The sequence below is a fragment of the Equus asinus genome, chromosome 2 (genome assembly GCF_041296235.1).
Source record: "Equus asinus isolate D_3611 breed Donkey chromosome 2, EquAss-T2T_v2, whole genome shotgun sequence".
Taxonomy (NCBI): Eukaryota; Metazoa; Chordata; class Mammalia; order Perissodactyla; family Equidae; genus Equus; species Equus asinus.
The window spans coordinates 191,988,324-192,232,116 of NC_091791.1; the positions used below are offsets into that span (position 1 = coordinate 191,988,324).

Sequence of the window (243,793 nt, forward strand, 5' to 3'; positions counted from 1 at the left end):
TAACGAGGCTGCTATTTCATGTTGCAGGAAGGAGGAAAGAGAATCAAAAGGGCGTGTTCCCCATCCTTTAAGGGCACTTTCCAGAAGTTGCACACTACACTTAAAGCTGATTGCTCAAAACGTAGGCACATAGCCACACCTTGCTGCAAGAGAAGATGGGAAATGCAGGCTGACTTACGAGAAGCCGTGTGCACAGTGGGGAAGTGGGGTTCCACTCCTGAAGATGCAGAGGATGAGCACTGGGGAACAACCAGCCACGACAGTGGGGTAGCACCACTGGACAGTGTTGTAGAAAGGAAATTTTCGTGGATCTGTGGGGAGACAGCTCTCTGTGGGTCTCGCCCATTGGTGGATGTTCTAGGAGCAGAGACGTGACTGCCTTTGTTCTGGACTATCTTTCCAAGGGTGTTTGTGTAGCAAATAGTCTCGGAAGATGGCCATAGTGTCTCACCCAGGAGCAAAGTGCAGGCAGGCTGAGCATCCAGTATAATGAAGATACTGATGTTTGCTCTGCATAAGAGGAGACTCATGGCCCATTGTACAACACTTGGGTCCCTCCCCCCCCCCCGCTCAGGGCTCCTCCTCCGAACATAACCCAGCACATGTGCAGGTGTCACCCAGCCGTCTTTGCATTCACCTGTGGGAACTGGGGCTCACGGAAGCAGCATAAGAATATATTTATTTAGTATTTCCCAAGTATCAAAGGAAAACAGTACCTTTATTACAGAGAAATCTGGCAGATCCCACCTGTACAAAGTGATCAAACGCCAGCACCAACCGTGGGACAAATTGCCGTCACGCGCCTCTTCATTTAACGTGCTGAGAAGAACCCAACATCGTCTCTGTTGTAGTCCTATTAAAAATGGATAGAATGATTCTAATCATGAGGCAAAAATAAATCCCAATTGAGGAATATGCTACAAAAATATTAACTTCATGAAATACAAAAAAAGGATGGGGGACCCTTCCAGACTACAGGGGACTGACCAGACAGGACAACTACGTGCACTGTCACCCTTGATTGGATCCTAAATTGTAAAGGAGAACACATCTGTAATAACGTTATCTAACATGTATGCATATTCTTGACTACGGATATAATTAGGTAATATTGTTGTCATTGTTGAATTTCTTGAATGTGGTCAGGTGTTTAATTACATAGGAAAAGGTTCAAGTTCTTAGGAGATACATATTGAAACATTTAGGAGAGAAGTGTCATGATACCAGCAACTTATCTTGGGTGCTTCAGGACAAAAATGTGTAGGTGTGTAGAGAGGAAAAGAGAGAACAATGTGGCTAAATTGCTAACAATTGGTGGATCTAGGTGAAGGGTCTGTGGGTGTCCATTGTATTATTCTATAGACTTCTCTGTAGTTTGACTTTTTAAAATGAAAAGTTGGAAGCAATGGTAAAGAATCCTTGTGACCCCGCAGAGGACCCAGGGGTGGGGGTGGGAGGCTGGAGCTGGGCTCAGTGATGGCCGAGTCAGCACCTCCACCCCCTCAGGAATTCTCTCCCCTCACTCATCCCAGCCTCTCCCTACAGCACTGTCTCCTCCGCTCCAGCTGCAGAGGGCCTTTCTCCGGGCCCTGGGGCACATGGCCACAGGCCACTCTGGGTTCCCAGCCTCCCAGCTACTAACCAGGGAGGAAAGAAGTGTCTAGCTCCTGCTTCAGCTTGAAAAATCCTGGGGAAGGGATCTGTCCCCCCATGGGTCAGGAAACAGCAAGGGGAGGCAGCCGCATGGCCAGGCTGGTCCAGCCTCTGTGTTCCAGGCAGGAGGGGAGGCTGGGGACTGCTCGAAGGCGAAGATGCCAGGAGGGAGAATCAATTAGACGTGACAGGGGAAGGAGGGCAGCGGAGGAAGTAAGGATGATTCAATATTTTCTAACTAGAGTGACTAGGGGAAGGTGAGGCCATTAACAGAAAGAGGGGATCCAAGGAGACAAGGTTGGGGTGTTCTGTTTTGAACTTGATGAACTCTGAAGCTTTGCGGGCGTCTAGGAGGAGAACTCTCCAGATTGTTGGAAACACAGTTCCGTAGCTCAGAAAAGCACCCGCAGTCCCAGCTGCTTGATGAAGTCGTATGCGTGTGCGTGTCAGCTTCACCCCAAGAATGTGGAAGGCGCCACCCCGTCCAGCAGCCCTGCAGCAGAGCCTCTCCTGTGCCTGGGCCCCGTGGTGAGAGAGCCCCTGGCTTAGGATGAGGTGGGAGAGGTTGGGGCCGTGAAAAGACATTGCGTCCCCGTGTCTGTTGAACGTATCGGCGTCTGTGGCTCAGCGGGGACTGCTCCTGCTGCTTGTTCCAAGCCTGCTGCGAGGAGCTGGGCAAGTCTCTGAACAGCGTTTAGGTCCTAGACCTGCGACGGCCGGAGTCCCCCCGGGTGCAGAGCCTCCTGCCCTGTGGAGGCGGCTCTCTCAGCTTCTCCTTTAAACCCAGGGACAGCAGGAGCCGTCCAGCCCTCAGAGCTCCAGTCCAGCCTTCCAGAAACAGCTCCCTGCTAAGAAACGTGTCACTAGGGGAAAGAAGCAACAGGAACTGCAGCCGAAGGTGCAGAGTCCTGGCACTTTCTCCCTCTGTCCCTCCAGGCTCTCTTCTCTGCTGTGAGCCTTCTGCCTTCTTCTCTGTTCCAGGGAAGCTGAGTCTGCGGTTAACACCTGAGATCCAGAATGAGTCAGATGTGAGTTTGGATCCTGGTTTCCCCAGATACCAAATGGGAATAACAACACCCCTTCTTCCCGGGAGTCAGTGAAAGTCAGGGAGAGGAGGTGCTGGGCGGGGCTGTGGAGAGGCAGTCTCTCCCAGGACTGTGCACGAGTCCACGGCGCCTCCACGCCCCCTGCCTCTCGGCCTCCCCAGGAGGTTTCCGGTCACAGGGCAGAAAAGATGGCCTCAAAGCAGATGCCCTAGGATGCTGCAGGGAGGGGGCGGGAGGAGGGTGACTGGGACATCACTTGTGTGAGCTGCTCACCTAAAACCAGCCCAGGCAGAAGACTCAGGAATTTCCCATCCTCTTCCCCATCAATGCCCTAGTTACCAAGCTGAGTCACTGCAAGCCGTCGCTTCACAGCCAGGCAGCCTGTGGGGACAGGCCGCGAGGGGAAGCACAGAGCAGCCCGGCCACACGGCCTCCCCCGCGGGCTGGGGGTGCCCGGGTGGTTCAGGCATCAGTTCCTGGACCAGGCGTACCCTCTCTCATCCTGTTGACCCTTTTTCTGGCTTCTTTGCTCCCAAAACGCCTGCTCTGTTTGGGGATTATCAGTTTACAGGCAAGTCTGGCTTCCTCGGCTCGCTCCCAGGCAGCGCCAGGCTCCTCTCGCGCGATGCCGGGGCTCCAGCAGCTGAGTGGGCTCCCGGTCGTCTGCTTCCCCTTGGGCAGAGCCCCCTGGCCAGTTCCCCCAGGGGAGTTTGCATGCGCTCGGGGCTCCAGGTGTCCGGGTTGCAGAATTCACGGAAGGGGCCAAGGGGAGCAGAGGTCAGCAGGGAACGGCTGCCCCCGGTGTGTCCACTGCTCCCCAAGGCGAGGCCCTGAAGGAGGCAGCAGGGGATACCTCCCAAGTCCTGACTTGACAGTCACTCAGCCAGCGACTGAGTCAGGCACGCCAGTCGGGGCTGCTTCCAAGGGCCTCCTGGTCCCACCTCCAGTGGCACTACAGGCGGCAGGCAGCTCTGTTTCCCAACTCCAGGGTGTGCAAAGAAGTTTCCAGACCAAAGCACCTTCATCGTCAGCCACAGCCACATGTTAGTGATGCCAACAAGGCGCCCTGTGAAGATGCCCTGCACCCCGACCTCCCTCAGCACGCCTCTCTCCAGGACCTGGGAGGGGTCTGCACATCCAGCTCTGACTTGCAGGAGCTCTAGGGGTCTAGCAGGTTCCGACCCTGGGAAGTCTGCAGGCCCCGTGGCTGGGCATTCGGGTGGCAGCAGCACCTGGCGAGCAGACCAGCCGTGGGGACCTCTACCAGCTGGTCAGCATGGCTGGTGGTGGGATGGGCTGGGGGCACTCTGCCTGTCTCCGGCTGCTTGAGCTCCCCCAACATGGGGTGACCAGAGAGAGGCCCCCCAGTCTTCTTTGGGGGATAATGCTGGAGGGGGCGGCCCCTGGTCCAGCTGCTCGTCTTGAACTGGAGGCTCAACCATCGACTGTCCCCAGTACTCCCAGGCCGCAGACTGACCCCCACCCCATCAAAGTCCCCCTCGGAGGGTCTTTCCCTTCTCTCCATCTTCTTCCTCCTCTCTACACCCTCCTTCTCTTTGGTGACATCCCCTCCCTGCTGTGTCCCTGTCACTGGAGAACTTTAGGCCCCCTTTCCTCCACCACAGTGTCGGTGGCCTGACTAGCACGTCCCTGAAGCCGCAGAGAACCCCGAGGTCAGCATCGCAGGCCCGGCCCCTCCCTGGGGGGCGGAGGAACCCTTCCCACTCCTTCCTGGTGGGTATCACCCGCCCCAACCCCCTCACCACAGAAATTAAATGGTGGGGGGAGGGAGTCCTTACTGCAGCAATGGAAAATGAAGTGTCAGTTTAGAAAAAACAAAACGCAAACAAATTAGGGCTAATAAGGTTCAGTGAGTTTGCATGATACAAGGTCAACTAGCAGAAATCAACAAACAGCCTCTCTCCCCACCCACAACAGCTGCTAGAAAATATGACTAAAAAGATAGCGTGCACCAGAGAAATAAGAATCACAAAATATCTAGGTGTTAATCGAGCTTCTACACAAATTTTTAAAATTCCGATAAAGCAAACAGAAAATCTGAATAAATAGAGCACACTCCGTGCTTTTGGACTGGATGACCTCATAGAGCATGACTTATCCTGGATGGATCTATGAAGGCCTAATTAAATTAATGATTAACCTACAAATTCAGTGCAGTCCTAACCAAAATTCCAGTTAGATTTCTTTTTGAGAAACCCAATAAATAAACAATGAACTTTAAAGAAGAGGAATAACGAGGGGAGACGCTGGGTCAGATGCACTGCAGAACCGTAGCAACACAGTAGTAACGCTGTAGCAATACCATAGTAACACAGTAGCAACGCTGTAGCGATACCGTAGTAACACAGTAGTAAGGCAGTAGTAATACCGTAGTGACACAGTAGTAAGGCAGTAGTAATACCGTAGTAACACAGTAGTAAGGCAGTAGTAATACTGTAGTAACACAGTAGTAACGCTGTAGTAATACAGCACATACTGACTCACTAACACCAGACAGACCCATGGAACGGGACATCAACACGCTCATGCACCATGTATATGTGTACAGAAACTTTACATAAAGATACACTTGCTCAGCGGGTTAAGCTACGTGTTAGGGTTTTGTCGGGATATCCTGCTGCACGACCCTCGTTGTAACAGGTCTTCCTAAGGGATGAGGAAACATGTACCTGGAGGTCCCTGAGTGACTCAAAATGACTACAGGCAAGTGGCTCTGTGGGAGACAGCACCTCGTGCTCCGCAGGCCCAGCTCTCAGGAGCCGCCCCTATGGAAACAGAAGCACGCACGCGGGTTCGGGAGGTCAGTCGCCGGGCAGAGGCGGCCAAGGACCACGGCGCGCATGGTCACAGGGGCCTGTTCTCCCCAGGGGAAGACCTGGAGCCAGAGGAGAGCAGTGCGGGCTGAGAAAAGAGACACTGAGTCCACAGAGCGGCCCCCTTCTGAGTGCCCAGCCCCTTTCACCCCAACTAAGCCACACAGAAGGGCAGCTCTCCTGGATTCCTAAAAACCGAATTCCATAAAAACTTTAAGAAAAATACGCATAAAAACCAAATCTTGTGAGTTCCGCTTCCGCTCTCTTCACCTACTTGTTGCTCATTCAGTATTTCTACCAAATAACATCCTTTCTCTTGTTTTAAGCAAGATTAGCCTAGCTTGTGCTGCAGTGACAAGTCAGTCCCAAATCACAGAGGTGTCCGTCCTGAGAATGGCTGAAGCCAAGCCATCAGTACAGCAGGTTCGATAGACTATTGTCTCTGCTTTCACATACGTGTGAACATGTCCATGACACAAGTTTTTTTTTAAATCTCTGTGGCTTAAAGCAACAAACATTTGCTTCTTGGAGTCAGCCTGGTCGTGCAGTGGTTGAGTTCATGTGCTCGGGTTTGGCTGCCCCGGGTTTGCAGGTTCGGATCCTGGGTGCGGGCCGACACGCTGCTCATCAAGCCATGCTGTGGAGGCATCCCACGTACAAAATAGAGGAACATGGGCACAGATGTTAGCTCAGCGACCATCTTCCTCAGCAAAAAGAGGAGGCTTGGCAACAGATGTTAGCTTGGGGCCAATCTTCCCCACCAAAGAAAAAAAATTATTTCTTGCTCATACTGTGTGTCCATTGTGGACCAGCAAGGTCTCTGTTCCACCTTGTCCTCTCTCAGAGACATGGGCCGCAAGGTTCCAGCATCTGGAGCATTGCTGGTTACAAGCAGAGGAAAGGAACCACAGGGGAGCTGAGCGATGTTCTCAAGGCTTTTGCCTTGAATGAAATGTATCATGCTGCTGACATTTCACTGGCAGAGCCAGTCACGTGGCCACACTTAACATCAGTGAACATCCCATCCTACTATGTGCTGGGTAGAAGGAGAGCTGGAAATAATCGGTGAACAGCACTGACGATTATCACAGCCCTGAAGCGATGGGAATCTGGGAATTAATTAAATGCAACGAGGTGCTCGGAGACACCGTTGTTTCTCCCAAGGGATTTTACCCCCAATCAAAAAATGCTCGGCTTTCTCACCTGCGATACAACACTGAAAATCGAGCCAAGACCGGGAATCCCACTATGTCAGGGACAGTTTACCTGTGTCTGCTTCCTGGCACAGAGCCCTGTCTTGTCTTCACCAGGTGCTGAATCCAGATTTGCTGAATGGAGGGGACCCTGGAGGCATGCAGTGTGGATTACCAGGCACCCCCCTCCACCCCCAGCGGAGCCACCTCTCATCGTGGTTCCCACATGTGCCAACCTCTGTCTTGCGACACCCCAGGCCAGGCGGGAGGGCCAGGCTGTCCCAGGAGACCGGGCATTGAGGCTGTCCTAGGGGCCAGTCTTTCTCAGCTTGAACTCATCGAAGTCAGGGGCTCCAGGAGGGAGCCTGGATCATTCTACCCAAAAGCATGAGTGTCACAGGTGAGGAGACTGAACCCCAGAGAACGGAACGACTTCTCTCTGCTTTAAGACTCTGGCCTCCTAAGGCCCTTTGCCTTAGAGTCCTCCAAAATGCTTGTGGCTGAACTGACTTTGCACCCTGGGTGTGCTGGAGCCCAGTCCAAGGACCTGTCTGTCTGCCACATCGTATCCAGCCATGCTGTAAATTGCCATGTGTGCAGCGAAACTAAAATTAACAGAGAGCGAGAGAGGGCGAGCTATTTCAGTAGTGCGGGCAATTCTGCCCACTATTGCACTCAGCGAAGGGATGTGGATCTGCTGTTCCCCACAGGTCTCGGTTCCCGCCTCCCTCTCGCTGTGCAAGAACCAGCAGGCCTTTGTGTCCTTCTAGCCAGACCCTAGACGCAGGCCAGTTCTCCACCTGCGCTCCACTGAAGAGACCACAGTCTGTTCCAACCCCTGCGGGAAGGCTGGTCCTGTTGGACTTAGTGAGAAACGGTGTCATCGTTTCCAACATGGCAACTTCTGAGAGGGTTTCCAAGGGTCATTGGACCATGCTCACTGTCTTTAAAACCTCAGACGGTTGGATGAGCCCCTGCTGTCATCACCGCCAGTGAGGGGACGGCTGCCAGGAACAGACCCATTCAGAACAGGGCCATGTGTTAGATCACCCTTCACTGAGCTCTCGCTGCAGCATCTTATGGGCAGGGGAGCACACACGGAGAGAATGAGGACTTGAACAAACCTACGCATCGCTGGACTACAAAATCGCTAAAATATTGAAGAATTTAAAGACTTAATGACCCAGCAAAGATGGAAAATATGTTTAAATGCAGATCTCAGTCATTAAAAGTGCCTTTTTGCATGCCACATTTACCTCCCATGAAAATGGGGGGGAAATAGATTTAGGGCAAGATTGCCACAGCTCCCCAAGAGGGTTAGAAAGCCAGTGACAGTCCTCACTGAGGGCCCAGTGAGGCAAAGCTTTCCGTGCCCCCATTGGCTTTCTGTCCCCATTTAAGGCTGCAGCCGATTCCAACTCCAGAGACTTGAGACTGTGCAAGTGCAGGAGCACTTTTCTGGGAGAGACTCCCATAGGGGAAGATGCCAGCGAGAGCCTGGCCAGGCAGAAGCATCAAGAGGTGAGGCAGCTGGAGAAACGCATACGGCGAGGTGCATGGAGAGAAGTACCTCACCAGAGAGCAAATTCCTCCCCTGTTGATGCTTGCTTCTTTTTTCTCGCGAGACTTCAGTGTCTGTGTCGGTTTGCTGGGGCTACCGCAACGAAGTCCCACAGACTGCGTGGCTTAAACAGGAGAAATTCATTTTCTCACAATTCTGGAGGCTGTAAGTCTGAGACCAAGGTGTGGACAGGGCTGGTTTCTCCGGAGGCCTCTCTCCTCTGCGTGTAGACAGCTGTGTTATCCCTGTGTCTTCACACCATCCTCCCTTTGTGTCTGGCCGTGTGCAAATCCCCTCTTCCTACAAGGACAGCAGTCCTATTGCATTAGGGCCCATCCTGATGACCTCATTTTCATTTCATTGCCATCCCCCGCAGCCTCCTCTGCTGGGCCCCCAGACAGAGCCCTGAGGCCGGGGCTATGAGGGGAGCCAATGCCTCCCCAGGACCCCATTCTGCCTTCCTCCTTCCCTGCTCCTAGAGGAGGACACCAGGCCTGGCTAAAGGGATGGGCTCAAGCCTGGCCAGGGACCCCCAGCCTCCCAGCTTCTCCAGTCTGGCTGGGGAGGGAGGGGCGCCTCTAAGGCCCGGGATTTCCATCTGATTGCATATTAAAACCACCGAAGGAGATTCAAAACCCATGATGCTCCAGAAACAGAGAGCGGATGGGTGGTTGTCAGAGGCAGGGGGTGGGTGAAATGGGTGGAGGCGTCAAAGGGTACAAACGTCCAGATATAAGATAAACAAGTCCTGGGGGTGTGATGTATGGCATGGAGACTGTAGCTAATGACGCTGTACTGCATATTTGAAAGTTGCTAAGAGAGTAGATCTTAAAATTCTCATCAGAAGAAAAAGACAATTTCTAACTGTGTGTTGCGACGGATAATTCTGATTAGACTTATCGTGGTGATCATTCCACAATATATACATTGATGAAATCATTATGTTATACACCTGAAACTAATACAGTGTTTTATGTCAACTATATCTCAAGTAAAAAAACACTGATGCTTCGGTCCCATCCCCAGAGATTCTGGCTCAATAGGTATGGCCTGCAGCCTGGACATCGGATTTCTAGAAGCTCCCAGGTAATCCTAACGTGCAGCAAAGTTTGACAAGCACTGCTCTGATCTCTTGCTGTTTTCCCCACATAGTCAAGTCCAGGACCATGGGCATCACCTGGGAGCTTGTTGGACGTGAGAAATCTCTAGCCCCACCCCAGACCTACGGCATCAGACACTTGGGAGAGGGGGAGTAAAGGGAAGGGAGCCAGCGGTCTGCTTTTTAATGAGTCTCTGCGTGGTTCTGATGCACCCTAACGGTCGGGAGTCTCTGCTCTAAGCAAGAAGCCAGGGGCAGATCATCAGGCACCGTGGTTTGCTTTGTCAACTACCACACAGCTGCAGTGATTGTTACAAAGTAGCATAAATCTGATGGCTCCAGGGACTGAGGCTGCCCCAGGCCTTTCCCGCGAGAACAAAGCACTGAGCCACGTGGCAAGGTGTTTAACCCCGACTTGGAATCGAGTGGAACTCGGCGCAGATTCTGAGAAGGGGAGCAGCTTTATGAAACCCGATGCTGCTCAGCAGCTGTGTGCCAAAGCTGCATCCACAGGCACGGGGGGATGTGGTCCCCAAGGCCGGAGGGACCAGGTGACAGCCAGGCTGACCGACTGGCTGGCAACCCCTCCTCCCATGGCTTCTCCACCTGCATGGAGGATTGATCCAGGGCTGCCGTGAGCAATTACCACAAACTTTACCACCGAAACAACAGAAATCGATTCTCTCACTGTGCTGGAGGACAGTCTGGAATCAAGGTGTCGGCAGAGTTGGTTCCTTCTGGAAAGTCTGAGGGAGCATCCTTCCCTCTTTCTCCATGTCTTGTGGCCGCTGCAACCCTTGGCATGCCTTGGCTTGTCCACACGTTGCTACAGGCTCTGCCTCTGTCTTCACGTGGCCTCCCTGTGTCTCCAACCTCCCTCCCTTCTCTCGTGAGGACAGTCCTGGGTTCAGGGCCCACCCTAATCCAGGTGACCTCATCTCAAGACCCTGTACTTAATCGCACCTGCAAAGATTCTAGTCCAAATAAAGTCCCACCCCAGGCGCTGGGGCAGGAATTGGACTTAATCTTTTTGGGGCCACCATTCAACCCTCTCCAGATGGGAAACAAACTTCGCCTCTTACAGCTGCCCCCTGCTGCTGGTCCCAAGCAGAGGGATTCCCTGAGGTGCGCCAGTGTCCCTCAGGGCAAACACGCTGGTCACTGTCCTCACAGAGTCCTGCAGCATGACAGTGCTCTCCTCTGCGCCCCTTCAGCCTTGCTACGAAGCTGTGATGCTTCCGTGCTGTTGCAGGAAGGGGCAAACTGAGGCTGGGGAGGCCCACGCGCACAGAACCAGCAGGGGGCTGTCTCCCCTCAACGTGCTGCGGCTTCAGTTGGGGTCAGCTGCTGTCAGGGGCCACCACTCACGCATGTCTTCAAGGACATGGGGCTTGGAGACTCTTCCTGAGCCCAGCAGTCTGATGGAGGCCCAGCATCGTGCCAGCTGGGCCAGCCCCAGTGGCTCCTGGGGATGGTCTGGTCACTTCTTCCTCTCAGTTTCCCGTAAGCTCCTTCAACTCCAGTTCTACAAACACACAGCCTTGAACGTGCCACGCCCAGGGCTCTGGGAGGAACTCAGTGAACGTTTGTTTTTGGTCCCGGCTCAGCAAGGCATCAGCTTGACAGACACAGTTAAATAAAGTGCACCTGTTCCGGGACACAACGATGCAGGGGCCCAGAGACACACTTCAACAACAGTGAAAGCAGAAGTGGGAGGCTGACACAGGCATCCTTGCTCTGTTACCTCAAAAATGGATGGTGGGGCCGCCCAGTGGCCCAGTGGTTAAGTTCGCACGTTCTGCTTCGGCGGCCCAGGGTTCACGGTTTGGATCCCCGGTACAGACCTATGCGCTGCTTGTCAAGCCATGCTGTGGCAGGTGTCCCACATATAAAGTAGAGGAAGATGGGCACAGACGTTAGCTCAAGGCCAGTCTTCCTCAGCAAAAAAAAGGAGGATTGGTGGCAGATGTTAGCTCAGGGCTAATCTTCCTTAAAAAAAAAAAAGTGGATGGTGATCTATGACCAAGCAGCCAGGAGAGGCATGGGTGCTGTCACCTTTGGGGTGCCTCACTTCCATGGGTGCCATGTGGTCTGGTCAGTGATGCGATGTTGGCTTCATCTTTAGGGTCTTCCTCCCTGAGTCCACAGGTCTCGGGTCTCTTTTCACCTCAGTCACAGCTGCTGCCGCCTCTCACAGGAATTCAGGGATACGTGCGGCTTGAGCCATCCCGGCCTCCAGCCCTCTGCTGCTGGCTCTCAGCCCTGGCGTTTCCAGCCACCAGTGTGGCTGGCTCACCACCACTTCAAACTCTGAATTTCACAAATCAACCCTATCTTCTCCTACGGAATAGTTCCCCTTTCTGACTTTTTCCATCTACCTAATGGCACCACCCAGAAAACAGATGTCACTGTCTGGCCCTCTCCTCCCCACTTTCCTCCAGGTGACCTCTCAGCCTGAGACCCGAGACGGGAGGGGAGCAGCGTGTGGGGACGGGGAGATGAGGAGGAACACTTCTGAGCACTCTCCAGGACGAGGGAGTCCGTGCGCTGTAGGCTGACTCACTGACCTCAATAACCCGGGGAGGCTCGGGCAGTTACCGCCCTAATCTGACAGGCGAAAACAGAGGCTTGGAAGACTCGGGGCCCTGAGGTCAGAACCAGCCGGTGCTCCTTGCGCTCTGCTGTAAGGCTCCGCCCGGCCTGTTCCTCCCTTGGTGACTCCCGAAGGTGCTGCTTCTCTGAGGCCTTTGCTGGCGCGACCCTGGTCCCGCCCCGTGCCACCATCTCCTTCCTCCCCCGCAGTCCTCTGCGTCTGCTCTCCTCTGCTCCAGTTTGCCTGTGTCCAACTGCTTTATCTCCTTTCTGTCTCCCACGGTGCCCCGCCCAGGACGGGATGTGGGGCCGATGCTCGGCCCGCTCCGTTAGTGGAAGGATGTGGGCCTGGTGCAGCAGGGAATCTACCGTCTATCACCTGAACGTGATTTTGGATGAGGCTGGGTGTCACCTGCTGGTGGCTTGAGAGGACGTGGTAAAATCCCAGCAGACACACACGAGGTTGGTGATGCGGTTGCCTTGTTACCTCCCTTAGGAAGGAAGGGCTGGGGTGGGACCCACAGGGCGCTCGTAGCTGACCCACAAGCTCCCCGCAGCCCGCGGCTTCCACTCCCCTGACACACCTGCAGCCAGTCCTGCCTCTCCACCTGTTGCTGTGCAGCTTCAGCTGAGACAAGAAGCCCCGGGGCGTCCATTACCTACACACCAAGCCCTCAGCCCAGGTGGGAGTTTGTGGAAGCCACAAGTCAGAGGAATTGCTGGATTCTCAGGTGACTTGGGTGAAGGTCAAGTGAGTTTAGCTTACGCTGACCCAGGAACGCACACCTTCAGAGGTCCGCTTCAGAGGGGAAGGGGGGTCGGATGGGTGAGTTCCGCACGCTTATCTGACGTAATTAGGAGAGTGAACGTGTTTGAGTCACAGTTATTCTCTGTACCGAGCGGGTGTAGACCAGAAGAGTCTAGCGTCTGGAGGTCCCAGAGAAATACGGTGGGTATCCCGCACGGCCACCACTGCCACGCACCAGACACGAGAGCCACACCCAACTCTTCTCCTTTGTCTCGAGAGTGGCACTGCCACTGTCCACAGGCTCCCTCCCGCTGAACACTTCAAAGTATTTTGACAAACGCGCCCGTTCCACTTCATATGTGCGTCATCGCCTGACCTGCCTGGCGTGCCACACAGGAAAGCTGTATTTCACATGAAACTCCAGTCAGATAACAAGCAAGTAGACCAGGCATCTGAAACTCCTTCTCACTGAGGTGCAACCTCCTTGTAGGATAATTTGGAAATACCTTTTAAAATGTAAAAGACAAATATCCTTTGACCCAACAGTTCCACTTCAAGGATTTTTTTCCATGGATGATAATGACAACAACAACAAAACAACAAAAATACACACGTATTTATTTCAGCATTATTTGTAAGAGCACAAGATTAGACAAAAAGAAAAGGTTCTTTAACAGATGAGGTTACATAAATTCTGATACATCCAAATGAACTTCTATGAAGTCGTGAGAGAGAATGGGGTAAATCTCTGTGTGATCGTGCTGAATATGGACTGTGCTACAAGGCACGTGAAGTGAAAACAAGGACGTGGAGGGGTCAGTACGGTGTGTGTGGCGTGCGGTGTGCTTCCTCGCATGTAGGAAGGGTAGCGAAGCATTCACTCATTTATTCCAACTCAGTTCCCGCTAAGTGCCTGTTCTCCACGTATTTACTTGCTACTGAGTTTACTGTAGATTTCTGAAAACTCATTATATAATTTAACTTGTTGTCAGAAGCTGTGGTGTCATCATCTCTGGATCAAAACGAGAAGGAGAAAGGGGATTAAGAGCGAGGTGCCTCGTTAGAACCTCAGGAAAGAATGGAATCGATTTGCTGCCACAGTGTCCTTCCACTGTGCTCCTTACTGAATTACCTGCTCCCTTTATTGGTGGCATTGGTGGGTTCTCGGGGTGGGTTCATGGAATAATCCCTTTAAAAAATCTATAATTCTGAGCCTGGTGCTGGCTCCTTTCACCAAGTGTGGACTAAGAGCAGAGCTGGGTTCTGATTTTCCCAGCAGCACAAAGTGAGGGGTGAGGACCGGAGGTTATAAAATAAAAATCCCACCTATGTGTCCAGGACTTTCCAGCCCGCAGTCTGGTCGGGGCAGCCAGCCGAAGGCATTAGGGACCGTGAGATTCAGCTCCAGACGCTCAGTCTCAGAGCAGTAATGAGAGGAGAAGCAGATGTTCATGAGGAATGTCCAGATGGCTCTTCGTCTCTTGGGTCTGGTACCTTGGCTCTCTCAACACAGAGAGCAGAGCTGGTAAGAGCTGGACTCTGCAGCCAAACTCCAAGATTTGGTCCTGGTGATGCCATTTATTAGTGATCTGACCTTGAACACATGACTCTCTGTCTTAGTTTTCTCATCTGTAAAATGGGGATAATTCTAGCACCGATTTCCTAAGGTTGTCATGAAGATTAAACAAATAAATACAAATGAAGTACATACCCTGTACGTAACCAACGCCACTACATCCCTCAGAGCTCGTCTGTCTCAGAGAGACAGCCATATTTCTGTCCAGTCAGCTTTAAAAGCTTCAAACCCCTGGTGGCCCCTCCCCTCTCCAAGCTCCCTGAGCGTGTGAATGAAAACAGACGTGAGCTTTGTCTCCCAAGTTCAATAGAGCAGTTTTTCCTAAGCAATGTTATCTATTGTAACGCAAATGAGTGTAAACTATTCATTTTATCTCAAAATCATTTCAGAATCCCACAGGCATTAATTTCAAACCCAGACTTGCCTTTGTGCTTAATTATTAGTTCTCTCAGGAGTCAGGAATGGAGCGCCTTTATTCATTTACAGAAAGTTTAGGTGCCCACTAAGGTGGTGGTGGTGGTGGGGGTGGCAGTGGTGGCGATGGTGGTGGGGGTGGCATCTGAAAGGATCCAGTGGACGCTCGGTTGGTATGTCAGAAGCTCTCTTCTGCTGCTGCCGGAAGGAGGCACCACCGCGGGGCCGTTTCCAGGCTGAAAGCGTGGACTCTCCCTCCTGCATCAGCAGGATATGGGATTCCAGGAAACGAGGGCTGTGGACTCCTGAGAAGCCCTCACCGGTGTGGACCTGAGTTCCATCATCTCTAAAACAAAGGGGTTGAGTTAAATGGTCTGAGGGTCCTTTCCAGACCAAAAGACTCGGAGTAGCTATGAGCCCTGTCTCAGAAGCTGGGCTCCTTTTCCTACTCACAGAAACACTCCTCTCTGACCCCAACATTGCCTCCACCACACACCTAAACGCACAGCCACAGAGAAAGAGTAGTAACAGCGCCCGTTTTTGAGTGCTGGGGGCCACATGCTTTACATACATCATTGTACTTGATGCTCACAACAAACCTCTGAGGTGGCTGTTTGTTTTTCGGATCCCCAGAGAGGCCAAGGTGAAGGCCAAACGGGGGCCTGGATCCTTGTCTGTAAAAGAGGAACCTGGACTGGGTTATAACGCCCTTCCAGCTCTGTTTGTTGTCAGTGCCGTGGAGTGGATTCCGACTCCCAGCCACACCGTGCGCAGAACCCTGCCCGGTCTCTTTGCGCCATCCTCTCACCTTCCAGTGCTCTGTCAGATGATGCTCCGCTGCAATTCACAGGGCTTCCATGGACAATTCTTTTGGAAGTGAGTGGCCAGGTTCTTCTTCCTAGTCTGTCTTAGTCTGGAAGCTCTGCTGACACCTGTCCATCATGGGTGCCCCTGCTGGTATTTGAAATCCTGGTGGCACAGCTTTCAGCTTCACAGCAACACGCAGCTGCCACAGTGTGACAGCTGACAGACGGGTGATGTGGGTCCCTGACCAAAAATGAACCCAGGGTGCAGCGGCCGAATCGTAACCACCAAACCACCAGGGCCGGCTCTGAACGGTTCTTTAAATCTGGATCCATAGTATTCTCAAGCCTTCCATGTCTGCCATGCTTGGGTGGGGTTCCGGAACCGGGGATTCCTGTGGGGTTCTTCCAGGCATACAAGGTGTGAAATGGCACAGTCATCCTTGGGCTTCCACTTTTCGAATGTGTTTTGTTTGAGCCAAGCTGGCTTCATGAAGCAGCACCAGGGTTCTCCCAGAACACTCAGAGGCTCCAGGGCAGACAGAGACTCTGTGCAATGATCCCGAATCTCCTCCCTTCCTCTGAGAGCCTCAGACCCTCACAGCTGGCCTGGGCAGGCTCCGCCCAGGTCTCGTCCTGTGGGTCCCCAGCTTGCATCAGGCCTCCCACGGCTGACCCCAGCACAGAGCTGTGTGACCTCAGGCACGGTGAACCCCAGCGCAGAGCCTTGTGCCTCAGGCATGGCAGACCCCAGGGCAGAGCTTTGTGGCCTCACTTTCGGTGTCTGGTTTCAAGGAACAGGCTTAAGTCTCGCTGCTACTCTTGGCACATTTTCTGAGCCTTCCTCTTCCATGCCCATCCTGAGCATTTCAGGCTACCCAGCCAGTCTCTCTCACACACTCACATTGTCATTCCTTCTCTGTCTGAAGATATTTCATGGCTGAAAAGAATTAAGGCCATTGCCTGGGACAAGAAAGCGTCCACAGAGGAAGGGAAAGCCAGAGCCTGGGACCTCCGTCCTGAAGGATGTCTATGGAAGCATCCTCCCCTTTACGGGGCTGACAGGGCAGTAAACAGACTCACCAGAGACTCAGACCCTCACAGTAAGACGTGCGCGTGTTCACGACGAGCACCGCGTTCGTCTGAGTTCCCGGAGGGCGCAGAGGAGGCTGCTGTTCACTCTCCTCCTGTCCTGGGAAAGGCTGATGCCAACGGCACCCAAAGGCACCCACCTCCCCGGGCTGTGCGCTCCTCCGCCTGTGGCCACCAGACCCACTGCCAGGCCTTGAGCGCCCTCCTCTCCTCTGGGCCTCCAGCCGCTCAGAGGGGCGGGTAGTGTGCAAGGCCTTCCCAAGTGCTACCTCCCCCGAACCCCAAATCCCCCGATGAGCCACCAGGGGCCTCAGTCTGCGGGGGAGGAGAGGGCAGGACCCGCAGGGCACCTGCAGGCCCTGGACAGCCCCCTGGGACAGAACCCTGCTATCTGTGCAAGGAAGGTCACTTCACCTGGGCGGGGTTTCCCTCTGGATGGGGTTTACAGATGGAAGCACAGCCCCCGGTTCAACGGGAACTTCAGGTGACAAATAATGCCTCAGTATAGCTACGTCCCAACACTGCAGGGGACACACAGGCTACAACAGGTTTCGTTATTTATCTGAGATTCAAGTATAATTGTTGTTCCGTGTACGTCTGGCAGCCACACCCAGCAGTCCGCTCTCCAGCAGAAACCCTTTACTTTCCCATCCCCTGGGATTCCTGGAGAAAAGGCAAAGGTGTCAGGCCACATCTACTGAGTAAATTCCCAGGGCGGGACCCAGAAATATACACTGCATCCAGTTGTTGTCTGGGTAACTCAGACCCACGTCTGCACTAGTTATCCGGTCCGTCGCTTCTGAGCAAATTACCCTAAAACGCAGAGGCCGAAAATAGCAGTTATATCTCTCGGTTTGTCCTGTCAGGAATTTGGGACGGGTTGAGCTCTGGGATTCCGGCGCAGGATCTCTCATGATGCTGCAGTGATCTCAGGCTGTGCTGGTGCCGGGGAACCCAGGCCGAGCTCCACGAGTGGCCTCAGCAGTCCCGGATCCTTGTCGGCTGGGCACCAGCTCCTCAGCACGGGGGCGGGGCCGCTGGCTTTTCCCAGAGCTGGGGATCCGAGAGAGAGGGGGAGAGGGAGAGAGAGAGGGAGAGTGCCCCCCAAGACAAATCCAAATCCAGGCCACGCTCAGGGAAGGGAATTACACAAGAGCAGAACATCGGGGGCCGGCCTCACTGCAGGCCACCTCAGCAGCCACCTCCCGCCAAGTCCAAGTCGGAAAATCGCCACTGCAGATCAGCCCTCAGCATCCTGTAACCAGACCCACATTTTAAAAACAGGAGCCGATGTCTTTCTTTACTTATTTTTCCCTGTTTCCATCCCTCCTCCCCATCCATCCCTTGGGGATTTGAGACAATGAGGAAGTAAGAAGAAATGGGGGAGAAAAACTAGCCCAAAGACAATCTTAGGAGAAGAGCAAAATGTTAAATTTCAAATGCCTGCAAATGTTGTTTGCGTAGAGGAAATCATATGCAAATCCCATGCATGTATCGCTGTGTCTTCCTAAAAAATCTAGCACTCAACGTGGCTCTTGAAGAATCTGCTATGAGGACGTCTGGAAACATAATAAGGAGGGTGACAAGTTGTCTCAACGGGCCCAGGACTCCCCCATGTCCTGGAAAACCCTCCAGTCCCAGGCGAGACGAGATGATTGGTTGCCTTCTTAGCAAGGAGCCAAGAAGAAATCGCATTGGCCACTCTGCCTCTGTCTGCAGGCTGAGCTGGTCCCCCTCGTGATGGCCGGAGAGAGCATGGTCTTTGAGCTAGAAGCCCAGCCCTGTGCGCCCTTAGCTGTGCCCTAAGCTACCTCATCTAAGAGACAGGGACCATCAATCAGCTTTAGTGGAGCTTAAATATACAAGGGAAGTGCCTTGTATCCTGGGGGTGCTGTATAGATGCTCTTTACTGCTCTTTTGAAGAGAAGAGCCACTCCCAGCACAAAAGGTGGGACCAAAAATGTCACCCTTTACAGCTTCTGCAACCAAATCTGACATTTCCTCTTTCAACTGGATTGGCTGGACTGACCTCCTGAAAAAGGAGACAGAGCCCACAAAAGCCACATCACACACCTTTAATTTTCATTATAATTTGCAGTTTAATCCCCAAATCCATTCACACCATTCCCTCCAGAAAATGCTAAACTGCCGAAAAGGACAGTCATTTCCATTGCAGCCTCAGTGACAGGTTTCCCAGAAAATCTGTGCAAAGGAATCTTCACAGAAAAGACAGATTCATTTTTCACAGCTCCCGTGGTGTGACCCCCTCCAACCCCCACCCCGGAGAAAACCTGTCTCCCCCCCCCCCGGCTCCTCCCCTCCCCTCCCCCACTGCCGTTCCTCAAGGTTTGGGAGATTTTTGGTTGGTGAGAAAGGCAGTGACCTGTCGATTGTGTTAAGAGTTCATCCCCTCTCTCTGTTTCTTTCGCCTTTAACAGTTCGGGGCAGGCCTGCAGCTTTATATGGCGGGGAGTCTCCAACGCAGAACAGACTATGCCCTGTCGAACCGACTCCGTTTTCTCTGAGGCAGGCCAATTAGCAAGAAGGGCCAGGGGTTGCTTTGTGTCCTTCGTTCTCCCCTGCACCCCCTGCGCCCTGGCCGGGAGTCCCAGGCACCCAGCAAGGACGCGTGACTGACTGTGACGCAGAAGGACCCTCTGGGTCTGGTCCCTTCCTGCCTCTTCGCAGCCCTATAACCTGGAATCTCTCTGAGTCTCAGCGAGAAGGATAGCCAGCCTTCCTGCGGCACCGCGTGGTTTGTAAGATCAAGACAAATCAGATTACTGTAAAGGAAAGATCTTTTAGAATCTTAGGGTGCCGTGTAAATATAAGGTGTCTAGTTTTATGAGAGTCCCTCCTGCGCCATGCTCCAGGGATCTGGCCGCTGAGTATTCCTCCAGCACTGGCGTTTGCTTTGTTACGAGGTGGGGATTTCTACTCACTGACCTGAGCAAGCTCCCTGATACTTCTCCTCATCTGCATGCTGCTGCCCAGCTGCGGCCTCGTGGTCTCCATGTTATGACTTTCCCACTGAGAGGCTGATTTTGCCCCTGCACTTAGAGACCAGCCTCCAGTGTGTCCTTTCCTTGACATTCAGGGTGGCGATATTTCAGTTTATGCACAGTTTAGCTTTTAGTTTCATACCATTTCTACACAGACATAGAGTGTTTTAAAAATCTATTTTTGAAGTCAGCAGTTCTATTTCAAAAAAATTGATTTTTAAAAAATGAGCAATGCTTCAGCAAACCTTAAACAAATACCATAATTAAAGAGAACATTATAAACACACTTTTCCCATGGTTCGTTGTAGTTAATGTATAATTAAAACATTACAATCATATCAGGAGAAATGACAAGAGGAAAAAAATGTTCACCTACAACCGTGCCAGCCTGACACAGCAAGTGAAGTGACCAAAAATGAAGCTGAGGAAGGAGAAGGGTGGGTGAGCGGGGCTCGAGATCAACCCTACCCGCCCTCTGCCACATTTCCCGGGCGTCAGGGAACGGAACTCAGGGGCAGTGCCATCAGAAGCTCTCTCAGAAGATTCTGGGTGGCGCTGGGCGGAGACACTGTGATGGTTAGCTTTATGTGTCAACCTGGCTGGGCCACGGTGCCCAGATACTTGGTCAAACATTATTCTGGATGTTTCCGTGAGGGTGTTTTTGGATGAGATTACCTTTTAAACTGGTGGACTTGGAGTAAAACAGACGGCCCTCTCCACTGTGGGGTGGACTTCACCAATCAGTTGAAGGCCTGATGGAACAAAAGACTGGGGGGCCCCACCTGACCCCTCGGCTTCTCTCAGCCGTGATTTCCTCGTTTGAAAGATGGACAGCACTTGTAAACCCTGCTGTGTAATGTTTGGTGTTATACTTACTTACCATATTTCCTAAATTCATAGTAATAGCTAACATCTGACGACTCTGTACATGCCAGGCTCTGGGTCAAGCACATGTATTATTGCATTTCATCCAACAGCCCCATGTGGTGAAGAGTAATATTGTCCCCACTTTAGGGATGAAGTGGGTATAGAGAAGTTGAGCCACGTGCCCGAGGTCACTCAGCTGGCACACAGCAGAGCTGGGACTCAGATCTATCAGAACCAGGGAGGGTTCCCCCTCTGATTAGCTCTGTGCCCATGGGAGTTCCTTAACTGCTCTAAGTTCTGATATCCTCGAGTGTGCCCCGGAACATCTGTTTATCTCCTGGGCCTGTTGTGAGAATCAGAGAGTGCATCTAACACCGCTCCTGGTGTGTGTGCAAGGAGTGCAACAAGAATGGCCAGCAGACCCCGTCCTGCCCTGGCAGAAGACAGTCTAACGACACATGCAAGTGGTGGGAGTAGCCAGATTTGCTGGAAATCAGTGGCCAATTTGTCATATTTAGCCAAATCCAGTGTTAAGAAATATCCTTCCTGAAAAGAGTCAATGAATTTGAACAAATTTTTTATGTTGACCTTTTTTTTCCTTTTTTCTGGGAAAGATTTGCTCTGAGCTCACATCTGTTGCCAGTCTTCCTCTTTTTCTTTCCCTCCCCAAAGCCCCAGGGCATGGTTGTATAGCCTAGTGGTAGGTCATTCCAGCTCTTCTACGTGAGCCGCCACCACAGCAGGGCAACTGACAGATGGGTGGGGTGGTTCTGCGACCGGGAAGTGAACCCAGGCTGCCGAAGCAGTGAGAGCACTGACCTTTCACCACTAGGCCATCCTGGCTCTATGCCAACTTTAATATGTTACATGAATATCTTCTTCTTGAATATATTTACGAGAAGTCTAAACTACTCTATAACTCCAACCTTTGGCAAATTGAATATTCCTCAAAATACTGATGGACTACTATCTCATAATTAAAAATATAGCTATAAGATCATTGTGTTAGTTTGTGGGGCTGCCATAACAAAGTACCACAGACCGGGTGGCTTAAACACAGAAATGTATCTTCTCACAGTAACGGAAGCTAGAAGTCCGAGATGAAGGTGGTGCCAAGGCTGGTTCCCCCTGAGGCCTCTCTCCTTGGCTTGCACACGGCCACCTTCTCCCTGTGTCCTCACATCGTCGTCCTTCTGTGCTTGTCTGTGTCCTGATCTCCTCTTCTTATAAGGACACCAGTCACATGGGGTTAGGTTTCACTCTAAAGACCTCATTTTAACTAAATCACCTATTTAAAGACCCTCTCTCCAAACACAGTCACACTCTGAGTTACTGGGGGTAGGACTGCAACATAGGAATTTTGCAGGGACACAATTCAGCCCACAACAAATACATTTTTATTAACTATATTCACAATAAAAATATATTCCTATTTATTGGACATCTTCAGAATCATTGACTATGCATGAAGAACACATTTATATTCACTGACTATATTTGAGAAAAATACACGCATGAATATATTCATACAGAGAATAGTCCTTGAAACAAGCTTTCGGGAAACTGGTTATTTTGGTAAATGTGATAAGTTGGCCATATGGTGAGTTGATACTGTGTTGAATTGTCTCTCTGAGAATTAACACTTGGGCATACTGATCCAGAGCTGATGTAAAGCCTGTGTGACCCAAAATCTAATGGGTCCCCCCGCACCCACCAAGAATCTCACACGTACCTGAGAGAGAGGGACCCGAACCACATGCACCATGTGAGCCAAGAGCCGAGCCCAGCTGACCATAGCCAGTAAGGGGTGCTCTGAGGGCAGAAGGCGCGCCGGGCAGTCTGGGGACAGCCAAATTGGTGAGTGCCCCGCCCCCCGGAGCCTCGGACCCTAGTACCTGGGGTGAGGATGGGGAGGAGGGAAGGATGACCCTAGAGACACCGCCTGTCCCCAACTTTGCATTTCTTCCTCCCCGCCGTTTCCTGGGTGTCCCCCAATCAGGCCACATGGCCATTTCTATGTCACAGATGCCACTTCCAACACCCCAGGGACAGATCCTTAGCAGCATCAACTCTTTATGTCCAGGCTCAGGTCCCTCCTTCGTTCCTGGAACAGTGAAGTCCCAAGAAGGTTAGTGGTGAGCCGCCCCACTCCCCCACCATCCTAGACGTACTGAGGAGGAGACCGTCTTCTTTCCAGAACCTGTCTCCGGCCTGTGCTCTGGGGCTCGCTCCTCCTGCCTGGGCTCTGCCCCTCACCTCAGGGACCCCTCCCCCTTACCTGCGCCCCTCTCCGCCCTTCAGCCTTTGCTGCCTCTCCTCTTCGCCCTCCCTCCACCTTCCCACCCACGCTCTCGGCCACCGCCTCCTTGTCTCTGACTTCCCATTTCCTGAAGCCCCCCAGGACTGCCCGCCCCTCGCAATGCTGGAGGAGGCACAGCTGGGTTAGTCACGAACTGGGAAAGAAGGCGCACCTCTGGAGCCGCGAGGGTACCCCCGGAGCGGCGAGGGCCGCGCAGCTGGGAAACACGACCGGGACAGGGGCGCAAGGAAGTGTCCGCAGGGCCACCCTGAGGGAGCGGAACAGGGACGGAGCCCTGAGATGGGGCGTCGGGGCCAGAATGCCGAGCGCCGTCGCAGGTCTGCGCGCCTCCGACGGGCTCCATCAGGTCGCGGGGGGGGGGGGGGATAGCGAGCACCCGGCCACACCGCCACGAGGACGCGTCTACACCCTGGGTGAGCGTGGGCAGCGCGTGGGGCCCTCGAAGAGGAGGGCGCGCTGGACAGCGAACCCGCGTGCTGGACAGACTGGAGCGGGGACAGAACGAGGACAGGAGCCGGGACAGGGTGGGGACAGAGCGGGGACAGAAGCAGAGACAGAATAGGGACCGTGTGGGGAAAGAGCAGGGACGGGGGGACGGGGGAGGGACAGAGCGGGGACATGGGCCCGCCCCAGCTCCCCCTGCCGGCACAGCCGCCGCTCTGACCACGTGGCCGCCCGCGGGCAGCAGCCAGCCGAGGTTCAGCCCAAGGAGCCCGGGTTCCTCCCGGATCCGGGGTCGGGCCGCCTGTCTCCACCGCAGGGTCCCCAGGACGGGGCTGCTTCCATCCGGTTAGGGAGACCCGCGCCCCGAATTCCTCAGGACAATGAAATGAGGCGCGGTGTTGTGCTGAGGACTCTCCTCCAGGATAGACTGGAGGACCAGGCCCTGTGCTCCCTTAATAATAATAATAATAATAATATAATAATGAAGATAATAAAGTATCTCTAAAATGCTGCGAGTGTCTGGCACTCACTCCTTTATAAACGGCGGCTCCCAATGCACAGGTGTCCCCAGCACCACCCCTCGCAAGGCCCTTTTAACACAATCCAGGAGAGATGCTGATTCTCTCCCCAGAGCATTCTGGGAAGAGAAACAGGGCGGCGAGGACTGGTAAGACCTGGCCCAGGAGCTCCCAGCGTCTGAGAGGAAGACAGGGAGAGACAAGGGGAACCGGTCACAACCGCCTCCACCCTATGTGGACCTTGTGCCCAGGAGCAAGCTCACTCAGAGGGGAAGCAGGGCCACAGCTGGCCTGTGGCGGAGAGCCAGCCCTCCGGGGAGCTGACTCTGTTTACCTGGAGTGGAGGCTCAGCTGAGAGGGCAGGAAGGATTCTGGCCTTTGTCACTGTGAGCACCAAACATGGTGACTCACCTCTCTACCCAGCTCTCACGTTGAGCTCTCAGTTTCCCATTTGAGCATCCCAGGATGTCACACCACCACCATCACCCATCTTACTGGTGAAGAACACACTCAGCCCAGGGGCCCGTGAGGACTCGGAGCAGGTCAACAGCAGGGGTGGGAGGTCAGCCTCCACCCTCTGGCTTCTATCTGCCCAGGAAGTTTCCACCACAGGGCTGAGGCACATCCTTAACCAGGAGAGGGACAGGGTGACCTGCGGGGTGGGGGGCCACTCTCTTAATCACGGTCAATACTTGGCATTGACTATTTGGAAAGACGGTGGCAGACCCCCTGGGAACTCACAGGTGGGTCAGAGAGTCCTGGGAACCCTCCAGCGGTTGGAGAAGTGTTTCTGGGGAGATTCACAAGCCGGAGCCCTTTCTCCTCCTCCCGATGGGAGGCTGAGCAGCCAGAGTCCCGGCCCTTTTCACAGAGTCCCCCTCTCCTTGCCAGCATCCTCGTGGAAGGACAGCAAACAATGCCATTCTTTTTGCTGCGGAAGAACGGTCACATTTTTCAGGGCTGTTTGGCAAGTTGTGCCCGTGCCCTAGAGACATTGGGACTAGAATTCCCTGAGCCTTTTATCAGTTATTACAAATCTGCTTATAGCCTCCACCTCCTAACACACACACACACACCCATACTCTCTGCTCACATTGCTCAAGTCTGGCAGAGATCGCTAAATGCAAAGCTCTGAATTGCTAAGTGGCAATATTAGCTTGGGTCTTATGTAGCCCTGATCACATTAAGCCAGAGCACAGAAGGTAGCACTTACATCAGTTTTGACAGTCCCAAGCTCACCCATATGTAAACCCCAACACTTGATCTGGTTTCCTATTGGTTGGTAATTGAATTCTCCTACACCCGCAGCCAGTCATCTGTCAATCACCAAACCTGCCTTTAAAATCAACCCAGTACTCTACTGTGGGAACAGGAAGTGAATAGTTGTCTTATGTCTTTCATAAATTAGCCCTTGTGAGAGTCAGGGATCATTCTAGAAGCTTCTGAAATTCATAGTTTTGTTTTAGGTATTTTTTTCTCATTTTGGTTTCAGGATGCTGTAGAGTCGCATTATAACCACCTCAGTGACCCATACAAGAAATCACAATTAACTTTTAAAACTCCCTTACCAATTATTTGGAATAACCGGATGTGAATGTAAATTGTATCGACAGTTTCAAGTGGGCCTCCCCAGAGGAGGAACGCGGGGCAGCTGTGTTGGTTACAGCGGCCCCTTCACTCGCTGCCACAACCTGTGGGCTATGCCTGGGTGTCAGACTTTCCTGAAAACTGTGTAACTAAAGGGAATTTCAATAAAAGAGGTAAAAAGTTGAAACTCCACACTAAATGTGGGCTTTTCCTGAACCCAGGAGAAAAGCAGCAAGAAGTTTAACCTGTCCCAGATGACACCTCTGTTCCTGATCCTGCCCTCGGGGTCTCTGACCTCGCTGCCCAAGGACCTCTCCTAACACACACGGCAGCCCTCCCTCCACTGTGCGGGCACCACCCGGCCACAGGCGTCAGTCCAGCCCCAGAACCCTCCCGCTCTCCTAAGCAATTCGTGTTCTCCACTCCTGAGATGTTCCCTCTAAATAACGGTCCCATGATGGGGTGGAGAGGTGGACTTGAACATTTTCTGGGTGCAAAGGTGGTGGATTTGCTCTTTTTGTTAACACAGTTAAACCACTCCCATAATGGGTTTTTGTTTCTTTACTTTTTTTTTTTTTTAGTGAGGAAGATTGGCCTGGAACTAACATCCATTGCCAATCTTCCTCTTTTTGCTTGAGGAAGATTGTCACTGAGCTAACGTCTGTGACAGTCTTCCTCTATTTCGTATGTGGGACACCTCCACAATGTGGATTAATGAGCGGTGTGTAGGTTCGCACCCAGGATCTGAACCCGCAAACCCTGGGCCACTAAAGTGCAGCGCACAAACTTAACTGCTTTCTGCGCCAGCGGGCCGGCCCCTGTTTCTTCAGTTTTGCTGACTCTTACCTTCGTAGTTTGATAGGATAAGATTGCCACAGTATGCTCAGCAACTAACACTGTCCTAGAAGCTTGTAAATTGATGGCTAAGATGACCTGACTGGTCTTATGGACAAAATGAAGACTTACAGAGCAGACTGCTTCCTAGGAAAAGTAGTGTTTGAAAGCATCTTAAGATAGGAGCCAAGTGTGAAGGGTGGAAAGGTCTGAAAGCTCCCCAGTCAGGGCCTGCAACACGGCAACCCCAAACCAGCAGAACCAAGTTAACTAGGCTATAGAACTGGGGGGCCAGGGGTGCAGCCGGCTTCTGGTATGTCTGGTGTCAGCTGGCTCAAACAGAATCATCAGGAAGGGTCCCGATTTCTCTCTTGGTTTCTAGACTCTGCTCTCCTCGGTGCTGGCTTTTATTTTGGGGTAGCTCAAGGCTTATTGCATCCTTAGCTTTAGCTTCCCCAGAAAAGCGAAAGTGCCTCTTATCCAGGAGGGCTCTGTGGGGTTAGCCTGGGTCATGTGACACCCACCCTTAAACTGTGGCTGGTGACATGAGGCTGTTGGGCTGGGCTTGGTCATTGGGCAGCAGAGGGGGTCAGTGCAGCGGCTTCTTAGATGAAATTGGGTCTTTGTCAGATGGTTGGCAGAAGGCCTGATGGAGGACAAGTCATAGCTACTATTGTCCGCTACATGGGCAGATGGTGAGCAAACACAGACGCAGCAGAGCATGCCGCATCCAGAAAAGTCCGCTTCCGTAAGAGAGCAGAGGGCGGCCACGGGCGCGTGCAGAGGTGCGTTTCCACTCGGCCGGGCGGGCTCTGGGGAGGCAGACGGTGGACGGTGGACGGTGTGCAGCTCCACATTAGGAGAGTGCTGTGCCACCAGTGTTGGCCCAGCCGTGTGGGCGGGCTCTCAGAGTTGCAATTATTTTTGCATGTGTCTATCATATTACGTGTAAGTGAGCAGCTTAAGTGCACTTTATCAATTTATTTGCCCCTAGTCCCTAACAGAGTACCAGCGTGCATCCCAGACACCTGGCAAGCACCTGTTTGCTGACTGAATTGAAAAGTGAATCAATGTGTCGAATGTTGCAGAGAAGTCACAGAGCGGGAAGGGAAGAGAATGTAAACGTATTGAGGATCTTCTGCACTGGGTTTTGTTCTAGAGACTACATATGGGGCCTCAGCTTTGGGTTAAATGTGGGAAGACTTTCAAAGCAACAACCGTATTTAGTATTTCGTGTGCTGTCCCCTGGGGCGTCTCCAGGATCTCCTCTGCTAAGTGGCTGCTGCGCTGGGACCTGCGGGCTCTCAAAGGTGGCTCCTTCTCTGCTTTGTTCTGCTGTTACATTCCGCCAAGTCTCTGCCAGGAATGCCTCGCATCTTATTCAGGTCCCACAGGAGTTTTTGGTAGGAGCAGCCTCTCGAGTCTTGTCCAGTGACTTCTCAGCCCTTCCTGTGATGCAGGTGGGGTCTAAGGAGGAGGCGAAGGCAGGGTGGGACGTGAAAGTAGATGATGGGCACGCTGCTCCGCCTGGAATCCCTCCCCTGTGGCGGTGGGGGCTTTTGTCTGCGGGTCCTGGGCCACCTCACCTTCTGTTTACGCAGGACGGCCTCTCGTTTGTGAGGAGTGACTGGTCTGAATTCCCAGAGGAGCAGTTGAGGCCCCTGCTGGGGAGACGGCTTCTTCTCGCCCTCGTGCCCATGCAGTATCTGGTTTGGCCACCACCACAGGCTGCCCAGTGGGGAGAGTCCTCATTTACAGAAGGGATACTAACATTCAGAGTCGAACTTGCCCAAGGACACACGGCTAGACAGGGGGCGATTCCTTAAGAGAGAAACAGAACGTTGGAGCCCGGTGAGTAGAGGGTGGGCGGTGGATTTAGAGCCGAGCTGGGGTCCCGCAGCGCTGCTCCCGCCGCCCACACGGGCCCCTGCTGCTCCTCCCGCTCCCTGGACCCCCAGGTTAACAGCCAGACGCTTGCTTCAGACAGAGCAACAGACTGACTGCGGAGTCAGACACTTCCTGAGAGTGAAAAGAGAGTTGTCAACAAGAGAATTTTCTTTAAATCCTTCTGACAAGATTTAGAAAGAAGATGGCTATTTTAAAAGCACATGATTGTACCCACATTCACAAATGTCAGTGAAATCCAAAGACGTTCTCTGGTTAAACATTTATTATCTGTGGGAGTGGGGAACTTGTTTTTCCTGTTTTTCCGTTTCAGGAGCCCAGGCCTCTGTTCGAAGTGAACTAGAGGCCATGAAATGATTCCTCGCTCGCTCGCTCGCTCTCTGAACGTCAGTGTAGAGGGGCTCGTCTAAGTTTTGGTTTATAAAACGCGCTGTTTGTAGCTGGAGCCCCCAGCACACAGCTGTGCCGTGTGTGCAGCACGAGCGGGCTTCCAGCGCCTCCTGAGGGAAGAGGGCAGGGACTGCACGGGACACACAGCCTGCCTGGTTGTAGACGTCACTCCAGCAGTGATTTCTCAGAGCGGCGGGGAGCCAGCGCCGGCCTGGAACCAGACTGCTCCGTGCTGGACTGCAACAGATTAACGAATCACAATGAAAGTTAACTCTGAAAAGCCACCCGGGTGTCCGGGCATCCACGAGCACTGGCCACGGAGGGTTTACCAGCCGGCCAGTGGGGCTGCAGCAGAGCGACAACACGAGGCAGTTTGCTGACCGTCCCACAGCGACGCCTCTAAGAGCCACATCTCTTTTTTCAGGGGTCTTAATTTTGTTTTGCGAGGAAGAAATATCATTGTTTTCAACCCTGTGAACAGTAAAAAGTATGAACTTATTCTTCATTAGAGTAAGTGAGGATATTATAGGTAAGCAATAAACGTTTCCAAAAATTAAGACCAGCTACTTAGTGTTCATGACAATCTTTTCCATCAGTTGAAAGCAGAAAGGCCTTGAAAGCTTAATATAATGCAGCAAAGCACATGCACCACTTCACAGGGGCAGGGCGGCGCAGACACGAGTCAAGGCTCTGGCTCTCGCCTTGTCTGCGGTACAGACACAGTCAGCCTGAGGGGCCAGCGGAGCCCAGCCCCTGCCTCATGGAAAAGGAGGCAGCTGCCACAGAAGCGTCTGAGTGTCCTCTTGCTCTGTGAGTCAGTACATCTCAACTCTGCACACCGTTGTGTGGACACAGTCCCCGACTGCGGGAAAATGACCTGCTGCTGTACTCTGATCCGCTGCTACCAACCGGCCTCAGCTGAACAGAGGGCAGAACCACAGCAGGAAGCAGCCCAGGAGCTGGGAGGCTACCCTTGGCGCTGCAGCCGGCAGGCCCAGGCGCCTGCACCATCTGGTGAGGATTTCCTCTCTACCGGCCTTGGAATCCTCATGGAATTTGCTTCAGAACTGTAACAATGAAGCAGGCAAAGGTTTGTCTTCCGCCGTATTTTCTTTTTCTTTCTAAAATTGCTTACTTGTTCAAATACAAGTCCTGCAGAGCCGGGTTCTCAACCTCCTCCCAACCCAGGTGCCATTCCCACCATGACCGGGAGCCGTTTACATGGGTCCGTATTCGCAAAAAGGTGCCCAGAATTCACACTGCAACACAGATCAAATCGATTTCATTGCACACACTTCCCCAGGCCCCACATGTCAAGTAATGCCCCCAACGGTCATCACAGCATCTACTGAACGCTGACCACGTCCAGCACCTAAGGGCACTGCATGTGTTAAACTGACTTAATCCCCACAGCAAACCCTGAGGAGATACTATGAGGATCCTCACCTTACATACGAGGAAGCAGAGGTACAGAGAGTTTAAGTAACTTCCTCAAGGTCACACAGCTAGTAAATGCAGAACTGGGACTCAAATCCAGACATCAGGTCTCACGGCCTGTGCTCTGACACTGTTTTCAGAATGCACGTGAGAAAAAATTGTTGTAGAGATTAATTTGCTCTAACATTTTTTTTTTTTTTTATTTTGAGGAAGATTAGCCCTGAGCCAAGGTCTGCCGCCAATCCTCCTCTTTTTGCTGAGGAAGACTGGCCCTGAGCTAACATCCGTGCCCATCTTCCTCTACTTTATATGTGGGACGTCTGCCACAGCATGGCTTGCTGAGTGGTGCCATGTCCACATCCGGGATCTGAACTAGTGAACCCCGGGCCGCCAAAGTGGAACGTGTGCACTTAACCGCTGTGCCACTGGTCCAGCCCTGCTCTAACATATTTTTTTTAAGATTGGCACCTGAGCTAACATCCGTTGCCAGTCTTCTTTTTATTTTCTTCTTTTTCTCCCCAAATCCCCCCAGTACACAGTTGTATATTTTTAGTTGTGGGTCCTTCTAGTTGTGGCATGTGGGACGCCGCCTCAAGTGGCCTGATGAGTGGTGCCATGTCTGCGCCCAGGATCAGAAGTGGCGAAAGCCTGACGTAAAAGCCGCATACCACTCTGGTGAGGAAGGCACACTGCTCTGAAAACTAATTAAGGTTAATCAGACGTTTCAAGGGCTCAGATGTAAAATCATGCGTAATATAAAAGGTTCCTTTCAAGGTGAATTTACTTTTCGGAACTTGAACTAATTTAGCCTCTTATACGTCCGTCTCTCTCTCACAGAAGATATCGATAGCAGAGAGATGGTTTATGAGTTACAATTTATGTAGCTTTATGAATGACACTCGAAAATTCCAAAGGCCTATGCGAATGCAATGGACAGAAGGATAAATCAGATACAATTTAATAAGAAACAAAATCCAGCCTCGCTCACACTGTTACGACGGTCTGCAAGCCCGTCTGCTGAGACCCAGTCCCCTAATGTGACCGTACCCGGAGGTGGGGCCTCCTGGGAGGTGAAAGGACATGAGGGTGGAGCTCTGGCAAAGGGGCCGAGTGCCCTGTCAGAGACCCCAGGGAGATCCCGCGCCCCTCTGCCATGGAGTTACATGAGAGACAGCTGCCTGTGAGGACGCGGGCCTTGATCTTGTTCTAACAACCCAGCCTCCAGAACTGGGAGCGGCAAATGCCTGTCGTTCATAAGGCACCCGTCTGCGGTATTTTGTTACAGCGGCCTGAACGGACTAAGATAACCGTGTTATGCTTCGAAAGGAACTCACGATAGGTAGGTTGATTCTGTAAAGTCTCATTTAGTTCATCTTTAAAATGCAAGTGTGATTCCATTTCAAAATATTTTAACAGCTTCCTTGCTATTGACTCTTCAAAGACAAGGTCAGGCAACGCCATCTACAGGGAACCTTTGGGACAACAGTCATAGTTCCATGACCCACAGTCTTCAATGAAAACGCTATCAACAGTCTGAGTTAATATTGTATTTGGCATCATTTAACAAGGACACTTTCAAGGAAAAGGGTAAGAAAAATTAAAAAGGTATGCTGTGTAAAAACCCCACTAACAGTCATTCTGGATTATTAATACTTCTGAAAATAACTAAGAATAACCTAACTCCACTCCCAGGCTCACCAAACGTGACTCGTGGACCCGCGGTTATGACCCGCAGTAGAGGAGACTCCTGTCATAGGGACACGCCTGCGACAGTGCTCTTCCAGCGACTGAATTCCCCTCTCCTTGTTGCATCACCTCTACCTTCTTGGCAGATTCTCTAAATTTCCAGTATTTCAATAGTTTCTAGAGCCCAGCCCTGTTTATTTTAAAGCCCCCTGTTTCGTAGGTTCCACGTCCCTTCACAGCTCTCCCTCCCCTGCAGTGGCGGCCCACTCTCATCGCGGACGGTGCACCTTTCTATTTCTCCTCCCTCTGCTCTCTCCCCTTGGAAGTCGATGTTAGGTTTCCTTATTGCAATGGTTCTCAGTTTAGGCTAAACACAAAGACTGTCTGGAGCTCTTTAACAAAAATACCGTGCTGCTGATTTCACTGGGCTGGGCTGGGGCCTAACAGGGCTTCTGTTTGCATCCGCCTTTCCAGGTGATCCCAGGCGCAGCCCGGGCTGAGAAACACTGACTTACGGCGGGGACTCCCTAACTGGCTATAACTGCCTTCCGGTAAGTGGCCTATGGGTTTCACTGTGCACAGTGGCAACCTCCCCTCGCCTGGAGGACAGGAGGCTCGTCCCTCAGCACTGGCAGCCCCTTGAGATTTGAGTTGGCTGTGTTCTGGCTGACCCCCCAGCTGGTGGCATCACACCTCGCTCATCTGTTGCACCTGCCTTTTAACATGCTGCCGGAGTCCTCCAGCCCCCAACTGGCCTATCACCTCTCTGGCTGGCAGGATGCCCCTGCAGAGCCTCTGCTGACAGTCCCCAGGTTACCTCTCAGATCCCATTCTCATGCTCTGCAATAAAACAACAAACGCACTCATCTGCTGGGTACACGCCCCCACCCAGGTGGAAAGAAGCTGGTCTTCCCTTCTTGGAGGCATCCTGAATCTTGAATTATTCCCCTGGCCTCCCTCCTGGGGTCTCTGAGTGCAGATGCAGTTCCCTCCCTCATGAGAGCCCAAAGGACCAAGCCCCACTCCCCAAGATGCTCTCCTCAAGGGAGTCCTTTGCCAGGCCTGCCCAGGCTTGGGGGCGCGGCCAGTGACAGGGCGTGCTGCAAGAACTGGCACCCTCAGTGAGGGCTGCAGTGCTCCCTGTCCTAAAATGGCTCTGTGATCTTGGGACCTGGGGACTGGGCACCTGTTAACCTCTGTTTTGGCTTTATTGCAGAATAGGAAAAAAAAATCCCATTTGACCTTCTCTCATAAATCACTTAACTCTCTAAATTAGTAACTTGGGTCAGTTCCCAGACACAGACAGCAATGAACCAATGCAGGCGACTTAGGAAGGAGGTGATACGCCGAGTCGGGGAGTGGGGAGTGGACAGGGAGGGGAGGAAGCACACACAAGCACAGGTGTGATTCTGGGGACGGCACAGAGGCTGACCCCCAGGAGGCTCTGGCGCACCAGTCCCAGGCACAGGAGCCGTATGACATTCATACAGGGACGTCAAAGGGAGGAGGGTGAAAAGGGGCCTGTGGAATCTGGGTGGACAACTGCAGGTGATCGATGTCAAGCTCACTTTTACAAGTTCCATAAAGTCATGGAACAAGCTAGAAAGTGGTCATTTGTCCTGAGACTTCACTAATAAAAGCTGGTGCTACCTGTAACTAACAAAGGATCATAGATCGAGGCTACACTAACTGCTTAGTAAACTGCTTAATGGAATGCTAAAGGCGTACGAACAAAGCACTTTGAAAAGGAACAGCAAAACAAACTTTAAAGACTGAAGTAAGCCTGAAGGAAAGAACTTTCTCTTGACTTTGATCCTAAATTTCTCTAATTAGGGCTGCTTTTGCTCTTTCTGGAAAGCAGTCACCTGCTTTACATGTTCATTTTCTTCAAAGCTATTTCTGAAACATTCACAAAGTCACAGGATCTCAAAAACGATGTTTATTTTAACACATAAAACGTGCCACCACCATGCACCCGCGCCTGTGAGCACAAGAATTCCGTCCAGGTTCCACTCCTCTTCAGAACCAGCGAGACTCAAGTCCCTGACAGACCAGCCTGTGCGCAGATTATCACACCTAAAACAGACTACACAGAATCCAAATCATTTGGTGAATGTGTACAGAACCACATTTCAGTTATTTAAAAACCTTTCTCTGTTTCACGTAAACCAGTTAACACCAGAGATTTCAGCCCCACTTTCCTGGAAGATATACACGAGGGAAAGTGCATGAGCCACACAAGTGCACGAGCCTGAAACGGGGCTTTTGTTCTCACTCCTTTCTCAAATAAAAATCTTGCAAACCTACCTCGGCCCCCTCCCGACCTCCTGATTTCACTTTCAGTCTTCCCAATGCACCCAGTATCACTGACTCTCTAACTCACAGAGACATGCATGGTGGAGGAAAAGAAAACTGTGGCCAACGTAAGTACACAAAACAATATTTTCAGTATTTCTTAAGTAAAAGAACCCTTAAATATTAAAGCTATCTTAAAAGTAATGAAGTGGAAGATACATATGACAAAACCACCGCATAATTACGTTACAATGAAAACCCCCTTTTAAATGTATCTATCTTGAAGACAAACTAAAATGTACTGGTTTGAGTTTAAACATTGTTACGTAGTAATAGACAACCCTTTAGAGATCGATCAGTTTATCTCTAGTTTGCTGAGGAAGCAGCAGGTCAACCCCGCTTCTCCGCTGGCCTCTGGCAGACTTCAGGCTCACCTCAACACCGATTTTATTTGAGGAGGGACTGACATACAGTGCTGCTTTCAGACAGAACTTGATGCCGAGCTAAAAGTAAATGAAGCCGGATTTCAGGCCCGCAGGCATCTTCCTATCACAGCCAGCCCGTGGTGGTCGTCGTCTATATAGCCGGTCTCAAAGGACATGCTGGAAAAAATCTGTGAACGCAATCTTCCCATGCTGTTTTCACATGCTCCATTCACATCTTTAGCTTACCCAGGTTGTTAGAGGCTTGGGTGAGATGATTAAAGTTTTCACGATGGAAATTTCTGCAGGAAGAAAAAAATTGATTTCTTATCAGAAGTTAAGTATTTACTAGGTACTTAATACTAGCTAATAGACCGAGTAATGGCTAAATGCAATCCCAATGAACAATCATGCATAACGCTTAGAGATGGCTTTTTCCACTGATACCTAATGCACAAGCAACCAAAGAAAACACAAAGACACCAGACATCGTCAAAATTAAAACCCCTGTGCTTCAGAGGGCTTACTATCAAAAAAATGAGGGGCCGGCCCCCGGGCCGAGTGGGTAGGTTCGCGTACTCTGCTTCGGCGGCCCAGGGTTTGGATCCTGGGTGCGGACATAGCACCGCTTGTCAGGCCATGCTGAGGTGGTGTCCCACATGCCACAACTAGAAGGACCCGCAACTATAATTTACAACTATGTACTGGGGGCATTTGGGGAGATAAAAGCAGGGGGGAAAAAAAAAAGATGACAACCCCCAGGATGAGAGGAAGTATTTGGAAGTCATGTGTCTGCTGAGGGTCCAGTATCCACAATACATAAAGAACTCTCACAACTCAACAGTAAAAAGACAACTCAATTTAAAAATGGGCACAGTATGTCTGCAAAGATGTACAAAAGGCCAATAAGCACATGAAAAGATACTCAACATCATTAGTCACTAGGGAAATGAAAATATACCACAATGAGATATCATTTCATACCTACTAAGATGGCTATACTCAAAAAAAGATGGACAATGACAAGTGCTGGTGAGGATATGAAGAAACCGGAACCCTCAGACATCGCTGATAGGAATGTAAAATGGTACAGCAGCTTTGGAATAGTTCGACAATTGCTCAAAAAGTTAAACAGAGTTCCCACATGACCCAGCACTTCTACTCTAGGTATATACCCAGGAGATTTGAAAACATTATGTCACACAAAAATGTGTACAGAAATATGCATAGCAACATTATTTATTACAGCCAAGAAGTGGAAACAACCAAAATGTCCACTGACTGACAACGGATTGATAAGGTGTGGTGTATCCATACAAAGGAATATCATTTGACTATAAGGAGGAGTGAAGTGCTCCTGCACGATACAACATGGATGAAGCCTGAAAACACTGTGCTGAGGGAAAGGCGCCAGACACAAGAAGCCACGGAGTGTGTGGTTCCATTTATATGAAATGTTCAGAACAGGCAAATCCATAGACACAAAGTAGATCAGTGGTTGCCAGGGACTGGCAACGGGAAGAAAGCAGGAATAGGAAGTAACTGCTAATGAGTATGGGGTTTCTTTCTGGGGTGATGAAAATGTTTGAAGTTAGAGAGTGCAGATGGTCGTGCAACTTCGTGAATGTACTAACCACCACTGAATTGTACACTTTAAAAGGGTGAATTTTATGGTATCTCAAATTTTTTGAAAAAGAAATGATTCTTTGCAAAAAAAAAAAAAAGTCTTTATATTTAGGAAACGAAATCTTCATGCCTCAAACAACTTCTACTTTTAAAACTACACAACAGCTTCAGCTAAAACTGGATCCTTCAAGGCGTAGGGCATTTTTTACGTGTCTTTCTATCTCCAGCACCACGCCACATAAAAGTCAGCTGACCTGAATTACTATCACACTGCTCTTCTTTCCTTATGGTCCTACACCTAGTCTCCATCCCCAAATTACAGGTTATTTGCTTTTGGCCAGAACTCACATAATCAAGAAACTCCATCACAAACAAATTCAATCAAAGCAAAGATAACAGAAACAAGCGGGACTTCTTATATTCTGCAGCCTTAATTCATAAAATCGACCATATCCCTGCCTTATACAGTCACATACACAAAAGAGGTGCTGGGGACACACAGACAGATGGGACACAATTCTTTCCAGAGGCTCAAACTCTAGGCATCGCAGAGGCAACCTGCATAAAATGCAGCTGTTATAACAGGTACAGAAAGCAACAAAAAGGCGACATACATCAATTCTATCTGAGTGCATTTTTCTTTATTAGATAGATCGGCCTTGTTATATTTTTTACTTTGACTATTAAAAAAATCTGAATGGTTGGGGCTGGCCCTGTGGCCGAGTAGTTGAGTTTGTGCGCTCTGCTGCAGGGGGCCCAGTGTTTCGTTGGTTCGGGTCCTGGGCGCGGATATGGCACTGCTCATCGGGCCACGCTGGGGTGGCGTCCCACATGCCACAACTAGAAGGACCCACAACGAAGAATATACAACTATGTACCGGGTGGCTTTGGGGAGAAAGAGGAAAAAATAAAATCTTTAAAAAAAAAATCTGAATGGTTGGAGAAAGTTCACAAAGGTCAGAACTGGTATTTTAAAATCTCTGAGAAAACAAAACCTTATAAACAGCTAAAGTATTGTTGGAGGTAATGCCCAATTACAAAGTAATTCACAGCCGGACGGCACCTTTAGAAAAAAGGCGTGCTGTGTTGTAGAGGAAGAACCCGAGGCCAGGAAAGAGATCTTAACAGTGAGAGCTGGTGCTCAAAGCCAGTGTTTACCCACACCAGAATCAACGTCTACACCACACACGGGCTGAGACAGCTGCCGGCTGATGAAATCTCCCAGAGGATGAAAAGCCCAGAATGTACTTACCGATTTTTTCTTTCTGATGTATAAAATATGAATATCTTCACTTCGATATTCCTCATCATGTTTTTCCAAAGGAATTTTTTCAAAGTCAAAGTCTAGTTGAAGGAGCTATAAATTTAAAAGAGATATACTTCAAGTTCAATCACAGGAGCTATCCTGAGGGACAGTCAGAAGGGTGATTGCCTCTGGCGGAGCACTGACGGGGAAGGGGCACGTGGAGCCTCTCAGGTCCTACAGACAGAAAACGTTCCCTATCTTTATGTCAGGCAGTGGTTGCTGGGTGTACACACATGGAAAACTGAGCCCGCCACTTGATATAAGTGCATTTTACATGTTTCAACTCAACTGAAACTGTATAACACAACATTTTCAACTATACAGTTTCAAAAGTTAAGATTCTTCATATTCAAGAAAAACACGAAAATAAAAAACCATTTTAGCATATACCTAAGAGAGTCTTATAATTACTTTCTCATTTAACAAAAGCAGTCCTTTCAGTGGATAAAACTGCAGGGCTGTAGAGATGTACCCTCAAGGAGTCACTTGTAACGTGACAGATTTTTGCCCATAAAAAGGGTCTGGGGGACCACTGGGGGCAGATGGGTTGAAAGATACATGGGGCTCTATGTACTACTTTTGCAACTTCCTTTGAGTCTTTATTTCAAAAGAAAAAGAAAAAGAAAAACCCCTGAAAATAAATAGAATATCTTGGTCAAAGCTTTTATAAAGATGTAGAGGAAAACACAGAAGTAAACCATACCACATTATCATGTTTCTATGATATATTCTCCAAAAGTAATACATCACTATTATGTTCCCAAAGGCCAGCATCATGTTTAATAAAGAAACACTGGACACTTTCTCAGAAGAGACAAGGTGTCAGCATTATTATTTTACATTGTTCTGCACATACCAGATCAATTAACGAGAAAAGAAAAATAAATAGATGATGAGAAAAGATGAAGGGCAGGCTGTGAAGGAGCCTCTCCTGGGGGTCAGAGGAGAGGGTTTCCCACTCAGAATGACCGCAGTGCACTTGCACACATCACAGAGCCCTCCTGAAGCACGGGCACTGCAAGGACAGACCGAGTGCAGAACTCACCTCAAAGTATTTTCTCTCGATTTCTGGATTTTTTCCCATCGTTCTTTGTTCATAACAACATATAATGCAAGTCTCAGATCCACTGAGATCTTTTAGAGTTTTCAACAACGGCTCCAAAGACTGTTGAAAAAGGAATACGGTTTTTGGGTTTTTTTTGCTTTAAAGATTTTACTTTTCCCTTTTCTCCCCAAAGCCCCCCGGTACATAGTTGTATTTTTCAGTTGTGGGTCCTTCTAGTTGTGGCATGTAGGATGCTGCCTCAGCATGGCCTGATGAGTGGTGCCACGTCCGCGTCCAGGATCCAAACTGGCAAAACCCTGGGCCACCAAAGTGGAGTGCGCGAACTTAACGGTTTTTGTTTATGACTTTAAAAATTTTATATTTTTACTATAAAAAGGGGTAGGGGAGGTGGTGGGGGTAATTATAACTCCCCTACAATTTATCCATCTTTGAATCATCCAACAAAGTACATGCAGTCAAAGCTCTCTAACTAATGATTGGTAAACTCCTCTTAACTAATCAACCATTGTATTGATTTCAGTTTCCAAAGAAAGGATTCAAGTGAATGCATTTTGGAGTTCCCATGGGAAAACAAATGGAATTGACTTCACTCTTAAAAATTTAACTTTATTTAATCTAATTTAATTTGGGATTTAAACAATCAACAATTTACCTACAAGACACGTCTGATCCTAAGGAACATAAGTTGGCTCAAAGCTCATTATTTAGAAAATGGGTGATGTCCACAACGCTATACAAACTGCCGTTTAAAGAAATCATTCTGAGTCTAATAGATCTTGCTATAGAATAATGAATTCTTTACAATGCAATTTAATTCTCAATGTCACAGTTAACATATTCACTAGGAATAGCTAAGTAAAAAAAAAAAAGTAGAAATCTTAGCTTTTCATAATAGATCCAGATGGCCAAATCCTTTTTTTTTACAGACGCCTCCAGTAAAAAGCACATGGCACTTTTCTCAACATGCTTCACAGGCCTGCATGTTAATCACGATTAACGCGTGGTCCCTGGGACCTTTACTCTCTCTTTACTGTGTTACCAACTATAGGACAAATACCTCGCGTTCAGAAACGTTGAAATGTGAAGAGATGTGTGCTTCAGAATCCAGGAAACGCGGCAGGTCTTAAGGAAGAGACTGCACTGAGTACTCACCTCCTCGTAGTATATGCAGTCGGCCATCAGTATGTAGTCCGGAGGAGAAGGAAAGTCTTCTGTTTCTTCCCCCCTTAAAAACGTCAACCAAATATTTTACGTGTTGCTTTAATAATGTAAAAGATTCTTGTTTTGTACACAACACCCGGAACGTCTCCTTCGTATTAAGCACGCTGCAGTGAAACGCAATTTAAAGCGGACTACAAGGGCTATCTGGAAACAAGCGGAAAGGCCATACAAACCATTTCAGTACCTTGGCTTGAACAGAACCGGTGACGAGATGCTTGTTCATGTTAATGTTCCTCTTCAGCAAGTCTTGCAACTCCTCCAGATCGGTGACTACGACGTCCGCCCTGTAAGACGACGCGGTCGGCGGGGAGGCGGGCCCCGGGGTCGCCCGCCCCGGAGTCTTCCGGCCTCGGGGGTCTCCCGCCCCTGGGGTCGCCCCGCCCCGGGGGCCTCCCGCCCCGCGGCTTACCCGAGTGTGGCGGCCATGAGCCCCACGGCCCCCGTGCCCGAGCCCAGCTCCAGCACCGACCGCCGGCTCAGCGCGTGGGCGCCCTCGCCGGAGAACCCGGGCGTCTCCAGGTATTTACAGAGGACGATGGCGGCGTCCCACACCACGCAGCCCACGCCGCCGGAGCCGTACTGCTGGAGGCGCAACTCCGTGCCATCTCGCTTCTCCAGCACCCGCACGAAGTTTTGCAGCGGATCCTCTACCGGAGCCTCCCGGGCGGCCGCCATCCCGCTGGCCCAGCACGCGGCGCGCGCAGTGACGTCATCACCGCGCCCCGCCCGCGGCCCGGCGCTTCCAGGAGGCGCGTGCGCAGAGAGTAGCCCGGAAGGCGGCGTCCTGGGCGGGGCCCGCCGCTGGGCGCCTACTCCCCGACTCTCCCCGGTACGAGCGTGGCTTCGCGAAGGGACAGCGCACGTTACTCTTCCGGGCAAAGCTAGTTCCATAGTTTGCTCTTTAAAAAAGAAAGCCAGCCTCGGAGCGTCTCCACCTGGGTGGAGCCCGACTGACGCAGTCGCCATCGGCCCTAAATCCAGACGGCTTCCCAGACCCCACCGAGGACGGCTGTAACCTGCTCGTTAAGAGTTTTCTGGCGCGCTCCTGATTGCTCATCCGAATGCACAAAAATGGTGGCTGGAGGCTTGCTGATGGCGTTTAAGAGTTAAGACAGAGTTATGCCTCTAAAATGTACATCACTTAAATTCGCGGGATTATGTAATTTAAGTTGCACAAAATATTGAAAATGTGTGTACATATTTCTACAGAACTCAACAATCTTCCCCCCTCGTTACTTATAATGAAAACACATTTTAAAAGTCTTTTAAAAAGTAAGACTGGGGTGGTTTATTAATCTTGTTAAGAACTCTGATACAAAGCACAGTAAAAGGCCACAGACCAGTCAATAAACCACGTGGCTTGTGGCTGTTTCACAACCGCTGCTATGCACTATCAGCAAAACACGCCCTTCTTCACTTGGAAGGAAGGAGTCCATATGGCAACGAAAAGTTTTACTCACTTCTCTGATTAAAAAGTTTAATAAAGCTTTAAGTATCTGCTGGTTTAAATATTACCAATCTAAAAAAAATATTAAAAAAAAATTTTAACAACATTTACAGAGAAACTTAGTAAGTTTTGAAGGCAAGGCAGTTGGTTCTTATGCCATAAGAAACTTTTCCTCTGAATTTATGAATTAGTAAAGTAGCAGATTGTATTATAGGCCTCAAGTCACTTAAATTTATATAGGTTACTAGGATTATCTTTAAATATACAATATAAACAAAACTGTACATACACGCGGCATATTAACTTTGTTTTCCAAAACAATAGGCAACTCATTAGCTAAAGACACCATAGTCTGCAAAAACAAAAGGCACATCTGAGTAAGATACATGCCCTTTCTTCCTCTATGATTGGGTTAGGTAGTCTTTGTTTACATTTTGACAAAATAATAAACACAGTGCATTCTATTATTTTCATTCTATGTTTCATTTTTGTCTTCAGCAGCAAATTCTGGCATTTAAGACATGGCATATTAAAGAGTTTAAGAACAGTGGGTGTTATTTACAATTGTCCTAGATGTAAAAACTAGAAGAATTAGAAGATGGTCAAAGAAGTTTAAAAATTAGTAACACCATACACCCCCTATATCTGTGTAAATTCACTGCCTTAAAAAGGCAGCTATTACTCAAATTTGAAAAATTCCACAAATGCACTATCCCCTTTCAGTGCAATCAATGTCACCTTAAACCGTATGTTAGCAGAGTCTACAGTGCAAATAGAAATTCTTTATACTGGCCTTTTGGCAGCACTGAGGATCCAAAACAAGGTAATGCTACTGATCACCTGAGGATAATGGTAAAGGACTTTTGTATTTTTATTTTTCCAATTTTTAAAAGCTTATTTGATCAGTAGCATTTTTGTAAGAGCATTATTTGTAAAAAGTACTAAAATACTATACCTTTTTTGAATAAATTAAAAAAAAACTTTACAAATACCATTCCAGTGTCAATGACTACATATGGCTAAGGTCATTGAGGAGTTTCCGCGTTTTCTAGCAAAGACAGTCTGTACATTGGGGGGTGCGAAAGCTCCCGTTTGTAAGTCTTTGGTGGCAGTTTTGGTAGGTGAGGGCTTGAATTCTGCCTTGGTGGAACAGGGGGAGCTTGAGGATAAGTGAGATTACTGTGACTAGAACTGAGCACACAGCATCGACGTGGCACCCGTGGAGACGGTGTGCTGGGAGGAGTGTTGGGCGAATCTGGTCGTGTGCTAACGTCTCTGAACCAGTCTGGATCTCTGTGAAGATGTCCCAGGGGAGGTGGCTGAAGATTAAACGGACAGTTTATAAAGTGTTCTGGAGGCCGAAGGGGAACCGGTGGAGGCGTGTCAGGAAGAGGCTCTCTGGGCGGCGGTGGAGGTGGGCTGTGCAGAGACCCCTCAAATGCACCAGAAGGAGCAGGAACTCTGGGTTTCACCTTTGGAGGAGGAGGTTGTCTTGGTGGAATAGCAGGAGGGTCATCATCAGATTTCATATTTCCCTCAAAAAAAAAAAGTAATTAAATTATACCTCTATTCTTCCTGAAAAGTCTGTAAGAAAAAGTTTTTAAAAGACTGAAAATTCTTAGGTGCCAAGTTAAATCCAGAGGCTTAAAACAGGTTAATCTGGTTTAATGATCAGATTTATGAGTAAATTATTCTCAGTTTAATTCCGGGCCCACTTCAATATTTTTATATATGAGATGTTTTAATTGAAATCTTAGAACATAACGCCTCATATTATCTTACTTCGGATGTACATTTCATAAACTTATGCATTTTAAATATAATAATAGGCAAGCGAGTGAAAAGAAGACACAGCTTTGCAGACGTGAAAGGACAGGATGTGAAGAGGACTCATGCTGGCTTCTGCTTTCCAGCCATTTACTTCTAGCTTGTCCAGTGAGGCTTAGGGTGGTGCTTCTCCAGGTGGGATCCAGGGACCAGCAGCATGAGCAGGAAACTTGTTAGAATGCAAATTCTTGGGCCCCACCCCAGACCTACTGAATCAGAAACGCTGGCAATCTGGTTTTAACAGCCTTCCAGCTGATTCTGATGCAGCATAAAAGTTTGAAGAATGCTTTGAATACTAAAGTTCTTTCCACCTTTACCAGAAAGAAAATGTACTTCTTCTGAGTATCTGTGAATCTGCCCAGCCTCTTTTTTAGAAAAAGCGTTATGAGGATTAAACAATTATTTAAAACATTTTTCAAATAAAACAACACAAATATTTAAAAACCACATTTATAAGAACAAGCACTATTCTGAAGATTCACAACTCTGAACAAGTTGAGGCAAACCTAAGTCCCGTTGACTACCTTGGGATTCGAAGCATCGTGATCAAACTTCTTCCGAGGAGGAAGCGGAGGAGGAGTCAGGGGCCCGTCACTTAGTTTATGTAAACTACCGCATGAGCTGAAGAAGGACTCTGGAGGCAAAGAAGATGAGTTAACCACAATTCACAGTGCAGCCATAAGACAAAACAATTCCAATCTGCTGTAGACTCTGTCAGACTTGGTTTATCTATCCTCTCCATTCAACCGTAAGCCCTCTGAGAGAAGTGTGTATTTGTTTTGTATCCCTAGCACGTAGCACAGTGGTTGTGCCTGGCACATGGTAGGTACTTTAGCTAAAGGAAGACATACTATTTAATTAAGATTAATAATGAGATTCTGCTCCCTGAAAAGCCTTTTTTTCTAATGTAAAACAGACATATTTGTATAAACTGTAATAACTCCCAGAGAAAGATCTTCCATAAACAGAGACCATGCATCTTGCCAGCAGCTAGTACTGGGTACACTTGTATGCAGGTAATAAAAACTCCATCAAGGAGACCAGACGGTAGGGCTGCGTTACATGACTCTTCCTCTTTGCAAGTCTCTCATTGATAATGGACGTGTTATATAACCACATTAATGGAAATTTACAAAATAATAGGATACTAGGGGAAAAATTATCCCTAAACATGCTAACGAGACACAGAATAAGAAACTATTTTCATTTATTTCATTTTTCATATGATTAAAAATACCTGTAATTATGGACCAACTCCCTATTTGATCTCTCTCCATACACAGTTATCATAAAGGCAGTGGCCATATCTTGTTTATCATTATACTGAGACTGGGTTCACAGGAGCTAGTTGGGAAAGAAGTTGATGAGTTTAATTTTAAACACACTGAGTGTGAACTGCTTCTGGGACATCCAAGTAAAGATGTCAAACTCATTACTCCATGTCAAAAATTGCTGTCCTGCTCATGACTGCAGTCACCTCAGGGGGTCTTGTTGGCTCAAGGTGCTAATAGCTGAAACAAACAGTATGCCCCTGGGTGCTAGCAGATGGTGTGGGGAGGCTGGAAAGAGCACTCCCGGCTGTGGATGTGTGCCTGTTGCCTGTCCAGCATCCTCGGCCCTGCCTTCGGGAGAACTCCTCTTGGTGATGGTGAATCCATCCCATGTGGTTTAGTCGGCCACTTCTTCCCAGCGCACCCCAATTCCAGTCAAGAAGTGGGCATGGCACTCAGTTTCTCACCTCACCATGATCAGATTTTCAGCAGCCTCTCTTTCGCGCACACAGCCAAGTGCTTCACTGACAGCTGACCTTACTCCTGAGCTCCAGAGACAAGGCCTGATTAGACCAATCCGAGTAATGCCACTCCTGCAGCCAGAGGGACTGGCTTAGCCGTGGCACACGACCCAATCCAGACTAGTGAAATTTCAAAGGGGGTTTGTTAGGGGCTACTGAAAAGGAAGTTCCCTGTTCTTCTGGAAAAGCCCTGTGAGTCTGTCTCTGTACCTCTCTCTCCTCCTCACCTGACTGAACAAAGACGCACACACTTTATGGCTCCTGCCACCACTCACAACCACGAGGGCAAACAGTCTCAGATAAAGCCGACAATCTGGGCAAAACAAGGAAGAGTCAAAAAGAAACCTGGTCTTTAGTAACACCACTGAGCCACTGAATCAACCATTCTTAAGGCAGCCTGTCTCTACTTCCAATCATGTGAGTCCGAATGCTTTCTTACGGCTTAAGTCACACTCCGCTAGGTCTTCTGTTCCTCACAGAAGCAAACACACTCCTGGAGGCAGAAAATACCTGAATGATGCTGGGACAGCTGTGAGAGTTTCCGTGTCTTACTCCACAATCACACCACTTAACCACTGTGTCATGCTTCTCCCAGCAAGCACTCAATAACCCTTGCTGAAGCATGAATACCATTTTATTTTCTATCAAGAGCATTTCTCTACAAGATTACAGTTTTTGCGAGCATTTTAAATAACTTCAGTATTCCACACTAGTGACTGTAGGATCATTTACTAACGATTTCTATAATGTTAGGAGAGAAGAAAATTAGAGGATCAATTCAGGATGTACAGCATGGGAAAGAAGCTCCAAGAAGGGAGTCAGAGAACACTGTGTGGAAGAAATTATTAATACATGATACAAGGAACATCTTCTAGAAATCAAAGACATAAATCTCTAAATTTAAAAGGCTCATTAAGTACATGCAAAATGAAAGAAACAAAGACCCACATCAAAGCGGATCATCGTTAATGTGCAGATCATTAGGAAAAAAGAGATCTTAAACGTGTCTTGAATATATTGTGGCAGAGACTACTAATTGTGCCCCAGTGTACCCTTCCCTTTGCTCCTTTTACTAATAGGATCCCATGAATTTTAGCAAGACAAAGGCTGCCCAGTTAGAGACAACATTTCTTAGCCTCTCTTGTAGCTGGGTGTATCCAGGTACTCAGTTTGGGCCAATGGCATGAGAGCAGAAGTGATGTGTGCCACTCCCAGATCACGTTTTTATAACGAAGTTCCTTGCCCTCCACGTTCCTATAGGTGGGAAAATGGTAACAGCTGAAGCAGTTACTCAAGACTCAGAAATGGAAGCCACATTTTGAGAATCCTGAATTGTCCCGCTAGCTTGAAAACCCTGTGGAGCAGAGTTGTCACCTGCTCTGGCTATAGTGAGAAATCAATTTCTATTTCATTTAAGGGACTGCATTTTTGGGTCCCTTGGCTACAGCAAGTATCCTCTGGCTTTAAAAAAAAAAAAGACTGAGAATGTACGGTTATTGACAGAAGGATTTTTGTCTATTTTGTTCAGTGCCATATCTCTTGCCTCTAAGAACAGAGCTTGCACATATCAGGCATTTAAAAATTATGCATGAATAATTTATAAGTGAATGATACTGGACTTCTAAACAGCAAGTATGAAAGCTAGAAGACAGCGGGAAAATGCTTTCACCATTCTGAGTGAAAATGATGTAAAATTCTATACCAAGCCAAGTTTAACAATTAAATGTATTACATGTTCAGAAATGCAAGAACTTAAAAACTTTATATCCTATGTATCCTTTCTCAGGTAACTACTGGAGGACGTGCCCCTACTGAAACAGGAGAACATATCAGAAAGGGGATAAGGAATCCAAAAAAAAGGACCCAACGGAGGAGAGAAGTGAAGGGAATTTCTAGGATGACAACAAAACAAAGTTCTAGGATGACAGCTGGGTCAGAGACCGAGATGGCAACCAGTCCAAACTGGAGCAGGACAAAAGGGCACCAGGAAGGTTTCCAAGTTAAAAAGCAAAAAAAAAAAAAATCCTGATAGCTTCCTTGAGTGGTCTGACCTTATAGAAAACTGTGCTATGAAAGGCTGCGGGAAGACTGAGCAGTAGATGTTTAAAAAACTAACAAACAAAAACCTAAGCATTAATGAGCTGTTACTCATTTCAGGAAACAGCTGGACAAGAAGGAGGCACAACCAGAACACCCACTGCCTGACCTGGCAGGGAGCGCTGTTTCCCCAGCCGTGGCAAGTACACTAGGCAGAGGGAAGGGCGAGAGCTTCATCCACCACAACAGAAAGTCAGCAAACACTGTCGACAACTAACGATCCAAAGAGAGAACAGCACAAAAACGTCATCTCAAAATGTGCACGTGTCACTGGAGAACAAGGGAAGGGGTGGGCAGACATGGGGTAGGGACTGCTGTTAATTCCATTTAGGTGTTTTAGCACTATTTGCCTTTTAAACTCTATGAATCTATCACTTTGACAAAAATTTAAAAATTAAAACAAAGTATAGTAATTAAACATTTAAAAGAATAAACCTACTTTCTCAGGAGATGGGATTCTCTTGCTACTATCTAAATTATATACATGTTACCAGGATAGAAGCAGAAGTCCACCAGACTGGGAGAATTACTCCTGAAGCTGCTGTGCCCTTTTTGGGTTATTTTGTTTTAAACAAATGACCATAGAGAGGTGACAGCATTTATGTCATAAATTATGAAACAATTAAGAATGACAGAATGGTGTTTTACTAAAAATAGTGCTGTAATTAACTAAGATCATGTGAAGAAACAAGTGCTTGAGGGCGAGCCTGGCAGCCTGACAAACAGTTAGTAGAGGATCCCCAGGGGAGAGTGACCCGGACGGGTGGGGAGAGGAGAGGCAGCTGACTTGAGGTTACTGCTCATCCTGTGCCAAGCAATGTGCCAGGTGACCTACAGAGGCAGCTCATTTGATCCTTAACAAGTTTGGGGATGCTAAGCAATTTCTTCAAGGTCACACACAGCCCCTAGGACATACATAGGTTGTAAAATTATGAAGACAAACTACAGTAAAGAGCACCCGGTTATAAGTAAATAATTCAATTTATTTATAAGAATTTCAGGGGCTGGCCCCACGGCCGAGTGTTAAGTTCGCGTGCTCTGCTTCGGCTGCCCTGGGCTTCACTGGTTTGGATCCTGGGCGCGGACATGGCACTGCTCATCAGGCCATGCTGAGGTGGCATCCCATATGCCACAACTAGGAGGACCCACAACTAAAAGTGTGCAGCTATGTACTGGGGGGCTTTGGGGAGAAAAAGGAAAAATAAAATCTCAAAAAAAAAAAGAATTTCATTCCTTAAATTTTTTAAATGTTGCTAAAATCCAAAATATTCATAAACAAATTTAATTAACTCAATTATTATCTTTACAGTCATTTCATTAGAATCAACTCAAATCCTTACTTACTTGAGTGTGGCAAGAGGACTGGAGCAAAGATGCTATTGCTGCCTATGGCAAAGAGAAACATTCATTTGAAAAGGAAGGTAATAGGCATGATTTTATTTTTAAAACATATTTGCATAAAGTCACATATATAATAACACATACAAAGTACTGAATTTTATCATCTTTTGCAATGTTAGTTTTTAAAGAAATGAATCCAGGACTCTTTGTATCTGGAATGTTTCTCCTTTCTTAGCATAAGTAGTTCCCTATCACAGTCTCTTTTAAAATTTCCTTCACAGAACTTATCTGCTTGTTTTCTCATTCATTGTTTATCACTCCCCAATGTAGTATAGGGTGCAAAAACCACTAAATAAATCTTTGTTGAAGGAATAAATTAGAAAGTAATATGCATAAACAATGCACAAAAGATGCCTTACTCCCTTCATGTTAATCAATCACTATTTTCACACGTAGATGTCACTTTTCACACCAATAGAGTCTGCAAAGAATTCTACAGTTCCCTAATTAAAATGCGAACAATGATCTGAAATGCAAGGCTCCTTTTCCCCAAATGGTTTACATCAAGCACACACCACAGGAAGCGCTGAGGTCCACGTCTGGGAACACACTGAGGTCTGAAGCAGCAGACGCCGGCGGGGTGGACGGCGTGTTGGGAGAGGTTGGTGCCGACACTGCTGATCCCAGCTCAGCCTCAGCAATCCGACTAAAGCTGATTTTACACGGTTCTCTTTCTAACGGGGTGGGATGACCTCGTAAAGTGCCTGAGGTAGAGCCATGTCGGCCCGTGTTAGGCCTTATTCCAGGAGATTTTAAAGAGAAAGTTGATTTCCTAGGCTGGGAGAAGCAAACATAATTACCATTACTAACTTGCATTTTTATGACTCAGCGCTACCTTACTAATTCTTAGACTATAGCTACAATCTGCAAGGACAGTCAGTAACATTCTACAAGACTTTGAGATTTGACTGGCTTAATTTTAAGATGAACTCCAACAGAAGTAAACCTCTTTTCATACTCAGAAATAAAAATCTTGAAGATCTGTGCGAAAATAACTTTCTGCTCCCCAAACACTTGAACCTAAACTTCTCCTTCAAATCACCAATGTCAATTTTACAAATATTTACTGTGGACACAATCTATGCAACATATTATACCAAAAAAAAGACCTTTTTTTGTTCCTAATAGTTAAGTAAGGTTGGTCACTTACTCTACAATGGCATTTTAGTCTTTGGAGAAAACCGCTAGCACTGTCCCCATCCTCAACCTCTGCCCTCTTTTAAAACTCTCACGGTGGTAAGCTAGTGAAAAACATGGATCTCAGACTGAGATAACTTGAGCTGAAATCTCAACTGTGCCAATATCTAGCTGTCCAGCCTTGAAAAACTCATTTAACTGCTTTGGGCCTCAGATTTTGTGGTAAAATGAGATCATACAACTCTTGTGGAGATGAGATGAAACTACCCAGATTACTGCTTGGCCCAAAGTTGGTGTGTGATAAACGTTTTCACTTCCTCCCACATCTTCCTTCACTTTCACCTCCTTAGAACTGGTCTTCTACTACTCCTGTCGCCATGCAAACCCCGGGAATAACCAGGAACTGTCGCAGCACATTTTAGTGGGAGAAGTGGGCTCAACCATGGTGCCCTCGTGGCAGGAGTCACAGTCAAGCAGAAAAAGCCGATACACCTGCTTACTCCTCCTCAGGTCCTTTGGCTTCCTGTTCCAACCAGCTACCTGTCATTTTAGGGTCTCACTTTCTCACAGCTTTTCCCTTTATACTATACTAGGAAGGATCAAAAGAGGACAGAAAAGCAGTACTAAGATAAGGGATAAACCAGATTTTATCAAAAGGCTGACATTTCTAGCCTCCGCCCCGCCCGGGTATATATAATTTTAGAAACAGTATTGTACTGCAAAACAAAACACTCAAAAACAGCTACTGAAGCAGGTTGTTAAACATTGAAGATAATATCGTTTTAAAAAAATGTTTCCAAAATCATAATGGACTTACAAATCGAGGTGGCTGTTTGCAGTTGCGGGGTTCAATTTCTAGTGATTTGTTGAACAAATAATCCGTAAACTCTTTTTCAGAAGAACTTCCCATGGGGTTAAGGTTTTCAAAGAACCGCTGGAATCAAAAATGCATAAGTACATGTTTTAGATCTTATTAAATCATTCATTTCATCAGTTTAATACAAAAAAATTATCAACAAATTAAGAGATCATAATGTCTGAAAAGTCCACAAGGATCGCTGATTCCAATCTCTCTACTTTTGGATAAAACCGTATAATTTCTATGGAAGTTGTATAATCTAGTTTTAAAGTTCTACTAAGAGGATGAACAGATTTTCACTTATCAACCCATGGTTCAGTATCCCTCAGTTAACATTATTCCTACTCATTATAACAACAAAATGATCATCACCAGTAAGTTATCAAGTGTTTAGAACAGAATTATAGTTATAATACCACAATGAAACTGTGATAATCAGAAAAAAAGCAGAGATAAATCGGATTAAGGTCTAGTCAAAAGTAATTTCAAGAACAATTATAAACTAAAAATCTGTGCTAGCCTCTAGTAAAATCACTTTTTTGTCTTTATCAAAAATTTTTTTCTAAGCTTAAATTTAAGTTTTTAGGTAGAAAATGTAGATGATTTAGCAAAGTGCAAAAAGAAAAATCAACAGTAATCTCATTAACCAGAGATCTCGCTGTTAACATTTTACTGTTAGAGTTTCTTTCCAATGTCTAAACTGTGTGTGTGAATATATGCATGTATACCCGTACTGCATTTTTTCCTCACAAAATTGGGATCACAGCATAGTTATTTTTAACCTTTTTTTTAGTTTACATTCAATTAATTTTCTTCCATGTGGTTTACTTACTTTATAAAAATACACATTTTTTTTTTAAAGATTGGCACCTGAGCTAACAACTGTTGCCAATCTTTTTTTTTTTTCTGCTTTATCTCCCCAAATACCCCCTGGTACACAGTTGTATATCTTAGTTGCAGGTCCTTCTAGTTGTGGCATATGGGACACCGCCTCAACGTGGCCTGACGAGCGGTGCCACGTCCACGCCCAGGATCCAAACCAGCAAAACCCTGGGCCGCCACAGCGGAGTGCAAGACCTTAACCACTCGGCCATGGGGCCGGCCCCTAAAATACAAATTTTAACTCTATAATATTTCATCAGATGGATGTTCCAGAATTTATTTCACCAACTGCCACATAGGTAGTTATCCATACAAGTGCTTTCTAATTCTTTGCTATAATAACAATTATTATTATTAACTCCTTGTATATACATTTTTCTGTGCATCTCTGATGATTTCCTTAGAAAAATTCCTTAGAAGCAAATCACTGGATTTAGCTTTATTTAATTTTGAAGTGGTTTAAAAGCACATACAAAAAGAAGTACTGGGTTTTAGCTTGAGAAGTAGGCAAAACGATCTTTAGAATTTCTAGTATAAAATTCTTCCATTTTTCAGGCATTCTGCCCATTTCAAGAAAATTATATTACTCCTTTAACAATTTGTTCTTATATTTAGGTTGTCTAAATTAAATCATATGAACCAATAGTAATTCAAAGACTTTTATAAAGTTATAACAGCAGTATTCTTGACTTTCCTCATCCTTTGCTCTATTTTTTAATACTATTTAGCTTGGTTAACTATGATTTGAAAAGTGAATAGCTACTTTGTTTACATTTTAAACTTACTTTGACTCAAGTTACAAAGAAAGCATTCTCCGCCCCACCCCTTTGCCCCCAAAAGAATGCTTTAAACTGTGAGAGGAAGTCTAGACCAGATCATAAAAACCTATTAGGAGTTACTGAGTGAATGCTAAAAGTACTATTTCAAGCATAGCCAACTACAACATTACGTTATTTCTGTGGGGAAATATATGGTCAACTGTATTCTGGGCTTCACAAACATATTTCTTTATCCTCATGAAGTTCCACATCACAGAGAGTTGGCCCAATGGTGAGGGAATGGGATGAAACAGATGACCACCAATTGTGTATCACCATTTCTTTCGAGCAGGCATCCATACATTTTCATAATGGTGTACTTTAGGTCATTCTTTGTTAGGCCTTTAAGATACTTTGTTTTCAACTGGGAACAAAGAATAGTTACCATCTTAGAATTTAGGAGGGTGGGAGTGATGATGGTGGCCATTTTCACCCAACATGCCCACCTGCGGGCTACATGTTGAGAGTTTAGCACAATTTTTAATGTGACAGGTGAACTTACTGTGATCAATACTTATATGTTCTGAATTTCAAATAAGTACAATATAATAAAATTCATTTAACATAAACATAATATCATTCACTCTAATTTAGGAGGAATTCCATATCTTATAGTACCACAGAATCAACATTATGAACAATATTGCTCAAAAAAGAACATCAATTAATAGACTGCTTAAACCCAGTTTTCTAATGACGGGATTACTTACTTAATGTTATACTGGCACATGTAAAACATCTAAAATGTCTACAAATCAACGATAGTACTAGTGGTGGATTTTCTTTTTACTGCATGGATATCAGAAAGCTTCTTTCCATTTTTTTCATTCATTTTTTGAAAGCGTTATCTGAACCAGTTGTGCAAAGAAGCAATACTTTCAAGAAAAAGTATCTAATATTATAATTTAATAACTGCAGATTATAGTACAGAATATCTAATATTTTTACTACTTCTATTTATTAGTTATTAACTCATTATTTTCATAACAAAATAAATAGAATAACGTGTGGTTCTGATATTTCTTACAGATAGAGGATTTAACATATTCTCTTTTAAAGATAAGCAAAGAAATATTTACCCTCATCTCTGGTTCTATCCGTAAACAGTAAGGTTGATTCTGATACTGCTGAATTTCTCCAGTAATTTCAGCTACTTTCCTCCTCTTACTGAAATTGATTAAATCTTTCCCTTTCTTTTTTAAAAAATCATTATTCCCTTCTTCAGTCTTCAGAATATTTGTTAAATATATTCCTAGTAAAAAAAAAGTATTTGAAGAAAAGTTACAAAGTTGGTTACTTAACCATTTTGCTAAACAACTGATCTAGTGAAGCTGAAAGACACCCTATAATCCAGCAATTCTACTCCTAGAACGCTGCTAAGTCTCTGATAGACTTAATAATTAATTCTACAGTAAGAACTTTTTCACAGAGATAATTTAAAATAAAAAGAAAATGAGGATTTAGAAAAAGCTTAATTCACCATTTCTTAGACTAATAGTCTAAAATAAAAGGGAGGATTCATTCACAAAGTATAAATTGTGTTAAATCTATTTTAACCATTTTAATACTTGATTATAAATAATGATTCTAATCAGTAAATTAATTTTAACCCAATTCTGGTTAATAAGACTATAGATTTACAAACTAATTCTGTTTTCTCAAAGCCCATAATTTAGATAGAAAAAGAATTATTCCTCACTCTGGGGACAGTAAGAAAGTTTTTACTTCCTTTTTCATGCAAAATTACTGACTCATTTAAATCAGTGACTCTCAACTGGGGGCAATTTTGTCCCCCAGGGAATATTTGGGAAATGAAGACATTTTTGGTTATAACCACCAGGGCTGTGTGTGTGTGTGTGTGTGTGTGCTCGCATATGCATGCGTGTGCAAGCTATGGTTTGAATGTTCATACATTGAAATCCTAATGCCCAATGTGATGGTATCAAGAGGTGAGGCCTTTGGGAGGTGCTTAACTCATGAGGGTGGAGCCGCATGAACGGGATTAGTGCTCTTATAGATGAGACCCCACAGAGCTCCTTATAATAATTCTATGAGGTGATTCTCATAATCTTCATTTTATAGATCAGAAAATAGAGTTTAAGGTGTTTTTTTGAGGAGGAGGATTAGCCCTGAGCTAACATCTGCCGCCAATCCTCCTTGTTTTGCTGAGGAAGACTGGCCTTGAGCTAACATCTGTGCCCATCTTCCTCTACTTTATATTTGGGACGCTTGCTACATCATGGTTTGACAAGTGGCGCGTAGGTCCACACTCAGGATCCGAACTGGGGAACCCTGGGCCGAAGCAGAATGTGCGAATTTAACCGCTGCACCACCGGGCCAGTCCCAAGAGAGTTTAAATTTTATTTATCAATATAGACAGCTACTAAAAGCAGATGCGCTCAGACAGAATCAGGACAATCTGCCTATAAAGGCTGGTCTCTTTTGGTTATAACACACTCTCCCTCAAACTATGGATCTATATTTAGTAACTTACCAAAAAAAGGCACACAAGGTGGATTGATTGACTTAAGTTTTACTAGGTATTTTTTAAAGTGATCTTGACTTAATTCCACAGCTTCATCCAAAATTCTCCTTTTTCTTTCCTGCAATGCCTTTAAAATATATAAATTGAGTATAATTTGTATTTACAATTCAATCATATTTTATGCAGAGCTTTGAATTTTATAAAATTTTCCAAATATGTGAAAAACAATTTTTCTACATTTGCCTGAAATGATTTCTCTTATCTGTAAACATAAGACAGTTTTTTCTAATATAATTAGAGGATTAAGCAATAAAAAAAATTCTTCCTTAGGACCTTATTGTTAATAATTCTGTATAGCCAGAGTTTCAAGTTACAGCCATAGGAAAGAAATATAATCCCTCAGCAATCAAATATTTTTCAACTGAAAGGTCTTTTGGGACTAAGAGTAAGGTTTTGGTAAGGAGGAGAAGGCTGTGGGAAGGAGAGAAAAATTGAACAAAAATTTAGTAAACCAAGTAAGCAGTCATTTCTTTTATATTTCATTATTACAGTTTCTTATTAAAAATTAATCACTTTATTTTTAACCTGATAAGTACACACATAAATCCACAGCCCACATTATACTTGACAGAGAATCATTCAATGCATTTCCTTTAACTTAAGGAAAAAGTAAAAGTGACTGCATTGTCACCTGTATTCAGTAATACAGAAGTCCCAACTAGCATGGACAAGAAAAATAAACAAAGGTCTAGGGACTGAAAAGAAAAACTGTCAGTATTCACAGAGGATATGACTGTATGTGAAGAAATCCAATAAATCTACATATGGAGTGTTAAGGAGAGAATTTAGCAATGTTGCTGGATATAAAACCAATAGGTAAAAATCGACTGCATTTCTAGACATCACCAATAAAGAAAACAAGATTTTAAAAAATATTCTAATATAAATCTAACAAAAAAGGTGTGAAATTGTTAAGCAAACCATAGAACTTTATTAAATGAATAAATAAATGGAGAGATATGCCATGTTCATGGTTGGGAAGACTCATTATTGTAAAAATGCTGGTTCCTCACTAACTGATTTATAGAGCCAATGCAATTCCTACCCAAATCCCAAACTTTTAAAGACATTAAACTGATTCTAAAATCTATATAGAAGAGCAAAGGGTCAAAAGGAAGTCACTCTTGAACAAGATTAAGTTTGGTGGGCACTTGCCCTACTATACTTTATCAAGAACTAGTATAAAGTTATGGTAATTTAGACATGTGGCATTGGCACATAAATAATCAAATATATCAAAGGAACAGAGAGACCAGAAATAGGCCTACACACTTATGGACACTCAGTTTATGACACGGCTGGAACTACAGATCAATGGGGAAAGGATGAACTTTCAATAAATGTGTGAGACCAACTGACTAGCTGTATGGAACAAAAAATGAAATTAAGACTCCAACCTCACCCCATACTCAAAACTCACTTCCAGCTGGATTAAGGACTTAATGTGAAAGACAAAACATTAAGATAACACAGGAGGATCTGTTAAACAAGACACCAAAAAGCACAAATTACAAAGAAAAAAAATAAGTAAATTTGACTCCATTAAAAACACTGTTCATCAAAAGAAATCATAAAAAAAAGGTGAAAAGGGAAACTTCAATCTGGGAAAAGATATTTACAACACACATAAATGATGAAGGATTAAAATCCAGTATATAAGAGAACTCATACAAATTCATAAGAAAAACAACAAAAAAAAGGCCAAACATTTCCAAAGAAGAAATACAAGGAACCAATAAATATTTAAAAAGAAGTTCAAACTCATTAGAAATCGGGGAATTATAAACCAAATCACAAGGCTGGAAAAATTAAAAGAACTGACAATATCAAATATTGGTGAGAATGTGGAACAACTAGAACTCGTACATTTCTGGTGGGAATATAAAATGGTACAATTACTTGGAAAAGCAACTTAGCATTATCAGGTAAATCTGAAGATATCTACATCCTATCATCCAGTAATTCTACTTCTATGTATATAACTTACAGAAATTTGTGCATGTATGCACCAGGATATATGTAGAAAATGTCTATAACAATATTACTGCTAATAGGCCCACACTGGAAACAATTCAAAGACCATTAGAGCTAATGAATAAATAAATAAATTTTGGTAAATTTATTCCTATAATATGATACAGTTATGAAAAAGAATGAACTATAGCTACAAGAAACAACATGGATGAATTTCAGGAATATAATGTTGAATAAAAGAAGTCTTTGAAGAATTATATTCACATGTAATTAAGAAACACAAAATGAAACAATACATTGTTTAGAGATACAAATAATAAAACTATAGAAAAAAGCAAGAGAAAGATAAGCACAAAATTCAGAATAGTGGTTGGCTCTGAAGGGGCAGGGAAGAAGACAGACTTGGGAGGGGTTTTTAAATCAGATGCCAGGTATACAGGTGTTCTTTGTATTTTTATTCTTTATACCTTATACATACTTTCATAAATATTGTTCTGCACTCAATATTTTAAGAAATTAAAGTTTAACTTCTCAAAACAAATATACTACCTCACCTCAGAGTTTTTCAGAATCAGAACTGAAATTATTAATCTATTAAGTAGATTAATATTGGCAATATTTGACTGTTAATACCTTTATAAAAAGTTAATACAAATCAATAAAATACAAACATCCAAAGAGAAAAATACATACATGAAAGCAGTTCACCCTCCACTCCCCTCTAATTACAACCCACTGAAAGAACCAACATTAAGAGAAGACCATGTGTCCTTCCATACTCTTCTCAATGCTCGTGCAACTCTGCTTACATGCTTAGGGTTTGTTCTGCTTTGTTATATCAAAATGAAATCACGTTACACTCATTATTTTAAAGTTTCTTAAGACATTCCCCCTAAAACATCACAGATATTCTTCTAAGACAATACACATAGATCCTATTCACTTTTTTTCTATAGCCACACAATATACTACGTGGTAGGTGAAGGATAACGTACTCAATCATTCTCCTATTGATAGACACACAGGTTGTTCCCAGTTTTCTGCTACTTCAGTTAATGCTGCAGAAACTACATCTTTGTACACTAACTTTGTAGTCTGGTGTTTTTATTCTGTGTCCAAGAGCATGTATATTTTAAATTTTAACATATATTGCCAGATTACTTCCCAGAAAGACTGTAAAAATGCACATTCCCAAAGGCAATAATATATTTGTATGGCTAAGTCTCTTTTTATCCTTCACTTAGGCATGAAAAAAAGACTTCCCAGGGGCCGGCCTGGTGGTGCAGCTATTAAGTTCCCACATTCCGATTCGGCGGCCTGGGGTTTGCCGGTTTGGATCCTGGGTGTGGACCTACAAACCGCTTGTCAAGCCATGTTGTGGCAGGTGTCCCACATATAAAGTAGAGGAAGATGGGCATGGATGTTAGCTCAGGGCCAGTATTCCTCAGCAAAAAGAGAAGGATTGGCAGCAGATGTTAGCTCAGGGCTAATCTTCCTCAAAACAACAACAACAACAAAAGACTCTCCAGGTACAAAAGCAAAAGACGAATTCGTAAATGACGATGTTGATATGTTTAACTTTCATATATAAAAATTTTAAAATAAAAAAAGTAGATAAAGACAAATAGAAACCAGAGAAAATATGGGCAGTATCTAAGTGTTACTATCTTTAATATATAAAAGTTCATAAAAATCAATAAGATGCAAACACTCAAATAGAAAAATAAGAGACAATATGAATAGATTAATTATACAGCAGAAATTAAAATGGCCAATAAATTTTTTAAAACCTCACTAGTTATTTATAAAAATACAAAGAAAAAAAGAGGAGGTGCTTTTTTACTTTTGGCCCATGAAATCTGTAAATAACTTTTCAATATGATATTACCCAGAGGGATTTATCATATCTTGCTTTCTAGCACCTTGGCAATAGTATCAAAGGTCTTAAAATACATAAAAACTCTGACCCAGGAATTCCACCTCCAGAAATTCATTTAGGGAAATAATCAAGTCTTACAAAGATTTCTGTATATGGATGTTCCATGTTAAATTTATCCCAGCAAAAAATCAGAAATAACTGTCCCACAACAAAGTGATAAAGGAAACTATGGTTTATCCATGGGATACAAAACCATGCAGCCATTAAAAATTTGTTTTGGGGGGCCAGCCCGGTGGCGCAGTGGTTAAGTGTGCACGTTCTGCATCGGAGGCCCAGGGTTCGCTGGTTTAGATCCCTGGTGCGAACATGGCACCGCTTGGCACGCCATGCTGTGGTAGGCGTCCCACATATAAAGTAGAGGAAGATGGGCATGGATGTTAGCTCAGGGCCAGTCTTCCTGAGCAAAAAGAGGAGGATTGGCAGCAGTTAGCTCAGGGCTAATCTTCCTCAAAAAAAAAAAAAAATTGTTTTTGGGGGGCTGGCCCTGTGACAAAGTGGCTGAGTTTGGCATGCTCTGCTTTGGCGGCCCAGGTTCATGGGTTTGGACCTACACCACTCATCAGCCATGCTATGGTGGCAACCCACATAAAAAGCAGAAGAAAACTGGCACAGACATTAGTTCAGGGCTAATCTTCCTCAAGCAAAAAAGGAGGAAGAGTCGCAACAGATGTTAGCTCAGGGCTAATCTTCCTCAGCAAATAAATAAATAAATAAAATAAAAATTTGTTTTTGAAAACAAGCTAATAAAACAGGAAAATGTTTATGATAAAAAGATACAGGCCATAAAAATCTATGTACAATATGATCTCAATTTTGTTATCAAAAATATATACGAAATTTCCTTCTATACTTTCTGTATCTTCTGTCTTTTCCATAATAAACACTAAATATATACTATTTTATAATTTAAAAAAAATTTAAGTTTTAGAAAGGGTTCTCTCCATGTTACTCTTTCTTTGAGTATATACTAAAGGTGATTAAAGTAATTTGTATATATATTTAAAATCCTTTATCATTTATTTGAAATTATCAATCAATGTGCTGCCAAAAAAAATCCATCTGGAACTTCATTACAGTTAGGTAAGCATATTAAACAAAGTCACAAATCCCATATTCTGTGATGAATCCTAGGCTTCCTAGGGTATATTGATGTATCTACTAATATCTTGACATCACTGTATTTAAGGGAATAAGATGGATTTACTCAAAAAGACCAGTAGTAGAAGGACTCTCTTTTATGTTAATTTTATCTCACCCCGAAAGGATGAAATATTTAAGCTTAAAACTTACCTCGAAGGTATGGTCTAGTCTGTACACTGACACTGAATTCACTGCACTGACTATCTCCAGTACGCCATTGAAATTATTCAAATCTTGAAAAACTTGCAGAATTTCTATAACTCTACTTAGTACTGCCACTCGTTCCTCAAAATTTTCTGCTTCCACAATGCACCTAACCAAAAAAAAAATTCATGGCTTAGAAAGCAATTTCCTCACCTAGTTTAGAAGAGAATAAATATATTTTCAGCCAGAATTTTGGCTTATATATGACTTAAAATTATGATTCTTAAGAATAAGACAGAGTACGTAAAACTTACTTTTCAAACCAGAGGGTGAGATTTGTGGTGTGGCGAATCATTTTTAATAAATTTGGAGAATTTATTTCTTTATCTTCTTTGGTCCACACACTCCCTACAAGTTCAGAAGGCTGGACTTTCCTGTGGAACCAAAAATCAGTGTAACTTAACCCACAAACGACTGGAATCAAAATTATTTAAACCCCTCCTAAAACTTAACAGAAAAGACAATTAACCCAAAAGATAAATGGATAAACAGCCGAATAGGCAATTCACTGAGGAACAGACCCAAATAGCCACAAACATGAAAAAACACTTTCTCTCTTATTCAGGGAAAAGAACACTAAACCACAATCAGATTCCATTTTATTCCTGTCAGACTAACAAAAGTCTGATAATAACCAATGGGTAAAAAGGTGAAAAAACAGGAACTCTCCAACCCTGACGTGCAAGTAAAAACTGATACAACCCTTTGTAAAGCGATTTGGCCAGATCTCCTAGTACTGACGATATCCGTCCCAGATCACCTAGCAGTTCTCCACCTAGGAAGGCGCTGTCCAGGCACCAGGTTCTAAGAAGGTGCAGTGAAGCAGTGTTGGCAGGAGTGAAAACTCTCAGACAACCTAGAGACTCATCAAGAGACTGGACAAATTCTGCAGTGTCCACACAACGGAAGAGCACACCACAACTAAAACAAGCAAACTAGAGCTAGATTCATCAACTTGAACAAATGCCAGAAACAACTTCAGTAAAAAACAAGTTGCAGAATGACACATAAATATAAAGTTTTAAAATGCGTAAAACAGTACTATATATTTTTTAGGAGTGTATGTGTGTGTAAATCTTATGACACGTAGGAATATAAACACCAAATACAGGATAGTGGTTATTCCTTGGGAGAAAAGAATGGGATTGGGGAGAATTACATAAGAGATCTCAATTTTATTTGTAATGCTTTTGCTGTTCACGAGCCCTCATTGTATTATTTTCTACATTTTTTGGAATAGCTGAAATAAATAAAAAATCAGACAGAAGAGCAGATTAAATCATTGTATACAGAGAGTCAGGATTACATAATTTAAAAAGTTGACCAGGGTCCAGTCTGGTGGCACAGCGGTTAAGTGCGCACATTCTGCCTCAGCAGCCCAGGGTTCAGTGGTTCGGATCCTGGGTGCAGACATAGCACCACTTGGTACACCATGCTGTGGTGGGCGTCCCATGTATAAAGTAGAGGAAGATGGGCATGGATACTGCCTCAGGGCCAGTCTTCCTCAGCAAAAAAGAGGAGGATTGGTAGCAGATGTTAGCTCAGGGCTAATCTTTCTCAAAAAAAAAAAAAAAAAGTTGACCACTGGCATTGTCATCAATGTCCTACAGACTTAGCTATTAATTAAAAAAAAAAAGTTTTTAACCAGTAGATTTCACTACAAATGGGTACTTACTAACAGTTTTTGAAATAAGTTTTCTGAAGTGGTTCTATTATTTCACCAAAAATTTAGCTTACAAAGTGCCAATGTTTTACATATGTTGTCCTTCTTCCATAATACACAAATCACTTAACAATGGGATTTCTATGTTCTGAAACCAGGTCCACATAGAGCTAAGCACTTTTTTTCTCAGATGTCCATTCATGGAGCAGTCACTCTATGAGGAAACACTTGATTCAGTACTATTTGCTTTGTTATCTCAAGTAACAAGTGCTTTCATTCCTACCTTTCACAAATGCCACAATAGAAACAAAAACCACCCGAACTCCAAATTACTTAAAACATGACGTTCTGAATCAAACAATGACAACCTCTGACGTGTGTGCTAAATTCTGAACAGCAAAGCCAGCGACACCAGAGGCCCAGTTCTAAAGAAAGCAAAGTTTTATCTCTGGTGCCTTCCTACATTTTTAATTAGCACTAAACTATATATTCTTGCTTTTCTATTATAATCCCTGTAAAAAAAAAAGGCTGCTAATCAGGATAACCTCATAAGAGTCTTTACTTTAAAAAGGGCTCCTGAAGGCAGAAAGGTTTCTGATGGAACAACAGTGGTGGGGGGTTATTTTTTGACCAGGGGCAAGGGTTCCTGCAAGTCCTTCCCAGGAGCCTGCATTGTAAATGAAAGAAGAAACCTTAAATTAGGAGGGAGGAGAGGACAGAGGGGGCTAATGAATGGGGCAAAGATAGTGGTTTAAAAAGACAGGAAGCTGATAAAGTAAGCTGAAAGGAGAGAAGACTGTAGTTACGAAGGAATGAGATGCTTCCATTAGTAATTTTGGAATAAGAATGGTTTGCAGTGATGACAAGATTCAGAATATGACCACAGGAGGTGTCTGACTGTGAGTAGAGAACAACATTGGAAGTGATGAAGCCATGGAACTAAAAGGTTAGGTTGAGAATGGGTGATGTGTGTGGATATAAGGCGACGGCAGGAAACGCTTTATACATAAAGACAGATGATGGGATAGAGTTAAAAACAAACAGCCAAGCGCACATCTAGTAATCTTTATAAAGGAAAGAAAATGGTTCACAAGGTTTAAGTATGGTTCGTCATCACACTACCTCACAAATAACTTTTCTTTAACATTTTAATATTGACTTCAAATAGCTACAGTATCTGAAACTCCTTAAAAGAAGTTAAGAAATCTTTATTCTTCTAAGAATTTTGTTATTCATTTGCCCAACAAACCTAACCCAGTCAAGCCACAAATTAAAATTTTGATTTGTAGAATGCAATAAAAAGAAGAAAGCCTGCCTCACTCAGGAGTCTATTTGCCAAGAGCCTCACACCCATGCTGACCGCCTCAGCTGAGCCAGCTCCAGCTGAAGAGATCTGGGAGAGGCTGAAGGGGGCTGGGTGCCTGCCGCCGTGGTCCTCTCCCTGCCATCCTCTTGTGAAGGACTGCTGGCGCCCAACCCAGGCCTGAGGAGCAACATGCTATACGACTTTTACCTGCAGAAGACACTGCACTTAAAAACTGCTATGAGCTTTCCTCCAAGCCCAAAGAATAGAGGAGGTATTTTTAAGCACTCATGAATAATTTGCAAAATGTTCTGAAACTACAGGTATGTTCAAAGTTCTTGAAAACAGAGCATCAAATTATCACTGATTGCCTACCTATAGAGATCAGATTCCAAAAGCGTCAGCTGGCGTGCAATTTCTATTGGATGAAGTGTCATGAGATCAAAGGTCTCGAACTGCCCGGGTCTGCTGATGTGCCATTCAATCGGGGGGGGTGGGCTTTCAAAGGTGATATTATGGCTTATTCCGTTTGCCTGAGTCTGTTTCTTCCTCTTGATGATCTTAGCAATAGACTCTACCCATTTCTTCATAGCTTTCCCTAGAAAAAGATCATAAACAAAAATGCCTTTTACTTGATAGACACAACTGCAAATCTCTGTATAATCTTTAACCTTCACCCAGCTTCAACAATTATTAACTCATGGCCACTTGTTCTTTCATCTAACCCCATTCACGCCCTCCCTCCTCTCCCTACATCCTTTCAAAACAAATCTAAGACATCATATTACTTCATTCATACTTAAGTATGTACCCAAAAGTTAAAGGCTTTTAAAACTAACCACAATACCATTATCACATATAAAAAAATGACAATAAGTTCTTCATACCATTAAATATCTAGTTACTGTTAAAATTTCCGTGTCTCATAAACACTTTCTTACAGCTGGTTTGTTCAAAATAGGATCTGAACACACTGCACATTGCACTGAGTCAATATATCTCAAGTCTCCTTTCATCTACAGGTTCCCCCTCATCTCTCATTTTTGTTTGCAACTTATTTGTTGAAATTGAATCATTAGCCCTGTGGCGTTTCCCAAGTCTGAATTTTGCCAAAACATCGGCCATGTTTCTCTTTCCCCTGTGTTTTCTGTAAAATCAGACACAGAGACTAGATCTGATTCAGGATCAATTTTTTTTTTTCAGTGAGGAAGATTGCCCCTGAGCTAACATCTGTTGCCGATCTTCCACTTTTTGCTTGAGAAAGATTGTCCCTGAGCTAACATGTGTGCCAATCTTACTTTATTTTTTGTATATGGGACGCTGCCTCAGCATGGCTTTATGAGGAGTGCATAGGTCTGTGCCTAGGATCCGAACCTGCGAACCCTGGGCCACTGAAGCAGAGTGCGTGAACTCAACTAGTACGTCACCAGATTGGCTGACAGGAGGCATATAATATCCTGCTACTTCTTCTTGTGATGTTACTAGGAGTTGAGAGATGGTAATATTCTATCATTCCTTCTTCACTTATTAGTTACAATATTATAAAAAGAAACTTTTCCTCATCAACTATTTGATTACCCTGAGGTATAACTTACATAGGAAAGGCCTTTAGACATTAACTATAGATACTAACTTAACCATTTACTAGCTTTATTCTAATATGTGTATTTCAGAAGCTTCTTAGATTACATTTAATCTATTGTCCTCATTAAGAATATTATTTAAAAATTAATTTTGTACTGTAAACAGTTTTAAGCCACACATGAAAAAAGACATCTCAAACATCTTAAAATTGAAACAAAGAATCACATTCTCTCTTTTAATGAAAGTAAAATTCCCCTTAGAGAACAAGTAGGAGATGAGACAAGCTAGGCTTAGCTATGGTATTCTTAATTAATGCCTTATACTGTCAGATAAAATGTAAATGTTCTTGATTCAATAACATACATTTGATGATACATTTGTTTACATATTCATGATCTAGAATTTCATTTCACAGGCTGTATTCTGAAATTTCAGGTAGGCAACTGCTGTCTTCCAGGTGCTAAAAATATACCAAAAACTATTCCAGGGGAAGTAAGTATTATTTAAAAAGCCATAAGCCATTAACCATTCAAAACTAAAGAATAAGATTAAGGAGAATAAGAAAACAGATAAAATCAAACAAATATTTAATTAACTGAAGGAATGTAAACCTTGAGATGAGATAAAATTAAGTCTTAAATTTATTAAAGAGGACTTTTGACTTCTTTAAAAGAATGATCCTCCTTCTCGAAAAAGCAAGGTTGAAAAGACTTGAACAGGCAGGGTTCTAAGACTTCAGGTGTTTCTGTACATAGGAGAGCTTCTCAGAGTTGATAAAAATCATTCCAAATGTTATTTCAGCTTTTTAAAAATGAGAAATAGTTCAGTTTCTTAAATTAAAAGTCACACAAATTTAAAAATAAACTTAGGGGGCTGGCCTGGTGGCGTGGTGGTTAAGTTTGTGCACTCCACTTTGGCAGCATGGGGTTCACAAGTTCAGATCCCAGGTGCAGACCTACATATCGCTCATCAAGCCATGCTGTGGTGGCATCCCACATACAAAATGGAGGAAGACCAGCACAGATGTTGGCTCAGCAACAATCTTCCTCAAGCAAAAAAGAAGAAGATTGGCAACAGGTGGCAGCTCAGGGCTAATTTTTCTCACCAAAATAAAATAAAATAAAAAATACAAATAAACTCATGTGCAACACAAGATCCAATCAAACCTTTAAATAATATACCTCTTACACTTGAAATGAAGGATTCTAGCCGTTCAAGCAACTCCAAATCTCTTTCAAAATCATAAAAATGGTGTTCAACCCAGTGCCGAAACACATTTAAGATCCTGATAAAGTGAAAAGAAGAGCTAAATTTTAGTGACACATAAGCATTCAATTATACTGCTTTCACTTCTCCACGCCATGGTGATACCTTTATATATAAGGGTATTATATATACAATATAACACTCAAAGAGTCTCTAATTTGTATTTAATAATACCTTAAATGCTTCAATGACACGAAGACAGTAGGTCTCCAGACTGTTTCTTTAAAAATTATACTTTCAAAAAAATTTATAAGCATAAAACGTAGGGTTTCTGTACTTAATTAGCCATTCATTTTATGTTCAGAAAAAGTACCTTTTCATTATTGATATGTAGAAAATTCATACTCTATATAGTACAAAATCTATTTTTAAGTCTTTAAGTTGAAAGGATTTTTTTAAGATCTAAATTTTGATCTATTTTTCACATAAAATGGAAAATCAACTGAGATTTAGTGTATCTGGTTTTACATTCAAAAACTATTGTCAAATTTCTATGTAACTTACCTATGTGCCCACATTTCTACCAGAAGACAAAGATATTTCTGACAGACAGCTATTTTGTTTTGTAGTACCACAAAAATAATCACTTACAATCTTGCGAATAGAGATTTAATCAATCTATATAAATATAACATTCGATTCTCCACCTCAGAGATTTATAGATAGTGTAAATACATTACATTATCATTTTTTCCTTCATTATTTCAGTGACTTTCTAGGTTAGCCACCCCCACCTCACCCCACCAACTGAGACACAATAGTTTTTCTCCCAGACTAAGAAAATATTTTAAATTCCCAATTTCTGTTATCCTATCTGTAATAAAACAACCTTAAGTCACTGTACACCTGGTTAGCTTAGCAGCCTGAAGAATATTTCAAGTGATCACAAAATTGTTAGCTTCTAAGTTTACACTTAGGTCAATTCAAGTAACTCTCCTTCCATTTTCTTTTCTTCCTAGTTTCTATAGCATCCAATGTAATTTAAAAATTACTTCCATGTAAAAGAAAAAATAACTCATAATTAGATTTTATCACAATTAAAGACTTGAACTTATCAAAAGACATGATTAAGAAAAGTAATAGGCAAGCCACAGACTGGCTGGAAGAAAATAACTGCAAAACTATCTGACAAAAGACTGCGTCCAATCCTATTCATCACACTACTACACCAGAATAAAAAGACTACTCAATAAAAAAGGTACAAGAGCTGAAGATTCTTCACAAAGTAGGAATAGCCAATGAGAGACAATAAAAAGTTCTCAATGTCACCAGTCATCAGAAAAATACAAATTAAAACCACAAACAGATACCACTATTCCCCACCAGTTTGGCCAAGGTAAAAAGAATGACATCACTTAATGCTGGCGAGGCTGGGGAGCACCTGGAGTTCTCACATATCGCTGGGAGGGGGTAATCAGGACAAGCGCTGTGGGATATATAAAAATATATTCACCAAAGACTTCTAAAATAAACTTCATAGCAGCTTTATTCGTAATAATCAAAAACTGAAAAGAAGCCAGGTGCCTTTCAGTGGGAAAATGAATAAACACACTGTGGTAGATTCAAATAAGAGAATACCACCTCAGCAACCAAACAGAACTAACCCCTCAGACAAGAGCAACACGTCCAAAAGCATGCTGAGTAATGATGTCAGACATAAGAGTATATAAGAATCCATTCATACGAAATTCTAAAACAGTAAAACTAATCTACGGAGGAAGATGAATACCGCTTTGGGCAATGAGAAAAAAATTGACTAGAATGGGCATGAGAGAACTTTCTGGGGTGATGGTAACATTTTACATTCTTGACAGCAGTTTGCATAATAGAGATGTATGTATTTGTTGAAATTCAGTCACAGTATATGTAAGACCTGTGTGTTTCATTGTATACACATTTTAGAAAAAAAGAACAATAAACAAATACTGAACTGTTAATGATAAACAAGTTGAAGTCTTTAAGGAGAAGTGTACCTTGAAATACATCCCCCAAATTAAGACAATGGACCAACAGAAGAATGACAAATTAATAGATATGGGATAAAATAAGTACAGTAAAATGTTAACAGTAGATCTAGGTGGTGGGTTTATGGGTGTTCACTGTAGAATTCTTTCAACTTTTCTTTATGTTAAAAATTTTGTAATACAATGTTGGAAAAAGTTACTATCACTATAAAAATTACTGTCATGGCTAAAAATCTTTCAATGCTTACAGACAAGTTTAACAAACTGGCTTCGATTTCAAGGCCATCTTCAACTCTACCCCATTCCATACAGTTAATCTTATCTACTACTATCTGCAATACAATGTCTTCATTTCTCTTGAACCAATTTCCTTAACTATTTCCTTTGCACACCATTCTCATTTCTGCCTTCTTGCCTTTGTTCATTTCCCAGGACCCTGAATACCTACAATCACCTTCCTGTCTGTCTAAATCCTAGACATCCTTTAAGGACAATTGCAGATTTTATTTCTTCCAAGATGCCTTTCCTAATTACTCCAGCCTAATCTTAGCTATTCCTGAAATTTTATACGGATGTATTTTTCTAAGCCACTTAAATACTTAAAGTAGAATATTACATCACTGTTTCATGTATCATTTTTCTCCAATAAAATCATAATATCATGATGGCAAAGACGATATTCTATGTTATTTCTGTACTCACCATAGTTACAAGTACAGGACTGAGAACACAGAAAATGCTTAGAAATAAATATTTAAAGAATGTGTATAACTGAGAGTCGAGGACTATATTCTGCCCCTAGACAGCAGCCTCATAAATGTGTGCCTCATGTCAAAGGGCTGAATTTGAGTGTGTATTAACACAAATACATCACAGCTAGTAGAAAAAAATTAATTACTTCTTTATTGTTGATGGGTAAATAATCTCATCTTCTTATACAAAGAATGACATATTAAAAGTTTTGGCCGAGAAACATATAGTTGAGAGTACCATAATTTCTCTAAAACTGCATTTATCCGTGGCAATTATCTTGGAAAATAATTACTATATTCAGTTAACATTGCATCAATAATTATAAAACTGTATCAATCATAGGGGTCGGCTTGGAGTATAATGGTTAAGTTCGCACACTAGGCTTCAGCAGCCCAGGGTTTGAGGGTTCAGATCCCAGGCATGGACCTAGCACTGCTTATCAAGCCATGCTGCGGCAGGCGTCCCACATATAAAGTAGAGGAAGATGGGCACAGATGTTAGCTCAGGGCCAGTCTTCCTCAACAAAAAGAGGAGGATTGGCAATGGATGTTAGCTCAGGGCTAATCTTCCTCAAAAAAAAAAAAAAATTGTATCAATGATGAAAAATTTTATCAATAAATAAAGTCAATAAATTTCAATTTATTGATTGACAGTAATTGAGGAACCGTCACATTTACAGAGAAAAGAATATTCAGACTGCATGCAATTGGTACGGTGTCTCAGTTTTCCCACAGAGGGCAGGCAGCACTTTGATTTTCACTTGGACCGTAAAGAAAGCTCTTCAAAGGAGCCGCCCATTTTCAACACTCAGTGCTAAAACGCACTCTGGGGTAGGAAGTCAGGAAGGGGTTGGTTTGAATCCTGTCGGGCCACCCCTTTATAGGAACTCTCTCAAATACTTTATCCACTAAGTTTCAATTTCCTCTGATATACAGGGGAAATAGTAATTGCATTGAGAAGATGAGATGAAAAAGCACTTGGGCACACAGTAAGTACCTAACAAGCGGCAGCTGCTTTTATCAAATAAATTTTTAGAAATTACTGAAATGATTTCTCAGATAAAGTAATGAATGTCTATATACTTTGTGGGAGAAGGGTGGGGAAAGAACTAGAACTTTCGTAAATATTGTAAACTGTAAAAAAGCCCAGGATTACTAGATGATCACAATGGGACACGAAGAAAACAAAAGGGAGAGGCTGACAGCAGGCCACTTATATGAAACTTTGTAATTGTTACTCAGTAGGTCTCCTGGTCTGTAAGCATAACGTATCACACGCCAGAGATGTCTGATGCAAGGAACACACTCTCTTTTAACAATCAAGCTTCTTCAGAGTATTTAAGAGTAGCTTTACATAGAAAGAACTTTGGAAGTTTAACTTAACTGCTACGAAGTTAACAGCACCTATATCTGAATTCAGAAGTAAGAACTTTTGTGCTAACGATACATTGAAAATTGAATGGCACACAAAAAATACAATATTCAGGCCAAACCTAAGTTGTACTGGTTGGACGTATTCCTTGCGAAACCTTTTAAGGTCTGCACTGATGGGCTGCTCGCCTTTCTCTACTGCCAATTTATCTGCTTCAGTAGGTTCTGGCTCTGGAATTTCAAATCTAAGAAGAAAAGCAAAATGAGAGAAATTTTTGTTGTTCATACATAAATGAAAAGGATTTCAAATACAACAGGAAAAGTATTCTAACTAAGCAACCTTCTTTCCTACCATTTATGTGAAAAGTGCAATCACTGATAAACTTCCCTTAAAGTATTACATGCTACAAAAAAATGCCCTTTGGCTATACAGTACTAAGGTTTTTTATTCTTACTTTTATCAAAAAAAGTTTATTAACTAGTACTGATCAACAGGTCAATGGAAAAGAGCCAAGAAAAGAATCTGTAAGGAGTATAACCTTTTTAAAGAACCTAACAGACATGGCTTATATAATAATCTGTTCTTTTTTTTTCTAAAGATTTTATTTTTTCCTTTTTCTCCCCAAAGCCCCCAGTACATAGTTGTATATTCTTCGTTGTGGATTCTTCTAGTTGTGATACATGGGATGCTGCCTCAGCGTGGCTTGATGAGCAGTGCCATGTCCGCGCCCAGGATTCGAACCAACGAAACACTGGGCCGCCTGCAGCGGAGCGCGCAAACTTAACCACTCGGCCACGGGGCCAGCCTCTATAATAATCTGTTCTTAATATTTACTTTATTAAAATGAAAGCAGACGTAAGTTTCCTTAAATGAATGAATATAAATCCAAAGAGATGGTCCAAACTGAATCTTTTTTTTGAGGAAGATTAGCCCTGAGCTAACATCTGCTGCCAATCCTCCTCTTTTTGCTGAGGAAGACTGGCCCTGAGCTAACATCTGTGCCCACCTTCCTCTACTTTATATGTGGGACGCCTTCCACAGCATGGCTTTTGCCAAGCGGTGCCATGCCCGCACCTGGGATCTGAACTGGCGAACCCCGGGCCGCCAAGAAGCAGAATGTGTGCACTTAACCGCTGCACCACCAGGCCGGCCACCCAAGTGAATTTTAAAAAATATTTAAGAACACACCTTAAGTGGATAAGGTAAAAAAGTTAAAAAAAAAATCTTGCCCAATCATAGGAAATACACCCAAACTCTAAGGTGTGCTTTCCTTTTTTTGGACATGGAAATACAACTACGTAAATCTTCACAGCAAATCCCACTGACTCAGTCTGGTAATTTCAGAGAACAACATAAAGATACAAGTTAAGATAAAATTCTGGTAAGTTTTTAAATGTGAATCAAAATTATTTTAGATTCCAGATACTATATTTTAACCTATAAAGCATTTAAAGTGCCACTAATATACTCAGTGAAAAAGAAAAATTTTAATCCAAAACTTAATTTTTTAAAATTAATGATAATAAAGGAAATGTTAATTTTTTTAGGTCTAATAATGATACTGTGGTTATATTTTTAATAAGAGTACTTATCTTTTAGAAAAACAAATGGAAATATTTACGGATGAAATATGCTATCCAGGATCTATACATGCTTCAAAGTAATCCTGGGGTTAGTGTTGAAGTGGGCAGTGAAACAGATGAAACACAAGTTGATAATTACTGAAGATGGATGATTGATAAATATGGTTTATTATATTTTTCTACTTACTCTTATAGATGTTTTGAAATTTTCCTTAATAAAAAGTTTGTTTTAAAAGTGAAAAGTAAAAATGTCTTTTTTAAGCAAGTATTGCTTCATTGCACAGAAAAAAATTCAGTAAAATACATAGTTTTATTCTTTTCTAAAACCAGGTCTTTCTGATTACCACTATAAATATTACTCAGATCTGCAAAGACTTGTTATAAACGGATTTCAGTAAGCACACTGTTTGAAGAGAACAATGATACTGATAATTTAATGCCAAATAAATTATATTCAAAAACATACTAGCAGCACATCCTAGATATCCAGCACTCTGCAAGGATAGTTAACTTTTACAAAATGTTAATATAAGTGAAATAAGTATTTTTCTTACCGTTCAATTAGTAAGCTTAGCAATTCCTGTGGTTTACAAAATGAACGATATGTAGTAAGAAAAGTACGAACAAAATTGGGATCTGAAAAGGCAGAGCATAAAACAGGTTGCATGAGTTCCATTTACTCAGTTTAATTAATTCAAAGTAGCACATTTTGGAGGCCTTCCTTCCTTTTCCTTTTTATTCTGGCCCCTCCCACTGTGGTTCTTCCTGCCAATAGTGGTATTTCTTGATAAATGAGGACTGTTTCCCAATTTAAGATACACGAATATACAATTTTTATAAATATTTAATAATTAATGAAGTTAACACTATTATATTTTAGAGACATTTAATTAGTTATTCTTTTTGATTCTGCAGTATTCTTTTCTTTCTTTCTTTTTTTTTTTGGTGAGGAAAATTGGCCCTGAGCTAACATCTGTTGCCAATCTTCCTCCTTTGTCTCTGGAAGATTGGCCCTGAGCTAACATTTGTGGCCATCTTCCTCTATTTTGTATGTGGGATGCCACCACAGCATGGGTCAATGAGTGGTGTGTAGGTCTGCACCCAGGATCCAAAGCCACAAACCCCAGGCCATGGAAATGGAGTGTGTAAACGTAACCACTACACCACTGGGCGGGCCCCTGCAGTCTTCTCTTTATATTTTAGAGGCAATCTATTTTTTTTTCCCAAGCCTCAAGCATTTTTGAACATTCCTGAAAAGCTTTTAGCTCCTTGGCCCTAGATAAGCTCTTGCAATGAGTTTCACATACCTGCATACATATGATATGTCAACCTTTCAATTAATTTCACCACAGTTCCTCCTTTAATAATGGGGATTCCACTTCTACTTTGCAAGCTGTCTTCAAAAACTATGTTTTCCTCAGAGTCTTTCACCACGAAACGATACATCTCAGGACTTGGTAACCTCAGTGGCTGCTCATTTTCTTCCTTCAGTAACACTGAGTCCAGCATTCGGTCCAGTGTGCTACGGTAATGAAGAGAAATGAGTGCTGCCATCCAGTTATTCTTCTCTTCGGCAGACTTGGCAGCAAATGTGATGCTGTTTTCATCTTTGGAGACTAATTCAAAAGCATGTCTGCACTCGCAAGTGTCTTCTTTATCACATATTTGTATTTTCCTCATGACAAACTTCTCTTTCAGTCTGTATTCTGCACTACTGTACCCTGGAAGCCGCGACTGGCTATGATTGGGTTTGCAGCTAATCATTAAGCCATCAAAGAGAAAAATATGCCGTTCATGTTTAGCACCAATTTTTGTCAAAGGACCTTCCATAATGAATTCATTACAACACTGTCCGATGTCTTTGCCTTCCCATCCATCTATGTTTTTCTGAATTTCATTCATTTTTTTAATAGCCAGGTGCTTGCTTCTTAATTGACGATTATAAAAAGGGCAAACAGGATCCCTAAAAAAAATACCAAGATAAATTTAGCCTATTCAATGGCTACACAATCCAAATGGTTTTAACTGTAAACCAACTCAAATCAATTGACAAAAATATTAAATAACCAAATACTAAGTTTTGCACACAGCATTAACTTTCTGCTACTAACTTAGCCACTAAACAATACCTCTCAATTTCATTATTGTAAAAGAGAAGCACTTGAAGCTCTATATTTCATTTCTACTGCAATAAGAATTCAAGTGACAAATAATCCTAAATTTCTTATATAAATTACAAAAAATTATTAATCTGTCTTTTAAAATTTTATTAAATATATTTTAACAACATGACAATGCCAATTTTAAAAGACTAAAAGCCAAAAGAAAGATGTATAACTTTCAAGCATAACTTGCAAGAATGCAATGATCACTATTAAGTAACACTTCTTGAGAAAACCAGGCATCAGATGTAATCAAGTATGCAGAAGCATGCATATTTTCAACAGTGTGGAATTACCCAGGTCGACGTCTAGGCGAATACTGCTTATAAATTCGGTCCATACTACCCTGGAGATTCATGAGAGCAGTAATAGCTTGGTTCAAACATTCTCTGTCTTCTTGTTCTTCACTACATGCTTTCAATTGCTAAGAAAAACCAAAAAGAAAAATTAAACCTGCATTGTTCAGTTCTCTTTCTTCTAATTAGAGGAAGCAGCAACAATATTACCCACTCTGCATTGTTCAGTTCTCTTTCTTCTAATTAGAGGAAGCAGCAACAATATTACCCACTCTAAACGAATTTTAAATATACTTAACAAAAACACTGCTAATATGAAAATAATTTTATATGTTTGCCTCCTTATCCCTCAACCCAACCCTGTCTCTACATATGTAAATAGAATACAGATATAAGGTACTATTACCATAGAATCAGATAAAAAGCAATTGTGATAATCACCTGGACATTTTCCAGATATTTAAATACTTTAAATACGCAAAACATGAAGCTTACAAGTTACTTTTGTTAGTAACTATGAACGGAGAAAATAACATAGAAACGCAAGTTATGTTATATTCTCTAATGATTAAATTCTTTTTTTTTTTAAAGATTTTTTATTTTATTCCTTTTTCTCCCCAAAGCCCCCTGGTACACAGTTGTATATTCTTCATTGCAGGTCCTTCTAGTTGTGGCATGTGGGACGCTGCCTCAGCATGGTTTGATGAGCAGTGCCATGTCCGCGCCCAGGATTCGAACCAACGAAACACTGGGCCACCTGCAGCGGAGCGTGCGAACTTAACCACTCGGCCACGAGGCCAGCCCCTAAATTCTTAAATTTTAGTGATTTCTAAAAGCTTGCATATCTTTGTTATACAACACAATCAAGTATGCTAACTTTAGCACTTCAATCATAAACCTTTCTGCAAACAGCATCTCACAAAGGATTCAACTGATATTTTTTTACAACATAAAATTCAACTGTTCTATTAAATATCAAGAAATCATGAAGGTTAATATTCTATCTTATTAACCCTTAGAAATAAGACTTATAAATTGCATTATTAATCCTAACAACTCTGGCTTTATTTCTTTTTTTTTTATTTTTTTTTAATTTTTAAAGATTTTATTTTTTTTCCTTTTTCTCCCCAAAGCCCCCCGGTACATAGTTGTGTATTCTTCATTGTGGGTTCTTCTAGTTGTGGCATGTGGGACGCTGCCTCAGCGTGGTCTGATGAGCAGTGCCATGTCCGCGCCCAGGATTCGAACTAATGAAACACTGGGCCGCCTGCAGTGGAGCGCGAGAACTTAACCACTCGGCCACGGGGCCAGTCCCTGGCTTTATTTCTTTATCCAAAGATTTCTCTTGTATCTCAGTCTTGAAATGGAAGAAAATTTACTTTATAATTCAGATTGGATGATGCCCCAATGTTTTAATTTGTTTGACAGAAGAATTCAAAATGGAGCATTATATAGACGTCATATAGAGATTTACAGATGCAAATATGGATTTATGCAAGAATATGGAAAAATTACAATCGCTTTTCAGAAAATTTTTAAAAATTTAAATTTATTTCATGATCTTAAACTACCTTACTAGAAATTTTGCAACAAATTTTCCTTACATTCTAAGAATAACCTGAAAACCATTCAGCAGTGGCTCCCACTCCTCATGAAGGAATTGAATGGATGTTGTTTGAGTACTCAGTCCATTACCTTTCATTTATATGTCCTAGAAATTATTCTCTATCTGGAGCACAGAGTCATCTGATACTTTTCAAGATACATGTAGAAGTGTTGATATCAAAAGATTTGTAATATAATTTAAGTGAGTATCAGTAGAAGTAAAACCTTAATCCCTAGATTAAGAAATAAAATGAAAAGATGAAGGGAAGAGACAAAATACCAAAGGAAGTTTGAAAAAGGATCAGTACTTAACCATTCTGACTTCTAAAGGTGAAAATTATTTATTTTGCTGTTTTAAAGATTTCTTACAAAAAGATTCTTCTCAGCTCCACTCTAAAATATTTTCTTAGTAAATACGGATACTGATGATATAAAATGATTAATTATAGGCTTTTCATTATTGCTTTTGTTGATCCAAATTTCCAAATTATCACTAATAACAAGACTTTACCAAAATGAAAACTACTTTTCAATTTAGGTATATGAAGATGCTAAATTCCTACTATCTACTTGGTCTTAAGGCTGCTCAGACTCTTCCACATAAATGGCCATGTCATTTCTAAATATCCATGTGATAATTACAGGCTGTCAAGGAGAAATAAAACCTCAGGATACTTAAGGCACAGGATTTCCTGGTGACAGAAGGATAGAAAACAGTGCCTCTGTTTGCCATAACATTAGTCCAATAATTCGCCTAATATTTCTTGAATTTTGGGCAGCGAGGTTTAATAAACAACAGATTAATGGAAATCCAAGCTAATTCTCTATAGACAATTCAAAGAATGTATCCTAAACATCTTACACTGACACAGAAATTATCACGCTGAACTACTTGCAGACAAGTCACACTCTTTCACACCCCAGGGGGCTTTCTACATTTCTGCCCCTGCCCCTTCTCATCCACCTGCTGAACTCAGCCTCTGTGATTCAGGGGAAATGCCTCCTCCCTCTGAAGCTCGTCCCCTCTCTCTCCTTTAAATTTTTTCTTTTGAAATAATATCAAATTTACAGAAAATTCGTAAAAATAATACAAATAACTCCTGCATACTGAGTCACCAATTGTTAACATTTTGCCACATATGCTTCACCATTCTGCGTGTAGGTGTACACCATTCTTCCCCGAACCACCTGAGAGCAGTTTGTGATATCATCCTTTCAGTTCCTTGCTGAGAAAGGCAGGCCACTGTGGAATGGTTCTGCGATTGTCTTTGGAATATTAGGAAAACACAAATGTATCACAAATTTCTCTCAAGTAGGATCATTCCCCATTCTTCCTTTAGTATTTCAGCAGTAGGTCTTAGACCAAAGATATTCTTTTATATTCTTTTATAGTATAGCAGTCAATTTCAGGAAATTTAACATTGGTCAAGTTCTATTATCTAACTTACAATGCATATCCAATTTTGTCACGGTCCCAGTCATGCCCTTCAGGGTAATTTCCCCCCCATCAGGATCCAGTCAGTGCTGCACTTAGCTGTCATGTTTCTATTGTCTCTCTCAACCTGCAATAGTTCCTCAACCTTTATCATTCATGGCTCCCCGAAATAAATAATACACATACACGCTCGAACATGAGGATAAACCTCTACGGATGCAATGCCTATATGAATTTTTTTCTAACTTCCCTAGACAGACTTAGTTACTCCTGTATCACTGATCCCACAGTACTACTTCTATATTGCACTTATTTTGTAATTATTTATTTGATGCACATCTTTTCCACTAAACCATGGACTCCTTAAGGCTTGAGGCTAGGTTTTATTCATTTTTGGTACAGTACTTGCATATGGTAGGTACCCAGTAAGGTAACTAGAATGAGTGACTGTTGTATAAATGCTTACAATTTTAAGTGTTCAGACAAATAACAACAATGAACACATACTGAGCTCTTGTTCTGTGCAAGCTCTTTTACTTATGAGCTTACTTAATCTGTGCTACAACTCTCTAAGATAGGGACTGTTAGTACACACGTTACAGAAGAAGAAACTGAGGCATACAGAGGTTATGTAATTCACCCAAGATGAGTGGCAGACTCTGTATTCAAGCCCAGGGCCCAAGCTTTTTGCCACACTACTATACTGCCTTTCTACACTGACACCAAACACAATTATGCAGAACCTTGGTCTCTGCCTAAACCTGCTGACCACAAGTGGAAGGGGTCCCCGTCTATGTTAAAAACAAACTGGATAATTACACAGTTTAAGAAATAAAATGACATAAGTGTGCTTTGGAAAAGTGGTCAAAGAGAATAAACGCCTTAACTAAGGAATAAAGCGGAAGTGATCTTTCATTAATGTGTAGTATCTTATGAACCTGACTGAAGAATAGATTTCTTGCTTACCTGATGATCATTATTCTCCTTAGTTGTCTACACGTGTATCCTGTCCAAGATTTTACACTTCATGTAAGTTTTTCTTAACTCTATGAGACTTCAATGAAATACCATGCTTCTCTTGAATTCCTATAAAGTGCTGTGTCTATTATAGATATCTCTGTGCCTAAAGCAAGGGGAATTACAATAAATTAAGAATTTGCCTCTAAATCATCATACTGGGAGTTCAGTCTAGACGTGAAATAACATACGTGATCAATTCTTTTCTAGTAATAAACTTCTCTCTAGATTTTCATAAACATAGAATTTTAATAATTTGGTGGGAAATTCAACTCATTAAAACCTATCACTTTTCTTTATGCGCTTTTTAAAACAAAATGCATTATCTTCCTTCAGACGTCCTTGAGTGATGTGTCAGTGCTGGAAGAGTAAATATTATGTAGTAAACTATTCCTGATAGTCTTTTTCAAGAGTCAGAGCATTTCCTTCTTTAGACACTATCTCGGGCTCTTGATGTTATGAACACAGGAACACACACTCACACTCACACAGGAACACAAAAACAGTGACAAAGCAAATGTTACAAAATGTTAACAATCAGTGAATCTAGGTGAAGGGAGCTCACTAGACTATTTTTGTAACTTTTTTCTGTTTTTCAAAGTAAAAGGTTAAAAAGTATTACCTAAAGAAACTGAACTTTCTCATATTGGACTATTGGCTTATCTTTCCCAATGAACTTCATTAAAATTATTAATAACAGGTCTTCCTGTTAAGCTTTAACTAAATTAAGATGGATTAAGGTCTCTTAAGAGGGGAATTTTCATTCTTTCCATTACTGGATTTCTAGGAAATGGCCAGAGAGTTAGGGAGCAAAAGAATGTTACCTAGCTTTGAATAAAAGAATGTTACCTCGCTTTGATGCGAGAGAGTAGACGTTTTTAGAAACAGAAGGATAAACAGATTCTTTTCTTAGAATATAAGTATATGGTAGTAGAAAGTTACTTATGAATCAGAAAATGAACTGTTTTTTCCTCTTCCTCTTTACATAAGGATTGAAATATATTTTAAGAAAACATCTAAAATTTATCTGGAAAAAAAAAGGAAATGAAAATAGTTTGTGATTAACCCCAGAGGGGTTTAAATGTAAAAAGACTTAATATACCCTATAAAATGAACTTTAAAGTATTGTTACAAATAACAATAATCCAACAATGTACTCTGAAATAATTTCAGGCAAACTACATATGATAACCTATTATTTCTCATTAGGTAGTTTTTCTTCTATCTTGCTTATTGTAAATCCTGATTCTGGAAATAAAACTCGAACAATATTTAAATGCTATGTCCACAAATAAATCTCCCTTGGTATGTGACTGAAGCAGATACTTCAAGTTAAAACTGCTCCAGGATTGTTTCTACTCCCAAAGGAACGTGATAGCCTTAAGTCACTCTGTTCGTCTTCTTTCTCATGGTTCTCACCCCAAAGTAAGCTTAACATGAAAAGAAATTTCTTCTGGATGAGTACTTGAGCCCAAACAGTATCACATAAAGGCAATCTACAGAATGGGAGAAAATATTTGCAAATGATATAGCTGATAAGGTATTAATATCCAAAATATATGAAGAACTCCTATGACATAACTACAGAAATATAAACAAATGGAATAAAAAATGGACAAAGGACTTGAATAGACATTTCTCCAAAGAAGATATACAAATGGCCAACAAGCACATGAAAAGATGCTCACCACCACTAATCATTAGGGAAATGCAAATCAAAACCACAATGAAGGGCCGGCCCGGTGGTGCAGTGGTTAAGTTCACACATTCCACCTCGGCGGCCCAGGGTTCACCGGTTCGGCTCCTGGGTGTGGACATGGCACAGCTTATGAAGCCATGCTGAGGCAGGCGTTCCACATATAAAGTAGAGGAAGATGGGCACGGATGTTAGCTCAGGGCCACTCTTCCTCAGCAAAAAGAGGAAGATTGGCAGCGGATGTTAACTTACGGCTAATCTTCCTCCAAAAAGAAAAAGAAAAAAAGAAAAACCAACAAAAGAACCCACAATGAGATCCCACCTCACATCCATAGGATAGCCACTAACAAAAAACAAAAAGTGGGGCCAGCCCAGTGGCATAGTGGTTAAGTTCGTGTGCTCTGCTTTGGTGGCCTGGGGTTCACAGGTTCCAATCCTGGGTGTAGACCTAGGCACCGCTCATCAAGCCACACTGTGGTGGTGACCTATATACAAAATAGAGGAAGACTGGCACAGGGTTAGCTCAGGAACAATCTTCCTCAAGCTAAAAGAGGAGGACTGGCAACAGATGTTAGCTCAGGGCCAGCCTTCCTCATCAAAATAAATAAATAAATAAGTAAAAACAAACTAACAAGCGTTGGCAAAGATGTGGAGAAACTGAAACCTTTGTGTACTGTTGGTAGGGATGTAAATGATACAGCTGCTAAGAAATATAGTACAGTATTTCCTCAAAAAATTAAAAATAGAATTACCCTATGATTCAGCAATTCCACTTCTGAGTATATCTCCAAAAGAAATGAGAGTAGAAACTCGAGGAGTATCTGTACACCAGTATTCAGCAGCATTATTTACAATAACCAAAAAGTAGGAGAACCCAAGTGTCCCACCACACTGGTTGTATAACAACATACTTAACACCACTGAACTGCACACTTCAAATGGTTAAGATGGTAAATTGATGTGATGTATGTTTTACCACGATTAAAAATAAACTGTTTTAAAAAACCAACACTATCACAGCACAGATATGAAAGTAAAAAGTAGTTTCTCATCTGCCCATGTGATAACCCCTCTAGCTGGTGCCTAGAATTAGTCCTTATTTCAGTGTTTTTCAAAGTGTATGTGATAATCTATTAGATTAGATCAATATCATTTTTTCTTAAAAGAAACAGAATAGAATACAGTCATGTGCCACATAACCATGTTTCGGTCAACAACGGACCATATATATGATGGTGGTCCCCTAAGATTAGTACCATATAGCCTAGGTGTGTAGGAGGCTGTACCATCTAGGTTTGTGTAAGTGCACTCTGTGAAGTTCGCACAATGATGAAATCATCTAACGACACATTTCTCAGAACATATCCCTGTCATTAAGTGTATAATAGAGAACACTGCATGAAATGCTCAGCAGCATTTCATGAAACTCTGTTTCATGTGTGTGTATGCACAGAGTCATGATGTTCAATGCATTCCTTACTGTGGATCATTCGCACTGCATAACATACAGACTGATGCCCACGGGACAATAAATGCTATAAATAAGTAGGCCACTTTCTAGATATCTAGGCCCTTCTGATCCCACTAACAGAGTCATATGCTTACCAAGAATCAATAGCATATGCTTCCAAATATGTTTTTGCCAGTTGTGTTGATGCTGTAATTATGTAATTACACATTACATAAGTCAAAGAAATATGAGTATAAAAAAGGATATTTATATGACAACTCAATCAAATGATTTTAAAGGCAAGTCCCTTTAAAAAGGTATAGATAGGAAAGATAACTGTAAAAGATTTGGAAAAATCATAAAAATCTAGGTTTCTGCTCTCAGACTGCTTTACAAGCATTTCAAGTTCATGTAGCATCTAAAAATAAATGCAAATTAGAAATCATAGAAGATAATTTTTGTGACTTAAGGAAGAAATGTTCATTTGTAGGGGTTCTGTATGTGTACATTTATTAAACTAAAATGTATACAATATTTCTTTTTATGATTATTTAAATTAACTGACCAACTACCAGTCCCAATCACAATGGCCAAGAGGACCTGAGGTCCAGTGATCAACTGATGGCAAAAGTAGCCATGGCCTCAGGACGAGTCAGGCCATCACAGTCAGCATGCTGATTTTAGATGCAGACCTCAGGGATTTTTAAAACCCACTCATCCAGACAGGGAAAAAATAAGCTTCAATTACAGAATCAAACCAGGATTTTTAAATGTTGGCAAATATTAGAAGGCAAGTATAAGGCTAATGATAGAACTTCCAATTAGACACGAACATTATCTAAAAAATTTTATGAATCCAAATATACATCTGGGGCTGCCAATGTAGTATTCATATGAAGCCTGAAATCCTTTGCATGAGTTCTTTGTGGATCCAGTAGTCTCCATGGGGATATACACAATCAAGTTGTTTACCTATTTGTACACAAAAGCTGGTGAGCTCCAGCCAGCATCACACATAATGGGCTGAAAAACTCCATGAAAAAGAATTCTTGAGGTAGGTATTCATTAGAAATCATAAAATAAATTCCTTGCCTAGAAGCCTACAAAATATAGTTATTCTGACTTTTATTTTAATATTATTAATAATGACTTAGAAGGAAAAAGTCAGAATAGGTTATCTAAACCTAAAGGAGAAGTACAAAATGCTCAGGGAGAAAGATGCTTTGCTTCTAAAAAGCAATAAAAATACTGGGGAAGAAGATTTTACTGAGCAAGATATGTTGAAATTACAATTGAAAAAGAAAAATAATCTGAAAGTAGACAAAAGTCCTCAGATGTTAGCTGGAGTCAATGCAGATCAGTAGCTATGACGCACAGAAATGAGAATGGATGGTCCCCAGAAAATCTCCATCTCTCCATATGCCCATTTGGTAACAGTCTTAAAGATCAAAGGAAGGTGCATATGGAACCTGAAGTGGAAAAAGAAACACTCATTGACAACTCTGATGCCTGTCCAAAGACAGCAGGTAAGTCTTTTATAACTAGGCAGTTGTACTTTAAGGCTTCAGAGAATGAATAATAAAGTGAAACCACTCACATCTCATCAGTGAAACTATAACCTTTACAATAAGTATGGAATATACTCAGTTTTAATTAATGCACAGCAACAGGAACAAATAGAAATGTGGAATGCAAAGACAAGTCACAGAAGAGAAGAAATTTAAAATGGCTAACTCCACAAAAGGCTATCCAAAAGGCCAATAAACATATACCCAAGTTGATGACAAATTTAAAAGTGTGAAAATATGCATAAAGAGCAACATCTTATAGTTCTGGTAGGAGTACAAAGCGTACAACCCATTTTGGAAAATTGTTTGGCATTATCTCTTAAATGTGAAAATATACAGACCCGATGACCAAGCAATTCCATCCGAGTATATACTCTAGAGAAATAAAATGCATGCATATGTATACTAAGAGATATGCGCAAGAATGTCTATGGCAGGTGTTATACCTTAGAACCTTTAATAGCAAGACACTGTTCATCAACCAGAAAAGGATAAATAAATCATGGTTTATTCAAACAACAGAAGAAAATTAACTAGAACAACATAAAAAAAATCAAAGAATCTTACAAATATAACTGGGAGAAGATACAAAACACAAAATAATACATACAGTTTGATCTAATTTATTTAACATTTAGAAACAGGCTATACATATTTTAGGTGAGATATATACAGCTAGTTAGACTAAAGAAAAGCTACAAAGTAACTGCCATTGAAGTCAGAGTAGGGGTTTACCTCCAGTGTGTTTACACATCACCTTTATTATATAACACGTTTATGTTTTATACTTTTCTCTAAGTATGTACTACATCATAATAAAGTTTATACTATATATTAGAACCTTTAAAAATTCAACATATTTTTATGTTTACTGATCTTTCAAAAGAGTTCAAGTTTTACCATAATTTGTTTTTAATATGTTGCTTAGGTCCTAGCTAAGAGAGGAAGAACATGACACTGCATGGAAAAAAATGTCAACTTTAAAAGTGCTTTTCTTAATAAGTTAAAACAAGATGGAAATTTAGATCAATGTTATGCATAAAAGTTACTAATTATTCATATAAAGTTAAACCACGGTTGCTGTGTACCTCCAAAAATCAATGAAAAAAAATACCTTCTTTTCCATAATGTTAGTACTTTGAGATTCTATATTATGAAATGACAGGTAAAGATAAATTTTCCTCTATCTACCACTTGGAAATGATATAAAGATAAGAAGAAATACAGGCTTTTCTCCATGGCCCATGGAAAGGTAAACATTTAAGGTAACTTATTTTTATGTATATAAAGAATAATATGATCGGATCAAAAACTAGTTTTTAAGCTTCATAAATGCAAGTACTTTTGGCTAAGGAAGCTTTCATCTTACCTTTAATAATTCGAAGTAGTGCCAACAATGATACACTGGCACAAGCATCAGGCGTGGAAGGACATAACGAACTGCCTCTCTGAACCCATCAGCAATGGACTGCAGAGCAAAAAGATGCAACAGTTTATCTGTGATGCGAAGGAGCCATAAAAGCAGCACCTAACAGAAATAGCTTTAGGAACGCCAAGGTACAGACTTACCAAAACTATAATGGAAAGTATGTTCTATATTGAAATTGAAGTGCTGTAAAGCAAGTTCTTTCTCCTTTCCCTCCTTTAAGTTATTAGATAGATAAATACATATATTTCTTCATCTCGCACATGGGTAAAATAGCTTTCACAATAGTCCTCTCAGCTTTTCTTCAGAAGTTTTGGCTTCCACCTACCCTAAAGGAATTTTGAAAAGCTATGTACCCTCTCACACATTTTTAGGTCATCATTGAAACGGTTTAAGTTTAAACAGGATGCATCTTTTGGGATGTTGCACATTTTAGATGTGATTTAAAGATATTCCACCAAACAATGATTAAATAAATTTCAGATCTGATTTCTGCAGAAAGTCTGACTTCGTTCTTAAATTCCAACACACATGTTAATGTCACAGTCTTAAGTACAAGAAGCCTCTGGAAGAGCCAATAACTGCTTCTCACAGAGGACATCCAGGTTTGAGTTGACATGACATGTCGGCTGCCAAGAGTTTTAACACCATCACGGCCCTTCTTTGGAACTCTTCTGCTTTGCGATCAAGGAACTCTCCTTCAGGAGCAATACATTTTAGCTCCTGGCTGGTGCCCTGGAGGTTTTTACACCTTAGATCCAAGTATAACGCAAAATTGAATATGGCAATAAGCAATGTGTAAGAGAAACAGGAAAAGAGAATGCAAAAACACAAACAAGGTGACAGATAGACTAGAAACTGATCTCCTTAGAGCTCCCTGTGACCCTGAATCACTGAAAGACCCTACTGCACAGCTAGGGCTAGGTATATCCCAGTTTTGAAAGCTAACAGGCTGTAGAATAACTGATGTTTTAAAAATTTATAAAGGATTTAAAAGTCACTCATATTGATTTCAAATGTCATTAAGGTTGACTTATTTAAACTGGTATTTCTCCTCATCAGGTAAATACAGACAACAGCAATATATATTATGAAGAAAGAATCTGATATGCTGCTTTTAAAATATATCCTCATGGGTGAATATTCCCATAATTCTCATATATGTTGCTAACCGAAGTTAAATTATAATTTGTCCCATAAAATTGTTACCAGGATAGGCACAGAGTCAACTTATTTTCCTAAAGATTAATTTATTTTATCATGTAATTAATTACAATAGTGATATGAATTGCTCTGGATATATTTTTATACATAGTGCTTTATCTGGACCCAAGATGAAACTTTAAAATCAGTCTACAAAGATCACTTGTAACAGCTACTAAAGTGCATTCTAAAATATTAATGCAACATGTATTTATAGTGTAAGCAGTCCTCTAACAACAACCCAGGCTAGCGTTTGAGTGCGTAATATGTGCCAATGTGCTTAGTGTATTCCCTCTCAACTTTCATGACCACAAGACGTATACATTACCATCACCACTTTACAAAGGAGCAAACTGAGTCTCAGCGATTAAGTGACTAGCTCAAGGTAAGACAACTATTAATTGGCACAAAGCCAAAGTTCGGACATGAAAGCTCATACTCTTAAAGTATGCTATACATCTTCTAAAGTCTTATCGTTTTCTTACACAATGAAGTTAATACAGTACAAGTGAGTTTGGCCTGAAAAAGTGTTTTATCTAACTCTTTCAATTTCACTGCATATTTGCAGAAATAGCTTAAATAACTGGGTCCTAAACATTCAAATCCCACAGAAAGAATTACTAATAAAACAGGAAGGAAACAAGAAATATTGTTGTGAGTGCTTTTAATGAGTATGCAAAGATCTTATAGGCAGATGGTCCCATTTTAACGTTTACTTTATGGTTTACATGAATATATAACATTTAACTTAAAAAAGTTATTCCTTCAACTGAAGTAAATTTTGAGAATTAGGTGTCATTTTTATTTCAAGTTCACAAGTTTTTGAGTAGAGTAGAAGTAGAAGGTAATAATGGGAATTCACAGTAAAAAAGGCAGACAGAAGAGGTAAGAGCAGTTTTGAACATTTACATTTAAAGTGCTTGTGGGATATCCAAGTGAATCAGTTCAAAGGGCAGCTGGTTATATGAAAGTGTACACACACTCACACACACCCAGTACTCAGAAGAGAGTCATGGCTTGAAAATACAAACAGGAAGTCACCAGTATATGGGCAGTAACGAAAGCAAAGGGCAAACATAAAGGCACGCAAGGAGAGCATAGAGGAGAGGAAAGCAGGGGCTGATGACAGAAGCTGGATAACAGCTGCAGTGAAGAAGCCTGGGAAGAAGAAATCAGAGAAGATGGAAATTAGGAGAAAGTAACATCCCGGGGGCCAAAGGACAAGAGGGGGACTAACAAATACTATAGACATAAATATGAGAACAAGTAGCCACTGGATTTGGTGGTTAAGTTCATTGTCAAGAGCAGTTTTTAGTGTTAGATCCTGACTAGAACACAGATGATAGCAGTTTGATGAAGAATGGAGGAAAGTAACATGAAGACAACTGGCTACAGAGGGAAAAAAATGACAGGGGTTTGGGGGCTGGAGTGACAAAAGGTTTATTTATTTGCGTGTTTTAGGACAGTAAGGATTTGACCATATTCCTACACTGTGGGAGAAGAGCCAGTCCAGACGCAGGAGGTCTCTACAGCAATAAGCAGTCAAGGACCATCAAGGCCGACACAACCTTTGTTAAGTGCTGAGAGAGTAAAAAACATAACTTTGTCTCTCTTCACTTACTTTCACTTTATCTAACAGTATTACTGAACCAATTAACTTGCATACTGCCTACTCCCCATTAATATATTTATCTCCTTTAAATTCTAGGCCTGATAGAGAAATTAGTATGATTACACCTGAGGATATTCTCCACTCTATGATTTCAGTTCTATCTCCTGTAGGAAATAAAATCTGAAATAGCTCTCCATATTCATCTCTACATCCCACATCCAGAATGTTCCAGATTTTTCTGGTCAATCAGTATTTGTGATGGTATTCTATAGAAGATTCCTACATTAAGAACAGATTGAAAGAACTCAAGACAGAAAACAGAACAATCTAGGCTTAGAATTAACATTTTGAAGGATTGGTGAAATATGCCCTCACTTGCTTTATGAAAAGATTCTAGAATTATAAATATTTAAAAGCCAAGAGGTGAAATACTTCTTTAGTTGCTTTATTAAAAAACATTCAATTCAAGTTTACCTGAAAGTGTAGAGCCACTGCAGGTCTGGCCATCAACTTACTGAAATGTTCATTAAATTTTGGTGAAAGGATGTCCTGTGATAATGTTTCATAAGGATCAAAAGCCTGCTCCTATTTTTTTAAAAAGAAAAACATATTAGGTTTAAAAAAACATCTTTTCTACTAATATAGCACAGATTACTCAAGGGCAAATTTTCATTCAAGTCCTCAACTAGGTTTCTGAACATTCTGCTCTCCACTTTTCAGGGAAAAACAATGATTATGGCCGCAACTGGGAAATTTTTTAAAAATGTAAGTAACAACTGTGCAAGAGATGACAAGAAGCTATTGGTCCTAAAATACATCACTGACTTTATGGTCACAAGCATTAAACTATTAAAATGCTTATGTACATCTATTCCCAGTAAACGAAAGGTGTAGTGATTAGTAAAAGAAGGCCAGGATTGGAAATTTCAGTTAGGTTGGAATGAGTTTACACTTAGGATACTTTCAAAGGAAGCAAAAAGTGATACCGCTATTTTATCCACTCTACAGTCTTCAACATTAGAAAAAGAAGCAGAGAGTAACATACAGTAAAATAACAAAGCAGAAACTGCCTATTATTTTGTCCAGTGTTTATATTTAAATAAATTCTTATTGGTTGATAATAATCAATATCCCCAATGTTTAGTTAGAACTAAGAGATTTGTTTCATTTTTGTATTTTAGAAATAGAGTACATTTTTCAGAAAATAACAAGTATTGGTGAAAATGCAGAGAAACTGGAACCCTCATCCACTGCCCATGGGAATGTACAATGGTGCAGCCTCTGTGGAAAACAGTTTGGTGGTTCCTCAAAAAGCGAACCAACTAACTACCAAACAACCCAGTAATTCTACTCCTAGGTATATACCCAAAAGAAATGGAAACAGGAACTCAGATAGATACTTGTATGCCAATGCTCATTGCAGCATTATTCACAATAGCAAAAAGGTGGAAAAAACACAAGTGTCCATCAAAAAATAAATGAATAAACAAAGTGTGATATATACATACAATGAAATATTATTCAGCCATAGAAAAGGATGGAGTTCTGATACATGCTCTGACATGGATGAACCTTGAAAACATTACGCTAAGTGAAATAAGCAGACACGAAAGAATAAATATTGCATGATACTACTTACATCAAATATCTAGAATCAGCAAGTTCACAGAAACAGAAAGTAGACTGGAGGTTACCAGGGGTTGGGGAGGGAAGAGGGAGTTACTGCTTAATGAGCAGAGTTTCTGTTTAGGGTGATGAAAAGTTTTGGAAATAGAGAGTGGTAACTATTGTATAATACTGTGGATTTAATTAACGCCACTGAATTGTACACTTAAAAGTGATTAAAATGGAAAATTTTGTTACATGTATTTTACCACAATAAAAAACAAAATAAAAATTAGAGAATATATTATGTTTTTGAACCATGGTATCTTTAAAAATACAGCAAGCAACGAGACTACAAATTAATATGCTAAGATATCACAATATAAGACTTTCTAATAAGAACCAGGGCTGAATATTTTGGGTAGGTATCAGTAACTGAATATTTCTATACTATCAGTTTCATTGTCTACAAAAATGGATGTAGTAAAAGTGATCCATATTTTCAGAAAAATATAGGCAGAGATTATAAAATTAGGAAATTTACATGAAATCTAAAGAAAGCACTTTTAAAAGAAAAAATGGCTGAGTATGAAAAGATTTTCAACTTTATTAGTTTAAAAAAAAGCAAAATTAAAAGAACAATGAGATGCTGTTTTCTTGTCATTAGACGGGCAAAAATGAATGGGATAAAACTCAGAGTTAGTGAAGGTGTGAGAAGAAAGAGGGCCTGCACTTACTGGAACTTATCTGGAAGTAAATTTGGCAAAGTGTTCCAAAGTTCTAACGTTGTACTTAGTCTTTAGTGAAGCAATTCCACCTCTAGGGATATATCCTAAAATAATTATTAGACTACGAAGGCACAAATATGTTTGTCGCAGCAGTATTTACAATAACAAAATAATGAAAACAACCCACATGCTTAAGGATAACATAGAGTTAAAAGTATGTAATGGTGTCACCATAAAACATAGTACTTACTCAGACTTTAAAAATTGTGAAGTAAATTTATTTATTTTTATTATTTTTTTAAATAACATGCATTGCGATTGTGCATTGTGTCATGTGTCCAGGAAGGAAATGTAATGTGCAGTATTTCCCATTTTGCCAAGCTTATTTGGTCACAAGAAGACCCCTTCCTCCAGGAAATACCCGCAGACATTTTTTTTTTTTGAGGAAGATTAGCCCTGAGCTAACTACTGCCAATCCTCCTCTTTTTGCTGAGGAAGACTGGCCCTGAGCTAACATCCATGCCCATCTTCCTCTACTTTATATGTGGGACGCCTACCACAGCATGACTTTTGCCAAGCGGTGCCATGTCCGCACCTGGGATCCGAACCAGCAAACTCCGAGTCGCCAAGAAGCGGAACGTGCGAACTTAACCACTGCGCCACAGGGCCAGCCCCGTAAATTTATTAACATTGAAAATGTTCGTGATGTTTTAAATGAAAAATGCAAGTTACAAAATAGTAAGATCTTATTTTTGTAAATACACATAGGTTTGAATGTATGTACAGAAAAATATTTCTAAGAATAATGAATGTTATAAGGTAAACTTATCTCTGGGTGTTGCAAAAGGAAGTGACTTTTTAATTTATATTTGTCTCTATTTTTCTGAATATTTTTACACTGAGCTACATTATTTTTATAATCATTTAAAAGACAACACAATGATTTTCACTCTGAGAAAAAAATTAAAATATAAACTTCCTGGGGCCAGCCCGCGGCAGAGTGGTTGGGTTCGCACGCTCCGCTTTGGCAGCCCAGGGTTTCGCTGGTTAGGATCCTGGGGACAGACATAGCACTGCTCATCGAGCCATTGTGAGGTGGCATCCCACATGCCACAACTGGAACGACCCACAACTAAAAACATACAACTATGTACCAGGGGACTTTGGGGAGAAAAAGGAAAAATAAAATCTTTAAAAATATATATATACATAAACTTCCTTTTCAATTTTTCAAAATTAAAATCCACAAAAGCTAAACAGCTATGGCCAATAAAATTGCTATTCTTTCACCTTAAATGGACTTGCTATTAAAAAAAATCTTAAACATTACTCCCCTATTTACTTTCACTATAAACATTACACTACAAAGTAAGTGTCACTACAAACACAGAGAATGTCATTTTAGTTTGCTATTGATTAAATCCTAAGTATTTTTTACAGTAGCCAGCAGTGTCTTCTACTTTTCACAAAAAATATTTTACTAAATTTCTTAATACAGCATTTAGGACCTAAATGAGACTATAAAGTAGTTTTGTGATCTTACTTCTGCCAAATCTTCGAAACAGCTGCCAGCTAAGGGATGAGGACTGCTTTCATCAGTCATCTCAACTGTGTCCTCAATCAAACCTAGAAGTTTCACAGTCAATTCATGTATATCTAAAATGTTACTGAAAATCTTCTCAATATCCTGAAAAAGAAAAAAAAGAAAGGTTAAGATATGAGGTTGACAATTTTGTTTAAAAAGTACTAAATATAACGTAAGCAATATAATTGTTAAGAGTGTATTTTCACCCAACTACATACTAATATATTCTAAGACATATATTATAAAACATAGCAAAAGTCAATCATGAATAAGGAAGGGAAATAAAAAAAACCTCTTAGATTACACACAATAAATTTACTGGAAAATACAGATTCCAGATAGTTCTGTTCAACAGTTCTAAAATCTCATATTGTGGGTGATCCAAGCAACTCTTTGTAAAGAATCCTGGCATCTGAATATTTTAAAATTGGCTAACAGTCTTGATCCAGTTCTTACAGAGCTGGTTAATGACAAGAGCTGGGATCAAAATGAAGGTGTGACTCAATCCAGATACAATCTGGTTTCACTATTTGTGGCCTGTCTCCTGGATTTGAGGAGGAATTAAGGATTTCATTTAAGCTCCTATGTGTGAATTATATCTGGGTTAAGACATGTGAAGTCCCCTGGACACAGACAGACCATATGACTGATTATCCACGTTACGGCCAACTATTATTCACTCTGGCATCTTGTAATGGAAACATCAGGGGCTATCGAACTGACAGATCTGAGCTGGGATCCTGGCTCCACCACTTGCTAGATGAATGCCCCTGGATTAGGAGGATAATGACAATAACAGCAGCTAAGATTTCCTGGTCACTCATTATGTTCCAGGCACTATTTTAAGTACTTGACATGTAATTTTGTAACAGCTTTATTAGATAGATACTATCATCATCCTCATTTTACAAATAAGAAAACAGAGGCACAGAGCAGTTAAGTAATTTGCCCAGGGTTGCATAGCTGGTACACTAATACCTACCTCATAAAGTTCTTAGGAGGATTAAATCAGGTGATTTCTACAAAATGCTCCTGGCATATATGAGACCCTCCACAAATGCTGAGCTTTTGAAGACACAAGAGTAGGGCCCAAAGGAGTAAATTAAGATCACTCTTAAAAGTCATTCATTTCTTTATCAAATATTTGCTGAGTACTATGTTTTGATCTCAGATGGTCTTTATCTCAAAAGTTTACAGTCTAGGGGCCGGCCCCACAGCATAGTGGTTAAGTTCAACACTCTTTACTTTGGCAGCCTGGGTTCATGGGTTTGGATCCTGGGTGCAGACGTCCACCACTTGTCAGCCATGCTGTGGCAGTGAGCCCCATACAAAATAGAGGAAGACTGGTACAGATGTTAGCTCAGGACTAATTTTCCTCAAGCAAAAAAAGAGGAAGAGTGGCAACAGATGTTATTAGCTCAGGGTGAATCTTCCTCAGCAAAAAAAAGAAAAAAAAAAAGTTTACAGTCCAGTCTATGCTAAAAAACTATGGTAGATATAGAGAAAAAAGGAATTCTCCTCCTCTTGACCCTTCAGTATTATAATGGAAATTTTCTATCAAACCAGCACTAATTCAGTGAAAAGAACCGTAAAAATTAACTCCTGAGGAATGAAAACTGATGGACACAGAAAAGGCAAATAAGACAATATGAGCTACCAGCATTTGTTAGATTTTTATTCTTCATACCACTATAGATGAAACTCAATTATACTGTAGTATAAAGGAACCCAAATTCAAGTTCAACCTCTATAACTTATCAAGTCATCACTATTTTGTGTCAATTCCCCCCCTAGCAGGGCAGAGATGGTAAAACCTGCCCTACCAACCTCAGAGGACTGTTAGAAGGGTCACGTAAAATAGGATAGTACTCTAAAAAGCATAAAATGCCGGCTACTTAAGGCAATGTGTCCAGTGGGAGTTATCATCAATGTTAAACACACGTACAAAAGAAAAAGGATAGAAGCCAATGAAAACACCTTAAATTATCACTGAAACTCATTCTTTTGGAAAAGCATGAAAAAAGCTAAACCAGTTCCCAATCTTAAGCACTAAGCCAGCACTCCTATTCACTCGTGATAGTTATTTGGGGAAGTCAGGAGGTAGAAGAAAGGCTGAGTATTTACAGCGAAGGACGGACACACAGACATCTAAGAAAAAACAAATCGTGATAAGAGAAGGAAAGAAAAAGAAAATCTGTTTTTCCAAGACAGTATTTGTCTAGCTGGGTTCCTGGGAGCTGACTTTAGAAGCTAAAGAGGTAAGAAAGAGACGCAGGCCCCGTTGGATGCCATCCCACCACCCGCTCCCACCCTGTCTTCCAACACGGCAGCTCTGTCTCTGTTTATGTGACATTCTGCATAAACTTTTATTCTGGAAGAGTTCCACTGTTAAAACTTTCACCAACTGCCTTAAAGTACTTACCAAAGGACAAGAAAAGCCTAAGTCTTTCTTTTCTAGACCGTACATCTTTTTCACCATCTTCAAATGAATGACTATAAATCTCAGATACTGCAGAGCAGAAAAAGATTTCATTCTAGTGCAATCACCCTTTCTAATTTTGTGTCTAATTTTCACTGTCACCGCACTTATTACATTAATATAACAATTCATACATTTTAAAAACCCACAAATACTACATAAAAGAACATTTTTGTTTTATATACTCATGATGTATATAAAGTTACTATTTGTGATTTTAAGCTACTATTTGACTTCCGGGGTAGAATTTCAAACGCAAAAAGTACTTACAGAAGGTTTAAACAGCTTTCTGTCAGAAAGAAAGGCTTCTCGAAATACTTTTATGATCATATTTAGTTCCCGGAGATACTGTCTTTCTTCTGCAATTTCAGTTCTGACAAGGTCATAGTAATTCAATTCACCTGAAGAACTCGGCTCATCTTCACAGAGAGAAACCAAACCTATGTCATCCTGATCAAACATGTCCATCAAAACCTGAGAAATATAAACCAGTAATGTATAAATCTGCTTTCCTTACTTCTATAAAACCACCTCAAAGTACTTGGAATTAAAACATTAAACAATGACAGTTGTGTATATTTACAGCCTAATTTAGATGAGAAAATTCAAAATAAGAGAAATACACAAAGTTGAAGGGGAAAAATGAAACTGGATATGGAAAAGTGAATATTTCTGGAAATAAGATAAATGCAATAGTGAAATATATATATAAGTGCATGTGTGTGTATGCATATATACGTAATACACAGATACACACACACAAATACACATATACAATAGCAAAAAGAGCACACCTTTGGAGAACAACAATCTGAGCCAAAATCCCAGTTCAACCACTTACTTACCTATGATTACAGACAAGTTATTTATTCTTTTGAAAGTCAGACTCCATATATATATATAAAATGCAACTGATGAAAGAATTCAATGAGGTAATGTATATAAATGCACACTACTAATACAGTAAGCATTCAAAAAGGTAGTTCCTTGTCCCACGTTAAGGATGGCTGAATGCACTTGGGTAGAGTTCAAAGGAGAAAATGAAATGACACTACTGCAGAGGCACATGACAGACTAACAGTGTGATGCTTTTCTGATGCATTTTTACTACATCAACAACTCATATTAAGTTCATTTGTTAAAACCAACCATTGCACAGATGCCTTAAACTACTGTGGTGACAATTTCCCCTTTCAGAAAATAGTAAAGATAGCTGCTATGGGCTTCCTAAGTCAACCAATAGGCAAGAACTAGCTGTAAATCAAAAGCAATAGGAAAAGGTGACCATACTTTTTAGAATTAAAAATAATCCAAAAAGAAAAGAAAAACTGGATCTACTTAATTATATACTCAAGACTGACTAAAAATTTCTTAGAGTTCAGGAAAAGAGAAAGGCACAATCCCAAACAGGAAGCTTAGAAAAGTAAAACAGCTTCAAGGGGATGAGAGGAAATTCTGACAACACATGTGAGATAATCATGCATTTATGCACTCTGAAAAACATCTATTGACCACCAGAAATTGTGCCAGGTGTTGGTAAAACACAGCAGTGAAGGGAACGAACACGAACCCTGCCCTCCTGATGTTGCTGACTCTGACTCTGCAAGATTTCCTAAACCTGGTCAGTTCTTTCCCCGCTGCATGCTTTCCACTAGTAAGTGTGCACTGTCACTTGTTAGGATACCCATGTCTTGCAACATGCTCTCCCTGCCGCTGGTCTTCCCAACTCCATTTCCAAAATCATGTTCCTAAACCAAATTTGTGTCATACCCTCCATGAAAATGATACTGGTATTTGTTACCTTCATCATAAAACCCTAATTTCGTGAGGATAAGGGCCATTTGCAATCTAACCCAGCCTACTTCCTTAGCCCCATCTCCTGGGGCAAGGGAAACCCCTCTCCTCCTCGCTGCCCACTCAGGCCACTACTCTCCTGCCACTGAGCATCATCACCCCCAGGTCCCACCCACTTTAGACCTTTCAAGAAACCACTGGGGCTGAACAGGGAATGAGCTGACGAAATCTGATCTTAAACAAACATGCAAAAGAACCAAAGGTGTGACAGAACAGTTTTCTCTTCCCCACCGGAGAATGTTTTTAAAGTGGTCCATACTTGCTATGTCTAACATCTTATTCCCGCTCATCTCTCAAGCTCATCACTCTGCTGAAACTGCTCTCACTAATGACCTCCTAGAGCCTTCTTACTTGTTTTCTCCAGTTACTGACACCGCTGACCACTCTCTGCTTCTTAAAACTTTCTCTTCTCTTGGCTGCTGATACACCACTCTGTCAGTGGGGCCTCCTTCTCCACCACCCACCTTCCCCAGCACCCAACGCAGGCTTCTGTTTTTGGAACTGTTTTGGTCACACAACACAACAGGCGTCAGGCAGGTGACATTATGGTAATCTCTAAGAAGTAGTGGGATCGTGGCACACGGAAGGTGCATGCACCTAAAGACAAATGGCAGTGTTCAACACCAGCAATTGTGTGTCAGGCATTTTCATTTTCTTTTTTCAAGAAGAGTCTGGAATCTACACTTTTATGTGAAGTTTTCAGATTTGTAAATACAAATAGATGGCAAGTAATTCAAAATTATTTTTTTTAAAGATTGGCACCTGAGCTAACAACTGTTGCCAATCTTCTTTTTTTTCTGCTTTCTCTCCCCAAACCCTCCGTACATAGTTATATATCTTAGTTGCAGGTCCTTCTAGTTGTGGGATGTGGGACACCGCCTCAACATGGCCTGACGAGCGGTGCCATGTCTGCGCCCAGGATCCAAACCCTGGGCTGCCGCAGCGGAGCGCGTGAACTTAACCACTCGGCCACGGAGCTGGGCCTCAAAATTTTAAGAAACAAACCTGGAGACTGTATTCACTGTCACCAGCTGGAAATGTCTGCTATACTCTCTCCTGAGTAAGCTCATTTTAGATGACTTCCAATTACTACCTAGATGATAATGACTCCTTAAATATTTGCCTCTAGCCGTGGCATCTTTCTGGACTCTAGACAAGTGTTACAAAAGGCTTGCTAGATATCTCCCTGTCTGACCAAACCTATACATGTATACTTCACCTGAGAATCAGCCATAATATCATCACCGATTTGGTCTTCCTAAATGGAAAACCTGTCATTACCCCAAACTTACCACTTCAACTTCTACATCAAATCAGTCCCCAAATCCTGTTAACTGTAACTCAGGAACATCTCTTAAATCTGGTCAGTTCCTTCCATCCTCCTCTGTCTAGAACGTCTTCTTACTTCCCTTCCCTTCCAACTTTGTATTTATTCATCTGAAAGATCCCCGGCCACTTTCACCGCTTAGCTCAAGTATAATTTTTTGTATAGCTTTTCCTGACTCCCCATCAGAATCTCTTCCACTGGCTTCAGCCCTCCACTAGCAATCTTCTCTCTTTCCTATAGAAGCACCTAACTTGCATTGAAATTTCTAAGAACTACGATTTCACCTTAAAATCCACAGCATCTGACACACAGTAAATGCACAAAAGATATCTGTTTAAAGAACATACATGTGTTGTATATGTTTGTCAACTATTAGACCTGTAAAAAAAGCTAAAGCCCAAATGAGTTAAGTATCAGAAGAAAGGTTAGGATAATAAAAAGCACTTTTTGGTCATGTTCATAACAAGAACCATAAACAAGTTACAGCCAGTTCTTAGAACAGATGGAATAATATTATCACGAAAGAAAAAAACACAGAACTCTGCTCCTATTACATCGGGGCTGAGAGAAACGAAGTTCTTCAGAGCAGCTCTGTGCTCTTGCTCTCTCTTGCTTTTCCTTTTTTTTTTAAATTTTTTATTGAGTTAATGAGAGGTTACAATCTTGTGAAATTTCAGTTGTACATTATTGTCTGTCAGTCATGTTGTAGGTGCAACCATCACCCTTTGTGCCCACCCGCCACCCCCCCTTTCCCCTGGTAGCCACTAATCTGATCTCTTTGTCCACATGTTTAAATTCCTCATATGAGTGGAGTCATACAAAGATTGTCCTTCTCTATCTGGCTTATTTCACTTAACATGATTCCCTCAAGGTCCATCGATGTTGTTGCAAATGGGACGATTTTGTTCTTTTTTATGGCTGAGTAGTATTCCATTGTATATATATACCACATCTTTTTTATCCAGTCGTCTTTTGATGGGCAGTTAGGTTGCTTCCACATCTTGGCTATTGCACATAATGCTGCAATGAACATTGGGGTGCATAGGACTTTTGGAATTGCTGACTTCAAGCTCTTTGGATAGATACCCAGTAGTGGGATAGCTGGATCGTATGACAGTTCTAATTTTAATTTTTTGAGGAATCTCCATACTGTTTTCCATAGTGGCTGTACCAGTTTGCATTCCCACCAGCAGTGTATGAGGGTTCCTTTTTCTCCACAACCTCTTCAACATTTGTTACTATCTGTTTTAGTTATTTTTGTCATTCTAATGGGTGTAAGGTGATATCTTAGTGTAGTTTTGATTTGCGTTTCCCTGATGATCAGTGATGATGAACATCTTTTCATGTGCCTATTGGCCATCTGTATATCTTCTTTGGAGAAATGTCTGTTCATGTCTCCAGCCCATTTTTTGATTGGGTTGTTTAATTATTTGTTGCTGAGGTGTGAGTTCTTTATATATTATGGATATTAAGCCTTTGTTGGATGTATTACTTGCAAATATTTTTTCCCAGTTAGTGGGTTGTTTTGTTGTTTCAATCCTGTTTTCCCTTGCCTTGAAGAAGCTCTTTAGTCTCATGAAATCCCATTTGTTTATTCTTTCTATTGTTTCCCTTGTCTGAGAAGACATGGTGTCTGAAAAGATCCTTTTAATACTGATGTCAAAGAGTGTACCGCCTACATTTTCTTCTAGAAGCCTTATGGTTTCAGGTCTCAGCTTTAGGTCTTTGATCCATTTTGAGTTTATTTCTGTGAAATATTTTGTGAAAAAGATTAGTCAATTTTCATTCTTTTACATGTGTCTTTCCAGTTTTCCCAGCACCATTTGTTGAAAAAACTTTCTTTTCTCCATTGTATGCCCTCAGCTCCTTTGTCGAAGATAAGCTGTCCATAGATGTGTGGTTTTATTTCTGGGCTTTCAATTCTGTTCCGTTGATCTGTGCACCTGTTTTTGTACCAGTACCATGCTGTTTTGATTACGGTAGCTTTGTAGTATGTTTTGAAGTCAGGGAGTGTGATGCCTCCAGCTGTGTTCTTTTTTCTCAGGATCGCTTTAGCAATTTGGGGTCTTTTGTTGCCCCATATGAATTTTAGGATTATTTGTTCTACTTCTGTAAAGAATGTCATTGGGATTCTGATTGGGATGGCATTGAATCTGTAGATTGCTTTAGGTAGAACGGACATTTTAACTATATTTATTCTTTCAATCCTTGTGCATGGAATGTCTTTGCATCTCTTTATGTTGTCGTCCATTTCTTTCAGAAAAGCCTTGTAATTTTCATTGTATAGGTCTTTCACTTCCTTAGTTAAATTTACCCTTTTATTATTTTTTATTTTATTATTATTTTATTCTTTTTGTTGTGATTGTGAATGGTATTGTTCTTGAGTTCTTTTTCTGTTAGCTCATTATTAGAGTATAGAAATGCTACTGATTTATGTAAACTGATTTTATACCCTGCAACTTTGCCGTAGTTGTTGATTACTTCTAAAAGTTTTCCAACGAATTCTTTGGGGTTTTCTATATATAAGATCATGTCATTTGCAAACAGCGAGAGTTTCACGTCTTCCCTCCCTATTTGGATTCCTTTTTCTTGCCTAATTGCTCTGGCCAAAACCTCCAGTACTATGTTAAATAAGAGTGGTGATAGAGGGCATCCTTGTCTTGTTCCTGTTTTCAGGGGGATGGTGTTTAGTTTTTGCCCATTGAGTATGATGTTGACTGTGGGTTTGTCATATATGGCCTTTATCGTGTTGAGGTAGTTCCCTTCTACGCCCATTTTGTTCAGAGTTTTAATCACAAATGGCTGTTGGATCTTGTCAAATGCTTTCTCTGCATCTATTGAGATGATCATGTGGTTTTTATTCCTCAGTTTGTTGATGTGGTATATCACATTGGCTGAGTTGCGGATGTTGAACCATCCCTGTATCCCTGGTATGAATCCCATTTGATCATGATGTATGATCCTTTTGATGAATTGCTGTATTCGGGTTGCCAAAATTTTGTTGAGAATTTTTGCATCTATGTTCATCAGCGATACTGGCCTGTAGTTCTCCTTTTTCATGCTGTCCTTGTCAGGCTTTGGTATCAGCGTGATGTTGGCCTCATAGAATGTGTTAGGAAGTGTTCCATCTTCCCTAATTTTTTGGAATAGCTTGAAAAGGATAGGTATTAAATCCTCTCTGAAAGTTTGGTAGAATTCCCCAGGAAAGCCATCTGGTCCTGGGGTTTTATTCTCTGAGATGCTTTTGATTTCTATTTCAATCTCTTTCCTTGTGATTGGTCTGTTCAAATTGTCTGCTTCTTCTTGAGTGAGCTTTGGGAGATTGCAGGAGTCCAAGAATTTATCCATTTCCTCTAGGTTATCCATTTTGCTGGCATATAGTTTTTCATAGTATTCTCTTACAATCCGTTGTATTTCTGCTGAATCTGTTGTTACTACTCCTCTTTCATTTCTGATTTTGTTTATTTGAGCTTTCTCTCTTTTTTTCTTTGTAAGTCTGGCTAGGGGTTTGTCAATTTTATTCATCTTCTCAAAGAACCAGCTCTTTGTTTCACTGATCTTTTCTACTGCCTTTTTTGTTTCAATAGCATTTATTTCTGCTCTGATTTTTATTATTTCTCTCCTGCTGACGTTGGGCTTTGTTTGTTCTTCTTTCTCTAATTCAGTTAGGTGTAGTTTAAGATTGCTGATTTGGGATTTTTCTTGTTTGTTAAGATGTGCCTGAATTGTGATGAATTTTCCTCTTAGTACAGCTTTTGCTGCATCCCATATGAGTTGGTATGGCATGTTATCATTTTCATTTGTCTCCAGGTAGTTTTTAATTTCTTCTTTAATTTCTTCACTGATCCACTGCTTGTTCAATAGCATATTGTTTAGTCTCCACATCCTTGTGCCTTTCTCAGCTCTTTTCTTATAATTAATTTCTGGCTTTACAGCATTATGATCAGAGAAGATGCTTGTTATTATTTCAATTTTTTTAAATTTGTAGAGGCTTGCCTTGTTTCCCAACATATGGCCTATCCTTGAGAATGTTCCATGCGCACTTGAGAAGAACGTGCATTCTGCTTTTTGGATGAAGTGTTCTATATATGTCGATTAAGTCCAACTGTTTTAACTTTTCGTTTAGCTCCACTGTTTCTTTGTTGATTTTCTGTCTGGATGATCAGTCTATTGATATGAGTTGGGTGTTGATGTCCCCTACTATTATTGTGTTATTTTTGATATCTTCTTTTAGGTTTGTTAATAGTTGCTTTATGAACTTTGGTGCTCCTGTGTTGAGTGCATAGATATTTATAAGCATTATACCTTCTTGATGAAGTGTCCCTTTGATCATTATATATTGTCCCTCTATGTCTCTCTTTACCTGCCTTATCTTGAAGTCTGTTTTGTCTGATATAAGTATTGCGACACCTGCTTTCTTTTGTTTGCTATTAGCTTGGAGTATTGTCTTCCAGCCCTTCACTCTGAGCCTCGGTTTGTCCTTGGAGCTGAGGTGTGTTCCCTGGAGGCAACAAATTGTTGGATCTTGTTCTTTAATCCCTTTTGCCACTCAGTGTCTTTTTATTGGAGAGTTCAGTCCGTTTACATTGAGGGTGAGTGTTGATGCATGAGGGCTTAATGCTGTCATTCTGTTGCTCGTTTTCCTGTTTTCCTGTGTTTCCTTTGTTTCTCGTCCTGTGTGTTTTAGCCTACCCATTGACTACTGCAATTTCTCATGCTGGGTTTCTTAGATTTTTCCTTATTTATGTTTTGTGTCTCTGTTCTGTTTTTTAGTTTAGTGGCTACCCTGAAGTTTGTATTCAGAATCTCATGTATAACATAGTCCATTTTCTGGTGGTCTCTTACTTCCTTAGGCTAGACTGTTTCAGTCCCTTTCCTCCTCCCCTCCTAAATTATTATTTTCATCTCTTATTCCAACTTGTGTTGTGAATTTGTGGTTAGAGTGATAAGACTGTCTTTGCTTTGGTGATTTACTTCCCTTTATCCTAATGCTATACTTGAATATTTGCTATCCTATTCAGATTCTATCTGTCTCCCTCCTCTGTGTTTTGTGACCACTTCATCCCTTTTTTTCTTTTTTTCAGGTATGAGAGCCTTCTTGAGGATTTCTTGTAGTGGAGGTCTTGTGACTACAAAGTCCCTTAGCTTTTGTTTGTCTGGAAAAGATTTAATTTCTCCCTCATATCTGAAGCATATTTTTGCTGGATAGAGTATTCTTCGCTGAAGATTTTTATCCTTTAAAGTTTTGAATACTCCAATCTCTCCTAACTTGTAAGGTTTCTGTAGAGAAATCTGCTGAAAGTCTGATAGAGGTTCCTTTGTAGGTTATTTTCTTCTGCCTTGCTGCCCTGAGTTTTCTTTCTTTGTCCTTCATTTTTGCCACTTTTACTACTATATGCTTTGCAGTAGGTCTTTTTACATTGACAAATCTAGGAGATCTGAAAGCTTCCTCCACATACATTTCTCTCTCAATCCCTAGATTTGGGAAGTTCTCTTCTATTATTTCGTTGAGCACACTTTCTGCTCCATTTTCCTTTTCCACGCCCTCAGGAATTTCGATGACTCTTAAGTTGCATTTTCTCATTGAGTCAGCTATTTCTCTGAGATTTTCTTCAGTTTTTTTAAATTCTTAGTTCTCTTTCTTCCTCTTTCTGGAGCCATTTAGCTTGTCTATCTTCGATTATGCTAATTTTCTCCTCTATGGTGTCTACATGGGCATTCAGAGAATCCGTATTTTGTTTTATCTGATCCATTGTATTTTTCATTGCTGGTATTTCTAATTGATTCTTCTTTATAATTTCAATCTCTTTTGTGAAGTAACTCCAGAACTCATTGACTTGTTTCTCTATATTTCCCTTTACTCATTGAATATTTTCATGATAGCTATTTTGAAGTCATCTTCACTTAGTTTACCTATTTCCAAGTCCTCAGGACCTACTTCTGTATTTTTATTGTTTTCCTTTGGGACTGGAGCTTTTATAAATTGCTGGATGGTAGAGAAGCGGTTTTTGCGCATGATGCTATTATTCAGTTGCAGTTACAGCCTGTCACCACTAGATGGGGGTCAAGAGGCTTGCGTTCTGAGCCCTCCACCTTCAGCCCCGATGGGGGCGTGCAGTGTGGGTTGGGGGAGGAGGGGCACTTTCACTCATGCTGACCTGGACTGGATCAGCTCTCGCTCTCTGGTCTCCCGGGGCCCTGGCTTGCTGGGGTCCCCCATGCGAAAGCTTTCCCTGTTAGCAGGTTTCCACTGCACCGGCGGTGGGAGTCCTGGACAATCCCTGGATGCGCGGCCCCTCCCCCGCTGCTTCCCGCACCCGCTCCTTCCTGCACCCGCCTCAGTGATCCCAGTCTCTAGGGGAGGGAGTAAAGTTCTCTCCTACCCCGTTCCAGCTCCTCCGAGGGTGGCTCCAGCCTCTCTGCCTTCCATCGTTTGGCTGCTGTGGGTCTCTGCCAATTTCTGTTATTAGGATTTTTTTTTTGGTTGGAAAGCAGTTGCTCTTTTTGGTTGTAATTTGGAGGGGAGAGAGTCCCACATGAGCTCACACCGCCATGTTGCTGACGTGACCCTTCGTGTCCTTTTTTTTTTTTTTTTGAGGCAGATTAGCCCTGAACTAATGGCTGCCAATCCTCCTCTTTTTGCTGAGGAAGACTGACCCTGAGCTAACATCCGTGCCCATCTTCCTCTACTTTGTATGTGGGATGTCTACCACAGCATGGCTTGCCAAGTGGTGCCACGTCTGCATCAGGGATCCAAACTGGCAAACCCCAGGCTGCCAAAGCAGAACGTGCGCACTTAACTGCTGCGCCACCGAGCCAGCCCCTTTCTTAAACATCAATTTTCCTCTTAAGCACATCTCTTCTATTTTTCCAGCCTGAATATCATTTTCTTTAATAGTGACATGTATAGTACAGGTTGAGTGCCACAATCCTTTCCTGTGATCATCTAACTATCCTCAGCAATCTTTGATGTGTCAGAATACCGCATAATAGTCAAATGTTGCTTTTATTTTTAAATGTAAAGAAAAAAGGTTGATTTCAAGTTCCTGTCTGGCAAATTATACAGATTCCTAGAAATCATTTATTCAAATAGCTTATTAAACAGATGGTTTGTGAGCTCCTGAAATGGTGATCACTAGAAATCAGTTTAGATTTACTAAGCTCATACCATGTCACACTAATCTGATTATTCCATTCACATGACTAGATCCACAAATAAAGGCACCTGGATTCTAGCTAAGCATACAACAGTCTCTTATGACAAACTTGGGATCACGGTAGAAAAGGATGGGCAAACTTATAGCCCACAGGCCATACTGAATTCCATTGCCTGTTTTTGTAAATAAAGTTTTACTGGAACACAGCCCACATTTATTTGTTTACAACTGCCTTCCTGCTACAAGGCAAAGATGACCAGTTGCAAGAGAGACTGTATGGCACACAACCCTAAAATATTAACCCTCTGGTCCTTTACAGAGAGTCTATTAACTTCTGAATTAGACAAGAGGTGAAATAGTAGCTGACTAAAAGACCTTAACGGAAAAAAAGTAGTACTTTATTAACCCAGAAGAACACCTCTAATAACGAATATGAGAAATCTCATACTCTTTTTCAATATTTTTAATAAGTAATTCCAACAAAAACAAAGTTTCTCAGATTTGCAAACCTATAAAAAGCTGAGTGGGATATCTAAAATAGTGAATGACAAAACTAGATTTTTATAACATCGATATGCTGGAGCATAGTCTCTTGAACAACGGTATGAAATTTTCTAGGTATAAATTTGAGTTCAAACTTACATGAAAAAAAATCAACAGCACAAGTTTTTAGAAATCAAAGATATAACACAATAGTACGTCATGTGAAAAATCCTAGGGAGTTTAGACATCTGCAAACTCACTAAGTAAATAGAGTGACATGGATGCCAAATAACTGACGCTCAAATTATAAAAGAATGGCATATAGAACAAGGAAGGTGGGCGTTTCGTTGTACTCAGTGTTGGTCAGACCAAATCCAGACCGTTGTATTGAGTTTTAGAAATGGCAGTCTGAGAGCAGGATTAACAATGGGATCTGAAAAGCTTGTCACATGAAGACTGTTTTTTGAAGTCTTGAAAGGTGAAGATTTAGTACATGGAAAAATGCTTCAGATAACTGAAAGACTTATTCTGAAAAACAGTTTGGTCTTATTCAATGTAGTCTTGAAGACAGAATTAGAATGAATGAATGAAAGTTAATAGAGAAGTTATTTTAACCTTGCACAGGAAAGACATTTCACCTAACTAGAATTTTATAAAAATGAATGAACAGTTTTGTGAGAAATGAGTTTCCCAGTGCCCAAACAGAGGCTATGTGATCACTTGTCAGTTCATTGTGAGGATTCAGTCTCTCTTGTTTCTGAAACTGTGTAATTGTTTAGAATTTAATTGTTTTTGCCTTTAAAAAGAGTCATGGAAAAGGTGAACTTCAAATATAGTATAAAATCTCTCCTTCCCACAGTTCCTCAACAATTTTGTTCAAGGCCAGTGGTGGGGGTGAGCCGGAGAGGAACGGGGCAAATAAGGCAGGAGTCCCTACAGGTGGTGGTGGGAAACGCTGTGACGGCCCACCTCTGGGTGACATAAGGAGGGTGCCTGTAGAGGGGCCAACCTGACACAGGACCCATCGGGGTACTGAGACCGTCCACGAAACGGCACCTTGATGCAGGGTGGTGCAGCCCAAGTGGGTAAGGAGGGCATTTGCATGGGAAGCTGGCCCAGCAGCAGCCCAACACGGGATTGTCAGAACCTGAGTGGGGTAAGGAGAGCGTATACAAAGGGGGGAGAAGGGTTTCTAAGTGAAAATAGGGTTAAGGAGGGTGCCTACACCAGTGGGAGGAGAGAGGCCTGCTGAGAGATTGGTTATATACAGAATAATGATCAAATAAGAAAATACATTAAGAAAAATGGGAGCCAGGTTTTTCGCCATCAGAGAAGGGAGTTACAAATATGAAAAAGGGAAGGCTAAAATGAACCCTGTGGTATTGAATTTGGATTGGAGAGATCTGTGAACTCCTATAAAGACAGATAAGAAATAGACATGTATATATATAATGTATACACACACACACAAATACATATATACAAACACACATATTCCCTAACTCTGGCCTCTAAGAGACGAGAGCAGTGACACTCCAATAGCAATGAGCTCATCTAGCACCCAGATCTTGGTTTCTAAGTATCATTCTCTTCTACCAGGAACCAGAATTTTTAGAAAACAGCTAATTCCAGGCTTGAGCAGCAGGTAAAGAATACGCTGAACCTGGAATGTCTTATGTCAAAAGAGTGTTCAAAGAACAATAAGAACAGAGAAGCCAACTTAAAGGAGCTCCCATTGGACAAATCTGGAACAATTTGAATATCAAAATAAATAAATAATGGGTTATGGTCCATTGAATAAAACAACAATCCATGAGTCCATATTAAAATAAACAAATAAATTTAAAGTGTGATAAGGAACAAGATATTCACACAGTTTCAAAATATTCCACAAAACATTTATTAATTAAAAAAAAGGAAAAGAATACTTCACAGTAGAGAAGCCTGGCACAAAACTCCTTAATCAGATGATCAAAGTGAACATCACCAGTAACATGATGCATCAAAATTGTGTGCCATGTGGGAAAATGCAAGGGGAGAACACAACATCACTTCTATGATATTCCCGCCACAAATCCATAACCTGAATCTAATCAAGAGAAAACATCAGAAAAAACTAAAGTAAAGGGCATTTTAAACAAAAACTGGTGTAATTCTTACAGTGTCAAGGTCCTAAGAGTGAAAGGAAGAATAAGGAACTGTTCCAGACTGAAGCAGGAGAAAAAAGACATGATAACTAAATATTATGATTCTGGACTGGTTCATTTTGCTATAAAAGGACATCATTGGGACAAGTGGCAAAATTTCTATAGGGTCTGAGGATTAGAAGGTATAAGACGTCAACATTAATTTCCTGGATTTTGATTGTCATACCGTGGTTATGGAGGAGTATATTTCTGCTTGTAGGACACACTGCACTATACTGGCAACTTACTCTCAAGCGCAGGACACAGGGCAGTACTTTTATTGTACTTGCAACGTTTCTAAAAGCTTGAGAGAGAAACAAAGTAAAAAAATTTAATCGTAATTTTAGAAGTCAAAATAGAAATAACAAGGAATTTCTACTAGAAAATTTAAGTGAAAAATCCTTTCTGAGACTATGGCACGGCATACGGTACAATGGCTATCAATCATAACCGCACATCAGAATCACCTGGGTGCTTTCAAAAAACTTGAAAACACTGAGGCTTGGCGGTCCCACCAGGCTAAGGAGACCAGAATCTCTGCGGGTGGGATGCAGGCATCAGTCTTCTTTAAAAGCTCCTAGTAATTGTGACGTGCAGTCCAGGTAGAGCACCACCGGCAAGCGCCAGGTCTTGGGGGTCATTCATGCCTACAGGTCTAGTTTAACCATTTTTTCTGTGAGGTGTTCCTGTTCTCCCCCACGTTATAGTCTCCACTGGACCTCTGATTTATTTGTATAATAGCTTTAATTACATTGTACTCCAACTACTTGTTTACAATATTTCTATTTCCCACTAAAATCAATTCCTTCTAACACAGGGGTTGCTGACTTGCTCACTGTTGCATCTTCAATGCTCAGGGCAGTGAGTAGCACATAAGAGGTACTCAAAAACGTTGATTTAAAAAGTAAGAAAAAAAAGAAGGAAAAGTAGAAAGGGAACAAAAGGAGGAGAGAGGAAAATAAAGAATCAATTTCTTTCCCCAGTAGCTTATAGTCAAGGAAGAAGCAAACCAGTAACAAAAAACTATCAGAAGGAAGAAACTTGGGCATTGCCAAGTCTTTTCCTCTCTCCCTGTGCCCCACTAAACTACTGTGAAATCACAGTATGTTTAACAAAACCACTTCTTATACTTAAAAGTATCTGAATACTCCATATATTTTTTCTTTCTAAAAATATGAAACTCAAATTGCTTTTCTTAAAACTGCTTTGATGGTTGGATGTTTCTTCCTGTAGGTAAAAGATTTGTGATGGGGAAAAAAAGAGATTCTCCCCATCAGATGCTGAAAAACTTGGAAATATCATGGTTAGTCTGTAAAGCCAGCATTTTTCTGTCTTCCAATACCAGGAATTACAAAAACTACTAAAATAATCATGTATAAAAAAAGGCGAAGGTAGAAGTGACGTACAATCATTATTATTCAAGTAAAGGTGAAATATCTTTAACACTTACCTTATCTGCACACATTGACACTTTAATGTCCTGCTGAGATATTTCATAATGTCGAATATTAAAAACATAATTACCAGCCAATTTTAAAATATCAGCTGAGATATACTCCAGTACAGCCACAATATACAGGGACACATGGTAGTCCACTTTGTACCCTAAAACCTCCTGCAGAAAAAATAAACAATTTAATTCCAAAAAATGGCACTGTCAAGTAGTAGTTAAACAATTAAAAAAAAATATTTTTTTTAACATTTTATTTTTCCTTTTTCTTCCCAAAATCCCCTGGTACATAGTTGTGTATTTTTAGTTGTGGGTCCTTCTAGTTGTGGCATGTGGGACGCCACCTCAACGTGGCCTGACGAGCGGAGCCAGGTCTGTGCCCAGGATCCGAACCAGAGAAACCCTGGGCCGCTGAAGCGGAGCGTGCGAACCCAACTACTTGGCCACGGGGCCGGCCCTGATACTTAAAAATTTTATTTAACATTCTTGCTTATAAAGAACTTTCTATAAACCATGTCTAAACTTATAGGTGCCACAGGATATAAAATCAGCCACTGGTCCAGCATCAGGGGCTTTTCTTTAGAGAGACATGTGATCTAACAAATCTGCCTTTAGCATCAAAGAGAAGAGAGAGCTGATTCTAATACATAAATCTTGGGCTGGCCTTCACTGAAAACCTCTTAATACCTTGTCCAAAACCCATGTGACAAGTATCTGCTGTCTTCAAGGACCCTGCTTTAACCAGTATCAACAAAGTACAATGGTTTCTATTGGGGGAGGAGGGTCTTGAAATTGCTCCCAAGAGGTATTCAAATCTATGTGCACCAAACATTTTCTATAGGCAAAAGAATATTCCCTAGCCTACTTTTCCAATGTACATAAAAATATATGTAATAAATAAATTTAAAAACAGTTCTGAACTGACAGTAGCTTTTGACATTCTGTATTTTCTCAATCAACAAAAGGTTGAAAACCAGTCAGGGCTAGCAGTCATCAGAAGATGCTACAAAGATGCATTAATGCTTATCATTAACTTTTAATATTATTGAAAGGCAATCTGATTTTATCAAAGCATATTTATTTTTACTTTGGACACCTATTAAGAAATACGTGTACGTATATATGTGTATGTACAAGTATACACACATGCAAGTGCACACACACAGTAACACAGACCATGCCATATAAACACTATATAAAGTATTTTTTGTTACGAAGAACTTCCTCAATGTTTAAGTTTTTTATTACCTTCAATGAAGGATGGATTTTGTCCACAGGCAGTAAGAGAGGGTGTCTTCGTTTTCGTTTCTCTATGGCGGATTGTGCATCAGCAATAGCCCATTTATCAATTGGATGCGGAAAGGTCTTTTGAACTCGTTCCTGTTCAGATTACAGCAGTATTATTGTTAACAGAAGTGCTCATCAAAGAAAATTCATACAAAATTAAACTTTATCAGCATCCTTAATGCTAGCAGATAACAGTGATATAACATGTTCTGATTCCTGTAATAATTTTTCTAATGAACTTTTTTTTAGAAAAAAATACCAAGAGGACTATCAAGATTTTTCCACATAATTCCCATGGGTAAAGAAAAAAGTTTAAGTGTAAGCATAATTAAGATGGAACTGGAAACAGTAAAAAGTAATAACTTTAGGAGAGATTAAAGCTAGCACAAAATACTCTATCGGTGGTTTCACAGTAAGGTTTCTAGGGTTAAAATTTACCTGGCAGGAGTTGTTAACTCATTAGCAATTATTATCCAGTTACTCTCTTTTTGCTAATCTTAGAGCTTCAAATATAGAGAAGAATTTTTAAAAGAAGAGAGATCATGTACCTCTTAGAGGATCAAGTGGGTACGGAGCTCAGAATGGCTTAAGCAAATACAAGGGCTTGGCAAAAAGAACGCAAGCCTTTTAAGTTACTACTATGGTTCATCTAATCTCAAATTTAACCAGTGATTGGCATGAACAATAACTAACAACATCCAATTTAGCAGGACTTCCTATTTCTAAAATTATATTCTCAGCTTTGAGTATATTTAAAAATATGCTTTTATTATATTTATTTAATGTCCAACTCTTACAACAGAGAATAGAGAAACAAATGCTTTAACTCCCAGAGTCCCTGAAAATCTTAATAGCTCAATTACTCCAAACTGAGATTTTCCTTCACACTAGTAGTCACTGCCTTATTATAGAAACAATTTTCAAAAGAAAGGTGATATAAAGAGTATAGCAACAAAAGTAATTTAAGATTTTATTTTCCATTTTTCTCCCCAAAGCCTCCCAGTACATAGTTGTGTATTTTTAGTTGTGGATCCTTCTAGTTGTGGCATGTGGGATGCCGCCTCAGCATGGCTTGATGAGCAGTGCCATGTCCGCGCCCAGGATTCGAACCAGCGAAACCCTGGGCCGCTGAAGCTGAGTGCACAAACTTAACCACTTGGCCACGGGGCCAGCCCCAACAATAGTAATTTTTGAAAACTGTGATACATATTTCTAAAAATCTAAAAATACTCCCATGTAACCAAGCCAAAACAAGTATTTTCGCATTAATTCACACATAATCTTTAGAGGTATACATATATGTATTTTCCAACAATGAGTAAATATCCGTAAGATTTATACTAGTCCTTTATTGAGATAACATTTATATGCAGTAAAATGCACAGATCTTAATTGTACAATTCAGTAAGTTTTGAAAAATGCTTATACCTGGGTAACCAGCACCCTAATCAAAATACACAACATGTCTATCATCTCAATCTCTACCCCTCATAGGCAGCCACCATCCTGATTTCTATCACCATTAATTTCAGCTGTTTCTGCACTTCATATAAATGTATCATACAGTATGTACTCTCTGAGATCTGGCTTTTTTTGCTCTATAGAAGGTCTGTGAATTGTACCTGTTATTGGGCCTACCAATAGTTCTTTTCCACAATTTAGAATGATAGAGATTTAGATACAAAAATTAATTTGCACAGTGGTTCAGTGGCTTTTTGAAATAACAAAGTAGTTTTTACCTCCACATCTTGAACAGTCCTTGGCTGAGCCATGCATAATTTATTAAGCAGTTGAAAAATCAGCTCTTCAATGTAATAGAGAGATTCTTCATTAGCTGAGAGATTGGGATGTACCTGCTCCTGAACCTTTAAAAAAAAAAGTTCTCAGTTAAAGTACAGGCAAAATAATATTTATTGAACAAAAATCAGAGAACCTTATATATAACTAATACTACTTTATTAGAATGGTTACTCAAATATAGACAGAAAACACAAAAAATGAACAAAAAACCCTGTCTTTGTTGGTCTCTATAAACTTTTCTTAACCCACAGTGCAGTGGTTCTCAAACTTCTCTGGACTATGAAATTCTGTTGAAAGCCATAGGTCCCTTCCTCCCTACCACCAAAAAGTACATACACATAAAATATTCTACACAATCTCAGTGGAATCACAGATACTTGGAAATTAACCAACAGATCTACTAGAAGTCTACAAACACTGTCATGACTCCCAGCAACAGAGGCTCTCTGAATAACCATACCACTTTACGCATTACAGAGCTGCTCTGGGAAGTAACCGCTAGTCCGCTTCCCCTCACAATGCTACATGCCCCTTGTTGTCATCATGTGGCTGTGCTGAGCCTTCTTTGTTGTTAAATTCTTTAAAGTTAGAACCTACTAATCTGTCCTAAAAAATAACCCAGTCGAACTAGATATGAGGAATAAGGAACAAATATGGCCGAGCACATATGGTAGGTGTCATGCAAAATCTGTTGAATGACTGAACTAAGTATTGCTCTAACTTTTTATTCCATGCTATTAGAAGGATATCAGTGTCACTGACATAAAAATTAGGATATCAGTGTCACTGACATAAAAATTAACAGAAAACTTAAAACAGTCTCCAAGTTTTGAAAAACTGAATCAGTAATTAAAAACCTTCCCACAAAGAAAATAGCATGAAGCTGAAGCTGTCTACTTCATCTAAATTCTCAAAATTTAGCCTAACACTGTTCATTACAGCCTCTTGTATTTTGTAAACCCCTAGGATCTAGAGGGCAGACTTTCTTTCATTCCTAATACCAGTTACACATGTGTTCATTTTCTCTGATCCGTCTCTTAGAGGTTTATCAATCTGATTAATCTTTTCAAGAACTGGGCTAGGCTGATCTTTCCTATTTTATGTTAGTTTTATACTTCATTTATATCTGCTCATCTTCATTTTTTCTTCTGCTTGTTAGTTCTTTTTTCTAACTTCTTGAGATAGATACTTAGCTCATTATTTTTCAACATTTCTTCTTCTGTAATATGTATATTTCTCTAAGAATTACTTTTGTAAAAAACCCACAGATTTTGACATGGAATATTTTTTTAAATCATCCAGTTCAAAATAGCTTCTAATTTCCATTATTGTTTCTTCTTTGACCTTTAGAATTTAAAAGTATGCTTCTTAATTTCTAAACATATGGGATTTTTTTAAAGTCTTTTTTTTTTCTTTTCTTGCTGATTTCTAGAATAATCACATTGTGGTCAGAAAACATACTTTCTATGATTTCACTTTTCTGACATTTATTGATACTTGCCTTTATAGCTCATTATATGGGCCTTAGATGGCTTCACTAACAAACTCATCAAACATTTAAGGAAGAAATGCAATAATCTAAAGCAAACTTTCCCAGAAAATGAAAAAAGAAGAAGACTTCCCAACTTATCTTGAGGCTAGCCTTGATAGAAATAGTCAAAAAGAAAGATAAATATTATAGGCCATTTTCACTCATGAACCTAGAAACAAAAGCCTAAATAACATATCAACTAACAAAATTCCATAATATATTTAAAAAACTATACAACACAACCAAGTTTGGTTTATCCCAGGAATGTAAAGGTTTAATGTCGGAAAATCAAGCAAAGTAATTCACCATGTTAACAGATAAAAAAAGAAAAATAATATGATCTCAATAGATGCAGAAAAGCATCTAAAAAAATTCAACATTCATTCATAGTAAAATCTCCCAATGAACTTATTACTTAATTTGGTGAAGGATACCTAGAAAAAAGCTATAATAAACAGCATAGATAATGGTGAAATAGTGAAAGCTTTCCTTTTGAGACCAGGAAAAAGGCAAGGATACTCGCTGTTATCATTTCTATTCCACATTGTACTGGAGGTCCCGGCCAGCACAGTACAGCAAGAACAAGAAGTAAACATATAAGAATTAGAAAGAAAGAAACAAATTTACACGATTTGATTGCCCATTGTGACAGTTAATTTTATGTGTCGACTTGCCTGGGCCACAGGGTGCCCAGACATGCATTTGGTTAAACATTATTTCTGAGTGTGCCTGTGAGGGTGTTTCTGGATGAGATTAACATCCGAATTGGCAGGCTGAGTAAAGCAGAGTGCCTTCCCCAATGTGGGTGGGCCTCAAGCAGTCCCTTGAAGGCCTGAATGGAATAAAAGCCTAAGTAAGAAAGAATTCCTTCTCTCTGCCTGACTGTCTTTGGGCCACGATTCTGGGCTTCTGTCTTTGGACTGGGACTAGAAGTATACCATCAGCTCTCCTGGGTCTCCAGCTGACTGACTGCGCATCTTGGACTTCTCTGCCTCAGAGAAAGAGAGGGAAAGAGAGGAAGTTTGTGTGTGTTTCTGTTTCTCAGGAGACCCCAGACTAATATATCTGTGAAGAAAAATCAAAAATATTGTACAAATTATTTTAATTAATAAAAAAGTTTTACTTCTATGTAACAGCAACAAAGTTAGAAAATAAAAGTTAAAAGTACTATCATTTACAATAGAATAAAAAAATATTTCAGGTACCTTGGAACAAATCTTACAAAAGAAGTATAAGACTCCTAGGGAGAAAACTATAGACTCCAAGAGAAAGTAAAGATTTAAGTAAATAATACGACGTTCATGAATTATCAGACTTAATATTGTAAATATATCAATTCTCCTCAAACTAATCCATGGAGTTAATAAAATCAGAGTCAAAACCAAAAAAGTTGTTTTGCTGTAACTGACAAGATAATTGCAAAACTTATATGGGAATGCAAAAGGTTAAGAAAATCAGTCATACACTCTTAAAGAAGCACAAGTACTTGCTCCAATCATTATTGGGATTTACTACAAAGCTACAGTAATTAAGAATATGATATTAGTATAATGATAGACAAACAGATGAATGGAACAGGAGAGAGAGGACAGAAACAAGCCCACAGGTATATGGACCCTTGATTTTCCACAAGATGGCACTAAGAACCAGGAGGGTGGGCGGGTGTCATGAGAAGGTGGGGGAAGTGGATGAATAGTGAACAACTGGATACCCATATGGGGAAGAATGAAACTCAACTCTTATTCACAGTTTACACAAAAATGAATTCTAGTTGGATTTTTTAGACCTATTAAATAAATAGACCTAATAAAATTCTGATGATATAAAGCAAGATAATATCTTCACGACCTCAGGATAGGAAATGATTTCCTAAACAGGACATGAAAATTACTACCTATAAAGGAAAGGACTGATAAACAACTACATTAAAATTTAAAACTTATGTTCATCAAAAGACACTTTTAAGAAAATATAACAAAAGGATTCACAACCAGAATACATAAAGAATTCCTAAAAATTCAGCAGGAAAAAGACGCTAAAAATCCCAATAGAAAAAATGGGCAAAAATACTTAAACCAGCACTTCACAAAAGATGAAATTCAAAAGGCCAATAAATGTGGAAAGGTGCTCTAGCTCTTGAGTAATCAAGAAAATGCAAATTAAACCACAATGAAAACTGTTACCACTTACCGGACAGCAAAACTAAAAAGTCTGATAATACCAAGTATTGGTGATTATGTGGAACAACGGGAACTCTCACACTGCTACTGGAGTGTAAAATGGCTTGATCACTCTAGAAAAGTTTGCCATTATCTACTAAAGTGCAAGATATGCCTACCCTGTAACCCAGCAATTCCATTGGTGGAGAGAGAGAGACAGAGAGAGAGACAGAGAGCAAGTGACAGAGAGAGAGAGAGAGAGAGAGAGAGAGAGGGAGGGAGGGAGAGAGAGAGAGAGAGGGAGAGAGAGAGAGAGATGCCTTAGGGCTATGTAGTCCAACAGAGTAGACACCAGCCATATGTGGTTACTGACACCTGAAACGTAACTCCACTGAACTGAGACGGGCTGTACATATAAAATACACAACAGATGTCCAAAACTTAGTATAAAAAACAATGCCAAATATCTCAGTAATTTTATATTAATTACATCCTGAAATGATTAGATTTATTGGGTTAAACAAAATATATTATTAAAATCAATTTCATCTGTTTCTTCTTACTTTTTTAATGTGGCTATGAGAAAATTTAAAAGTATGTATGTGGCTTACATTATATTTATATTGGACACAATTGCTCTAGAGAAATAAGCACACATGTTTACGAGGAGACATGTACAAGTAGGCGCATAAATAACGCCCTCAAACTGGAGAGAAACTCAAATATCCATCTAGAGTACAACAGATATATTGTGGCATATCCACACAATGGAATACTGCAAAAAAAAAAAAATTAAAAAAGGAAATTAAAGCTACATAAAACGTGGCTATATCTTCAAAATAATGTTGGCAGAAAGAAGGCAGATAAAAATACATATAAACGGGATTCTCTTCACAAAGTTCCAGATCAGACGAAATTAAACTGCAATGTTCAGGGACACAAGCTTGGAGAGTAAGACTGTAAAGAAGAGCAAGGCAGTGATGGCCACAGAAGTGGTCACCTTCTGGAGAGACCCACTGAGAAAAGTGCTAAAGAGGTGTTCCTTAAATTGCATATTTATGTTTTATGCATTTTCTGGCTGTGTGTTACACTTCACCATAGATAAGGTTTTAAAAAGTTAGAGAATCATCTAGCAAACAGAAAATCGAGAGATGAAATTATCAATAAAATAAGTCAAAAGTCCCAGCTCGATGAATAAACTTAAAACGTCAGAACACTGGAGACAAAGAGGATATCCAAGAAGCTTAGGGTGAAGGGAGGAAGCAGGTCGTCTACAAAGAAGTAGACATTACACAAGCTCCAGACTTCAACAGCATCACCAGAAGCTGGAAGGCAATGATCTCCGACCTAGAATAAGGTCCTAGCAAACTATCAACCAAACGTCATGGTAAAATGAAGACATGCTTACATACAACAAGGTCAACAACTGTATCTCCCACACATCCTTTCTCAGGGAGCTTCTATAGTTTGTACTACACTAAAACTAGAGTATAAACCAAGAAAGAGAAAAATAGGAGGTACAGGAAATAAAGGAACCAATACAGAAGAATGGCCAAGAGAATGCCCAGGATGAAGTGAAGGGACATTATAAGATGAGAGCTGTACAGCAGACATAAAGGTTACCCGTCCAGATGGAGCAGGTCAGAGGCTCTGGGAGGAAACGTCTCAAGACAATGATAGAGCATCTGATGGATCTAAAAATCTTGAGAGGATATTTAGACAACTGGTAGTTTGAGCCTGAATTAATAAGTACACAGAAAACCACACAAACAAGAATATAAGACAATTATTAAATCCAGTAAAAGTAAACGGTTAGGTAAGAAAGAAAGAGTGGTTTAACTATAAATAGCATTTACAGTCGTATAATGCAAACTCTGAACACTGACCCAACCAAAATTAAGATGCAACCACGGGGTTGGGGGAAAGGCAGGAAGTATGCGGGTGTGGACAGAGGGGGGAACGTATATGTGTATTAAAAAACATTAAATCCTTACCTTTCATGGTAGGAAGTCAACAGAAAATGCCCAGAACAGAAAAATCAGGAAGTAGCAATAAAAGTACTTTTCTCCCTTAGAGATGCAGAATACTGAAACGAATCACTTTGAAAAGTTAAAAGTGACTGTCTCTAGAAAGCAGAAACTTTTGTGAATAGGGAGGAGGTGCTGCTATTTTTCATAACAAGTCTTATAGAGCCAGTTATCTTTTTATCTGCATGAATAATGTTGATAAAATACAAACTAATTTATAAGGAAACATGATTTGAAGTACAAAGGTGGGAAAGAGAAAGGAGTCATGAAACCCATACAATAAGTAAAAATCACTTTTAGAAGTTTGGATAAGAAGTGTTTAAGGCAGTTGGAAATTCATATAGGATCAACATCCAAAAAGCCAAGCTTTACTATATATATACATATATATACACGTTTTTGTTTTGTTTTGTTTTTTGTGAGGAAGACTGACCCTGAGCTAACATCTGTGCCAATATTCCTCTATTTTATATGTTGGACGCCACCACAGCATGGCTTGATAAGCGGTGTGTAGGTCTGTACCTGGGATCCAAACCCATGAACCCCAGGTTCCCAGGCCACCGAAGCAGAGTGAACGAACTCAACCACTACGCCACTGGGCCAGCCCCACAATATATATTTTTTTTATAAATTCAAAATAGTTTGGGGGAAGTAAATATTTCCTCTTACATCCTGTGCTTCTTTAACATGACAAGAGGAAACAGTCACATCTTACCACGTATTTCTATTAGATCAATAGAATAAAAAAAGACTTTCCTTTTTTAATATAAAATAAACATTTATATTGGAAGCTCAGCAGTAGAATTCGTAAGGCTGTTTCTTATAACATCCTTCCATAAAAGCCAAGGGCCTTACTCAGTGAAAGTCACTGTGCACGAGAATTAAGATGTGTAACCGGGATGGATATTTTTTCTGTGATTATGATTTTAATAAATAACCTACAAAGCAACTTTAACATTAAGCATCAAAGTTTCTTATGCTGAACTTCTTGCATGTTAAAATCTCACCCACAAATACTAAGAGGACATCAAGATGACAATGAATGATACCCATAATTGGCACTTTCACAGTGTCTACCATCTCAGCTCCCTAAGAGACAGTGAACATAAAATGAACACAGCAGAACAAACTCATCTATCATATTTTTTCTGAAAGACTAGTCAGAAAAAGAGCAATTAAAATAATTTTCAGTCTTTAACAGTAGATTAACAAGTCAGACCTGTATTTTAGTTACACCATATTTTCAAAGTGCCAGAAGGTATTTCCTTACACATACACTGTAAACAGAAGAGCCACAATACTATAGATTCATGCACAGACAAATACAAAAGCATTAAACTTTATTTTTTACCCTGATAAACACTAGATTTGACAAGTTTCAGAAAAGTTATTTCCTAATTTGTACTTTTCAGTTCTCCATATTTACAATCAAATAAAAAAATCTTGCTAACGCATTTGTTCAATCAACTAACATTTGAGTTTCTGGTAAAGTGTAGAAATAAACCCCTTTGGCTACACAGTCTGACTGACATTTATTTATGCCAAAGTCTTCACTTCAGTGCCAAGGTTTCTGCAAGGATGCAAATGTCTCAAACATCAATTAAGAATATTGGAAGTCTTTTTTGTTATGAAAGAGTTAAAATTCAATTTAAAAAGAAAAAGCAGCAAATTTCATTCTAAAGATAAACACTAACAACTACAAAATACTGCTGATAGAAATTTTAAAAGAAGAGAGAAATTTTATGTGTTGGAAGATTCAATATTGTTAAGATGTCAATTCCTCTCAAATGATCTATAGATTCCACACAACCCCAATAAAAATTCCAGCAGGTTTTTTGGTAGAAATTGATATCCTGATTTTAAAATCCGTATAGAAATACAAAGGTCCTAGAATAACCAAAATGACTCTGAAAAAGAACAAAGTTGGAGGGCTAAAACCACCTGATTTCAGTAATTTTTATAAAGCTACAATAATCGAAACAGTGTGGCACTGACATAAAGACAGGCAAATAGATCAATGGAACAGAAGAGAATCCAGAAATAAAACCACACATATACAAATGATTTTTGATAAAAGTGCAAAGGCCTTTAGCAAAGGAGAAAAGATAGCCTTTGCAATAAATGATGGTAGAACCACCAGATATTCATATGCAAAAAAACCCACATAATATATACAAAATTATCTCATCATATACAAAAATTAACTCAAAGAGATCATATATCTAAATGTAAAAATGAGAACTATACTACTTCTAGAAGAAAAAACAGGAGAAAATTTTTGCAACTCTGGCTTAACCAAAGATTTCTTAGAAATGACACTAAAGGCACAGTCTCTAAAAAGTCAAATGGATAAGGTAGACTTCATAAAAATTTAAAACTTCCACTCTTCAAAAGATAAGAGAATAAAAAGACAATCTACAGACTGGAAGAAAATCTTTGTGGAGCATATATCTGATACAGGATTTATATTCAGACATATAAAGAACTCTCAAAACTCAACAATAAGAGAACAAACAATAAAAATGGGCAAAAGATCTGAACAAACACGCCAACAAAAAAGATATATAGATGACAAATAAGAACATGAAAGATGCTCAACATTATTAATCATTAAGGAAATGCAAATTAAGACCAAAACAAGATATCAGTACACACCTATTAGGATGGGTAAAATTAAATACCAAGTGTTGGCGGGAGGAACTGGAACACTCATACATTGCTGGTGGGAATGCAAAACTGTATAACAGTTTTTAGATGGAAAACAATTTGATAGTTACTTAAAAAGTTAAATATATACCTACTATCTGATCCAGCTACTCTGTGGTAATTACCCGAGAGAAAAGGAAACATACTGCCACGCATAGACTTGTAGACAAATCTTCAGAGCATCTTTATTTGTAATAGCCAAGATCTGAAAACCAAATGTACATCAATAGGTGAATGGATAAAGAGTGGTACAGCCAGACAACGGAATACTACTGAGCAATAAAAAGGAATGAACTATCGATCTATGCAAACATGGATGAATCTCAAAATAATTATGCTGAGCGAAAGCAGCCAGACAACAAAAGAGTATATACTGCATGAGTCCCTTACTATAAAACTCTGGAAAATGCAATCTACAGGCAGGGAAAGCACATCAGTGACTGATTGAGGATGAGGAGTGGGGAGGGGTGGGAGGGAGAAACATAGAGAGTCAAGAGGAAATTTATGGGGCTGAAGGATACACTCAATATCTTTATTGTGATGGTTTCACTGATACATGCATATATAAAAACTTATCAAATTGTACATTTTAAATATGTGCAGTTTATTGTACGTCAACTATACTCCCAAAAAGTTGTTAAAATAATATAAAAATATAATATTGTGAGGTGGGATTTTTCTGATCAGGGTGTATAATCAAGAATCGAAACCACATTGTACGCTATAAACCCACTAAGGTCAGGAACTATTTCTTACATTTTTGGTTTCCTCCTATTTCCTCACCCCTTTATTCCTGACACCCGCATAACCTAATGCCATGCCTCACATAAAGAAAGCACTCACTAAATACTTGTTAAATCAATAAATTCAAGGTAGCAAGCAGATTTCTTGGCCTAACTGAAATCTGGGGACTGAGAAAAAATTAAGAACTCCGTGAAATTTGTTATTACTTCACAGGATACATACCTGGAGACTCCATTTCCCACAGGTCATAAATGAGGGACTCGCGCTCTTTGCTCCTCTATTCCTACTGTCTGTGAATATTCACTCCTCACTTACAGTCAGTGCTGTTTATCAGGTGCTTTCTTGATGGGTTTTCAATGCAGATTTATTTAAAATGCAGGTAAGTACAGGCCAAGAATCCCATTTTATTTAGCTCAACACTCAGGTGAGGGCTAACCATAAAATAATCTAAACATGTAAGAAAGACCACTAGCTGAGGCTAAAAACTGTCATCATTAAAATGTCCCCTGACTGGAATGAAATGGCAAAGATCTGTGAGCACCCTCCCGGACAGGCAGCCCATCAGCCTGCCAAGCCAAGAAGCAGCAGGTTGGATCCGTGGTTCCCAACCTGTTCCAGTGGGAGAGCATCTGGAAGTCACAGCGCTCTTAGCAGAACATGAAGTATTAAGATAGTTACACTTCATCATAGTAAGCAGGAAAAATGACTATAAAACTTAAAACTATAGGCAAGTTCGTAAGAAAAAACAAAAAGTATCATAAGCTGTTTTCCCTGTAAAACCTCTCTATCTCTAGTCCATTTATTTTACAATCTTCCACTACTCACTACGAAGTAAACTGCAGCAGGCAGGCACCACAGACTTAAGAAAAGCTTACGAGAGAAAAATAAAATTAAAAAAAATAATATTGGCTTTTTTTCTGTGAACTGGGAAAAGATCACTATTACCAAATACATTGTATTCAAAGTTTAAGACTCCCTAGGCCAAATCCCTGCCCTTCAGCACACTACCAAAACTACCAGAGGCCGGCTCTCCGAGATCTGCCTCCAGGAGGGAAGTGTTCCCACCTGCCTTCACCAGTGCCCTCCTCCCACTTCACTGAGGAAAGGCAGATCTCTTACCTAGCCTGAATTTCACCATGCTGTGTTGCCCTGGGGTGCAATAAATTAATTAATTCTAGGACACTAAACAAAGAGACAATTATAAATATTTTTCATTTAAGTACCTTGCTTCTTTCTCTCCCAGACTATTGTCAAAAAACACATCCTGATGAGGTGAAAAGATCATGAGAACAAAGAAAAGAAAGCAACTTTAAGAAATACTAAAGGCAACATTACCTTATTTCATTCAGCAGAAAAAATTCGAAACAAGTTTTCACATCTTATCTATCTTTCTATCCTACAATTAGAATTCAGAAGTGAGATGGTTGGCATGTGACACGTACTAACATATTCATTTGAATTGAAAAAATTAAGTCAGACTTTGTTGGAAAGAAGATAAATAGGATTAGGCTGGTTGGCTTGACAATTAAAACTGACCTTACCAATTAGGTTATGTGGTGGATATTTTCCGTAAAATGAAAGACTGTGATAGGCAGAATTCTAAGGTCGCCCCCAAGATTCCCACCCAAAGTATACAAGCCCTATATACTTCTCTTCCCTTGAGTGTGGGCAGGGCCTGTGACTATGATGGGATATCACTCCTGTGATCAGGTTATCATATATGGCAAGGCTGACTAAGGTCTGTAATCAGTTGACTTTGAGTTAATCAAAAGGGAACTTATCCTGGGTGGACCTGACTTAAATCAGGTGAGGCCTTTAAAAGAGGGTCAAGAAGTGAGACAAGAAACAGCAGCAAATGCATTGCTGTTGGCCACGAAGAAGCAAAGTGACATGTTACAGGGAGGGTCATGTGGCAAGGAGTGGTGGCAGGCTCTAGGAAGCTGAGGGCGTCAAGAGATGCAACTGCAAAGAAATGAATTCTGCCAACCACCACGTGAGCTTGCAGAAGGACCCTAAGCCTCAAACGAGACCACAGCCCCAGCCAAAACCTTGGTTTCAGCCTGTGAGACCCTGAGCAGAGAACCCAGCTAGCCGCACCTGGACTTCCAACTTGCAGAGACTGTGAGGACAATCGTGTGCTGCACTAAGTCACCGGGTTTCTGACCACTGGTGACGCAGCAACAGAGAACTAATACAATGAGCTAAATCTGTGATCAAGAATTCAATGAAAATGTTTAAAGAATGTGATACGGTAAGATACATTTATCAATAACTATTATCAAGGATAAGGTGTACTGAAGTTAATACTGTTTTTATTTTCTCAATCTTTCTTGGATATATCAGACTAAACAAAGTACCTCTAAGTTTTTTTTGTTAGTGAAAAACGAACAGTTCTAATTATTACTCATTTGACAAGTTCTGGAAAAGCTAGAAAATGAAAAAGCGAATAACTCTAAAGACCAGGTAACAAATCATTTTGCAAGTCAGGTGGTTTCCAACTTTTTGTCTTAAACAAAATTAAAGAACCTAAAAGAGTTGCTGGCTGAAAGATCATTAAGAATCATGTTTTTGATAGATCACAATATAATTTTTGGCATACAATTTGAAAGAAGCTTTAAAAATGAGTTTGCTTCAAATTTTTCTTCTGTTTCTGTTAACAATGGTTCTCAGGGCTTACATCTACAGAAACGGAAAACAGGAATAGAACTGGTGCTGAACCCTGGTCACTCCAGCAAGACCCTGTCTCATTCTAGCAACAAGTAATATTCACCCATGAAATATGAACTAATTTAAAAACAAACAGCTTCACAGATGTCATTAAGTAATGCATATTCAATAAAGCTTTATGATTATTATTTTTCAAAATTCATGACATTTACATTCTTTTGATCAACATGTCCTACTAATAATTCAACCCAAAAAAAGGTTTTAAAGCTCTAAAGGTTTTAAAAATTTCTCACTGGAGCATTTTAAAAAATGCAATAGACTTTTGTTGCAAAGAAGTGTAAATACAAAGGAGGGGGTCAAAGACTTAAACATAAAAATATTATATTAGAATAGAATTACATGGGGGAAGTGGAATGAAAAGTTCACAGGAAAAGAAGAGTGATATAAAACTTCCAACTGTTAAAAAAGCACTGTCATGTATATTTTAATAGGATGAATGGTGAGTCTCAAATTGTTATGGTACTTAGATTTCATTGGATACATTTAAAAGACTGATGAACTATTAGTATTTAGAACACATATAAAATTACATCCTCTGCAACTATTTGAATTTAAAGATGAAAACTTTTAGATGTCAACATAAAAATGTGCAAATTTTTAAAAATTCATTTGGCGATACACAGAAAAAAAGTTAGAAAACTCCTAATTTAGGAGAAAGAATCAAGACTGTGTTGACTAGACATGAGCCTAGTGTGAGAGGGAAGAGAAGGACATGATGAGGTTTCTGGCTTGAGAACTGAGTCTATCATTTATACTGGAGACGCAGTTCATGGAAGATGATGATAAGCTTGGACTGGGTCATGCTGCGAATGTCTACATAGGAATGTCCAAGAAGCAGGGGATGTGCAGTTTTAGACAGGCTGCAAAAGAAGGCCTCTCGAGAAGACGATGTTTGTCTAGACTTAAAGGAGGTAAACAGGTCAGTCATGTTTTTTACCTGCTGGAAGGTTGTTCTAGGCAGAAGAAACAGCAAGTACAGAAGCTCTAACACTAGAACATGTCCATGTGTTGTAGGTACCAGGAAGTTAGTGTAGGGCAGGAGGAGAGCAGAAAAAGGGACAGTGGTAAACGAAGTCCGAGAGGTAAAAGGGGAGGGGCAGACCAGACTCGCAAGCCCCTGTGAGGACTCAGATTTTTATTCTGAGCAGCAATGAGCAAGCTGTGAATAAAGGAATGGCAGGACCTCACTTATCTCTGGTGCTGAGGGAGACGGAACAGGGTGATCACAGAAGATAGGAGACCAGCCAGAGGCTATTTTAACACTCCAGGAGATTGCTGATGAAGACCGTCCCATGCAGTCTAGCTTATGAAAGAAAGACAGGATTCAAGAATAACTCAAGAATTTTATTTTGAGCAACTAGAAGGACAGAGCAGCCATTTACTGATATGGGAAATATTACAAAAGGAGCATGCTTGGGGGGGAAGAGAAGGAGCTCAGTACTGGCTGAGATGCCTATCACACATCTATGTGGAAGTATCAAGAAAAAAGTTGGATATCCAAGTTTAGGAGAGAGGTCTGAGCCAGAAATAAAAATTTGGAAATCAGATATAGATGATATGTGAAGCAACGAGACTGGGCAGGATCTCTAAGAAACGACTGTAAACAGAAACAGAAGTGCTCAGACTGAGCCCTGGAGAGGTCAGGATGACGTGGTTGGGAGACGAGGAGGAACCAACAGGAGACGCAGAAGGAACAGCAGGGTCTGGTGTCCTGGAAGCCAATGGGGGAAAGGATTTCAAGGAGGAAGAGAGCAACTGTCAAATGCTGCTAATGAGGCAATTAAGAAAGAATTAAAAAGTGTTAAGTAAGTAAGAGGCGGTGTTTGAGTTTACAAAGTGATTCAACGAAGAAAACTGGGGTACTGAAAACTGGACAACACTAGTGCTCACTTCTAGATCTTGATGTTATTTTCATTGTGTTGCTTCATCTCCACACATTAAAATGTGAAATGCATAACACTTTATACATTTCAAAAGCTTTCTACTTACTATCATATGTTCTTATGTAAAAAAAGAAAAGAATTTTAGGTTGTTAATTTTTAACGTGACTACATGAGATAATGCTAAATCCATTAGTTCCATTAAAATTCCTTCCTGATTCAAATATGCAGCCTAACAGAGGATATAATCAAACTACTGTTCCCTTGCAAGAGAGGCCATGGTTAACATAAAAGACATACACTTGATTTATGTCAAGTGGTAACACAGGTAATGCTTTGGATACTCAGCATAAAACACTTTAATGGAATATTATTGCTCCAAATATACCACACCAAAATTAAACTGGAAAGAGAAGAAGACCACTAAATCATGGCTGACAGGGAGCTAAATGCAGCAAGTTAAAATGCACTCCTAATGCTCATCCAGTTCTAGCTGAACCTCTTGGGTCAGCTTGGGTCATTATTAGTTTGGAATAATTCCAAATGACTCCCTGGAGCTCCACTGTTATATTCAGTGGCTTTAGGAAATCCAGAACAGGCCTCATGTCACGAAAATCATAGGATCTCCTATTAGTTTCTAGCTTTCAGTTGGAGTGACCTTTTCAAAAACCAATTTTGATTAAGTTAATCTAATTACTTTGTTACATAAATAATCCTACAGGATTAACCTTAATCTAATTACTTTGTTACATAAATAATCCTACAGCACTTCCTATTCTCAGGTAGAGACCTTAACCTGGTCTACCTGTAGCTCCCAACTAGCCTCATCCCTTCTGTGCACTTAGTCTTCTTTAAAACAAGTCGTCTTCCTACCTTTACGGGCCTCAAATTCTTTCTCCCCCTTACTGTGTTTGGTTAATGCCTACTGATCTTTCAGATAATTGTTTACTTCTTTACCATCTCTCTCTCCCAGGCCTCTGGCCACAGCCATTTAGAATGGAAGCTTTACAAGAGCAGGGGCCTTGCTACAACCTCAGTATCAAGAATGATGCCTGGTACAGAGGTACTCAATAAGTATTTGAATATATCCTCCAGAACTCAGCACAAATACTTCCTTAGAGAGGCCTTCCTTGATCCTCTTGTATCAGTGATGCCAATTTTATTTCTCAAAGCACCTATACTTTTCTTCTGGGCCCCAGAAAGATCCAGTGCAATCTTCTAAAACAGTTCCAACAGACATTAGTACAAAGGCAGAAACACTAGAATCTTTCCGATTTCACAAAAGCATTTCTAAATCAAATGCCCCATCTTCTTTTTCCCTGCCACACACTGCCATTAGTTAACTTACACAGTCTCTCACACCTCTTGCGTTTCAGACAGGTATCTAAGAGCAAACAGTAATGGCTGAGCTGGAGAGTCGATATTTAACCTGAATCAAATCAGACTCAGGAACAAAGTAGTTGAACGAATTCTTTCTAGTTCTCTATGACATTTGTAACTACACATAGTCAGGCAACAGACATAGTTTCTTCCATGGCTAGCCTGGTGAAGAACACCTTACAGAAAAGCCATCTAGAAGGAAAATATCAGGGACTTCAAAACCTGATAAAATGATTTTAAGGCATGTTTCCCACATGTAGAATGATTACACTGATTCTTCTTGACATACAATCAAATAGCACATGCATGAAGTACCAAAGGCATTCCAAAGACACAGAGAATAAGCTGCATTTACAAATACATCCCACGCTCTTCTTCCCTCCAAGTAATACGATAGCTCCAAGGTTCTTGGGAGTAGTGGTGAAGGCATTTATGTTTCTGGCTCTTTTAGAGAAGATACATAATTTAGCAGTAATGTTAACAATCCATCAGTACTGCCGTTTTTCTCTGCTTTACCCTGGTAGTTCTGTATGTATTTAAATGCTCTACATGAAGTTGTTTTAAAAGTTAAAGAACAACACATTTCTATTTCCTGAATTATTTCTCTATAAACCTAGTTTTCAATATTTGCATTTCTACCTAGTGAAATGAATATTTAATGTTAGTTTAAAAAAATCCTTATGCTTTCAATGTCAACAATGGTGACTCTGTCACATATATACATATATCTAAATTACGGTTTTCATAAAAACTAGCTGAAACTTGAAAATAAGCAAAACAGCTTACTGGGTGTTTTCAGCGCAGCGCTCTGTGTGAACCTCTGATTACTCCATACTGTTGGGGCCATTTTACAAATCTGTAAAGTTAACTTAGAGATTTTTGTCTGGTACAGATACAAATAATTTCTGATCAGTAGAAAAGGTAATCCAAAATGTACGGTTTACGTCCCTGTAGGATTTTAACTAATGTTGTATCTAACTCAACAATCTTATCCTAGTATTCCTTTATTAATCTGCCTATAAATACCTACCTCCTCAAAGAGTCACACGACGTGGCTCCAACATCTTACAAGTTCCGTCATTAAGTAACGAGCTGGATCAAAATCACTGACACATGTCCATTCATATCTGCAGGACACTCATGATATTACCTCTCTGAAAATTCTATTTTAACAGTTTTGGAGGTTCCACCAAGATGCCCAAGCAGACGGACCTGACAGTGCCAGTTAAACGGCACTGCTCCTTTCACATCCACAGATAGCCCTTACATAACTCTGAGCTCACAACTGCTGTCTCATGTATATAAACCCAAAACTCAAAGTTGAGAATTTTCAGTCCAGATGGTAACCACCTTAGAGCAGGGCCTTTGCTTTTATTCACCTTCATATTCTTAGTATCCAGCATGGTGCCAAGTACCTACAACGTGTTCAACAGATGTTAAATGAAGTTAGAGTACACATGTGATCGATGACAACAACAACTGGAGGGGAAAGACCCAGCGGTCTACCTGATGCTACTGCTGCTACTCCCAACGCCAGGAGTCCCTGTAACTATCTGGTCAGAGGGAGGAAGAAAGCCAAGTTCTAGATGCTCCGAATGTGAAGACTGAGCCTCCCTCGAAGTGGCAGGAACTGTCATCCTACAAAGGCCTGGATGGCAGGTACATACCAGAATTTAACACATCCTGCAAAGAAAGAGTGGACCCTGAGCTCCTTAAGAGCTATGACTCTTAGCAAACACTACAAACCTACATGTTCCAACACCACAAAACTGGACAGAATCCAAATTACTAACACCAAAAATCTTCCAAAAATATAAAAAAGTCTTCCATGGAAATATGCCTCAATTCTATAATAACCGTAAATTAGTAAATTAAAAAGAAATTGCTTTTTGAATTCAATTCACCTCAAAAGACCAAATTTTCTTAGATGTATTTATTCCATAAGCGAAGGATACACAAGAACCGTGGAATAAGACAGTACAGATCTACAAGGCACCTGAGTTCCAGGAAAACAAGCACAACATGGAAATGCAAAATAATAGGCTTAAAGCAATGGACTAGGATTGGACGCTAGTCCTGGCTTTGTTTCCAGCCTAATTTGAAGAAACAGATCTAAGCTGTGCATGTAGGATTATTAGGGTCAAAGCTACCTACTGAGTAAGTTATACAACACACACACAAACACTACTCGCTGCCAAAGGTACGAGTAGATACCTAGATCACACTGCCAACAACAGGCAATAGGCCTACTGACACTTCAGAGCACAATTACTCACAGGAGGGTCAATTACCATCTAAGCATTCCCCCTGTGCTTTCAGCGCAGGCCAGAGTTCACGATCACCACTCGGCACACTTGCCATTTCTTTCCCCCTCCTTGTAGAGTGGGCTGCCCTTGGAAGCAAAGTCAATCTAATACTTTAACACCTAGTATGCCAGTGAAATGACAACTGTCTAGCTGCCCCTAAGTCACCTCCCCCAACTTCTTTAAAAAGACATGACGATGTTTGGCCCAAAGGAGACAATATCTCCCGGTACGAATTAAGAAAATAATGGAAAGTCTGAGACTCTGAATGCATGAGCAACACATTTTTACCTTTAAAATATACCTCTTCCTTTCATTTACAGAAATTTATTGTATGAAGATCTATTTTCCAAGTGCAGTCTTTTAAATTAGTGCTTATTTCTCCTTTTTCCTACAATTGATCCTTGGTTATCCCGCACGAGAGGCAGAAGGGAGTAAGTCTGCATCAACGGCCGGGGAGGCTCGCGCTCGGCAACCACGCACCATTTACAGTCTCTAACTCCGTCTCGACCTTACAAAGGGGCTCGCTGTAAAACCGCGAGCGTGATTATCCCCCAATTTCCCAGGCGCAGACGAACACCATCTCCCGGAGAGACGACCCGGACGTCCAGGACTGATGTTTACGAGCTGCAGCTCTCTGAGCGAGTCCCGGAGCGCGCCGCGCGGGAGGCGGCCCGGCTGGCGGGACATCCCGCGGAGGCAGGGAGGCAGGGGCGCCGGGCCCCGCGGCCGCCCGCCAGGGACAGCGCCGCCCCGAGCCGCGTCGGACGGCCGGGCCCGGACAGCGGCTGGGGCCCCGCGGAAGCCGCCGCGGCCGCGCCCCCGGCGCGTCTGCCCCGCAGCGCGCCCTCCTTCCGGGCGGCGGGCGCGACGCGGCCCCGGGCCCCCCAGCCGCCCGCTCGCCCGCCCGGCCCCGGCCCCCGACCCCCGCCCGCCCGCCCGCCGGCCCGGCCCGCACCGACCTTCCGCAGGGCCGGCACCAGCAGCCCCCGCCATCTCGGGCTGTTCTCCTCGCTGAAGAACTCGTACGGCTGCGGCGCCTGCTGCATGGCCCCGGCCGCGGCGCCTCCGCATCGGGGGCCGGCCGGGCCAGCGGCGGCGCGGGGCGGCGGGCGGCTGCTCGCGGCGCTCGGGGGCTGGGCCTGGCCCGGCGCGGGCCGCTCGGCGGCTCCTCCCCTTTGTCTGGCTGCGGCCGCGGGCGGCCGGCCTCGCCCCCCGCCGACTCCCGCTAGGGCCGCGGCGGGCGGATGGCGGCGGCGGCGCGGCCCCTCATCGCCCCCCGCGGCCCCGCCGCGTCCCCTCAGAGGCCCCGACCGACCGGGCGCGCGCGTCGGGCGAGCGGGCCCCTCGGGCGCGCACAGAGCCGCCGCGCCCCGGCCGCCGCGCTCCGTCCGGCAGTTGTGGGCCCGCCCCCGGCCGGCGCGGCCCCCGGCGCGAGCGCGAGCGCCGCACGGAGCATGCGCGCGGGGCGGGGAGCCGAGGGGGGCGCGCGAGGGGGGCGCGGCGCGAGACGGGGCGGGGCGAGGAGCCGGGAGGGGAGCGGGGGCCTGCGAGGGGGCGCGGCGCGGGGCGAGGGAGCAGGGCGGGGAGCGGGGCGCGCGGGGAGCGGGGCGGGGTGGTCAAGGGGGCGGGCCGGGGCGGTTCCAGGCCCGCCGCCCGACCCGGTGCGCGTCACGCACGCTCGGCCTCCTCTCGCCCTTCCCGACGCCGAGCTGACCCGGGGCCTCCCCTCGCGCGCCTGCAGCCAGGGCTGCGGTCCTGGGAGGCCGTGCGAGGATGCGGAGAAGGGGCGCTCGGGCTGGACGCGACGGTTAGCGTCCTTGTGCTCTGCGCGGCTCTTCTGTACGCGGAGGCCGTGTGGGGATGCAGGAGGGAGGCGTGGCGGGCCCGAAGCACACACCGGGGCCAGAAAAGGCAGGTGACAAGGACGCTAATCAAACTTGAAGTTAAAGGTCCTTCGCTTGCACGGGTCCCTATGTGTTCACAAAATCATATCGTTTCTGTAAAACTTCCCAAAGAGTTTTGAATTGTTTTCTTAATGGTGTCCTACAAATTGTGTAGGCACCCGTCCCGGAAAACCTGGATCCGCCCTTGGGGCCCAGCCATACTCATTAGCAACCCAGAACGATCCCAGACCTTGAGCTTTCCTGAGTTGAACAGGCATAGATTCTGGAAACTTCATCATTAGCGTAAATTTCATCCCACGAAAGATGCTGAGCGCATGAATTATAACAGATTGTCCCCAGCCACGAGCAGTGAGGAAGGGAAAGGAAGAACTGGGCGCAAAAAAATAAGTGTGCCACACTTCAGTTCCCAGATCAGTAGGTGAGCAATTGAGCAAAACACACACCATTTTGTCATTTTGGCAAAATCAGAATGGCAGTTGGAAAACTTAAGAGATCATTTTTCTAACTCAAGTATCCACTGAATCAAGAATGTCTTCTAAGAAATGGCCACAGCCACATGTACCTTTTATGGTAGGATAGTGAAATGCTTGCATTTCTCCAATTAATTTTCCAATCAGTGAGGGCAAGGACTTTGGGTTACAGAGACCGTCTTTACTTCTCTCTCCTCTTCCAGGAGTCCGGTTACAGACTACGAGACTGTCAAACTACTAGACTCCGATTGTGTTTCCTTACAGGAGAGTAAAGTTGTTAGTGGCAAGTTTCATTCTTGGCCATGGATATTGGAAACCTTTGTCCTGAAGATACATTTTGTTTAGCCAAGGCTATGTTTAAATTTTTTAAATTGTTAACATTTTAAAGTCAAGAAACTTCATATAAAAATTCTGGATTTCCACCTTCTCTTGACAAAGATGTGGCAACACTGGGCCCTGCTGCCTGCCTGCAAGGGCGTAATCAGCAGGCGGCGGGCAGTGGCCACCCTCTTTAGAAAAGAATGCCATCCCATTTCCAATTGGCTCTTCTCCCCATCTGGCACTCTTCACCCTTTTACGTAACCTGCCTAGTCTCCACAGGCATCTGAGTTGTGATCTCTGGGCTAGGCAAACAGAAATGTGATCCGCGTGCATGTGGAGGATAAGCCAAGAATGACACCAGTAAAAAGCTTCCCAAGCAGACAAATGGGCCATCTAGGAAGAATCGTTGGATCCATACCCTACGCTCTACACTAGGATAAATTCCAGATGTGTCAGACTTAAATGTAGAAAGTAAAACCGTAAAATAATTTGTTTATAACTTCACAGTATAAAAGACCTTCCTACTATGATATAAAATCTGGAAGATTGATAACTTCTCTTTTTAAAAATGTATGGCAAAAAAACCCAACACAAGCTAAATCAAAAGGCAAATGACAAACTGGAAAAAATATCTGCCATTCATTCCCTTAAGAGCTAATTTCCATAATATCCAAAAGAGCTCCTACAAATTAATAAGACTATAACTCAGTAAGAAAAAAAAGGATAAAGAATATGAAGACGGTTCACAGAAAAGGAAATATAAATGTCTCAAACATATTAAAGATGCTAACCTTCATTCACATTAAGAAACAGCAAATTTAAATTACACTGAGTTATCTTCCATCCATTAGAATAGCACAGACGAATAAGTTCGATTATACACTGTGCTGATGAGTATGGGGAAACAGGTGCCCTGGTTCATTATTGGTGAGAGTGTAAATGGTCCAGCCTCCATCAAGGGCAATTGGACAACGGCTATCAAAGTTGCAAAGGCACATGCCCTTTGACCCAGCAAATTCTTGGAATGTGTCCTATAGGTATACTTGCTCATAGGGGAAATGACTTAGAAGGTTATTCATTGCAGTATTGTTTGTTACAGCAAAAACAAAACAAAAACACCCTAGAAATAAACAATTCAAATAATCATCAGTAGGAACTGGTTCAACAAATAACAGTAAATCCACAGAATGGAACCTATAAAGTCATTTAAAAAGAACCAGGCACTGTGGAACATTCTCAAAGATACACTGGAAGGCGAAAGAGCAGGATGTATAAGATAGTGTGCAGAGTATGCTACCACTGTGTAAAATAAGATGGACGCAGTGTTTTACTATACATAGATGTAACCTCTCTGCCCGTCTCCACAAGATACTGATAATTTTTGTTGCCTCCAAGATGAGAACTGGGTGGCTAGAGACGGAGACTTTTCACTGTGTACCTTTCTATGACTTTTGAATGTTCAACCATATGAAATTGCACTTATTCAAAAACATTAATTAAAAGCCATTTTTTAAAATGAAAAATTTCCAACCTCATTATAAACACCTGCTTCAAGTGTTAAAAAATGGAAGTATTAAGCACACCAATACTGTAAAAGGGAGGGCCTATGTATATATACCAAAGAGCTCAATTATACATTTGATTTAAAATCAATAGGCTATCATTTTAATAATTTGATTGATGGTAATTTTACTTGTCTTTTTGGAATTTAAAATGGCTTTTGGGAGATAAGTTGAATGACTCAAGCACATCTCAAATTTTAATAGGCAGGTAAAATTTTACCAATAATATTCTCCCACTGAAAGACATTTTCAAGAACTTGCTCAACATTTCTCCCATTACTCCCTCTTACTTCCTCAATTTATTTAAAGCCACAAGTGCTGCCAGTCAGTAGCAAACCAAAGCAACGCCACAGGAAACAATACACATTGTTGTCACTCACTTTCATGGTTCGTTTGCTGTGGCTAACTCTGGTGCTCTCACAGTCCACCTGCCGGAAAGCAGTGGGGCAGGCGCTCAGACAGATCATTTGGTTATAACCCTTATGGAGGCTCATACGAGAAGCCCGACCCCATGTAAGAGAGAGCATACCAAAAATGTCTTCCCAAGAGGAACTGTAATTTTTTATAAAATGCCAAAAGATTGGTTTATTTCTTGGACCCTGCTCCTCCCAAAAAAGCACTGTTTTTATATGTTATATACATTCTGCTATGGAACAGAAATAATGTTGCCTAGTGCTCTGGGGTATGAAGATGACACTGAGGTCAGCCACATATTGCCACCACTACCAGATGGAAAGCCATTTTTGTAAGTGGGGAAGTGTTCTTTTTTTTTTTTTTTAAAGATTTTATTTTTTTCCTTTTTCTCCCCAAAGCCCCCCGGTACATAGTTGTATATTCTTTGTTGTGAGTCCTTCTAGTTGTGGCATGTGGGACGCTGCCTCAGCGTGGTTTGATGAGCAGTGCCATGTCCGCGCCCAGGATTCGAACCAACGAAACACTGAGCCGCCTGCAGCGGAGTGCGCGAACTTAACCACTCGGCCACGGGGCCAGCCCCAGAAGTGTTCTACTTTTTATCCAAAATATAAACTACTCTACCTGATTTTTATATTACACACAAATACTGAAGTTTTAAACTTTTTAAGATTGGCTGCTATCTAAAGCTGTGGTAGTTCATGTTTGACACAAAAAATTTATGTGAATCAGAGTTTTTATAAAACTAAAAATTATGTTCACAACACTAAGGCTCCTTAAAATATTTTTAATATTAATATACATTTTCTCCTCAGAAATACACAAAACTTTTAAATATTCTATCAGTATTACACAACAAAATCCTATGACATAAATATAAAATATTTTTACAAACAGCATGACCTACACATTCAAAAGACTTTCAATAATTTCTTCACTTATATTTGTTGGAGGTATAGTACAGACCCAAATGGAATGAGGATTGCTTTAATTAAGACAGTTATTTTTGTAATTTCAGTCTTTCACAGCTTAGCATACACATAATCTTACTGTTGATTAAATAGAGAATTCTAATATTTTCCATCACTTAATGGTCTTGTAACAGAACAGAAAAATACGCTGTATGTCCCATTTCTTGGAGGAATCAGTTGTTAAGAAGAACCATTAGGGCTGTTTCTTGCTCGAGTGGTTTCTGAATGCTTCCAATATGCTCATGCCAAGTGCCAAATGACTGCCTACCAGTGCATTTACCTGGGCTGTGCTACTTCTTGAGCATGAGCTGATGATGCGCAGCCTTTCCATTAATGGATGAGGTAGCTCCATCAGTGTAATCACTGAAGCTTGGAGTGAAAAGGAAGGAAACAGAAAAGTTTTTCCTATCAACCAAAGTGCACATCCTTCTAACTCATCCATCACACAGCTTTGGAGAGGGAAGAGGAAAGAAAAAATGAAGAATGGAAGGTTGATCCTGAGAGAGCATATGTGGGGGCATGGATGAAAATGTCTCACATAAGCGGTGGTTCTGTAATAAAGGTTTCCCCAATCAGTAGGCTGCCATATTTCCATTTATCTTTCTATTTTCCAACTTTCTGAATTGCAAGATCCATTTCAACAGAGACCACATGCATATGTACAGTATACAGTATGGCGCTGGGCAACAGTGTAAAATATTCATGAAGTACACATGAATGTTAAGGCACTTTTGCGGTTTACAAAAGTGAATGCCTCAAAGTTAGGTATTTCCCAAAATGAAGAAACATCCTCATAAAAGTCTATAGGATCCTTGAAAAACCAAGTAGGCATGAATTGTTAGTGATCTTGGCCAGCATCTGAGAACCTTGGCATAACTGAAGGACAGAGACAGAAGAGGTAAATAATTTTTAAAATTACAGACTTCTGTCTACCAGTGACAGGACTCTCAAACTGTTCTCGTAAAAGCCCATCAGCTGCAGGTTCGTTCAGCTCCTCAGCCACAGAAGACTGAAGGGCGGGCAGCAGCATCTTAGCCAAGTGCTGCTTAGACACAGTGATGACTCCACACCAGGTCAGTTTGGGAGAGCTGGGAATCAAAGAGGCTGGCACTTCTTTTGCAAAGTTATTTCTTACAAATATTATAGCCAAGATAGAATCTTATTCAAACTACTTAAAAATGTGAGATTTGATATATTTTCTTAAAATCAAGAATTTCAAATTCCCAAATACAAATATTGTTGCTCTAAATAGTTTGACCTTTTCTGACTCTTCAAAATTAAAAGGTTTGCAACCTACAAATACTAAATTTTCTTGTGTAGGAGAGACAAAAAAGGCTTAGATATTATAAAGCCAAAAAGTTAAGGGAATAATCAATTTTTTATGCCATCATTCCCAGAAATTCTAAACGAGCCCAATCTCTAGATCCCCATTGGTGAGAACAGGTCATTAACAGTCAGGGATTCAGGATAGACACAACTGTACCTTTCCTCTTTATTCCCAAAGTGAAAGAGCCTGGGCTTTAAAAAATTATTATTTCTATGTTACAGCATTGTAATAATTCAGTGGTTACCTAAACAAGATACCTAAAGTTGATATTTTCAAACCATTTTCCTTAAAATTAAAGAATGCAATTAGTATTCTTGTTGCCAAACGTGGAGATTAAAATGCATACCTAGCTCCTTCCACTAATTACAAATTAAATCTCTGTTGCACTTCATCTGCGATCATTCCAGAAATTGCCAGGGAAGAAGTGGCAGCAGGGGAAGGTGCGTTTCTCACATGAAGAATGCGATTTCCCATGTCTCCAACGCCTCCATCAAACACAAAGTCTTCCACCAGATTTCCAGCCCTGTCCAGGGCTTGGGCTCTCACTCCAGCTGGACCTCTGCAAAAGTAAGCGTGGTGGTCAACTGACCAGGAGGCAGGACGCTCCACGAGTCAGTGGTCTCAAAGGACTCTGAAAGCAATAAAGTCTTTATGCTTCTAAATGCACAATTATGTGGAAACCTAATAGGTGTGAGTTTAGCCAAAGGCTGTCAGTTGTAGCCTGTCAGACCTAGATCCTTACCCTAGAGCATATGCCTGCTACAGGACAGTGCCAAGAAATGCTTCCCACACAAGTACATGAACAGGAAAGCTATTATAAATAATCCACATTTAATTAGAATAGATACATTTCTTATTGAAATTTATAAAATGAATTTATCAGATCAACCAATGGGAACAATAAGCTCTTCTGATGAATGCAGAGCAACGAGAGCAGCAGTGAGGCGTGGCAGCTGCAGTCCTACGTCCACTACAGAGTTCTGTTTTATGCGTGTTTTGATTGCACACTATTAAAATTTATGGAGAAAAATATTTGCAAACGGCAGCAGGTTCTTGTTCTGTAGTTTGTTTTTATTTTCAACAGTTTAGCCTTCAATGTCAGGATAACCTTCAATTAATCAAACAGAGATGACAGGAAAAGCACAAAAATGAATTAACTTGGCAGCATGTTAACACCGTAAGCACCTTTACTACTTAAAGTTTTGTTTTATAACACAAATTATATATTTTTTTAGTTTTTAAAATACTTAAAATTTACAGGTGAAATTTGAATAAAATATTTTTGGACTCTAAAAGGACCACCACTAGAACTGTTTAAGAAAACCCAGTTTGAAAACAGCTGCTCTATACATACCACCAAGACTGAAGAAATCAGGCAACAATACTAAACATTTTTTATTGCTTCAGGGCCAATGCAGATAAGGACTTGAGGAAGACACAAAGAACAAGATGAGAACACTGACCTCTATGACCTCAGCCTGGCTGGGAAGAGAGAATGATAACAAGAGCTATTATTTACCAAGTCCTTACTCTGTGCTAGGAATTCTCTCATTTAATCCTCGCAACAACTCTAGGAGGCTGATACAGTTTATATTTAACAGCAAAGAAACACAGAGAGGCGAAATAACTTGCCTGAAGTCACACAGCTATACTGTTCATCTGTAGAGAGGTAAGTAAGAATTACAACAAGGGTGAAAGGCAAGCAGTCTGCCCTGTAGAAGCCTGCAGGGAGTCGGGACAGGAAGGATGTCCAAGTTAGAATCAGACACAACACTTGGAACACAAGACAGAACGGGACTGAAGCTGAAATTTCTTAAGGTAAGGACACACGTCAGCGTCTCAGCTGCTGTGTGGCCCATTTTGTACATTCTCTACCTGTAGCTTATCTCAACACACCAAAGCAACATTTCTCCCCTTTTCTTGGACAATGCTGCTATGGCTGCTGAGAACATCTGAGTTTTCTGGTCCCTCTCCTTTAATCTGGCAGAAGGCCAGCATGTTAGGGGGCCCACAGCAGCATGAGCAGCTGCTGACGACCATGCACGGAGAAACTTTCCTCTCTCTGCAGAGGCTTCCTTACTCCTCCCAAGCCAACAGAAGCTAATAGTGACTGAGCACAGTTTAAAATGTGTCCACACTTAGTTACTGCTCTGACAAACACCAGTTATGTTCTCAGTGTCCCTACACTCCTGCCCAAGTGTTCAAAACCTAGACTCAAAACTATAAAAAAAATTGTTTTTCTAAGGATCTCACTTTAGTTCAAACTAAAGTAACTATTTAACATGAACTATTTAAACTACCAAATTCTTCATGTTCTCTATTCAGCACTTCATGCGACTTGTGGTTGTGCTTTGCATGATTACGTACAGGTATCCCCCTCAGAATACCTCAGACTAAATATCATACTTGGAAATTTCAGGTAAGATAAACCATAATTGTCTTGAGGGCCAGGACAGCATCTTGCACAACACCCTACTTCACCCCCATGTCTAGATTTGTGCCTAGTACATAGCAAGCATTCAATAAGGCGAGAAACTTAATTTTGTGTGTGTGTGAGGAAGACTGGCCCTGAGCTAACATTCGACGCCAATCCTCCTCTTTTTGCTGAGGAAGATTGTTGCTGAGCTGCCATCTGTGCCAATCTTCCTCTATTTTATGTGGGACGCCGCCACAGCATGACTTGATGAGCTGTGCTAGGTCCACGCCCAGGATCCAAACCTGTGAACCCCAGGCCGCCAAAGCAGAGCACACAAACTTAACCACCAGCCACCAGGCACAGCCTCTAAAAACTTTTAATTTTTTAACTTCTAATTATTTTAAATTCTATTTTAACAGCTGAAAGAACAAACAATTCAGCAAATTTAATGTCTGAGAATTCAGCTACATTTAATTTTTAGTGTTCTGTAGCCATTTATTTTGCTATATTTGTAGCTAAATTAATGGGAATGTACATCCCAGACCCTTAAATATGTACAGAAACAACAGGTGAATACGTAACAATGGCATTCTTTCATCTGAGAAGTGCTGGAGTTACTGCTTCATTGTTCTGTGGCAGGCATCATCCTGTGTGCGGGAAAACAACTAGGAAAGGCTACAGCTGACATCTTTGGCCAGTTCCAAACTGGACAATTTAGTATTTTCTAACAGTCACCATGGGATCTACTGTTATCTGAAAACAGAGGTTCCCATGAGCATATTTAAATTGGGAGTGCTCATATGGGGAGAGTAAACCATTCCACCTTCATTTCCAAACACAAAGGAGGGGTATTTCTGTTACAAATCTTCAACCTAACTGGATTGTGATAAGAGAACATGGTTTTTCTATGCCCAATTTTTAAATTTTGTTGAGAACTTGGTTTAGAGCTTTGAACATTTTGAGCCTTTGTAAATGTTTCATGAGGGCTTGAATAACTCAAGTATTCTGTAATGAGGGTGAGAGGGTTCTATACACCCACTAAATCAAGTGTTTTAACTGTGTTATGCAAATCTAATATTTTATCTGCTCCATCTATCTTCTGTCAACAGACTTGTCTTAAAATCACCCACCACAATTGTGGTTTTGTTGACTTCCGCTTGCAGATTTGTCAGTTTCTGTCCTCTGTACTTCACAGCTCTGCTATTACATGCAACAATTTTAGAGTGACCCTCTTTATCTCTAATAACAACTTCTGTGTTAAACTGTATTTTATCTAAAATGAACCCAGTACTCACCTTTCTTCTGTTAAGCATTTGCCCAGCACATAGATGGATTCTTTTTTAATCCAACCCGACAATCTCTGTCTTAACGATTAAGTACACTTAAACTTATTGTGATTACTGGTATGTTTGATTTCTAACATTATTTTATGGTCTTTAACCGGATTTTCCTGGGCTTATCCCACCTCCTTTCTTGAGTTACTGTCTTTTCTGTATTCTTTTTTCCTCCTCTACTGATTTGGAAGTTATATAATCTATTTCCATTCTTGTATTTAGTATTATTTATTCAGATGGGACTCACTGTGCATCCTGAATTTTAGTTTTTTCTGTCAATTCTACAAAATTCTCAAATACTCCTCTTCAAAGTATTGCCTCTTCTCAATTTCTCTGGAACTCCTATGAGATGTAGGCTGGAATCTTCTTGTTTTCTTCTCCATGTCTTTTAATTTCCTCATGATTCATCTTTTTTTTTTTTTTTTTTTTGAGGAAGATTAGCCCTGAGCTAACTACCACCTGTCCTCCTATTTTTGCTGAGGAAGCCTGGCCCTGAGCTAACATCCATGCCCATCTTCCTCTACTTTATATGTGGGATGCCTACCACAGCATGGCGTGCCAAGCAGTGCCATGTCCTCACCTGGGATCTGAACTGGCGAACCCCGGGCCGCCGAGAAGCGGAACATGTGAACTTAACCACTGCACCACCGGGCCAGCCCTCTCATGATTCTTTATCTTACAAAATTGTTCTCTAAATTCTTCAGATTTACTTTACAATGTAGTAATTTTCTCTTAAGGTAAGTCTAACTAGTTGTCTAACCTAGTCATTTGAGTTTTGAAATTTAAGAACTATAGGGACCAGCCTGGTGGTGTAGCGGTTAAGTTTGCATGCTCCACTTCAGCGGCCCGGGGTTCACCAGTTCAGATCCTGGATGTGGACCTACATGCTGCTTATCAAGCCATGCTGTGGCAGTGTCCCATATACAAAATAGAGGAAGACAGGCACAGATGTGAGCTCAGGGACCATCTTCCTCAAGCAAAAAGATGGGCACAGATGTTAGCTTGGGGCCAATCTTCCTCAGCAAAAAGAGGAGGATTGGCAGCAGATGTTAGTTCAGGGCTAATCTTCCTCAAAAAAAAAAAATTTAAGAACTATATTTTTCATTTCTAGAAATTCTAATTAATTCGTTTCCAAATTTCTCCAGATTTTTTTTTTTTTATTCCTCTTCACGTTTTCCCTTCCTTTTTGTTTCTAATTCAATGGAGCATACTGACTTCATAGTTTTTAATATTACCATTACCCAAAGTTGTCAGGGGTCTAATGCTGGTATTTATTCTGTCTGCTGGCTCTCACGTAGGTGCTCCGTAACTTTTGAAGGTGAGTTTCTGTTCAGCAGGGCTTTATCTGGGGGAGCAGTGGGGGCTGGCTTGAGGTCACATCCCTCCACACAGATTTTGCATTTGCTTCTATCAAGTGCTCCAGGGGCATGGCCATCCTGGGAGCACTTTTCTATGGAAAGTTTTAAACATGTACAAAAGTAAAGTGAATAGTTTAATGAACTCCCATGTATATACTACCCAGTACCAACAATAATCAACACAGCCAATCTTGTTTCATCTATATCCGCACCTACTGTCCACCTCTCTCTACTGGGTTATCTTAGAGCAAACCCCAGGTAGCATATCATTTTACTTCGATGTATAATTTCTCTTCAAGAGTCTTAAAATAATAATAATACAAAACTAATAATTGCTTAGTATCAACAATATTCAGTCTGTGGCCAAATTACCCTGATTTTCAATCTCTCTCTCTCTGATCTGTTTACAATGAGAGAGGGAGAGATGATTAGTTCGAAGCAGGATCTAAACATATCTGGATCTACTTTTTAACTTAATTTCTCATCTTAAGGTTCTTAGATCATGCTGGTGGTATAAATTCAAACTCCAAGCACTTGTTAGGGCAGGCCCATGGTTGCAGATTTTTAGGAGATTCCACTTACCCCTCAAGACTAGGGCAGATGAAATTTCTTCACATTTCCTGGTACCAAGGGGAATTTTTTCTAGACTTTCTTTTCACCAAGGGTGCAGCCCTTCAAGAATCCCTTGCCTTACACAGCAGTCTCAGCTCCAAATTTTCAGCTTTTTCAGACCCAAGGCCTCCTTTCCAGCACTTGAGTGGCAATTAAAATAAGTCCCTAATGTTTTATATCTTGTTTGGTGTGGTGGATACATGAGTTTATACAAGTGCCAAATTCTCTGAGCTCTTAAGATCTGCACATTTTATTGTCCGTAAATCACATGTCAATTACAAATAAAACTCAGTATAGTTATACCAAAATCAGCACGCACACACCCCCCCCTCTCCTCCAGGACAGCAGCAGCCCCAATTCCTCTTAGTACTTGGGTTTTCCATTTCCTCTTTGTGTTTGCCCCTGGGATTCCCCAACTCTCTTGCACTCTCAGTTATATGTATTTCAAAGGACTTTTATCATATTTTCTCAAGATTCAATGTTTTATAGTGTGAGGGTTACCAAATTCTCTAGACTAGTGGTTCCCAACCAAGGGAGCTTTTGCCCCCTAGAGGACATTCAGCCATGTCTGGAGGCCTTTTAATTGTCATAACCAGGAGAGTACGGCTGGCATCTAGTGGGAAGAGGCCAGGGATGCTGCTAAACATCCTACAATGAACTGGACAGTCTCCCACAACAAAGCATTATTTGGCCCAAAATGTCAATAGTGCCAAGACTGAGAAGCCCTGATCTAGGTCACCTCACTGCACGAGTGCTTGGCTGTCGCCTTTGCATTTCACAACGACACACTACAGTTTCTAGCTATCACTCGTGATGAAAACATCTTGCCCAATTAAGACACTTCTCAAAATCAAGTGTGGAAAAAGAAGGGACCTTGACATATATGTCTTCCTCTTTTACATCCTTACAAGGCTAAGAGATACAAACTGTTGTTAGATTATCACGTCAAATTAATCACAGAACAAATTAAAGGACTTTAGAGCTAAATTAAGAACCTCAGAGATTATCATTTAACAATGAGAAGTGTGTACATCTAACACATATTTGACAGGCTACAACTTTACACTCCAGTCTAATGTTCACCAGGAAGTTAATGTCCAAGGCGCTCTTGCCTGGCAATGAGAAGTCAAGCTGGGTGTCCTCTGGTGGCTCCTGCAATGTAACGACACTGTCCTGAGCTAGCACTCTTTTACTGTCTAGAACTGCTCAATATGCGTCTGTCTTGACATCAACACTAGAGCACCAATGGTTTTACTACACTGGGCTGCAAGAAGGCAGAACTTGGGACTCAAAATGTGGGGGAGTCTACTGACCTTACTTTTTATTATTATCATTTAGTATTTCAGGGATACAACAAGGTACAGAGAATCGCACAATGAACACCTGTTTTCTTACAAACAGCTTAAAAAATAAGCATCACAGACATGATGGAAGCCCCCTGTGGAACTCTCTGGACCCCATTCCCCTCTCTCCCAGAGGTAACCACTCTCCTCAATTAGTGTTTATCTCTCCCATGCTCATTTTTATTTTCACATTACATGTGCAATCCATAGATAGTATATGGTGTTGTTTAAACTCACATAAATGGTATCAAACATATCTCCTACAACTTCCTTTTTGTCACTGATAATTTCCTTCCTCCAAGAGCTACAGGAGTCATGGGAAGGGGTAAAGGGAATTCTGAACATGCTCCGCTTCTCTGTCTCCAGAGATTCACCTACGATTGGGTTGAATTTGTCCCCAATTCACCTGCCTACAGTGCTGTGTGCCCTTTTCCCCTATGTGCTAATGGCACTGGTGACTGAAATCCACACCCTCACACCAGAGACAGGCGTGTTCACCGAAAACCACAAGCTCCACGTCCAGTTCTCCTGTGTGAAATCCACTGGTCTAAAGAGTCTTCTCAGGCTGCTACGAAAGGCGGTAAGTGAATACGGGTGGTGACTTCACTGCAACTGCTGATGCAGAGTCCGCTGCGCCCACCTACTGTTTCCAAGAACAGTGACAGCAGTGACAGACATCAGATTTGACCAATCTCTTTTCAGATAGAAAATATCAGTCTGCTAAAGCAGACCACTGAGAACATAAAAGCCTTTATTATTTATAGGTGAGTGACAGAAAACAAAGCCTAGATATTTTTATCCCTTCTACTACTTCAGAAGGTGAGTAGAGGAGTGAGAGAAGAGTAAAGACGTTAGCTGGGTTTTAACAGTTCTTCTAAGGATTCAAAGAGGCTGGCCTGAGAACGACACACTGGAGTCAGATTGAGCCCAGGACGCTCCCCTAAGGGAGACAGCTGACACGATCACTGCTCTCCTCCCAGTTACAGAGCCGAGCTGCTGACATTTCACATGAGGCAAGCTCAGCAGCTGTTACTGCAGAGACCGACACTCAGCACTCTAGAGGTTCACGGAGGGAGAGTATCTCAAAGCATGCTGCTGATGGGGCCCAGGGATGGCTTGTTCAGGGAAAAAGGTAAACACCCTAAAAATACCACCAAAGAGAAAAGAAGGTAGGCTTGGGTGGTATTCAGACAATCTACAGACCACGTCCAGAAAAACTTTATCTTTAAGAAAAAAAATATTTTCAAGTGATCCTTCCTTTGCCCCACACCCCTGGAGCGAGGACCTAGACTGACTGTTACCACACCACTTCCCACTTCTGTCCTGCAGGCAGAGTCCCTCCGTGGAGGAGGCCCATGGAAGAACAAAGGAGGCAGAGAGGAGGCAAGATAAGAGGCCAGGTACAGGAGTGTGTTTCTAATAGGTTTTAACAATCAATCAAAATACAATGTTGTAATGTGTTTACTACCTAATTAGTTAACATAGGGATCAATGATCTTATATGGAATTAAGATCAAAAGGCTTTAAAATCATAAGAGTAAGAGGCCAGGGAGATTAGAAAAAATTTCAGGTGAGATGTTCTTGTCATGAATGACAGCTGGACACAAAGGCAGAGGTGGCATCACAATCCAGCTGTGGTGGAGGCTTCAGTGAATGCTGTACGGTGGTCTAGGTAATCATAAATGGGCTAGTCCAAGCACTAAGGGCCACAAGGCAGCAAGCCCACCACATGCACTGCAGAGGGAACTCAGCAACGTGCTGGGAAGGGAGAGCACACAAGACGCAGTGGACACACTGAGTGGACATCAGACCCACCTCCCCAGTTCACCCAGGTCCTGACTGTATCTACAGTCCTTAACGGCTTCTCCTTACCTACGGATGTCACTGACAGTAATTTCAGGGATAAACTTTTGAAGGTGCTTCACTGTTGCACTGAGAAAAAGGGCTTTGTACATCTCGTTAACTCCGTAAGAGAAATTCTGGAACACCAGTTTAATCAAGCCACTGAAAGCAAAGCAAATAAAATCTTTATATGAGAAAGGAATTCTTTATTACTACAAAACACACTTACAACTATTTGATCTTTTTTTTTTTTGGGTGGCATCACAGAAATCTAGGCAAAGTCAGAAAAACCACATATTAAAAGCAAATCAACTTTTGGCCAACATAAAGAAACTTCAGCAAAAGAATACCTTCCAAACTCCAAAGGTAAACACCTTTCAAACTCAAATCCCAGGGAATGCTGGTTTCAGAGCAGGACTCTGAAAGCCTGGCCACAGAAGGGCTGTCCAGTGCAAGTGCTACACACTCTCACAACCACCTAAAGGGTAGCGCCGGGTCTCTACATCAGGGCTCTAACCAAGGAGGCCATGTACCCACTTTTCTTCAGTCAGCAGAGGCGGGCGCTCCTGCAGTGATTCTCCAGTGTGACCCTGCGGGGCGTGTGTCTCTGTAGCTTTACAAGCACACAGGCTAGGAAGCCCCAGCCGAAACCTTCTGCTCCAGAATCTGCGCAGGGTGAAACTCAAGGATCGCTTAAAAAGCATTCTAGCGATTTTGAAACCCTCTGGAGAGCAACACTGCTGGAAAGACCAGACAAAACACCCAGTCGAGCTAATTCTTAGAACAGCAAAGAATCTGCGTCCCACGTGAACACAACAGTGTTGTCAGTTTCCCACAAAAGGAAACAACTTCAGTGATCAGCAGTTTCTCCAGTGGTTCTCAAAATAATGGTGACCGGCTTGAAATGATCTTATCAAAGTAAGCCATCTACTGATTTTGAGACAAACTTCTTTTTTTCCCCCAAACTCAAGTAGAAGTTGAGATTTGGATTGTCAGATGTGTGACTGGCTCTTGGTCTTACTGTTTTTAACCAAGGCATCACCCTGGCTCATCAGCATGCTCTTGAAGTAGTTAAAAAGCTATGCTTATTCCACAAAGCTCTTAATTTGGATTAATAAAAATATCAATATACCAATCACAAACATGAGGATTTACTGAATAGAATATGAATAAAGACAAAATTTCCCACATTAAAAACATAAGCATATAAAATTGTCTTTTTAGGAGATAAAATTACCTCTTGATAATGACATCCATAACATCTCTGGCACTGAAGTCAAAGGGTCTGTAGCCCTCTCGTTTAAGGGCCAGCACTGCGTTCGGCCCTAGCCAAATGCTGCCGTCCATCCTTGGTGTGAAGTGAACGCCTAGGAAAGGAAACCGGCTATCTGGGACCTACGGATTCAACATAGCAAAGGACTATGAGCCCCATTTCATGCCGCATTTTATCACACATGCAAACATGCACGGTAACCTCAAACACTCTCTTCTCATGCACTCAGTCTGCATCACTTCTGGTCTGTCTCAGATGCACTTCTCTGTTCACACGCTTCTGCCTAGAAATGCCACACAGGAAACACTGGTGCTGTTGACTCTGAAAACATTGTCCCATCTTTTCCTCTTTCTGGCTAAAGAAGAAGAAGAAAAGAACTGTCCTATTTCAGGTTATCCCCCAACCCCCACCCCAACTAGGGATGTATGTGGCTGGCAAGAAAATCAGAGTTGCCAGAAAAAAACACATTCACAGCAGACTTCTGTAAAGTGGGATGTATTAGGTTGAAGCAGATGAAATGGATGTTTTGGCAAGGTCACAAAGAAACAGCTGAATATTGGCAATTTCATCTGGTTCAGCCTAGTGGCTCCAGACAGAAGAGTGAACTCTCCACTTAAACGGCTCTGTCTCCTACACCAGGACACTGCAGTGGCCACGTCCCCTTCTCTGCACCTACAGGTAGTGAACTGAGTCAGGGGCTGGGGATCTGGGCATGCTGGAAGGGCAAGTCCTCTTAGGAGTGCTCCCTCCACCAGACAGGAGGAAGAACTGGGTCTGTCTTGACAGCCCTTCCCGTGACACGCTCACGCCTCCTGAAGACACGGACTGGTGGGCAAGCAAGCATAATTTAAAGACTATATCAGAATAAAGGTTAGGGGTTTAACCACAAGAGACACAGGTGAAATGCTTGCACTAAAAGCCCTTCAACATGTCTCTCACGTCTGACCCAGGTAGAAGTTTCTGCTCCCTTCTCGTCTCGCCCACAGCCATCTTGAGAGAGTGGGAAGGCAGAGCATCACTACCTACCGGGTAAATGTTTCCTTTCACAAGATAGCGTTTTTCCGGCTTCAGGACAAGGTAATCTCCCCGGAAGGGTACAATTCGAGGATTGGGATTACAGCCACTCAACTCTGAAATGCGGTCTGAGTAAAGTCCTGCACACGTCACAACATACTGACATCGAACTTCCTCTCCCTATGAGAGAAAACAACAGTGCACGGTAGGCAGCAGAGGGGAGAAGAACAGGTCAAGGGGGAAAAACAGATGATAGAAAAGCCAGAAAGGGTACAAAATGACTTTGCTCATTTTCCCTCCTTTTATTTATTTATTAATTATTATTGTTATTATTATTTTTTTTTTTGGTGAGGAAGGTTGGCCCTGAGCTAACATCTGTTGCCAATCCTCCTCTTTTTGCTTTAGGAACATTGTCCCGGAGCTAACATCTGTGCCCATCTTCCTCCATGTTATATGTGGGGCACTGCCACAGTGTGGCTTAACGAGCAGTGTGTAGGTCCACACCCATGAACCCCGAGCTGCTGAAGTGGAGTGCGTGAAATTAACCACTACACCACTGGGCTGGCCCTTTATTTTATCCCTTTTAAAAGAGGAAATTAAATACAAGTATCAGCAAAATAAGCTCTTCAGCATTCAGGTGGCACCTAGAAACTTAGGGTAGTGGCCCACAAGAGGATGTCACTTTGAATTCTGTACTTCAAATTAGAAATACAGTGGTTGACCTAGTGAGGATACTTAAGCCACACATGAGCGCATACACACACACACCCCCTCCCCATTTTACTAAGACCTAGCATGGATCTTCTTGACTATTTGTTGCACGAAGAAGCAAACTTCATTTAGACAGCCCACCAATCTGGCCTCCTCTGTATTCCAGAGAGCTTCTCCCGTCTCATCTAGGAGTAATTATCTTGTTACTCTCAGTTTACTTCACACTCAATAATCTTGCTCAATTCCAACCGGAATCTACCCACCATCCACTTTCTCCTTCCTGGTCAATATCTACCTTGCAAACTGAGGCTCCTTTCAAAACCTCATTTGTTCAGTCCACGTTTACTGAGAACACACTCTGTAGTCAAGGTTTGCTTTAAGAACTAGGAGAGTGCTAATCTTAGGCTGCTGTATTTTCCCATAAATTTTATTTTGTGATTATCATCTGCATATTTTTAGCTTTATCCTGCCAGGGTTAGCCAATTTGCCACCCTATTTCCTAAATGATTTCATTTACCCCCGATTCACACCCACACTCTCATTCTCATCTCTTTACTTCTTACAGAGTAAACACTAGCACCTCCTTGCTCCAGGTAATTTCTTCTTCCTCGATTTCCTTCCCAGATGACCCGTTTCTGAAGCCTTGGAGCTCTCACCCGTCTCCACACGCTCTTTCTTTCCAGCCTTACTGACTCAGCCCTCTTCTATCTCTGTATGCATCCTATTTTTGCCCAGCTACAAAGGTCAGCCACTTTTCAAGAGATAACAGGTTGCACTTCTGACAAAAATCAGATGAAACTTCTTTGTAGTGAATTCAAATTAGCTAAACTATGATAGTTTTAAGACCCTTGACGTCAAAACGGCTACGTCAACAAAAACAAAAAATGTCTTCTTCTAAATAGGTTAATATCTTTCCTGTTTATCTAGAGTTATACACCAGAAGTACAAGAAATATTTTCATGTGATACAAATCTACTAGTTACTACCTGAAAGGCCAGCAATTCTTTGGTTCTTGGAACATAAAACATAGATAAGCCTAATGATGAGTGTAAAGATAAGATAATTTGTAGAATGGTACAAACATGCAATAACCTAGAAGGTCTCTTTAAAAGACTCAAGGAACAGTTCCAAAAAAAGAAATGATTAAAAACTGTCATAGGTCTCTGAAATCATTTTATGCCATACAGGAAACAATAATTAAATTCAGTAACACATTAACTTCACATCCAAAATGGAAATTTAGGTAAACATTGAATGATCTGAATATTTGTTCAAACATAAATTTCTTTTTTTTTTCTTTTTTTTGGCTGAGGAAGATTCGCCCTGAGCTAACATCTGTTGCCAATCTTCCTCTTTGTTTTGCTTGAGGAAGACCAGCCCTGAGCTAACATCTGTGCCAGTCTGCCTCTATTTTGAATGTGGGATGCCGCCACAGCATGGCTGATGAGTGGAGGAGGTCCGTGCCTGGGATCTGAACCTGCAAACCCAGGCTGCCAAAATGGAGCACGTGGAACTTTAACCACTCAGCCAGGGGGTCGGCCCCCAAACAGAAATTTCTTCAAAAAAATAAACTATACATCTCTATTCCTATTTCATAAGTAAAACAGACTTTTTCTCCATATGCAATCTGTAAATCTTTAGTTTACAAATCCTCTCCCCAAAAGTTTAAAAATTCCTTTTCTTTTAACCTCTCATAAAAGCATAGATGTTCAACTCAATAAGTTGACTCAAAATTTTTAATTATATTGTGTAACTGTACTAAAGGAAAATGCCAAAATAAAAGGCAACAACCACGGTAACTGTGGGTGAAATACGTGTCCACTGGTGCCCACAGGCCCTGCACATCCTCCATCACACGATGCCACACTCTAGTGGAAATGTCCCTTGCATGAGGGCAGGGGCAGAAACAGACTTTCAATCCTTCTTTGAATGGAGACCCTGTTTGCTCTGCCACTTGGACCACGTGACCCAGCAGATCTGACGGCAACTGCAGTTATCTGTGGCAGACAGCAATGTTTTACAGAGACTGGTAGGTCCCTATAGGCGAGTCACAGCAGGGAACTCTAGGATTCTCGAGGACAGTTATACCATCCTCTGCGGATCACTATCCTCCTTTTGAGAAAGTGCTTCTGGCTTTGACTCAACACTTGACCCCAGGTCACCAAGTTACCAAGTGAACTACTCATTATTAACTGGGTGTTGTCTGACTCACCAAGCCACAAAAGTGGGTGCATAAGCAGCACTCTGTCATCAAAAGGAAGTAGGTTATACAAGCTCAGGGTTGTACAATCCTGCAGGCACACATAAGTTGCAGAGGCAAGTGGCTCAAATTCCCATGTCCCCTGCTCCTGCTAAATTACCTCCTCCCTCGCAACCAGCTCCTGTGGCCCCATGGGAAGTTCTCTTTGATGAGCTGACCAAGGAAGACAAAATAGAGGCCTGGTTTACAAATGCTTCTGCACAACATCCTGGCACCACTCGAAAGCGAACAACTACATGCCAGAGCCCCACTCGGGAGTGGCCCTGCAGGACTGTGCTGAAGGAGAATCCTCCCACGGGGAGAACTTGAACTCCATACCTCGCTGTTATCTCCCCTAGGAGGGGGGACGGCTACAAGCATGACCTACACTGCTCCATGTGCTAATACTCAGGGTTGGCCGGGTGGTCAGGAAGAGGAGCTCTGGAGAAGAGGTATGTGAATGGACCTCTCCAAACAGGCTCAGAGGATGAAGATATTTGAGTTCCATATGAATGCTCACTGATATGAATGCTCACTGAAGAGTAACCTCAGCTGAGGTTTTAACAGTGAGGAGACAAGATGACCTGCTCTGTGGATGTGAATTTAATTAGCCTTGTTCCCTAGGTATCCCTGTCTGTTACCCAATGGCTTCATGAGCTAAATGGTTATGGCAGCAAGGATGGAGGTGATGCATGGGCTCAGCAACACAGACATACCCACCAAGGCTGATCTGTCTACAGCCACTGCTGAATGCTCAATCTGCCAACAGCAGAGATCAACAGAGCCACTGATATGGTCCCTGGACCACTTCAATCAAAAAAAAAGGGCAGCACTTAGTCCTCACTGGAACAGACACTTGCTCCAGATATTGATTAGTCTTCTCTGCCCACAACGCTTCTGCGGAAACCACCATCGGTGAACTTACAGGATGCCTTATTCACCATTGTGGTATTTTACCCAGAAGCATTACTTCTGATCATTGAGCTTATTTTACAGCAAATGAAGTATAACAATAGGCTCACGCCTGTGGAATTTACTGATTTTATCATTTTCCCCATCATCCTAAAGCCAGTGGGTGACAGGAAGTGGAATGCGCTTTTGAAGATTCACTAACAGCACTAGCAGGCTGGCAACTCCTTGCAGGGCTAGGGCAATGTCTTCTAGGATGCTCTATACCCTCCCAATCAGTGACTAATATATGGTGTTGTTTCTCTCATAGCGAGGTTTCACAGGTCTGGAAATCAAGAGGTAGAAATGGGAGGAGTTCCTTACTATTACAATAATCCAGTAGTGAAATTTTTGCTTCCTATCCACACAACTTTGGGCTCTGGAAGTCTTAGTTCCCAAGGGAGAAATGCTTCCTTTAGAGAATAAGCAATGGTTCCATTAAGCTAGAAGTTGACAGTACCCACCTTGCCACTTTGGGTTTCTCAGGCCAGTGAATCAACAGGCAGAGGGGATTCTGTACTGAATGGGATAAGTGATCCCGACTCTCAAGGAGAAATAGAGTTGCTACCACAGAGAAGGCTTGGGGATGATAAAGCAGAGTATGTCTGGAGTACAGATCTCCTGGGGTATCTCTTAGTATCCCCATACATTGTTATAAAAGTTAATAGAAACCACCACAACCCAACAGGCAAGGCTGCTAATGGCACAGACACTGTAGGAATGAAAGTTTGAGTTACCCCACCAAACTAGGAACCATGGCCAGCGGTGATGCCTGCTACGGGCAAACGGACTATGGAATGGGTAGTGGAAGAAGGAAATTGTAAGTATTAGCTATGACCACATGATTGGTGACAGAAATGAGGAATGTAGTAGTTATGAGAATTTCTTCTTTACTTTGAAATAAATATATGTAGAGACATATGCTCACTGTTAAAGACTGAACTGTGTCCCATCCCCTCTCCTCCCAATTCGTATGTTGAAGCCCTAACTCCCAATGTGACTACATTCAGAGACAGGACCTTTACGGAGGTAATTATGGTGAAATGAGGTCACAAGAGCAGAGGCTAATCTGCTAGGACTGGTGTTCTTCTAAGAGGAAGAGACCAGAGATTGCTCTCTCTCGTTCTCTCTGCACATGTGCATGCACAGAGAAAAGGCCACACGAGGACACAGGAAGAAGGCGTCCATCGACAAGCCAAGAAGAAAGATCTCACCAGAAACTAACCCTGATAATACCTTGATCTTAGACTTCTAGCCTCCAGAACTGTGAAAAAATAAGCTTCTGTTGTTGAAGCCCCCAGCCTGTGGTGCTCTGTGCTGGGGGCCAGAGAAGACTAATCTACCCGTCTCTTCCATTTCCCCATGATCCAACACAACGGTTTCTCAACTTCAGTACTACTGGCATTTGGGGCCAGACCTCTTTTTCTTATGGGGGCCTGTCCCACACATTGTAGGATATTCAATAGCATCCCTGGTCTCTACTCACTAAATGCCAGTAGCACTGTCCCCCTCCACCAGTTGTGACAACCAAAAACGTCTCCAGACATTGCCAAACGTCTCCCGGGGGTAAAATCGCCTCCAGCTGAGAACTACTGTCTAACAGGAGATGCTACAGCCGCGGGTGACCTTACATCTCAGCATGTAAGTTACAGGATCTCAAAGGGGAGCGTGACTCAGCTAGAAAAGAAATGAACATCACCCAAAGATGGGTGAAGTGGACCGCGTATCTTTTTGGAGAATCAGCATGCCTTCAGTGGTGCGAAAGACAGCTGCACCTTGTAGGTGGAAGTGTAATTTTACTACCATCTTTACCTGGAAGCTAAATGTAGTTACTACTGTGGGTGCAAATGGATGTCAGCTGAACAGGGATGCACCGTGGGTTTACACTGCATCGAGGTGCGTAAGCTGGGAACTATGCTTGACAGAATGCCCTTCCCTATATGGTCCCAACCCAAAGTCGACCCAACAGGAACGGCACACGATACGGCAGGCAGAAGTGCAGCAGCAGCCGCTCTGCTCTGAAGGTCATTCCTGTCGACTGTGTGACAAACACCCACTACCACGCGAATCATAGCTCCATTTCCAGCTCCTCTTCCCAACTACTGACCACTGACCAAGCAGCGCCCCAGCCCACTGCATGGGTGTAGACACCGGGGCAGGAGCCCCACCAGATCTCCTCCTCCCCAGACGAGCTTCCCGTTTGCAGCCCCACTGCAGCAGCTGGACACACTGGGCTCCTCAGACTGGCTGGAGACGCCTCCGATATACCAACTCCCCTTCTGCCTTTTGCTTCCTCAGATCCTTGCATAATTGTGTAAGGCCTAATTCCCATAATAAATCCTACAATGCTAATGATTCTGCTCTCCTGACTAACTCTGATCATTCAGTGAACACACAGCAAATGCAACGCTTCCATGCCATCCCATGGCGCTTGTTTTAGACCATGTGGAGTGAAGGAAAGCAGTCCATCTCGCTCTGCACAACATGTCCCCCAACGTCTTCTCCTTAGTAGAGAGCTAATAAGTCAATGGAGAGCAGAAGGCAGAGCAATAAAGTGTCTACCAGTTTTGCCTTGAAATTAAACACTCCGAGTGCTTATAATCCTGTTCTTTGCTGGCACAATCACTTTATGAAGACATTTCCAAGCTGAAACCCTTAGAACGAACGCTATTACATTGCTCTCAGAGAATTTCTTTCAGAATAACTTTTACGTTAGACAAATTTCATCCAATAACATAAAATACAGCACTGTGGTTATTAAGCACTGTGGTTTTTAAGAAACGAGAGGGGGTGAAAGTAGATAAAGTAGATGAAGGCAGTTTTGCTTAAGAATTTTTACCTTTGTATTCCTTATAACAATTGGATATGTCACCCCTAAAAAAAAAAAGAATTAAAGATTTATTTTTAGTAAAAGAAAGCCTGCGTTACTTGAAATATTATACAAGAAACAAATTTAAGCAATTTTCTTCAGTCATAACCATGACTGCCTCCCACTTTTCATCCTGAAGCTTTTTGCTAAGTAACAAGATTAAGCTAGCTCATATTTGACAATACATGAAATCTGGCATGTTTTTAGCTTATTTCATTTTAATTCATTTAATCTATGCTTATAAATCATCCCAGCCTCAGCTCAACCAGGCAGCCCCAGCTTTCCTCTCAACTACAATCCTAGAAGCTATGCTGTAAAATGGGTCCTGAATCAGTGTACATTCTCTCGCAGCACGGATGCTGTGACGCCTGTCCAGGTGCTGGTTCCCTGAGTCCTTGCAGATTCTAGGTGCTGTGGAGAAGCAAGAGTTATCACCACGCAACATTTCCAATAACAAACTGACTATTTATAAAATTAGTTCCTGATCAGACACGTTGGATCTCCAAGTCTTATACAGCATGTGTACAGCAGGTAAAGAATAGGATCTACTTGCCTCATAATTTGGTTGATTAAGCTACCTACCTATAACAATCATAATAATTTAACAATTTTGTCATCATCTCAGAATTTTCAAAGGACATTGGGAGAATGATTCAGATGGCCCAGATCACCTTAAAAATCTATCAAGAAGAATGAACCAAGCACTACCTTTTTTCTCCTCAAATTTCCCAACAGCAAATTCAAGGGTAACAAAATAATTCATTTGGTTTAAAACAAACAAACAAACAAACAAAAACTGTCCCCAAAGCAAAACAAAACAAACTCTAAGTGCAGTCTACAATGCAGGGGTAGGGTGTGTTCAGAATGGCTGAGCCGTGTCCTATCCCCAGACAGTCTGTTTCAGTAAGACTGTGTGATGCCAAAATCTGTGTTTTTAACGAGCATCCCCAAGGGATGCTGACTCTAACCTGCAGGAGAGGGAAGGGTCTGGGGCTACCCCGTCAGTTCAGGTCTTAGCGCTCGGGCCTAGCTCCATCAGCACAAGGCTCTCTACAAGTCCCAGTCCTCCGTCGCCCGGTCTCCCCGGTCCCTTCTGCACCTGCCCCAGCTCGGCGTCCCACTCTAGCCTAGCTCCTGGCGTCCCTCCCGCCAGGGCTACCCAGCCAAAAGCAGTCCCCAGATGGTTCAGAAGTCAACACAGGTATTCAAAAGAAAAGACGAGGGTGGCTTACCATCTTTACTTCTTGAAGGACTCTCTTTAGCCGTTTCAATCTCTTTTACTTCAAAATTGGTCAAGACAGAGCCACCTGCTTCTTGGAAATCCTGGGCAAACGACAAGGCCACCTGCCGATAGTCCACAATGCCAGTATATGGGCAGTCAATAGCCATTAGACCCTGGGACAGGAGTGTGGAAAAGTCAAGGCAATACAATTAAAAATCACTGATAGGTTGTTCAATAAATTTTATTTTTGGCTGAATTTTTTTTTACCGTTTATTTTGATGGATAACATGCATTATCGTTTCTTGGCAAAAATTTGATAATCTTAAAAAAATAAAATAAAAGCTTGTTCTGTTCAGTGCCTAAATTTGATGATGAATACATATATTAACATGTCTAGCAGATAGAAGAAATACTACTAGCTAGTCAAGAAAATCTCTATAATCAGGAAGCAATTCTCCTCCTTAGAGGAGTTCACTTTGCCAGGCTCTTCCTGCTGCCACAACGGGTGTTTCAGTTTTGTTCATCCCTCACCATATCTGATTCTGACTCCTATCTGATTCCGAGTTGGCTTCTGTCTCACCAAACAATTCAGTTTTCAATAACCCCACTGAGATTTCCCCAGTAGTTTATCACTTCTGCACACTCAGTGGGAACGCAGAATTGCTCCCAAGGTTTGCAGAGTGCTGATGTGGTTTGCTGCAGACCCTGTCTTCAAGTCCACAAACGCTGAAAGGAGACTTCATGTGGCTGATTCACAGTTTCTCTTCAGGTGACGTGAGAAATTAACAGCCTGGGTTTTTTGTAGTTGTGTTGTTTTTTGCCACTCAAGACATGATCAAACTCTATAGATGAATGATCTACAACTATACTTATTTAATGTTTTGGAACAAATGGTGAATGTGCATTGGTCTTTTCTAATTATGAAGAAAAGGATAAGAGCAGAATTTCACACACCAAGTATAGACTACATTTTGGTGAATCCCTGGTAACACCAGCATTTTCTGCTGCCTGACTGTGGACACGAGTACGTCAGCTCTCCCAATCCATTCACCCTGAGAGGGCAGCCTGGTCCCCAGGACGACGAAAGCCCAGAAGCCGAGTGTGGCTGGTAAGCACTGCCGTCCTCTTGTTTGGCCAGCACAGCTCTGCTGTTGCAGTTTTCAAATAATATCCAATAATATCACTTTATTTTATTTAGGTTTTTAAAGATTGGCACCTGAGCTAACATGTGTTCCCAATCTTTTTTTTTTTTTATTTTATTCTCCCCAAAGCCCCCCACTACATAGTTGTATATTCTAGTTGTGAGGGTCTCTAGTTGTGCTGTGTGGGACGCTGCCTCAGCATGGTCTGACAAGCAGTGCCATGTCTGCACCCAGGATCCCAACCAGCGAAACCCTGGGCCGCCAAAGCAGAGCGTGTGAACTTAACCACTCGTCCACGGGGCCAGCCCCCTGATAATATTATTTTAAATATCTCAATCTTGTATTCACTGCCCATGCCTACCCCAATACATTTACCTGCTTGGTCCTTAAAAGCGTTTTTTTTTTTTTTGAGGAAGATTAGCCCTGAGCTAACTACTGCCAATCCTCTTCTTTACATCCGTGCCCATCTTCCTCTACTTTATCTGTGGGATGCCTGCCACAGCATGGCTTGCCAAGCGGTGCCATGTCCACACCCGGGATCAGAACCAGCGAACCCCAGGCCACCGAAGCAGAACGTGCACACTTAAGTGCTGCACCACCGGGCCGGCCCCGTTAAAAGCTTTTGACTTTGCCACCCGTCCCTGATCAAGGCTTCCAAAAGGCCAGGTCACACTAAGGGGGAAGGCTCACAAACAGCCAGAGGTCTCTCCGCACAGACTGAAAGTGACATTTGGCAAACTTCATCATTCTCCCGACAGTCTTGCTTCCAGAACATGAGAGCATTTGCCAAGGATGGGAAATCATTCCTTCTGTTTCAGTACAGCAGATATCAGAAAGATTTTACATGAGACCTTATATTGCCTGGCAATCCCTAAATCCACAGGTCAATAGGTATGATTCCACTTCAACCTATAAATGGTACCTTGGGTACAATAACCTTGGAAGCTAACTTAGGATAAGACCAAGAGTTTAGTCACAAAAATGTGCTTACTAGCATAAAACTATGTGGCCAGTATGACAACAGAGGGATAACATGTGCTGTAAATGTGCTTCACATCAATAGTTTTTTGGAATCCCAAATATCCTCCTTATTCATCTTACACTCCTGTAGCCCAGCGCAATGCCTGACGTGCAGAAGGCACTCAGATATTTACTGAATGAATGGGCTTTTGAGGACTGTCTTTAAACACACTAGAGTTTCCCCTCTAGACCTTCCCTAAAAGGTCTCCCTTCTTTTCTGACCCTTTCCACTCTTGGCTTTGACCATCCTCCTGAGATGCTGTGTGCCCCACCTACATGTGTGTGTCAGGGGAAGGTGGAGCGAGTCACTGCTGCCAAGCCATCCAGTGCTGGCGCAGCACAGGGCTGGTGGACAGGCTTGCTGTGTCTGTCCCCCAGCAGACGGGGCACGCACTGTCCAGGTGAGCAGGCCAGAGCTTGAAATCTGAGGTCACGTGAGGTCAGGGGGCTGGAGAACCACCAAGCACGACAGGGAAAGCTGGGAGCTGGAAGTCAGTCGGGAGTGTAGGGAACACATGAACATGTGGTTGACCAATAGTGAAAAGAGAAGGCAGGCAGATGAGCACAGCCAAGGTCAGAGGAAGCAGTCAGGATCAGCCCAGAGAGAGAGCTGTCAAGAGCTCTGGGGCCGGCCCGGCGGCTCAGCGGTTAGGTTCACACATTCCGCTTCTCGGCAGCCTGGGGTTCGCTGGTTCAGATCCTGGATGCGGACATGGCACCACTTGGCAAAGGCCATGCTGTGGTAGGCGTCCCACGTATAAAGTAGAGGAAGATGGGCATGGATGTTAGCTCAGGGTCAGTCTTCCTCAGGAAAAAGAGGAGGATTGGCAGATGTTAGCTCAGGGCTAATCTTCCTCAAAAAAAAAAAGCTCTCCTCCCAAGCCTAAGTTTAAAGAGGCAGTTTAAAATGTTCCAAGATGCTCCCCTGGGGGGGTACTTAATTTCCTTCTTAAAGGGATCTGGTCCAATAAGCCCTTTAGAGCTGCTCTGATAAACTTTTTCTTTCTGGAGGGCCTGAAAGAAACAGAATTGACCTTGTACCATGGAAATTTTGCCCACCACTCTTGGTAGTGGTGGTGAGGTTGGGTGAAAAGGGAGGAATTTACTCAAGACACTTTTATGAAATAACCAGACTATATTTTCCACTATATACTGCCATCCCTAAATACATCTAGGCATTGATAATTACAATGTGGCATTATATATAGATCACCTCTGCGGAGGCCTCAGAGAAACGCAGGATATACCTCCTTTCTAAGTTACAGTACTTATTCATCTTTCAAGTGGGGGTTCACCTCTGAGAAGGGTCTCCTAAGCTCTTGGACTAAACTAAAAGCTCTCCCTTACACTGGCAAAGAGAGTACCAGTGCTATCAGAATACTTATCACTGTACTAAAATCCTGTCTTCTGCCACGCTCTAACTCCCTTCAAGCTGACGACCACGTCTCACTCACCTTCATATCTGCAGTGCCTAACACAGTGTCTGGCACACAGTAAAGAAGAAAATGGTCGTCAAACTGAACAGAAAAACGTACCAGTTCTGAGTCAGATCTGGGGGCTGAGGACTCTTTAGGAGCACTGTGACCTTGGGAAAGTAACTTAACTAGCTTCTTCATTTACTAGACACAAAGTAGTGCAGGTATGTAATTCGATTATCTATGTCCACATCTCTCATCTACCTCATTTCAAGATCCGTAAGAATCAGAGTCAGGTGCACAGAACAATATCCAGACTCACCCTTAACCTTTATGATGTGTGAAAAGCTGAGGGTGTTGAACAGTAAAGCATGATATACAGAATATGGATCCTGTTCTTATTTTTTCTATCTTTAAAGCCCCTCACAAGGATTCATAACAGACAATGATTGTTTTCCAGTTGACTAGCTGGAATCTTCCAAATTACCCAAATTCCAGCACTACCACGAAGCCAACAATCCTGTTTTCCAAACTCCACAGTCAATATTGTTTTTAGACCATGACCAAATCTACAGTGGGGTCAGGGGCTCACATGTCCTTTTCTTTCTTTTTTTGACACCAACCATAAAGTTTGAAAGAGCTTTTCTTTAGCAAATAAAAATAGAAACATGTTAAAAATTAGCATGCCCTTTTGAAGGAGGTTATAAATTGTTCCATTCTCAATTGGCAGCGTAATAGTCAACAGGAACAGATCAGTGAGATTTTGACATCTTAGTTTCACAACTAAATTCTATCGAAATCACATAAAGCTACAAAACAGCAGCAGGCTTTCAGGAAGCACTCAACAGTTTCTGTAAAGCACTGTACAGATAAGGGGGGACGTGAGTTAAATCTGTTCATTTTTTTAAGGATTTGATCTTTTAGAGCAGTTTTAGGTTCACAGAAAAATTGAGCAGAAGGTATAGAGATTTCCCATATACGTCCTGCCCCGACATATGTACAGGCCCCTATTCTCTTAATTTTAATACTAGTATTTTTTTTCCTTGAAGTATGGCATCAGTCTAAAGGACGAGCTCTGCTATAGACTGAATGTTGTGTTCCCCAAAACTCACATGTTGAAACTTAAGTCCCAACACGATGGCATTAGAGGGTGGGGCATTTGGGAGCATTTGATTAGGATGCGAGGGTGGAGCCCCCAGGAATGGGAGTGGTGCCCTTATAAGAGAGGCCCCAGAGAGCTCCCTCACCCCTTCTGCCACGTGAGGTCACAGCGAGATGGGCGTCCGTCAACCAGCAAGTGGGCCCTCACCAGACGTCATCTCTGCCAGAGCCTTGATCTCAGGCTTCCAGCTCCCAGAACTGTGAGAAATAAATTCTGTCATTTATAAGCTACCTAGTCTATGGTACTTTGTTATAGCAGCTCAAACTAAGACAAGCTCTTATTTGGGTTATTCACAACCGTGTTTTTAAACTATCCCAGGCTCTCTCTACAATGTTTTTAAATAGCCTTTTTACTCTACAGAGGAATTGGTATGGTTAAAGGAAATAAACACAATAAAATAACGAGCTACAAGCAAATCATCAGGAAAGTGGGAAATATAAACCAGGGGAAAAGAACACACTAACTAAGCATCCCTAATTATCTTAACAGATAGCATGAAAAGTCCCCAAGTATTTCAAACAAAACCAGTTTGAATTCACCAGAATCACTTAAACAAGCACATCATAATATCTACCACTCCTGAAGATTAACACATGCTGGATGCTTGACACATATTATTTTACTTAATTCTCAGGGCAACAGCTGTTTTACAAATGAGGAGCCTGAAGCTTAGAAAACAGCCCACTCCAGGCCCACAGCTGGCGAAGAGGCAGATGTGAGGTTTGAACTTACGTCTGCCTGCCTTCCCAGCCACCACGTGCTGCTGCTCACCTTACGTAAATCTCCAGTTTATGAAAAAAAAAGAGATGATACAGTGACGTAAAATAAAGTTATACGTTAAAAAAATGTCAAATAATAAATAGGTAAAATAATATGTCAAAATTCCCTGAAGTCTGGGAATTGCTGACCTATGATACACAAGAGTATTGGACAGAAATCAGACATTCTAAAAATGACTATAAATAAGTGGTACTGGTGGTGAGCACAGCTGCCTTTCAAAAATAACTATAAATGGCTTTGGCCTCCCACCTCAAGACTCCCCTCTCTTCTATATCCAATTCTATCCTACATACCATAACTTGATTAACTTTGCTAAATTAGCACATTGTGCATGTCATTCTCCTGCTCAAATCCTTCTACGGCTCCCTACAATTAAGATCAGGGGTTGGCAATTTTTTCTGTAAAGACAGTAAATATTTTTGTCTATGTGAGACTTATGACCTCTGTTGCAACTACTCCACTTGGCTGTTTGGCGCAAAGGCAGCCATAGACAATACATAAATGAATGAGTGTGCTTGTATTCCAATAAGACTTTATTTATGGACACTGAAATTGGAATTTCATGTAATTTTCATCTGTCATAAAATATTATTCTTTTTTTAACCATTTAAAAATGTGAAAATTACTCTTAGCTCAGAGGCCACAAAAACAGGTGGCAGGCAGGATTTGGCCCACAGGTCATAGTTTGCCAGCCCTGGCTTGTGCCATGTACCATCTGCCCAAAGCCTGACAGAAACAGCCAAAATGAGATATTTAATGAGTGTGTCTTCTTTTTAAAGAATCAGTCATTCCTTCCCCATCTCAGAGAGACAAAGACCATATGGACAGAGGAAAACGGAGGAGAAGACCCAGTGTAACCCACAAGCAAGACACTTTGATCATTTGGACTGAGTCCTGGGGACGGGAAAGCTGAGTCCGCTGGAGCTGAAGACGCTATGACCTTCTCTGCAGGAAGAACTCATTCGACACTATTTGGATTCCCAAGTACTATCAGCCTCTTGGGAACTTTAATTAAGAAAATCATATATTTTGACTCAACTTTAACTGTACAACTAAAGATAACTTAAGGGAAAAAATCCATTCCTATCTGTCTTGTGTTCTATCTGTCGTTAGCTTGTAAAAACAGACAAACAAACAAGAAACACATAGAAAACACCATATACTAGCATTAAACATTGAGCCAGTCAAGTATATGGATTGGAAAGGAAGAAATAAAATAGTTATTACTTGCAGATAACATGACTGTACATAGAAACTCAAAAAGAATTTATAAACTGTTAGAATCAATAAGTGAATTTAAAACAACCAAGATGGATACAAGGTCAAAAATCAATTATATTTCCATATATCTGCAACATAGAAGTAGAAAATAAACCTTAAAAAAAAACCACTATTTATGTGAGTATCAAAAAACATCAAATATCTAGAAATAAATCTAAGACATAAGACCTCTACACTGAAAATTATAATACATTTTTGCAATAAATTAAAGATCCTAGATGAACAGAGGGATATACGATGTTCACGAATTTACGATGTTCACGAATTAGAAGATTCTATATTGTAAAGATGTAAATTATCTCCAAACGGACCTACAGATTCAATGCAATCTCAATCAAAATCATAACAGGTTATCTTGCGGAGTTTAACAAATTAATTCTAAAATATATATGAAAATGCAAACATGCAAGAACAGCCAAGACAATGTTAAAGAACAAAACTGAAGAACTTATTCTACCAGATATCTAGACCCAACAGAAAAATGGGCAAAGGATTTAAACAGGTACTTCACAAAAGAAAATATCCAAATGCCCAGTAAACAAATGAAAAGGCGTACAATTTTAAGAGTCACCAGGGAAATGTAAATTAAAACCATAATATTATACTACTATATAGCCACCAGAATAGCTAAAATGAAAACAACAGACAATACCAACCGTTGGTGAAGATAAGGAGCAACTGGAACTCTCATACACTGATGATGAGACTATAAATTGAGACAGTTTGGAAAACTCTTTGGCAGTACCTGCCAAGCTAAACATATGTATAAATTATGCTTTGTAATTTCCCTTCTAGGTATATACCCAACAGAAATGTGTACATGTATTCACCAAAATACATGTGCTAGAATGTTCACAATAGCACTATTTAGAATAGCTCCAAATTGGAAACTAACCAAATGCCCATCAATAGTGGAAAAAATCATGCTACTTTCATACAACAGACATACAGCAATGACAACACACAAACTACAACTATATGCAATGATATGGATGAATTCCATAAACAATACTAAATTTTAAAAAGTCCAGACACAAACGAGCACATGGTATATGACCCACTTACATAAAATTCAAAAGCCTGTGATGTAAGAAGTCAGGACAGTGGTTACCCTTAAGGGAAAGGTAGTGACTAGGAGGTGCATGAGGAGAATACCGGGAGGCTGGTCGTGTTTTGTCGTTGATCTGAGTGCTGGTCACACTTAATGAAAATGCATCAAGCTGCACATCTATGATTTCTGTTGTAAGTTATGATTCAATAAAAAGTTCCAAAATATCAGGGCAGACAGAAAACGAGGGTGGAAAGATAAGAAGGAAGTTAGTACATAAACAAAAACACATGCTTAAAGCACTAGATATCTGGCAGGAGTGGGGCACACATGTGTCTCTGAGCTTCCTTGCAGCCAAGGCAAACAGGGCAACACAACCAGTTAAATGACTCACAGTGTCCACAAGATAAAAACAAGCCAACTGTGCTCAGGAAGAACAAAATATTCTTGGAACTGAGGTCTGAGAGAAATTTCTCCTGAGGGTTCTCAGAGAGACGTTGTGTAACACCGTGAACCAATGTCCTCAACCACACCCTTACAGCAGGAGCCTCAGTGAGTGACACAACCACCTTCTCCACAGGCTGATGCTATAAAACCAAAGCGCAATTCAAAGAGAGTAATTTGGGGTCAAGGAGTCGGATGGAGAGAGCAAAACACTACAGTGTAGGTGTGCCTCTCTGAGGGTCTGGAGAGATGCAGAGGAATGAATGGTCTACATACCCTCCAGGCACAAATACTGTCTCTCCAAAGCAGGCTTTTGACAAGCATTGCCTGGCAGTGAGTTCAAGGTCACGCTCTGTAAGCCAAGTACTAGAGTCCAGCTCCTGTGTATGTCAAGAAAACAGTGGGGCATGCGGTACAGGAGATATAGGCACTCCTTGGAACAGTCAGCGGAATGCGGGTTGGACTGACAGCCTCTGAAAGGCTATCAAGGACAGGCGATATGCAGAGAAACTGTTCTATTATTATTCATGTCTCTTTCACAATGAAAGAAAGATCTGTTTCTGCCTATAGCATGTTTTAAGCAAGATACTCTACAATCCACCCTTCCAGCCTTATCTCCCTAAAATACAGAGCAGAAATTGTAGGCGCCCTCCTCAAAAATTTTCAGTGGCTCCTCATGCCTAATGGATAAACTTCAGAGTTACTAGCGTGAACATCAGTCCCTCCCTGCAGGCCTAGTCCTGCCTTTCCAGTCCCATCGACGTTCTCTCCCCACACGCCCATCTACGATCCAACCACGCCTCACGGCTCAGGGTTCCCAACATGCCAGAAGATCTCAGACCTCCTGTCATCTTTGCTCATATTCTTCAGACCCGGCATTTTCTCATGGGGAAGAAAAAAACCAGGTATCCAGAGTTTGTGGCAATGCCCTCTGGTGGTGTCACCTCACTGCTTCTGTGACAGGATCATCTAGCTGTTTCTACAATTCTCGCCTCCTATAAACTCACCCTCCGCCTCCAAGTCACAGGCCTGAGCCCTAAATGAACACGTCCCTGTGAGCACGTTCGTGGAGTTACAGTGAATCACTTACCCTGCAATACGGCTCCTTCTTTTTTATATCCTCTGGCTGGATCAGCCTCAGGCCCCGGACACCATTCTGCAGGCCTCTCTCATATAGGGCCTGAAGTCTGGGAATTTCTTCTTGTTCAACAGCTACTATAAGCTTAAAAAAATAAAGACAAAGAACAAGTACAGAGTTAAACATATCATCAGCCATGAAAGATAAAATCAATAGAACATCATTCTATCACTCAAATTGGGTTGATTTTTAAAAATTGTTTTTTTCAGGGGCCAGCCCAGTGGCATAGTGGTTAAGTTTGCATGCTCCACTTCAGCAGCCCAGGATTCACGGGTTCAGATCCCAGCTGCGGACCTCCACACCATTCATCAGGCCAAGCTGTGGTAGGCATCCCACAAACAAAAAATAGAGGAAGATTGGCACAGATGTTAGCTCAGGGCAAATCTTCCTCAAGAAAAAAAGAGAAATTGTTTTCTTCTTCATGTATCTACTTCTCCCTTTTTTCATGACCTCATTCTCCTCCTCCTCCTCCACCAAAAAAAGATATCTTAAGAAAAATGCACTAAAACAAATTTTCCCCAAAGGTGAGATGCAGCCTCAATTTCCACTTCTCCCATCACAGTCTCTACACGTATCGTGGCCATAAGCAAGTGTTATCACTACCACTCGCTCCCTCAGTCCAGAGGGGAAAGAAGCAGAGGCTGCTTAGTCTTTAATTTAGAAAACAAAAACACGAAAATCAGAATGGCCTTATTTCTATAAGAGAATGCGAAATACCAGTGCATCAGAAAGATAGCCAGTATTCAGTATAATGGGATCTCACTAACACAAAACTATCCATTTTATTTCCTGGAATAAAGTACATTACAAACTATTTACTAATACATCATGTTGCAGAGAAAACAAACAGTAAATTCATCAACTGTACTCAAGACTCTTTTTCTATTTATTTCTGAGCAAAGTATCTGCTGGAGGTAGTGTCTTCCTTACTTGACAGCTGCCAGCAAAGGAAAGCACAGATGACACTCACAGATACATCAGAATACACAAACCACATCTCATAGCAAGGAGTCAACAGAACTCCATGAGGAAATGCTTTTAGTCAGTGTGTAAAGATTACTTAAATGAACAAAGAATTAATCTTAAAAATAGAAGTGGAATCAAAGGATACTATCAAGAAAGTATAAAGACCACCCACAGAACGGAAGAACATATTTGCAAATCATACAGCTGATAAGGATCTAGTATCCAGAATACATAAAGAACTCTCTACAAACTTTTATAAAATAAATAAGTCCTGGGGAGGTAATTACAGCATGGTAACTGTAGCTAATAATACTGTATTGCATATTTGAAAGTTGCTAAGAGAACAGGTCTTAAAAGTTCTCATCACCAGAAACAAAAAATTTTTTTGTAACTATGTGTGGCGATAGATACTAACTAGACTTATTCTGGTGATCATTTTGCAACATACACAAATATTGATTCATTATGTTGTATAGCTGAAACTAATATAATGTTGTATGTCAATTATACCTCAATAAAAAATAAATAAAAGGACTTAAAACTTGGGAAAAAAAAAAAGAAGAAGTGGGAGAGGGACAGACCTTCAAAAGTTCAAATAAGTGACTGAACCAGAAAAACTGTAAAATCAGGCATTAAGTCACAGTGACGCCACCGTGGCCTGGAAGCAGCAATCTGTACATTAATACCTGGAGCTGAGCTGAGATGGGTTAAAAGCAATGATGTGATCTGATCTGAAGAGGGAATGTGAAGTAGTGTTCAGGGCTCCAGAATGAAGTAGGCTCTACAGAGCTCAAAATCATCCTATGGGCAGGCATGGGGCCTGGTATGTTTCTCAAAGGTGTTCAGTGGATGTTGGCTGGTTCCTTTGGCTTAAAGGATAAAAACAAAAAAACAAAGAAACTCATAACTCAATCATAAAAACTATAAATACAGTTTTATATCTTGGTTGTTTCACTTAACACTATGTCAGGACCACTTTCCCACATCATTTAAAAAAAATTTTCATAACATCTTTAATGGTGCCAATGAACTCTTATTTTTAAAAATTACATGGAGAATCCTTAAAAGGGCATATTATGAACACTGTTTGACAACAAAGTAGATAACCTATATGAAACGGACAAATTCTTAGAAAGACACAGACTTCTAAGACTGACTCAAGAAGAAAAAGAAAATCTGAACAAACCTGTAACAAGTAAAGAGACTGAATTAGTTAACTTTAAACTTTCCCACAAAGAAAAGCTCAGGCCCAAGAGCTTTACTCATGAACGCCACCAAATGGTTAAAGAAGAATTATTACCAATTCTTCATAAACTCTTCCAGAAAACAGAAGAGAAGGGAAAACTTCCTAACTAATTCTATGAGGCCAGTATTAGCCTGATACCCAAACCAGACAAAGTCATGGAAAGAAAATAAAACTGCAGACCAATGTCCCTCATGAATTTGATGCAATATGAATCAATACAAAAATCCTGAACAAAATACCAGTATACTGAAAGCAGCAACATATAAAAAGGATTATATACCATGACCAAGTGGGATTTATCGTAGGATTGCAAGACCAATTTAACATCCAAAAGTCAGTTAATGTAATACACCATATTAATAGAATGAAGGACAAAAACCACGATTGCCTGAATACCAGCAAAAAAGGCATCTGAGAAAACCCAACACCCTTTCATAATAAAAAACACTCAACAAACTAGGAATAGAAAGAAACTTCCTCAATCTGATAAAGGGCATCTACAAAAACCCCACAGCTATCATCACACTTAACAGTGAAAGATTGAATGCTTTTGCCCTGAAATCAGGAACAACACAAGGATGTCCAATTTCAGTTCTATTCAGCACTGTATTGGAGTTTCTACCCAGGGAAACTAGGCAAGAAAAAAATAGAAAAGGCATTCAAATTGAAAAAGAAGTAAAACTATCTTATTTGCAAACAAGATGATCCTGCATATAGAAAATCCTAAGGAATCCACACACAAAAAACTATTAGACTAACAAATGAGTTCAACAAGGTTGCAGGATAAAAGATCAATACACAAAAATCAATCATATTCTCTACATTAGCAATGAATAATCCAAAATGAAATTAAGAAAACAATTCCCCTCACAAAAGCATCAAAAAGAATAAGATACCAAGGAATAAACATAACAAAAGAAGTGCAAGACCTATACAGTGGAAAATAAAAAATATTGCTGAAAGAAATTAAAGATCTAAACAAATGGAAAGACATCCTATGTTCATGGTTTGCAATATTTAATACTGTTAAGATGGCCATACTCCCCAAATTGATCAAAGGATTCAACACAATCTGACAAACTGACCCTAAAATTCATATGGAAATGCAAGGGACCCAGAATAGTCAAAACAATCTCGAAAAAGAACAAAGTTGGAAGACTCGCACTTCCTGATTTCAAAAAATAACAGAGCTACAGTCATCAAGGTAGTGTGCTACTGGCGTAAGGACAGACATACATCAAAGGAATAGAACTGAGAATCCTAAACATACCCTCTTATATTTATACTCAACTGATTTTTAAAAAAGTTACCAAAACAATGTAGAAAGAATAGTCTTTTCAACTAGTGGATATCCACATGCGAAAGAATGAAGTTGGACCCCTCCCTCACACCATATACCAAAATTAATTAAAAACTGATCATACGCTGGAGGTATGGGTGCAGGGGGTGGGGTGGGGAGCTCAGCAGCGTCTGGGGAAGGGGCAGGAGGCCTGCTGCAAAGGTGCTGATGAAGCAGCCCAAACAGCAGGCCAAGGAAATGGATGAGGACGATAAGGCACTCGAGCAGGAACAAAAAGAGGAGCGTAAGAAATTCGAGGAGCTGAAAGCAACGGCCAAGCAGAAGGCCCCCATGGCCACAGCTGGAACTAAGAAATCTGGCAAGAAGTAAGCTGTTCCTTGTGCCTGGGCGATGGTGATCCCCAACTCCACTCCTGTTTAAACATCTGGAGTCCCCGCCATTACATATGTTGCCACCTGCAGCTAGAATGAAGTGTTGTCTGGGAGCCTGTTGTACATTTAAGAATAAACTTTAGTAGAAAAGAAAAAAATCATACAGTGGCCCATCTCCTCTTTAATTCTTCTCATTCAGCCATTTCTACTTGAGTGTGAGGTCAGAGTGAACCCGGCTCAGAATCTTGCCAAAGTCTGCTCTTCAGTCTTTATTCTACCCTGAATTCTGTACCACTGAGAATTAAACCTACTCACTTGGGGGAAAAAAAGGTTGATCATAGATCTAAATGTCGGAGATAAGGCTATAACAAAATTCTCAGAAGAAACATAGAGTAAATTTTCATGATCTAAGGTTAGGCAATGATTTCTTAGATAGGATACTAAAATCACAAGCAACAACAACAAAAAAGATAAACTAGACTTCATGAAAATTAAAAGCCTCTGTTCTTCAAAGGACACCATCAAGAATATAAAAAAGAAAATCTACAGAATGAGAGAAAATATTTAGCAACATTTAAAATATCATTATTACTATTATTCTATTTTAAAGATAAAAAGTATTCTAATATCTTAGCAGTATTTTAGTAAATATCATATAGTTCATAAGGGACTATATCCAGAATATATTAAAAAACAGGTACAACTCAACAATAAAATGACAAACAACCTAATTTTTAAACGGGCAAAAGATTTGTATACATATTTCTCCAAAGAAGAAAAATGAGTGGCCAAAGAGTATACGAAAAGACGCTCAATATCCTTAATTCCTAGGGAAATGCAAATCAAAACCACAATGAGACACCACTTCACATCCACTAGGTTGGCAAAAATAAAAGAGACAGACAACCACAGGCGCTGGAGAGGATGTGGAGATGTGGGAATCCTCACTAACTGCTGGTAGGAATGTAAAACAGTGGAACACTTTGGAAAACAGTCTGGCAGTCCTCAAACCGTTAAAACATGGAGTTACCACGTAACCCAGCAATTCCACTCCTAGGTATGTACCTGAGAGAAATGAAAACATAGGCCCACACAAAAACTTGTACATGAATCATAGCAGCATTACTCATAATAGCCAAAAAGTGGAAACAACCCAAATGTCCAAATGATAAACGGATAAACAAAAGGCCATATACCTCTACAACGGAATATAAAAGGACAGAAGTACTAATACAGGCTACAAGACGAACGAACCCTGAAAATGTTATGCTAAGTGAAAGAAGCCAGTCACAAGGACAACATATTGCATGATTTCATTTATATGAAACGTCCAGATTTTGCAAATTACATAGATGCAAAGAAAGAAAAGCCAGGCATTTTTTTATTCAACATTAAACACCACTAAGAAAATGCTAGTTATAAATAAGTCAAGGCCCTGGTAAAATGCCATACCTTGCCACATTGCTTGTAGGAAATCCCCTTTTGGTTGCAGTACTCATAGATGAGGGCCGCACCTTGCACACATAATCTAGCTTTCAGAGACTCAGGTTTATAATAAATTCCACTATGTATGACACCACTGTTGTGTCCAGTCTGGTGAACAGCTACAGAACGAGAGAAACAGGGTAAGAGAAAGGACATGACTCATACAAAATCTAGGCAGTGGGGCAACAAACTTATAGCTGAAGCTATTAGAGATCACATTATTCTAAACTCTGCTCAAGTTTGTTCTTATAGTCAGAACACTGGTAGCTTCCTCTGGCGGCCAAGCGTAGTCCGTGTGAAATCCCTCCAGCCCACCTCTGACTTCAGCTACAACCGCTGCACAAACTCACCTCTCGCTATCAGCATACCACTTCAAGGGCCCACAAGAGCTCCCTGCATTCTGCCCAGAGCCTTTTCTAATGTTTGGGGGTTTGGCGAACTCAACATCCCTAGTGACAGTCTTCAACCAATAGCGACAGAAGCTGATGGATAAATGACCACAATCTTGGGAAACATTTGGTAGCTCCTCAGAGGTCCCAGTGGAATGAAGCTCACAGCAACAACCTTGATAAAGCATCCTCCTCCTTCGCAGTTGACTCTCCCCATCCTCTCACTCCTGTCTCCTCAGATAACCCCTCAAATAAGTGACTTAGACCCCAGTACTAGTCCCAGCTCCGCTTTCTAGAGAATGCAGACTCGGACACTGCCGTCGACATCAGGCATCAATGATGCAGAACTGACGAAACGAACAGGTGCTCCGGTGAAGCTCAAAGAGCAACACTGATAACATACATACCCAATCATACATACATACCTAAATCTTTCTCCTTTTCCAGAACACCAATGGAAAGTGCTGGATGCCGCAGGATGAGGGCTCTGGCAGAGGCAAGCCCCACAATTCCACCACCAACAATGACTACATCAAACGAGCTTTAAGAGAAAGTCATCTTTAAAGTAATGCATGTTTACAGACCTCATCAAACTCATCATGCATATTTTCATCATCAATGGACAATTAAACTACTAATTTATCATTAAAATCAAATATTCATCAGGCTTTGTGCTATTTGGCTTTATACTAATGAAAAACCCTTTAAAAGTTACAGGCACGGCTGGTGGGTCATACAATCAGCTCCACCAAAGCTGCTCTAAATCTGCAGGGTGCTCTGCCCTGGGTAGGGGGACGCACACATCAGCGATCATCATCCTATTCTCTACCCTCTATTCTTTACAAATCCAAGTGCAGTATTCTTGAGGATAAGCCACCATCAAGGCTTTAATGCCTCGGTGTGCAAGAATTTATAATTTTTTTTTTCTGCTGAGAAGGAAACAGCCAGTGAGAACATCAAACCTTAGGGAAATAAGTGGTCCAGAAATGGGCTCAGAACCACAATTTTAGCCATGACAAACCCTGAACACACAACCATTTCACAAATTAGAAAGGGCATGTACAGTCTAACTCTGCAATGAGAAGACTACAAGGTTACCTTCAGCACTGATCTCATGTCAACATATCCAGGTCTTAAAGGAACATGGCCAATCCTGCTGCTTCTACACCCCACCTACTTTACCCGCTCCTGGATTACATTATTTTAATGTAAATCCTAAACATCATTTGTAAATATTTCAATATGTTATTTCTAAAACGTCTCTTAAAAACACACACACAATACCATTATTCTAACTAAAAAAATTAACAAATTTTTATATCATCAAATATTCACTATAAAACTTTGAGAAGAAAACAGAAGAAAATCTTTGGGATCTAGGGCTAGGAAGAGTTGACACCAAAAGCATGATCCATAAAAGAAAAAAATTGACAAAATGGACTTCATCAAAATTAAAAACTTTTGCTCTGCAAAGACCCTGTTAAGAGGATAAGAAGACAACCAAAAAATTGGAAGAAAAGACTTGCAAACTACACACCTGACAAAAGACTCACATCTAGACTATATATTAAGAACTCTCAAAGCAAACAAGCCATATCGACAACGAGTGACAGACATGAACAAGCACTTCAACAACGAGGAGGGAGAGTGCTCGCCCCGTGGCCGAGCGGTTGAGTTTGCGCGCTCTACTTCGTTGGCCCACGGTTTCACCAGGGTGGATCCTGGGCGCAGACATGGCATCTCTAACCAGGCCATGCTGAGGCGGCATCCCACACAGCACAACCAGAAGGACCTACAACTATTATATACAACCATGTACTGGGGGGCTTTGAGGAGAAGAAAAAAAAAAGGAGGAGAGATATATAGATGGCAAATAAGCACATGAAAAGATGTTCAACGTCGTTAGTCACTAGGGAAACGCAAATTAAAACTACAATGAGATATCACTCCACCTCTATCAGAATAGCTAGAACAAAAAAACGTGCTAACACCAAATGCTGGTGAGGATGGAGGAACTGGACCACTCACACATTGCTGGCTGGAATGTAAAATAGTACAGCCACTCTGGAAAAGAGTATGGCAGTTTCTTAAAAAATTAAACGTGCTTACTACATGTCTTAACGACTGCACTCTTGGGCATTTATCCTAGAGAAATGAAAACTTACATTCATGTAAAACATTGTACATAAATGTTCATAGCAGCTTTATTCGTATAGCCAAAAACTGGAAACAGCCCAAACATCCTTCAGCTGGCAAGTGGTTAACCAAACTGTGCTACATCCACACCACGGAATGCTATTCGACAATCAGAAGGAAGCCACGACCACTACAGGCAGCACCTTGGATGGGGATCTCCTGGACATTATACCACATGAAAAAAGCCAATCTCAAGAGGTTATATATTGTGTGATTCCACATACATAATATCCTCAAAATGACAAAATTATAGAGCTGGAAAACAGATTATTGGTTGCCAAGGGTTAGGAAGGTTGGAGAGATGGAAAGTGAATATAAAGGGGTAGGTAACACCAGGGATATCTTTGTATTGATGGAACATTTCTGTTTCTTAATTGGGTGGTAGTTACATAAATTAACACATGATTAAATTGCATAGAAACACACACACACAAGTCTATGTAAAACTGATGAAATCTAAACAAGGTCTGTGGATTGTATGAATGTTAATTTCCTGGTTTTGATATTGTACTGCAGTTATATAAGCTATTATGATTGAGATAAATTGGGTGCATGGTACATGAGAGCTGCTTTTTGGGCAACTTCCTACGTATCTATAATTATTTCAAAATAAAAAGTATAAACAAAACCTTCACCAACCCTACTTTTCTTCCCTTGAGAACCTTTTCAAAACAATTGTCTACATACCCCTACAATGAATCACCAATCCTAGGCCACTGTAATCCCCGTCCAATCCGCTAACACCCAGCAGCCAAAGTCAACTTTTGAGACATTTAATTACTTCTTTAAGACCCTTTAAAAGCCTCCCAACGCTCTTAGAATAAAATTCAACGTGTAGTTAAAGTAAAACAAAAACCCTGCAGCCAGGCAGCCCCTCTCTGGTGTCATCCCACACCATCTCTGCCCGGCTAAGCTCATCAACCTCATCTTGACCACCTTCTAGTTCTCCTAAGAGCCAAGAGCTTTGCAGCTTTAAAGCCTCTGCATAAACCATTCCCTCTACGGAGAGCAGAGAAAAACAGTGGTTTCCGATGTGACCTCCAAACTTCCATTCCCAGGACACTGAATTCTGCAGGCTTCAATTGGCACCCGAACTGCTTCCCCCAGGCCACCTCGATGCAGCCTGTGCCAGGATCCGACTGATTTAAGACCGGAGCCAGATCTTCCAAGTGACACCAGAGACGCCAGCTAAGAAACCGCACTTTTGACTGCTTACAGCGCGCCAGGACCTTTAATCCTCAAACGACCACCTGCGGCAGACACTAAGACCCTGGTCACCGCTGAGCCGTCAGGAGCCTCGGTAATCAGCCCAGAGTAGACAGGGAGGAAAGGAGAGCTGCTCCTGACCTCCACTCAGCACCACGTCCCTCGTGCTTTTTCTCCGGCCCACTGACACGACCCGTGATTCCTGCAGGGAGCCCAGGGTCCGGCCGGCTGAGCCAGGCTCCACAGGACGCCACCTCCTCCCGCGCCTGGGCCGGGGGTGGAATAGGGACATAGGGACAGGCGGTTAGCAGGGGCAGGGGTGGAAGAGGGACACGGGGGCAGGGGGCGGGCAGGGGCACAGGGGCAGGGGTGGAATAGGGACACGGGCCGGGGGTGAACAGGGGCAGGGGGTGGGCAGGGGCACAGGGGCAGGGGTGGAATAGGGACACGGGCCGGGGGTGAGCAGGGGTGCAGGGGGTGCAAAGGGACACAGGGGCAGGGGGTGGGCAGGGGCACAGGGGCAGGGGTGGAATAGGGCACAGGCCCGCACGAGGCACCTGGAGGCGGCAGCGCGGGCGGCGGAGTTGGCCGCCGGCGACTCACCTGGTGCTGGCCCTGCGGCCACCGCGGCCCAGCGGCCAGGGAGCCCCCGGCGCGGGCCCCCAACCCCAGGCCAAGGCCCCGGAGAAGCCCCCGCGCGCCCGCGCGCAGGCCCCGCCCAGGTAGCGCAGCGCGGGCGCCATGACCGGCGCCACGACCCCGTCAGCGCGACTCTGCGGGCCCCGCGCGCTCCAGCCCCGCCCCACGCAGGGGCCAATCAGGCGCGCGCCCCCGCCCCACGTGGGAGCGCGGCCGGCGGCCAATGGGCGCGCGCGGCGGGGGGCGGAGGGCAGGCCGCGCCGCCGTCGACGCGGGGACGCTCGCTGGCTCGTTCCCTCCCTCTGACGCTGTGAGTAGGGGTCCGAGGCCCGCGCGGGGCGGGGCTGGGGGGTGCTCCCGCTCTGCCCCTGCCCCTCTCCCGTCGCCGGGGTGGCTGAAAGCAGGGCCCGGCTCTTCGACCTTCACCGCCCAGCGGACTCGGGCCCCCGGGAGGAGATCTGGGTGTGACGACGGGAGGCCCAGCGGTCCCCGGCCCGCTCCGAACCCCGCCCCTCGAGGCCCCGCCCCAGCCGCGGGCCCCGCCCCTCGAGGCCCCGCCCTCCGGCCCCGAGGCTCCTGCCCCTCCCGGCGCCGCGCCCGCCGCCCAGTCCCAGGCTGTCTGTTCTGCAGCTGCGCTCTCTGGACTTTTGTGCCTCCAGTCCTTCCTGGTCCTGTGACTACGGGCCCCAAGGGGACAGACGGCTCGGTCTCTGCCATCATGTAGCGCTCCCGCCGTTTTTAACTTTTAGGGTCGAGACAGCTGATCAGAACAAAGATGGAGTGATGCACTGTCTTGCTGGGAGGGCTTTGTGTGAATCTGGTTCGGGTCATTAGTCGGGCTTGGGGAGGTCAGCTCACCCCCCTGCCTCCGACCCTCTGGGAACTGAGCACCGGCCGCGCTGCCCATAGGCTCGTGTGGGGTGGCGGGCGGCGGCCCCGCAGGCGTCAGCCAGGGAAGTTCTCCGTGGATGACTGCTTTTAGTGTGTTTAAATGGTTTTACCGCCTGGACAGTTGTCCGTGGTTTGCTTTATGTGTGAAAACAATGTAGATTGTCATTGCGTGTTCCATCACAAATGAAAAAAACGAGATGGTAATTTTTTAAACTCAGTGTTTTGTTTTGAGATCCTTGTGGATTCCCAAGCAGTTATAAGAACCCGTGGGGGTCCTGTGTACCCTTTACCCAGCCCCGCCAGGGATAAGACTTTGCAAAAGGATGGTACTGTATCACAACCAGGAAATTGACCTTGACCGATCTGTTGATCTTGCTCCGATTTCCCCAGTTTCACATTTGTGTGTGCGGTTAGTTCCACAGTTTCTATCACGTGTGTAGATTCCTGTATCCACCACCACAGTCAAGCTACAGCACGGTTCCATCACCACCAGGATCCTCCAGTTTTCCTTTTGTAACTACACCTCCCTTGTGCCAGGGCACCTCCTGCCCCAATCTGTTCTCCCTTTCTAAAATTGTGTCATTTCAAGAATGTTATATAAACAATTATACAATGCATAACTTTTTGGAATTGCTATTTTCACTCAGCATAATCTGTTGAGATCCATCCAGATTGTTGCCTGTATCAATAGGTCATTCCTTCTTATTGCTGAGTAGTATTTCATGGTGTGGATGTACCACAGTATGTTTAACCGTTCACCCACTGAAGGAATCTGAGTTGTGTCCAGTTTTTAGCTATTTTGGATAAAGCTGCTATGAACATTAGTGTACAGCTTTTTGTGTGAACTTGTTTTTGCTTCTCTGGGATAAATGCCCAAGAGTCCAATTGCTGAGTCATATGACAAGCACATGTTTAGTTTTGTAAGAAACTGACAAACTGTTTTCCAAGGAAGCTGCACCTTTTTACATTCCCACCAGCAATGTTTGAGTGATCCAGTTTCTCCTCATTGTCACCAGCATTTGGTGGTGTCACTATTTATTTTAATCATTCTACTAGGTATGTAGAGGAAATGGTTATTTTTCAGTTTGCACAGGATGTCTTTGATTTGTTATTAGGTTGAATACAGAACGATAGACTTCTAGGGTCAGACTTTCATGGGCCACCTGGACCTGTGGTAGTGGCTCTTTTACTGTCCTGTGATTTTTCATTGTGTGCTGCTTAGTTTAGCAAGGGGAGAGAACTCACAGGACACATGCCCTTTTTATAAAATTTTTTCTGCTTGCCCTTTCCCCAGGTTTCAGTCTGCAGTCGTACACTGCATAGTGACATTTTGGTCAGTGAGGCACTGCTTATACTGCAGCGGTCCCATAGGATTAGTACCATGCAGCCTAGGTGTGTAGTAGGCTGTCCCATCTAGGTTTGTGTAAGTATACTCCATAATGTTTGTGCAACAATGAAATTCCCTAATGATTTCTCAGAACTATCTCCATCATCAAGTGATGCATGACCGTACCTTAATTTGTTTCAATTAAGTAATTTCAAATCAAGAGCTCACTTTACGTTCACACACCCTATAATGTCTTTGGTTGGGGACGTTTGCATTCATGACACCTCCTCAGCTGAGAATTCCTGTTCATCTTCCGTCTGTGTCAGAACCTGTAAGATGTTAGTTCAATGACTGCCATGTAATGTCGGGCTAGGAATGGCTTTTGGGACCTTTGCTTCCAATTCTTAATGAATTGCTCTGTTCTATTTTGTTAGACTCTACACACTTCAGTAATAAGAATTGGCATCAATAATGAGTGATTTGCAGTGAGACAGGTTGTAATTTTGGAAAAATCACCCTAATTCTGATGCCACCCACCCCTCTCTCCTCATTTTTACCACCCTCGAGAACTAGGTTTTTTGACCACTAAGTTAGCCATCACTTTGAATAGCCCATCATAGTAATTACATTTAATACATGAAAACAGAACTTCGACTCTTAAAAAAAAAATTAATGTTTTTGTGCAAATAGGAGAACTCTCAATCAAACTGACTCAGAAACACTGTATGTATCCTATTTTGAGTCCCACATTAGAGGTCTGGCCTTCTGTAAGTCACAAACATAATTGCAACTTTTAGAAACATCTGTTCAAACTTATGGCCCTAAGCCATGTTCTGATAGTAAGAAGAAGTTTGGTTTTGTTTTTTAAGGATTTTAATTCCTGGATTACTTATCACAGCAGTAATGTAGTAGCGGTTATTTTTTAACTTGCTTTTTACTGCTTTCTTCTAATTCGTTAGTGTTAAATTCACCACTGGCCAGTAGAGGTCTCCTCTTCCCCTGCAGAAAGCAGTCTCAGAGGCTGCTTGGATTCCGCTGCAATTCCTGAAATCAATTAGCAAAGTCACAGTTTTTATTTTTTTACCCTTATTGCCAAATAAAAATTTTGGGTTTGTTTTTTATTTTTGAGGAAGATCATCCCTGAGCTAACATCTGCTGCCAATCCTCCTCTTTTTGCTGAGGAAGACTGGCCCTGAGCTAACATCTGTGCCCATCTTCCTCTACTTTATATGTGGGACACCTGCCACAGCATGGCTTGACAAACGGCGCCATGTCCACACCCGAGATATGAACCAGCGAACCCCGGGCCGCTGAAACGGAACATGCACACTTAACTGCTGCGCCACCAGGCCGGCCCCTAAAAATTTTGTTTTTACGTTTAAATTATTTTAAGTATAATAGTATTTTTAGAGATCACAGCCGGGGTGAATGTGGCCTTTCCTTTAAGCTGAGTTATGAGGTGGGCCAAGTGAATCTGGTGAGGGTACTTCAGTTCTCACGGACTGCTCTCATTTACCTGCTCAGTGAGTCTCTCTGGTTCTCCCTTTCTCTCTGGAAAACTACCAGCCACTGGAGACTTAATTAGCAAATATTCATTTCACGCTGGCACCAGGGAGATGGCACTGTGCCGGGTGCTAAGGACACGGGAAAGAATGAGATGTGGTCCTTGCTCTTCTCTTCTCCCTGCATACTTTTCTTTCTTCTGCCCAACTGGGAACGGTAAGACGCATCTCACAGGACACCTCTGATGTGAAGCCTCGCCCTCACGCCCTCCTCCAGGCTCTCAGACTCGTTCATCCCTCTGTGAACACACCATATTGCGTGTTCTTTCTTTACATGTTGTCTGTCTTCTTCACGAGACTGTACGTTCTATGAGGACAGGAATGTTTGTCTCTCCTTGTTTGTTTTGTTTTTTATCTTACCATTGTATCTCTTGCACTAAGTTTAGCAGACATTCAGTAAATATTTATTGAGTGAATGAATGGATGGGTGGATGGAGATGGCATTTGAATAAGGTCTTGAGGTTGGGTAAGATTTCCACAGTCAGGATGGGGGGCCGGGAAGGGACAGTAAGTAGAGGGAGCAGCCTGAGTTGAAGGCAGAAAGCCCAGATGTGTAAATGAAGTTGCAGCCAATGGAGCTGTTAGAGGCGGGCACAGGGGAGAGCTTTAACACAAAGCGGGAGTGGCCAGGGCCTGGGAGTGGGAGCGGGAGGTTTGCAGTAAGGAAGGCAGAGTGATGGCAGACAGGGCGGAGGGCAGGTGCGCCAAGTTGCCCTCAGACCTCGTCTCTCTCAGCATCCTCAGTCACTGCCTCAGCTCTAGGTGGTTCCCACTCAGGCCCCTTTCTGTTCCTCATCATTTCCTGCGTTCTAGAACCATCCAGTGACTGAGGAAGGAGCCCTGGTCTGGTAGGAGAGAGAACTAGGTTTGCATTTCAGCGCTGCCACCACTTAGCCATGAAAGCTTGGGCAAGTCCTTTTAAACACGTGCGTTTATTAATACCCCACCTTGTTCCAGAAAGGATTTAGGGTGTCAGCAAGTTTCTTATTATCAGGGCTTCGCTTTCCTCATCTCTAAGTGAGAGGTTTAGTCTGGGTGGCCTGAGTTCCTTCCAGCTCTACAATTTTGTGACTGTGATTCTAATGATTTGTTGGTCATTTCCACTTAGAAGTGCTGCCAACACTTCATATTTAGAATATAAAAAACTGGGGGGAGAAACCCTGAACTCACAACCCGGATTTCTGTTAATGGCATCACTATCTACCAGTGACCCAGGACCAAAGCTTACGTCATCCTCAGCGCCTCTGGCCGTTGCCGTGTGTCTCCCTCCCAGGCCATGTGGAGTGCCCTCTGCGGTGCCCTTCCCTTTCTTCCCGGCACCATGGGAAAAGCCCTGGCTAGCTGACTCTCTGTCCTGTTCTGTTGATCCTCGACCTTGCTGCCGCTGTCTGAGTAGTATTCCCGAGTCGTAGCTCCGACAGTCCAGTGCTCTGCGCTGAAACCTCGCTGACTCCCGGCTGCCTGCAGAAGACCGTGCAAACGCCTGGCCGACCGTGCCACAGCCCTCCTGACCTGACTTCGTAAACTGTCGGCCTCCTCCCCTGGCCCCACGTGCTGCCCAAAGTGAACCACCACAGCCTGAAACATTCCGGCCTCCACTGGTCACCCGACAGAACTTTTCCTGGCATCCGTGTCTGTTGAAACCCTGGTCTGTCCTTATTTTCACTCTTTGGGATATTTATCAGGTTCCGTCATGCATTTTGAGGACCTGGTGACTCGTTTTCGCTCACTGCAGCCTGATTTCGGTCGTCAGCTCCTCAAAGGCAGAGACCACCTTTCGTTTGTCTGTGTCTTTGCTGCACCGGGCGCACACTAGAGAAACTCGAATTGAGGTTAATCACGTGGAGACCCAATCCAGAAATCTCTGTCTCAACTCACAGTTCCAGACTTTTACAGCTGGAAATCATCTGAGCAAATCGTCTCATCTTACAAATGAGAAGGCCCAGGTGGGAGAGCTGACCCCGCCTGGCCTGTCTCTCCCGGCTGCCCTGGCAGTGCTTTGACTGCTGTGCTGGCACGATTGCAGCCTGCCATGGGGAGGTCTGCCTGTGTCTCCTCCCTCTTCTTGCGTGTGAGTGTCTTACCCTCCGCACGTTGTCCCCTGGTGACTGTCTGTCACAGTGACACTGGAAATGCAGAGTGCAAGTGGAGCTGGTTCCAGCAAGTTTGTAGGTGCACTGCCCGAGTGGACACCAGGTGGCAACACTGCAGGCCAGCTCCAGTTGAGGATTGAACAATGGGACTTGACGTCAAGGCTGGAAGGAACCATGGAGACCCTCCAGTTCAGCCCCTCATTTTTGCAGCAAAAGAAACCAAGAAACAGAGACCAGAGTGACTTGCCCAGTAACTACTGAGGGGCAAGCGAGTCATCAGCTTTCTCGGCACGGAGTCTTGACTTTGAAGCTGTGGAGTGAGTTACTATGTGTATGGGACTCAGATTGCCAGCTGATGATCTAATACGAATACTGTTTTGTGTGTCTAGATCCAATGATGCTGTTTGGAACAATTTCCCAGCGGTTGTGTGGCTTACAGAAACTCCCATGGTCATGTGACTCCAGACACTTCTGGGGCTGGTTGAATGCAGTGTTTAATAAGTAAGTTACTCAACCAAAGTGAAGAAACTTGGGGACTGTTACAGCTCGATGACTTCCCAGCAGCTAATTTGTTTATTTGTTGTATTTCACATGTTTTTGTGCAATGTATGCAGTATGATCCTAATTTTGTTTAAAAACAAACAAATAAAACATACACACAAGCACTCAATAAAGACCAGAAAAATAGATGACAGAATATGAACAGTGACTGTCAGGTCAGGATTTCAGTGATTTTTCTTTTGTTTGTCGTTTTGATGCCTTCCAGGTTTTCTAAAATGAACATTTATTGTATGATAAGAAAAGCTCAGTAAATGTACTTTTAGAATGTTTTATTCTATGGCTTCTTAAGGGATGTAGTTAGCCTTCTGAATACTATCCAGGAAACTCAAGTTTTTGAAAAGTCAGTGGGTTGCATGCTTAGAAATATTTTGAAACTAATGAAACTAACCTCCTCTTTGCCTAATACAGCACTCACACCACTAACTAGAGAAACAGGCATATGTAGACATTAATAAATATCACTAAATGACATTAATTTGGACAAAGGTTCAAAATTATTCCCTCTTTAATCTTGTATCATTAATAAAAATGATAACCAAGTCTAGTCATTCATTCAGTGCGTAGTTACTGAGTACCTCCTGGTGTCAAGCTACTGTGCAACACGAACCCATGAAGACTCATGTCGGCCTGATAAACTCATCAAAATAGCATGTCTTGACAGAGTTCACTTGGAAACAAAAACAAAAGCATACAGGGTAGCAGGCAGAGCCATCGTATGTTTTTACGTGGCCCTCACTGATATATGTCTCTCCCGCCTCATTTGAAATGAAAAGTTGTTGCTATTCTGTATTTATTTGGTGAATCTAGGTAAGAAGCCAGTGATCACGGTGAAAGCTAACTGCTTTTGTCCTCCGGCCGACAGAGTGGATCACGAACGCATCCGGGACGTTGGTCCCGACAGGGCGGCGTCCGAGTGGCTGCTGCGCTGTGGGGCTATGGTGCGCTACCAGGGCCAGGAGAGGTGGCAGAAGGACTACAACCACCTCCCGACAGGCCCTCTGGACAAATACAAGATTCAGGCGATCGACGCCACCGACTCCTGTATCATGAACATTGGGTTTGACCACATGGGTAACTGCCTGTCCTTTGCTTATGGGAAATGCTGTGGGTCGCAGTGACACTTTGTTACAGTTGACGTGCGGTTGTGGTCATGGGTGTGTCCTTCGTGCCCTTTCAGTACAATCCAGTTAGTTTCCTTCTGTGCTTGATACTTATTTTTAAATTAGAGGTCACACCTTCCTCTTCTTTCTCCCCTCACTAAGCTTGTCTCTACATGCCTTTATTCTGTGGTTTATTGACTTAAAATCCAAGGCTTTAATTTGTCAAGCCGTCTTTGTCAAACTTCTGTCCTGAGAAACCCTCGGTAACATAGGAATAATCGTATCCACATAGCGTCTGCTTGCGTGGGTCTTTCTTCCTCTAGCACAAGGGCATCTGAGTGCAGACCGGCCTTGTCCATCAGCGCAGCCTGTCTAGTGAATACCTTGTGTGGTTAGAGGGTTGACTAATCCATCCAGTTTTCCTGGAACTGAAAGGTTTCCCGGGACATGGGACATTCAATCCTAAAACCACAGCAGTCCTGGGCAAATTCGGACAGTTGGTCATCTTAAAGGTACAGCAGATTCTTCAACTGGACTTTGTTTTCCCCAGAAGGCCTACAGCATGTGGAAAAAATAAGGCTCTGCAAGTGTCATTACATCGAGGATGCCTGTTTGGAGAGACTTAGTCAACTTGAAAACTTACAGAAAAGCGTGTTGGAAATGGAAATAATTTCTTGTGGGAATGTCACAGACAAAGGGGTGGCAGCTTTGCACCATCTGAGGTATGTGGTCAGGGCCCTGGTGGAAACTTGATGATGTTCAGGTGAGTGAGCAGCATTTACAGCAGTGGAGGGGTGGTGTCTTTTTTCAGTTCTGAAAAATGTAATTTAAGAAAACGACTTAACTTTCATCTATATTACTTTAAAACAGTTAAAATTATCGACCTTAATATGTTATGGTTTTATTGCATTTTTTAGGGAGCATCTTTTTAAAAAGTTGCATGCACACAAAGCCCTGTGTGGTGCCTGCTATGGTCAGCTCTCGATGAGCATCGCCGTTGAGTGCCCTCGCCATCTTTAAAGCAGTTTCCCCGTGTTCTGCCAGCAACCTCAGTATTACAGGAAGTTTGGGGAACTTTAAACATTAGAACCAAAAGTACCAAATTGTCTGGTACATTAGTTGAGGCTTCATCTTTTAATAGAAATTTGAGTTCCTTTAAGAACTTCCCCAGTTTTTTTCCCTTTCTGGGTCAGGATTCATATTTTGTATTTCACATGCAGAGGACTTCTGTGCCATAATGTACATATAATATTTGGAAGGATCCAGCTAGAATTACTGATGTAGTTCAGAAGAACCAATCTTTCCAAAGTCTGGCTGAGTTCCTGGCGTGAATTCATTTAAGGTCGTGCTCTCAGGTGACTGTTCTAGAAGTCATTTTGAAAGTGTAGTGTGATAGAAACACATTCTGTGTGTAATTTTTTCTAAAAGTCAATAAATCAAGTTTATTTTAATGCTATAAGAGTAAAGGCCAAACTGAAGTAACTTTTTTTCTTTCTCTTTTTGCAGAAACCTCAAGTATTTGTTGTTAAGTGATCTTCCTGGAATAAGAGAAAAAGAAAACCTTGTCCAAGTCTTTAAAACAACACTGCCTTCTCTGGAACTAAAATTAGATTTGAAGTAAAATAATAATATTCAATAAGTGTCTTATTTCAATATGAAGTATCATTTGAAATTGGTGATCCTAAACAGCAACAAATATTATATAATCATCAATAAAATTATACGGATGCCATACCATGACATTTTAGAAGCAGAGAGTCCATCATGTAGAAAATAAATATTCAGATGTGACTCACTCAAGTTACTAAGTTGAAAGGGAGAATTTATGTACATTAAGTCATTTAAGAAAAATGTAAACCAGGTAGCATTTTAATTTGAATGTATTCCTCATATAGATAGCTCTTGATGTAGATATTCTTTATTGTATTTTAACAGTAATTTGTTACATTTTACTTGAAAGTTATTGAAGCATGTTCCTATGAATGTACAGTTATGAAACACTGAAAGCTACATTTCAGACCACTGATGGAGGAGCCACTCACACCAAGTGGTCTGGTTGACGAGGCTTCATGTTGCTCCCAGGATTTGCATGCTCATTCTTGTGTTCTTTATTATACACACCCTTTCTCTGAATGAATAGCTCTGGCTACTTTGTCTGTTTTGTAAGCTTAGTCTGTTGTTTTTTTCTGTGTGTAAAGTTTTTTAAAACTAGTCATAAATGCTTGGCTGAATTCAAATAGTTGTGCTGGTTGTGGTGGAACAGAGGGAACATTCATGAAGACCAGCCCAGCTGTCCTTACCCTTTGCTTAAATTAAGAAACTGCCTTAAACAGAACATTTTAACCTGTCAATTAGAAACTAACTTTTATTCCCTTATATAAATTGGATACTACTTCCTATGAGCTCAAGGGACATCAAAATAAATATAAGCACAAAATTCAGTTTATATCTAGAAGGCAGTGATAAAGAATATCATAAATAGATAAAAATAGATCTTTATTTTTACCCACTTGAAATGGCCCTGATTCTGTTATTAATCATATACCAACTTGTTTGTGGACTTCTATATGTTTGGTTTGAACATTAAGTTGTTGAATACAACCTTGAGTAGAAATTATTTTTTCTCCCCAAAGCCTCAGTACATAGTTGTATATCCTAGTTGCAGGTCATTCTGGTTCCTCTATGTGGGATGCTGCCACAGTGTGGCCTGATGAGCCGTGCCATGTCCACGCCCAGGATCCGAACCAGTGAAACCCCAGGCCGCCGAAGCAGAATGCACGAACTTAAGCACTTGGCCCTGGGGCCAGCCCCCAGTGGAAATAGTTTTAAACACTTTCTATGATGCAACATTCAGGAAGAAAAAGGAATTTTAGTTGGGTTTAGAACAAGCTAAGGTAAATAGCACATAGCATAAATGATACACTATTTACTAATATAATCGCAGCTGACATTTAAAAAAATCAGAAAATAGTAAAAAAAAAAAAGACAAGGATGTAGAACAGTCTTCATGAAACTGATGATTCCATGCTGCAGAAAGGATTACAGATACGGTGAAATTAAGCATAGGCATACATTTAGTAGAACTCGAGAGAAAAGAGATGAACACTTCTCCCTCAGGTTTGATTACTGGGTGGTGAGGCAAACGGTTCACCACAGTTTAGTCTGGAGCTCCTTTTCTATTCTGCGTGGTTTTCAGCAAAACTACTAGATGAGTTAGGCAGTTGTAGTCATCTGCCTCGTCAAGTGCATTGTTTTGGGTTAAGGAAAAAAACCCAAAAACTATAAACTACTCACAGAAGTTGGATGTCCTTCCCTGTCATCTGAATCAAGGCTGCGTAACAAGAATAAGATAATCCTGGGACTCGTACTGAATCCACTATCAGCTCCATGCAAGGAGCTACCGACATCGGGGGCCTTAGGAAACCACTGAACAGGCTGGGGGAGCCAGAGTTCTTGAACGAACGCCAGCATTTGGTGGATTACTTAGCAGTGAGTGAACAGGGTCAAATGCTCTCATGAATAAAATCAACATAGCAGTAAATAGGGTGCAGAAGAAACCTTTTGAAGATACAGTAACCTACAACTTCAAACGCCGCAGCTGAGAACTGCTAGGAAATAGCAGCAGGACGTCAACCAAAATGGTGCTGATCTGTGAGATGCGAGCTCCATGTTGCCCTGTATCCAGGGAACAGGCATGAAGAAGCTTTCTGAATAGGAGCAAAATCAAGGCCAAATCAAAGCTAGGAGTCCTCAATATCACTTTGGACTACTTTCTCATTATTAGCTATCTTCCAGTTGCCAGGATGGTATATATACACGTGTTATGTGGATATATATGCATGTGTGTGTATATATACATATGTACATATGTATAGTGTAAAAAGATATTTCAGGGAAAACATCAGTTTGCAACCTACTGTCTTTCATGGCCCAAGTGAAAGCTCACAAGCAGTGTCTTCTGAAACCCAGATTGCTATAGCCAGTCCTGCCTGTCGATCTGTCTCCAGGTTGGAGGCCGAGCTGGACAGAATGAAGTACTAATTACTTTCATGCTGACAGGCCTGTTCCTGCCAAGCCTGTAGGCCTTGTTCTTGATCACCTCGTCAGCCATGGAGCCCGTGCCTCTGTGGGAAGGGCAACTGTGCCCATGGAGATGGGTTACGGTAAATCTGTCTCCCAGCAGAATGACTAAGACGCATCCTTTACTCAAGGCAAAGCATATTGAGAAATGCCTATAAACACATCATTAAATATATAAGCATGTGAACCACACTTTTATGATAATCCATATGATTTTAAATATTTTGAGCAACTCTTAAATCTCCCCAAAAATGTTTTAAAATATAAAAATCAAGAGAGCAAGCAGGGAATGGAATTTTAAACATTTTGATTTCAAGAACTAAAACTCTCCTCAAATATGATGTTGAGGCAATCTGAAAAGGCAGGAGATAGGATTCAAGGCAACAGACCCAGGGAAATACGGGGGTTCTATAAGTTTTTTTTTTTTTGAGGAAGACTGGCCCTGAGCTAACATCTGTGCCCATCTTCCTCTATTTTATATGTGGGATGCCTGCCACAGCATGGCTTGATAAGCAGTGCATAGGTCCACGCTTGGGATCCGAACCAGCAAACCCTGGGCTGCCAAAGCAGAGTGAGCAAACTTAACTGCTACACCACCTGGCTGGCCCCTCTGTAATCGACTTTTCACTTGTTGCATATGGTACAATGGACACACAAATCTTTTTTTTGCTGAGGAAGATTTACCCTGAGCTAACATCTGTGCCAATCTTCCTCTATTTTGTATGTAGGTCACCACCACAGCATGGCCGTCAATGAGTGGTGTATGTCCACTCCCGGGAACAGAACCCAGGCCTCCAAAGCAGCGTACACTGAACTTAACCACTAAGTCATGGGACCAGCCCCACAAATCCTTTTTACATCTCTAATTCTGCCAGAGGTATGGGCAGTAGATACGGTTTATATTCTGGTCATAAGGCCAGCTACTTAGATACAACAAAAATACAAGTGAAAATCTCAGCAAGTTTTTCCTTCCTGCCCTGGACGCCACCATCACACATGGAAGACTGCCTCTGGAATTTCCCTTCCAGTCCTGCCAAGTGGCTGCCCCCAGTTAGTTACTTCTGTTTCCTCCTGATGTTTTTTCAACATTGTGATTTCAATCAAATGTATGTTTCATTTTTTCAAATCATTGATTAACGCTTTTTTGTCATCCATCTCCAAGCTCCTTAGATGTTTGGAAATCGATAGTCTGGTTTCTTGGTGTAACAGTGGTACTTCTTGTTACCAAGGACGGGAAGGATGCTACTGGTGGTCAGCTGAGGCAGGCACTGCAGCTGAAAATACAAACACAGAATCAGGGTCAATGCCGGCACTTTTCTCATTACTGATAACACATCGCGAAAGAGGTAAATAAGTTTTTCAGCACAGAAACGCTTTTTGTGCACAGAATCCAGGACCTGAGAAAGGACAAAATGTTTAAATTTAGTCTGTGCTTTTCCTTTTAAAGGCTTATTTTACACAAAAAAGCAAAACATCCACATTAAAGAAAATTTAGAGACTATGAAAAAGAAGGGAAAATCTACATGCTAACATTATTGCACAAAAGCATAGGTTCACAGGAGTTGAGAGCTTGCTGAGGCCTTAGGGGTCTTTTAAACCAATGCCTTGTCTTGTGTCAAAGACAACTGATGTGTGCAGCACTCAGGCCATGTGCCCACTTACTCCGAGTTAAAAAGGCGAACCTGCTCCCTGTGCTGCAGGGGAAACATCTGAATTTATTGTCAATATCACAGGAAAGTAAGGACATGCATCTGTTTTCTGTACTCTACCATTTGGCCTTAGGTGTCTGAAAAGCGAGTATTTTTTAGTAGTTTTAAATCAAATAGTTGAATCCTTCAGGACCTACAAATGATACACAAATTAGTGGAGTTCCCCTATTCTTTCAAGTAAAAATATGTCCATCAAACCCTTTACTCTTGAACACAAAGAAACAGCAAGACAGGGGCAACTCTGGAGGGAAGGTCTATTTCCAGCCCATTTTGCAACCTGGGTCATAAATGACAGAATAAAACAAGAGTGTTCCTGACTTGGTAACGCTGCTCTACCTTGGGGCCCTGGAGTTCATGCTGCACCTGCTCCTAACGGACCATCCACCCTCTTCTCTCCCCCACACCTCACACACACCACCCAGATGCCACTCAGTGTGGAGGCTGCAAAAGGAAAGACTAAGAAAAGGTCATTCACAGCTAAGGGCAGACCCAGAGGGACCAGGAGCAGCCAGCTCATTGCAGTTGTGGTTCCAACTGCGGTCATTCTAAGCTATGACAGCTTTCTGCTTATGACAAGACACTGAATGCAGGTCATTCTGCCGCTTTACACCAATTACGTCTCTTCACAGGCACCCAGTGTGCAGCTTGGACGCTGTTCTCTGGTTAAACTCCTGTCTGGGCTGTCACGGAAGCACCCATCATGGCATTCACCGTAGCTGGCTCTGACGACTGAAGGATCAGGGAGGAAAACGGTTCCTTTTTTGGATAAATCTGGAATGTCAGTCAACACTAAAGGTAAACGTGATGACAGCAAGCTGCCTGGGATCAATCTGATTCCCTTTTCTGGAGCATAAGAAGCACGCTCAGCTGCACTGACCCCCGTGCACCCGGCTGAGACCTGTGCTCATCACGCCAAACACCCCTGCCCTGTGTGGCAACAGGGAACTGTGGGCAGGGACACAGTTAGAATCCAGGGAGAAGGAGCCTTGGGAGGCAGGTGTCTGTGGGGCCCGGGTTGGCAGATCACGTGACCTGCTTCCTCGCAATGGAATGAGGACTCTGGAGCGGCAAGGCGACTGCCACCTTAGGTACAGATGAAGACTCTGCCCAGGTGGCAGGTACAAGAGCCTCAGAAACTGCAGCCCTGCACACGTCTGTAGGCCCGGCCCCGTATTTACCCCTGGCAGGTGCTTCTGGGCCTGTCTCAGGGTCCTCCTTGTTGGTCTGTCGTGCTGCTTTGCCAAATCCCCTATTTCTCTGATGCTGTCAAAATACGGGTGCTGTAACAGCTGTTCACACGTGAGCCTCTCAGCAGGATTCATGTGGAGACAGCCCTGAAAGAACAGAAAATTCCCTCCTCTTATTTCTTTAAAATTGTACTAACCTATTAAGATCATCTTTCTTCTTTCAAAGATTAAACTCTTCAATTGGGAACAAAAGGGGGAAAAAAGTAGGAAAAACACACCAATCATGATCTGAGTTCCTTCCACAATCATTCCTAAATGGATAAGCACATACATTATTCATAAATAGTTTCTAGAAATGGTAACAAAAAATCATTTTCTCCACCTTGTTCTGTTCTTGATGCAGTTGGTGCCCCGCCCAGAGGGGGCAGGATACAATTTTTTTAGTTTAACTCAGTGTCCAACTGGAATAATCCACCTGACTGGTTTGGTCTCTTGCATTTACTTTGTGGAAAACTAGCTTTATTTAAAAACTAACACACATGGTAAAAATAAAATCCATACAGGATTCAGCAAAGTCTCTCCACCACTCCAGCTCTCCTATTTCCCTTTTAAAACCAGCTATCCTTTTTTTTTTTGGTATATTCTTCCAGAAACAGTCTGCATTAGAAGCACAGATGTGCATGTGTGGAAGGCGCCACACGACAGACACCCCTTCATATTACGTCTGTCTCAACTATGAGCTTCGCCAGGAAGTAGGCCACAGGGCGCAAGCCTGGATAGATTAAACCTCACGACTACACACCCAAGGAACTTTTTTTTTTTGAGGAAGATTAGCCCTAAGCTAACTGCTGCCAATCCTCCTCTTTTTGCTGAGGAAGACTGGCCCTGAGCTAACATCCGTGCACATCTTCCTCTACTTTATATGTGGGACGCCTACCACAGCATGGCGTGCCAATTGGTGCCGTGTCCGCAACCGGGATCTGAACTGGCGAACACCGGGCTGCTGAAGCAGAATGTGTGAACTCAACTGCTGCACCACTGGGCCGGCCTCTGTCTTATTTTTTAAAATCATATTATAAATGTATCAGTAAATGTATTAAATATTTTTGGATACGGGTGGAACATTGAGTGTAACATTTTACATAAGAGCCATGTATTTCTGAAATGTATATATAAATCAAGTTTTAAAATCAAAACCTACTTCAAATATAAGGAGCTGGCATTTAAAAGGATCCTTTGGCTACGCATTTTTTTGAAGAAAAATATCCCTTTGTAAAACACCACCCGTCTGAAATTTCTATTTTGTGGAAATTTAGATTTCAGTTATTATGTTAGGTTGATCTAAAGTGAAAAACACAGATGTTTTCACTGTAATAAAATGTGACCCACTTTAAAAATTGAAAGTATTTATACTTTTGAAAGGAGAAGAAGAATTCTAAAAGGAACACTTTCCAATTCCTGGCCTGACAAATCTTTCCAATTCCCCAGTGGTAACCCAGCCAGTGCTTCTGGTCTGCTGGAAACAATGATTTTACCTTTAAGAGCCCCAGGGCAGGATAAGAGATGTTTGGGAATTTTAATTCCAGAGGTTCCTGTTTAAAAAAAAAAGACAAGAGAGAGGGGTTTTATTTACAGTATGTATTCAAAGATAAGGTCAGCTCAGATTGAATTTCTTTTGAGTGAGAGAAGTGGCTTCCTGGCACCTTTCTCTCCTCCTCCTCCCTCCGCCCAGCCCACCTCCACCTGAAACAAACTGCCGGCGGCCGGTTTCAAAAGCTCCTTCTCTCTAAGCTGCTCTTCCAAATTTTCTTCCTAACCACTCCTTTCATTTCCTGAAGAACTGATGCTGGTAGTGAATGATGAGGGAAAACTCATGAAAGAGGAAAAAAACACTTGTTGAGTTATTGTTATTTCCTTTTTTCTGCCTCAATTTATGTAACTTGCCTTGCCTCAGAACAATTTTTGGCATTTATATTGGCATTTATTTAGAGGAGTCCTAATTACTGCATTTATTGGCATTTACATAAAGGGAGCTTCAAAATAGATTTTTCTCCTACTCAGGTGAACAGATGCTTCTCGGCATCCTGGAATAAACACTGTTTCCTCCTCCAATGAGAGCCTGCTGTTTCCCTGATCATCCCACTGTTTGCGGAGTCTCCCTTTGTCCGTATAAGGCTATTTGCTGCAGTCACATGCTGGAGACAATCAGGAATAACGAACACGGACACCAAAGGGGGAGGAAGGCTGAACGTCAGGCAGATGGCAGGCCAGTTAAAGAGACACCACTGACGAAGAGGCCAACCCAGGAGGGCCCTGAAAACATGAGAGCCAGCCGAGCTGAGCCGAATAAACGCACGGCGTGCGTGTGGGTGTGCGTGTGCACGTGTGCAGACGGCAGCGTGTGAGGGGAGGCTGGAGTGGCTGGCCGGGCCCATCGAATGAAACACCATCCCCGCTGCTGCGGTCAAGCTTAAGCGCACCGTGTTATTTTGGAGAAGGAGTCAGTCAACAAAACCAATTCCTGAGTGTGCACTTCTTAATCACTGATAAGAGTAAGAGATAAAAGCCTCAGCTTTGGAGTTCCCTAAGATCCATAGAAAAAAATCCTAAAGCAGGTTTGTATTACCCCTAAGAGTAGCCTTTTTCCTCCATAGCTTAAATATTTCTCTCGCTATTTCTGTGTGTTGAACCCCAGCACCACTGGGGATCGCCATGACATTGCTGACATCCAGCTCTGCTGTCTCAGCGACAACGCCTAGGATGAGGCCCCGGTTGGCTGTGACATGACGGCCCATCCTGCCTGCCGAGCCGGTTTCCCAGCCCCAGAAGCAGCCGGCATCCGGGCAGGAGGCAGGATTGCTGACCAGCAGAGGGCCTCAGACACAGATGTTCCCGGACACAGCCCCCGAGCTGCTGCTTCCTGTGTTCCTGTCAACAGGAAATGCCCTGCAAGACAACCTCTGGGAAGCCGTAGGGAGCGCCTCACACTTGTGAAACCTGGGTTGTTTCTGAGGCTTCACCGGTTGACAAGCGAACAGGAAATCGCTAAGGGATATTTAGTGTGGAACTGGGGATGTCCAGGTCACGAGGGAGCCAGCTGGGTCACCTCCCATATGCCCAGTGTCGTTCCTACCTTTTCGTCCTGGCAGGCTCCCGGCGTGACCCACTATTCCTATTGCCAGCGCTGCAGGAGGGGGCGGCGATGGGGAGAGGGGGAACGTGGAAGCCTTCACTGTGGGACAAGCCAAGAGGCTGAGGGGACAGACAGCTCAGATGGAATCTGATGGAATTTCCATGTGGAAACTGACCAGCTGGAGGGTTAGTTTCAATTTGAAAGTATCTTCCTTAGACGGTGGAATCTCAGGATTTCACAAACCTTAATTGTGCTCTGAGATGTTTTTGATTATAATACAGACTCATTAGAAGACATTCAAAAATATAAAATATCATGAAAGAAAAAAGTCACCCCAACACAGAGATATCCACTGTTAATATTTTGGTATAAATCCTTACAGCCATTTATTTCACAGATGTAAAAAGCTTTGCATGATTTTCCAGAGGTTGTCATATTATTTTATCTTTACATACGTAAAAATATGCTTGTATATTTGTCAAATATTTATTAAAATTCTGTCAAATTATACTTTTGTATAACTATTTTTTCATTTAGCAATATGTTGGGGACTTTTTTTTCAGATGAATGCACATAAAATCTAATTATTTTTAGTGGCTATGTGGTACTTCTATTGTAAGGATATAGAAGTACCTTATTTAATTATTTAGTTGATTAATTATTTCATTAATCCCCTACTGATGGGACACTAAAGGAAATGATTCTATTAAAGAATGCCACATCTTTATGCCCTTGTCTAATGGTTTCATTGGAGTAAATTCTTGAAAGTGCGTGAAGGGTATGCACATTTTTTATTTTTTCAGTTTTTTTAAACGAGTGTTTTCCCCATATTGGCCACAGAGGACAGGCACCAGGGGGAGGCTGGCCAAGCAAGTTCATTCCCTAGTTCCCCCACGGTCTGGGCAGCCAGAGCAGGGCAGACTCAGGGATTTGGACAAAGCCTGACTTTCCTGGATGAGTCATTGTCTAAACGTTCATTGGCTCTGAGCTACTCGCTTCAACTGCTGAAAATGATGGTGGACAGGCGAGGCCAGGGCACTGGCTAACGTCTGCTCTCCGCAGCCTCTAAAGGAGCACTGAAGGCCAGGGCCTTGCTAGCCGATTCACCCCGTTTTTCTTTTCACTCAGACCGACCTTCCAGTGCAGAGTGGGCTGTAGGGCTCAGGCAGGTGAGCAACTACTCAAACCCAGTTAGCCTGCACCTCTCCGTGTAAACAGAATGAAACCACTTAAACAGCCTGGAAACCTGAGCCCTGACATGCAGAGCTCTTTCCAAAGCGGGTCACTCACCATGTCTTCAGGGTCTGGGATTTTCGCCCCACTGAAGTACTGATTCGCACTAAACACCTGCTGGTGCCTAGGGATGAGGTCTCCTTCGCACAAGAAGAAAGAGGGAGGGAGAAAGAGAAGGGTCAGCAAGCTCTGGTCTGCGGTTTCCCTCCTTCCGTGTGTGTCCGTCTGTGCCCACCTTGAGGCCTGCAGTGTGCTCTTAATCGGAGGGAGAGGTGCTGAGAGGTACTCAACACCCTGTGCTGAGCCGACAGGGGACGGACGAAGCACCGAGTTAGGCCCTGAGGAGCACGGGAAGCAGAGGCTGCAAGGCTCCTGCCCGTCAAGGGCTCACAACATATGGAGAAATCCAAACCAAACAACCAGCGGCACACACGCAGACCAGACAACACATTTTTTTAAATAGCAAGTGCAACAACTGCAAATCAAAATTGAGGTAACTGAATCCTGATGGGTAGAGCTAGAAATGTACTAGCCCAGCACTCGGAACTGTGCCTGACACAGAGCAAGCACTCCAAATATCGGATATCGAGGAAAGGAGGGAGGGAGGGAGGAAGAGGGATGGAAGGAAACAAATTATGGAAGATCTTCTAGCTGGAAGGAATACATTTCCAAATTGGAACCAGATTTTCTCATTTCGCCAAATAGCAATCACTTGGACATCCCATTTTATCTACTGCTGAGAAGCACTTGCGATGTGAAGACATGAAACTAGAGGAGCATTCCTACATTCTGGGGGATGACGCGAGGCTCACCCTGCCCACACTTCCGCCAACTCAGCTAAAATCCTCCTCCTGTAAAATTCTCGGGATATTACACTTGGAGAAGAATTCTGCTCAGAGAGTATCAGGAGATTCTCGGAAGGGCGCCCTGGGGTCCCCGCAGGCCCACTCCCCAGAGCTGAGTGAAAACCAGACCCCCAACCAGGCCCCGGAAATGCCAACCAGGCCTCAGAAATGCTGCTGCTGGCCAGGGCTGGAGTTCCCGCCTGGGGCCTCAAGGTGTCCAATTTTACCCATTTGTTTCAGAACTTTCTCACTCAAATCCAAAAGCTGCTGTCCCGCCCCATTTTGGATGAGCAGCCAAAACATACTCTCCCATGCCCTGCCCCAGATCTCTGTGGGCTTCATCCTGAGCACACTGCCTGGACTTCAGTAAACTTTTTCCATCCGAGAGTTGGAGGGGACACCAAGAGGGCACCCTGAAATCACCAGGGAAACACAGCAAAGGAGGCAGAACAACCCGGAAGGGCCCCAAAGTGCCTTCCACGTCACTGCAAAAAGCCATCAGCACATATTTACTGCCTGCTGTGTGTGGATGTCGAAGGACGATAAACAGAAATGGAAGACATGATCTCACCCTCAGGGAGCTTACAGCATCTTTGGGAAGATAGAAGGACGAGGACATGTAAACCTGGAGACTGCAGGTGCTGGTGAGTTCAGAGAAGAGTCGCTTCCCCACGGGACACTCAGGGGAGGCGTGGCTCCGCTCCCTGGCTTGTGAGGAAGGCAATCGCTATCCAGATCTTTCCATCTGCCCCTCTCCTCTGCTCTCCCCAGCCCCCATGAGGACAAAAAAAATGGAAGGGCGTTGGGGTGGGAAAGCAAGACAAGGAGAGCGACCTTGGGGAACCAGCCTTTCTCCCTGACCCTGAGAAGACAGACTCTTCCCTCACAGCGTCTGAACAATACACACCAGCCTGGCAGGCTGGAGTCAAGGACAGCCAAAGAACAAGTTACCACATTGTCAGAAATGAAATAAAACTCCACAGCAAGCTGTAAACGGCTAAGCTCTCATAGAAATGCAAGTCGTCACTACTGCCATGATCATTTTTCAGAGTTTAACTTGATCCCAACCATGCTGAAGAGAGAATCTGTGTCTTTTGGACAATTAGTATGCACCCAAAGTTATTGATTCTCTTTCTTAAGACAAACGTGGACACCTTTTAAGGAGTCATTTGAATGAGGCCCCAGGAGGTTCCCTCTTTCGTAACCGTAAAGGCATAACATGAGACCAGGAATCTGGCTCTGCCCAGCACTGATGTGGGTCAACCATCCACATTTCCAAAAGGCAGGATGAAAACACCACTTACCCAAGGTTTTCCTAATCAGATAGAGCTGATCCACGTCCGACTTTCCTGGCCACAAAGGCACCCCTGCTAGCAGCTCGGCAAAGACACAGCCAATTGCCCAAACATCTACAGGGGGGCCATACTGCGTGTCCCCCACCAACAGCTCCGGGGAGCGGTACCACCTGGTGGCCACGTAGTCTGTGTAGTAGTCACTTGGTCCAGCTGGCCAGTGATGGGACATGGAAAACAGAGAGAGCGGGGGAACCCGGCATCAAAATGGGAGGGGAGACTTGACAAATTAAGCTGTGCCCCATCCTGCGGTTTTTCTAAAGCAGTGGTTCTCAGAGCCAGTTTCACATTAAACTCACCTGGAACACAGTATTGTTAAAATTACTGATGCTGGTGGCCTTCCACAGTCCAATTAAGCCGGAAACCCTGTAAGAGGGTCCAAGTGTGTCACTGTGGTTTTTAAAGTTATAGTTCATAGCTCCTGAGATGATTCTAATCTGCAGCCAAAGTTGAAAACCACTTATCTAAAATAGTACTTCTGAAAAGCTCTATTTTAGCAAAAAATGGTAGAAACCAGGAGGGCAACATGCTTTATAGTAACCTCTTTACTTTGGTATAATTAACGTATGGCATACATTTCGAAACCACTGTATGTATCTACACTTTTTCAATAATTACAGAAGTGCAATTTATAGCAGGCTTATGCCCTAAGTATACAAGAACTAGCTTTCTATAGCATTGAGATCCTTTATTATGTAAACAATCTTTCCGTCTTTTATGTGTAACTAAAGAAAACTTCGATACTCACTCAAAAGCCGAGCAAATCCAAAGTCACAAAGCTTAATCACTGACTGTTTTGTGATGAGGATATTTTCTGGTTTCACGTCTCTATGTATGCACTAGTCAGAAACATCAAAACAAAAACAGATTATTAAGGAGCAACTATAATACATGGGATAAATAAAACGTGAATATTTAGCAAATATTTGAAAAATCATTTCAACCTCTCACCGGCCTTTTGGATAAAAGGCTGCAAAATAGCAGCCTAAAATAACTCCAGTACCCTACCTATCATGGCCTGAATCACCCCAAATTCCTGCAGGGCCCACAGGGACCCAGAAGGGTGAAAGGAAAAATGAAAGCAGGGTAGCCAGACTTGGAAAAAAAAAAATACAGGACACCCAGTTAAATTTGAATTTTAGATAAACAATAAATAATTTAGGGAACATACTTATACTAAAAGGCTATGATCGTTTATCTGAAATTCACATTTAACTGGGTGTCCTGTATTGAATCTGGCAGCCCGGGTGAAGCAAACTGTTAAAGACTCTGGGTGAGGCCCGCCTGGTGGTTGCAGGAGCTGCAAGTTGGGGCCTAAGCAGAATTCACGATTCAGTTGTTTGCCTGAGAACAGGACACAGGGGGCCATAAACAGGACAAGCTCCAGGCTCGCTGAGATAAGCCGAGGAAGAGAAGGGCAGAATCAGGAGTCCCGAGAGCTCCCTTCCAGCTCTGACATTCGTCCTCACGAGATAAACAGAGCAGGCGGCGCTCAGCCTCTGGGGAGAGTCGCTAGATGTCAGCTCCATCACACACACATCAAGGGTTCTCAGCGCTGCATCCACCCCCACCCCCCGGGGGGTAGCCCCCACGCCACAGTTCAGACTCAAATCACCTGCGGTTTCCAAACCCCACTGGCACTGTTTAACAGGGCCATGTTAGAAGAACATCTAAGGATCTTCACATGGTTTTCTTATGAAATCACAATTTTCTTGGCAAAGAACAAATCAACAACCTAATTAACAGTGACATAAAAACAACAGTTGGGTCAAAATACTGTTCAGGGTTCCTAATGATCGTCCCCTCTTCCAGGCGTTTTCCTCTCTGGAGAAGACTGGATCCTCTGCGTCTGAGAGACCCTCTTGCTTGCAGCTGAAACCCTGGGGTACTCTGGACTTTCCAGAATTTGGAGAGAGGACAGAGATTCCTCTTGGGCCTGGCCTAGTTCCCACTCCAGAGGACCCTCAGGGTGAAAGATCAGGGTCAGTGTTCCCTATGGGCACTTATTATTTTGGAAAAACTGGGGAGAGACAATTTCTGAATTATTTTATCACAGTCTATCTGGTTCTCAGCAGTTAATGGCCCTGAGATCTCCACTCTTTTACCACTGGCTTCACATGTTACTATAAATGGGTACATCCGTGAGCATCGTGATGACAGACGGTTGGAGGACTTGTATGCAAGAACGCACTCCTATTCTGTTCTGGGAACTCTTTACAAGCCTCTACCCCCTCCCTCATCAGCTCAAGTGGACAAATAGAGCCTCTGGGGCTTTCCAGGGATGGCGGTATGCATCCCACTTATCTCCACAGGGCCTTCATGTGGTCTCTCTTGCTCCCCCGTCCTAAAACCTGCTCTCAGGAGAGTGTAAATAGGAATATAAGGTGTCTGCCCTGCCTGGTATACATGCATGTTGACAAGGATTGTGGCCCTTAGCCAGGTGGAGGCTCAGGAGGGAGAAGTGCTGGCTACTCTCACATTTTCTCCTCTGGGAAGGCAGCTTCAGGAAAAATCATTTAGAACCACACAAGGAAGGGAATGCAGCCCCACCAGCTAAACTGACCCTGGCCGTCAGCAGGATGATGCACTGCAGTCAAATCACCCGTGTGGCCAAGTGCAGATCTGGCCCTGGTATTGGCTTCTGTGTGCAGGAAGTGGCAGTGTCGTATCGGAGCGAGTGGCAGGCTTCCAGCACCTGTGAAGTCATGCCGCCACCGGGGCAGCGTCCACGTGCCTCCCACCAGGCCTGGCTGTGGCTGGAGCGTCGACGGTCCCCCTGGGCGGCTCCATTCCAGACGTGGCCCTCGTATCTCACCAAAGCAGACATGAGCACTGTGCAGGGTGCTTGGCCGTCCGCCTGCTGCAGCTGCGCAGGTGTGAGTGACCTGGGGCTCTGATCCCCAGTTTCAGACCTTTTGAGGCACCATACCAATACGGGCTCCAGGAGGATGGGATCCCACCTAACTCTGAGTCGTTTCTAATCAGTATCAATGCATAACTACTTTCTTAAAATTATAAAAACGCACCTTTTATGTCGCCTGAACAAGAAGGAAGAGCTAGGTCAGCATTTTTAGCCTCTACTCACCCCAACCAGGCTTAAAAAGATTTGGGTGAAAAATTATATACACAAAATGATCGACAAAGGCTCCACCTCAGCTTAAGGGCCTCCTTCTGTTTTTTCAAGGGAGAACATGAGACTTACATTGTGTTTATGGCAAAAATTTACAGCTTGCAGTGTCTGCCAAGTAATGCTCTTCACGAGATGTTCTGGAACCCTAATGAAAATAAGAAGCAGCACAGACACATTCTTTAGTGTAGCCATGGAATTCAGCTCAAAAAAAGACACAAGTAAACCAAGACGAGCCTAATTAGTAAAAGATCCCAGGTGACACCAGAGTCGTTGAACTCCCGGGGCAGAGCGTCCACAGGCCCAACGTGTAGAGAACATGTGATTGGCACACTGCTGAGTTCTAGGGCAGCAAGGTCACAACGATGCCGACAGCCACATCCGCAAGGAGGGACCACGAAGACGCACAGGGATTTCAACAAGGGTTCACAACCACCCCCTCAAACTTCTGGGACACCCCTGGGAAACCGCCTGGTAACTGAAGCTCCATTTCTACAAGGAGCTTTCTGTTGATGGGAAGTTAGTGAAAATACAGCATAAAAGATGCTGTTTATTTTTTCAAGTTGCCCCACATTGATGATCTTAAGCGGAATGCATCTCCCAGGTGAGAGCACATGGTTTCTGCAGACTCCAGAGGCAGCATTTTTTTTAGGGTAGTGAAGATTTTACTGAAGATAAGGAAGAGATTTACATTGCACATCATGTTACAAAAAATAATTAAAAGCTCACGTAGGCCTCTTGGTTCTTTCCCTGTGCTCTCCTCTCTGGGAGTCAGGTGCATCCCACTCGTGTCTTTCTGGCCTGTCCTCTATCAGTGTCTAAACTCGGTGCCACTGCTCCAAGCTCTTCTTTTCTGACTCTGAGTTTATACCAACAGAGCAACCAGGAGCCCCAGCAGATCTTTTGTGTAAATTAGGAAAAGGCACCTCCTCTGGGGCATTTAAATATATATATATATATATATCAGGCACTGAGTGAAATGGATACAGAAAGAGTACATTTATTTCCAGAGACCCCACCCACCAGCTGGACATAGTGTTTTTGTGATCAAACATTAAACAAACTTGTTGTGGTCCTCAGCCAGAACTAATCAGTAGACCCGGGAGGAAATGCTTGAACAGTTCTGTGACCAAAAGAGCCATTTCCAGCCTCTGGGAGGGGCTAGGAGGCCACTGTTGTCACAGACCAGATGTTCAGGAAATCCTTTCAAGCAGATCAGAGGACGCTTGCAAAGAGGAGGAGACATTGTGGAGGAAATGAAGAGGCCACTTCCAAGAAGAAGAGCTAGGACATTTCTGGAGCAAAACTATGTCCCTGGGCTTGAAGTAGCTTCTCTCCAAATTCTCTCCCTTGTTCTAGTGGCATATAGGCACAGATGTTAGCAAAACTCACCTGGCTAGAAAGAAGGCCTAGAAAAACACAATGAAGAAGAGGGCATTTCAAAGGAAACGCTTTCCCCCAGCCTCCGTGTTTTGTCGAGAAAAAATGGAATATATTTTGATTATTTAATTACTTAAGATTTAATATAAGGTTATCAGTGCAGGTACCTTTAGTCTCTAAGAACATTTCTCAAAGAAATTATGCAAAGAGAGTATTTAGAAGTAAATTATAATAGCATATCATTAATGTTCCTCTAAGGCTGAGCACATCCTTACACAATTCTCAAATGTAAAAACTCCGTACAAACTGCCTAGTGTCGCCTTGGGTTGGCTCCTCACTTTACTTCTTTATCACTCCGTTTCTTCTCTGAAATGCTAGGGCCTCAGACTCTGAGATCCTTTTTAGCTGACGATGGTAGGAGCCAGGTTTTCACTGTTGGAGAAGAGAGTTACAAATATGGACTGGGAGAAAACTAAAATCTATTCTGTGATGTTGGACTGGAATTGGATATACTCATATGTACAGAAGATGCTGGGCTGGAAGGAGTGCCTCTTATATAGGGCGGTCCAGAAAGCTTCTCTGCTAAAAACAACATCTGAAGTAGTGATTAAGGTGGTGAGAAGTGACCAGATTTGGGCTATATTTTAAAAATAGAGTCTTCAGGATTTTCTGCATGATTGGATATGAGACACAGAGAGCAATCAAGAAACGATACCAAAGATTTAGCTTGAGTAGCTGTTTTTGGTGGTGCCTTTCACTGAGGAGAATGCTGGGGGAGGAGCTGGTTTGGCAAGGGGAGGGTGGACAAGTTGAGATGCTGACTGGACATTCCAGGGCTGACCCTGGGTAGGCAGTTTGGAATTCAGAAGGAAGGTCCAGCTGGAGACGTGAATTTGGAAAGCCTGGGCATATGGACGGTGTTCAGATCCTAGGACTGGATGAAGCCACTTAGGGAGTGAAGACAGAAAGAGGAGAGAAGGTCGGAATCCTGAGGCCCTGGAACATTCAGAGGTCAGAAGAGGAGGGGATTCAGCACGAGACTGGGGTGAGCCTGGAGTGAAGCAGGACAACCATCAGGAGAACATGGTGTCACTGAAGCCAACTGAAGAAAGAGTTTCTGGATTAAGATGGAGGATTGAATAAACCCACCTAACGTCACTCCCTCCCCAAACCCACTAAGACTACACTGAGAGGTAGTCAGAGAGAACAGGAGAAGAGAAAATAGTAACACATTTTGGAATCCAGAAAGCAGTTGGATGAATAACTGACAACAAGTCCTAGAAAGCTGGACTCTAAGCCAGGAGAGGGGAATAGGGGACCAACCAATTTACCCCAAAGAATCCTCCGAAGGCTCAGGAACCAGCAGCCAAGATCTCCATGGCAGTGGGAAGGAAGCAGGAGTGTAGAAAATCTGTCTGGGAAACAATTAAACTCCTAGATCCCTCTCCTATTCTGTTCCCACAGGGAACACTCTCCCCTACATAGTAAAAGGCTGGAGTTTTGTTTTCTGGAAAGGATAAAACAGAGGACATTTGGTGCAGTTGAGATGGTGGATACTGCTCCAAAAACAGGAGATTAAGTGGTTGCATATACACTAACTGTTGAATCTGAGACTCCTGAGCCCTCTTCCCTCCCCAGGTTCTGAGAAGGCTGGCAGCCAGTCTTCCCTCTCCAGGGAAAATACTGGAGGACTTTTTGGGGGAAGCTCAGAGGAAAGAGCTGAAGATTCGGACACTGGGGTCCCCCCAGCAAATGGTCTAGCCAGAGAACCCCCCAGTGAAGCTCAGAGCTTCCAATAGCTCACCACTCTTAATGATGGGCATACACCAGAGATCCCACGAGGCCCCAGAAAAGCCCCAAGTGAGAGAGTTACAGATCAAACAAAAAGAAAAAGCAACTTGGAAGAAACAGAAATTATGGAGGGCAAAGAGAACGTTTTTTTAAAACATCAATATCCTCAGAGAGAAAAGGAGAGCGGTTTGCACCAAGAACTGAGAACAAGACACTGTGAGAAAACCAGAGCACCACTCAAGAGGCCAACATCCACGTAACAGAAGGTCCAGGAGGAGAAAATAGAGAAAACAACAGACAGGAAATCAATAATGAAACAATTCAAAAATTGTTCCTCAGGGGCCAGCCTGGTGGTGTAGTGGTTGGGTTCATGCACTCTGCTTCAGCGGCCTAGGGTTCACGGGTTCAGATCCCAGGAGCGGACATACACACTGCTCATCAAGCCATGCTGTGGCAGCATCCCACATACAAAATAGAGGAACACTGGCACAGATGTTAGATCAAGGCAAATCTTCCTCAAGAAAAAAGAGGAAGATTGGCAACAGATGTTAGCTCAGGGCCAATCTTCCACACCAAAAAAAGAAAAAAATTATCCCTCAGACAGAAAGGGCCTCCCAAGTGCCACCATAACAAAAGGAAAGCCTACAATCTCCACGGTTCAGAATGCTGTGAACAAAGAGAGGATTCCACAAGTGTCTGGACATAAAAAAGAATCAGGACTTCACAAAGGAGCAGAAGGTGGAATGACATTAGACTTCTTAGCACTAGAAGATAGAAGGCACTAAAAAAAATGCCTCCAAAATTTTGAAGGACTATTTTCTTCCACCAAAAGCAAACACAAAAACCTACACCCAAACAAAATGCTAACCAAGCGTGAAGGGAGAATAAAGACTTTTTAAACATGTGAGGGCAAGGTCTCAATCTCTCTCTCTTGTTTTTTTTTAACCTCTCATACGCTCTTTCTCAGGAAGCCCCTGGAGGATGCACTCCACCAAAAAGAAGGAAACTCTAGAAGAAGATTACACGAGATAGAGAAACTACAGACCCAACAAGAGGAGAGCAATGGGAATGTCCAGGAGGACGGTGAAGGGAAATGACAGGACGACAACCGCATTCTGGGAACGGAAAGCAACCCGTCCAGGTTGGGCAGTGTGACTCAAGAGCCAGGCATGTGGAGGGTTGTCATCACCATGCCCTCTGCCTTATACCATCTTTTTTTTTTTTTTTTGAGGAAGTTTAGCCCTGAGCTAACTACTGCCAATTTTCCTCTTTTTTTTTTTGCTAAGGAAGACTGGCCCTGAACTAACATCCATGCCCATCTTCCTCTACTTTACATGTGGGACACCTACCACAGCATGGCTTTTGCCAAGCGGTGCCACGTCCACACCCAGGATCTGAATCAGCGAAGCCTGGGTCGCTGAGAAGCAGAACGTGTGATCTTAACCGCTGTGCCACTGGGCCGGCCCCTGCCTTATACCATCTTAAATAAAGATGAAAATATTTAACAAACGTAAAAGCTTTGGAAGAGTCAGAGTGAGTGGCCAGACCCTTCGGGCCAAAGCAGATGTCCTTCAAGTTGTACTCATGCTGGGAAGGCTAAGAGTTCACTCCACGGGAAGCGCCCATTCTCTCTCATTCTTTATTGCCTTCAAGAGCCCCAGTGGGATTCTAGCTCAAACACAAGCTGTGCCTTCAGAGGAATCATGTGTAAGCTCAACCCTAACCTGTGAGGGAAGGAAGGCATCTGAGCTTTTCCGTGCCTGGACCTGGTTCACCATGAGATCAGGACATTGAACTTTGGACAAACCGTATCTCCGTTTCCTCTTCCTAGTAAACACGCTCAGGGGGAGCCGGACAGGATCCAGCCTGGGCCTCCTGGATTCCTGGCCGGCTGGGCAGGTCTGGTGGGACTTGTACTCCTGAAGATGCCAGCTCCCCAGACCTAGAGATGGGAGTCTATGCAAGGCATGAGAAAACTGACTCACACCCCCTTTATTTCTGTCCCAAACCAAGGTGGGGGGGGGGGCGCTCAGGAAGGCATGCCTTCATTCTCTGGATGGTCGGGGGCGTCTTCCTTGGGGTCTTCAGTTCAGGTGATTTGCTGAGAGCTACAACTGTTCCTCTGGAGCCCGCTGGGTTGCTGCTCGGCTCAGCAGAGGCCCTCCTCCAGGGAGGCTGGAATGGAATCCATCCTCTGAGAGTAGGAAGAGGTGGAGGAGGAGCGTGCTCCTGAGCCCTTCACCAGTGTGACCTCATGGCAGCCTTCCTGCCTCCTTTGGGGATTTTGTTTCACCCCCAGGAACACAAAATGTTCCCAATTATTTGGCTCCAAAGAAGAGTGAGGATTGGGGGAGGGGGTGTCATTAGAAATGTCTGTAGTCTAGATTTCTGCATGACTATTTCATCTTTTTAACCAATTGGAGATGGATGTGCTTGGTCAAAATAAGTAAGTAAACCCAGAAAGAGGAGGACGGGAGTGCCAGGAAGTAGTGAATCCAACCACAGAGAAATGCAGAGGGCGCTCCGAGGACGACAGCCCAGGGAAGGCCTGGGGGACAGCTGGACAGCAGCCTTCAAGTACAAGACAGGTGGAGAATGGGAGTCTAAGGGCAGGACACCACCAAGAAGAAAAAGGAACCAATGGGTTACCTGATATGGAAAAGTATATTGAGAGGCTATTAAAAATGAGTGGGAAAAGTTAGAAATAGGGTTAAAGACTACTAAGCAAATTTAAAAAGCAAGGCAAATATTAACTTGTGGAAAAAGTACTAAAGGAAACCCTGGTATGGTAGAAAGCTCAGCTGTAGGTAATATTTACATAGGTGTAATAATGGGGACACGGAACACTGAATTAATAAAATGTTAATGTAACTATTTGGGGGGAGTAGAAAGGGGACACAGAGGGAATAATGGCATAAGAGAGCTAAATCCTCATCTGTCATAATACAAAGTCTATGGATGATGTCTAAAAATTGATAAATCAAGAAAAAGCAGTATATCACTCTTTTTATAGTGCACTATATTGCTAGATTTGATTTGCTAAGGAGTTTTGCACCTACATTCATAGAGAATATCCATCTGTCATTTTCTTTTCTTGAAATGTCCTCGTCTAGTTTTGGTATGAGGGTGTAGCAGCCTCATAAAATGATTTGGGAAATGTCTCTTCCTCCTATATTTTCTGAAAGAGTTTCTGTAGGATTGGTATTATTTCTTCCTTACATGTTTGATGGAATTCATTCATCAAATATTTTAATAATAGAATCCAAAGTGCCATGACTATAAGGAAAAAATACATAAATCTACATCACTGGTGATAAGGTAAATGGTTCAGTGTGGCAAACCCTTTGACCCAAGAATCCCATTTTGAGAACTTTTTTTTTTAAAGATTGGCACCTGAGCTAACAACTGTTACCAATCTTTTTTTTTTTCTGCTTTATCTCCTCAAATCCCCCCTGGTACAGGGTGTATATCTTAGTTGCAGGTCCCTCTAGTTGTGGCATGTGGGACGCCGCCTCAACGTGGCCTGACGAGCAGTGCCATGTCTGTGCCCAGGATCTGAACTGGTGAAACCCTGGGCTGCCGCAGCGGAGCGCGAACATAACCACTCGGCCATGGGGCCGGCCCCTGAGAACTTCTAAAGAAAAAGTACAGAAGAAGGAAAATCTATTTGTGGGAAGATTTGATAGAAGAACCATTTATCAGATGAAACATTGAAAACAGCCTCAATATTCAACAATGGAGGGATAGTTAGGCAGTAACATGATTTGATGTCATATCTTATAGGTATTAATAATAGATCTAAAGATTATGTTGCAACATACGTAGAAATGCACATCAAAGACTATTAAGTGAAGAACAGAACTGAGGGGAAAACAGTCATCTCATCACAGCAACACGGAGAGTGTGGTGCCAGCAGGCTGGCTGCTTCTATAGCGCTCCTCAGGTTTGCAGACGTGGACACTTAATTGTGTCAGCACACCAAGACAGTACCCACATCAAAGGGGCAGGTGAACAGCAAACAAATTTATTAGCCTGATATTAAACCAGATGCCAATTCATTCATCCATGTTCACACTCCGAGTACCAGCTTATGCTTTTCCTGTAGGCAACTGCATAAAGAAAGTCAGATTATAATCAGAAGGGTGTTTGGTGAGCAAAGAATGGGGACGAGGGAAAGTAGGCAATTTGGTTTTTGTCATTAGGCTGACATTGCACCCATCTCCAAATTAGGAGGCTCTTGTCATTAGACAAAGCATATGCAATCAGTCAAATCCAACAAGCTGGGTAGCCATTCTATCCCCTTAAGGTTGCTTTGCACATCTCTGCCCCAAAGCATCATGTGTTGGTCTCACAAAATAACTCTCAGAAAGTTGGGGAAGAAAGAGCTGGCCAAGCTCCTATAGAAATACGTTCTTAGGGATTTGTCATATAGAGACGTTTGTGCAAGTGGTGGTTCACTGCAGCCTTGGTGGTAACAGAGAAAAACTAGAAACAATCTAAATATCTGTCAATGGGGCATTAAATAAAGAAAACCTGGTATATTTGTACAGTGGAATTCTATACGGCCATTTAAAAAACATAAAAGTAGATCTGCATGAATAGGGATACAGCTCCCAAACACACTTGAAAAATGCACAACAGTGTGTGGAATACAATCTATTAAAAAATATATATCCATAAAAATAATTAGAAAACTTCTCAAATGTTAATTTGAGAAATGATAATATTTCTATACGTTTCTGTGTGCTTGAAATATTTTTACTACAAATAATCTATCACTTTTAATCTAAAAAAGAGAGAGATTTTTAGGGTTTTATAAGAGTTCTGGGGCCAGCCCCATGGCTGAGTGGTTAGGTTCTCGAGCTCCGCTTCGGCTGCCCAGGGTTTGGCCAGTTTGGATCCTGGGTGGGGACATGGCACTGCTCGTCAGGCCACGCTGAGGCGGCATCCCACACGCCACAACTAGAAGGACCCACAACTAAAAAAAAAAAATACAACGATGTACTGGGGGGATTTGGGGAGAAAAGGCAGGAAAAAAAAAGATTGTCAACAGTTGTTAGCTCAGGTGCCAATCTTTAAAAAAAAAGAAAGAGTTCTGGAATTCCATTGTCAGGAGTTCCATTGTCAGAAACTGAAAACCTGTAGTAATCCCCTTTACCCACCAGATGTTCTTTCAACAAACTACATGAGAGTCAGAGGAGGAAGTGTCATAAAGAAAAAAATCAATGATGTATTGTGTCGGGCTGCACTTATAGATGGGCAGAAAAAGGAGGAGAGAACACCTAAACTAGTCACTTACAAAATTTTGACATAGGAGGGACCAATAGTTTATAAATAATAAGTACAAAGCATATTAAGTCCAACAGAAGACAAGGAATGGTGATGTGTTTGTCTGAAGGTAAATACAAACAACAGGAGCACAGCCCTGGGGGATCCTGATGAAGATGTACCCAGGTCACCGGACAGGAGACGAGTCTTGTGGCAAAAACTTGCTTATTAGTAGTAGCACAAATCTAAATCTTCTCCAAAAGGTTTTCAAAGGAGTACAAAAAGTTACAAACATGTTAAAAAGGAGACGAACTGGTGCCCGTTTCAGATTCAAAGTAGAGATGTCTTTGAGTCTGATCTGGCAAGAATTATTTTTAATAATTAGAACATTACCACAGTAACAAATGGAACATGGAGAAAATATTAAAAAACACTAATAAAATGAAAAAGATCCATAATGATCACAACTCAGAGATAATCACTACTAAAATGTGTATATTAATTACTTTTCTTTTTTCTGTCTATATACAAATTCTATGAAAATGAAATGTCTTTTTATTATAGCATAATTTTTTTTTCATTTTGCAACTGCTCATGGACATTCTTCTATGTCAATGTATGTTTTATCTGTAAGCATGATTCTCAGTGGCTCTACCGTCTTCCATTGTAAAGCTACACCATAATCTACTTAACCAATCCTCTATCTTTGAACATTTCAGTTGTTTCCAATTTTTTTTTGGAGGAAGATTAGCCCTGAGCTAACATCTGCCAATCCTCCTCTTTTTACTGAGCAAGATTGGCCCTGAGCTAACATCCATGCCCATCTTCCTCTACTTTATATGTGAGACGCCTGCCACAGCATGGCTTTTGCCAAGCAGTGCCATGTCCACACCCAGGATCCGAACCAGTGAACCCCTGGCCGCTGAAACGGAACACGTACACTTAACCACTGTGCCACTGGGCCAGCCCCCAATTTTTTCATTATAAATAATACTTTATCAATAAACACTTATATAACTAAATATTTACACATATACTCATTATTTTCTTATGGTAAATTACTAGGAGTAGAATTTTTCAGTCTAAGATTATGTCCCTAAGGCGTTTAACACATATTGTCAAATGGCCCTCTGGACAGGTTGCTCCAGCAGTGTACTGACAATTTCCTTTGACAATATTAGGTTTTAGAATTTTTAAATTAAAGTAACTATTTTAAAATAAAAAATAATCAAAAATTATGATTACTCTTTAAAATCATTTTGTGGGGCCAGCCCCAGGGCCGAGTGGTTAAGTTTGCGCGCTCTGCTGCAGTGGCCCAGGATTTTGCCAGTTTGGATCCTGGGCAAGGACATGGCACTGCTCATCAGCCCACACTGAGGTGGCGTCCCACATGCCACAACTATAAGGACCCACAACTATGTACTGGGGAGCTTTGGGGAGAAAAAGAAAAAATAAAAATCTTTAAAAAAAGAAGCTGTGACATTAAAAAAAAATCATTTTGTAAGTATCAATTTATTGCTTTGCTAACTTGGTCATTTTACAAGTACTGGGGATGAGCCAAATACCAAGAATTAAGCTAGAAGATACTGGGGTACCCAGGGGGGAAGGCACAGCCCCTGCCCTTGAATATTTCATGATTAACTGGACAGATGGGGCTGTAATAGAAATAATCCCAGAAGATGTCATGGACACCAGCAGAAGGAAGCCCCACTCTCCTCAGCGTGCTAAGGCAGGCGTCACAAAGGAGGTCACACTGAGCTGCAGCTGATGGACAGCAGGAGGCCGCAGGGCAGAGGCGAGAAGGCAAGGCAACCGTGCTGAGAAAACAGCACATCTTGAAGCCTAGGATGCGCCTGATTCCATGGGGTGGGAGTCTGGTGGAAACGGAGCCATCTAGCAGAGTGAGTGGCATCTGCATCCCATGCCAGGGTTTTACCACACCAGCAAGCTTTCGGGTGGGAGCCACTAAAGGATTTTATGTAGGAGAAGGGCATGGTTCACTTTGTACTTTAGAAACCTGAAGTTAGAAACACAGTGATCACAGGAGGTTCTTGGGGTAAGTGTGCAAACCTAAGGAGGACCCAGCCTGGCACCAGGCAGGGAACACACCAGCATCAGCACATGAGCCTTTTGATATTGTCTAACAGGTCCACTGTGAAACTGAAGGAGAACTTCTGCCCTCTAGGGCACTAGGGCATCGGGTCACAGCACTGTAAAGCTGGAAGCTCTCTTGAACTTTACGGGGTGCTGAACTCTCATTTCTACTGGTGAGGACACCTGTAAGCAACTTGCCGAAGGTCACACAGTTGATGCTGACCCACTTTTACTGGGAATGTACTTACAAAGTTTTATTTTACAGTATGAGATCTCTACATTGAAAATAAAAAGTTTTCCTATGAATTTAAAAATCTTTGGTTGACACAGTTTAATGACATTTACTCCTTAATGATGACAAGGAAAAATTTGAACTAGTGTTTAAAATAGATTGGAGAATTGCCAAATAGTTAGTATAACGGAAAGTGACTTTTATTTTTAAAACAAACAAAATCCTTAAACTTCAAAATAAATGAATATGATCTGACTTAGGATAAATCTTATTTTTCAAACTTGATCATTTGTCAGTGTTCCTTAAGTCAATCTTATATTTGACAAACCATAGCATGTTGTCACTTGGAAGTAAAGTGGCTTGTATGTAACCCCAAATATCTACCCGTCCTTCTCTTCTCTAACCCACCTCCATAGTAAAGCATTTTCTATTTCCTGGAACACATGTATTTTGCCAACGGAGCTTTTTAAAAAACCTGCTTTTAATTTTAATCTCTCCTCGCCCTCTCCTTTTTCTCTTCTGCTCAAACTATATGCCAAAAAAGAACTGACTCCCGCTTGTTTTCGATCCCCTGCTAACGCGCGTTTCCAAGCGACCCAACGTATCGCGACTGATCCAGCTCCCCCAACCTCTCCCCAGCACCACGCAGCCGCGAGCAACTGATACTAATAAGATTTATTGACGTGTCACTCGCAAGCAATCAAAAGAGCAAATGTCAACATACTGAATGTTTTCTCCCTCGAACACGATTTCTCTGTGTCAGTGACCTTCTGAAGGGAGGCGTCTGTTCTCTTGGCTCTCTCTGGTTGTGTAAATTAACATGAAAAGCCTGTGCTTTTCACTAACAAACCAGCAGCCACTTTAATCCCATTTGCCTGGATGTCATGCAGATCACATATAACCACCACCACCTGGCAGAGCCAGCGCTTGGCCGAGGCTCGGAAGCATTGTTGCAAGAGCCTGAGCCTCCCGCGTGAATGGGAGTGTGAACAGGGGCTGAGGTGGGGCGTCATTCCACCACTCTGATCCACAATGCGCTCTGCTTATTATCCCCAGCCAAAGCTGGGCTCCCAGGAGCAGGGCAAAAGGAGCAGTTGGGAAATCCCTCCCTACTCAACTTCTTTTAAACCTTCTCACCATTCAACTTAAAGGCCACCTCCTCCACGAAGTCTTCTTTGACTGACCCACTTTGAATCACATTTCCTGGCGTCTGCCAATCATCCTACCCTCTCCTTCTGGCACGGTGATTGGCCCTAAGGATAGCTGCATCACCTGAGCTCAGCCCGTCTTCCGCCGGACCGTCTATGCAGATGCTACCTTCTTCTAGAACCTCCCTTCCTCTAGAATGGCTATATAGATTGATAAAAGCCTGTGGCCTACTTTCTATTCCATATTTTCCCTTCTTCACTCCTTCCATCACACACCACACACATACCCTCCCAAATCCACCTTATAAGGGAGACTTACCTGCAAGGCAGAATGAAGCCAACACAGAGAGAAGAAGAGTTGAGAGAGAGAGAGAACCACCACCACCTAGGCCTCTCCCCTGCTAGGGAGGGGGTGGGAGCCCAAATCCTGCCAGCACTCTGCTTACCCTCAACCAGAGGAAGGGACCCCCCCTTTCTTTCAACCAAAGGCTCTGTCTGCTCACCAAGCCTCCTTTTAGCACACACAGCGGCTTGCATACCCTAGAGGGAGACATGCGAGGACGTCAGCGGAGCCTGAAGTCATCCCAGGCCCTTGCCGGTGACAGCCACCAACATGCTCCTTCTTCACGCTTGCTTCAGGTGGGTTTTTGTCACTTGTAATGAAAGAAGTCCCGACCCATGCAGCCGACCGCACAGCGGATTGCTCAGAATGGAGCACCACGTTTGCTTCAGCCTTGATCTTCCTGTTAGCTATCGTCTGTGGCCTCTTCCTCTCAATTTCAGTCCTCATGCCCCCCTGGTCAGGCACGGAATAACTAACATCCTTCCTTCCCTTTCTTAGATACTCAGATAGCTTCTACACACAGGTAACGCACTAAAGAAATCAAATTCTACCCAATAATGCTGCTGCCACTTTCTTCATGAAAACAGTCAGATAAGATCTCTTTCCCAGCGTTTTTGGTAATGCCTCTGCTGTCAACCCCAGCCACAGAGTATGCTGTCCCAACACTGGCTGTTCCCGTCTAATCTGAAAAAGGGTCATTGCTAATCTCCCCTCACGTGTTTGTAAGGGATGGCTCACTCACCCTCTTTGGTATCTGTCCAACTCGTGGAGAACGGTGCGGTCACAGTACTCGAACACCAGGTGAAGCTTCCGCTTCCTCCTGAAGACTTCAATGAGGTTGACGAGGTTGGGATGCTTGAGTTGCTGAAAATATGGAAAGCGAGTGCCAAAGGTGAGTTGGGAAAGACAGCTTTCTCTAATTTTGATCCAATGAAAAGACAGCTGTTTGTCCTTTAGGAAGTTTCACGTCTCAGACTGAAGGAGGATGTAAACAGTATTATTCTACTCTCTGTACGAGCTGTTTGTTACCAGCTTGTAAGTGAAAAATGATTAGAACTCAGGTGACAGAGAGAGCTATGAGAAGGTTGGAAAAGAAAAGAGAATGAAAAGAGGGGGGAAATTTTTAGTTGATACCAACTCATCCTTTAAGGCCCAGATCAAAGGTCCCTTCTTAAGGAGGTCTCCTCTGATCTCCCCAGACTGGTTCAGCGCCCCTGTATGTCTCGCAGTCTCCCAGAAGCACGTGTCCTTTGGAATCTTTCGGGATTACTAAGTAAGGATTACTTAGTAAACATTGTTCAATTGATTGTTTAATGTGCTCTGCTGTCAGTAGATACAATAGATACATTCCATAGATGCTAGATACTTTCCATGGAATAGAGATACATTCCACAGATGCTAGATACATTCGATAGAATATAGATATATTCCATGCTATGACTCTGGATATGTGGATATGGAATATAGGTACATTCCATAAAATATAAGAACCATGACATCAGGGTCTGCGTTCTCTTGTTTACTTGAAATGATGTTGTTATACCCCTAGCATAGGGGCTCACTTATAATAGGCATTTGATAATTACTTGTAAATCATAACTTCTAGGCTGATGGAACATTTTAAAACAGAAAAATTAGGAAGACTCTCCAATGTGATGTAACTTAAAGTGTCTAACTAGAAAAAAGGGCTGAAATGAACGTTGGTGTTGTCAGAGAGAAATCTTGTACTTAGCTTCCTGGCCCCTTCTGTCCACAATCGTAGCAGAAACACTACAAACAGGCAAACTAATTATTGTGATGAAAGCAAAAATGGTTAACTTTCTTCAGGGCATGAAGGCCTCTGGGCAGTGGTCTAAGAGAGCAAAAGAGGAAGCCACGATGCTTTGTAAGGCCTAGTCTTGGAAGTCAGGCAACATTACTTGTGCCTCATTCCAGTGGTTGGAGCCAATCACAAGACCCACGCAGATTCAGCCCTGAAGGATCCCAGGATGAAATACCATTGGGAAGAGAGGCCCAGGTGTCTAGCCGAACTCAGCCCCAGCCGCCCCCCATGGATTCAGCTGCCTGTGCGAACCTTGGGCAAGGCCAGCTGAAGAAATACTTAGTGAAGCCACAGAATTGCGAGAAATAATACTCTTGTTGTTAGCGACTAAGTTTGGGGGAAGTTTATTAAGACAGCAATAGATCACCCTGTATTCAAATCACCAGGGGAATTTGTGAAAACTACAGAGGCCCAGGCCCCAGCCCCAGAGTTCCCGAATTGGTCTTAGGCAAGGCCAGGCATCTGGGTTTTTTCCAAAATTCTCCAGGAGAGTCAGTGGGTGGCCAGGGGTATTAATCACAGGCAAATAGGTGCTTCATGAATGACAAAAGGTGAGAGGAGAAAAACTGAAGTTCTTGAACAGCGTGCTATAGCTCATTGGTATGGGCAGCGAGGAGAGAAGTAGCCAGCAAGGGAAATATTAAAGAGTTATTTTCTTCGTAAAATTCCTCTGTATCTTCAAGATGTGAAATTCCTGCTCCTGACAACGCATTTGATGAAAGAAATACAAAACAGCCAAGATTTTTAAGCCATCAGTCATGCAGGCCTTAGAACAGACGGTACTCCAAGCTACGGAACCCACATTTATGTGGCCCCACCTGGAACTTTTAGCCTGAACTAACATTTTCCAGACACAGTAAGACAGAGCTCACTACTGCCTTAAACCAAAGAGCTGCACTGGCTCAAACGTCTCAAAGGGAAAACAAACAACCCCGTTCAGAGGGGCTGAATGGCAGCTTTACGAGAGAATTAGCGAAAGGTAGAGGTTTTCTTTCGGGCTCTGAAAAATCATTGTCTTTAGACCTTAAGACTTGGAATCTTAGATTCTTTAATTTTCCACGTTCCACGTATAGTCCTCACTCACATCTCTAGCCAACTTTTCTAGCAAAAGTACAAACATCAATTCTACCAAAACAAACACCCGGCGTTTCTCTGGACGCCACGTTGGTGCCTCCGATTGTTGTGTCCACACCTGCAGCGACCATCACACAGGGCACCGCTGCCTCTGGAGAACCCGGAGGTCCTCTCGACCTGACCTCAGCTTCCGTGTTCGGCCTCATCTCCTATAACTTCCTCCCAGACACAGTGTACTTCTCTCACGTCCTGCCCCCTCTCATCTCAGCACTTGCTCACCCGCTTCTCTGAAACACTCCAATCCCCACGATGTCACTTTCTCTGTCTGGCCTCCTCTACCCCACCTGACACACCTGGAATGAACTGAAAGAGCTGTAACTCTGGAACCCAAGCACGGGTGCCACGTGGAGGCAGAGGGCATTGTCACAGCAGTATCCATGGAACCGAGGGGGACAGTAAATATTATATTATATCCATCTTCCTGTTACTATGCACCTTTCAAAAACCTAGGGGCCAGCCCAGTGGCACAGCGGCAAAGTTCACATGTTCTGCTTCAGTGGCCCAGGGTTCATCAGTTTGGATCCTGGGTATGGCCCAGGGTTCACAAGTTCGGATCCCGGGTGCGGACAGGGCAACGCTTGTCAAGCCATGCTGTGGCAGGCGTCTCACATATAAAGCAGAGGAAGATGGGCACGGATGTTAGCTCAGGGCTAATCTTCCTCAAAAAACAAAACCCAAAAACCTAGATTCTAACAACTGCAGGATATTCTATTCAAATACCATCAGACTCTTTCTAATTTTTGCCTATTACAAATAAAATTTCAATGAAAACTTACTAGCTGGTAGATCTTCACTTCAAATAAGTTAACTTCTCGAGGCCTCAGCTTCCATCTGTGAGGGCAGGAAGCTCGAGGACTCTGTGACAGCTTTGTCACACACAAAGCGCGTACAACAGGGTCAGGCTCATATTAACGGCTCCATGAGGGTCAACTGTTAATACTGTTATTTGGGGTTAAGTCTATTTCTATTGAGGATGATTTTCGCTATTCATTTTATGAACAACTGTCTCTTTACCTTAATGTGCACACCGCACTGTGCTAGTCTTAAGGATGCAGAGACAAATTGAGCAAATCCCGTCTCCACTTTCATGGAGCTCAGAGCCCGGGAGGCAGACAGAGACTGAACAAGTGAGCACAGACATGGTGCATCTTACAAAAATCAAGGTAGTTACCTGGTCTGAGGAAGGGGGTAGGGTCCAGGGAAGACCTCCTTGAGGAAGCTGGTTGGGCACCATCTAGAGCCCCAGAAATACAGCTTTATGGCTCTAGAGATACCGAATTGCTTTCCCAAAGGATCACACACATTTACCCCTCGGCCAGGAGCAGGAGCGCTGTTTGGCAGACCCTAGCCAGCTCCGAGGCCACAAACATTCAACGTCTGTAACATGTATTGTCAAGTTGCTTCCCGCAGGGCTCGCCTCCAGCAACAGGGCAGTGCTTGGGATTTTTAAGCCACTTGTCTCTCCTATCCCCTCCATGAGAGAACTCTCATATAATTGCAAAACGGCCAGTAACTTATTTCTCAACTTATTTTCAGAAAAGTTTTAATTTAGAAAAACTGATCTCTAAGAATAAATTATAACTAGGACTTATGAATATTAAATTATAAATGTTTTTAAGTAAATTATTAACTCTCTCTGGGTCGCCAGGATTCTGGGCCACCTGCAAACGTTCCCGAGCAGCAGATACTGGGAGCCAGTCCTCGTCCTGGCTGCGTTCATCTATTCAAGGATCTCCAGAGCACCACTTGGCCTCAGGCTCTGCTCTGGACTCTGTGACACGCTGGGGGACGGGACAGAGGCTGCAGGCCTTGAACAAGGAGGTGCCATGAAGAGCCCTCCACATGCAAGAGATTAGCTGCCTCAGAGAGATGGTCCCTGAGGAACTGACCTTGAGCCGAGTCCCAGAGAGCAAGAGGGGCCTGACCACAACAAGGGCAGAGGTGGCAGCTTTCCAGGAAGAGCGACAGGCCCTGAGCCCAGAGGGAACTCAGGCCACGAAATGAACTGGAAGACAGTGTGGCTTGAAGGTCAAGCGCATGGAACTGAGACCATGAGCCGGGCAGACGGCAGGTCCGGCAGGGCCTTGCGGGCCATGCTGAGACATTCACACAATATCCTAAGTGCAATGGGAAGGTACTGGAAGGAATTTTGCAAGATGTGATATGAGGCCCTTTGGGTTGTTAAAGTTTGCTATGGGGGGAGGATACGGGATGGTTTGGAGGAGGCAATATGTGAGAGGAGACCAGTGAGGAGCCTGGTGACAGTGGGAGATGGCAGCTTGGACGGGGCAGATACGAGGGGGATGGCGAGGAACCCACTGTTTGGAAATGAACTTTGTTATCGGAATAGTCAGTATGTGGCGAGGGGTGAGGGAGAGGGAAGTGTCAAGAGCAACCGAAGGTTTGTATAATGGGGTGGATGGTGGCGCCGTCACCAAGAGGAGGGTACGTTTTAGGGAAAGAAACTACGGTTTTTGGCACGTTGGGTTGGTGGGGTCTCTAAGATACCAAAGTGCAGTCGCCAGGTTGGCTGGAGTTTGAGCTGAAGATAAAGCCAGGGAGTCAGCATGAGGGTAAGAAGCCGTGGATGGATGTGACAGCCCAGGAGAGCGCGTGGGAAAGAGGCCAAGGAGCCAGCACCAGACATGTGGTGGGTGAGGAGGAAGCAGAGGAGGAGAAAGGGAGGAAGGCCCCTCAAGATAAGAGAGAAGACACCAGAGCTGACGCCATGCGTGTCACAGAAGGAGGAAGTGGTCCCAGTGACGGTGCTGCTGGGAGGTCAAGTGGAGAGAGGCCTGGGAGGTGCCCCCCCCCCACCCCGGGTTCCCAGGTGGGGGTCCCCAGGCAAAGTCATGTGACCTCGCTGGAAGCAGTGTCTGTGCTGCTCTGGGACCAGGGGCCAGATGGTGTGGGTTTAGCATCTCAAATCACCTCCCTCCTCTCTCTCTGTTGCCTCTCTGTTGACTCCCCTGACCCCAGGGACAGGACTCAGGGACATCTCTGCAACTGGGAGCCACGAGTTTTTAATCACAGCTCCAATACTGCGAATGTTTCATTCACAAGGGTTGGATGCTCCCTCTTCAGCACTGAATGGGTTTCTCTGGGGACACAGACGAATGAGATGAGACGACCCCAGCAACACAATGGGTGGGTTGTTCTCAGGCTTACTCAGCACGTTCATTACACCTACCAGCAATAGTAACAGGACGGGCTCAGTTACTGTGCATACACAAGGATGGGGTCCAGGGCTTATCCAGTCATAATGCCTTCCTGTTTGTGAGGACGTGAAGCAAAGCCTCAGGCCTGGGCTTGTCCTCAGCATTCGGAGTCCTGCTGGCCCAGGCCTGAGGGTCTCGGCGGCTCCCTCCAGGCCAGCACCATCTTCACCTCTGCATCCAGAAGCCTGCGCCAGCTCAGACGGCGTTTCTCACACATGTTTCTGCCTCGGCTGCTGCACTTCTATTTTGCTCTCCCTTTTATTTTCTGTGTTTTGAATGCTGCTACTTCATATTATGCTGTGAACCAAAGCATTTTCTCTGACATTAAAAAAGGACTCTATTTTCATCAGCTGCATTTATCCTGCACTCTGCTTGGTTTCCCTGCAGAGCTGAGAACGCTGTGTACCCTCTGGCCGGATTCTTCCACCTCGTCATCGGCCCCGTATCTCCGCTGACCACCTGTCCGCTGTGATGAGCTCAGGTTTCTACAACCTCCAAGGTGAGATGTTGGGCCTGGTAGCCCACATTTTGAAGAATTTTGTACTAGTTGCCAACATTTCAGCAGGAAATGTTACTTTAAAAACCTGGTTACCAGGATTCTCTTGAAAACGCTGGCCATCTAGCAACACCGGCCTGCAGTCTCTGTGGCCTCAGTGAGCTGGGCCTCAGAAGCAGCTGCTCACTTAGATAAGGCCTGTGTGACTTGTTCAACGCAGTCCCCGCCACTCCCTACCACTCCGTAACACAAAGGCCGAGTGATAGGTGCCTTTTATCATCACTCTTGCATTATTAATTTACATATATTGGAGTTAAAAGTGAGATATTAAACGTACCCAGGTTTCTAGCAAAAGTGGGAAAATGTACAAGCAATAGAAAGGACTGCATTTTCAAGACAAATAAGAAAAATTCTATTTCAACGGAATAGTATTCATCCATGAGAAAAAAAAGAAATCTTGCCATTTGTGACAACATGGATGGAGCTCAAGAGCATTATGCTAGTGAAATAAGTCAGACAGAGACAAATACAGTGTGATATTACTTGGGTGGAATCTAAAAAGAACAAACTCAGAGAAACAGAGTTGAGTGGTGGTTACCAAGGGGTGGGTGGGGGGTGGGGAAATGAGGAACGATTGCTCAAAGGGTGCAGTCTTTCAGTTATAAGATTAACAAGTCTGAGAGTCTCATGTACAACATGCTGATTATAGCTAATAACATGGTATTGCATATTGAATGTTGCTGAGAGAGTAGATTTTAAACATTCTCACCAGAAAAAAAGAAATGCTAACCATGTGACAGGATGGAGGTGGCAGCTACTGCTATGGTGGTGATCATTTTGCAACATACAAGTGTATCAAATCAACACATTGTACACCTCAAACTTACACACTCCTATGTGTCAATTATATCTCAATAAAGCTGAAAAAAGGAAAAGTGCATTTATTTGTGGAAGTGAACCATTTCTTCCCCCTGCCTGGCCCCTGCAGGTGTTGGGTTTGTGACATCTACTCTAGGAGGTCCCCAGTGGTCACATGCTTCTCAGTTGACGTGTACAGACCATGACATCTGGCCTCTCCTATCCCTCAAATGTCAAGGCTTCTCTGGTCTACGTTCTTTGTGGGGCGAGCGGGGGATATTTATCCTGTCTGTGCTTTAGAGAAAAACAACAGACCATTTTCTCAATGGTCATATCCTGTTTGCTTTCAAAACCATGCTTCTTCTCTCACAACTGTGCTAAATAACGAAAGAACAGAGATTAAAGTTTAGAAAGTGGAAGCCTCTCAATAAGTGTTTTCTGCAAGCCTTTAAGACTTTTGAACTTGATGATAGGTCTGGGTTACATAGACATCTTTGCAGGAATCTTTTGTCAATTAACATTTTCCCAGAATGATGTGCCCCCCCACCCCGCCTGGGGGCTTTAAAATAATTAATCCTGGGCACTTCCCAAGGATTCCAAGACCAGTATATTACATTACTCTCAAGGGTTTGAGATCGAGCCGGTTTAGAGCTTGTCCAAACTAAGAAGAGAAAGAATCAAGATTCCTCACATTTCCTCTCGTTCTTCCTTCTCACCTGGATGAACGCTCTCAACTAAACCTCGCCACTCAGTGTCAGAGCTAATGGCAGCAGAACCCAGTTTTTCTTTTGATTCACAAAGAAAGCTCTAAAGTTCACCTTTACCCCATTTAAGGACTTTGGAAGTACAGGTATGGTCATGATAAAATGACACCACTGAAGAATTCATATCATAAAAAGGTCAATTTCTCTAAAAAAAAAAAATGTAGATGTAATGCAATTCCAATCAGAATCCAAACGGGATTTTTTTTTTAGAACTAGATAAGATGACTTTTAAGTTTATACAGAAATATAATTGTTTAAAAATTGCCAAGAAAAAAACTAGTGGGGGCAACTTGCTTTGCCAGATGGTAAAATTTTCAATACAGTGCCTCTAACCACCACCGCCATCGCCATCATCCTCATTGTCATCCTCATCAGTAGGCCAGCAGGCTATGGATACAGAATGAAAAAACAGAAGCAGTATGGCGTCTGGTATGAGATCCAGGTATTTAAGAGAAATTAACATGTGACAAAGGCAGTACTTCAGTGTAGTTGAAAAGAAAGTGCTTTATTTCATAAGGATTCTGGGAAAACTGGATACCCATCAGGAAAATGGAACCATATCTCATCACTCCATATACAAGAATAAATTTCAGATATATTAAAAATGTTAATATAAATACTAGAAAAAAACTGGGAGAACCTTTATATGAACTTGGGAGGGGAGAGAGCATCCTAAAAACAACACAGGAGATCCAGAAGAAAAGAGACAAGATAGGTAAGTTTGGCTACAGAAAAAGAAAATAACGTTGGGAAGATGACAAAAGTTCTGGAGACAGGTGGTGGGCGTGGTTGCACAACAACGTGAATGTACTTAATGGCACCAAACTGTACACTCAAAAATGGTTAAAACGGTAGATTTTGTGTTATGTATATTTTATCATAATAAAAAATAAGTAAAATAATGTTGGTTGCTAAAAACAAAACAAAACTACAAACAATGTCAAAAGACAACTGGCTGGGAAATATTTGTTAAAGTTATGACAAATAAACGGTGATGTTCCTAAAATTACAAAGAAGTTTTATGTGTTATAAAGAATAAGACAACCTAGTGGGAAAATGAGCAAGAGATATAAATAGGTAAGACACAGAAGAGGAAAAAGAAATGAGCAAGAGACATATGAAAAGATACTCAATCTCAATGAGATACCATAAGACATATGTTAGAATGGCTAAAACCCAAAAAAAGCTGACTGCACCAAATGCTTGTGACGACACTGAGGAACAGGAACCCTCAGTCACTGCTGGTGGGAATGCAGAATGGGACAGCCACGTAGGAAGACAGTCTGGCAATTTCTTACAAAGCTCCAGGTAGTTGTTCCATATGATCTAGCAATCACACTCCTACGTGTTTACCCAAATGATTTGAAAACTATGTCTATACAAAAACCTGTACACAAATGTTTCTAACAGCTTTATCTATAATAACCCAAAACTGGAAGCAACCAAGTTGTCTTCCTATAAGTAAATGGATAAACAAATTGTGCTAAACCCAAAGAATGGAATCTCATTCAGTAATAAAAAGAAACAAGCTATTAGGCTATGAAAAGACATCTATGAAACTTAAATGCATAGTGTCAAGTGAATAGTACAAATGTATGAAACAACCTCACTGAAGGGGGTGGAGGGAGAAGGTGCCGACCTACGTAACCTTGGAAACGTGTAGTCTGTAGGACTAAAGGAAGGACACATGAGCACGGTACTCTTGTTGATAAGGTTGTTTCCCATGGGGGATGCAGGGTAACAATTCTGCTTCTGCTATATATGTATACTGGAATTGAACACTTAAGTAAATGAATGCTGGGTAATGGGAGCCAGGTTCTCCCCATTAGAGCGGGAGTTTACAGACAAGCAGGAGAGGAGACAAGGATAATCCATGATCTCATCTATCCATGGATTAGAGTTGGAGACATCAGCATGAACTCATGCTCAGCTTAATATAGATACAGATGGTTACATATAAAAATAACTACGGATCTGTGTGTATACACGCATTTTTGCCTTACTCTGTCAGCTGAGAGGGCCTAGAAGCAGCCACACCCCAGTAGCAACAAGTAAACCCAGTGCCCAGATCTTGTTTTTGAATACCATTCTCCAGGGAAGGGAACTAGGGCTCCTTAGAGAAAATGGATGATTCTAGGGAGGGCAGGAAAAATATAAGATGAGGATGGAGCATCTCGTAGTGCCAGAAAGTAAGGAAGTGCTAAAGCAAAAACAAACACTACACTGAAGGGGGTATGTCAAAGGGACACAAATATCCATGGGTCCATACTGACATGAATGAATGAATGAATGAATGAATGAATAGGGGAGAATAAATCAATCTCCTTTGTGGAAGAATTCCAAATAATCTATGTAGATACTCCGCCTTCAAGGAGGAGAGCCTAACTCCCCACTCTGTAGGAGGGGGCTGCGCAGAGGGACGTCCTTCCAAGGAGCATAGCGTGGAGAGGCAGAAGAGGAGCAGCTGTACGGTGAGAAACCTGACGAACACTGTCTCACCAGGGGACTCAGGTCAACACTGATACTGATCGTCTGCACGCTCGGCATGGTGTGACATGGTTATCTTCCTCGCCAAATCCACGAGCCCAGTCTAACCACGAGAAAAACACCAGACAAATTCCAATAGAGGCGCATTCTACAAACACCTGACCAGTCTTCCTCAGAGATGTCACGGCCATCAGAACACAGATGGTCTGAAACTGTCTCAGCCAAGGGAGGCCTAGGGATGCAGGACAACTAAATGCAATGTGGTCTCCTAGATGGGATCCTGGAAGAGAAAAAGGACATGAGGTAATAACTAAAGAAATTTGAATGAAGTATGGACTTTAGTTAATGATAATGTATCACTACTGGTTCTTTAATTATAACAAATGTACCACGCTAAGTAAGATGTTAATAATAGGGGAAACTGGATGCAGGGTATATGGGAACTCTCTAAATGATCTTCTCAATTTTTCTGTAAATCTATGACTGTTCTACAAAATGAACTCTGTTGGAACACGCACACTCTTTTACCCAGCACGCCACTTCTGGGAATACACCTCGTATAAACAGAAGCACCATTGCTTAAAAATGTATGTACAAGGATATTTATTGCAGCATTGTTTGTGGAGGCAAAACATTGGAAACAATACAAATGTCCTTTGATAGAAGAGGATGGCTAGTAAACTGTGGTCCATTTAAACATGAAATATGAAATACTATGCAGCTAGTAAAAAGAATGAAATTAATAGAGTCTGTCTATTGACCCAATGACAGTGATGTATTGTTGAGTGAAGAGGTGAGCTGAGTAATTTTGTAAAAGTATATGGAAATAGAAGCTATGGAGTAATTTTATTAAAAATAGATGAAAATAGTATATTAAAATGTATTAAAAAATTACTCTATTTTCACATATTCATTTGTTACATATTATTATTTAAAACATACTGAGCCCTACTCTGTGCTGGACGTTAGTCTGAGCTTTGGGATTACAATATTTAACAAAGCTGACAAAAATCTCTGCTCTCAGGAAGCTCATACTGGACCATGTTGGATGGTGATAAGTTTTATGGAAAGAAAGAAAGTAGGTAGGGGGCATAGCGTGGTGGGGGGTGTGACTTAAAACAGGGTGGTCAGGGGAGACCTCACTGAAAGGTGACAAATGAAGGGAGACCTGAGGAAGGGTCGTGAGGATTCCAGAAAAGTATTCCAGGCAGACGGCACTGCCGTTCCAAAGGCTCTTACGTGCGCTCCTGCCTGGGAAGTTTGTGGAACAGCAAGGAGGTCAGCGTTTCAGTGCCTCTGTGTCCTGCTTCCCAGCCTTTCTGCCAATGTTTTAATTTAACAGTCACTGCAGCAACTAGCTTTGAGTGGATGAAGCCCACAGCCCCCACCTCAGCTGCATCCATACCCTTTGCTTTCTGCCCAAGGAGGGATGTATGGGATGCTGGTGGGATGATTCTAACACTCCGGAGTTAACACCCCATGGGGGGACCATTGGCCAACGGGGACAGGCAGTGGTGGTGAATGCTCCCCTCTTCTGGTCCCTGGCTCCTCAGGGAACTGTTGCCCCTGCACTGGCTGGTCCTCCTTCCCCATCTCCCTCTCTCCTGTCCTCTGCTCCAGCTCCCTGGTATCACTTCCCCAAATCAGCAACTAACACACAGCCCCTTGTCTCAGACTTCACTTTGGGGGACGTGTACAAGTCAAGACAGGTAGTACCAGAAGTGGCCTTGCTGGCCTATCTTCGGAATGGGATCCTGGAACTGGATCAGTCCCCAGGCAGACCGCAACAGGCCCCCAGTGCTGGTGGGACATGGGCCAAGACGAAGCCCTGGGAATCGCAGCAACACAGTTACTAAGACTTTCCTCCGCGGTGGCTCTGAGTGAGGCGCAGGTCGGCTCATGCGGCAGCAGCTGCGGTGCACGAGTAGGGTGGAGCAATGGTAATTACGGGGATTACTGAAGGAGCTGGCTTGTTAACACCTCTAGGTCATTGAAAAAAGAGAAGAGAAAATGACAGGTTCAGGTTAGCCACGAGTCGACCGGGAGTCAGAAGGCTCTGCGGCAGTCCTGAAAGAGGTTTCTCTCTCCGCAGACACCAGACAGACTGTGCAGAATCAGCCTCGGGACTTAGTTTTAAGGGCATCAGAGGGACAAGAGACACCAGGCCCAACCGCAACAGGTCTCACGCCAAAGTCAGGGCTCTGGTGAGAAAAGAGAGGGACATTAGGGGGAAGAGCCTGAGAATCTCAAATCCTCAAATTTCCTAGAACCCACCGGGCTGGAAGAAGCAGCTTCCGCCCTTTTGCCAAAGGTGAAATGCTTCCCCTCTCTCGGAGCCCCTGAAAAGACCTCACGAGGCAGGTGCTCCTTGGGAGGATGACGCGTGTCCTCTGGATTCTACCCACCTCCTCCCGGGACCCACAGCCCTGTAACCAGCATGGGCTGCAGCAGTGCCTGAGCAGGGCAATACGGTTCTTGCTCCAGGAGGAAACAACTTCACGCAAAGAATCCCAACAGCTGGCTCAGATGCACCAGCAGGAATCTCGAGGGGCTGGACCACGACAGTGGTGATGTGCAAGGCTGGATGCAGGAAAGTCACTGATGTGGGAGCACTGTCCCATGACTTGGGACTTAATTCCTGACAAGGACACCTGCAGGCAGACTTTAATATTGTTGTTGGCTTGGCTTTTTGAAGGCTGGGCTTCCAGTAGATAAGGTGGAGATGCTGGTACTGCCCTGGCAGAGTACTGAGGAAGAGGCCTGGGAGCTCAAAGAGGTGGAAACATTAGAATGGACCTATGACGTGGCACGGCAGAACCCACTACCTGATTATGTTTCCTTGGAGGCCCAGAGAACACACCCTCCTCTAAGCAGAAAGGAAGGCACAGGGAAGGAGTCACTGACATCTTGAGAACCTCATGGTGGCAGTCCTCTGCAGGCTGGGTGGACAGGATTGCCCTCTGTGGGCTGGAGAGGTCACCATAGAACTAGGCTCTCTGGTTCCAACAGCAGCAACAAGCTTCCAGGGGGCTGAGACCAGCTGCTGACAGTGGCAGGGTGTTCATAATTACCATCGTGGGAAGCAAGGCCAGACGTCTTATTTCCCACAAATCCATGCTGATGCACAGATGGGAACTCACTGTAGAGGCCTCATAGGTGAACTAGAAGGGCAGCTGGCAGGTGTGCTACTTGACTTGTATTCTCAGAAGGAACTGCGAGATGGCAAGCAGGTGATGTCAACTGTTAGAATGGAAACCAAAGTTCCTCACCCAGTTTCTAGATCTGTCAGTTTGTAGACCAAGTGCTGTTGATAGAGTCACCTTGCCAAAGAATCCTGGAATGCCACCACAAGCACTCCTTGATCCTTTCCCAAAGGGATCTGGGGCCATTTACCAGAGTAACTGGGGAAAGGGAAATAGACTTTTCAAGGGCTGTGGCTACAAGGCCTGAGCTAGCACTGCTATCTGGGGCCCCACAATGTTATCATTGCCTTGTAATGCCTTGTAGTGGGCCCCATGGGTCCAGGGGTTCACTCCCAAGTACATAGTTAGACTGTATACACTTAGCAATCGGCCATCCCTCACATTGGTTCTGTGACCTGTGGAGTAAGAGCCAATATGGCAGAAAGGGCCAATGGAAGCCCTGAAATTGCGCAACCCCCAAAACACCCTGGCCAAAACAGTAAATCAGAAGCAGAACCACATCCCAGGAGTAACTTCAGAGATTAGCACCACCATCAAAGATTTAGAGGATGCAGAGTGGCATCCCCATCATACCCCACTCTGTTCACCTGGTAGCCCACTATATACTCAACCAAATCGTAGTTCCAATTGCAGCTGCTGGGCCGGAAGTCGCATCTTTCCTGGAACAGATCTAGTCTCTGGCACTTGATATGCAACTACTGATCGATGGATGAGTTCTCTCCAATCCCCATCAGTAGGAGGATCAGAGCAGTTCGCTTTCTGTGGAACGTACAGCAGTTCACATTCACTGTCTCGCCCAAGGCCCACGTTAACTCTCCTGCTCTTACAATATAGTCCTCAGGGACCTTGATTGTCTTGACATTCCACAGAACATCTTGCTGATCCACTGTACTCATGACAGCAGGCTAACTGGGCCTCCTGGTGAAGGGGAAATGGCAAGTCCTGTGGACACCCAATTAAGACACATGTGTGCCAAAGGATGGGAGAAAACCCTCTGGGGCATGGTCTGGGGGATGTCTAGGGTCCAGTGACCTGGGGTATGCTGAGACACCCCCTTTAGAGCAAGGACAAATTGTCGCACCTTATGTCCCCCATCACTGAAAAAGAGGCATTGTGCTTGGTGGGTCTCTTTCGGTTTTGGAGGCCGTGCATAGAGCCCCTGGGAACACTGCTTTGTCTGATTCACCGGGTGATCTGCCGGTCCTGAGTAGGACCCAAAGCAAGAGAGAACTTAATGGTAGGTCCAGGCCATCCTACGCTCAGGCCATCCAACACGGTATGTACAATCATGCTAGCGCTGTCCAGCTCCTGGTGTGTCACTAAGCCCTAGCAGAGTCTGGGCATCGGACTATGGGACATCATGTGACTCTGTGACCCAGAGCTGCCCACTGTGAACTGGGCAACAGAGATCCACTGTCATAAGACTGCACAATGCAGCAGCAACCCACCACTACGAAAACTATACATTTGGGATCAAGTAGATCCACAGGGAACAAGCAAGTTACAAAGGAAGTGGCCTGTTCACCCATGTCATCTGTTTTGCTGCACTGTCGCCTCTGCTTCAACTTGCAGATATGGTTGAACGAGAGTTTCCAAGCAATGGAGGAGAAAAACCTCAAGTCCAGCGCCCAGATGGACCAGCTCATTACGTTGGCACTAGTTGAGAATGGACTGCCACCATGTTAACCCCACTCAGCAGAGGGCTTGAAGGACGATGGTGAAGGCAAATCCTACTGAGCAGAGCTTCAAGCTGAGCACTTGATGGTTTACTTTGTGTGGAGGAAGAAAGGACCTGAGATGTGCATGGACCTGTGGGTAGTGGCAACTAGCTTGTCTAGTTGATTGAGTCTGGAAGGAGCCAGATTGAAAGATTACTTGGAGAAGAGGCATAAATTGTACTTGCGGGAGTGAGCACAGAGCTGGAGGACCTTTGGGCCTCGTATTAATGCCCACCAGAGAGCATCTGCCGCAGGGGAAGCACTGAGCAACCAGGCAGAGGATGTCTTCTCTGGTGGGTGTCAGCCTGCTCTGTCCTTGGCCACCCCAGTGCTTGTGCAACCTACCCATGAGCAGAGTGGCAGGGAGGGTGGCTATGCATGGCCCAGTAGCACTGGCTCCCTCTCTCCAAGGCTGATCTGGCTCCTGCTGCCACTGAGGACCCAACCTGCCAGTAGCAAAAACTGATGCTGAGGCCCTGATCTGCACTGGCCTTTAAGGAGCCCAGCATTTGTCCTTACTGGAACTGATACTACTTCTAGATATGGGCTTTGCCTTTCCTGCCTGCATCACAATCCCAGGGTTAGAGAATGCATGCTTCACTGGCATGAGAGTCCACACAACAGCAGACCAAGGGGCCCATTTTGCAGCAAAGGAGGCATGACAATCAGCATATGGCCAAGGATCCATGCGTTCTGCTATATGCCTCATCACCTGCAACCAGCCAGCCCAGCAGAATGATGGAATGTGCACCCCAGCCCTTTGGGAGCAAATGTACTGAACCAGCAGGCACCACGTGGTGCTGTGCTCCAGGAGCTAATCCGAGGGACCGGGGACCAGAGAGGAATCAGGACTACACTCCCTCATCACAGCTCCCAATGACCCACTTGTGGAAGTCATGCTTCCTTGCCCCGATATTCTCTCGAATGTGCAGAGCTTTATGTGTACGTGATTGGCCACTGGAAAAACCGAAATGCCCATTAATAAGTCCTCAGTTAAATAAACAATAGGACTTGATAGCATATTCAAATGATGAAATAGTATGCAGCTGGTAAAAAAAATAAGGCACATCTATGCGTGTTGACTTGAAAAGATGTCCAAGACATATTAAGTACAAAAAGGTAATTATGGAATAGTATATACAATATGATAGCATTTGCATCTGTTTTTAAAACAGAAATATATGTCCTGTACAAGCACAGAAGTCCTCTGGAGTGAAGCATGAGAGCCTGTGGCGGTTTGGGGGGATGAGGATGGAGAGTGGCGAGGAAGGGAGGTTTCCTTTCACTTTACGTCCTCCTGGACCTTCAGGCTTTTTTTTTTCCTTACATAAGCACATGTGACTTTATCATGCAAATGGTTTAAAAATGAGTTGCATAAGCTCTTCACTATGTTATAAAACCGAGATAAATATTTTGAAGTTAGTTCCAGACAGCTAGTTAATACATCAGTTTTTTTGGGGGGGGGGCTGTTTTCATTATTAAAAAGGCTATTTGGATTATCACCACCATCTCCAGCTGAGAGGAAAATACCCTGCACCTTCTTGGTGCTGCTGAGGGATCACCTGTCAGCGCTCTCCTTTGGTAAAGGAAATGATCCCACATTTCTGCCAAATGCCAGGAACCCATGGCAGACACTCTGCTAGTGTTTTGTTTTGGGGGTGGCTAGCAAAGGCGGGGCGTGACGTACGGAAGGGAGGAGCTCTGAGAGAGCTGCGATCACAGGTGCAGAGGTTGGGGCCTGAGGGTTGTTTATGTGGGGTTTTCCGTAGACAACACGGATGCAGCAGAATGTGCCAGGCTGGTCCTCTGGCCAGAGACTGGGCTGAGGTCTCCTCTGGACTCCTCTCAAGACCCAGCACAGGCTAAGGATGCGCACAGCGGATGCTCAATCTGCTTTATCGACTAATAAAGTACTTGAAAAGTACTAGGAAAGAAGTAATAGTACAAATGTGATCAAAAGGAAAATTAACACTGACACAGCCAAAAATTAACCTAACAATGAACTGACAGCGACAAATCAAACTGTTTTTAAGGTGTGGTTGAAGCATCAGTTGGTTTAGAAACTCTTATCTTTCATATTCTAACAAAAAGAGAGATGGAGTTCAAAGATTTCCAACCAGGCAATTTTATCCAACAGCATTTTTACAACAGTGCTTTTAAAGTTAATAAGTAATAAAGAAGGCTAATAATTAGCAAGAAAATATGTCTGTTGAAAGCAAATTTGTGGCCTAAAACATCAGTCCTGCCAAATAAAAAGATAAACTAAAACATTAAAAACATTTAAAGTGAAAGACAGCAGGCCAGCCCCGTGGCCGAGTGGTTAAGTTCAAGCGCTCCGCCTTGGCGGCCCAGGGTTTCGCTGGTTCAGATCCTGGGCGCAGACATGGCACCGCTCGTCAGGCCATGCTGTGGCGGCATCCCACATGCCACAACTAGAAGGACCCACAACTAAAACATGCAACTATGTACTGGGGGGATTTGGGGAGAAAAAGCAGAAAAAAAAATTTTCCATTCCACATACAAAGTACCACCTTCCAGTGTGGACTGACTGTTTCATAATAACTATATAACACAGGTTGTCTACCTATAAATTTTACTTGCTGGAAATAAAAATAATTTAAGTGGCCAAAAAAGCAAAGGCATAATTACGTTTTTCACCAGTGGTCACTATAAAATCACGTACTCGGCCTCCTCCTGCTCTGTGGTATTTGATTTGCTGGAGCCTGGGCGTGTGGCAGGATGAGAGCAGGAGTGTTCAGGACGCTGACAGGTGGCAGTGTGTGCTTACTCCCCTTACAGACTCGGTGTCTTTAAGAAGGTCACGAGCCAGCCGGGCGATTGCTCCTGCTTTTGTTCTTGCAATATTTGTGTGGCAGCTTTATTACTTAGGAGTTCACGACACAGCAGGAATATACTCTTTCTAGATAAACACGTCGTGAGCTAGGTCAAAAAATCTCCTAATACACAAACAAAACAGTCTGTTACTATTTGCAGTTACTACATTATCTTGTAAAATACAACTAAACAGGTCTCCACTTGTAGAACAAATAGGCAGAGATCATGGGGGCATTTGTTTGGTTTCTGTCACTGTGGGCATCGCAAGGGAATGCCCTGCTTTGTGGTCCATGCTGGTGACAACCAGGTTCCCTAACTCCCAGCGTCTGTCCCTACACCAGTGATGCACGTTGCGGGGCCAGACCTGCCAGCCTCCAAAGAAAACTTCTGCATACGACGAAAGCCATGTGGCCCGAAGGCCCAGCCCAGACCCAGCGCGCCCAACACTGTCGGCAGATGGGTTTGCGTGGCCTGGATGGTGCTCAGCCTTCCCTTAAATTGCCTGTGCACGTTTTAAAGTTAGATCTTGTTCTCACTAAAAGGAACCAGGGCTCCTAGGAGAAACGGCTCATTCCAGAGAGCGGGCAGGATGAGCCCGGGACATTCTGTCATGCCGCACAGCAAAGAGACACTCAGGGAAGGACCAGGATCCGTCAGGACAAGGAGCTGGATCCAAGGAGCCCCGGATGGCCAGATGCAGGCAATTTGAGAATCAAAAAGAATGACAGCGACGGTTTGTAACATATTGAATTAAAAAAAAATCCACAAATTCACAGTGATACTAAAAAGCACGTGTATGGGGGGGATGGTGGTGAAGAAAAGTTCTTTTTTGTTTTTTTTTTTTTCAGAAAAATTATAAACAATGAATGTAGAAAGAATTGTTGAAAATCACAATTTTATAATAACTGTTATGATAACTTACTGAGGCAGGATCTTTGGGTGAAAGTTGTTGGGGAACAGGGAGTCACGCAATTGCAAAATATCACCCCTCAGATTACTTACTAATGATAAAGGGAAAATGTTTCTTTGCAATCGAGAAACATGGCAGACCCATCTTAACCAGGAGATTAGAACCAAGGGGACCAACTGTGGGGCAAACCGCCATCAGGTCCCTCCTGATGAGAAGCAGTGTGATGGACACGGCCTCACCCATGCAGCGTTCTCACTGAAGATGTCCAGCCTGCACCAAACGGTGTGGAAACAGCCAGACAATCTCTGTGGAGGCACATTCCGAGGGATGACTGGCCAGGACCCTCCTCAAATGCCAATGTCATGAACAACTAAAAGAAGAATTAAAACGTAGCACAGCTGTTTTAGAATAAAGGAGATTGAAGAGACGTGGCAACTAAATCCTATGTATGGCAACTGATTAGACCCTGGATTAAAAAATATAATTATACAGGGGCCAGCCCGGTGGCGCAGCGGTTAAGTTCGCACGTTGTGCTTCTCAGCAGCCCGGGGTTTGCTGGTTCGGATCCTGGGTGTGGACATGGCACCACTTGGCAAGCCACGCTGTGGTAGGCGTCCCACATAGAAAGTAGAGGAAGCTGGGCACGGATGTTAGTTCAGGGCCAGGTTTCCTCAGCAAAAAGAGGAGGATTGGCAGTAGTTAGCTCAGAGCTAATCTTCCTCAAAAAATATATATATATATAATTATACACAGAGTTATACGACTATTATTGGGACCATATGAGAAATTTGAGCACAGCCTGAACATGAGATAACAATATTGAGTCAATGTTAAAGTTCTGGAGTGTGGAAATCCTACTGTGGCTGCAGGAGAATGTCTTTGTTCTAAGAGAGTCATGCTGCTACTTGGGGAATGAGTCAGCCAAAAAAGTGTGTGAGTGCACATGCATGTGCATGTGTGTGACAGAAACAGAAAGGAAATAAAGCAGAATTCTAACTGACTAAACAATCTAGCGAAGAGCATGCAGGAATTCATTGTGTTATTCTCTCCACTTGTATATATTTTGAAAATTTTTTCAAAACAAAGCGTTGCGGGGAAAAAGCCAGGAGATTTTACATAAAACTTTAATTTCTGGCTTTTTAAAAAAAAGAAATGAAAATCTAAGACTCTGGGCTCGCAGTCTGTGGAGCTGAGCAGTGGTCGCCTACTTGACACACAACGTGGTCTGCAGGGCGCCCTAGTCCCCACCTCTCCATCTTGTCTCACACTCAGCCTGCTTCACTCACTTCTGGTATCAGTGTGATCCCCACAGACATTTGAGCTTGTAATCTCATATAAGCCACAACAGAGAATGCTGAATACGGCTAAAACAATTTACTAATTGGGCCGGCCCGGTGGCGCAGCAGTTAAGTTCACACGTTCTGCTTTGGCGGCCTGGGGTTCGCCAGTTTGGATCCTGGTGTGGACATGGCACTGCTCATCAAGCCATTCTGTGGCAGGTGTCTCACATATAAAGTAGAGGAAGATGGGCACGGATGTTAGCTCAGGGCCAGTCTTCCTCAGCAAAAAGAGGAGAATTGGCAGTAGATGCTAGCTCAGGGCTAATCTTCCTCAAAAAAACCCCCAAAAAACCCCAATTTACTAATCCATTTCAACAAGCCAATTACACAATTTGAAGAGAAGGGACTTAGAAATGGCACCAATTAGCAACAGCAGGACTAAATTCTTTAAGCTGTCACAGGATTTCCCACTGAGACTTTTATTGAGTTGGGAAATATTATCCAACTAATATGGGAGAAACATTCGTTCAACTAATACTGGGGGAGCAGAAGCCTTTACAAATTGTGAAAGCTCCAGTTAGATCCTAAAGCTGACTAGCATTCAGTGGGATGGGACCCTGGCTAACCGTCGCCTGGAATTCAGCTCTTAGTAAATGCTTTGGTGGCAGGGAACCTTGACCTCCCACAGGCCATTCCGTCGCTGGAGCAGTAACCTGCCAGCAGACTTTCTGGTCTGATATCTAAGGCAGTGATCGTCTCTGGGGAGACATGGGCCTCCCTTCCTTACCAGCACTGCATTCAAAGCCCACCTTTCTGCCTTTGCACTGTGCATCTCTCTCTCCTCTGCTATTGCTCTTTTTGACCCTCTACTTTCCTGTCCTCGCAGCCTCAAGGCTGCTGGACCACCATCAGATGGCTGGCCCAGGAGCACTCTGCTCCCTCAGCACAGTTGGTGAAGCAACGGCAAACAGAGACGTAAATCACCGCGATGCTCTGGGCCAGCTTCCAGGAGGCTCCCGAGCTCGCCCGAGGTCACCAACGGCTCTGAGCAGATCAGACCATGTGCTCCTAACTTGGCTCTGTCCCCATGCAGTCACACAGCCCCGGTTACTTAAAGTAAGTAGTTACTTAAAGTAATAGACGGTTACTTAAAGTAAGGAGATCATAGAAATAAAGGAGATGCTCTGAACATTTGGGAGGTTATTAGTATTCATGACTACAGTCAAATGACAGCAGGTTTCCAGCACATAGTCCACACTCAGCATTCTTACCTTCCCAATACCCTGTGGGCTTTTTTTTTTCCTATTTGTTCCCCAAAGGAGTCTTTTTGCACATTTTTTTCCCAATCACCCCCCAGTGAAATTTTAATTCCACAAGTCTACTGTATATCCATATGTACTATATGCATATCTGTGCTTTATACAATATAAAAGTTAGACACCCCGCCCCGGAACAATTTTCATCCCTTGGGGGTGGTCCCTTCCTCACTAAGGATGCATGCACTTCATTGTCATGTTTATAGTAAAGTTTTTAATGGACATTTTTCCCCCTTGCTCATTCGCACTGTCGTTGGTGGCAAACCATAACTTTTGCCTTCTAAAATGATCCGCAGGGTTCTGGAAGGAGAGTCAGGAAGAACTCCTATTCTAGTGAGAATGTGACCCACAGCCCAGGCCCCGCTGGAGGCAAGGCCGGGATAAATGCCGGGGACCAGCCACTGGGGAACTTCTGAGTGTGGGGTCTGGTGGAACGTGGTGGTTCTGCTCTGTGGGTTTGGGGACTGATGGAACGCGGCTGCATTCCAGCTTCCTAACCAGGAGGCCACAGCAAATTATTAACCATGCCGAACCCACATGTAAAACGGGAAACAATACCCACCTTCTAAAGTTGTTAGAAGCATAATCTGTGCATCCTAGGTAACGACGCCTGGCGCTTTGCCCAAGTCTGCTGGGCCACCAAATGGCAACATGTGATTCCTTCTCCTTGCCTGTCTCTCGGTTTTCTTATCTTCTAGAGGAAGGGTTGTCACAAACAATGTCCTAGCTGCTGCTTTTGGCCCATGACTGATCCATTCTAAGGCCCCCTGTACTGTCTGCCACACTGCCAAAGGCCTGCCAGGCACCTCATGATGGCAGCGTCCTGTCCTTCATCTCAACTCCTCCGGGAGCGTCTACTCTTCCCACCACTGCTGGTTGGAATCCTTTGCTTCCTTCCTCTTCTAATAGTTCTACCATTTTTATTCCCAGAGGGAAGGCTCAGCAGCCTCGAGGCTGGGGACCTTAGTAATACAATTATTCTGGGATGGTTGGCTCTTGTTAGTTTTGAACCACACAGTCCTCTTCTTGCTGGACACACAGATCTTCCCCAGGGGGCTGGGCTGGTTTCAAGCACAGTCACCTGCTTTATGCAGAAACAGTGCCCACCTGAACCAGAGGGCCTGCAATGACTTCAGCCTATCATGCCAGACTTCTTGATCTAAGGTGGCTTTCTTTCAGGGACCTTGCCCCTCTCCGTAATCTGGCTTCTGTCATGACCGCCGCACCTCCCATCCAAAATATCTTTATATGCTTGAACCCTGCTTATGGAAAGGGGTTGAATTCTCTCCTTTGGGCTCAGGTGTCTCGTGCAAATCAGAAGATGTCATACATCCTAGTGGAAGCAGTTCCTCATGCATAGCTTGGAGATGGCTGTGGGGGTCCTGTTACATAAGATTAAGGATCGTGTACGTGAAGAACCTAGCAACATTCCAAATAAAATAAGAGGGAGCCTAATCTCCTAGCTGGTCCACAAATAGGTCATTTATTATGCCGTTAGAGCTATTTCTGGTCATGCTCCAGGCTAGTAGCTCAAGGCCTTGGCTCGAGGAATTCCTTCCCTCCAATAACATCAAGTTTTCTCTCTACTGGATTGATACCAAGAATACAAACACTCTTCTTTCTCCCATATTAAAAACAACAGCTACAAAAACTCTTGACCCCACATCCTTCCAAGGGCCTCCTGCCCCATTTCTCGGTATCCTTTTATAATAAAACTCCTCAAAAGAGTTGCCTATGTGACCGTCTCCACTTGGCCCTTCTCATCCTCATTTGAACAATCTCTGATGGAGCTTTCATTCCCACCGCTCCACCCAAACAGCTGTTGTCAAGATCTCAAATGACCCTCATATTTTCAGAGCCAATGGCTCATTCTAAATCTGTACTAATGGTGACCTTTGACACCAATAACTATTCCCTCATTCTTGAAACATTTTCTTCACCAAGCTTTTATGAACATTGCTCTTGGGGCTTTCCCACCCCGAGGATCAGCCCTTCCTGCCTCCTTGCTGGTTCCTCCTCGTCTTCCAGACCTCCCGACGCTGGAGCCCCAGGGCTCAGTCTTCCGTATTTGTCTCCCAGGGTGACCTCACCCAAGCTCACAGCCTTTGACACCACTGCTGTGCTGGTGTCTCCCAACTCTGCACCTCCAACCCGACTCTCCCCTCAGTGCCAGACTCATAGTGCACTGAATCGCCACTTTACAGTCTCCTTGGGTTCGCATCTCAGACTTAACATATCCAACACAGAACTCCCGGTTTCCTTTCTCCCAAATTTGCACCTGGTCTCCCTGTCACAGTGAATGAGCTCTTCCTTCTTCCAGTTCCTCAAGTCGAGAACTTGGGAGTCATTCCTGATTCCTCAGCCAACCATCATATTGCGACATGCTCTTCTCTCAGAAAAGTCTTGAATCTGGCCACCTCCACCGCCACCACTCACACCAAACCCATCTCCTTACACCTGGATTAGCCTGACAGTCTCTAACTCACATTCCTGTTCCTGGAGCTGGAGCCACCAGCAGCTAGAGGAATCCTTCTAGTCACGCCAGGGCGCCCTCTGCTCAAAGCCTTCTGACGGCCCCACCTCATTCATAGGCCCTCACTTCGACTCCTTATCTTTAATTTCATCTCCTATGACTCTCGCTCTTGCTTACTCTGTGACGCACTCATCTGTCTGCTCCTCCTAGAACACAGGCCAGCACATGCCAGAACCCACCACTTGATCCTGCCCTGGGGCCTTTGTACTGACCGTTTTCTCTGCCTGGAATGCCTTTCCCCTGAAGCTGCATGAGTCACCCCTTCTCATTTCTTCTGGTCTCTCTTGTAATATCATTCATCAGAAAGGCTTTTCCTCACCACCCTGTATAGGAAAGCAAGCCCCTCCAGCACCCTCCGCCCCTTATCCTGCTTTATTTTTCACCACTTGACATGTAATTATTTGTCTACTGGCAGTCTCTCCTTACTTGTGAGGACACAGGCCGAGAACAGTGCCGGGCACACGGCAAGAGTTCTGCCAAAACTTGCCGAATGAGCACGTGTCAGCTCTGACACACAGGTGTCTCAGCAACCACACTGACTGAAATACTGAATTCTTTCTTTTTTTGTTTTGCAATGGAAAGTGAGTTTGAGAAAGGGTAGGACAGTTTCTTTGAGTTCAGCTACTGCAGTATAATTTTACTACTGGCACCAGAACGGCACCTAATTTGTTCCTAACATGGAGTATGAGCTGACGGATTTTAACTGGAGCAACTATTTATTTTTTTAAAAGCCTAATTACGTAACCTGGAAAAAATAAGATTCACAATTAAAACATTGAAGGGTTGACTGCAGTAGGACCTTTGGGTAAGGAGTGAATTATATTTAGTTTATTAGTACAAATAGTGAATTTATGTCATAAAAAAGTATCACACTTTTTCCAAAAGGCATGAAATACTACTGTTTGAAAAGTGTTTCAAATTTTCAGAAAAAATGTTTTCTGAAAATATTAGCAAAATAGGTTTCTTGATAATAATTATCATACAAACATTTACCAACGGACGGTTGCATCTTCATACACGCTTTCACATCAAGAACGGGAGCTCCACAGGTGTGCTGCCCTGGACGTTACACAGCTGGCGCCTGGACAACTCACCCCCCCCCCCGATCCTATCCGCCTGAGAGGAAACAACTGGGATTTTTAAAGGAGTCCATTAGCAACCACTGGGAGTTGCTTCAAATTGTTAAATAAACAGTTTAAAAAGCATATACACACGGAATTCTCTGAGGATGGATACAGGCCAAATTCTATTATAACATAAAATTCAGGGGACCACTCTGTTCTTCTGTGGTACTAGTATTTCGTGGTATCAGACACAGATCCTGTAAGCAGAACATCACCGGATCTGGGGAACCTTTTTGTGCCCAGACATAGTACTAACTTTCACGCACAAAACAAATGATGTCACCATTTTCATCAATGGATAGTGAAATGAGAAAAATAAGGGCAATGATACACACACACACCAGAGAAACGTACATATATGGATATTATTTATAGTTGTCAACTACTCTCAGGAAGACTGTGCTTTTTTCTAAAATTGTGTCTTTCTTAGTTTGTAAAAAATATTAAAATGTCCTTTCTTTTACGAAGTGATGGTGATAGTAGTCGGTAGTTGGTTTTTTAAAATGCTGGTAGCCCTACCCCAATCTGCAAAAAAAAAGAAGTTTTTTTGGGAAATTTTACTGGTCCATGAAACCCAAAAGTCTGCAAACGACAACTTTCTAATGTGAAAACCATCTTGGCTGGCTTTCTTCTTTCCAGGAGAAAGTGGAACTCCTTAGCCGGGCATTCAGGCCATCTACCCTGGTCTTCATCTGCCTTTCCTGCTTTCCCTATTGTAACAGGAGGAGTCCGGGGTCAGACCCAGCCTGTCGCACTGCTGGGGCCAAGGGCACTGAGGTACCTTCAGCCTCAGTCCTCCTAGTTCCTGGTGGCTGACCTTTGCAGGGGTCATTAAAACCGCAGCTGTGTGAGGAGAGTGCAAGGAAAAAACACCCAACTAGGAACTCAAACTCACTGAGCCCCTGAGCTACAACCCCCCTGGGGTTCGCACGGACCTGCAGTTGCGTCCCTCTTCCCATGGGCACTGGAGCGCTGGCTTGGATTCCGGCTCCGATGGGGCCTAAAACACTTGCCTGGACTTCACCGGTTTCCTTGTCTCAACATGTCCCCGGGAGTCAGGCTCCAAACCCTGGGCCAGCTGGGGCCAAGGTGCAGCTATGCGCTAACCATCACTTATTGCAAGGCCAGACCTATCTTTCAGGAAACTCCTCGCACCCCCTCCTACTGGACCCAGGCTTCCCTTCCTTCCCTCTCTCCCTGGCCTGCGGGAGCCCAGCAGGGACCTTGACCAAGACTTTGGGGTTATCTCCCGAGTCCTCTCAATATGCTGCTTCCCATTTGTGCGCCTTTTCCCAGAAGGGACCATCTGCCCTGACTGCCTTCTCTCGCGTTCCATGCCTCCCGAAACTTTGCAAAGTTGAGTCCAAATGTGCCTCCAAACGCTTTATTTAGAGGGTTCTTGCCTGGCATGGGGACAAGGTGAACAACCCAGGCCCTGCCCATTAGGCACCCAGTCTGTTGGGAGTGAGGGCCGAGGGGAAATTCACCTGACTTCCCTTCCAGAAGTTAAGGCGTCTGAAAGACAGAGTGTATAACTTCGTATAAACATTGTTTTAGGCACAATGGGGCTCCACAAATATTTACTGAAGAAACAAATGCCGAAAATATGACTTCATTTAACAAACCCTCAATTCATTAATTCAGCAAATATTTAACTACTCATTTTGTGTGAGGAATATTACAGAATTCTGGAAAGTTAGGGCTTAAAGGGACAGACGGTACCGAGAGTCTAGGGCCAACACCTCCTAGAGATGGGGGGTCTGCCTGTGTGCACTCATCTCTGGGGACTGGGGTGCTGTGTGCTCTGGAGTCAGGCTCCTGTGACCACAACTCGACCCTTTACAGCACATCCACATTCACTTGTTCCAGAGAACACATCTGAGTTCCCTGTTGATTGGCAACACCTACCCTTCCTAAGAGCTTATCTTGTTCATGTTCTTTTTAATCCAACAATAACATTTACTGGAGCCTGCTACATGCCAAGCAGTTGACCCAGAGATACAGGGGCGAGGTGCCCATCCGGGAGGAACTCAGTTAATTCAGGGAGCTGCACCTGGAAACACCGCATCGCTGAAGGCTGGGGGAGGCAGAGAGAGGTGTCCACAGGCCACCTTCAGAATCAGGGCCAGACTGCCTCTCTGCTAGGAACAGACTGTCTTTTCTTTGGAATAAATGAACCCCTGAAGTACAGTTACCGCCTTCTCCTCTCGGGAAAGCCAGAGAAAGGGAAAATGCCCATCAGCCCAGGAGCAACCCTGAGAACTGACCCTGTGAGGACTGGGGAGGGTAGAGGGGCCAGGTCACGGGGTGGGCCAAGACTGCTGGTCGCGCCCTTCTGGGGGCAAGGGCTTGGAAGCGTCTTCTCACAACAGGTGAGAGCTTGCTGGTATAAAGAACAGGGAAAGGAGTCCTGTGATCTGCCCATTTAATTTACCCAAAGCCTGCTGCTTCCCACTCAGGGTCCTCATCCAGAGATAACCCCACACACGCAATTCCTGGGGAAAAGAAGACTCCTCGAGAGGCTGGGAGGTGGGAGAAGCAAGAGGGAGAGAGACCCCATGAGCCCCACCCCTCCCAGCGGGGTGCTCTTCCCGGACACTTGGTCACACGGTTAGCTGCACATGGAGGCCCTCACCATCTGAAACCAAGGTCACCCCCACTGCGTTCATGGCATGGCACACTCTGCCTTGCGATTGGGGTTTCATCTTCACAGAAATTCAGAAAAGAAGCCTCTTCCCATTACAGGAAAAAATGCTTTCAGCTTGTAACAAACAACTGTCCCCACCCCATATCAAGGTCTCCTAGGGTTGACTAATGAACGGTTTTAAAGTGATCGTTTCACTTCTTTAAGAAGAATCCTTCTTCTAGAGACAGGACACTATGATGCTCAGCAGTAGATAAACGTGAGGTGTAGTGAAAACCTGTCAGCTTCCTCGCAGTTTGAAAACAGGCGCATGACTAATTCTCTTAAGGGACAGAGAATATCAGCCGAAGATGACCTAGAGTTTAAATGTCATGAATGCTAGCTGACTCGTCAGGAATGCTAGCAGACTCCAGCTGCAGAAGTTCCCTACTATCAAAGTCCATGGCTCCCGAAGAACCAGATCTACAGGTCACACGGGGAAGCAGCTATGGGGAAGAGAAATGAAATATCCCACAGCATCTCTGAAAGTGAACACACCTTCCTTCCGGCACTGACGTCTCTAGTTCATTATATAACTGGCCACTTGTGCACAGTTGTCCCATTTGTGTCACTGAGGACGAAATCCGTGCAGGAAGGAGATGTAACCACAGGTCAAGGCACTTATTTAATATAGCACGACTCACTGTGATTTTCTAGTCCCTGAAAATTCACTGTAAAGAATCCATTACCTTGAGCATGCGGATTTCTCGAAGGGCGATTTTCTTTATGACAGGGTCATCTTCTGATTCCAGAAACCTCTTGATGGCCACAATCTGACCCGTGTCCCTGTTTCTGCATTTGAAAACCACTCCATAGGATCCTTCGCCAATTTTCCCAATTTTTTCATACTTCTCCATCACAGAGGAATAAATCTTCTTAAAATGGATCCTCACATAGTTTGAAAATGTCGCCTATAAAATATTGGCGTGAACGGAGCCTAGAGGAGACCGGGGACACCTGTTGCAGGCTCAGGGCTCCCCCGCGTCCTCCAGGCCTCGGCTCGAGACCCAGGACGCCAGCCCCGGGCGGCGCCCTCCTCGCCCAGTTCAATCGCGTTCCAGACCAGCGAGTTAAAATGTAACCGCGTCCTGCAGCGCACGGAGGTGTAAGGCGATCCGTCTTCCAACGTCGTAGTTCACCCGATCCGCTGCAGGACTGCCAAGGCCCAGGGCTTCCCCGGTTCCCATTTTGGGTCTCATTTCCCTCCGGCAGGAGGACGCCCGGGCTCCCCGGGGCGGGGGAGGGGAGCAGGGGGAGGGGGAGAGAGGAGTGGGGAGGGAGGCGGGAAGAGAGGAAAGGAGGGGGGAGAATGAGTGGGGAGGGGAGGGAAGGGGGAGCGGGGCCCGCGGGGCGCAGGTGCACCTGCCGCTCGGGGCTCTGGGACGGGACCTCTCTGCCGCCGCCCCCGCCTCCGCCGGCCCCGCAGCCCCGCCCCGGCCTCCAGGCCGGCAGCCCGCCCACCCGGGAAGCCCCTCGGCTGGCGTCCGCGGGAGGGGGCGTCGGAGCAGCTGCGGCGGGGCCGCGGGGAGGACCGCGCTCGCCCCGCCCCCAGGAGGTCTGCGCCGGCCGCCGGATACGCCCCGCGTTCTCGGCTACACAGGGCAGCTTCTGTGTCTGTCCTGGTCAGCGCGGTAGCCTCCAGTCAACGAAGGAGTGAATGAGGAATGAATGAATGAGAGAAGGGAGCTGGGCAAAGACGAAGAGGAAGGCATCAAGACTGAGATGGGTTAAAGTCACACGTTCCTCCTCTAGCTCTGGGCTGGGGGGGGCCTTCCCGCCCTGTTGTAGGTTCCTTATTCCCACCCTTCTCCCAAGACTCCTGCTCTCTCAGGCCTGAGCACAGTGGGGAGGTTAAAGGACCTGGGGAAATCGTGAAATGAGGGCATTTGCCACTGGGCAGACTCCCGCAACTTTATCATTCATCCCATTCCGTCTGCCCAGCACTGAGGCCGGTGTTTGCCCTGAGAGCAATACCTGAGGAGAGAAGTGAACATTCTCTCTGTGAAACAGGGACCAATCCAGTGCCAAGCAGCATGGCCCTAAGTGTAAATCTGGATAGGGCCTAGGAAGGAGCTGGGAGCTGGGAGGAGCGGGATTGGTGCCCCTTGAAAATACAGTAGCACATAGATGGGGTCCAGGGGTGGGCCAGAGGTGACCTGTGAACCTCCCAGAAATTGTTTGCAAATGGCAACCACTCATGTGTTTTCTGTCTCTGTAGTTTTGCCTTTTCCAGAATGTCATATAGGTGGAATTATACATTATGTGGCCTTTTGAGGCTAAGCTTCTTTCACTTAACGTAATGCATTTGAGATTCATCTGCGTTGTTGGCATTTATCAGTAGTTCATTCCTTTTTATTACTGAGTAATATTCCACTGTATGAATAAACCATAGTTTGTTCATTCATTCCCAGTTGAAGAACATTTGAGTTGTTTCCAGTTTTGCTGATTATAAACCAAGCCACTGTAAACATGCATACATGGTCTTTCTGGTGAACATATGTTTTCATCTCTCTTAGGAAAGTAATACTTACAGGGATACTGCTGGGTCGTATGGCCAGGACGTGTTATTGTAAGTAACTGCCAATATATTCTCCAATGTTTACCATTTTACATTCCTACCAGCAATGTTCCAGTTACTCTGCACCTTTTCCAGCACTTTGCATTCAGTTCTTTTGATTTTAGCCATTTTGATAGATGGATAATTGCCTCTTGTGGTTATATTTTTTTTATTTTTATTTTTTCTTAAAGACTGGCCCTGAGCTAACGTCTATTGCCAGTCTTCTTTTTTTTTTCTCTTTCTTCTCCTCCCCAAAGCCCCCTGGTACATAGTTGTATATTTTAGTTGTAGGTCCTTCTAGTTCTGCTATGTGGGATGCCGCCTCAGCCTGGCCTGACAAGCAGCCTAGGTCTGATGTGCCCAGGACTGGAACCAGCAAAACCCTGGGCCGCCCAAGTGGAGCACATGGACTTAACCATTCGGCCACGGGCGGGCCCTCTTGTGGTTTTAATTTGCATTTCCCAGATGACTAATGTTGAACAGTTTTTCATATGCTTATTTGCCACCCGGATGTTTTCTCACTTATAAGATCTAGATGGTTTTTGTAAATTCCTTGGGGTTTTCTATGTACACAATCATGCCATCTGCAAACAGGGACAGTTTTAGTTCTTCCTAACTGGTGTGTCTTTGTGCTTTTTCTCATACTGCAGTGTGCTATCAGACAGGAGTGGTGAGAGCAGACATCTTTATCACTGGTCTGAGAAAGGAAGCATTCGGGCTTGCACCACTAGGTAGGACGCTGGCTAGATCGCTGTAGATGCTGTGGTGGGCAGCCTCTAGGACGGCCCTTACGATCCCTGCCTCCTGGGATTCACGCCCTTAAGTGTAGGCTTGACCTAGTGACTTGTTTCTAAGGAACAACATGGCAAAAGTAATGGAATATCGCTGCTGATATCATGTTACAAAGAGACTGTGATTACCACCTTGGGTCCTCTCTTGTACTCGCTTGCTCACTTCCTCTGAGGGAATCCAGATGCCATGTTGTGAGCCGCCCTATGGCGAGGACTGAGGAGGCCAAGAGCCCAGAAGAACTTGGGCACTCAGTCCCATATTCTGTAAGGAGCTGAATCCTGCCAACAACCATGTAGTGAGCTTGGAAGTAGATCTCTCCACATCGCCCCCACTCCAGTGAGCCTTCAAATGAGACTGTAGCCCCAACTGTCAACACAAGTTCAATCTTGTGAGAGACTTGATTCAGACGCACCTAGCTAAGTCATGCTTGGATTCCCAACCTCCAGAAACTGTGAGATAATAAATATTTGATGTTTGTGTTTTGGGGTTACTTGTTATGCAGCAATAGAACTAACACAGAAGCCCTTCATTAGACTGAGAAAGTTCTCTTTAATTCCAACTGCTGAGAGGTGTTTTTTAAAAATAATGAATGGATGTTGAATTTTGTCAAGTGCTTTTCTCTATCTATTGAGATTATCTTAGATTTTTCTTATTTAGTCTGTTGGTCTAGTGAATTACATAGATTGATTTGAAAATGATGAACCAACCTTGCATTCCTGGGCTAAAACCAACTTGGTTATGATGTTCTATCATTTTGACACATTACTGGAGTTGATTAGTAATATTTTATTGAGGATTTTTACATTAATGTTTCTGAGAGATATTGATCTATAGTTTTCTTGTAATGTCTTGGTCTAGTTTTGGTATCAGGGTAATGCTGATCTCAGGAAATGAGTTAAGAAGTGTTTCCTTCTCTTCTATTTTCTGGAGAAGTTTACATTAAATTGGTATTATCTGTTCCTTAAATGTTTGGTAGAATTTGCCAGTAAAGCCACCTGAGCTTGGAGTTTTCGTTGTTCAACTGTTTTTAATTAAAAATTCTATTTCTTTAGTAAAATACAGGACTATTAGAATATCTATTTCTTCTTAAGTGAGCTTTGGGAGTTTGTGTCTTCCAAGGAATTTGTCTATTTCACCTACATATTTAAGTTTATGGGCATAAAGTTTTTTATATATAATATTACCTTATGACCCTTTTAATGTCTATAGAGTACATGGTGGTGTTCTTTATGTCATTCTTGATTGTTACTAGTTTAAGTTTTTTTTCCTTCTTTTTCCTTATCAGTTTGACTAAGGCTTACAAGTTTTATTGGTTTTTTTAAAAGAAACAGCTTTGATTTAATTGATTTCCTCTGTAGTTTTTCTGTTTTTCAATTTCATTGATTTCACCCCTTTATTGTTTTCTTCCTTCTGCTTGCTTTACTTTTAGCTGTTTTTCTAGTTTTTCAAGATGGAAGCTTAGACCATTAATTTTAGATCTTTCTTCTTTTCTAATATAAGCCTTTAATACCATAAATTTTCCTCTAAACACCGCTTTAAATGCATACCAGAAATCTTAGTATGTTGTATTTTCATTGCCATTCAACTCAAAATATTTTCTAATTTCCCTTGTGACTTCCAATTTGAGCCATGGGTTATTTTAAAGTGTGTTGTTTAATTTCCAACTATTTGGGGATTTTCCAGATACCTTTCTGTTCTCGATTTCTAGTTTAATTCCATTGTGTTCAGAGAAATCCTTTTGTATGATTTAAATTCTTTCAAATGTTTTGAGATTTGTTTTATGGCTCAGAACATGGTGTATGTTGGTGCATGTTTCTTTTCGAAAATTCAAAAAATTTATTTTTAAATGAGGTGGGGAAGTCAACGTGAATTTCTCCAGAGCTACCTTGTCTGGAGTTCATACCAGGCTAAAGTGAGTCTGGAAAATTAACTTTATGGACTCCGCGAGGTTCAGTACCCAGGGAGGCTGGCACTGGGCCAGGCGCAGTGGTGCTTGGAGTAGGGACGAGCGTACAGTTGTGCACGACTAAGGGGCAGTGACCCAGAAAGCCAGCGTGACTTGCAGCTGCATTAGTTGTTTTGTTTGGAGGAAGTTGGAGCAAAATATTTGAGAAGAACTTTGAAGGGGAGGCAAACACCTGATGCCACCATTTAGCACCAAACAGAGAAGATGCTGTGGCCTCTGTCCTGTCAAATCACAGGCAGTCCTTTCAGTGGCAGGACTGCAATTGCTTTTGATATCAAAGAATTGTAACTTCTGGAAAGTATAGTTTTT

At 43.0% G+C, this 243,793-nt stretch overlaps 6 protein-coding genes and 1 long non-coding RNA gene across 28 annotated transcripts; 3 read left to right on the forward strand and 4 right to left on the reverse strand.

The window, feature by feature from the left end:
- Positions 1-33,525: 33,525 nt before the first annotated feature.
- Positions 33,526-40,610, reverse strand: VCPKMT (valosin containing protein lysine methyltransferase). 8 transcript variants are annotated; one of them, XR_011501591.1, is made up of 7 exons: positions 39,947-40,610; positions 39,711-39,821; positions 39,374-39,541; positions 38,296-38,415; positions 37,197-37,301; positions 34,568-34,620; positions 33,526-33,687 (listed from the first exon to the last, which is right to left on the reverse strand). XR_011501591.1 is itself a non-coding variant. In XM_044765604.2 (7 exons), exons 1-6 carry the CDS (start codon positions 40,501-40,503, stop codon positions 34,606-34,608), a joined length of 981 nt encoding a protein of 326 aa, XP_044621539.1. In that variant the 5' UTR covers positions 40,504-40,606; the 3' UTR covers positions 33,526-33,687; positions 34,568-34,605. The 8 variants fall into 8 exon arrangements, 4 of the variants coding, with proteins under 4 accessions (XP_044621539.1, XP_070360414.1, XP_070360412.1 ...); XR_001400140.3 differs by having other exon boundaries at positions 34,331-34,620; positions 39,469-39,541; positions 39,947-40,603; XM_044765604.2 differs by having other exon boundaries at positions 39,469-39,541; positions 39,947-40,606.
- Positions 40,611-40,798: 188 nt separating this feature from the next.
- Positions 40,799-129,364, reverse strand: SOS2 (SOS Ras/Rho guanine nucleotide exchange factor 2). Of its 2 annotated transcripts, none has more exons than XM_044765601.2 (23): positions 128,917-129,364; positions 110,437-110,562; positions 108,659-108,790; positions 107,411-107,575; positions 93,224-93,427; positions 90,433-90,576; positions 87,031-87,141; positions 83,685-83,783; positions 73,545-73,672; positions 72,394-73,049; positions 71,641-71,722; positions 69,625-69,747; positions 65,331-65,434; positions 62,941-63,163; positions 59,854-59,973; positions 59,546-59,708; positions 54,292-54,409; positions 52,877-53,049; positions 50,056-50,172; positions 48,617-48,878; positions 48,045-48,086; positions 43,336-43,445; positions 40,799-42,519 (listed from the first exon to the last, which is right to left on the reverse strand). In XM_044765601.2, the coding sequence occupies exons 1-23, from the start codon at positions 129,001-129,003 to the stop codon at positions 42,010-42,012; spliced, it is 3,999 nt and encodes a 1,332-aa protein (XP_044621536.1). In that variant the 5' UTR covers positions 129,004-129,364; the 3' UTR covers positions 40,799-42,009. The 2 variants fall into 2 exon arrangements, with proteins under 2 accessions (XP_044621536.1, XP_070360411.1); XM_070504310.1 differs by lacking the exon at positions 128,917-129,364 and adding an exon at positions 127,928-128,041.
- A 4,034-nt stretch (positions 129,365-133,398) lies between these two features.
- Positions 133,399-173,550, reverse strand: L2HGDH (L-2-hydroxyglutarate dehydrogenase). 8 transcript variants are annotated; one of them, XM_070504336.1, is made up of 12 exons: positions 173,297-173,465; positions 169,717-169,832; positions 168,870-169,021; positions 165,187-165,369; positions 163,487-163,618; positions 154,115-154,277; positions 152,853-152,887; positions 146,128-146,295; positions 145,066-145,223; positions 143,859-143,990; positions 135,270-135,482; positions 133,399-133,965 (listed from the first exon to the last, which is right to left on the reverse strand). In XM_070504336.1, the coding sequence occupies exons 6-11, from the start codon at positions 154,269-154,271 to the stop codon at positions 135,287-135,289; spliced, it is 846 nt and encodes a 281-aa protein (XP_070360437.1). In that variant the 5' UTR covers positions 154,272-154,277; positions 163,487-163,618; positions 165,187-165,369; positions 168,870-169,021; positions 169,717-169,832; positions 173,297-173,465; the 3' UTR covers positions 133,399-133,965; positions 135,270-135,286. The 8 variants fall into 8 exon arrangements, with proteins under 8 accessions (XP_070360437.1, XP_070360436.1, XP_070360434.1 ...); XM_070504335.1 differs by adding an exon at positions 172,835-172,959 and having other exon boundaries at positions 133,399-135,482; positions 173,297-173,376; XM_070504333.1 differs by lacking the exon at positions 165,187-165,369 and having other exon boundaries at positions 173,297-173,548.
- LOC123283134 (translation machinery-associated protein 7-like) lies at positions 167,117-167,563 on the forward strand. Its single transcript, XM_044765614.2, has one exon. The coding sequence runs from the start codon at positions 167,254-167,256 to the stop codon at positions 167,413-167,415; it is 162 nt and encodes a 53-aa protein (XP_044621549.1). The 5' UTR covers positions 167,117-167,253; the 3' UTR covers positions 167,416-167,563.
- On the forward strand, positions 172,491-183,103 carry DMAC2L (distal membrane arm assembly component 2 like). Of its 5 annotated transcripts, none has more exons than XM_070504340.1 (5): positions 172,491-172,787; positions 179,595-179,706; positions 180,629-180,837; positions 181,420-181,588; positions 182,373-183,103. In XM_070504340.1, the coding sequence occupies exons 2-5, from the start codon at positions 179,600-179,602 to the stop codon at positions 182,485-182,487; spliced, it is 600 nt and encodes a 199-aa protein (XP_070360441.1). In that variant the 5' UTR covers positions 172,491-172,787; positions 179,595-179,599; the 3' UTR covers positions 182,488-183,103. The 5 variants fall into 5 exon arrangements, 4 of the variants coding, with proteins under 4 accessions (XP_070360441.1, XP_044621547.1, XP_044621546.1 ...); XM_044765612.2 differs by having other exon boundaries at positions 172,499-172,787; positions 181,417-181,588; XM_044765611.2 differs by lacking the exon at positions 172,491-172,787 and adding an exon at positions 173,524-173,642 and having other exon boundaries at positions 181,417-181,588.
- A 2,133-nt stretch (positions 183,104-185,236) lies between these two features.
- On the reverse strand, positions 185,237-239,610 carry CDKL1 (cyclin dependent kinase like 1). 3 transcript variants are annotated; one of them, XM_014854269.3, is made up of 9 exons: positions 238,859-239,610; positions 210,531-210,652; positions 197,608-197,680; positions 195,154-195,244; positions 194,358-194,558; positions 192,266-192,348; positions 189,378-189,434; positions 187,834-187,989; positions 185,237-186,220 (listed from the first exon to the last, which is right to left on the reverse strand). In XM_014854269.3, the coding sequence occupies exons 1-9, from the start codon at positions 239,024-239,026 to the stop codon at positions 186,113-186,115; spliced, it is 1,059 nt and encodes a 352-aa protein (XP_014709755.2). In that variant the 5' UTR covers positions 239,027-239,610; the 3' UTR covers positions 185,237-186,112. The 3 variants fall into 3 exon arrangements, with proteins under 3 accessions (XP_014709755.2, XP_070360439.1, XP_070360440.1); XM_070504338.1 differs by having other exon boundaries at positions 192,266-192,546; positions 238,859-239,575; XM_070504339.1 differs by lacking the exon at positions 238,859-239,610 and adding an exon at positions 215,935-216,110 and having other exon boundaries at positions 192,266-192,546.
- On the forward strand, positions 187,203-191,485 carry LOC139044562 (uncharacterized). Its single transcript, XR_011501599.1, has 2 exons — positions 187,203-187,450; positions 189,904-191,485. It is a non-coding gene; the product is annotated as an uncharacterized lncRNA (long non-coding RNA).
- Positions 239,611-243,793: the final 4,183 nt, after the last annotated feature.

Bases quoted from the DNA above. Each gene is read 5' to 3' on its own strand.
- VCPKMT (XM_044765604.2), bottom strand. From the start codon at position 40,503: ATGGCGACTGCGTCAGTCGGGCTCCACCCAGGTGGAGACGCTCCGAGG. The intron at 39,822-39,946 runs GTAAGCCGCGGG...GTCGTCTTACAG, and splicing joins CTCATGGCCGCCACACTCGG to GGCGGACGTCGTAGTCACCG. The intron at 39,542-39,710 runs GTTTGTATGGCC...GACGTTTTTAAG, and splicing joins CAAGCCAAGGTACTGAAATG to GGGGGAAGAAACAGAAGACT.
- SOS2 (XM_044765601.2), bottom strand. From the start codon at position 129,003: ATGCAGCAGGCGCCGCAGCCGTACGAGTTCTTCAGCGAGGAGAACAGC. The intron at 50,173-52,876 runs GTAAATATTTCT...TTTTGATTCCAG, and splicing joins GGATAGAACCAGAGATGAGG to CGGTTCTTTGAAAACCTTAA. The intron at 48,879-50,055 runs GTAAGTCCATTA...TGCTTCTCCCAG, and splicing joins GCAAACAGCCACCTCGATTT to CCTAGGAAATCAACTTTCTC.
- LOC123283134 (XM_044765614.2), top strand. From the start codon at position 167,254: ATGAAGCAGCCCAAACAGCAGGCCAAGGAAATGGATGAGGACGATAAG.
- L2HGDH (XM_070504333.1), bottom strand. From the start codon at position 173,436: ATGGCGCCCGCGCTGCGCTACCTGGGCGGGGCCTGCGCGCGGGCGCGC. The intron at 169,022-169,716 runs GTATGTATGTAT...CTCGTTCTGTAG, and splicing joins GGAAAAGGAGAAAGATTTAG to CTGTTCACCAGACTGGACAC. The intron at 146,296-152,852 runs GTAAAAATTCTT...TTTCTCTCATAG, and splicing joins TTGTTATAAGGAATACAAAG to GGAGAGGAAGTTCGATGTCA.
- DMAC2L (XM_044765612.2), top strand. From the start codon at position 179,600: ATGATGCTGTTTGGAACAATTTCCCAGCGGTTGTGTGGCTTACAGAAA. The intron at 180,838-181,416 runs GTAACTGCCTGT...TGTTTTCCCCAG, and splicing joins CATTGGGTTTGACCACATGG to AAGGCCTACAGCATGTGGAA. The intron at 181,589-182,372 runs GTATGTGGTCAG...CTCTTTTTGCAG, and splicing joins GCAGCTTTGCACCATCTGAG to AAACCTCAAGTATTTGTTGT.
- CDKL1 (XM_070504338.1), bottom strand. From the start codon at position 239,026: ATGGAGAAGTATGAAAAAATTGGGAAAATTGGCGAAGGATCCTATGGA. The intron at 189,435-192,265 runs GTGAGTGACCCG...TTTTTTAAACAG, and splicing joins TCCCAGACCCTGAAGACATG to GAACCTCTGGAATTAAAATT. The intron at 187,990-189,377 runs GTAAAATCATTG...CTGTTCTTTCAG, and splicing joins CTGCCCTGGGGCTCTTAAAG to GGCTGTCTCCACATGAATCC.